Genomic DNA, 288,358 nt, shown 5'->3' with positions numbered 1-288,358 from the left:
AAAAACAACAAAAAACAAAAAAACAAAACAAAAAAGAAAACCCACCCAAACCACACAAATAAGAGCTGGGCGACTCGCCGGTGACCTTGATTTCAGAATTAAACAAATCAAATCCGAGTCTATTGTTCCTTTTGAATTCCACTGTAGAGTTTCCTTGAGAAGTTCCTTTTCGTTGTTGGGGCTGGTGGGGAGGAAAAAGCTCAGGCTTTGCTGCTCAACGGAGGCTATGTTACGGGCGCCTGTATTTATAAAAGTTCTCTGTATGATTCTGATTTCCAAAGAGGCTTGAGAATCAACCCTTAGAGCAAGGAGGCTTCTGAGAATAAGAAAGCTTCTGACCCTTGTTGAAGGTCCCACGGCAAGCGTGTGGCACAGCTGGACTGAGACCCAGCGCTGGGAGCCCCAGCTAGCGCCCAGCCCTCTGAGGCAGACCCGCAGATGAAAGCTGGAGAGTGGACAGGGGATGGGGCTTCTCAGCAGGGAGAGGTGAGGGTTGGCCTCCAAAGGCACAAGTCACAGTCCTGCAAATTCCTGCTGCCGGCCACACCACCTTCTTCCCTGCGGATTCCCATCCCAGTTGGAACAACACTTCCTGGTACCGTGCGTCCTGGGTTTCTCTCACCCTCCCTCTTCCCTATCCCCTCTGGGCTTGGACATACTAAAGGGAGGAAATAATTGCTAATCCCCGAGACACTTCATGGAAGTAAAAACTACGAAAGAGGGGGAAGCTGTTCATTTAGATGTGGTCCAGTGCAAGACATCTCACTTGTGTGTGACGTTCTATGCCACCTCCTTGAAACCAGTCAAATATATTTGACCATCTGTTTCTCTTTAATGATCCAGCAGCTCAAATCAGCTACTTCATTACTTAGTTTTGTCCGGGGCAGCATGGAGAACACCAGGCATGGTGCCTCTTCCTACCAAGGTAGTTATGTCAACTTGGCTGGGGGTGGTTACCAAGTAGCTTGGGGTTTTGACCCAAGGATCCTAAGTGGCCTGCTTACAACTGGAGAAAGAGGATGGCCCCTGGAAACTTCCCAGACCTTCAAAATAGAAAGGGGGGGGAGGCAGTTAAACCTGAAAGTGAAGGAGAACACATTGGGAGCGTCAGAAGATCTGTTCTGGAAATACTGGGACTGTGACCACTTTACAAAACAAGAGAATCAACCCCAAACAAAATCGTGAGATCTCTAGCCCTGCAAATCAGAGCTGTTTTGGTGAGATAAAACAATGTAACGATGAGAATGGTTTTATCTCCATGCCCACTCTAAATAAGTGTTAGCAGGGATCTGAAGGGGTGAATTAAGAAAAACGCTGGGCTCAGTAGTAAAGCCATCGTGAATGATTAGCAGTATCTGCCAAGGATGGAGACACATATATATGTATGTAATTTCAAGACCTGATAGAATAGTTAAAACAAGTTTTGAACTCATCCAGGAGTTTATAACCTAGTTCTGCACTTACTAGCTTTGTGAGCTTAGATGAACTACTCAGACTTAGTTTCCTTATCTGTAAAATGGGTGTAATACCTCATTCTGTGTTTCGAGAGTTGAATGACAATAAATGTGAAGCCATCATCACACAGCATGCCATATAGTAAATGCTTAATAAAATTGAAGGGATGATGATGATGATGATGATGGAGAGAGTAAACCTACTAGCCTGAGGATGAGTCTCTATGGATAAATGCAAGTAATTGGGATCATTCTATAAGGGAGGAAAGGAACGAACTTTTAACCAAGAAAACGCTTTGCTCCACTTATTCCAAAAATTAAATGATAAAGGAAGGAAGAAACGAGGGAAGGAAGGAGGGAGGGAAGAAAGGAAAAAGTAGGAGAAGGAGGAAAGGAGACTAGGAGTGAAGAAGGGAGGGAGGAAAGAAAGATTCAACAATGGACCAGAAGATTGGCAGAAAGAACAGAGAGTTGGTGGGGAGACTAGGACTGGGACAAAATATCAGAAATTCTGAAGCATAAAAGGTCACCCCTTTGGGGGCACTTGAGTGGCTCAGTTGGTTGAGCGTCCTACCTTGGCTCAGGTCATGATCTCGTGGTTTGTGAGTTCTAGCCCCGCGTCGGGCTCTGTGCTGACAGCTCAGAGCCTGGAGCCTGCTTCGGATTCTGTCTCCCTCTCTCTCTGCCCCTCCCCTGCTCATGCTCTGTCTTTCTCTCTCTCTCTCTCAAAAATAAATAAACATTAAAAAATATTTCTTAAGTCTCCCCCTTTTTTAAACCATAGTATCAGCGTTCGAGTTTCTAATAAAATTGTTGTATTTTGGATAAAAAAAAGATGACCCCACCCACAACAAACTATACTTCATAGCTCTTCCCCTTTGTCAATATATACTGTCAGAGGGACAACATGGAAATGAAAATATATTACAGGGTAGTGAGTAGAGACCTTCTGAGAAGACTCAGAAGATACAGACATCATCCCCTGCTCTGTCATCCTGGCCGAGTGTCCTTCGACAGAATCATCTAGCTGTCTGAGACTCTGTTTCTTCTTTTGTAAAGTGGGAATAAGGAAGCTCACTTGCTCATGTAAAGGGTTATTTTGAGGATGGCAAGAAGGTAATATGCAAGAAACACCTTTGTCAACTGTGTATTTGAGTGCACGTGAAGGATGATAATACTAGTCTATTGTTTGCCTAGATGGATCCAACTTCTTTTTGTGTTCTGAGGAAAGGACATTCTTCATTGTCTCAAAGCTCCCCTCACCAACACACAGCCTTCTCAATGTCTCCCCATTCCTGTTTCTTAGTGATTGGAATTCTAACTGGAAGTAGAGATTCATTCCTTTGCATAATCAAATTACCATCCTGAGGCAAAGTTTTAAAGATGTCTACTTTTCTATGAGAAGGAAGATACTTACTTAGAGAGAAGTAAGCTACACATCGGATTTCTTAGGAAACCAGAACGAAGAGGTCAGGATGCAGGGGTGTTGTGAGGGCGAGGAAAAGAGAATGCAACACAGTTTAGCACAGCGATTAAGAGACAGACTGACAACGGCTCCAATCCTGGCTCCGCCATTTACCAGCTGTGTAACCTTGGGCAAGTTTACCCAATCTCTGTTGGCTTGTGTTTCCTTGTCTGTCTGTTTATTTATTCATAAGTATTACTGAGTGTCTACTCCTTGTCTTACTACTTATAACTACCTTGAGAGTCTAGTTCTTTATCCTAATGAAGCTGACACTTTATCAGGGAAGACAGAATAGAAACCGAGAAACGCAGGAGAGTAAGCACTCAGAAGAAGTAGAAAAGCTACCATAAAAAGAACCGAATCAAGAGGAAGAGAAGGTGAGAAGGAAACACAGGGTAGGCAAGAGAAGCTGTTTGAGGAGGTAGTATCTTACTTAAATCTTAATGAAGAAAGAGTGTGAGTCAGAGGGAAAGTCTGAGGGAGGAATATTCAAGGGAGAGGAAATGTCAATGCAAAGTCTTGTTTAAATCTGGGAAATAACAATAAAGCTCCTAAGAAATGGTCAGATTTGAGATCGATATTAAAAGTTGAGTGGACAATATTTGTTGCTGAATTAGGTATGGGGATGAGGAAAGGAGAGGAGTCAAAAAATGACTCTGGGGGGTTAGTTTGACAACAAGGCAAATGAGGAAGATAGGATTTGGTGGGGGGGGGGGGGCAAGAGTTCTGCTTTAGACGTAACATGTTGATAAAATTGTTGCAGTATTTAGAAAATCTGACGAGTGGCCGTCATAACAATACTTACCTATTGGTGTTTGAGATCATCATTCCAAGGGGCTAGTAAAGAATCTGGTGTGGAGCAAGTGCTCAATAAATTGGACTTACATGGAACAATGAACAGGAATGTCAAATCAACTTGTGAGATGGGGGTGGTCCTTATAAAGTCAAGCCACTAGACGATGATGACGGAGTGGAGGCCAGGACACAGGTAGAAGGGAATCAAGTTTAGGAGGGAGAAGCAAGAAGGGAATGAAGTCATGGTTTGAATGCTTCACAGTTCCGCATTGAATCCACCCCATGTGGCATGGTGGAAAACAGAGGGGCCATTTATAGAGGACTACCAGATCAAACGGTCCATTCTGTAAAAACATTGTCTTTTTTTTCTCTCTTGAATTGAATGACTTAGCACTTTACCAATCGCGAAGACATTGCTTTGACTCAGGATATAGAAACACTGTGTAGCGACCACCCAACTTTCCTTCGCGATGATGCAGATACAGACCAGGGAACGTGCCTATTCTTAACCAGGGCAAAGTGCATCTTACCAAAAGACAACTTCTGTTCTTCTGTGGTGCGGTAAACCTATGCCAAAGATTTTATTTAGCAACTAGGTATGCCAAACTAACAATGTTAGAAGCGACTGTTTATCATCTACTTAGATGAATATCAAAGTCTTCTATGTCTGCTAAACTTGACCTATTTCTTATTGTGCATTTCTTCTGAGTTTGAAAATAGCAAAGCAAACCAACACTCAAGCCACACAAATTCCATTCTTCCCTTGACTCCCTTCCCACACCCCTGCACGCATACTTATCAGAGTCGTGCGGCAGCTGTGATGGAAATGAGGACTACAGGACACTTAGAGTTAATCATGCAGAATGGCACCAAATTCTCAAAAGAGGGCAATTCTGGTTACTCATCTGACACCACACAGATGGCCCAAGCTACGAATTCTTTCTCACATTCCTGGGGCTGACCTCCTAAGCGATCTGCTGACAAAGTTTCTGAGTTTGGGGATGTAGGTAACTTGGTCTCAGCTGGCAACTGAGATGCATGAATTTGGAAAATAGAGTCATATGGATAATCTCTAAGATTTCCTTTCTCCACGCACAGACATATAGACACACATACAGAAAGTTTCTTTCTAGGGGGTGGATGTTAAAACCTCTGTCTCAAATAGCTTTCTGGAGGTAGAGAGGAAGAAAGTAGCAGGGGCCAACAGCACATTTCTATAGAAGTCTGAAAGCCTGAGACTTGACCAGACTCCTCTGGGACAGTCCCTTGGCTCTTATCCAGTGAAAAGAAGCCATGCAGTGGGGAGGTAAACGATTGGCAGAGAAAAAAAGTAGTTATTTCTGTTGAACCAGTTTACTTGAGAAAAGAAGATGTGAGTTTAGTCAATAGCAATTGTATGTTTTTTCCTTTTGTTGTGCATTGTTAATTATGTCTTTCCTCCCTTCTAGACTATACACACACACACACACACACACACACACACAGCCAAAAAGAACAAGGATCATGTCTATATTGTTCAGGTAGTTAGCCGTCTCCAGCACCTAAGGTAGTGCCTGGCACGTTGTAATCTGATATAAAATCTTTGTTGAATTAATGAAAACATTTGTGCTTATAGGCACTGCTTCTGAAAGAGTTTAGTATTCAGAGAATTCTGCAGAAGTAAGCCTGAGCTATTTCTTAAACCGCCAAGATAGCTCAATTTGAGCCAAAAGCCCTATGCCTTGTTTAACAACTGTAACTCAGGTAATTTGTCTTGACTGGTCTATGTCACCAGGTGCACACATGGCCTGCTGTGCCTGTTTAGCCCTTCCTAATCCTAGACAAATTTGTTCACAAGTCACAGAGGCTCTAGGAAGCCATCCTGACCCAGATGATGGGATAAAAATACTTTCCTTGAGACAATAAGGTGTTCTGTCAAGTGTATTTGAGAGTGCTGTGTGACCAATTGCATTAAGTCTTATATCTACCAGAACAGTGACAAGAAAATGGTGACAAGAAAAATGAGAAATGAATTCATAATATTTTCACAAATTTGCCTAATGCCATCCCCATCAGCTTCCCACACCATTCCCTACTAGAAGTTTTTGAACAAGTCGAGCTTAGATAGGCTTTGGTTATTTGTGGCTATTAAATGGAAATGTCTTTGTTCCTGGTCAGGAAAAAATTATTTTCTCTCGAATTAACAACTTTCAATTAGCTTGATGCTATGAATAAATCCAAAGCAGAATAGCCTAAAATCTTCCTTCTTCAATCACTTTTTCCTCTGGATACAAAGCAGAGGAGAGGAGGCGGGTTCCTAGGAAGATTGATCTGGACCAGCATTCCGAAATCACCACAGATAATCTACATAGTAGTGACCCCATAAATGGATGATGGGAGAAGTGAGGTGGGGTTGGGTGTTGTTCCAAACTACATTCCACGTTGGCTTATCCTAGGTTCCTATTCAGCTCAAATGCCTAATTCTAAATGTTTACTTCAGCTTTTAATCCACTCCTTGGTCACTTGATCAGTTGAGTGATCTTTACCTGGACAGAGCTTGTGATCTATGGTATTTATGACTTTCTCTCCATCATGTGAGTGAGCAAGACATAGGAGATGGAGAAGAGGACCGATAGACAAGACAAAGTCCTTTTCTTAGGGAACACACTGTCGGAAAAGAGCATGCTATTTTGAACTGCAAATATTTTGTGTGCCATAGGAAATGCTAAGCTTAGAAGAATGGCCAGTGTAACCTCAGCTAAAAAGTGGAGGAAGCACTCTATAACTATTGAGAGAGAGAGAGAGAGAGAGAGAGAGTATGGATATGCGTTTTGCCATAACATTCACTATCCAGGGTTCATCCATGAAACACAAATGCCCTGCCATCCAGAGGAAAGAGCAGCAGCTGTGAGATTGCCTTCTGAGTCACAGTCACTGAAGTGGAACTATTTGTACAAGTTCAAAGGCACCAAAGACCTTGGCAATCATCTGCCCTAGTGAATGTCAAGACACAAGATGACATCACTGCAAACTGGTAAACCCGAGGAAGCTTTCCTATTTGGAATAGAAAAGTTCTGGGGATAAACCAAGTTGTATTCCTTTTTTTAAATAGTGTTTTCATCCAGGAGTGCCTCTGACCCATGGCTCTTGATGATTTATCATTCATCTAATTTAGCAAACTGTGAGCTCTCCAGAGAGAGACTGTGGTTTCTGCAATAATTGTAAGGTAGTAAAACATCTCATAAAATTGGCAATTGGAACTTCAGGCAAAGGAAAGAGAGAAGCTTCTGCAGGAAAACAAACTAAAAAGATTAGGAGCCTTCACATGTGAAAGTCATGGCCTTGCAGAACCATGGTAGTAAGTATATAAGATGGAAAGATTTGGATAGGATAATGTCACCCCTTTTCAACAATCTCAAAAAGACATGTTCATTGTCACTCATGGAAACATGAAACAACTTCTCCAGGACAGATAAAAAAAGAAAATGGCCAACTAAAATCTAGGACTTGAAATTCTGAGAAATGATATGGGATGAAAATCTAAAAAGATAGAAAAAGAGTTTTAATAACTCTTACAGAACCTTGTCTAGAGGAAAGTTAGGGTAGTCAGTCTTACGTTCTTCACCTGTCTGGGTAAATCTTGGGCGGAAAAGTGATATATTCTTTGCTACCAAACTTGTTTGCAGACACAATAAAACACTAGCTCCAATGATTCGCATTAAATCTAAGAGATATGTGCACTTAGGCCACCATTAGAGGTACTATTCCTGAAGAGTCCTTAGTCTATTCCAGTGGAAGAAATCTCTGATCCTTCTTACGGGAATTTCAACAGGGGGCTGATCCTCTCAGCGATGAAAAGTCGAGAATGCTACCGCAGCAAGATGGCGGGTGCCCTGCTGGCTCAGTCGGTAGAGCACGGGACCCTTGATCTTGCGGTCGTCGGTTTGAGCCCCACATTGGGCACAGAGCTTACTTTAAAAAAGAAGCAACAAGATGGGAGATAGAGAGGGAAGGAAGGGATAGGGTTAGGGGTTCCTATTGTCCTAACTTACCTGGAAATAATAGCATACCTTATGTTTGCATAGTATTCCATTTTTACAAATTGCTCTGTGATTACAACCTTACTCTAGCTTCGTAACTTCTTTATCAGGTTCAAAGGCAGACATACCTAACTTCATTTTACAGATGAATCAGACCAAGAATGTTAGTTAAGCTCAAGGTTACCTCGTGAATGAGTGGTCAAGTGAAGTCTAAGTCTCCAGTGGCCTGCAATTGCTACCTACCTACTTCTATTGGCCAACTCTGACTTTAATACTCCCCTGTGCACAGGAACCAAGATGGCTCTGCTTTCTAATAACTGTGCACTTAGGATGCCATGTTCTAGTGAAGTGCAGTGTCATTTTGATGAACCTATGAGGTGCATTGAAGCTGTTAGGAACAGCTGAGAGATCACAGACAGGATCACCTGTTTTGGCCACTAACTCTTCAATTCCCCAACACCGTGGCCCTGGCCCTCCCACCCTTTCCTCCTGCTCTAACTCCCATGGTGCATCTCAAAGAACATTCACACGTACAAAAGAGAATCACAGAGCCGTATGAAGAAGGCTCCGGCAAGTCCAAAGCTCCAGGCTATGTAACTGTTTTGAACACGTACTTCTGATAGTCTCTCCAGTTTAATTGGAAGAGTGGGATTTAGAACCAAGCGAAGTCATGTGAACATAGGACTGGAACTCAAAACGAGTATGGTCCTTCTCTCTATTTCTTCTCTTCCTGTCGGTCACTGTCACCTGGTCTACAGGCAGGCCAGCTCTCATCTCAGCTGGCCAGCTCTACCTGAAGTATGTGTAAGTCTGACAAAAACCCAGCTTAAAGCTTCAAATGCAAGTTTACCTTCCCCCCAAACTCTCCCTCCTCCTTTTAAATCGAGGCATTTGTTGAAACCCCACCCTTCCCTCACGTGGATAGAAACAATGTGGGCTCTTATTTGGATTCCAGGAAAGAGACAATATTGTGTGGATTCGTAGATTCTGGATTTTTCTCTCCCACAATTACATGAGTGGCCTAAATGTAATTAAAAATGACTGTGGCTGCTACAACACAGCATGCACCAAGGAAAAAAGAGACCAAGTCCAGATTTAATACCTTAAAGCTCTCCTTTTGACTTATGGAAGAGTCCGAGAAAGCAACATTTTTACAGCATGTCAGAAGTTCATCTGAGACTCAACTACTCAGGGAAATCCCCCCCGCCGTCCCCACCACCTTCTGCACAAAGGTCATCTCCTCCCTACCACCGCGGGCACTCCTGACATTTGTGTCTCTTGGACAGACAGCCACCCCTCCGTCTGACCAGGCAGCAGTCTTACCGCGATACCCTTAATGGACTGGGTTGTCATTTCCTAAATGGGGGAAAAAAGCAAAAACAACAGCATGTAAAGAAGCAAAGTTCACAGTTTTCCCTAGAGAACAGATGGGCTTCCACTAAGGACCCCTCTCCTCCCTATGAATTCTCTCTCCTTCAAGAGAAACCAATTCCCAGTCTCTTTGTACGGAATTGCAGGTTCGGTCGTGGGATTGGTGAGCCTTTTTGAATGGCTCGCCCAAGGTAGTAATTTTGTAATCTGCCGTAGCTGAAGTAAGTATAGACCTGAGCTCGCTCTAGCCTCCTTCCCTCTCCTCCATCCAGCACCACGTCCCCACCTAGGTGAAAACACTTTGCATATAAACAAACTCCTCTCAAAGACACCTCAACCTTGACATTTCTTTCTCCCGTTTCCAAACTCGCTTCCTTGTAAAACACCTCGCTCCCTGCCATGCTCCCACATGAGGCCCAATTATCAGAATAATAATTAACAGGCTCTCATTATTTAGGATCAAACAATGCCCCCCTAATGAAGCCAAGAATAGCCAATGTGATCCCTTAAAACGGGGCGGGAGTTTTCCTTACACCTTGGGGCGTCTAATCCACTGGAACCATTAGGCACCGAGCTGCCCATAACGGCCTGTGTAACATTGAGTCAAGGACAGTTAATGGGTGCCAGAGCACAGACCAAAGTGCTCCAAGCATGTCAGTCAAGACTAACCGGAGGCAAAAACATCAAAATGCAGGTTGGAGTTTTGACATTCCTGCAGGCTCTGAACGCCTCGCCAGTAAATTTTTAAAGTCAATATCCCCCTTATGCTCATGAACACTTTTCTGTCTGATGAGTAGGACTAATGTGGATCTGATTGAACTGTGACCAAAGTGGGGACTTTAAAGGCAGCTTTGAATGTGTGGGGGGCAGAAAGGGGTTTTTTTGTGTGTGTTTTTGTGTGTGTGTGTGTTTTCTTTTTTTTTTTTTTTCCAGAAATGTCTGTGATAATAATGAAGACAGCGTACACAGATTATCACAGGCTGTGTCTTTCGACTTCAAGGTTATGTGATTAGAAAATTAGAAAAGCGACGAGATTAGAAAAACCGCAGAACATTTTGAAAGAAAGCTTTTTTACAAATTATCTATGTGCTGGATTGACACAGAATCTGATAGATGGATCTTCTAATGTTTGGAAATGGATAAATGCAACAATGCAAATAGGAAGAACTGGCTTTGGAGTCTGCTCCTGGCAGAAGTTCAAAACCCCTATTAAGTATTCCAATTCGCTTAACGCCTGTTACTTAACATTTTTTTTTTTAAATTGCCATGTATACATAAAACAAAATGTAAGCATTCCATAAATATAAAGGTAAAAATAACAACGAGAGGGTTGTTTCTCACAATGCCTCGCTTTCTCCCATATTTGGAATGAAACCTTCACCTCTCTGCCCCTTCTCTTCTTGAAGCTGAGAACAATAATTAGGGGAACGCGAATCAGGAAGCCCAACCACAATGGGTTTGGGGGTGGCATTCAGCAAGTACTACTTCAAGGTGTGATAGCAATTTTGTAACTCAAGTCACAGCTTTACTCCTCCTTTAAAGAGAAGGAAAATAAAATGTAACAGTCTCAAAACCCAGGCTGGTTTAAATAAAGATCCCATTTTAAAATCCTCCCTTTTTTGCTGGTCCGGTGACAATGGTGGGTTTCTGAAATGTACAAGCAAGCGGTTTCGACAGCAAAAAGTCAGGGTAAAGTCTGATCTGTGTCTGATGGCACCCTTTTAGGGTCCTTCCAGCACCTAAAAGGTAGCAGCTAATTTTTTGCCCTGGGGAGAATAGATCTGGAAGCCTCTAAAGTGTTCATGTCCATATAGAAAGGCATAAATGATAGTCAAGTTGTGGTGACCTTTAACATATTTGACTGAAACCTTTGAGTAGGTGCCATCCTGAAATACTTAGGACTCAACTCACTGTTACCTGATTTTGACCTCCCAAATAGTAAAATATAAATAGGCCGTAAATGCACTTCTAGAAAAGACTTGAATCTTCCAGACTCTGGTAGTGATGTCAGCAAGGTTTGGGTATAAAGGGCATCACATGTAAAGTTTAGGGATGTTATTAGAGCACAGAGTGGTCCTTAGTATCTATTTTTACAACTTTTTGATCTATTTCTTGGAACATTATCTAAGTTTTTAAAATTATATATCTATCTATCTATCTATCTATATATATATATATATATATATATATCTATCTATCCATGGATACAGAGGGAGGTCACCAGGGTTGGGAGAAGAGAATGTATATGTGTACTATATAGACATATATGCATATAGATATAAATGTATGTAAAATAAATTCTCATATAATGAATTACACAAGTTTTCAGTCTTCTTGGGTGTTTGTAAAATTACTTCCATGGGGGTAAGAACTTTCTGTTTCAGTCATTCATTTACACGAGTATTTATTGAGAACCTGTGATGTCACAAGAGCTATTTTAGGTGCTCGGGATATATTGGTGAACAAAACAGACTTGTCCTTATAAAGCTTACATTCTAGTGTAGGAGACAGACAACAATAAAAATAATCAAGTTAATTATATTTATGCCAGAAGATGGCAAGTGCCATGTAAACAATATTAAACAGAGTATGAAGGGTCAGACATGCCCAGGGGAGGGGGCAAGGCAGAGCAGACTGTGCCGAGGAAATGGCATTTGGCAAATTTGCAGGGCGGATCTAAGTCAGCCACACAGCTACGTGGGAAAGAAGCCTTCTGGGAAGCAGAACAGCCAGTGCAAAAAATGTGAGAATAGAAAGGAGGCCCAGCTGGCTGGAGTGAAGCGAGGGTGGCTTGGGGGACAGAGGGGGGTCACCAGGGTTGGGAGAAGATATAGAAGATGGGATCCTATTCACCTTTGTATCTCCCACGCCTCGCTTAGAGGCTGGTACCCAGTAAGTCCCCCATGATTCCTGGTCTGTGAATGAACGAGTGCATAAATGAAAGAAATGCCAGAAGCTGGAAGGTCCTCTGACCCAACTCTCAGGCGGTGTTTTGGCATAGTCCGCAGCAGCATTTTCTGATTGCATTCTTTGGAACATTAGTCCCTGAAGATATTCCAAGAGAAATGAGTTCCAGGGTGAAATAAGTTCTACATTTTGTAGATCTCAGTTAGTAGATTTCAAAAATCACAATTAGCACGTGAAAGCCTCAGAGACATTCTCCAGGAAATGACATGTTTTAAGTCCGCATTTATTCAAGCACACAACCCCTTTCTTCTTTCCACTCCCATTTTTCATTTTTTCTCTATACCTTTGCCCCTCTTCAGACAGAGTGTTCTGGAGAACACACATTGGGGAATGATGACCCACACCGAGTCGACGTCCAGCACAGCTTCCAGAGAGATAACCCTCACTACCTCCCCTGACCCTACCATTTCTGGACCACTCTGAAATTGAGAATTGCCTCTTTATATTGAATGGGCTAAAATCCACTGCCTTACTATTTTTGTCTACTGACTCTCATTTTAGCCATAAGACCATACAGAATAATCATGGGTCATGGAAGGACTTCAGGGTTTTTAGTCAAATAGAATTAAGTCTGGCTTTGCCTCTTAGCTACAGGCTGGGCAATGAGACTCTGATTTTTAGTTCCCTTATCTAAACGATCTGCCTCTGAAGGTGGTTACGTTGTTGTTGACGGTGCCATAAGATGTGGCAAAATGCCTCTTAGAGCACCTCTCATTGCAGATAATCAGAAAAAGTGAACTTCCTTGACTACCTTCTTCCCTATCCCTCTCATGGGTGGAGATGGTCACCATGTCTCTCTAGAATCCTCTCCTCTCCACACGACATAGTCCCGCTTCTTTCTGATGTTTATATTGGTTGTCAATGGCGGACCAGAGGTTGGATAGCTCCCCACACCCCAAGCATTAAAGGAAACAGAGGCCAAGGAGGTGGGGCATGGGGAACATGCTCTCTCAACGTTCTGTGTTTCCGAGGCTAAATCCTGTTTTTATTTTATTTTATTTTTATTTTATTTTTTAATTTATTTTATTTATTTTTATTTATTTATTCATTTTATTTTTATTTTATTTTATTTTTATAAAATAATTATTTTTATAAAAAATGTTTTATTTGTTCTTGAGAGAGAGAGAAAGAGAGCAAGAGAAGCACAGAGAGAGGGGGAGAGAGAGAGAGAGAGAGAGAGAGAGAGAGAGAATCCCAAGCAGGCTCCATGCTGTCAGCTCAGAGCCTGACACGGGGCTCAATCTTATGAACCATGAGATCATGACCTGAGCTGAAATTAAGAGTTGGACCCTTAACCGACTGAGCCACCCAGGTGTCCCTAAATCCTGTTTTTAAAAGGGAAGTTCCATAATAGTCAACAAAATGTCTTCAAGATCTTCTGAGGGAAAACATCACATTGTTAGAAATACTGTGGAAATGCCTTCTTTTCCTGGATCATCATGATAAAGAGTCGCACCTAACAAATGTCAAATATACAAAAACGTGTGTCATAAAAATGAGATACGGATCTGCCCACAGAAAGGTGAACGCTCACATGTCCCCTGATAGGGAAAAGCGTATCTGTACTGAGGAGGTCAAGTCCATTTTCTGTGACCAATAACATCGGAGGGCTTCCTGACATGGGTCACCTCCAGCAGGAAGTAGTTTAAAACCCATGCTGTTTAGCTTCCCAAAGCAGCAGCGGCAGATTGGATTTCTTAGCACTTCTTTCCTATGTGCCTGGGATTTGTTTTTCCCAGTAGGATTATTTAAAACTATGGAAAGAGGGGTAGCAGTTAAACTGAGTTAAATTCATTCGGGAGTTCCTTGCCCTATGGCCTGGTGTGTTCTGTTCCGTTGGGGCCATTCCCCTGCGGTGGGTTCACAACTCATCTCCCACTCATTTGCTTATTGGTGTTTCTTAGAATATGTTGGAGAGCTGTAACAGGTCCTGCTTTATAGGTTAAGAATCGCCAGAGGCGGAAACGGTGCCTTTATTTATTCTGTATTCAAATTCCCAGTTTGAGACTTGGTACCGACTGATGAAATAGCTGTGGCTACTGATACCGTGAAAGACATTGAACACAGGTAGCGTCGTTGTTCGTGTCACATATCCCGTTTGAAAACTGAATTGGGATAAGTAATCCATTGGGCAGTTGTCTTAGTACACGCTTTCTTACACATGGCATATTAGCCATCTGGCCTTTAACCAGCCATTTCCCATCTCCAATTGGTTCCATTTGCTTCCTAAAGGCCCAGCTCAGGGAAGGCGGTCCCATACAATGATGGGCTGCCCAAATCGCAAGCACACAGCATTAACCAACATGCCTGTGCCATTTGCTTCTCCTTAATAAAGCAAGTTATTTTGAGTGAGTTTCATCCTTGCTTTTTCCTTTCTTCCTATGTATTTACATATGTTTAATTTGTAATGCATATGTATTATAAAATGTATATATATAGTCATAAATATAATCGAGACTTTATTTAAAACATTACATGGAAGTGGAAACAGAATCATAGTCATGTCTTAGAAAAGAAGTAAAAGGAAATAAACTGAAATTTTAAAAACTTCCTTCTTGTGCTGAGTATGTGTACATTTCTTTAAGACTAAAGAAACAAAAGACATGTCTTTGTCGCTTAGATATGATGTGACCTCTTGGAAGAATATCATAAGCACATCATTGTCACCAGTCCATGCAGATGGGGCTGCATTAAGATGTCACTAAGATGACAAAATGACAGCAATTTCAAGAGAGAAGCCAGGTGATGAAGAGAGATCCAGCTCAGCAGACATCTCTGCACTCCACATTCGCTCCTCAGATCAAGGGAATAGAGACTGAGATTGCCAGAAAACCGGACCCGGATGGGAAAAGAGCCTTGAACAACAATGGCCAGGTTGAGGTTCAATGTGAGTTTCATGAAACCACATGTCCCATCAGCTGAGGTTCACTATCATTGGTCTGGAAGAACATTAGCTCAATTCTAATCAAACCGAGATGCTACAGTTTTATTTTAATAAAGTTTTATTAAAGTAAAACTTTAATAAAAGCTGAAGTCACCTCCTGCCATCACAGGTGCTGAATCCTTGAAGTAGATTTGCCTCTCCCGGATTAAAAGAGAAAAGAAGACTATGTGATGGTTTAGTGTCTGATAAGAAAGACTGATGACATTATGACCAGACTAATGTTACTTCCGGGCTTGTGGCTCCTGTCTTCTTCAGCCACTCTGGTCCACCAGGAGAACTGTCCCTTGCCTACAGTACCCACATGACCCACATGTGGACAGCACAGGACAATTGTGATCTCCTTTCCCATCAATAGATTTGTCCAAACTGACTGGTGAACGTCATCCGTGAGAGTGACCCCTCCCTCCACCAATAACTCAACCTGAATCCTTGGCTCCAATTTGATATTGAATCACAGAAGAATTAAGGCCAGGAAGGAACTTGGAGGTAAACCACTCCCACTTCCTATTCAATATGCGAATTTCTTCTACAAGAGCTGTGCTCTTCCTGACTCTTCTTGAACACTACTGATGATGTGGAATTCCTTGTGGTAGGACTGACCCCTCCTTCTGTCCTTTGGTAGTTTTGTCTATTAGAAAAACGTGTCCTTACATGGAGCTGAAGTTCCTCTCACCATGTCTATCGGAGGTTATTCCTGGTTCCGCTCCCTGGAACCACGATAGAGTGATTTTTATCCTGTTCTCCCTTCTCAAACTGCTCTCACACCACCATTTACTTCTTGAGCACATCTGAAGGAGAGCTTAGGTCATCTGCGGATTCCGGCTTCCAGAAGTTTCCTCTCCTTCCCTTAGCTTCTAGAGCTCACCATAAAGTCTGACAGGGAAACTTCCCTTAGTTTTCTTTTTTAAAAAGTAAAAAATGTTCAATTATGATCACATCCATCAAGTACAGTTGTAGTAATCAGACTTGTTAGGTGGTGACTAACCCATTACCAACGGGCTAATGGGGAGCTCAGGCCAGGATGGTCTTTAAGCCCAGCAGATCCAGTCAGCATTAGCTGCTGCTTAGAAAAAGGCCGCAAAACACCATCCCTAATGATTTAACAGCTTGTTCCCGAAACACATTAACCAAGGGAGCTTTTAAATATTAAGAAATAATTACACCAACTCGGTGTTGTCCTTCCTCAAAATTACATCACATCAGGGCTCCAGTAGATAAATAAATTTAGTGAAGGAACTCAGGTCTTCTAAAAATGACAAACTGTACCCAATGAAATGTTATTTCCAGCTGATGGCAGGAGGGCGGACAGAGGGGAAGGAAGAATTAATGAAAATATTCTAACTATTTTCCCAAATGCACACTTAGAGTAGTCTTACCCCAGCCAAATTCATTCTCTATTATTGGCATTTCAAACTTTTTTTTTTTTACCATCTCCAAACCAGTTGGGGCCAGATAAGAATTGGGAGGGACTGGAGGATGTCCTGGGACCAAAGTGCTCTAGCCTAACCATGAGAGTCCATTTTAGGTCTAGAACATAGAAACCCAGGGAATCAGGCACCTGCCTAGAGCTATGGGTCTGCATTACATTAGGGCAGATAAAGTGGCTTTACCTTCATTTGAATGAGAAATACGATTTGGGGGAGAAGGAAAAATAGACTTTCCAAGAGCCTAAAACATTGTCTCCACATAAGGGCCGCGCAGCCTTAAACTCCAGCATTCAATATCGTCTTCTTTCTGGAGAACTGTTGAAATGTTGAATAAACCTAGATAGGATATTTGGGTCATCTACATTTGAGCGTGTAGCATTTGAGGGTTTGATTCTCCTTTCCTGCCCAAACAAGACACTGGGTAGTTTGCAGTCACTGGGTATGTAAGTGGGAAGGGCCCCGAAGGAAGGAAATGAAAGACACACACTTCACAGCTTTGCTTAGGCCAAGGCCAAAGGGCAAGCTCTGAGACTCTCAGGCCTGCTGGCCTCCTGGGGGAACCCTGTTCACCCCCAGGCCCTGCTCTGGTTACGGGGCAGAGCAGGCCTCAGTGACAGCCTAAGCCAGGGTGGATTCTAAGAGCGCAGACCTAGCTAATAGGGAAGCCACTTGGCCTGCTTGGGCTGCTGCAGATTTTTGTGGAATAAATTCCTACCCGGGTAGCTCTTGGGTGTCATGAGATTTCACTTTTTCCATTGCTTTTTCCTTTGCTGCAAAGAATCTCTGCCTTTTGGTCACCTTTTGAAGTTAACGGCAGGGCGTAGCTGCACATCCGTATTTTTATAGGTTTCCTAATGACCTGCTTAATTATTTGCTTTCTCTGGGGCCAGATTGGCTGCTGATAGGCACTGGGAGTCGGGGCACCGATGCAGCCTTGTCCCCCTTGATGGGTCCAGGACAGATTTCCAGGCATCTGGATCACTGCATTCCAAGAGAATGTCTCCCTGGGGCACACGGGCTTGAACGTAGGTGAAGCTTTATTTGTATTTTTGTTTATTCACTAGATTAACAGAAACCTCCTCTCTAGGGACCTCTAGGTGCCTAATCTGAAGTCAGCATCAACATTTCCCAACAGAGTCAACTGCTTCATAATCCTTTGCAGCTTGTCTTGTGTTCTGAGGTTTAAACAGATTCAGAAACTAAGAACACCTGGGTCTAAGCTCAGACTGGCAAAAGCCTACCAACGTTTCCGCCTGCCTCTTGGGAGAAGTTGCTCTTTCAGCATAGCTTTGTTTTGCTTCTTTCCCTCTGAGTCTGGACACGGCCTCAGAATCCTGCTTAACACAGCACTGAAGGCAGAAACTAGGGTCTGTCCCAGACGTCATTGAAGTCGGATTCTCTTTGCCATTCTTCACCGAAATCCTTCTCATCTCCAAAGGCCCCGGGAAGTTGTAACCAACTATCTCTTAAAGACTTCTCTTGTGCAGAAAGACTTGGCCAGAGGCCGCTCTTGATACTCATACCCCAGAGCGTGGTAGTTGATGCAGTGCTTACTGAAGTTCAATCTGTGAACGCGTGTTTTGGACTTTGTTTTAACCCTCTTGTGTTTGCACGTAAAATGCCTACTGCAGTACCTGACTCACAGCGGGCACTAAGTAAAGTAAGTATGTGTGTAAGTAAGTAAGTAAGTAAGCTGTGATGAGTGGGGAATATACGACTTGTTTTTTGCCTTGTTGTAACCAATCTACATTCTTTACCGTGGAAATAGATCCTCCTCACCATTGAAATCTAGATCGACATAAAGACAAAGCTTCCCTGAAACTTGACTATTTAGCTCTTACTTTATCAGGGACCCTGAGAGAGAAACTCTTATTGGAAGTGGTATTTTCAGTCCTCCCACCCCATCTGTCCCCATCTCCCCCTCCCCCGTTCCTCCTCTATCCCCTCCGTCTCTGGGCATTGCTATAGATTCTTCAACTATTTTCTGGTTGAATTTGACACCTTGTAGTCGTCAAGTGATCGTATCCAATTAACAGCCATTATATTCTCCAGTTACTCTCTGCGTGGACATGAGTTTATTGATTTGGTAAGATTTTATTCTTTAGAAACGTAGGCAACCTGCCATTTAATTCAGCCTTAGTACTGTCTCTAAGTACCATAAGGGAGGCAGTTAAAGAGGCAGTGCATGGGAGGTGGGGCGGGGGGGAGTGGGGGGAAAGCGATCTATTACCTCTTTGGAAGATGAGGGGGAAGAATAGGGTTAAACTTTGATCATTGTCATTTCACCTTTGGACTTTTATTAAAACCGTTTGACACAGGCGTGTTGGCAGATCGAGTAGGAAGATAAATGGGCCTGTGTGAATAGGTTTAATATCAAACGTGGATATGAGACATGGCAGGCGCTTTCATCCAGGAAATGTTCACGTCCACAAGATTTGCAGGTTACAGTTGGTGATCCTTCAGGGCTCAGGGGGCCAAAAGGTGAACATGATTGAGGTACCTTTTGCTATGAATATTTCACAACCCGAGTATCCCTTTTTCACTTGGGGCTGTGTGCTGACTGAGGGCTTCTTCAGGATGAGTCCTCAGTTGACTGATGAATATAAAACGCCTCTCTGAACAAAAGGCATTCAAGATTCGCTGAAGACAAGACAACCTACTTTGGTTTCTGTGTCTGGTACCGGGGTATCAACGGAGATAAAACACTGAGTGACAGGGAAGCGAAATACAGAATAACACAATCTATTGTTCTCCCATTGACTGTAAGTATAATGGGAAAGTTAGTGAGTCACCATAATGTCATGGACCGCTGTGAACTTGGAAGAATCAAGGATCAGAAAGTAACATGACACAAGGAGGGAAATGAAGATAATATTGGGTTACTGAACATTCTCAAATTGTCCTGAAACGCATCCCAGCCCTTTGGAGGGGCATGTTTTTGACAAGGAAGACAATGGGAAGAAACTGGTGGCTGTAACAATATCACCATTTTCCTTTACTATGGGCCGTAATGTGAACTTCTTAGAAGACACCTTCTTTCACCACAGCTTTGTTGTTCAGTCTATTGAGGAGCCCCGAGACCAAAGTCGTTGCCTTGTTCCGGAGCCGGCTAAAACCAAGGAGCCTGGTGCTCCCAGCCAACGACAGCTGCTCTCTTGTGAATTACAGAGCAGGTTTGCAGCCAAGGGCAGGGGTGGGGGTGGGGGGAACTGAGACGGAATGAGAGAAGCAAAGGGAGGAAATAGACGGGGAGAATTTGGAGCACACGAATGAAAGAGCAGGAAGGAAAAAATCGAAGTGGCGGAGGAAAGAAATGAGAAAAGGAATTTTCACCATGGGGTGGCGGGGGGGGGGGGGAGGAGAGTGTGGATCCTCTACCGTTCTAGGGTCTGAGCAAAATAAAATGACAACAAAAAGAACAGAATCACTTTTGGAGTGATTTTGTTGGAGCCAGAAACCCTCCCTTGGGTTAATGACGTTCTGGGAGAAATATAGCTAATGCTTGGTAACATTATTTAAATCTGTGACATGCTCGTATTAAAGCACATATAATGGTGAAAACACCTATCCATCTAAGGTCCTGACATAAGGTCTACTTATAACTCACAACAGTGCTGATGAAGGCTGCGGATTCTCTCGTAGAAAAATGAACATAAACGAACACATACCAAATTTTGCACACAAGCTCAGTGGGTTCATACACTTCCTAAGCCCTTTCATAAACCTCTCAGAAGTCCACAGACACAGAGGTTAAGAATTGCCACTCCAGACTGTCTAATAAAAAGCTGGCATAGAATAGAATAGCTCGATGAACTCTTAAAGCTTCGAATTATGCAAGTAATCTGGACAACTGAATATTCTAGTTGGACAAAGTTACCATATATGTCTTCACAAATGACTGATTTTCAAGGAACTAGAGATAAATACAATATTTTCGATATCGAAAGTATACTCATTGCAATATAATCTCTTGTACCTTTTGATGATTTGGAAGGCACCTGGGCAGTCTTTTGATAATAAGGTAGTAATCTGTCCACCAGAGACCATGGTGCAGTAGGGCTGGATACTGAGAGGGTAAACACGATGGGTCTGAATCTGCTTTCGCGCTAACACAATCTCTAGAATAATTTTTTGTAACTAATTCTGATTACCAGTATATTCCCTTGTCTTTTCTATCTCTTTTGATGAAAGTCGAGTTGAAAATACTTTTGAAATTTCAGCTGCTGGCTTGTCTAGAATGTAGTTGCATTATGAGTACTGACGTGAGAGTATTGAGCAAATGGTGGCACCTCATAGAAGATGATGTTTATTTCCACGGGCAAAAGGGACTGCTTGTGACCACGAGATTTCTTCTAGATTTTTGGGAAAACAACACCAGTCCCCATGCCTGATCTTCCCATCTGGACTCACATTGGTTTTATTGTGCATACTTATAGTAGGTCTGCTTGTAATTCTGGAGTCATTGGTGCCCTTGGACATGTTCTTTAGCCTGCTCAGGCCTTAATTTCCTCTTTAGCTAAATGAAGAAATTACATTTAACACGCAGATCTTTTTTACCTTTAACCCCCTTTGATTAAATTAGCATCTGTATCTGGTATGTGTGACATATTTTTATTTGTTTTGTATATTTTTAAAATTTGAATCCGAGTTAGTTAACATAGAGTGTAATAATAATTTCAGGAATACAATTTAGTGACTCATCGCTTACATAAAACACCCAGTGCTCATCCCAGTAAGTGTCCTCCTTAATGCACCTCACCCCTTTTTAGCCTTTCTCCCCACCCAACACCCCACCAGCAACCCTCAGTTTGTTCTCCGTATTTGAATCTCTTATGTTTGTGTCTCTGTTTGCTTTCATATTATTTTTGCTTCCCTTCCCTTATGTTCATCTGTTTTGTATCTTAAATTCCACATATGAGTGAAATCATATGATATTTGTCTTTCTCTGACTGACTTATTTCACTTAGCATAACACACTCTAGTTCCATCCACATTGTTGCAAATGGCAAGATTCATTCTTTTTGTTCGCTAATACTCCATTATGTATATATACCACATCTTCTTTATCCATTCATCAGCCGATGGACATTTGGGCTCGTTCCATACTTTGGCTGTTCTCAATAGTGTTGCTATAAACATTGGGGTGCATGTGCCCCTTCAGATCTGCATTCTTGTGTTACGTGGGGCATTTTAGACACTGCCAGAGATACAGCACAGAACTGAGCACGGTGAAATTTCCAACCTCATGGATCCCACCAGGCCATAAGCTCTTCCCGAGCAAACACCATGTCATTTATCTCTGTGCCACTGCCCCTCTGCTCCTCATGCCTAACTTGCTGCCCACGAGTTATAGATGCTCAAGAAATGTTTATCGAAATTATATGAAAGAAGGGAACTAGTCAAAAGTAGATAATACAAAAGGAATGTGACAACCCACTTAGAAGCAACACAGTGTCATGAAATAGGACATAGGAAAGGATATTAGTGCCACCTGGGGTGGTCAGGAGGGCTCCATGGAAGAACCGGCTTCCGACCTCCAAGGATGGGCAGGATGTTGATAGGCCAAGATGGGTCTGCTTGAGAAAATTTGAGAAACAGGAAAGTTCCCTGTCATCGGTTTTGTCTGAGATGTGTAAGAGATGGTGGCAGAAAATAAGACTGGGATTGGATTATTAGGAGCCTTCGGGTTTTGAGCTTTAGATTTTAGAGTGTTCTGTGGGAAATGAGGAGCCATGAGAGTTTTTAAGTAAGCAAGTGGCTTCAGTGGTTATGTCACATCTATAATCCAATCAATGTATCAATGTTGAGCACAAAGGTGCTTTCATGTGTACTTTTAAGTTATGACTCAAAACAACTCTGTAAATTAGAGAGCTTTATTGTATATTAATTATATCTCAAGAAAAATATGTAATAAAAACACCTCCAGGTTTGAGATGAAGTTGTACGAGCTCAAAAAAACAAAACAGAACAAAACAAAATAGAAAAACAACAACAACAACACACACACACACACACTCACACACACACACACACACAATCAAGCAAAACCAAAAAGCAGTTTTCTCCTGAAGCTTCATTTGAACTTTGGTGAAATGCCTTTTTTTACCCTCAAGAGATGGAAAGAGAGAGAGAGAGACACACACACACACACATACACACACATGCATGTGCACACATACAGAGTGGGAGGAACGGAGGGAGGGTAGGGAAGAAGAGAAGGGAAGGAGAGAGGGAAGGGAAGAAAACCCATGTTTCATGCCCTCTTTGTTTCATGCCCATATGGGAAGGAATTATGGCGGACAAACAGTCCAACTGCTGTCCAAATTAACCTCAGGTCAGATGGACCATTAGTAAACTTTAGGATTGTATAACAAAAATCTGTGTCTTGCCATCTCCTTAACTAGGCCTATAAACAATTTTTTAGGTGTCTGGATTCAATTTGTGTATACACACACACACACACACACACGTGTCTGTGTGTGTGTGTGTGTGTGTGTGTGTGTGTATGTATTTTTTTCCTCTTGAAGTTGAAAATTCCAGGCTGCTGCCATACCCCTTCCTGAGCCAGTTCATTTAGGAAGATTGTTCCTCATGGGACACACCTCTTGGAGTTAGCTGAGTGTGTTAAAGAGATTTATTTCCAGACAAATTGGCTTATAAATATGAACCAGCCCATGAAAGGCAGTCCATAGGGCAAGTCTTGAGGGAACTATTCTTTCTACTTTAGGGACTGGTTTTATGAAAGACCTAATAGGTAGCTCCTTTTCCTACTACTCGCCTTGGGGATTTTAGCTCATGCTAAATGTGACCATTCCTCTTCCATTTACTTACTACAGCAGTCCCCAAGGGTTTGTAAACCTATAATTGGACAGTTGAGATCAGGAGGTTAAGAAAACTGACACAGAGAGAGGCTTTATAAGTCTGTAAGCAACTTTTTATTGGCTGAGGATTTCTTAAAGCACCATTTTAATCATCTCTTAGAGGACGGTCAGCCACAAGGAAAAACCAACAAAACGAAGCTGGCAGGCCTGTCCACGCAGAGTAAGGAAGGGCTTCATCCTTCAACTCTTCATTAAAGAAGGACTTCTTAGAAGTGGATGGAGAAGATAAAGTTGTTGTCAGGTTAACATGAAATAAAAAATATGTATGTACCAAAAGCCACTCAAGGACTTTAATTTAAATCCTAATGCAAGACTTTTATGTCAAGTGCATCGTCGAAGTGTCTTAGAACATTAAAAATTTCCCTTCGTTTCTGAAAATCGCACTTACTGTTACTTTCGGATAGCTACTTACACGGAACACCCTTAGGAACCCCCCTAAAGGCTATGTTCTTCAGGGGGAGGGAGGCAGGGTCTCTGTTCTTTGGTGTTTATGGGGATACAGCTGGAAGCAGGGAGTGGGACGGCCATTCGCCAAGGCTGGGCCAGAGTTGGGCTTTGACCGGCAAGTTTGTTTCTGGGAGTCTACAGCAAAGGATGCCCTCAGCTCGCCAGAGTTTCCTACTCTCCCCACGCTCAACACGTCTCCCCTCCTTGAAGCACTGAATCTGAAACGCTTCATGGATTCAATGGACCTCAAACGCACCCAGCAGCTGCCATCAGGGCAGGAGGTCAGAGTGCAGCAACCTGAGATGCCCATTAAGTCACTAAAACCTCCCCAAAGGATTCAAGTCTTTACAGCAAAGATATCCTGCCCCTGAACTTTATACAGAATTAGAACATGTGGGCGTCATCCTCAAGAACTGTCAAGGAACACCGGAAGGAAGAGGCACTGATGTGAGTTCCAGACCAGTCCCTTCCCCCCAGACATCTTCCCCAGGGTGCCAGTGGGAGCACACCCTTCGCTGAGTCCTTTGCAGCACCTTCCTTTCTGCAACGCTCCTACTTGTCTGCCATTCCAGAAGGCTCTAGAATCCCTCCTTGGAGCAAAAACACAGGAGGGATTTGGGAGCGTTCTGGAGAAGCATAGAGAGATCGAGCAGCACACCCGTTGGGGTTGATGGCAGTGAGGGACAACTTGCAGGGCTCCTTCCTGCCGAGAGGACAGCACCAAAAGGCATTATCGTCTTTTCTCTGCCCTGGCTGGGGGCAAAGAGAGGGCAGGTGCAGCTAGGAGGTTCAGAGTCAGAGATTCTCAGAAGCAGAAGCAGATATATCTTCTCAGCTCCATCTGATTGTTGGTAAAGACTTAAATTGTTTCCATTGTGGGTCCCAAAACACGGGCTTTGGAATCAGCCATGAGGAGGCCAGAATGGCAGCTCCCGAACTCACCTCCCTGAACCTCCATTTCCTTATCTTTCCTTACCCCCCACCCCCGCTCACAAATTCTTACTGAATGTTTGTTTACAGTCAAGCACTGTTAGAAGCTCTTTCTACGCATTCACTCATGGGATCCTCACAGTTACCCTATGACGTAGACCAGACTCTGTGAGCTGCATTCTATAGATGAAGACGCTGAGGCACAGAAAGGCTGAGTAACTCCCCCCAAGTCACACAGCAGATGACTGAGCAGAGATTTGAATCTGTGTAGTCTGGCTCCAGCATCCATACTCTGGACACATTACTTGGTTTTGTGTAGGATTAAATAAGAGGTACTCCGTGAGTGCTAATTATCACCGCTTCTAGTCACCAACATAGCCAATAAGCCATTACCCCTTGAGCATGGGTTTTCTTAAAGCTAGAAATCCATGTAACCATGTGAGCATCTAGCCCGGTAGACTTCAAACCTTTTGATCACATACCTCAGGTTGTAAAATATTCTTTTTGTCTTTTAAACGTTTTCATGTTTATTTATTTTTGACAGAGAGGCCAAGTGTGAGTGGGGGAGGGGCACAGAGAGAGGGAGACACAGAATCCGAAGCAGGCTCCAGGCTCTGAGTTGTCAGCACAGAGCCCAACGCGGGGCTCGAACCCACGAACCGCGAGATCATAACCTGAGCCGAAGTCGGGTGCTAAGCCAATGGAGCCACCCTAGCTGTAAACTCTTCTTGAGCCAGGAAACATGCATCCAGAGATACACATATATTTAGTTGTGCATCATTTAGAGAAATGCCCTATTGTACATATGCCCATGATAAAATGTGGGGAAATCAGAAATGTAAAAGAAGGAATGACAAAAAATAGAAGTTCAAATAATTACACCTGCCCTTCAGGGGATTTTCTTGTGTATTCTATTTGAAGCCCACTTAAGAACTCACATTGTTGTCTCTGGCCCACAAAAACTGAAGAGCAAGCTGGGCCCATCAGATGACCGTGCCTCACCACGTTGACATCTTATCTTTTCAGGCCAGGCCCTAAACCCAATCATCCCCTTGAGGGACACCAGGACCAGTCATCGGCAAACCCATGAGTCCAGCAAAGCAGGATCTTCAGCGTCTCTTGCTCCTGTGCCCTCCTCCCCTCACTATCCCCCTGCTCCTCGGCCCTCTCAGTGCCCTGTGGTGACCCGCCCCTCCCTCTGCCTCTCCCTGCATCAGCAAAAGTACCTCATTTCCATCAACCTACCTGGACTTAAGTATTTCACGGGGTTATTTGCATTTCAAGCCTTATCTCTGATTAAATTTTCAAAGGCTCCTTTTCCTCAACAGCCAAATGGAGAAGTTAATCCCCCCGTGAAGTTTAAGTGGGGAATCACATTTGACCATGCCTAGTACGGTACCTACAGAGCGCCGGGCGCTCGGTATGGCTCTGTGCATGGCCAAGGGGTTGGAAGCGAGAAGGAAAGACTCTGCTATCCCTTACAGGAGAGGAAACAAAAAGAAATATTACCTTGAAGCGACACCACAGCTTGCTAACCCCCATCCAAGCCCAATGGCACTAGGCTTTCTGCTAACTTCTGGGGCCTCACGTCCCCAAAGGACTCTCGGTGAGTGGTGTAGTGACGGGGATGCTGTTCTCTGGCTTCCCCGTTTGAAGATGGGGCCCTGACAGGGACTCCCCGTAGCTTAGCCTTTCAAACCCCGTTGCGCACACACAAGGGTTAGCTCCCCTCCTCCCGAAAGCCCCTTCCCACTCCTGGACCTCCCTGACCACTCATGAGAAAGGCACCATTCCGAGGCCAGAGAAGGGAGGCGGGGGAAAGGCTCCCCCGGAGGGCTGAAGGGCAGCTGTTTATATTATAATTAAGGTTTTACAGCATAAACTGAAATGTAGCTTGACTATTCCAACAAGGCGCTGGAGGTAATTACCACTGCTAGAGGCGTTCTCCACTGCCAATTATTTCACTCCCTAATTGAATGACTTAGGCCGCAGTGGAGAGGGGCAGGGAAAGGAGTTTGCTTTCAAACATGGATGTTCCTTCAGACGCCTCAGAGCAGCTCAAAACTTAGCGCACTCTCAGTCCCAGCCCTTCCCCAAGCCCTCTCCCAGGGGTGTGGTGTGGAGGGGAAGAACTCGAGGCTCGAAGTTCCATCACTTACTGGCTTGGGCAGATCACTTAAACTCCCCGTGTCTGTCCCCTCGTCTATAAAATGGGTCTGACTGGGGCGCCTGGGTGGCGCGGTCGGTTAAGCGTCCGACTTCAGCCAGGTCATGATCTCGCGGTCTGTGAGTTCAAGCCCCGCGTCAGGCTCTGGGCTGATGGCTTGGAGCCTGTTTCAGATTCTGTGTCTCCCTCTCTCTCTGCCCCTCCCCCGTTCATGCTCTGTCTCTCTCTGTCCCAAAAATAAATAAAAAACGTTGAAAAAAAAAAAAATGGGTCTGACTGAACTACAGACGTCGTAACCCTGTTGTGTGAGTTAAACGAACGATCATGACCCTGGCACACAGAGAACGTTGAATAATTCTGGCCTAAGGAAACGGCAACCGACAGCGAGCGCGGCCATGGGGGAGCGGGTGCTTTTTTCTTCCCTGAACAGATGGGGAAATTGAGGCAGAAAGCACACTTCGGTCCCATGTGAAATAGCTTGGTAAGTGAGGGCCGGGGCCAGAGAGAAAGTGGGCCCCCCCTTGAAAGAAAAGGAGTGATTTCCTTTGAGTTGGGGCGGACGTGGCTCCTCCTAAGAAGGCTGGACAGACCCCCAAGGTATCCTGCTCCCGGAGGTTCTCTGCTCTCCCTTCCCCATCTCCACACAAAGCGCCCAGCACTGTGCACAGTACCTTGGTTGCCCCCCCGCCCCCCAGTCCCCAGGCAAGCCCTCGATTAATACCCCACACATTTGCGCGGAGCTTTCTACATCAAACATTTTATTCCACTTTCTGCACATCACCTTCGAGCCTCACAACCACCAGGAGACCCTGGTTTACAAATGAGGAAATGGAAGCCAAGAGAGATTAAATAAAGAGCGTGAACTCGGTCAAGGACTAAAACACAGGTCAGCCTCCACACGGAGGGGCCGGTTCTGTTCCTAGGGTTAACCACACACTCCCTCCCCAAGGTCCAAAATGTGGTTTACAATGCAGATTCCAGGACCACTTCCCAGGGATTTCCATTCCCTGAGTCTAAGAGAGAGTCCAGGGATCTGAAGGTTAGAAAGTCCCACGATTTTCTGATTTCGGTGGTTCAAAGACCACATCGTGAGAGGCACTGGACTAAGAGAAAGTAGGATGGGCAGCAGACGCCTCTGAAATACCACCTGTGCGACCTCAGCAGCCAGGGTTTGACTTCAAGTTTCTCGACTGTTAGTTTCCTTAAATGCAAATGAAGATAATAATATTTACCTCCAAGGGATTTTTGTGACAATTCAATGACATAACGCAGGTGAGGTGCTGCATGTAGTGCCTGGCAAGGAGAAAATGCTCAGTAAGGTTAGTAATTATTAGCATTATTGCTGTTGTTGTCTCCACACCGAAATACAGCCAAGCCCTGTGTTACTCAAGGGATAAGTTCCTATTGCTAATACCTTATCATTCAGAGTCATTAAATCTATAAAAAAAAAAAAATTGGGATATGAAAGAGACACAAATAGGATTTGATAAACAAGTCATTTTTTAATAAGAGTGACTCATTTAGCTGCCTTGGGGTGGGGGTGTTGGTAGATAAGCAACGGTCTGTTCTCTAATTAGCAGCCACTGACTAACAGGAGGAAAGGGACACAGTTGCTGGGTATGCCAAGGGGGGCTTCTTGAGAACTGGCTTTAAGTTGATGTGATCGGTACAAAACAAACAAACAAAAAAAAATCATTAGCAGACAGCAGTGATGTAGACAAGGATGTTAGAGCCCATGCCCAGCTTCTTTCTGACTCCTCTGCCCTCCCAGCGCTTGGGCAATGGTGTCCAAACCCAAGCCAGCCTCCAACAGGTCTCCTGGCTGGGTGGAGGAAGACTCTGGCCTCTTCCTGGAAAAAGCCTGCCCTGAGGCGGCCTTAGGACTGTTTCCCTGGTCTCCCTGGGGGAAAGGAAGGGCAAATATCAGAAGAAAGTAAAACAAAAATTATGCTCTGGAGACAGCCTACAGACGATCTGTGATGGGACCTCTCTCATTCTCTCTCTCTGTCTCTCTGTCTCTCTCTCTCTCCTCCCTTTAGAATTCAGCAGAGGCTCCCAGTGAAGTACGAAGTAACTGCTAATGTCTAGGGTTGGTGGCCTGGACTTAGAGAGCCTCCTAGAAGTTTGTCATTTCACCCAGGCCACCTCTCTCTCTTACTCGATTGTTGCCAAATAGACACAGGAAACCAAAGTTCTGATTAGGGAAGGCCCACAGACATTCTTGGGTGCATTCTGGCATCGTGGGGAATGTGTTCCGAGAGGGGAACTTTAACATTTCCACACCCAGTTGCGCGGGAGCAGGTGTCCCTCAAGGGCAAAGTGAGGGGAGTCATGCTTTGGCCCTTCGTGGAGAAACTGGAATCCCACAGTGCATTTCGGGGTGAGAGCAAACTCCTCCAGAGAGCTGCCTCATGTTTAAGCCATGCGGTCAGCTAACTGCACAGTGGGAATTGGCAGACCCTGACCCCGCCCCCATCCTCTCCCCTTGAGCAAGTATTTCTTTCTTTTTTTTTTTTTTTTAATCTATTGTCAAATTGGCTGACATACAGTGTGTAAAGTGTGCTTTTGTTTTTTGGGTGGGTAGATTCCCGTGGTTCATCGCTTACATACAACACCCAGTATGGAGCAAGTATTTCTGTCTCCGGTGGTCCCCTTCGGGCCCAACAGATTCATCCCTAGGCTTCCTCTCTGACCCAAGCCCCTGACATCCCCCACGGGCACAGCCCTCAGTGGGGAACCAGCCTGCAGAAACAGGGAACATAGGCCAGTCCTATTCTTTATCTCTAGAAAGCTCCCCGTTTAATCTTCCCTCCTTAGTCCTTGATCAGCTGTCCTTCATGACTTTCATTTGTCACTGTCACATGCTCCCTGTGCCTTTTTTTTACCTCTGACTCGCATGCAGTCCAACTCAGTGCTGGGCAAGCAGTGGGCTCCATCCATGCCTGAGGAGTGACCGACACAAAGTGGCCCGGGGGAGATCCCCCTGCGGGTGAGGGAAGCAGGCACGTCAGTTCCAGCCCTCCTTTCCCCTAAGGAAGTCCAGAAGGAAACAGACACTGCAGAGAAAACACTGACTGTTAATCTTTTACCCAAAGCCCAGCACCACCGTAACGTTCCTTGTTTGTGCTAACTGTTGCCAGTAACTGTGGTAAAATCACATATTTGCCTGGAAATCTGCTGCCTGTTACATAAAAACATTCAAGACTACCTCCATGTTTCAGTCTTGATTTTCCCTCCCTCTTCCTGTATCTATACTCTCCTTCCCTCACACACCCAAACAACTTATCCAACCACAGGCGCCTCGATACCCTGGGTAGACACCTTGCCCTTCCCCACCCTTCCCAGCCACTCCTTCCCCAGCTCATCCCCCCAGGGCTGCAGGCAGGCGAGGCCACAGTTCCTGGGGCCATTCAGATCTCATTCCTCTCCTAGCAGGTGAAATTACCAAGAACAGAAAATGTATACATGGATACTGCTGGGGACATGTGGCTTTGGACAAGACAAGGGCATGCGGGAGAGGAGGTTAGCCAGTTCACTCAAAGCCAAGAGCCGGGGAGAGGTTGCTGCCAATGGAGAATTCCATTTGTTTTAATTTGGGAAAGCAATTGGGAAAAATAAGACATTAGTACTCAGCGTCCCTCAAGGAGGAGCGGCTTCCCGATAGGTTTGTAGTGCTCCTAATGAATGGTCACCCTCCAAAGTTGAAGCATCGAAGTGGCATGCAGGCACCAAGAAACTGCTGGTCGCATGAAGTTGGCCTGACAGTTCCTAAACGTCAGGCACTTTCCCTGGGTGACCCAGGGGCCAATGTCTCGTGATCCCCTCTATGCCCTCCCCTGATCCCTGGGCAGCCTCTGACACAATATACACTCAGACTAACCTTGAAGCACATTCTTTATTTGGTTTCCAGGGACCGCAAGCTCCTGGCTTTCTTCCTACATCCCAGGATACTCCTTTGCTGGGTCTTCCTCTTCTTCCTAATGCCTAATAGATGGAGTAAGCCTGAGCTCAGTCCTTGGACCTCTTCTCTATCACACTAACTCTCTTTGTCATCGCTGTCACTTAGACTTAAATATCGGTTGAATCATAAGAAACATCTGATATTCAATCTTTTCATCTACGAAGTGGCTATTTCAACGGTTTCACCTAATTCTATGTCTGCGCTACTCCCAAATCCATGTCCCCACCCCCCGACCTCCCTGAGATGCAGACTCATGTATCCAACTGTCTCCACTGCGGTGTCTGGTCGGCATCTCCAAATGAACCAGAGCAATTCAGGGCAGGAATCGAGGCTTCCCTGTCACGTGTGTTCTCTCCCCGTCTCCCCCGTCTCTGCTCAGGACAATTTCATTCTTCCAGTTGCACAGAGCAAAACCCCGCAGTCCTCCTTGCTTCCTCTCTCTCTCTCTCTGTCTCTCTCTCCTGCACTGCAGAAGGCAGTCCAGTTAACGCTAGCACCCTTCTCACCTCTCCCCCCCCACTCCGATCCTCCTGGAGCTGTCACCCAGATTACTGTAACAGAGTCCCTACTGGCTCCTGCTTTGCCTCTTGGACCCTCTATAATCTATTCTCTATATAGCAGTCACCGTGGTCTTTCCAAATCGTTAGTCACCTCATGCCAGTCTCCCCTCCCCAAGCCAGTGTCTTCTGATAACACCCAGAACACAATCTAAACCCCTTGCCCCATTGACTCTCTGCCCCCCACCTGTGTCTGCCATCATTGTCTTCTTCACCAGGTACATGTCTTCGTGCACCAGGGCCTTCATATGTCCTATTTCCTCTGCTTGAAGGCTCTCCCTCTGCTCGTTCCCATCTCTATTCAGATATCTCCCCTTATGGAAAGGCTTTCCCAGACCATCCCATCCTCAAGTAATATTTCTCCCTTCACCCTGCTTCATTTCATATCCTTACCGTACGATCGCCCAGTATATAACCGTGTGTGCGCTTACTGTCTTTCTTCCAACTAGAATCTAAATTCTTTGAGGGCAAGGATTTTTGCTGGTTTGGCCAGTGCCCTTTCTTAGTGTCTGGAACATAGTAGACACTCAATAAATATTTGTTCAGTTAATGAATGAACTGATGAATGAATGGACAAGGTCTTTAGCTCTACATCCTATGAGAGCCCATCAGGACTTGGTGATCAACAAGCCGGACCCACAGTTTAATAATGAGAGGGAGCTAGGATTGTGCTTCTGTGTGAGCTTGTTGTTTTGGGGACATTTTCCTTAAGTGTAATAACTTCAACTTCCTTTTCCCACCAGGTTGGAGGATCCCAGAGCAAGGGGCCAATTTCCCTCTTTCCATGCTGTCTATCCAAAACATTAAGACTTTGCTCTTCGTGCACTGACTATGGCAACTTTGATGCTTGCTATTATGACCACACACACACATACACACACACACACATGCCAATAGTAATAAAAAGCAACCACAAACTTTTATTAAGATCTTACAAAGCACCAAGCACGATTCTAAACTCTTACGTAGAGTATCTCATCTAGATGACTTAACAACTCTGTGAAGCAGGTACGAATCTCATCTCCACATTCAGATGGGGAAACTGAGGTATAAAAGGGATTAAGTAGCTTCAAAGTTTACATGGCTGGTAAGAGAAAAGGCCAAATATCTCTGAGATTTTTAAATGTTTCAGTAAAGGTCTCCGAGGAGTTCCTACCCATCGAACGTCTGGCCCCCTCACACTCACTCTTGTCAAGATTTAGCCCAGCTTGCTTAAAGCTCTGAAGAATACCACGAGGACAAGGGCAACAAACATTAGGGACATCCTAAGTAGCAGTGAGGAAGGTCCTGGACCCCCATGCCCACTATGGGAATGTGATTGCACCCAAAGTGTCATCAAGTCAGAGACCCCTCATTCGCCCTGTGAGGACCCTCTGGCTCCCTCATGGTGGACGCTCTCTCCTAGCCTGGTTGCAGGGCTGTGTCTGCCTCACATCCTCAAGTGAACAACCAAGTCTATGCAGCAACTGATTTAGTCCCTGGCCCCACTTGTTAGCTCAGCTCCATCTGGTAAACGGAGTCCTGATGCCCTAGGTCCTCAACCCTTTCACCTGCCAGGTAGCACCTAAAGACATGTGCCTTCTGAAAAAAATCACAGCATCTACTCTGCCAAGAAATGGAGATACCCCCCGCCCCCCAAGGCCTACGTGTTGATGGCCACCTCCTGCTATGCTGGCAGTGGTCCAAACAGGCTGCCTGGAGGCCTGCTGCTTTTCTCGAGGGAAGAACTGACAGGAGACATTGGGGCCCTGCTCCCAGCAGGCCTCTGCCCCCTCCAGGCAGTGCCAGACCAGAGAAGAAGGAGTAGGGGAAGGGGAGGGATGTCTCTCCAAGTAAGTGAGCAAGTAAAAAGATAAATGGAACCAATTTCAAAAGGAGTTACAGGGCATCTGGGGAAGCAAGACTCCTGGGTTATAGTTAAGGCTCTGAAGCATCAATAATATGCTTTACATCCATCTCACCCTTCTTTTGGACTCATCAAATGCTTTCAGGGGTAACCCCCAGGTCCCCTCCTCACAGCTAGACAGGACTCACCTTTCACAGCACCAGAAACAAAGGCTGCAGATACTCAAATATAATGTGCAAAGACTGCTAGTCTAAATGTTAATACAGAAAGATTTGAAGGCAGACCTGTAGTGCGGGTCTCTCAGAGAACATGTGGATAAAATGAAGACAAGGGCTGGGAGACAGAAAACACTAGCTTAAGAAATCTCAGGCCTTGGGGCACCTGGGTGGCTCAGTCAGTTGAGCAATTCACCTCTTGATTTTGGCTCAGGTTGAGGGCTCACAGGTTCATGGGACGGAGCCCCACATCAAGCTCAGACCCTGCTTGGGATCCTCTGTCTCACTCTGTCTCTGCCCCTCCTTCTCTCTCTCTTTCTCAAAATAAACAAACATGAAACAAATTAAAACAAAAAAGAAATCTCAAGCCTCTCCCCAGTGCTAGATGGAAGCTGAGTTGGGACTGAGACGTCCTTGTCGCTGTTCTATGAAACAGTTAATGGCAGCCCTTTGTACTGCACCCCGCCCTTCATTACTGGATTGTCCAGGCTAGAATAATCTGTCTGTGCCCTGGGACTCTGCCCCACCGCATGGATCATCCTCAGTCCAATGACCTAGGGCACCATGAACCCTTTGCTAAGCACCAACGAACTGCGTGACTTTCAGACAGCTCTACCTGTGTGGGTATCAGGCTCCTTGACTGCAAAATGAGGCAATGAGAACATAATTTCTGAAGTCCCACATTCCAGCTCTAATGTACTGGACTTTAATAAGGGCTGCTAGTGGAATATTATCAGGAAGAGCCTTTGCTCTCCGTGGAGTGGTTGCTGGCAATTTCCACAAAAATAAGCAGCAGCATTTCCCCCCTACAACCTGGCTTTTACATTTTAATCAAAGCTCATGAACTGAGCACAGTCAAAATATGTGACGGGAGGAGGGGCTGATCGTAGATTCACTTCATTGTTACTCAGATATGTTCACCATCCCTCGCGAGGAATGGACAACTTTGAAATGATTTCCTAACTAATCAGTAGTTGCCAGGACTCTGATGGGCACTCTAGAGAATGCAGAGAACTTAAATTGTCCCCATCTTTAGGGGAAAAAAGATGAGTTTATAAATAATGAGAAATTAATACAAGAAATTTAGAATCGTACTTTAATTTTTTAAAGTTTAAGATATCACTACTGTTCATTTTAATGTAGACCAACCATAGAAGCCCAGTTGACCTCCGAAGCACAACTAGAAAAAACAATATTACCATTACCTTATATGACCACAGACAAGTAATCACTGGCTCCGTGCAAATATGCACAAAATATTTACCTTAGCTCAACTACCAAATTCTTCTTTTTTAATGTTTATTTATTTATTTCGAGAGAGATAGTGTGTGAGCAGAGGGAGGGGCAGAGAGAGTGAGGCAGATAGAGGGAGACTCTCAAGCAGGTTCCCTGCTGTCAGCACGGAACCCGGTAAGGGGTTTGATCCCACAAACCGGGAGATCATGACCTGAACTGAAATCTAGCGTCGGACACTTAACCGACGGAGCCACCCAGGCGCCCCACCAGACAAATTCTTTTAAGGGAAAATGTGACCTTTCTCAACAAGGTAATGCCAAGGCTGGCCATCTTGCTATCGACATCATATAGACTTTAGATGTTAGCACCACAGCCTTGTCGACGGGACGAGCTACAGATTTGCGGAATCCAGTGCAAAGTGAAAAAGGAAGGTTCCTTTTGCATAAATTACTAAGACTCTCAAGATAACAACAACAGAGTATTACACATGCATGGGGCCTTTTGCTGCTTCACAGACCACACATCCACTGATAGCCTGCTCATAGATGATCCAGACTTGACCATAGCAAACATTTAACCGGTGCTGGCTAAGAACTTTCCGCCTACTGATTCATTGAATCCTCAGAACACCCATAGCGGGAAAGCCCTACTATTCTCCCGATGATAGGGAAACTGAGGCATGGGAAAGTTAAAGGTCCTACCCATGGATCCACGAGGTAGAGCAAGACTTGAACTAAGGCAGACCGGGACCAGGTTCTACACAGCTTCTAGTAACCAATCTCCAGAAGTGACTCTGGAAATTATATGAATAGACTTCCACTCTGCAGTCTTAATTTTCTGCTCCGTTGAGATTAACACTAGGCTTGCGTGACTCCGAGGGGGTCACGCTTCCGGGGACCTGCCATGACTGGGGTCTTTTGTATGTGTGTCACTGGGTGTAGGTGGGCAAAGTAAGTGTGAGTGCAGGGAGCCGGGAACCGTTTTTCTTGGACCCCCCACATATTACTGACATCTTATGATGGAAGCCTGCTGATGCTTGAGAGCTAAGGCCCGGGTACAAGTGATTCACATCAGAAAGCCCGCCAGGCTCTGATTATGGAAAAAAGTCTTATGCTCTGAACAGAACTGGGCTTACCTGCAACAACCTTGACCTCTAGCTTATGGTTGTGGCCTTACAGGTTGGACACTCTACCTTCCCCACAGGAGGCTGTGAGTCCATCACATTGAGGGGGAAATGAAGGGCACTGTTCCCGGATGGAAGAAGACTAGGCAGCCTGACCTTCTGCCTTCTAGAACTGGCATCCTCCAACTTCAGTTGTACATAAGAATCACCTGAGAAGCTTTTTTAAAAACAAGGGAGGTTCCCATGCTCGGTCCCCTAGAGTCCTGAGTACATAGGTCTGGGGTAGAGCCCAGGAATCTGACTTTTTAACAAACCCTCCAGCAATTCTGATGTAGACAGTTCATTCCTTGGGAAACTTTATCTACAAAACGGTGGGGATGTTCCCAGAGGAAGGTCAGCAATCCCCTCCTGACCACACTCCCTTCATCTTAAGAGCACAGAATGCTACGTCGCCACTTCTGGGAGTTTAAGCAGGTCAGCTCATGCACGTGAAGGGGCCACATGGCCCTAAGACACACAGGTGGATGGTAGCTTCCAAGGCTGAGTTTTGCTTTCTTTGGCTAATAATCTTAATCACTATTTTTCTTTTCACTGAAGAATAAGTCATGTCCTATCCCATGACTTGCCGTCCACAAAATGACAGGATTTCTCAGGCAAACTCTGCTCCCGTAAATGGCTTTCGCGGCCTCTCTTTCTCTCTCTACCTGCTGGTTTTGCACATACCCATTTGCCTTCTAAGGCTCTAATTTCAAGGAAAGTCCTTTTTCTCAGAATGAATGAGAGTCATCAAAAGTTGCTGCTGAAACAGACATTGGGGAACAGTCAGCCCAGTGTGTCTGCTCTATAGGCTGGGAAACCAGTGACGCAAACTGGGGTCCACTCTCAGATGCATAGGCGAGGCCACCCAAGCAGACCCCACCTATCTGTCCACAGAGCCCCCCAGGGTGTCCCTTCTCCCTACAGCGCCACATCACACCAAGGAAGCAAACACTGCAGGGCGCGTCTAGACTTTCCTCATTGGGTTTCCCATTAAAGAGATGCCGAGGCAGTTTTTAAATCTCTGGAAATGAATGGCTATGTCATACAGCAAAAATACAGCAAAGGGGCCGGAAAAATCCGCTGTGCACATAGAAAAAAAAGTTATAAATAAACAGGATGTCAGAAACCAGATTGAACTTCCAAGTTGAAAATGGGAAGTAGACGATAAAAGAGCTGACCCATTCGGAACTAGTCCTCTGGCCCCATGGGATAAGCCTCCCCTGGCTACACAGTACTCGAACTCAGAGAAGTGAGGACTTTCAGAACCGAGAAAGATCTGAGAGGTCGGAGATTGTCTGGGCTGACTTCTCTTCTTGGGGGATGATGAAACTGAGCTCAGCTCGGAGAAATGAGGACACTTGCCCGAGGCCACACAACTCAAGTCTGTGAATCAATCGGGACTATTCTTCCAGCCACTGAAGGAACCACAATGGATGGGTTATTTGGTCTCCGGCAAAGAAAACTTATTACCTAACAGTTGGATATCTTTTCTGTGTGGTATGAAAATCTCAAACACATCACCTAGGAGGGAAATGTAATCACAGTTTTTAATTAACGTAAAGTCTCTGCGACATTTTTTGTTGTTGTTATATTACTTCTAAAGGGCGTAAATCAATTAACTGAAACTGGCTAGTGGGTCCAGAGAGTGGCGGTCAGTCACTGGACAGATAATTGCTCTGTTGCTGAGATTAACACCTTATCATGCTATTAGGACCGCTTATGAATCTTGTAGTCCTGACAAAGCCTACAATTTAGGGACTATCCATTCCAGCTGTCTCCATTTCTGTGGCCTCCTACATGCAAACAATTGTTGCGCTAAGTGCTGCATTTAATTAAAGGCCCTTCCCATGTCATGGGTATAGTCACAGGAAAGACAAGAGACCTCATTTGTTTAAACACACACACACACACACACACACACACACACACACACACTTCTTGCTGGAGATTAGTTAGCTTTAAAGCAATCAGGATTAAAGTCACGGAGGCCCACCGAAGAAGGGTAAGATATGGGTGGCTTTTGAATTGGACACTGCAAAGCATACATCATCTCTCCTTTTACGACTTAGGATAAAGTCACAAACAAGAGCTACGACCCTGGGTTTCTTCTCACGTTAAAGGGTCACTTCATCCCAACTTGGGATTCTCTGCCACTTCCCAAAAGTCTGATGAAGCCTCTCACTTGAGTTGTGTTTTGGCTACTAGATCCTGAGATGGGAGGCCAGAAGTCCAGACAGGTCGAGTACAGAGAGTGTCAACGAAGGCATTCAGACTGATTAGAATATCAGAGTAAGAAGAGACACCCATCTACAATATAGCTTTGCTTCTATTTTAACAAAGGGAAGCTTTTCCTGGGACAATTCTTATTGGAATAGGAGACGACCAAAAAAAAAAAAAAAAAAAAAATCAAACGGGCAACAAATAATTTTACCATTACCAGGTAATATGTGTTAATTGCTCAGTTTATATACTCAGAATAACATACCATTAGAGACTGTGTATGCATTGTAACTAGAGCATTAATAAATTTAAAATGTGCCTATTAGGATGACAGCTTTGGAGGTGCAAAGGAATAACAGTTATCACTTGGCAGAAGCCGCTCTCACCCCATCTGCTGAGACTTTGCATACATTTTCAGCTTCCTGAGCAATGATTAGGCCTGTCAGAACCTCTTTAACCTTCTAACTGCTGGTCCCCACTGGCCGTAATTAGAGACTAATGAATTCAGAAGATGCAGGCCGTGAGGAAAACTGCCTTGACAGTTTGTGTACAAATTAAGCCCCAATTACTTCATGCATCTTTTGCATCGCTGATACAAGTCTCTGTTATTATTTTTGAATATGGTCATTTTAGCAGAAACGAAGAACTTGGCTAATGTATTTTGTCATTTTTATGGCTCGTCATAAAGAAAAAAAAGCATACTGGGCGGGTCGTGAATAATGTGAAATAAACTACGGAGGATTATAAAGAGAAATTAATTTTCCTCTTGGGAATACCCTACCACCTTTGTATACCCCCTGCTGGACACACTTATTAATATGGCTATTGTTATTCAGGTAATATCTGCCATCGAAGGAGCCTGACTCACTAGCAGGTTGTTTGGTTTAGGTTTAGACCCCAAGTAAGGAGCGTTTGCAAGGGAGATGCCCTTCGTCTTTAGTCCCGGCAGTAAGGTTGCTTGGAGCACACTGGCTGAAAATTCTTTGTTCTCGGCCCTCAGCGGCCCCTCCACCTTTGCTAGCCATGGCAAAAGTTTGCAACTCCAAGGGGTGTGACTTTAAAACCACAAGACTAAGGTCCAAGACCACATTCCTTTCCCTTAAAAAACTCCTGAAAAACGATGATATCACATCTTGTTTCAGTCTCCACTGGTCAGCTCAACCAGATATTCGATCTCAGTCTTTTGGAGACCCGGGCCCCGACTCTATGAGGTCACACAAAGAATCCTGGCTTATGTTTCCAGAAAGCCAAGGGGAGTCAGTGCGCATTTCTACACGATGGTCATCACCTTTACGGCTTTTTCTTTAGCTACAAGATGCTGCTGCTGAGAAATGGTCCTGCCACCTGTCCCTAGACCCTGCTGCTCTGGGCAGCCCAGAGACCCCTCTACCAATGAACCTTCCCTACTGAGAACTGCTCTCCTGCACGCATTCTCCGCTGAAGTTCCTACATGCCCAGGTACTCCCGCCTCCATGCCCTCTCCCTGCCCCACACCAGCCTCAGAGAAAGTTAACGGTTTCTCTTCCATTTGGCCAACTTTGCCTCCCCAGCTCAAAGCCCTTCCTTCCATTCCTTCCTGTGAATAATGCAGAACGATGCCCCCCCCCCCACCTCAAAGTCTACCTCCTGGTCGCCAGAACCTGTGGATATATATCTTACACAATAAAAGGGTATTTGCAGATGTGATAAGTTAAGGATCTCGAGACGGGGAGCCTATCCATGTGGGCCCTATCTAATATAAAAGTCCATATGAGAGGGAAGCCGGAGGTTAGAACGAATAGCAGGAGCTGTGAAGACAGAAGCAAGAGGCTGGAATGATCCAAGGAAAGGCCACAAGCCAATGGATGCGAGTGGCCTCTGGGAGCTAAGAAAAGCCAGGCAACACATTCTGTCCTTAAGTCTCCAAAAGGAACCAACTTACCAACACCTCGATTTCAGACTTCTGACCTCCAGGACCATAAGAGAATAAATGCGTGCCATTTCAAGCCACTAAATTTGTGATAATTTGTTACAGCAGCAAGAGGAAACAAGTACACCGTCTCCTATGGAAACATAAAGATTTGGGTTTGTGTTCCAGTAATTACTATTCCCACAAAAATAATTCTGACAAGAATTTCTCTTGGATAAATTATTATACTCTCTGAATCAACTAGCTCAGGAACTTGTTATAAGGATTAGGAAATTAAAGAATATATTTCAGTATACGGAACATACCAGATACTCAGTAAAAAAGTTGACGGAGTACTGCTCAAAACTGATTCATAGCGTGGCTGTGGACCAAGAGTGTCAGCACCTACTTGATTCCTTTCTATGTTTCATCCCCGTCTCCTCACAACCAGATCTATTCATGGTATCCGCATGCGGGTTTCAGCCTGTTTGTTCCCAAATGGCAGGAAGCAAAAGTCTGTGCCCGGTGGATTTGAACTTGACCTACTCTTAAGCTGTGAGTCCTGTGACCCAGACCCAGATGTGTAGTCTCACTGCAGGAATCTTTATCTGCCAAAAGTTATGTAGGTCCCAAATCTACTGAGGAAGAGTCTGGTGCTCCATTAGCTCCAAAGTTCTAGCTGAACCTGCCTACAATGTTGGCTTCATTTTGGGATTAGGTATCTGCCTAAGCACTTTAACCTTATAAGGAAGAAGACTTAATTCTGTTTGTGTGCCCTGATGAGGACTCCTGTCTAGAACCAGAAGCCACACCCTCAACCCAACCCACTGACATAAGAATTTAAGACCCCACCTGGCTCTTTTCTGGACTCCTATCCTTCCCTTCTACCCCCAGATTTAACCACATACATCAGTCACCTTTGGAAAGATTCCTGGATGAAAACAAAAATCTAGCTTAACTCACAGTATTTGACCCACACCTTAATATCTTGTTGCTATCCTCCAAGCAACTGATCAGATACCTTGGGGCCAGTATTAATCAGATTTAGGACTGAGGATCTTGTATTCAGTCAATGTTCCTGGACCACTAAACTGTCCTCTTCCTACCTACCTGGGCAGCAGATTTCCCCCAGATCATCAAGTTCCCACCCTGCATACTCCTCTTGTCACGTTGTAGGTCGCCATCAGCACTTTCGTAACGGCGACTCGACTTCTAATTACAGGCATACCCTCGAGATGGTGTGGATTTGGTTCTAGAGCACTGCAATGAAGTGAATGTCACAATGAGACAAGTCAAATGAATCTTTGCATTAAAAAGCACATATGAAAGTTATGTTTACACTATACCATAGTCTATTAAGTGTGTAATAGCATTACATCAAAAAAACAATACACAGGGGCGCCTGGGTGGCTCAGTCAGTTAAGCGTCCGACTTCAGCTCAGGTCATGATCTCGCGGTTCGTGAGTTCGAGCCCCGCGTCGGGCTCCGGGCTGATGGCTCAGAGCCTGGAGCCTGCTCCCGATTCTGTGTCTCCCTCTCTCTCTGCCCCTCCCCCGTTTACGCTGTCTCTCTCTGTCCCAAAAATAAATAAACATTAAAAAAAAAATTTGTAAAAAAAAAACAAAACAACAATACACAGCCTTAATTTAGGGGCACGTGGTCACTCAGTCAGTTAAGCGTCTGACTTGGGCTCAGGTCATGATCTCACGGTTTGTGGGTTTCAGCCCCACATCGGGCTCTGTGTTGACAGCTCACAGCCTGGACCCTGCCTCGGATTCTGTGTCTCCCTCTCTCTCTCTGCCTCTCCCTCGCTCACACTCTTTCTCTGTCTCTTTCCCAAAAATAAACATTTTAAAAAATGTAAAAAAAAAAAAAAGAAAACGCACACCTTCATTTAAAAATATTTTATTGCTAAAAAATGCTAACCATCCTCTGAACTTTCAATGAGTCATAGTCTTTTTGCTGGTGGAGGGTCTTGCCTCAATGCTGACGGCTGCTGACTAGTCAGGGTGCAGGTTGCTGAAGGCTGGGATGGCTGTGGCCATTTCTTAAAATAAGACAACAGTGAAGTTTGCTGCACCCACTGACTCTTCCTTTCACGCACGATGTGTCTGTAGTATGGGATGCTGTTTGATAGGATTTTACCCACAGGAGAATTTCTTTCAAATTGAAACCCATCCTCTCAAACTCTGCTACTGTTTCACAACTAAGTTGGTGTAATATTCCAAACCCTGGGTTGTCATGTCAACAATCTTCACAGCATCTTCACTGGGAGGAGATTCCATCTCAAGAAACCACTTTCTTTGTTCCTCCATAAGAAGCAGCCCCTCATCCATTCAAGTTTTACACAAGATTGTAGCAATTCAGTCACATCTTCAGGCTCCACTTTTTGTTCTAATTCTCTTGCTGTTTCCATCACATCTGCAGTGACTTCGTCCACGGAAGCCCCGAACCCCTCAGAGTCATCCATGAGGGTTGGAATCAACTTCTTCCAAACTCCCGTTCGTGGTGATATTTGGACTTCTTCCAATGAATCATGAATGTTCTCAATGACATCTAGAATGGTAAACCCTTTCTGGAAGGTTTTCAATTTACTTCGCCCAGATCCAACAAAGGAATCACGATCTATGGCAGCAGCAGCCTTCAAAATAAGTTTCTTACATAATAAGACTTGAAAGTCAAAATGATTCCTTGATCCATGGGCTGTAGAAAGGATGCTATATTAGTAGGCAAGAAAACAACATTAATCTCATTGTACATCTCCATCAGAGCTCTTAAGGGAGCAGGTACATTGTCAGTGAGCAGTAATCTTTTGAAAGGAATCTTTTTTTTTTTTTTTTGAGCAGTAGTTCTCAACAGTGGACTTAAAATATTCAGTGAACCATATTGCAAACAGATGTGCTGTCATACAGACTTTGTGGTTCCCTTTCTAGAGTATAGGCAGAGTAGTTTCAGCACCATTCTTAAGGTTCTTAGGGTTCCCACATGGTAAATTAGCATTGACTTTAAGAGAAAGTCACCAGCTACCTGAGCCCCTAACAAGAGAGCCTATATGTTGAAGCTCTGAAGCCCGACATTGACTTCTCCTCTCTAGCTATGAAAGTCCCAAGATGGCATCTTCTTCCAAGAGGAGGCTGTTTGATCTACACTGCAAATCTGTTGCTTAGCGTCTCCACCTTCATGACTTATCTCGGCTACATCTTTTGGAGAACTTTCTATAGCTTCCACATCAGCACTTGCTGCTCTGTGTTGCACTTTTAATAAGTTATGGAGACGGCTTTTGTCTTTCCACCTCATGAACCAACCTCCGCTAGCTTCCAACTTTTCTTGTGCAGTTTCCTCACCTCTCTGAGCCTGCACAGAATCGAAGCAAGTGAGGATGTTGCTCTGGATTACGCTTTGGCTTAAGAGAGGGTTGTGGCTGGTTTGATCTCCTATCCAAACCACTCAGACTTTCTCCATATCAGCAACACGGCTGCTTCCCTTTCTTTTCATTCATGTGTTCACTGGAGCAGCGCTTTTCATTTCCTCCAAGAACTTGTCCTTTGCATTCACGACTTGGGTAACTATTTGGTGCAAGAGCCCTGCCTCTCAGCCTATAAGCTGTTGACATGCCTTCTTCACTGAGCTGACTCATTTCTAGGTTTTGATTTCAAGTGAGAGACACGTGACCCTTCCTTTCACTTGAACACTTAGAGACGACTGTAAGGTTACTAACTGGCCCAATCTTGATATTGTCCTGTCTCAGAGAATAGAGAGCTCAGAGGAGAGGGAGAGATACGGGGGGATTGGCCAGTTGATGGAACACTCAGGACACACACATTTATTAAGTTATGGAAGCATGGTTTGCAGCCTCCCCAAAACAGTTACAGTAGGAACATCTAAGATCACCGAGCACAGGTCACCATAGCAAAGATAGTAACAAGGAAAAAGTTTGAAATGTTGCAAGAATTACCAAAGTGTAACACGGAGACACGAAGTGAGTGAATGTGGTCGGAAACCAGTGCTGACAGCCTTGCTTAACGCAAGTTTGCCACAAACCTTCAGTTTGTAAAAAAATGCAGTATCTGGGAAGCACAATATAGAGGAGAATCATAAAATATGCCTGTATTAAGGAGAAAAGCTAAATACAAACTTCAGCCATGGCTTAAATTGACTTAGAAACTCATTTCATTAGAGAGATTTGTTAAAAAGCAATATTTAGGAGAAGATTCATTTCTTTAACCTTATTCTGTTTTGTATAGGAAATGTGGCACCAATTGCTACTGAATAGCTTCTCCTGGCTCAAGAGGGTGCATGCTTGGTGGGATGCTTTACATTACTCTCAGGGAATGCAACAACAGATTAGGTTAACCATATGAAATTGCTGATATGCAACTGTTTTTGACCTACAAAAACAGCAGTTTCATACAGTTCAACTTAATAGAATGCTGTTTGTTAAAGAGCGGAAAAGTTGCCCATGAAACTAACCCTTGTGGACTTTCCTCATTTCCTTAGACACTATAGAAGGTCAAATTCAAGATTCCTATAGAGAAAGCACAAACTGAAATTAACAAAAATTACCTAATGAGTGTAAATATTGCAGACCTAGAGATACTCTCTACCCAGCTTTGTTGCTGGTAAATATAAAGCCCCTGTTGTAGAGTTGACTGCCTCTATTTGTGGAAAGCCAGTAAGAATCCCGGGGCACCTGGGTGGCTTAGTTGGTTAAGTGTCCGACTCTTGATCTCGGCTCAGGTCATGCGGGATCAAGCCCCGCATCAGGCTTTGCCTGCTTGGGATTCTTTCTCCCTTCTTCTCTCTCTGCCCCTTCCTTGCTCAACCTCTCCCTCTCTCAAAATACATAAGTAAAACATTTTTAAAAAGAATAAAAAAAAAAAAGAAGACTAGGTGAGTGTGGCTCCTGTGTGTGAGGTGATAAATACAGCCACACACAGATATACCCAGAGCTGTCTCCTTAGCAAATTTGAAGTCTAGTCTCACTGACTTTGCACAAAAATTTCTGGAATCACCACTTAGCAGCTTTGCCAAAGATAGTTCTTGAAAACCCTATGCAGTTCAATTTTAAAATTTTTAAAGGATTTGAATAGCTTACAAGCAAAAGTGATCATGAGTCTTTGTATACACACTGCAGGTAAGCCACGACCAAAACAGTGAGATCTGGAAAACACCTATAGTGGCCCTTTCTCAGTAGCTGAAATTCCCGTCATTCAGCACTCCTTAATTAACACTTGAAGGGCTTAATAAAATTTCAGGTATGCCATATGGGAGAGACAGCACATAAATTCATTCATTCATTTGTTTGTTTATTCATTATTGATTTCCTTACTTGTTTACTTATTTATTTTGACTTTATTTTCTTATTCTTTTGTAAAGTTCTTTTTAAATTTTTTTTTAACGTTTATTTATTTTTGAGACAGAGAGAGAGCATGAACGGGGGAGGGGCAGAGAGAGAGGGAGACACAGAATCGGAAGCAGGCTCCAGGCTCTGAGCCATCAGCCCGGAGCCCGACACGGGGCTCGAACTCACGGACCGCGAGATCGTGACCTGAGCTGAAGTCGGACGCTTAACCGACTGAGCCACCCAGGCGCCCGTGTAAAGTTCTTATTTTAATTCTAGTTAGCTAACATTTGGTGTTATATTAGTTTCAGGTGTACAATATAGCCATTCAACACTTTCATACACCACCCTGAATGGCACATAAATCTGTAGCCAGACATATATTTATACCTTAGTATGAGCTGTTTACTATATCAGCTATTTTGATAATCTGGTACGATAGCACACAATACAGTGAGGGGTAAGGAGGCAGCAAGTGTAAAGGTCTTTATCACAGGACAAGTTTAATTCGTGTGTGACCACAGAGTGCCTATGTCAATGGGGTGAAGGCAGAAGGCCAAAGGCGTGATATTCCAAAATAGTGGAGGCTCAACAAAAATTTTCCCACGTCGTAATTTTCAGGAAGTTCTACTCTTTCTGAAAAATTTTTTAATGTTTATTTATTTTTGAGAGAGAGAGAGAGCAGGGGAAGGGCAGAGAGAAAGGGAGACACAGAATCCAAAGCAGGCTCCAGGCTCTGAGCTGTCAGCACAGGGCCTGACTCGGGGCTCAAACTCATGAGCCGCGAGATCATGACCTGAGATGAAGTCGGACACGTAACCAACTGAGCCACCCAGGCGCCCCTCTACTCTCTCCTACAGAGCGGGACGCCTGCCTTATAAAAGCAGTGTATTTCTGAGAGATGCCCTAGGAGGAAATTGTCACATTCCTAGGAGGGATGATGAAGGTTAGAACACCCGGCTTACTGGAGACTGAGTGACCAGTACCCTGGATTATCAGGATTGTCATTTTCCTCGCCCCTCTCCTCGCTGCCCCTCCCCTGCTCATGCTCTCTCTCTCTCTCAAAAATAAATAAACATTAAAAACAGTGTATCTTTAAAAAAGAGAGAGAACAGTAATGGAGAGTATTACAATCGAGGAGACGGGCGCCGGGCTGGGACAAGCTTTCTCCAGCCTTCTTCAGCCAAGCCTTAGGAAGGGCTGAGGAGAAGAGGGAAGGGCAAACGACACAGTCCGGAGCTGTATGTTAGATTCACAGAGCCCCAGAGTGGGAAACTGTGGCCCAGAAAACGTCACGGCCACGTTTGTTTGTTTCTCCCTCTGTGACGGAGACATGGCAAGCCTTCACCGCCACCCCCCCCCCACCCCCCACCCCCCCCACTAAATACTCAATGCCTAACTGGAAACTCAAGACACTCCTTCTATAATCACATCTTCATGGCAACAACCTTGAAATGAACCTCAAGAAGTGATACTGGGGCCAGGGCCAGCAAACTGCACCCCACTGATAATCCAGGGTACTGGTCACTCAGTCTCCAGTAAGCCGGGTGTTCTAACCTTCATCATCCCTCCTAGGAATGTGACAATTTCCTCCTAGGAAAATGACAATAATTTCAGATGATTCTTACTCAAAACCAGGATCATTCATTTGTTAGACTAACACTCACTAGGCTCCCGGTCGCCCTCAGTCACCGATGAAGTCCTGAGGTAACGGCCCCTCCATGCTGTCCGGAAGCTTCTCCATGCATATTCTATGCTCCGTCCTCCTCCTCTTGGCTCTCAGATTTTTTTACACTCATTCAACACAGGCTGCCTCTATTTCAGATTCTGTGGCCTCTATCGACATACAGTTAATTTACATGGAGCGTGGCAAACAACTTAGGATCCAAGGGGAAGATCAGCCTGGCCCTTCCACACCCTGGTACTACTCGCCATGGAAACAGAACCCACTTCCAAAGCTAAAGGACTCCTCAGACAGGTGGACTCAAGTGCTAGGAGGCATTACACATGCAACACGAGGAGACACAGGTTCTAATCCTACCTCAGGTGTGAGATAGAATCTTACACTGAAGGTGTGAGAGTCAGGGTCACCCACTACCACGTGGGTGGGAAGCTTTTGAATCTCATTCACATGATTTTCATTTTTATAGAACATACCATAGGACTTTTGCCTTAGAAAGGCTCATTCATCCTCTGGTTTGCCTCCAAATTATAGATCTAATCACCATTCCCTCTTTTGAGGGGGAGAATGGTAACTCCACCCAAGGCAAGCTTAAATCAACTGAAGTGAGATCAGTTGGTAATGGTTTAGTATGAAAAAGCAAAGGACATTCACCACAATCCTGGGACAGTTCGAGACATAGCCCTGATGTCCCAGAACTTCACTCCACTGCAATTAAGGCCCGTGCCTTACTGTGTTTTTACAAATCTTTTTACCCCACTTAAAAGCATTCTCCTTTAAGGACAGAAAGTAGTTTATTCATCTGGGCATCTCTTCCAGAGTTCCCGGCTTACCTACAGAAAAGTCGCCAAAACTTTGTAAAATCAAATTAAAAATATCCTCAACAACGAACATAGTCTTACCAGTTAAAATATATTCTAATAGTTAATTTCTAAAGGACTCCCTTCCACATAGCCCTGCTTCTACACACACACATATACGCAACAAGATGATTTCAGAAAAGTCAGAGGCAATCACAGCATCCCTGCCGTCCGAGTGTAGACTTTCTAAAGATAAGGAACAAACATTTTCTATGCTCCGTATTTGGTATAGTACCTGCTTTATAGAACTATCCATTAAGTCAACAAATATTTATTTAGTGCCTTTGTGGGGCTGGGAGATAGTCATCTCCACTCAAATGGAATCTGCAGTCTCATGTGCAGGGGTGGGGTGGGGAGTGGGAAAGAGATAATAAAGAAGGAAATTGCACATACTATATAGAGTCTTAATAAAAGATGAGGGGTGCCTCGGCGGCTCAGTGGATTAAGCATCTGACTTTGGCTCGGGTCATGATTTTACCATTCGTGAGTTCAAGCCCCACATTGGGCTGTGTGCCGTAAGCACAGAGCCTGCTTTAGATACTCTGTCCCCCTTCTCTCTCTCTGCCCCTTCCCCACTCGCCCATGCGCTTGCCTTCTCCCTCTCTCGCTCTCTGAAAAATAAACGTTTTAAAAAAAAAGATGATACATTGAGAACAGATGTGTGGAGAGTGCCATTTTATATTGGGGCTCAGAAAGGGCCTCCCCAAATCAGAATTTAAAAACGTGTGTGGTGTCCACGTGTCCAGAAAGATCTAGCCACATGGGCCTCATAAGCAGGAGCATCTGGAGTCACAGAAATAAATAGGTAACAGCCAACGCACCAAAGGAGGCACAGGCTTGGACTGTTGAGGCCCTAAAGGAAAGCCAGTGTGGCCAAAGTGTCACAAATGATGAGGAAAAGTCCAAGAGACGACGTCAAAGAAGTGAGCAGGAACCACATCATGGGAAGCCCCATGGGTCTTGAATCGTGTTTGGATGTTTGCAAAGCCAATAGAAGCCATTAGATGTTTTAGGGAGGAAAGTGACAGGATCTCGATTTAGGTGTTTTTTTAATTTTTGTTTTGTTTTGTTTTTTATTTATTTTTGAGAGGGTGCAAGCTGGGGAGGGGCAGAGAGAGAGGGCAGAGGATCCGAAGCGGGCTCTGTGCCGACAGCAGCGAGCTCGGCGTGGGGCTTGAACTCACGAACCGCAAGATCATGACTGGAGCCAAAGTCAGATGCTCAACTGAATGAGCCATCCAGGTGCCCCACCTGGATGTTATGATCACCCCAACAGCTATGTGGGGAATGGCAGGCGGGTAAGAGAAGAAACTGAGAGACCCGTTAGTAGGCAATTGCAGTAATCCTCCGGAGAGACAGCTCTGCCTAGGGGAGCAGCCAAGCCGTGGTAACAACTGTGCAGACATTCCACGGGAAGTGCAGGGAAAGGCTTTCTGCACAGCGGAACAGCATGAGCAGGAGCAGGAATGCATGGACGACGTCTCCAAGTTCAGTGACCAGAGAGGTCAGTACACCTGAAAGAAGAAAAGAAAATGGTGCCAAAACAGAAAAATACCTACATATACTCACAAGGAACTAAAATATATGCCAAACACAGAGGAGCCAACAGGAAAGTAAAAAATGAAAAGCATTTGTAAAAAATAACATAAACAGAGCTGAGCGATCTAGAAAAATACTAGAGTAAGTTCAGAACCCCCCCCCCACACACACACACACCCTTGGACTGGCAGATTCAACTAAGCAAAGATGTCAGTTCTCCCCCAAGTTATGTTATAAATGTAACGTAATCCCAATCAAATTCCAAATGGTGTTTTTGGATGGGTAACTTGGCAAAAATGTTCTCAACTTCGTGTGAAAGAGTATGTGTGTGAGAATATTGAAGATGCACACACCCACGGCTCAATGTGTTACAAGCCCTGGCAGGTGTTCACAGGGACATGAGGGGCCCAGAGACTACACCACCCCCTTCCCTTCCGGCTCAAGTTGTCAGCTCAAGGCCAACTTCCCTCTCGCACTTAACCCTGCTGAAGTATTTTTCAAACTTTTTTGACCATGACCCACGTAAAGAAAAATGATTTCTATGAGGACGCAGATTTATTATTGGAACAAAAATTTCATAAATAATGCAACCCTTACATGTGACTCACATTTAGATGTTTTATTCGATTTTTTCTGGGCAACTCTCTTGGATTAAGAAATAATATGCAATCAGAGCCCTCTTGATTGATTTCACGGTTCCCTAATGTGTCAGAACCCACAGTTTTAAAAAACTCTGCCCTTGAGGCGTCAGCTCTGCTGCCTGGTCCCATAAGGTGACCCCATTACCAAGCCCGTCTCATTGGCCAGACAGCCACCCCTTTAGCCAAAGGTCTCACTTGCTTTGCTTAAATAAGGGGATCCAGAAAGGGTTTCCTGTAGACCGAGAACTGAGAGAACAAGTAAATCTTCATGGACTGCAAAGCCAGGAAAGGGAAGTGGAATTTTCAGTTTGTTTGTTTGTTTGTTTGTTTGTTTGATATAATGATGATTATAATTAAATAAAGCTCTCAGCCACTCCCAGCAGGAGACCTCCGTTCCCATCTCTGCATGTTAGCTTTTCTTGTCCATTTGGTAGCCCATTCAGGTCTTCTATTCCATCAGGCCAGTTTTGTTTTGTTTTGTTTTTTAAATAAAAGGATTTAAGAACATATTCAACGCCATTGCATGGAAGACAGTAACCCTCTAATGCAAGATGTTTGTCTTTAAATGCACAGAGCTAAAGTACCTTCTAAAAAAAAAAATCCAAGCTACAGCTCTGTTCTCTCTCTATAAAAATTTAAAATCACATTGATTACCCATCTGGCATATCTCCTAATTATGCATCTCTTAGTGGACTAATACTCCCTTCAGAAGCAAAACAGTAAATATACAAAGGGAAACATGATTAATAATTTCTTTTTGTTCTGTTTTTCAGGACAAGACCCTGCTCATTCATGCTCTCCACTGAAAATGTTTCATAACTACACCCCCAAACAGATACGATCACCTGTCCCCTGATGATCTGTTTAGCAGGAAGGGAGAGACGTGGGAGCAAAATTCACTGTTTAGCAGAAAGGCACTGACAAAGCAGGTACCCTATATGGGTTTTTATCTTTAGTGTGTGTGTGTGTGTATGTGTGTGTGTGTGTGTGTGTGTGTGTGTGTGTTCTGAAACATGTTTTACTGACATTTCCTTCTATTTTATCATATTCCAGTAAGTTCAGTTGTGCCGCAACAAAGCAGTTTCCTGGATAATCAAGCGAATGTATTTGGTTGAGCAGCCACGCTGCTTACACTTGAAACAAATTCTACAGTTTTTAAGAAGCTGCAGCATCGTATTAGGCTCATTGTTCCAGAATATCTGCCATCCCACCAGACAAATCAGGTACATTCAGTCAAAATTGCATGGAGTGCCCTATGAATTGCCAGTAGTTTATCTTCAATGCTTTTCTGTCATTTTCTTTACCCCTTTTCCCCCTTCTAGCACCCTTTCTCCATCAGCAACCTACCAGGACCTAAACTCCCTTGCTCCCATCAAAAGGGAAGTCACTAGTTTTATAGTATAAGTTCATCTTATATGCAATGTCTATAACAAAAACTTTAAAATGTCGTGTTTTCCTTCATGAACTACATAAAGAGAAGAACCAGGCTGTGGCTTACACTGTTATCTATTCCATAGCCACACCTGGATTCTTCCTTGACAATAGAATCCCAGTATTCTTTGGGGTGGCAATAGGGCTAACTAAATATTTCTTTTCCCAGAATCCTTTGCACCTTACAGTGGCCATGTGGCATATTTCAGGCCAGAAATGCTTAAGCAGATGTCTGCTGAAGTTTTCAGGAAAGTCGTTAATGCTCTTTATTTATTTAAAAAAAATATTTCATTTCTTTATTTTTTTAATTTAAATTCATGTTAGTTAACATATAGTATTGGTTTCAGGAATAGAATTTAGTGATTCATCACTTACATATGACACACAGTGCTCATCCCAGCAAGTGCCCCCCCCTTAATGCCCATCACCCATTTAGCCCATTGCCGCCCCCCACAACTCTTCCAGCCACCCTCAGTTTGTTCTCTGTATTTACGAGTCTCTTATGGTTTGCCACCCTCTCTGTTTCTATCTCATTTTATTTTTCCTTCCCTTCCCCTATGTTCATCTATCTGTTTTGTTTCTTAAATTCCACATGAGTGAAATCACATGTTTGTCTTTCTCTGATTAACTTACTTCTCTTAACATAATACAGTCTAGTTTCATTCAAATTGCTGCAAATGGCAAGATTTCATGCTTTTTGATAGCCAACTAATATTCCATTGTGTATATAACCACATCTTCTTTATCCATTGATCCGTCGATGGACATTTGGGTGCTTTCCATAATTTGGCTATTGTTGATAGTGCTGCTATAAACATGGGGTGCATGTGCTTCTTTGAACCAGCATTTTGGTAATCTTTGGATAAATACCTAGTAGTGCAATTGCTGGGTCATAGGGAAGTTCTAGTTTTGACTTTTGGAGGAAACTTCATACTGCTTTCCAAAACAGCTGCACCAGTTTGCATTCCTATGTGTTCTTGATTTTAAGGAACACTGGCTGGCAGTGACCTTCTGTCTTCCTTCCCTGAGCAAAAACGTGATGACTGGAGCTGAAGCAACCTCCTTTTCTTTAGATCACAAGGGAAAGAAAGAATGAAAGAAAGAAGGGAGGGAGGGAAGGAGGGAAGGAAGGAAGGAAAGATGGATGGAAGGAAAGGAGGGAAGGAGGGAAGGGAGGGAGGGAAAAAAAGAAGGAAAGAAAGAAAGAAAGAGAAAAAAGAAGAAAGAAAGAGAAAAAAAGAAAAAAAAGAAAGAAGAGAAAGAAAGAAAGAAAGAAAGAAAGAAAGAAAGAAAGAAGGGAGGGAGGAAAGGAGAAGAGAGGAGAGGAGGGGGGGAGGGGAGGGAAGGGAAGGAAAGGAAAGAAAAAAAAGAAAAGAAAAGAAAAGAAAAGAAAGAAACTCTCAGAGACATTTGCCCCGAAATCTCTGATCCCCTGAACCAACGCTGGCAGCTCACTCCTTTCAGACTTTTATTTTTATCAGAAAAATGAAACCTTATGTGTTTAAGACGTTGGTTAGTCAGGCATTCTGTGGCTTGTGTCCTAAATGAGATGCATGAAGGATTTCCTGGGAAGTTCCACAGCCCCAAGACTCTGAGTTGCCTCCGGGGCTAATGTGGAGGATAAGGCAAAGGCTAAGCCAGCAAGAGGAGCCGCCAGCCCTTCCTGGCCCCTGATTCCTCCAGACTATCTCACCTTTTATCTTGTACATTGACTTTATAATTCAGAATTCATTTAAGAAAAATAAATTGGTCTAAGATGCTGTTTCAAACCACTGGGTTAGGTATTTTTTCCACCAGAAGATTTTGTTGGCTTTATTATGGAAAAAGGCCCAGAAACTGAAAGACAACCAACGGAATGGGAAAAGATATTTGCAAATGACATATCGGACAAAGGGCTAGTATCCAATATCTATAAAGAGCTCACCAAACTCCACACCCGGAAAACAAATAACCCAGTGAAAAAATGGTCAGAAAACATGAATAGACACTTCTCTAAAGAAGACATCCGGATGGCCAACAGGCACATGAAAAGATGCTCAACATTGCTCCTTATCAGGGAAATACAAATCAAAACCACACTCAGATATTACCTCACGCCAGTCAGAGTGGCCAAAATGAACAAATCAGGAGACTATAGACGCTGGAGAGGATGTGGAGAAACGGGAACCCTCTTGCACTGTTGGTGGGAATGCAAATTGGTGCAGCCACTCTGGAAAACAGTGTGGAGGTTCCTCAGAAAATTAAAAATAGACCTACCCTAGGACCCAGCAATAGCACTGCTAGGAATTTACCCAAGGGATACAGGAGTACTGATGCATAGGGGCACTTGTACCCCAATGTTTATAGCAGCACTCTCAACAATAGCCAAATTATGGAAAGAGCCTAAATGCCCATCAACTGATGAATGGATAAAGAAATTGTGGTTTATATACACAATGGAGTACTACATGGCCATGAGAAAGAACGAAATATGGCCCTTTGTAGCAACGTGGATGGAAATGGAGAGTGTGATGCTAAGTGAAATAAGCCATACAGAGAAAGACAGATACCATATGGTTTCACTCTTATGTGGATCCTGAGAAACTTAACAGAAACCCATGGGGGAGGGGAAGGAAAAAAAAAAAAAAAGAGGTTAGAGTGGGAGAGAGCCAAAGCATAAGAGACTGTTAAAAACTGAGAACAAACTGAGGGTTGATGGGGGGTGGGAGGGAGGGGAGGGTGGGTGATGGGTATTGAGGAGGGCACCTTTTGGGATGAGCACTGGGTGTTGTATGGAAACCAATTTGACAATAAATTTCATATATTGAACAAAAAAAAAAAAAAAAAGAAAAATAAGAAAAAGCCCCAGAGAAATGAATCATTACTAAGGGAATTTTAGCAATAGGGTGTCGATAAGAGGAAAAATTAGCCGGATCCCCTCTGACTACATCACTGCCTCTCTCCCCCAACTTAGCCGGTTCTGAGTACCAACCTAATATCTATTTTTTTTCCAGTTAGGTTGTTGGTTGTCCCACCAACAGATGTAAAGAGGGCCCACACGATCCTATATCTTCACTAAATTCCAGGGATCAAGGCCTGTGTAGAAGGTAAATATAGAGACACAAGGAATGTTTTGAAATTAATAACTGGTACTTCATAAGAGAGGAACCTGTGTAGAGGTGGGGAGGCCCATGTTTGCTTTTGTGTCCCTCTTGTCTGGAGGCTCGGGCCTTGGGGGAAGACTGAATCGGTGGGGAATCTTGAGACCAATATTCTGATGAGTTTCCTTCTGTACAGGAAGGACTTGGTGCCTCCTGTATGTAGTGTTGGTGTCCTGAAATGTTTTGCAAAGCCTGAATGTTGGCGATCAGACTCACATTTTAAATTCACACAGAGAATTGTTTGAGAATGACATAATACCCATCCACTTCTCCTTACTTCTCATATGCACCCCCTCCCCCACCTCAGCACCCCATCCCTCCCGCCAGTTCAAAATTCTTTTGCTCGCCCAGCTTCTGCTCTCCTCATTCATTTAGCATCGCAGACTGTGGGCTTTAGAACTGGAGAAGCTTGGGTCTCATCCCAGGTCAGCCACTCACTGCCTGGGTGACCTTGGGTTAGTCTCTTAATTTCTATGTGCTTCAGTTTCCTCGTGCCTAATGGGGGTATAAGGATAGTATTTGCCTGGTACTCTCTGGTCAGCAAGCTGACCTAGAGAGAGCTGGAAGCCTGTGGGAGAGGTCACCATGACCACACCTCCAGGAATCTACCTACAAAGACATGACCGCCAACACCAGCCCCTTGTAGCCACCCTAGCCACAACGCTGAGGTTGGACAACTTCCGGCTTGTTACAAGCCACAAATAATTTAAAACACACAAAGCACCTAGAACAGTTCCGGGAACATAGTGAGTGCTAAATGAGTGTTAGCTATGGTTGTTATTGTTGTTATTTATCTGTTACCAAGTTTCACCTCCCCTTTGGTAAACGGGGATAACAATGTTCCATGTAATTAGCCCTTAGTCAGCGAACAATCAATTGACATGATAACTTTTGTTGACAGCTTCTGCAATTTCCTTCACTGGAAAGGCCCCTCTCCCAGGCTCCACCTGCTCAGAGCTTCTCAGCACCTTAGATCCTGCATGATTCAAGCTTCTATTTGAATTCTTCAGCTTCGGGGGTTCACCCTACCTTCTCCTATTACAGATAGCCACAGCTACTAATATTGGTGATTTACAATGTAGTACCGAAACATAGGTTGTATTTTCTTGTCCTTTATACCTTCAACTTCCTCTTAAACCTTTAGATTTCCTGGGGCACCTGGGCGGCTCAGTCGGCTGGGCATCCGACTTCGGCTCAGGTCATGATCTCTCGGTTCGTGAGTTCGAGCCCCGCATCTGGCTCTGTGCTGACAGCACAGCTGGCTTCAGATTCTGTGTGTGTGTCCATACAGAGCCCTACACGGGGCTCGAACCCACAAACCGTGAGATCATGACCTGAGCCGAAGTCGGACGCTTAACCGACTGAGCCACCCAGGTGCCCCCTGCACACATCTTTACGCACATATGCAAGCATATACATTTCTAGGAAGACAATGTTGGGTGTCAAAAGGATATGTGCATTGGTGAGGTGCCTGGGTAGCTCAGGTGGTTAAGCGACTTTGGCTCAGGTCATGATCTCAGCTTCATGAGTTCCAGCTCCGCATTGGGCTCTGTGCTGACAGCTCAGAGCCTGGAGCCTGCTTCCGATTCTGCGTCTCCCTCTTTCTCTGCCCCTCCCCTGCTCATGCTCTGTCTCTCTGTCTCAAAAATAAATAAAACATTAAAAAAACAAATTTAAAACTTTAGATTTCCTACATGCAAGGGTTCATTTCTCCATGCTTTTAATACACTTTAGAGTATTGACCAGCTCTGGGCACAGGGAAGTGCCTCGTAAATATTTGTTGATTGCTCTATTCACATTTACTCTAAATTCACATTTTTATATGCATGCATGAGATTTCTTTCAAAGCAAGTTACATCTGTAGTACAGCAAAGTACCAGAAAAAGCATCCACATGATCTCATCTAAACTCGAATTGGACATAAACCCAGTATCAGGGGAAACTTGCAAAGGATTTCATCCCTGTGTAATGCTGAAGGGAAACAGGGTTTATATGCCCTGAAACAGGAAGAAAAAAAAAAGGAGGCAGCATCTTCTTGATCTTATTTCGTCAATCGAAATTCCGCCTTCCCCTAGGCCTTACCCTGGCCAAATTCAAGAAACAGATGTTTGCATAAAAAAATCTCCCCGGAGTCAGCGTGGCTGTTTATCCAATTTTCACCCTGCCATGCAGACGTAGGTTATGTCCAACAGAGTCCAAACAACAAGTTGGAATGTACGAAGTTCAGGCTGTGGAAGGGTTCAAGGAGAGGTGAGATGGTCCCACATCAGGGATGCTGAGAGAAGAGCTCACCGTGAAGAGAAGTGGGGCAAGAGAACTTCATTTCCCACTAAGAGAAAAAACTTCCTTTCTCAGCTCAGGATCCATAGTCCTCTGAGCCCTACCATTTTCTAAGGGAAGATACCCTCTGGGCTGTCCGTCTCTGCATCTATCACCCTTCTGTGAGCAGCCCCCCAACACAAAAACTAATGTTTACGTTTTTCTGAACTTTCTAGGTCTGCAAAGCTGTTCCATATTGATGAACTGAGTGTGTGCCTCTTTCTTTTTGACTCCCCTGTTGAGTTCATATATTTTGGTTGTCACATGAGCTGTGAGTAATTGCATCAGTGCAGATGACGGCTCTGTCGTAGCGATCTACAAATCTGTTAACTTTTGTCTATTTCAACGTCTTTCCCCAACATTACCTTAATAAGTTGTATGTAAAACATGAAGACCAGGGGAGATGCTTCTTAATGCAATTTACAACATCTCAGAGGTGAGAATTGAAAGCCCAGCTCTGACTGCAACATCTGCTCTGAACAAGGGCATCGAGGGAACTGCCATCAGATTTTTTTGTCTTAAGGATGATCACCGTGTATGTTCACAAATAAAAATGTGAAGCGTTCTGACAGCCAAGCAAACCGTGAAGAATTAAACTTCCCAAACAGGAAAACACACTGGAACATCCTTTCTGCAATTCATTTGAGAAAACTCCTTCATTCAGAGCCTCGTCATTTCCTGCCCCTGACTGTCTGCCCAACCCCTGTCAGTTACCCCCACAGACATGTTTCCGTGAGAGGGCAAGGTTCCATTTGGAGGGGGAATGGCCCAACTTTGAAGGCATCAGTTTCTTAATGGTAAAATCAGACTTTTCCAGTAAAGAGGTCTGAGGCAGTGTGTTCAGTGGCAGCAAAAGGAAGTTTATAAAATCACCAGCACCTCCTGAGGCAAAAGTTTCTGGTGACTCACCAATACCTTCCCAAAAAGTCCCTTGGAATGTCAGTCCCTCACTTCTCTGACCTCAGTCTACCCTTCTTACCACAATCCCTGCCGCACTTTAGTGCACTCCAGACAACCTGGACCAGCCCGTCTTCCCTAAACATCTCCATCCCTTGCCCTTCGACTACTTATCTTATGTATCCTATCACTGGTGAAAGTCCTACTTCCCTTCAGTGCCTAATGCAAGGGATCCTGCTTCGGGAGTTTCTCTTGATCACCTTGCTGTATGTGACCACTCCATCCCTCACAGTCCTGTAGACCCTTGCTTTTAGCATTTATCACATTCTGCCTCAAGACATCTGTACATTTGTCCAATACACCCTGCAACGTTGCAGTCTCCAGGAGAGTGCCCAATTAAGAAATATCTTGAGTACAAAACAGAGTGCCTCGTTGTGATGGACTGAATTGTGTCCCCTCTCCCACAAATTCATGTATTAAAGCCCTACCCCCCAACGTGACTGTATTTGAAGAGAGCGCCTTCAGGAGGTAATTAAGGTTAAATGGGGCCTTCAGGAGGTAATTAAGGTTAAATGAGATTGTAAGGCTGGAGTCTTTCTCTCCACATTCATGCACTGAAGAAAGGCCATGTGAGGGCACAGCAAAAAAAGGTGCTTATCTGTAAGTCAGGAAGAGAGCCCTCAAAAGACATTGAACTCTACTGGACCTTGACCTTGGATTTCCCGATCTCCAGAAAATAAATTTCTGTTGTTTAAGCCACATTGTTTATGGCGTTTTGTTTTGTTTTGTTACGGCAGCTGAGCTGAGTAAGACACTTGTACGTGATGAACCGTCAATGAACACTGATTGTGTACATCGACTTCAAGAATAGAGGGAACCAGGAAGATGGAAAAGGTGATATCTGAGGGGATTCATCCCTCCCCATATGTGTGCTCCTCTCACTGGCTAACGAGTAGTGTGAGATACCTGTGGCAAGCGGGTACAAGCTGAAGGTTGTCTTCGGTACTTTGGATTTAATTTTGTCTTTTAAAGCATTGACATGGTTCAAAACTTAATATCAAAAGTATTTGTTACAAAGTCAGTGTGAGAACTGCTGTTTGATATTTCCAAAGCCAAGCCTTGCTGGAGTGATTCAGGCGATTCCAATAACAGCCACTCAACACTTCCACAGTTAATCATACACCCAAAAACCCCACATATAATTAACAAAGTCTCAGGGAATTAATCCAACCGGATTGACCAGTAGCACAAATAATGTATATATTTATCAAATAGGTCATCTGGTATCTTAGAGGCAAAACTCACAAAGTGATTGGCTCGTTAGTCCCTTTGTTGCCTCAAGAAAACCTGGCCACAAAACCCAGTTCTCTTTTGAGAGGCCAAGAGCATGTTCTGTGCTATAAACTTACTACTAGTTTTACTTACATGATGTATTGGATGAGTCAGGGTTCTCCAGAGAAACAGAACCAGTAGGATAGAGATGATGATAGATAGATAGATAGATAGATAGATGATTGATACATAGGTCGATAGGTAGATATTATTTTAAGGAATTAGCTCGCAGGACTGTGGGCTTGGCAAGTCTCTAGACAGGCTGTCAAGTGGGAAATTCGGGAAGAAGTTGGTAGTGTAGTCTCGAGTCCAAAATCCGCAGGCGAGAAAGTCAGGCAAGATTTCCACATTGCATTACTGAGGCAGAGTTTCTTTTTCTTTGGGAAACTTCAGTCTTCGCCTTAAAGCTTTCAACCAATTGGCAGAGGCCCACCCACATTACTGAGGGTAATCTGCTTTACTCAAAGTCCACTGATCTAAATGTCAGTCACATCTAAAAAACATCTTCAGAGCAACATTTAGACTAGCCCAGTCTGTTTGTTTCGTTCAACTAGACAACTAGATACCATAACCTAGCCAATTTGACACATAAAATGAACTATGACAAATGGAGACAAAGCTCTGAGTGAAGGTTTTTAGCTAAGAGAGATTTTTAGCATGGGGTAATATTGTTTCCCAACAGTCCTTAGAAATCCCTTCATCTTGGCTAAGTTTCTTAAAACATCTAAGCCAAAAAAACCTACGGCATCCCAAAATTGAACCAGTGGAAGGTTCTGGAAGTTCCTTCAGTGCAAAATAGTAGAACCTAGCCCCAAAGTGTTTTTACTTCTGTGGAAAACATTTCAGGGCCTGTCCCAGTGAATCCTAGGAAAGTGCTGGCCAACCCAGTTTTCAAAGAAAAACTCCTGATCAATCCCATTTGAAATAAAGTCTAACAATTTGGCCAAACAATTCTTAGATACTATAGCGAAAAGTTCATGAGAGAATACAGTTGATCACCGAATAAAACTTAATGAACGGATGTATCGCTCAGTAAGAGAAAGGTCTCTCTTCTCCTCTCCTCTTCTCTCTCCCTCTTACTTTTAAATATTATTTTTATGGCTTCTTCACAGGAGAAAAAGACTCTTTAAAACTATAACCGAATGCCAGGCAGAAAACAGACTAGTCTCTTAAACTAATGGCTGTTGTTGAGGGCTCCTTTAGCAATATCCAACTAGAGAAAAAGCAAAAAAAAAAAAAAGAACTTCGCAATAAACGACCTTCACAGACGAAGACTATTCATGTTAATTAGTAGCTCTTTTCAAATATGATTCATATATGCATTAGGCCATGTCATGCTGAACAATGCATGCATTGTAGTAAACACCAAGATAAGTCTCAAGTATGGTTATCAAAATTTTAGAAAACTCTACTAGGGATTTTTTCATACGATTGTGACTTACTGCTCCTAGTGCATTGCACAATGGTATATTTCCTAATGGCTTTTAGCTTTTCCCACTGCCAACTTTTATATTTAAAATCCATACAATTATGGACAATTTGTGAACATTATGAGGCTTTTCTTTTTTTGCACTGATTCTTACGGATTCGAGCCAGCTTTTATCCTCAGAAAATCAAATGCATTTGCTTACAACACTAGATTCATTCTCACATATTCCACTTTATTCTTATTATTAGTATTCCTTATTATGCATATTTAATTTAAGAATGCATTTTCTCCATTAAAAAATTAGAATATGCTGAAAGAAGTATTAGAAGGTGATTATTTGCTTTAGTTTGCTTTTGTTAACTGTGTAAGCCCTGATACAGTCCTCTCAAAGTTACAAGCAAGAGACAAAAACACGAAAGAGCAAAAGGAAATTTAAATGAAAATCTGCTTAAATATCACCGACCTTATTTATGTAATGATGGGATATAAGGTGTCAAAACCACATTAAGAGAATGGCTACAAAACCTTTCAACATCACATGAGTGGAAGCTCTAAATTTGCTAGTCTTTAAGCAAACACAGCACTAAGTACGGCTCTTTAGAGACTAGTTCAGGGAGACGTAGCTCGAAAAAAGCAAGAAGTTTGAAGTCGGTGTGCACCTTACCCACCTCCGTACATGGCGCCTCACTCCCTCACCCCACTCTCCCTAGTGAAACAGGAAAATTAAGGGGCCAAGCCTCAGCGTTGGCCCTTAGAGTACACTCCTTTCACAAAACAGCTGGGAGTTTAGGGTCGGAAAGAAAAAGGGAGCCAGGTCAAGTGGCCTTCTTAATTTTGTGAGCATCGATCGGAGGCCATCAGCCGAGTGCTTTGGCCGCTTTTTCTGTGTGTTGCCAAACAGGTATGAATCTGCCTCGACTCCAAAGTGATTGATTTCACTGGCTGTTTTAAAATTGTGAGGACAAACCAAAAAGAAGGTCCCGTCTCTCTGTGATTGATGGGAGTGGCCTATCCTTCTCACTACCTCCCCACCCCCCCCCCCAAACACACCCGTGTAACTTGGGTTACAGAATAGGGGTCCTCTATCAACCACACTGAGTACAGCAGGGAAGGGCAAAGACCGCGTTTCTCAAGTCTCCTGCTTTTACCGTTTTTAAGGGTTATCATTGGTATTGGCTTGAGACCTTGAAATTTATAAACACCAGTTGACTTTGTCTTACTACGAAATCCAAATAAATTAATACTACCTAACATATTTTGGCACCTTTTAAGCATCTAGTGACAGAAGGACATCATGTTAAGTACTTTTGCTACAGTATCTAATTAAAATATACCTCTAAGAGGGGCGCCTGGGTGGCGCAGTCGGTTAAGCGTCCGACTTCAGCCAGGTCACGATCTCGCGGTCCGTGAGTTCGAGCCCCGCGTCAGGCTCTGGGCTGATGGCTCGGAGCCTGGAGCCTGTTTCCGATTCTGTGTCTACCTCTCTCTGCGCCCCTCCCCCGTTCATGCTCTGTCTCTCTCTGTCCCAAAAATAAATTAAAAAACGTTGAAAAAAAAAAATTAAAAAAAAAAAAATATATACCTCTAAGAATTTCAGGCCACATCACAGGGATAAAAGTCCTTATTCGCCCACTTACTAGCTCTGTGAATAGGCACATATTACTTAATCTCTCTAGGCCTCACTTTTCTCATCTGACAAATAGGAACAATGATAAACCCTACTTCAGGAAGTCGTTGTGAGTTTTCAATGGAATGCGTGTAAAACCCTCAGAATAGGGCTTTCCAGGCTCAATTCCTCATTGTGTATCCTGGATCCGATGCCTCTAGAGGCCCCTGGGTTATTTCTCTCTGCTTCATAACCCTTAGTATTTTAGAATTTCCAATCTCATTCTTAACTCTAAAAAAAGAAAGAAAAAAGGATAGAACACAGCCATGCCCTCCCAGTTAACTAACTATGCCTCTACTTAATAGCCTCACTGCCCCTTTAGGGAATGAAAATAGAATATTCTAGGGGCGCTGGGGTGGCTCAGCTGGTTAAGCGTCTGACTCTGTTTTGGCTCAAGTCTCCATCTCACAGTTTTGTGAGTTCAAGCCTCTTCCAGCACAGAGCCTGCTTGGGATTATCTCTCTCCCTCTCTCTCCCTGCCTCTCCCCCACTCGCACTGTCTCTGCCTCTGTGAAAATAAATAAATAAGCTTTAAAAAAAAAAAGAGAATATTTTAGTCAAGGCCAATAAATGCCTTGAAAATAAAGATATACACAGACCTCAATTAATTAATTTGCTAATTATTCTGTCCTCAGACCAATATTTTTTATTTTTTATTTTTTTTGGTTCTTCCACAACTATGATCAAACACAAAATAGTAAGGGTGCTCTTTTTCTTTTTCTTTTCTTTTTTTTTTTTTTTTTTTTTTTGCTATCTTGGCAATTAAGGTTAATCAAGTGCACAACGATGCAGTGATGAGTATCAGAGACATAAGTTGAAATTCTGAAGACCCAAATTAAAACATCAGAAGCCTACCCCATTTATAATCTGTTAATTGCCTTCTTTATAGAGCCCCGAAGATCCAAATGTTTGTTTTGGTTGGGTGTTAGTTTTAACAACATGTTTTGGGATGGATGGCTCACCTCCAAACACTGTGTTAGTGTATCATGCTCTAGTAGTGAGAGGAGCCTGTGAATTTGTACCTCTTCACCCTCAGCGAGGGCTAGGTCAGACTGATCGCGGCATTATTATGTCATGCATTCTAACAGTCGGCCTCTGGAAGAAAGTCATGTCTGCTGCAGCACAATTATCTAAGACTGATGATACAGACCAAAGTCATTAGAATAAAATTTATTTGGCATATAGATCTTCTCGGCCACTGTTCCAACTTCACGGTCTACTTAGTAGGCACAAACGATTCTCCTTAGCAAGACTACATTCTCACCTTGCCAGTAAAAAGCAAAGGCTCTTTAATAGACATATTACACACAATACAGTATAATCCTTTAGTAAGGGGAGGTGGGGGATGTTGTTTGCTGGAGACAGATCTCCATCATGAGTATCATGCCTCGTCGGTGATGCTTAAGAAGATCTGCCAATTATCATGGCGTAAGCACCTCCATTTTCTAATTTCTTCACAGTGAAAGTCTAGACATTTGCCAAATGTTTATGAGATTTGGATGAGCAATTGAGGAGGGGATGATAATCAATGGTCAGCAGCACATTGTCCTTTAAGCACATCCTAGAAGATAAGGTCTGAAAACCCACTGAGAGCACAGAGAGGGCTCCTCTTGGTCTAGAATTTTCTGCTCATTCCTTGACCTCCCTTGTTTCAACTGATTCCTTTATATATCCCTTGTTGACTTCTGTAGTACACCCCATTCTTCTCAACCACCTGCCTATCCAGGACCCTCTCTCAGAACATGTGACTTCATGTTGTGGGAAATTTGAGGTCATGAGACATGGCTGCTTCAGACCCACATGTGTCCACCTCAGATTCCCAGTGCTCTATCTTACTGCAAGTCACATGCCTCCATCTGGATTCTGAATATCATGTCTCTGGAATTTTCTCACCACCAAAAATCTGCTAGCATTTTGGAATGTTCAGTCTCTTCTTCCTCAGTTCCACCCCATCTCTGTCATGTTTGCTCTTCCCCCCACCCCACCACCTTTCTCTCTCTGTCTCTATCTTTCTGTCTCTGTCTCTGTCTCTCTCTCTCTCTCTCTCTCACACACACACACTCCCTACAGAGAAGCAATTATAGTTGTGTCCCTATGTCTATTATAACAACATAATACTAAGTAGGAGAAAAGACAATAAGCAAAGGAGTAATCAATATCGGGTAGATTTCATCCAGTGAGGGACACAGCAAGAAAATTTTTTGTAATTAATTTTCTTTATATGTAAAATATATTAACTACATCCATTTAACGTGTACAATTTAATGAGTTTTGACAAATGTATGTATCCATGAAACTGCCACCACTATCAAGATATAGAACATTTTTATAATCCCCTCAAGTTACCTTGTGTCCCTTAACTCTCCATCCCTTCCTCTACTCCTGGCCACAGGCAGCCACTGACGTTTCTTGCCACTTTAGATTAGGATGCATTCTTCGGCACGTTATAGAGATATAGTCACACGGTATGTGGTCCTTTGTAACTGGCTTCTTTCACTTCATAAAATCACTTTGAGATTCATCCATATCAGTGTGCATACGAGCAATTCACTTTTTTAATTGCTGAGTGGTATTCAATTGTATAAATGTGCCACGATTTGCTCATTTATTCACCTGTTGGTGGACGTGGATTATTTCCAGTTTGAGGCTATTTCAAATAAATGGCCATGAGGATTGTGCACAATATTTTATGTGGGTGTATATTTTTATTTCTTTGGGGGTAAATACCTAGGAATAGGACAGCTGGTGGTAGGGTAGGAATATGTTTAACTTTTTAAGAAACTAACCACTTCCAAAGTAGTGGCACCATGTTGCATCCCCCACGGCAATACATGAGAATTCTGGTTGTTGCACATCCTCGACAACATTTACTATTATTAGTCACTTACATTTAAGCTATGCGGTGATGTGTCCATGTGGTTTTATTTTATTTTTCTGAGTTTATTTATTTATTTTGAGAGAGGCAGAGACAGCACGAGCAGGGGAGGGGCAGAGAGAGAGAGAGAGAGAGAGAGGGAGAGAGGGAATCCCAAGCAGGCTCCGCACTGCCAGCACAGAGCCCGATGCGGGGCACAAACCCTCAAACCATGAGATCGTGACCTGAGCCGCAACCAAGAGTAGGAAACTCAACCAACTGAGCCCCCCACCCCGAGACCCCCCATTGTGGTTTTAATTTGTACTCCCTTGGTAACTAATGGTTTGGACCATCTTCTTATGTGCTCATTGGCCATTTGCAGATCTTCTTTCGTAAAGCGTGTGTTCAAATCTTTTGTCTATTTTCAGAATCAGGTTTTCTTCTTATTGAGCTCTAAGCATTCTTCATATAACCTAGGTACACTTTCTGTGTTAAATACATGTATTGATAACATCTTTCTTTCATCTGGCTTGCTTTTTCCTTTCTTAATAGTGTCTTCTCAAAGCAAAATGGTAAATTTTGATGAAGTCCAATTGTCACTTTTTTTTTTCTTTATGGTTTGAGATTTTTTTTTAAATTTTTTTTAACGTTTATTTATCTTTGAGACAGAGAGAGACAGAGCATGAACAGGGGAGGAGCAGAGAGAGAGGGAAACACAGAATCTGAAACAGGCTCCAGGCTCTGAGCTGTCAGCACAGAGCCCGACGCGGGGCTCGAACTCACGGACTGTGAGATCATGACCTGAGCCGAAGTCGGACGCTTAACCGACCAAGCCACCCAGGCGCCCCTATGGTTTGAGATTTTTATGTCCTAAGGAATCTTTGCCTGCCTCCAGGTCCCAAAGATTTGATTTTATGTCTTATTCTAGAATTTTCATGGTTTCGTGTTTTACATTTAGGCCCATGGTCCAAAGTCATTTAAAAATAATCTCTTAGGCTTATGAGAGCACAAATTACTCTAGGAAAAAACCCAGAGTGACTCACCATTAATTTTTTAATGTTTGTGCCTCCAGTTCTTCTTGAGTTTAGCTTCGTTTTGCCGGGGAGAAGATGTCAAGAGAGAGAAAAAGAGCTACACATGTTGTGTAAGCCCTTTGTTTTCTTCTTAAAATTTTATTTTTCACTACTTTTACAAGCATTTTTATATTTTGTGTTGAGAACACTTTCCCACAACTTTCCATAGTTTCAAAAGCATAGTTTGAAGTAGGTGCAGAGAATCCCATCTTATCAATATACAAAAATGTATCTAGAGAGTCCCTTTCTTTAGCATTTGCCTTGTCTCTGATTATTTATTATAAGTAATGTGGCTCTAAATGTACTTCCACCTAGGTCTTAGATCTCTGGTTATTTCCTTAGCATAAAATTTTTATACGTGGATTTACTGGTTTAAAGGATAAGAACATTTTTAAAGCTTTTGATACACATTGCCAGAAAGAATGTAGCAATTTCCAGGCCTCCTAGTAGGTCTGCAGAAGTATAAATGCAACCTTCTCTGATTTGTGGAACTGCTTTTGGTTTTAATCTTAGCAAATCTGCTCATTTATAGTGCTCATTGTATTTCCTTGGTTTTAGGAAGCCTGAACATTTTTTTCCATATGCTTTTGGAGCATTTGTGTTTCTTTTTTGTGGATTACTTGTTCAAGCCTTAGTCTATTTTTCTAATGAGATATACTTTTATTGACTTATGAGAACTCTTTGTATATAAGCCTACACCACTCTATTGATATGTTAATCTGTTTCTGCCAAAAGCATTTCAAATATTTTAATTTGTTGTTTAATTTTGTTTATGATATTTCTAATCTGCATAGGTTTAAAACTTGGTAAGTTAAATCCATCAAATTCTTGCATTAAAAAGATTTCCACACCTCAATAACATACACATTTGTAGACAGACAAACTACCATTTTTCACCTTTTATGCATTGTTTTTAGATTGTAATGTGTTATCGATCTATGGTGTATTTTAGGACGCAGTGCAAAGACTGTGTCTTAGCCCTACTTCCTTGCAAAGCAGAGCCCGAGGAAAAGCTTACACGTTAAAAGTTTAGGGGCGAAAGATCCCAGGGCATCAAGAGTTGAGAAGAAAGGGAAAATAAAGAGTGGCAGAAGGAAAGAAGATCAAAAGTGGTGCGTGACTACCAGGCTTGGCCAGAGTTTCAAAGGAAAACACAACCATTGCTCAGTCGTGCAGGATGTCAACAGAGAGGCTCACAGAGCCAATGCCCGAATCCAATGGAGCAGAGAGAGGATGAGGGGAGAGGAAGTGAGCTTTCAACTCTCCATCTCTTTTCTTTCAATGGTCAAGGTTCGTGCTTCTGAGCTGTTCTACCCAAGCCCTGCTAGGGACAGGTGGATTCCATGGACTCAGCCGCATCCAAGGTGGGTGCTGGAACTGTCGTATATCCTGTGATAGAAGGGAGCATTGGAGGCTGTGCTCCGGGGGCTGGTGGAACCTGGCAAATCCAGACAGGCACTTACACTGGTCTAGGAGAGGATGTGACTTTAAGAGTTGGCCACTTATTCTCGCTCCGCATAATGGATAATCAATCCTTTTCCCACCAATTTAAATTTCAACATTGCCAGAGTCTAAGTTCTTCATTATGCTAGGTTTTATTTCAGGTTCCGTATTGGTCTATATGATGTACAAATGTGCATTTCTAATAATTTTTAGCTGCCTGGTGGTACAAATTTCCTCTTTTTTTTTTTCAGTTTTTTTCTTGGCTTTGATGAGAACAAGCTCACGTGTGTAGGTAAAGTCATAATAATTTTAACCAGTTTCATAAAACAGTTGGGGATTTGTACATAAATCACATTAAATTAATACATCTGTTTGAGGACTAACAATATTTTTTTTTACTGCTATATTCTACCATTCATGAATACAGCAGCCATGTCAACTTATTTCAGTTTTTTTTCTAATCTCCCTCAGTAAAAGTTTCCAATTGTTGTTCATGTAGCTTCTGCAGAACTTCTGTTTAATTTATTCCTAGATATTATAAATTAGTACTCCAGTGAACAGGAATTTTTTATTAGGCTTTTTTAATTGATAAAATTCTGGCAGGTAGTAACCTCTTTATATATTAATTTTGCAACTGACTATGTTTCTAAACTCTCTAACTAGTTCAAACAATCAATTTAGTCTCATGGGTTTTCTAGGTAGACCAGCATATGGTCTATAAATGATCACTTTTCTTTCTTCTTCAAGAATTTTATCTCTTGCTTCTCAGTTTCTGCTCGTTTTCGTTGGCTGTAACTTCAGAATAGTGTAAAGTGAATGATTATGATGTCATCTTTGTTTCGCTTTTAGTTTTAATAAGAATGTTCTGGGGAAAAAATGATTTAAAAAAAAGAGAACGTTCCTGCTATTTTACTTTTAAATATCATATTGCGTGTTGGTCTCAGAGAGAAATTTTAAATCCTATCAAGATAGTACATTTCTATTACTAGATTACAAATAGCTTTTCAAATTGATGATGAATGTTTAATTTGTGTCTTTTTGTCCCGATTAGACTGACCAGAACATTGTCTGTTTTACTGGGACAAAGAAGATGAAGCTTTTGATCCAATGCTCTTTTTAATTGGACAGTGGCCTTCCACTTAGAACTCAGCTGCTTCTCCAGGGAAGGACCCTCTGCTCCGTCCTTCTGCTACATAGGATACAAAACCCCTCGGTGTCGGGTCAGACTGGCCATCCACCATCTGACACTGTTCTTATGGTCGAGTTGCTAAGCAGTCCAGACTGCTTAAATTTGTGTCACCCCAAAGTCATAGCTTGCAAGTCTATCTTGTTACCAGCATAGCCGTGTAACGGAGCTCCTCTTAGGCTTGGCGTAGCTTTTATTTGTCTGTTAGTTAGGGGGGAAGGTGCCTTAACAATGATTTTTATCCATGGTCCATGCTCGTTTTTTCTCTCGTCTTGGATCTTTGGACTCCAGTGATGCCAGTCCAGCATAACCCAAGTTTGCTTGGCTTTTATTTTTCATTTTCATATAAAAGCTCTGTGGATTTTCATACTTCACTAAGACAGAATATGGTTTCTGTTTCACAAGTTATTTAGGTGATTGCATGTACTTTGGAAATATCTATCCTTTTTCTGACAATCAGAAACGTGCTTTCCGTCAGGGAAGCGAGAAGGTGCATGGGACTCCATTGAACCCCCCAATTCACTATTATACCTGATCAGATCCTCTCCCAGTTCCAAGAGTTTCCACTCTGCCTCTTCTCCAGTGTTCTTATTTGTTCCCGACCATCAACCCTCCTTTCAGCTCTTTGCCTTTTACGTCATTGAGAAAATATGGGTAAGAATCTTGATTCTTTAATCTATAATTCTGGAGTCCTCCCGACCCTCTCCCCAATTTATTCTCTTTCCTCCAGTTTCATGGGACACACCGTCCTCCCTTCAGTATGAGATGGACCCCGTTACCCATTCCTTATCCAATTCCATCATCTCTCTTCAGATAGAGTATTTAACCCTGCAGTATTTTCCACCTCTCCCCTTTACTGATTTGTAAGCTTTAAACTCCTTTGGGTTTCCATTTTTCTTTTGAATCTCTCTGATTTCTTATTACTTGACCTCTCTCTTTCCCAGTCAGAAATGTAGAAAATCAGCAGTTCCTTCTCTGGCTCCTGCCTGTTTCTTAAAGTGTCGACACCCTCCGTCTACCCCAGGATTTTATTTTCAGTCTTGTTCTTAGTTCACAATACATTGAATGAGATTTCCCCTAGGTCATCTCTGTCACTCCCTGAACTTCTCCTAGCCTGTATGCTGCTGACACCAATCTTGTCATTTCTGTTTCAAATCCTGCTCCCAAACTGCATACTGCTTACTAGACCTTCTCCGCCTCGTAGTCCACAAGCACCTCCAAACAATATGTACAAAACTCTACCGATGGAATCCCCAGAACTGCTCTTTCATTGTCATAAGTGGCATAACTGTCCACCCAAGTCACCCAAGCCAAACTGGGAGTCTGTAGGGCCCTGTCCATTGTCCGCATCTCCAGCCAGTGCCACATGCTGCCTTTTCAAGTTGTCCTGTGTCACTCTCCTCTCTTCTGTAGCCTCCTGCTGAAACTTTACGCTAATCATTTCTTTTTCAAACTCTTAGTATGGTGTCTCGGCTCTGAATGATTTTTTTTTTCTGTGAACCAAGCCTTTTTTTTTTTTTTTTTTTTTGAGCAGCAGGCAAAGTTTATTAGAGTATAAGATTAGAAAGTAAGAATAATATGAAAGTTGTCTTTACGGAGAGGGGACATTTGAAAGTGGATGCCCCTAGCCTTTTCTGACCTGTAGCTATCCCACAGTCTTCCCACTATTCCCTCTTCTTACCACACTAGTTAGTCTCCTCTGATTCTTAACCTTGTCAAACACTCCTGAACACAATCATCAACTGAGGTCCTCCTTAACAACAAAAACAAAAAGTAGTTTCACTTAAATCCCTTGTGCTGAAAAAACTTCTAACGGACCTTCAAAACCCTTGAGATAAAGTTCAAACTCCCTAGCATGCCATATAGATGTTCTTCTCTAGACTTGTCTCTCACCAAACCTCTGTCCATTCTCTTTGTTCTCATGATGGCAAATTTCTCACATCTCACGTTTCTGCCATTCGCAATGCTGTTCCATGCCGCCATGATCCAGATCTCTGCTCAACTTTTTTTTTTCAACTTGTAGTGCTAATACCTCCTCCCCTATCTCTGTCGAGCAAACCAACATCCACCTGCCTTTTTATTTTTTATTATTATTTTTTTAATGTTTATTTATTTTTGAGACAGAGAGAGACAGAGCATGAACGGGGGAGGGTCAGAGAGAGAGGGAGACACAGAATCTGAAACAGAATCCAGGCTCTGAGCTGTCAGCACAGAGCCCGACGCGGGGCTCGAACTCACAGACCGTGAGATCATGACCTGAGCCAAAGTTGGACGCTTAACCGACTGAGCCACCCAGGCACCCCCCACCTACCTTTTTAAAATAATCTCAAAAATCACCTATTCTCTGAATCTCTTTCATGCCACCACTCATCACTTAGAACCGATTACCTTTCTTTTTTGCACTCCTGTGTAGACTTCTTTCTTATAGGGCCTTTAATGAGCATATTTGTTTTCAAGTCTACTTTTTTCCCTGTAATAATAAACTTGTTCTAATCCTTCCCTTATTTCTTTATCCAAAAACCAATATGGCTACCCAGAAACCGTTTTTAAGCATAGTGCAACCATTGGCCACATAAAGATTAATAACATATAGACTCCTTGCTCCAAGGAGCACACATAGAGAAGTGCAGACAGAAATATACACATACAACATAGCAAGTACCCTGCTAGTGACATTCACCATCTGTTTCTTTCATGGGCACAGGGAAAGAATATTTAATTCAGTTAGATTAAACAATACACTCTTGAACAACCAATGAGTCAAAGAAAAAATCAAAAAGGAAGTCAAAATATACCTTGAGACAAACAAAAATGGAAATCAACATACTAAAATTTATGGGGTACAGAAAAATAGTTCTAAGAGAAGAGTTTATATCTATAAATGCATATATTAAGAAAAAAGTTAGGGGCGCCTGGGTAGCTCAGTCGGTTGAGTGTCAGACTTCGACTCAGGTCATGATCTCATGGTTCATGAGTTCAAGCCCCGCATTGGGCTCTGTGCTGACAGCTCAGAGCCTGGAGCCTGCTTCCGATTCTGTGTTTCCCTCTCTCTCTGCCCCTCCCCCCGCTCATGCTCTGTATCTCTCTCTCTTTCAAAAGTACATAAACGATAACAATTAAAAAAAAAAAAAGAAAAAGAAAAAAGTTAGATCTCAAGAAAACAACTCAACATTACCAGGAACTAGAAAAAGAAGAAAAAAACTAAGCCCAAAGTAAGCAGAAGAAAGAAAATTATAAAGACTGGAACAGAATCAAATGACATAGAGAATAGAAAAACAATAGAAAAGATTTTAAAAACAACAACTAATAGTCCTTTGAAAAGGTAAAGTTGACAAGACTTTAGTCTGATTAATTAAGAAAAAGAGTGAATTCAAATAAAATTATACCTAACAAAGGATACATTACAACTGATACCATAAAATACAAAGGAGCATAAGAGACTACTATGAACAATTTATGCCACAAATTGGATGACCTAGAAGAAATAGATAAACACTAGAAATATACAACCTACTAGGACCAAATCATAAAGAAACAGAAAATCTTCACACATAATGAGTGAGGAGATTGAATAGGTAATTGAAAATCTCCAAGAAAAGCCTCGGACCTGATTATTTCACTAGTGAATCCTACTAAACATTTAAAGAAGATTTAGTACCAATCTTTCTCAAACTCTGCCCCCCTCCTAAAAAAAAATTAAGAGGAGGAAACTCTCTCAAATTTATCTATGATGCTGCTAGCATTACCTTGATACCAAAGCCAAATAAGGACAGTGCAAGAAAAAAGACTATAGTTTTATAGTGCAATATTCCGGATGAATACGGATGCAGAAATTCTCAGCAAATAGAATTCAACAGCATATATAAAAGATCACACACCATGATCAAGTGGGATGAATCCCTGAGATGCAAGGATGATTCACCACATGCAAATCAACAAAGGTGGTATATCACATTAATAGAATAAAAGATAAAATGAATATAAACATCTAAATGGATGGGGAGAAGCATTTTAAAAAGTTCAACATCCGTTCATGATAAAAACTCTTGTCATATATGAGAGGCCATATATGACAAGCCCACAGCTAACAACACACTTAATGGTGAAAGGTTGAAAGCTTTTCCTCTAAGATCAGGAACAGGACAAGGTTGCCCACTCCTATAGTACTGGAAGTCCTAGCCAGAGCAATAAGGCAAGAAAAAAAAATTAAAAGCATCCAAATCAAAAAGGAAGACATAAAATAGTCTCTCCTTGAGGATGGCATGATCTTAGGTATAGAAAACTCTAAAACTTTTTTCTGCGTGAAAGCAGAAATTTCTTAAAAATCTATTTATGTAGTGTTTTACAAACCAAAAAAAAGTACAGAATCCTCATTATTCAGGCCATCAACTCTATTCTCAGAAGTGCTTTGAGAGAAGACAGATTTCTCCAGCCTTCCCTGCAAAAATAAAATCCTTCTGTTTACAATCTCAAAGCTGACACTTTTCCTTACACCACCTCTCATAAGAACAATCCTGCAAAGATCCTAAAAGCTCTGCAGAGAATGAAGAGATATTAGCGAAGGACCTCCTCCAGAATGCAATGCCTCGTCACAGAGGTGTCATGCAAGAGACACATAAAAAGATGGCTGTTTCAGAGGAGTGTATGTGAACCGTGAAGAGAGCGATGGCCCCGCAAGGCAGCCCCACACTGTGAAGCGTCACCAGCCTGGGCTGCAATGGCTCTAAGGCTTCTTCCTACTCCTTGTCTTCTGAGGTGGCTGTTCGTCCTGGAGGTTTGGTCTCAGGAAGTATATCAGTCACATTTCTAGGTGCTTTGCCAAAGGCTCTGCTTCAAACAAAACTTTATCAACTCCACTTCTGTTGCTTCTTCCGTTGTTTCCAGATCATCCGGGCTCTCAAAAGTGTCCTCTAACACCTCTTCCATGATCCTGGCCTTCATAATCTCTTTGGACAATTCCTGTATGGCACCCCGGACTGGTGAAATCGTCACAAGATTCTAAATGGTCTTTATCAATTCTGTGTTCTTTTTTAGGGAACCAGCCACTTTCAAACCACCAGCTCATTCTTCATTTCCATGAGCACAGAGTTCATGAGAGCTTTGAATGTGTAAAGCTTGTTCATAGCCTTCCTTGACCTGTCATCTCATTAGTCAGAACCACACAGATATTCTGGCCCTTCTTGGCAGTATCTTTCACAGATGGTTTCACTCTTCCTTTTTCTCTTTGGATATCTCCTATCTGCCTTTCAGTAGCTCTCAATTCCTTTTCTAATCAACAAAAATCAATCGGCATGCAAAAATCAGTTGCATTTCTATATACGTACAAGGAACTATTTGAAAATGAAATGGGTCTCTCTTCACCCCAGCATTTAGAATGGCATCAAAAAGAATAAAATTCTCAGGGATAAATTTAACCAAGGAAGTGGAAAATCTGTGTACTTTCAAACTATAAAACATTGATGAAAGAAACTAAAGAAAACACAGCTAAGTGGAAAGATATTGTGTTCATGGATTAGAAGAAGGAACAGTTAAAATGCTCATACTAGTCACAGTGATTGACAGATTCCATGCAACCCCTGTCAAGATTTGAATGGCATCCTTTACAGAAATAGAAAAACAAGTCATAGAATTCACATGGAAACATGAAAAACCCTAAATAACCAAAGCAATCTTGAGAAAGAACTAAGCTGACTATATCACACTTCCTGATTCCAAATGATATTACAAAGCTAGAGTAATCAAGACAGTAGGCATAAAAACAGATACAGAGGCCCCTGGAACAGAATTGAGAACTCAGAAATAAACCCATGCATAAATGATCAACTAGTATTGGACAACGGAGCCAAAGCCACTCAATGGAGAAAAGACAGTCTCTTCAATAAATGGTGTCAGTAAAACTAGATATTCACATGGAAAAGAATGAACTAGACCCCTATCTTGCACTATTTACAAAAAGTAACTCGAAATGGATTAAGATTGAAATGCAAGGCCTGAAACTTGTAAAATTTCCAGAAGAAAATATAGGAGAGTAAGCTCTTTGACATTGGCCCTAGCAATTATTTTGGGGGGTTGACTTCAAAAACACAGGCAACAAAAGCAAACATGAGTGGTACTACATCCAACCAAAAAGCTTTGACACCGCAAAAGAAATAATCAAGAAAATGAAAAGGCAATCTATGGAATGGGAGAAAATATATGCAAACCATATATCTGGTAAGGGATTAATGTCCAAAATATCTAAGGAAGTCAAACTCAATAGTAAAATCAAACAAATAAACAAAACCCAAATAAGCCAATTAAATATGCGCAAAAGGCCTGGATAGATATTTTCCCAAGGAAGATATACAAATGGCCAACAGGTCCATGGAAAGGTCTATCGCATCCATCACATCACGAATCACCAGGAAAATGCGAACCGAAACCACAAGGAACCACCACCTCACATGTGTTAGGATGGCTGTTATCAAAAAGACAACAAATAACAAGTTCTGGCCAGGATATAAAGGAAAGGAAACATGCACACTGTTGTGGAAATATAAATTGGTACAGCCATTATGGAAAACAGTACAGAGTTTCCTCAAAAGAAAAACTGAAATAAACTACCATACGATTCATCAATTCTGCTTTTGGGTATCTATGAGAAGGAAATGAAATCATTATCTTGAAGAGATATCTGTGCCCTGTGTTCATTTTAGCATTACTTACGATAGCCAAGGTCAATGGGGTGCCTGAGTAGTTCAGTCGGTTAAGGGTCTGACTCTTGATCTCAGCTCAGGTCTTCATCTCAAGGTCTTGAGGTCAAGCCCCATGTTGGGCTCCACACTAGGAGTGGAGCCTACTTAAAAAATAAATAAATAAATGAATGAATAAATAAAGCATAGCCAAGGTCAAGCCATCAAAACAACTGATGTATCTATCAACATGTGAATGGGTAAAGAAAATGTGAGATATCTATATTTATTCCATTCATGTAATGGACGATTATTCAGCCATGAAAAAGAAGGAAATCTTGTCATTTGCAACAACATGGATGAACCTTGAGGGCATTATGCTAAGTGAAATAAGTCAGAGAAAGACAAGTACTGTATGACCTCACTTATATGCAGAATCCAAAAAAAAAAAACAAAAACAAAAACTGAACTCACAGAAACAGTAGATTGGCAGTTGCTAAGGACAGGGTGGGGCTGGGGGGAATGGGTGAATGTGGTCCAAGGGCACAAACCTTTAGCTTTGAGATGAATAATATCTGGGATCTAATGTACAGCATGGTGACAACAGTTAACAATATTGTACTATATAACTGAAAGTTGCTAAGAGAGTAGATCCTAAAAGTTCTCAACACACCCACTTGTGCACACACACACACACACAGAAGTAACCATGTGAGGTCATGGATGCGTTAACTAACCTTACTGTTGTAATCATACTGCAATATATAAATGCATCAAATCATTGTGCTGTACACCTTAAAAGAACACAATATTATGTGTTAATTATATCTCAATAAAGACGGAAAAATTTCAAGCAAATATTAAGGGGAAAAAAAAGAGAAATTCAATAGGACGAGAAAGCTGGAGATATATTCCCTATACGTCTGCACCTTTTCCAGGACAAGGGGACGGGACCCTGGGGCCACTTGTTCCTCTCATCCACCTGACACACAAGTAAAATACTAGAATTCATCTCCTCTAGCAGAACAGAGAATTGCTGCCTCCAGCACTAACCATATTCCCCACTAATCTCTGAAACTGTACATTTTTGTAACTATTCGTAACAAATCATTGAATTAATTTCCTTTTTATTTCCTTATGAGAAAACTAAATTGCTAATGTTATCAAAATGTTCTCCCTCACTGGAAAATTCCCCTGGCTCTAGTGTTTGGGTTTATATGGTCCCATTTGGAGTTGGTTTTAGGAGACATGAATTTTTTTTAAAGGAAATACTCAGTAGTAAAGTTGGCCTAAGCATTTCTCTCTGTAGCATTTTTTTTGGCAGCGGGGGAGGGGGGAGGGGGGGGAGATTGCTTCCCTCCTCTTTTATTTACTCTCTGCTTTAATAGTGCTGCTTTCCATACAGCCCTTTTCATTTCCAAAATGCATCCAGACTTTTCCAAATAAATGTTGGCCTCCCAGATATGCAAACCTTGGGGCTCAATTGGACCGTTTGGGGATAACTCCTCAGCCCTGTAAAGAAAGCCAAAGTTTCACGAACAGCCTTTCACTTTACAATCTTCTCTGAGCACACCTTACAAGAGATTGGGCTTGCAGATAATTTAAAGCATTTCATTTTTCTCCTTTCTTAGTCTGCTCAGGCTCAAAATACCACAGACCATGCTTACACACAGGAATCTACTTTCTTAGAGTTCTGGGCAGCCGAAGATCAAGGTGCCAGCTGATGCTGTTTCTGCTAAGACCTCTCTCTGGCCTACAGAGAGCAGCCTTTCTGCTGTGTTTTCACATGATGGAGAAGGAGAAAGAGCTTTCTGGTACCTCTTCTCATTAGGACACTAACCCTATGAGAGCGGGATACCACCCTTGTGACCCTTTTTAACCTTAATTACTTCCTTACTCTAAATACAGTCACATTGGGGACGAGGACTTAACATGACTTTCCGTCCAGTCCCTCTGCAAAGTGCTATCCAAGAGCAGGCTAACCCCCACCCCCACCCCGCTGCCCCCCAAATCACCTCTCCTTGGCCTCTCGGCTCTGTGTGATACACCCACCACCAGCTTCCTCTGGCACAGTGGCCGCCTCGCCTCCCTCTGTGGTCTGCCCTGCAGGTGCTGCTGGAATCGGCTCGGGTTGAGGAGTTCTCTACCTCGGTGTGGTCTTCCACATCCATTGCTACCGCAGAGTGGTGGTGGCTGGTGTGGATACAGGCGGTGCCCCTGGAGGACTGCAAACTCCCCATCTTCTCCAGGCGCCCTGACTGCCAGGGCAGAGGGCAGCAGAGAGCTGAGAAAATCCGAACACCCCCCCTCCACACACACCCCCAAGATGTAACTGGCTGATGAGAGAGCCTGGCTGTCATTCGCTCCTTCTCCCAGGCTTAAGGGAACTGCCGATTTGAGCTTTCCCTTCAGTCCCGCGGGTAGAGTTGCACACAGGGTGAACGGGGGCGTCATTCCCTCTTTGCTGTAATTCTGTGCCACCCCACCCTGACATTGGAGGACATAAAACTATGCTCGGTGCTGGGTCCCTCTTAGCCACTTCTCTGAGGAGAGTGCATTATAAAGAAGCAGAAAGTGGAAAGAAAGAAAATATGAGAACTTACAATGACACACACAATTTCTATTTTTACCATCAAATTAGTCTATCTTTCCTTCTTCCTTCCCTTCTCTCTCCCTCCTTCCTTCCTTCCTTCCCTCCTTCCTTCACGCCCTCCTTCCCCTCCCTCCTTCCCTCCCTTCCCTCCTTCCCTCTTTCCCCCTTTCCCTCATTCCTTCCTTCCTTCACTCCCTCCTTCCCCTCCCTCCTTCCCTCCCTTCCCTCCTTCCCTCTTTCCTCCTTTCTCTCATTCCTTCCTTCCTTCACTCCCTCCTTCCCCTCCCTCTTTCCCTCCCTTCCCTCCTTCCCTCTCTCCTTCCCTCCTTCCTCCCCTCCATCCTTCCTTCCTTCCATGCCATCACACCAATCACTGAGCACTTGCTCTATGTGCTGTAATACTTGTTTTGCATAATTTTTACTAAGTTATTACCAAACTTGGATCCCTAAAAAATCTGTTGAGTCAAAAATTAAAATGCAGTCAAAGAAACGCCTTAAGCAGACACCCCCCCTAATTTCAACATTTTGTTTCTTTTGAAAGCTGCACATCACTTCTAAATCAAGTCTATGGGGCCTGCGTATGGTTTACTGGGCTCAGAGTCGGTCGGCCTGGGTGGAATCCCAGCTCTACGACTTAACTGTATGCCCTTGACCAGGTTAAGTTCTCAGAGGCGACATGTGTTCACCCCTAAAGATTGTGATGATGCTAACTATCGCATCAGGCCCTTGTGAGGATCATATTAAGCAACGCATGTTAAAGTAGTTATGAAAGTGGCTGGAATCTAGTAAGCTTTGACCAAGAGTATATATTATTCCTAATAATAAGTTGTTACTACTAATAACAACTAATAAAACATAGCTGATAACTAATAAAAATAACTAATAATGTTACTACTAATCATAAGTTGTTAATCTTTTTTTTTAACGTTTATTTTTGAGACAGAGAGAGACAGAGCATGAACGGGGGGAGGGTCAGAGAGAGAGGGAGACACAGAATCCGAAGCAGGCTCCAGGTTCTGAGCAGTCAGCACAGAGCCCGACGCGGGGCTTGAACTCACAGACCGTGAGATCACGACCTGAGCCAAAGTCGGACGCTTAACCGACTGAGCCACCCAGGCACCCCAATAAGTTGTTAATCTTAAGTTGTTACTGAATACCTATTATCTGCCTGGAACTTCACTCGGCAGGTAAGATGTGTGGGAACAAGCTGGTTGTTGTTGACTGACCTGACTTCCTGAATTGCTTGACCCAGGTGTTTCCGAGCGGTGCGAACAAGGCCTTGTGGGGCACCTGGGGGCATCCCAACCATGAGGCGTGTGGCGCCAGAGCTTCTGAGACACCACGGTCACGACCAGCGGCTGTCATTCTGAGCATCTGGGATTTCTTCCAGTTGCACTGAAGACTTCTCATGAAAAACCGGTAGACCACACTGGGCAATGATCTTTTCCTCACGAAGCACCATTGCGATGCGCTTATACGAAATAACGGACCCTAACCCGCATCTTCCCATCATCTTCAAGGGCAGCCTTGATTTCTTCTGTCTTTTCGTGTTTCAACCAAGAGAGAGATCACTCTACTCAGCTTCCTCAAAGCACGGCCCCTTTTGCATGGGTCTAGGCACAGGAGGGAAGCACCAAGAGGCCTGCTGAGTGGGACCCCTGGGTTCATGGGCAAAGTGAAGTAACACATTTTTAAAACACCAGGGAATTGCTTCTCTGTCCCGATGCTCTTCCAGGTGGATGGCCCACGTGCTTGCCTTCTCTGCCACAGCACCTCTCGTGTCTCTCTGTGACTGCCTCACACACAGCAGCAAGTGCAACCCTTGCAGCCATGGGCCCCACTCTGGTTCTGCTCGGGAACATTCCCACCAGCACATCAGCTGCCTCCTCGCTGATACACAGGACCCCACAACAACCGCTTACCCATGGATGGCCCACTGGTCTCTCAAGAGTTTAGAAAAATAAACAGTAGTTTCTTATTTCAAAACTATTGGGCCACTTGCAAAGACATGGATGGAACTCAAGAGAATATTGTGCGAAGCGAAATAAGTCAGCCAGAGAAAGACACATAGCATGTGATTTCACTCATATGTGGAATTTAAGGAACAAAACAAAGGAGCAAAGCGAAAAAGAGAGACAGACAGACAGCCAAACCAAGAAACAGACTCTTAACCATAGAAACCAAACTGAGGGTGACCAGAAGGGAGGTAGGTGGGGAGATGGGTGAAATAGGGGAAGGGGATTAAGGAGGACTCTTGTCGTGATGAGCACTGGGTGATGTACGGGAGTGTCAAATCACTAAATTGTACTCCTGAAACTAACAGAACCCTGTATGTTAATTAACTGGAAGTGAAATAAAAACTTAAAAAAAATATTCGGGACTCTTGGCCCAGAAGCCACGGCGAAATGTGCTTTGACAGGTAGGCTTTAGAAGCACTCCGCCTTCCTTCCCTCTGACATCTCTGTTTCTCACATCTGCCAAGTCCTGCATGTTCACAGAGCACATCAACAGCAGCTACTCCATTCTCACGACCACAATGAGCATTGAGCAAGCCACCTATATCAATAATAATGGCCACGATAATAGTAATACAAAAAACCAAACCTTTCATCGAGCGTTTACTTGGCTCCAGTTGCCGTGCCCACTGTTTTCTGCAGATTAGCTGGGCTGTCACGAACAGCTTTGACCATCCCTGTTGAAGGATGAGGAAAACAAAGCTCAGAGACAGTAACTTGTCCCCATTTTGCAGATGAGAGCTCCAGTGACTAGGCCCAGCACGTGGCATTCCCAGGTCTAGAACCAAACCAAGTTTCCCAGGCCCTTTCTAAGGCCCCATGCCATTTGGGAGCATTCTCCAAGTCACCCCGGGGGTCTGAGGCCATTTTGGCACTACTTTGGGGGCTCACCGTCCCAGCCCGGAAGAGGTCAGTCACAGTGGTCAATCAGCTGCGCATGCAGGCCATGGTTTGTGCACAGACACAAAGCTATCTCATAACCAAAGGCAAAGGGCATGATCCCAGTTGGAAATGACTAACAGGGATCCTTTGCCTCTGAGGCCAGAGCTTGAATCTACAACTAGTTAGAGCCAGTTCTACTGGCGTGCTGTGTACATAATGTGAACCATGGCCTTTGGCAATGGCTCTTAAATTTGGCACCCTCCACACTCCTCCTGGACCCACGAGATAACATAACCAAATGTTTTCTGATGCTGTAAGAAATGAGTGTTTTGCAGGTAGGAGGAAATGCAAACATCATCTGTATAAGGGGTTTGCTCCGTCCAATCCCAAGGGCAGAGTGGCTCACTCCTTCCTGACCCTCCAAAAGGTTAAATGTGAGCAAGGGCCCAGATAAATGGTCGCAATGCAAACAAAGTCATGTAAATAAATGCATCTCTGATCTATGCAGGCTGCTGATGCCAAATATACCATCTGCCCCATTTCTCATGATGAGTTGATTTTTTTCCCCCCTGAATGTCCCAAGCAATGAGAAGATGACCATGTTTATGCAGCCCAAAGCACGCATCATTTGACCCTCTTGGAAATTTTTTTTAGGTATCAGATCCTCAGAGAATCAGTAGCATTTGTGTCTTTCTAGGTTAGTTTGGAGTTGGAAGAAAGAAAGAGATCTCACTAGAAAGGAACTGGGCACATGTCCAGGGCCTGAGAGGGTACCTGCAATTGATTGTGATTTTCAGGGAGTTCCAGTTGCATCTGTGATCTAAGACTGCTCACCTTACCCTTCACCCATTCACTTAGCGAGAGCATTAATCGCATCAGATTATGGTGGGAATTGTGTTGGGTATTACAGATGCAAAGATAAGTAAAATCTGGGGCTTGCCTTACAGAGAGATTCCTCGTGCTGTGAGAATTTGCTTAGCATGATTTATGGATAACTTCTTGAAAAATAAAAATGAAGGGTCTGTAATCAGACTCACATGTGGATGGAGCTTCTTAAAGATACTAATGGCCAGGATATATCCCTTCACTTACCAATCCATCTAAGTCAGGGCTCAGACATCTATATTATTTAAAAAACAAAACCAACATGAAACTTATGGACCAAGGGTCAGCAAATGGTTTGTTTGTTTGTTTGTTTGTTTGTTTGTAAAGAGCCACATAGTAGGGGCGCTTGGGTGGCTCAGTCGGTTAAGCTTCCGACTTTGGCTCAGGTCATGATCTCACGGTTTGTGGGTTCAAGCCCCACCTGACAGCTGGGAGCCTGGAGCCTGCTTCAGATTCTGTGTCTCCCTCTCTCTCTGCCCCTCCCATGCTCACGGTCTCTCTCTGTCTCTCAGTAATAAAATAAAACGTTAAAAAAAAAATTTTTTTTAAGCCACATGGTAAATATTTTCAGTTTTGTGGGTTGTACAATTTTTGTTGCAACTATTCACCCCACCATTGTAGCATGAAAACAGCCATAGGCAACAAGAGAATAAGAGGGTGTGGCTGTGTTCCAAAAGAACTTTATTGTTACAAAAACAGGCAGCGCGCTGGATTTAGCTTGTGGGCTGTAGTTTTCCACGTCCTCTTCTAGATGATTCCCCATAGGCAACTAGGCTTGAGATTGGCTTGCCTAGAAAATACTGTGACTTTGGAGGTTGTGTGACCGACTGACTCCACCGCAGATGTGACCTGAAGGAACACCGCTTTTCCCAGCCGCATCACCGGGCAGAAAACTTCCTTGAGTCCCATCTCCCACTGCGTTGCAAGCGACAAATGCTTACATTGAATCTGATCAAATGCTTTTCAGAGATCCATATTCAAGTGCCAATCTTATTGGAGGTAGGGAGTTCTACTAGATATAGAGTCTAAACCAAGAAATTAATCGACCTGCATTCTAAGTTTTTCTGAAATCAGGAAAAAAAAAAAGATATTTCTGTGATTATTAGATGTATCACTGCATCTTAGGGTCTGGCGTAGAAAAGAAATAGATATCCCTCGGAAGACAGCTTTTAAATTCTAAGGTAGGTCTAAGCTCTTAATTTATATACTATTATACTTGATGGACTTAAGGGAAACAACCTTTTAACTATAAACTATGTTCTTTTAGTTCTAACATTTTGAAATACACTCAGTGCTTATTGAAGGGCAAATTCACTTCAACAAATATTTATGAAATAACAACTTTGGAGCTAGCATTCCAACTCTTGCATAATACACAGTTTTGTGGGAAAAACAACAAAAAGTCCCTATAGCACAAATGATAAATGCTGTAGTCGAGGGAACACAGATCTAGGAGGACTAATTCCCCTTGAGTGGGGATAGGGTGAAGGAGGCAGAAGCAGGAGAGAGCACCAGGGAAATCCAGGAAGAGCCACAGAGAGGAGGCAGCATTTGATCTGGGCACCTAAGGATGAGTAGGAGCTCTCCAGGCAGACCAAACGCAAAAAGGAGGGTGTTATTTGAGCAAGGGCACTGAGTCAGGAAAAGCATTTCTGTTTAAGGAGAGATGTCTAGGCTACTCAGACCCGAGTGCCAGGTGTCTGGGGATAGTGGAGGAAAAAGAAAAGACACAGCCTGATGGGAGTCCTGGGGTCAAATAGGGAAGGCTTTGCTGGTAATGCTAAAGCTTTGAGATTTCCTTTAATAGGCTAAGGGAAGCCGTTAACATTTGAAATCAAGGAACTGACCTAATCTCATCTGAATTTTAGAAAGATTATCCTGGGCCAAGAGCAGAGGGAGCCTTGAGCCTGTCAAAATGTTCCTAATCTGACCACAAAACAGGGTGGTAAAATCTCCACCCCCACCAGCACCTCCTCCGCCCCCCCCCCCCCCACCACCACCCAGAAGCTAAACAAATCCCCCAAATGCCAGGATCCTGGGGAAAAAAGCGTATTCAGGAAGCAGGCGTTCATTGCCCCATTCCCTCTAGAAGAGGGCAGGGTACCCACTTGGGCCCAGGGCCCAGATTTGTCACCCACCTCCCTGACAGCCACACGTGGCAGAAAAAATGTTGCAGAGCAATAAAAACAAACAGAGCAGCAAACAAAAATCCTTTCAATAGTCTGAGAAAGAGACTTTCCTATTAGAAAGACAGGGGGCGCCTGGGTGGCTCAGTCGGTTGAGTGTCCGACTTCGACTCAGGTCACGACCTCATGGTTCGTGGGCTCGAGCCCCGTGTCAGGCTCTGTGCTGATGGCTTGGGGCCTGAAGCCTGCTTCAGATTCTGAGTCTCCCTCTCTCTTTGCTCCTCCCCTGCTCACACTGTCTCTCTCTCAAAAATAAATAAAGATTAAAAAAATTTTTTTAAATAAAAAAAAAAAAGAAAAAGAAAGAAGCAGTCAGTGGTCCTCCCTCTCCATTCAAACCAGCTCTCAGTCACCTCCACAAATGTCCTTGGTTCTGTGGATAAAAGTGCATGGGCCACCAATGCTTCCATCAAGCGTCACTGGTTTTTGACCCTCGTGTCTTTAACATCTTCGTTAATGTAACGTGCCCTTAGGCATATATATGGTGAAAACACTTCACTGTCCAGTCGTATCTTAAATAAATGCTTTCATTCTCTTACTATCTGTCCCAACATCCCATGCACTTCCCCACCGTTCCTCCTGCTCCTTCAGGGGGCAGTGACCCTGGCCTTTCCGAAGGCCTCAGTTGCCTTCTTTGCATGACCCCCCATCTCAGAGCAGTCCTGGCACTACAAGGAGAAACAGCGCCCCCTCTGTTGGAAAGGTGGCCAGGTGAGCCCAAGTCTCCTGAGCAGGAAGCTAGTTCGGCCACCGCAGGTGGGCAGGCACTTAATGAGGGTTTTTAAAGAGACTCTTTCAATAAGCATTTATTGACCATTTGCCGTGCCTGCTATAAAATCCTAATAAGGCCCAGCAGTGATAAGAATTTGCTCCGCGGTATCTACTGCTTCATCATAGAAGCTAAGAGATTTTTTTCTAAAACCATGCAAGGGGAAGAATAAAATCCTTCCAGGCCACCTTTGGCACCGTGAAGGAGACCTTTCTCTGTCCCGATGGTCAGCAGCGTCAGACAGGGTCTCGGCGGAGGAAAGGCAGCTGGCCCCGGGCCAGAGAGCAAGCCGCTGGTCTAAGAGCAAGAACGAGCAGAAGCGCGTGCTCTCTTGACTTTATTTCTGGTCATAAAGCAACCAATTACCCGACTAGGATAAAACAGCATTTTTTTTTTCTATTCTGCTTTCACAATCATCTTTCTTCCCTGTTTCTAAAATTGATTTCATCCCCATTTAGCTAGAAGCCAAACAGAGCCTCTAGTCCACTGTGTCTCCGTCCATTCTCCATCGTGTCATTTTATTTTGAATTTAGAATCCGAATTCTTGTTTCCATGTCAGTAACTCAGTGTTACTTATGCTTATTTAAAAACAAATAAAACGAGACCACAAATTATCAATATTGTTTGACATCATGCCATTTCCAGCAAACGGTCTTACTGCTAATGCTCATTTTTCATTATTTAAAGGTAGTTTTTTGCTCTTTTCCTCTCGAGGACTGGGTTTAGATAATTGAGCTTTGAAGAAAGATTGAAAACTCTCTGGATATAAAGAGAGGGGGAAGAAAGGAAATGTTAAGTACCAAGTTGTAGTCCACTATTGCCCTTATGTTCAATAATGGAAATATAGCTTAGGGTACCATGCAAAAGAACATCCTTATATTTTTAAATTGCAAGTGTCCAATTATGTACAAGGGTCAAGGCAGAATTGATCTGAAGGAGCTCAATTTTAAAATCCCTTTAAAAATCATGACAAAGGCTGCCATATTATTAAACTAAATGTTTAAAAAAGGAAAGTATTATGCGTGCCGCATGGGGGAAGATCAGATTTTTATTAATGCAAGTTTTAAATGCTGATTAATCCTCTCGAGAGTCAGTTTCCCAAAGCATTGGACTGTATTCAAGTCTTTTTCAAAACGGCACATCACTTCCATTATTCTGAATATTAATTGAACAACATTATAACTAAGGATACAAAGCAAGATTTAAAACATGATTACAGCTGTCAGTGCCTACATCTAAATAAGTCATTGGAAATTCAAGCTTAGAAGAAAAAAATGTTGGAAATTGGTCTTCGAACACCAAAGATGTCTCTTAGCCTTTTTTAAAAAATGAATGTGATGCTTTAGGACCGAAGAAAGCTTCAGCTGTGACTTGGCCTTAATGTATTTATCTGGGCAATTCCCAATCAGAAATCAGAGTTACCTTTTGATTTGTGATTTAGGACAATGTCAAGTACATTTTCTTGAGGGGAGAAGAAGAAGGAGAGCCAAAGAATATTATTCGTTGGTAGAATGTTTCCATTACCTTATTTCGTATTTCTATTTCAGTCTCCCGTCTAAACTCAAAAAAAAAAAAAAAATCAAAGAATTAGCTGAATTTAATCAAATAAAATATTACTATGGTTTCAAAACAACTCATTAAGCTCAGAGTCAAGCAACTGCAAGTAAGTAATGACTTATGTTCACAATAACCAATCGTCTAAATTCAACTTCTTCTAGCTCCCAAATCCAGTCTGGGGGTAGAAAGAATCCCCAGTTCCCCCACCAGAAGCAGAGTAAAATACTGGCTTCTATTACGACCTTGGGGAAGTTTAGTTTCGTCTTGTTTCCTTAAATGGTTGCTATGCATTTGAGTGATAGCTCTTTGTTCGAAAGGATGCAAAAGCCACTCTTACATCTAATTCTAGTAAGATAAATGGCATTATGAAAGGAATATTAAAAATTTACAGCCCTCTTCACTAAGTTTATTTGTCAGCCAAACATGCTGAATATTGCATAGCACACACACACACACAAAAGCATGCCATCCTGACGATGAAAGAGATATGAGGAAATAATGGTGCAGTGATAACAAGTCTGATGGAGTTTGCATAGCTCGGCTGCTGCCTGGCACGTCACTTAATTGTATTGCGCCAAACCAGCAGAATCATGCAATATGTTAGCATAAAGGGTCCACAGTTTAAGGGGAAAATCTAGAAGTGTTAACTATACACTGTCTAATTATACAACCTTACTGTCCCAGAATGTGATTTCAGAAACCATTTCTGACATATGGGAAAAGGGTAGAACAGCTGGTCATTAAGGTTTTCTCAAGACTATTTAGCAACACGCTTGAATGTAATTAAAGTGAAACACTAAATACTGCACTTGTGGTACAATGTATTTTTAATTTTTATGGCATGTGGTAAAAGTAAATAGATGCAGAGCATTCAAGTTTCTCCATTCGGCATCCAACTAGTCAAAGACTCGGTATCTGGCTGAGTGCAAGCAGCATCCTGGTGGAAGTCATAGACATCCGCATGGGGGGTTTAGGGCTGTCTTAAAGGGACTGAACTTGGCAATGCTCAGAGGGGTGGCTAATGGGAACTCCCAGACAAAGCATGAGATAAATTTGTTCACTTATTTATTCAGTCATTCATCGAACACGACCTAGAATTCTTTTCAACGATAAAGGCATTAGCCTGGCCCCTCGAGTGGATCACATCTCACTGTGCTTAAAACACAGTGAGGGAAGGTGGTTCAAGGGTGATGGGAGCACCAGGAAGGGGTGCCTGGCCCAAACTGGGCACGTCAAGCCAAGCCCCCTTAATAGGAGTCATCTTAGCTAGGAAAAGAGCTTATGCGAAGGCTAGGAGATGAAAAAGAATACTGTGCTACGAATAGAAACTTCTCAACTATTGGACATTCATAGTATCCTGGCCCGGGGCTAAGCCCTTGGCATATATTATTTCATTCAGTCCTCAGAGCAACCCTACTACATGGTAAAGTACTATTGTTATCTACCGTTGACAGATGAGGAGACTAACAAGACAGTTCACGGCGAAGCAGTTACTGGGTGACTGAGCCCGGATTCAAACCCAGGTGTGTCTGAATGCCAAGTCAAAACTTCTCCATATTACATGCCCAAATTGACATGTAGGTAGCATGTTTATTTCATCTTCAAAGAACTTCATGTATAAACTCATTAGTCCTTATAACAATCCTATGACTGAGATAATGAAAAGACAAGGTGCAGACTGGGAGAAAATATCACATATGTGATAAAGAACTTGTATCCAGAATACATAAAGAACTCTCAAAACGCAACAGTAAGAAAGTAAATCACCCAAAAAGTAAGCAGAAGATTTAAACAGCTGCTTCACCAAAGAACAAATATTATGGCAAAATAAGTACACACAAAAAATAATGCTCAACATCAATAGCCATTAGGGAAATGCAAATTAAAAACACAAAGAAATGCCACTGTATCTCCATTGGAATGGCTAAAATCATAAAAATAAGGACTATACCAAGGGCTTGCAGAATTATAGAGCAACTGTTTGCTGGTGGGAATGCAAGATTGTACACCCACTCTGGAAAAACTCTGCAGTTTCTTACAAAATGAAACATACATTTACCATGAGACTTAGCAAATCCACTCCTGGGTATTCACCCTAGAGACATAAAAGCCCACGTGAATATTTAGAGCAGCATTATTCATAATCTTAGAAAACTGGGAACAATCCAAATGTCCTTCAACAATGAGCTGATAAGCTGTCTTGCATCCATAAAAGGGAATACTACTCGGCTACGAAAAGGAATGACCTAATGAGACTCATGCACCACAGATGAATCCCAAAGGCCTTATGCCGAGGAAAGAAGCCAGTTGTAAAAGGGGACACACGGCATGACATTCTGAGAAAAGAAAACTCTAAGGGATTGTTGCCATGGGTTGGGGTGAGGGATGGTTTCACTTCACAAAGGCAGTGGGAGGGAATTTTTAGGGTAAGGAAAGTGTTCTGGATCCTAATTGTGGTGGTATTTACATGGACATACACATTGTTAAAACTCCTAGAACTGCACCCACCCCCCAAATAAAGCACACCGCATATAAATTAAAACACTAACAGTAAAAACCCTATGAGGTACGTGTTCTAGTGTGGGTTCTCCAAAAAGAGACAACCCTGAGATAAGAAACTGGGGGCTAGGAATTTATTTGCAAAGGGAATCCAGGAATCACAAGTGAAGAAATGGGGAAGGTGAGGCAGAGAAAGGAGAAAAGAAGAAGAAGAAGAAGAAGGAAGAAGAAGAAGAAGGAAGAAGAAGAAGAAGAAGAAGAAGAAGAAGAAGAAGAAGAAGAAGAAGAAGGAAGAAGAAGAAGAAGAAGAAGAAGAAGAAGAAGAAGAAGAAGAAGAAGAAGAAGGCAGCGACTGCACTAATGAGTGGGTTTCCACTGTGGACAACTCCAGGTCAGTCCTGCTGAGAATCTTCTGGGAAACCATATGGAATGTGTCTCAGAAACACTCCAACTATAGGCATCTTTCATTCGGTTCAGATTAAGGTTGCCTCTGGGAGCACAAACTGTTAGACTTCTAGATTTTGCAAGAGGCTTTGAAGGCCCTCAGGCAAAGAAGAAGAAAGACCCAGGTCCCTAAGGAGGGAAGAGGTTGACTGTCTATCTTAGCTGCTGGTGAATCCAGGTGGGCTGAGGGATACAGGAAGGCAATCAGCAGCATTTGCTAATGAGGATTAGCAATGGATGCTCTACACATTTGGGTTTGCAATAAACTGGGGGAAATTTGCCAAACGACTAAAATAAATACATGCATGTTGATAATAAGACCTCAAGTCATCAAGGAAAATACTTACAATATGCCAAATACCACATTGGACTATTATACAATTCTTCCAACAGCCCTATGAGGTAAGCATTAATATGCCCATTTTACAAGCAAGCAAACTGAGGCTCAAAGCAATCAGTTAGCTTTCCCAAAGATGCATGTGCACACGTGCGCGCGCGCGCACACACACACACACACACACACACACAGCTAAGGAGTCATAAGATAACATAGAAGCCCATAGTTTTTCCACCATGCTTGGTTACTGCCTACTCTGATTTATGTTGCTACAAAGCATTACAGAAGATAGAGGAATTCTGAGAAAGCTGTGCACAGCATTGGGAACCATGCATTGCGATTGCAAAGCCAGATCTAAGGCTGAGGTCAGGGCTTCTCTTTCCAGCTATCTATGAGCATGTCATCGTTCATTTGAGTCTCCAGTGGCCAGTGACAGAAAACAAAAAGACATGATACTCAAAGCAATCCACTTTAATTCCGTACACAAATGTTGAGAAGGTTTTGATACTTTGGCTAATAAGAAATTAAAAATTGGCTGTAAATAATAATGATCTCTCCTTCTGCTGTTATCTCATTGACATAAATGACCGAGCTGATGCTCTAGCTGGAAGCATGGATCCTGTAGCTACAGGCTCCTTAACACCCCCATGGAACTCTTACCTTTTATTCTCCTTACTGCTTCTTAATGGGCAGTCCTCCAACTCTGAAGGTGACTTTGCTGCAAAAGGACATGAACTTGGAGTTGTTCTTCACTGCAGGGAGTCTAAGATTAGAGAGTGATCCACATTCCCCTCCTCTCTCCCAATCTCTATTGTCATCATAGTAGCTGGACACAGAGACTACAGGCAAACCTGGGAGATATTGTGGGTTTGGTTCCAGACCACCTCAGTAAAGGGAGTATCACAGTAAAGCGAGTCAAATGACTTTTCTGGTTTCCCAGTGCATATAAAAGTTATGTTTACACTATACTGTAGTCGAGTAGGTACGCAATAGCATTGTGTCTTTAAAAATGTATACACCTTAATTAAAAAATACTTTATTGCTGAGGTGCCTGGGTGGCTCAGTCGGTTGAGCATCTGACTTTGGCTCAGGTCAAAATCTCATGGTTTGTGAGTTCAAGCCCCACACTGGGCTCTCTGCTGTCAGCTTCAGATCCTCTGTCTCCCTCTCTCTCTGCCCCTCCGTTGATGGCATGCGTTCTCTCTCTCTCTCTCTCTCTCTCAAAAATAAACTAAAAATTTAAAGAATACTCATTGCTAATAAAAGGTAACCATAATCTGAGCCTTCTGCAAATCCTAATCTTTTTGCTGGGGGAGGGTCTTGCTTCGATGTTGACGGCTGCCGACTGATCAGAGCGGTGGTTGCTGAAGGTCAGCACGGCTATGGCCATTTCTTAAAATAAGACAACAACGACATTGGCTGCATCCATTGACTTTCTTTCACGACCGATTTCTCCACAGCATGTGATGCTGTTCAATAGCGTTTTACCCCCAGAATTCCTTTCAAAACTAGAGTCAGTCCTCTCAAGCCCTGCCGCTGCTTTATCAACTGAGTTCTTATGAGAGTCTAAATCCTTTGCTGTCATTTCAACAACCTTCACTGCGTCTCCACCAGGAGAGGATTCCAACTCGAGAAACCACTTTCTTTGCTCATCCGTGAGAAAACAGCTCCTCGCCGGTTCCAGTTTTATCCTGAGACGGCAGCAGTTCGCTCACAGGCTCTGCTTCCAATCCCACTTCCCTTGTTCTCTCCACCACATCTGCAGTGACTTCCTCCCCTGAAGTCTTGAACCTTCAACTCGTGAAAGCAAAAACAAAAGCAAAAACCCATGCTACCTGTGAGGTGTGATGAAGTGAAGCTCAAGAAAACGAGGTATTGCCTGTACAGACTTTTGGCCAAAGAACAAAGGAAAGCTAACTGACCCACGTGGGCACTGAACCCCTGACCTCATTAGCATTGTTTTCTCACCACCTCCGCTAACGGACAGCCCAATTAGGAGCACTGAATCAAAGACGGAAGTCACCCCTTCACCTGGAGCTAAGAAAAGCCCACAACTGCTGGTTAAGAAGAGAATGCTTCTCAAATCAAATAAACACAGCATGAACATCCACAAGCAATTTCTAAGAATCTTCCCTCCTTGCATGGCTGTGTCCAGCAAGAATTCCTAGCAGTGTGGCTTCCAGCCTGGAAGGTGATGACGGCTTTGGGAGCATCGCCCTGGGATGGATCCTGCCGGAATGTGCTGGAGAGTGCTTCTCAGAGAGACTCTCAGGTCTGAGCCAACTCGAATCTTCTGCAGTTGTGACCCGCCCCCCCACCCCTAGCCTCTTCTTTGAAACCCTTCCACACTGTCAGTCCTGACACTTGAAGCTCTGCCTATGAACAAAACACTTCTTTTGAGTGTCCGCTGAGGGATCTATGGCAGAGATATTTCCACAATGGGTTTTACAATTGAAATGACTCTTGCTACTCTATGACAGCATAGAGGTTCTTCAGAGTGGTTCTTAAACTGTGAAGTACAACTCCCTTGTTCTGAAAGGTAGCAAGTTTGGATATATGTCTCTGTCTGCACAAGTCTGTGTATAGATACGCTTTTAAAGATCTCTTTAAAAAAATAAGTTGAATTACATCTCATTAGTTGTACTCCTTTTTTTTTCCCGAAAGCTGAAGTTATTTCAATAAGTCCCCAGGATATAATGAGTGAGTCAGTCAGTCAAGGAATGTTGTTAATAAAATCAAAGAAGATAGCTCAGTTCCCAGATGAGTTATGGGACTTTTCTATAGCCATGGGTCATAATCCTAGGCAAGGCCAACTAGCTCAATGTGACGTGATTTACATAATGACAATAAGTGGAGACAGAGCATGGAAGTTCATTGTAGAAACGTCTCCAATGGAAAATAATAGCCAATTTTGATGGCTGGGTTTGGCTTTATATTAAGAGTGGTGAATGAGAAGACACATGCCCAGAAGTAGAGGCCCAACCAAAGGTGAATTGGTTCCAGACTACAAACTATGGCTATAGTTCAGAATACATTTTTCTCTATGGAGGATTCTTAACAGCTAACCTGTCCTTTTCCTCTATTCTACTCTTCCCAGGATGAGACAACAATGAAGTGTCCCCTAAGCTCCCACCAAGCACATAGACACAAGCAAAGTCCAGCTTATGAGTTGATTCTGACTCCATTTGGTAGGCATCACTAGTGTTCCAACATCCCATTCTCCTCTCCTTCCAGGTATAGGAAGATTACAGAGCCTTACCCTTTGAAGTTGCCTTTGTGAGTCATTCAGGCCAATGAAATGTGATCAGAAGAGTCCAAAACATTTAATAGTTTATATACAACTCTCTAGACTTGGCAGCAACAAACCCAGAGGCAAATCTGAGCCTCCAGATGAGACGTCAGTACCAGGAATGATGGCATCTCATCAGCCTGGGATCTTGAGTGATGTCTATGTGAAACAGAGTTGCTTCTGACCCTACACCACCACCTCTTAATGGTAGGGTAAGCAGGAAATCAACCTTTGTTATTTTAACCATGGAGAGTTTAGGGTTGTTTCTTTCCAAAGTCTGTCCGAACTGCCTTACCGCAGAAGAAACTATTCCAGCATCTCAGCCTCTCAGAGAGTGGGAATCAGGTATCTGAAGTCTTGACAAGAGTCCCGGGAATCTAAGTGCTCACTAAGGCACTCTCTACAATACTAGCCTTGACTGTGTAACTGAGTTCATGCTTCCGTTTTTCCTCTGAGCTGGGAGTTGACCCTATACTAGCACTCTCCACACCTCCATAACATCATCAATGTCGTTTTAGGTTATCTTCTGCCTCCACCTGTACTATGACACCTGTCATGCCACCTGGCTTGAGTTTAGACCCTGTCTGAACCACTCCTGGTTTGTCACACCACCTGTCACACTGCCTGTTCATTATGCTGCTCTCCCAGGGTTCAGCCACAGGTTTCTCTTCTCCCTGCTTGTCCTCTCTCTTCAGTAGGCAAAGGCCAGAAATATTCTACAATAGGCGTGAAAGAAGTTGAATCCAACAGGTAGACTGCGGACTTAGCTGAAACTTAGGCAAAAGATTAATGTCAAGAGACTTCATATGACTTAAAAAGGGAAGCTTTACTGGTAAATTCTGTTGTGGTCAACACCAGGAGGCCCAGAGGAGCAGACAGAATCAGGGAAGTGTGCAAGGTGATGTAAACCCTCGATAAAACAGATTCTGGAGTATTGGTTGCATTTCTGAGGCAGGGGATACAAGACGATCCGGCTCTTGGCTCCAGGGCAAATGTGGAGCCTGTCTCAGAAATAAGGACAAGGTCAACTATTCAGCTTTCTAGCCCAAGGTCTAGGGGATTTGAAACACAATGGACAGCTGTAGTTTCTTAAATCTTTCAAACTTCAGGTTTGTTCTGGAGTTTGGGAGAGGGATGTGCCTAGTAAGTGGTGTCTACGACACTTGACATGAGGCAAAAGAGGCTAAGAACCAGGCAGGATCTGACGATCTTCCTTAGTGAAGCACACTGGCAGCAGGATCAGACCATTGTGCCAAGCAAGAAGGCAAAATTTCCAAACTGAAGCAATTTGAGGGGACAACTAACAATTCATGAGCTTGCATGATTGTTGACAAGTTTATCAATGCATAGAATCTTTCTGGATTGGGTATAGAGAAGACAAGTGTGGACTCTAGGATATCCTCAGCCCTCAGGGCATACATTGGGTCATACTACGAGCCCCGATGGTTTAGGCTGAGGGATAAGGAGGGAATAGCTCCAACAGGCAGTATTTACCAAGAACTAGCTGCATGCCTACAAAAACTGTAGGAAGATTTGGATGCATTCCTTAAGGAGATTTTAGTTTTAGGGTAAAAACAGGTAATGGACATGAAGCACAGGGCAAGAGTTATTCAACAACAGGTATGTTAGTGGCAACGGGCACTGGCATGCCTCTAGGTACCACAGGATTGCAGAGAGGAGTGGAACGACTTGCCGGAAAAAGTCAAAGAAGTCTTCAGAGGGAAGGTAGGGTTTTATGTAGAAAGGTGAGAGATTAGACAAAGCTAAAGAAAGGGTAAATATGACAAGTGAAACACAACGAGCAAAGGCCTTGAAGTAAGGGGAGAGATTCATGTTAGATGGCAGGAGGCCAGCCGATGAGAGAATAGGGGTGCTTATCAGTAATAATTTAGGGGAGGTGGGTTATCTAAAATGTAGCAAAACTTGGCAAGCAGAGTGGCTGAAACTTGCTGATGTAGAAATTAGAAATCCATAGCATAATTCACACAGCTTTGAGTGGGGCGCAGAAAGAAAGGACTGTGCAGCAGGTTCAGACTGTGGTACAGGCAGCCTGCCACGTATTCGATACAGCCTGTTGGACCTGATGATCCAAAAAGATGGCATGCAGAGTATACGGCAAACGCTAGTAGAAGAATCAGAATATAGAACCCTAAGTTTCTGAAGTGAGGGTATGCCATCTATAGCGAAGAACGAAACATTTAAAAAAGAGTTCCTCACATGCTGCCGGACCCTCGTAGAGATGGAACATTGACCATAGGACACAGAGTGGCCATGGTCTACTAGCCAGAACTACCCGTCATGATGATCTTTATCAGACCCACCAAGTCATGAAAGGCTGGTCAGAAACAAAAGCTTTCAATCGTTAAGATGGAATAGGACATCCAGGATCAGACATAAGCACAGTCAGAAGGTACAAATGGCAAAATCAGGGGCCCAGAAACCTGTGTCAGCCACTGCTGATGCTTTTGCCCTTGGTTCGCGTCTATGACCATGTGGCAGGCACCTTATGAGCACCTGAGGGAGGTGAGGAAAGGCCAAACTTGATATACGGATGGCTCAAAATGTGAGTGCAAGCTGAAAATGCACTCCTGATGAACTACACCTCCATTAACCGGTGGCCTTCAGCAAGAAGGAGGAAATCCTTCCAATATGCAAAGCTTTAGGTGGTATATGTGATCATAAACTGTATATGGAAAAAAAAAGTCAGCTGAAGTTAGACTATACCAAGACTCATGAGTAGTGGTGAATGGCTTGGCAAGACAGGGATCTAGAATGAAGAGGCTTAGAAGATTGGAGACCAAATCTGAGAAAGACACATGTTATGAATCTATAGAGGTGGGCATGAAATATGAAAATCTTTTTATAGTATGTTAATGTCCATCAGAGAGTAACCATGATGGAATAAACAGCCAACTAAATAATCAACTAAATGTAACAACTAGGCCAATTGATGTCAGCCAACCTCTATCACTAGTCACTCTAATTCTGGTGTGATGAATGGGACAGCCATTGTGACAGGAATTGGAGGCATGAAGAGACCCTAAACTATGGGCTCCCGCTCACCAGAGGCAACTTATTTGTCAATGCCAAATGTCCAACTCAACATTCATAAAGACCAGTTTTGAGCCCCTTACATGGCATCATCCTTCAAGAAGACCAAGCAGCCACCTGGTGGCAAATTGATCAAAATAGATTCCTTTCACCCTGGATGGGGTAGCAATTCTGGACTGAAACCAACATACAGATTGCTTGCAAGCAAGGCTTTGGCCAACTTAACTACAAATGTTTAGTCTACTAACATCCACTTCATATGTCACTTATTATGTCACTTACTACCTGCTTAATGTTTCACTTCATGTCACTTCTAAGGGACCCATTTTATGGAAAAGGAGGTGTGGCAGTGGGCATAAAACCAAAGGATCCAGTGGTCCTATGAAATATCACAACACACAGAATCTGTGGACCTGATAAAGCAATGAAATGGTTTTTTGAGGGCATAGTGGAAGTTGTTTGCTTGAAGATGATACCTGCAAGAATGGAACACCATCCTCCAGGATGGGATCTACATCTTAAATCAACAACTGTTATATGGTGCTGTGCCCTGATAGGGAGAGTTCATTGGACTGGGGACCAGGAAATGGAAGTAGGAATGGCCCCGCTTACCATCACTCCTGGTGGCCCACTTGAGAAATCCAAGTTTTCCATCCCGACAACTTTAGGCTCTATGGGTCTAGAGGTCCTGGTTCCCAGAGGGGCGATGTTTTATTAAGGACACAGCAAAAATATCCTTAAGGCTTAAGGCTATAGGTACCACCTGGTCACTTCAGGATCCTTGTACCTAGAGACAAGCAGGCAAGAAAAGGAGTCACTATACTGGTAGGGATAATTGACTTTGATCATGAGGAGGAGGTAGGACTCTTATAATGGGGGGAGAAAGAAATATGCCTGGCATACAGTTGATCCACTGGAGCACGTTTTTGTACTCTCTTGCCTAACTGTGATGGCAAATGGACAAGGCCAGCAAGTCATGGTCTGAGGAGGACATGGTGACAGGGACCTCGCACCTCTCAGGCATGAGAATCTGGTCATTCCATCAGGCAAGCAACCCAGACTTAGTGCCAACTGAGGGCAGAGGTGTCCACGTTAAGAGAGAGTATGAAATCGGGAGCAGAGGACGAAGATGATGAGTGTCAGTTGTGGCCTGAAGAGCAGCCATAATAGTGGAAACTAGTTGGTCCCATTAATCTTAATCTTGTAAATTTTCTCAAAGAGGCCATCCATAATCCTGGAGGAGCTATTCCCAGATGGGGCAAATTTACTAGACAAATGAAATGTATCTGAGTCACTCAGGGGTGGTTACTGTGTTTGCCAGGGTGTGCCACTCAGCCACATAGACACACACACACACACACACACACACACACACACGCACATGCACACGTGTGCGCGCACTCTCTCTCCACCTGTCTGTCTCAAAGAACCGACACACTTATTCCCCCAGCAATCGTGAGTTGACTCCTGAGAATTCACAGCTGACTTCCTGAGAATTTCCCTCACCTGAAGGGAGCCACCTCCCTGAAAACACATCCCTTCCCCAGCAGCCCCCGTCTATTGCCAAGAGCTGCCATGGCAACTGGCTTCTGCTGAACCCCTCTAGCTCAGAAGTACAAAATGCCTGGCGCACTTGCTTCAATTCAGAACAACTCTACAAGGCCGTACCTGTCCTAGAGCTCACTGTGAAGTTGGCCAAGCCTCTGTTATAACTGTATCACATTTCCACTCCCCCCCCCCGTCCCCGCCCAATCTTGCTTCCTTTGGTCCTTTACAGGGTGTTGTTTCTGAGACTACTTTCCAGTAAACCACATACACAAAAATCTCTGGCTGAGAGTCTATGCCCTAGAGACTTCCATCTGAAAGAGTCGGGGAGCAAACATCAGAGATCCGAGCAAACATAAAACAGGTGGACCCCAAGAGGACAGAACCGAAGGCTGGTTCTGGGAAGCTCTATTTTGTGCCATCCATCTTCAGAAGCGGATCAGCCCTCCCTCTGTTCAGGGCCAGAGATGGCCTTAAAGTGTGGGTGGGCCTGACCTATTCACATGACAATCACAAAGATTATCCAATGATACCTGGTAATGTCCCCTGATTCCCAGTAATGCCCAATAATGACCACATGGAATTACTCAGGCAAGTCCCAAAGAAATCCGTATGTAACTGAATTTCCCTGAAGTTAGAAGACTCCAGTGATGAGTTTCTTGGGAGCTTTGGAGGCAGCCCCGAAGCTGGAGATGTGGGGACGAGCTTGCAGTCAGACGTCCAGAGGTATAAGCAGGGTCACTCTCCTTTCACAGAGCCTCCCACCACGTGCACCTGCGTAGAGGAGTGCAGCACTGCCTCATGGGTGTGGCTCGACACATCCAGGCTCCATGAATGGGTTTCCAGTGTGCTGGGAGGTACCACTCTTAGCCTGTAGGGTGGCTGGGTGGGGCCTGGGGCAGCCAGAGAGTCCTCCCCCACCCCACCCTCCTGCAGAACCTACCTCTTCCAGACTGCCTCAGAAAGGTTCCCTAAAGAAGCAAAAACTGATAACACTTCCCTCATGAAAAATGCAGGAAGCATCTGAGTAAAAGAATGGTGTAAGAAGCCAGGTGAGTCTATCAGGGTCTTATTTTAAGGATTGCCAATTTACTCTTACCTTCTGGTGGCCATCTTAGAAGGGATTGAGGTGTGAGTTTTTCTGAATTTTATTTAGATCTCCTGCAATGATTCTTCACAGGGCTGTACTGTTTCTCTATCCTCTGGCCCCAGGGCCAATTAAATTCGCCATCAAATCTTATGATAAAGAAACATTCACTTGAAAATTGTCACCTGGGTAAGCAACTACCCTTGAACTAAGAAGTGCCCAGTCAATTTAGAGCTGGTCCTCACTCAGACAGGCATTCTCCTTTCCTGGACTGAGGGCTGTTTAGATACTGCCCAAGGAGTGAGAAAACATTTTCTTCTCTCTTATGCCACTTGCCCTTATAGGTATAACCAACATACTTTTGAATCTTCCCCAGCCTCCTTCTCCCCGCCTCCCCACCTTGATAGCACCATATGCTTTCAACTCAGAAAGAAATGCTGGTTTCCTCTTTCCCTTTATTCACTGCGGGGCAGTGTCAGATGGTGTATCTATCCACGTAGTGGGATTCAAGGAGACTGTAGGGGAGAGGTATGGTCTGGCAGGAAGCCATACTTGCCGGGCCTGCAGTCTACAGGGGCCCTCCGTCATGGCCTTGGGCAGGCCGCTTGACCTGGGCCTCGGAGGAATTCAGCTCATTAATGGAAAGCTGCTGGTGGTTTAGGGTGAGCTATCTGACACCCAGAGAGAAAAGAAGAGTTGCAGTTGCCAAGAGCTGCTGCTGTGACGGGCTCACCTTAAGACAGTGAGCTTCTCAATTCTGTGCGAGAGACGTTTTCTCTGATGTTTGAGTCGGAAGTCAATCCAGGCTCCCAAGCAAAGTCACAACGGCTCCTCCAGGCTCACCAGTGTTGGTTGCGATAGCAAAGCAGCGACTGTTCAAGATTTTCACCTCAAAACCCATGCCAACACTTCGTCTTCCCACTGCTGGGAGCAAGGTGCTGAGAGTCTTGCTATTTATTACATCTTGTCTTTATGATAACTTTTCATAGTCTTTTCCAGCTACTGAACTCATGCAGATCAGGGGAAGGTCTCTTTACTTCGACCCTTCCCCTTTATAACAGCAAACAGATGCTCCTGATCCTGGAAACGTTGGTTTTCTCAGCCCACTAACTCCAACTACACTACATTTCCTCCTTATCATCACTATTTAGTCTGTAATTATTCCAGTCTACTAACTCCTACAGAGGTTGGGGACCCCGTGGCTAAACTGCAGAAATCACTGATTTGGGGTCCTTCATTATCATTAATAAACCCAGGACACGGGAGTCCCTAGAGGTCCAGCTCCTCCAATGTGATGAACGTTAATGTTTACAATCCAGGGACAGAAAGGGAAGCTATTGGCAAGGGCCTTGCCGTGAAGATCGGCAGCTTTGTGCAAATCCATTGTGATCACTGGTTCTGTTTATTCTCTAGTTGTAAATGGCTAATAATAAGCTAATTTGGCTACGTTATGAGAATGGCATCTAAAACAATGAAGAAATGAAATGCCGATTAGGCACAAACCACTTATTCCCAAAGCTTCAGATCACCATATCCCGAGCTACCCTGATGTTTGACTCCATAGGGAAATGCACGGGAATCAACCAGCAAGACAGTTGCTAGAAAACATCCCATACCAAAACGTTTTCACTTGACCTCACCTACCAAAGCCAGTGAACGTCGGCAACTGGTGGTGGCTACGCAGGATCAGGGGGAGACCTTTAGGGCGAACCTTCAGTTTCAACGAGAGACCAGTGGCCCACAGGCCTACATTAACTTACAGAACTGCCTGAGCTATGTCGGAAATGAGCAGCTCTGATGTTCAGTAGTCGTCTTCCTCATCGGCTAGCGGAGACTCAGGTTGCTTCCAAGCCCTATACACGCGGAGAGCTAAGAGATCACAAGCACGCAACAGCACCGGTGCCATAGAATTATTTATCCTATAGAAAAGCTATGCATTTGTCTTCTGCTTCTTAAGTGAACTCATCGATTAGAATTCCCGTTGTGGATATTTGGAAATTGTGGCATAGAGACAGAGAGGTCTGGGCTGTTTCTTGGCTTTGAGTTGGTAATCCGTAGTAGGAAGAAGATGGCCTACCGTGTCCCGGCAGGGCTCTGTGGAAGTCATTTACATATGCTCTTTAGAAGTGCCCTTCTCTCACTGGCCCTTGGGGATGTCACAGATGGCAAACAGGGAGGGCTTGCTGAACCCCAACATCTGGTCAAATGGTTCCACATAAGGAAGGAAAGTTAAACCTCTTTTATTAGAGTAGGTTACACACCGCTCCAGGACCTCCATCCCCTCTGCTTCAGAAACAATTATCTTAAAGCTTTAGATGGATTTTGAAAACATTCAAAACCTAAGAATAGCTGTCTCGGTAAGAAGAACTTATTAACACAGAGATTTACATATTTGAAGCTAGTCGGTAAGAGTCTTTGGGGGAGGACAAAAGGAAATTCAATGAAGAGAAAAGGGGGTGAAGAACTCAACAGTTCAAGTCTGAGGTCTATTTTATTTCCCGTCCTGTGGATTTTTACACGTTGGCTCTCTAAGATAAGAACTGGTTAAAAATTAAGAGGAAAGAGAGCCTTAAATAAATGGTAAAGCTAATAGAGACCTGGGGACAGAGCCTTCTCTCAAATGCACAGCTTGCCGCTCCACATATAGTATCTTGAAAAATCTTTACTGCCTTCAAAGATACAGCCCTTGGCAGTGAGCACCATGCCTCCAAGTTTAGAATGCGGACCTCCATATTTATGTTCCCCAGATGGTGGAATTTATAAATGCACCATGGGGTGCTATTGAAATTAATAATTTAATTCATTTCCGTGATTGTGCCGTGATTGCTAGTCATTACGGCAATAGCATTTAGCAGAGTGTCTCAGTTCTGGGATGGCGCTGAAGGGTAATCTCAGCGAGAGTAATTCCTCCGTCATCCTATTTCGAATGCAGGCAATCCCTTCTGAATGGGGAAGAGCCAAAAGTTTCTGGAATGAAAATGAAGGCAGCATCAACCTAGTTAGATGAAGATGGCTTCGATTCATGCGATTTCCAGAGTTTGAAATGAGCCCTCCAAGGAACACTAATGTGATCTGTGATTGTTTAGCTCGGAGAAGGGACAGGTAAGAAGATCCCCGATCACTGTCTCCGAACATACAAATCGTGCACACCATGCCTGCGGACAATCTGTATCCAAATAAGTGAGAATTAACTGCCCTTTTACTTTGCATTCCCACTCGTCTACTCACCAAGGGAATGTACACTGGCAGCCGGACTAAATGATTGTTGAAGTCCCTTCCAGAGATTCTCAGAGATTCCCTGAGTCAACGGCGAGGTTGGGAGAATAGCGGAGTAGTGACTCTGTATCTCCTCAGGGGAAGCACTTACTTCTCCCGGCCTAACGATCTGGAAGCCTAAATGCGCAAGAGGGGAAATCACTGGGCACTGGCACACCTAAGTGCGGCCAATGTGAATGAGCCCATTGGAATTTGTCACCCAAGACAGTGTAACTGCCTTGGATTTATAAAGTGCCTTTTCTTCTTTGAGGAGCCTTTTCCATATTCCCCTAGTTATCTTCAAAGTTTTTGTGAATCACCGAAGTCAGTCCTGGCCTACAGATCCTCATTCAACAGCCGAAGACACGAATACATGAATAATAAAATAATCCCAACAGATGGAAAGAGATTCTGCTACCTTGACTCCTCCTGGCCTTTGCTCCATCCATTAGATTTCCCCTTTGGGCCACTCTATTTCTGCCCAGCCCTCAGAGCCTCAGTGAACAAGAAAGGAAGCAGAAGGATTTCTGCCATGATTCCCACCAGCAGCGACCCTGTGCAAGGCCCAGGTGCAGACTCTGCCCCCCACTGCATTAAAGAGGGGAAGGGACACTTGGGAAACAGAGGGAGGAAGAGGAACGCAATCACTCTCAGCTCCCGAGCGGAGGGTTGGAAGTCAACAACACAGTACGGACCGGGCCACTTCTCTTTTGCTTCAGGATTCACTCTCCTGTGGCGTGAGTGTCATGGAGCCCTCAGGGTGGAATTAGGATATAGAAACATAACTACCTTTCTGTTCCAACCTGGTCTCAAGGAAAGCTTTCGAAGGGCTGTGGGTTTGGGAAAGTGGCAACAAAAATTTGCCCCACCGTGGTTGTGTGCTAGGGGCTACACAGCAAATACCACTCCCCCCCACACTGCCCCATGAGCTAAGTACACGGTAAATGCAAGCAGGACACCCCCAGTAATTGTTCTGAGTGATTACGGTGAACATTATGTGCGCTAAATGCCCAAGACTCCCTCTTAATCCCCTTAAGTGCCTCGAGTCTTGCTCTCCCGACAGTTTGTACCTCTTCAGTAGTGCTTTTCACACCCAGCCTCTCCATTCAGACTGAGAAAACGTGCCCTACTCACCTCCATTGCTGTCCCCATGACACCAGCACAGGGATTCGCCCATAGGAGGAACCTGCTAAATGCTTCTGAATCGCATGCATCTGATTAGTGGAAACAGTAGGTATCCCTAGAGGGGCTGGTGGGGAGGGAGGGGATTTGCTCTATTTTCTTTTTGGCCATGACAAGACGAGGTGAGGAGAGCCAAAACTCCTCATCCATATCACAGCCGTCCCCAGCCCCTCACCTATGTCACAAAAGAGAACACAGTTTGGGTGGCATTTTTCTCAGAAATGCAGGCTCACTTCTGCTTTGCACCATGGAGGATGTTGAGGGACGGGCGGGGAGGTTTCGAGGCCCTGCATTTTCCCTCTCCCCCGCTGCTCTCCTTTGGTTGTTATTGTTGCTGCTGTCAGTGACATTTCACAGGTCATTACTTATTCTCGAAAATGCCCTCCAGTGACCTGGCAAAAATATGTAGAAGAGAGGCCCTTGGACTAAAAGTCAAGTGAATTAGCACTTTCCCAAACTCCCTGTGTGAACTTGGGCAATCTTTCCCTGCCCTTGGTCTCAGCTTCCTCTTTAAGGATGCCACAGTGGAAAGAGAGTGGATTTGGGGGCTAAACGATCATGTGCTTAAACTACCAGACCTCCTTTTACAAGTTACGTGACCTTGGAGAAGTTCTTCACTCTCTTAGCCTCAAGGGTCTTCATTTCTAACATGAGGATAACATGTCCTAATACGTAGAGCGGAGAGGAGCTCTAAGCCAGCTCAGGTATGTAAAATGCTTAGTTCCACAAACTAGGCACCCAAATATGTCATTTGCTTCGCTTGTCTATACACTGGGCGCTATAGGCTGAATGTTTGTGTCCTTCCAGATTTCATTATGTTGAAACCTAATGCCCAGGGTGACAGGTGTTAGGAGCTGGGGGCCTCGGGGGGTGATTTGGTCACGAAGGTGGAGTTCTCATGAATGGGGATTAGTGCTCTTATGAAAGAGACCCCTAGCCTAGTCCACTCTGTATGGACGAAGCAGGAAGGCAGCTGTCTCCAATCCAGGAGGGGGCTCTCACCCGTACTCTCACCATGCTGGCACCCTGCTCTTGGACTTCTGGCCTCCAGAATTGGGAGCAAAAAGTTTCTGCTGCTTCTAGGCCATCCAGGCTGCGGTGCTTTGTTATAGCAGCTCAAACAGACTAAGACAACATGATTTCACCATCTCCTCCTTAGGAAGTTGTTTTAAGGATCAAATGAAATTCCAGATGATAAAAATCCCCCCAAACCACAAAATGCTATGCATCTGGAGTCACAGAGGATTAAGAAACACAGAACGTAAGTAATAAGATACTATTGTATTATGCTCCGATACCCAAAGAAAATGAGCTAGTGTTTTCGAAGTATTTTTAAAACAGTTTTTAAGAAGGTAACCAGCATGGATTATTTTATTATAAGAAGACATTTGAGGGGAGGGGGAAGGAGATGATGCGTGTGGTAAGGTATGGAACGGTGACAGAAGTGCCTCTGAATTAGAACTGCATCCTGGCTCATCAGCAAAGTGAGTCCAAACCCAAATTAAAAGTGTCAGAACGACAACAACAAAATTCGTCCGATTGCCATCTCAGTCTATCTCTAGCAATTCATGCCCATTGGAGGCTTTGTGAAGATGGCTAATGGCTCAATGTCATCATCGTGGCCTCCTGCTGAGTGTGCTGGGCATACAGGAACACCTTGGACATCTGCTACTTCAGTAGGACAACACTTTCTGAACAAATTCTGTTGCATGGAACACTTTGCCACATAATTTTCATAGTGCTCTGGAGTCAAATAAGTTTAGGAAAATCTTTACCTCTCTCTCAGACCTTCACAGGATATATTTGTAAAGTAAAGCTTCTGAGAAGTCCTGCAGACTTCAGTACATTTGTTAAACCCAGAATTTTCCAAACTGACTAGACCATAAGACTCTTTCCCTTCCCTCAGTCCACAGAGTCACAATAAATATCTGTTAGAATAGGGGTGGCCCGGTCGGTTAAATGTCCGACTTCAGCTCAGGTCATGATCTCACAGCTCGTGTGGGTTCAAGCCCTGCGTCAGGCTCTGTGCTGACAGCTCAGAGCCTAGAGCCTGCTTCAGATTCTCTGTTTCCCTCTCTCTCTCTGTCCCTCCCCCACTCAGGCTCTCTTTCTCTCTCTCTCTCTCTTTCTTTCTCTCTCTCTCTCTCAAATATAAATAAAAATTTAAAAACTTAAAAAAAAAAAGAATAACATTCTGCGTGAACACAAATCAAAGGAGAGGTTTACTCAAATCAAAGAAGAGATTTTTCACTCGCCACAGGCTCTACTCGACTGGGGACACAGTCAATATGCCACAGAGCAAGGCTGGTGGGAAACCAGGGCTTCGGGGCCTTTGCTAAATAATTGTGTCTATTTTCCCATCAGTGTGGAACAGGATGCCACTCTGAGGAGCAGAAATCCTACGTACCCTTTCAATATAGTAAACATTCAGCACCATGTGGTCACTGGTCTTGGGCACGGGGGCCCTAAATAATCCCACACGGTGCCAGAAAAGACTCCTGGGTTTGGACATTGGGCTTGCCCACAGCACAGGGGAATGCGTAGAGGAAGAAAGCAGAGGCATTGCCCTCCTTCCAGAATGATACAGCAAATGCACCAAAATATCGCCCCAAACGACTTGTTCTCCCTCCCCTGCTCAAAACCATTTCAGATCAAAACGGTAGCTAAACTCGCCATTGAGAGAAATCTGACATCTTCAAGGTGGTTGTATGGTTTTCTCAATTTTCTCCCTGAACATGGTTTTGGTTTAAAGCACAAAAGCTTAAATTGGGCAGTAAAAATCATACAGGGTGGCAGGGCACACATTTCACATCCTTTTCCTAGCACCCTGCACACGCACACACACGCGCACACACACACACACACACACACACACACACACACACATTCTTCTATTTATTTTCCTCCACTGTGCAGATTCATTGGCATCATCCTTCCCTCCCAGTGATGATCTACTCCATTGTCTTCTTGCCACACAATTCAATTCAAGACAATTGTTTCTTATCCACTGTGTGCCAGGCACTGAGCTTAGAGTCACCCGTTCTCAGAGTCATCTTGGAGCAGAGTCATCTTGGATTCTGTCGCTCAGGCACAGTATCTAATTGATCACAAAACCCCATCAATTCTACCTCTGCAATGCCACCCAAATATTACCAGATCCACTTTCTTAGCGGCCTTCATCATTTCTCACCTAGATATTACAAGCAGCCTGGTGCATCTTCCTGGTGTGTGAGCATCAACCCATTTCCACATTAGGGCAGCCAAAGATCCAATTATGAACCGATAAGGCAAAAGACCTTTAATGACTCTACAGGAAACAGCCTCAGCTTTGGACGGCAGCCCTTCACAATTCCAGGTTTCAGGACTCCTGCCTTCTCCCTTGCCCCTACATCACACCTTCCCCAACAATAATTGGATCTTTTTCATTACTGTATTCTTAGCATACAATACTGGGTCTGGCACAAGACAGTCACTCGGTAAATCTATGTGAAATATGTGGTATAGATGGATGGATGGATAGATGAAAGGGTGAATATATTGGTTTTCTATTGCTGCTGTGACAAATTACCACCAATTTAGTGATTTAAAAGAATATAAAGTTATTCTATTAGAGTTCTGCAAGTCAGAAGTCCCAAATGGGTCAGCAGGGCTGTGTTCCTTCTGGAGGTTCTAGGGAAGAATCTGTTCCCTTGACTCTTAGAGCCTCCGGAGGCTACTTTCATTCCTTGGCTCACGGCCCCTTCCTGCATCTTCAAAGCAAATCACTCCAAACTCTGCATCCATCTTGACATCCCTGCGTCCCTCTTACAAGAACCTTTCTGATTCTATCATTGGACCTATCTGGATAATCCATGACAACCTCCCCCATCTCAACTTAACTTTAACTCAGTCACAAATGCAAAGGCACTTTTACCATGTAAGGTAACATAGTCACAAGTTTGGGAGATTAGGACATGGTTGTGTTGGGGGAAGGGAGTATGATGCAGGCTTTCATGCTGAATCAATAGATTTTTCTTTTCAACAATGAGTGTCATAGCACTATAAGCTGCCAGTGGAAATTATAAAAAGGTGAGCCTAAACTCTGCCTGGAAAGGCAAGGGAAAGCTTCACAGAAGGAATGATGCTGGAATTGAGTTTGAAGAACAAACAAGAGTTCTAAAGGGACAGAGAAAGGCAGCCCTTCCGAGCGGCAGAAACAGCATAACCAAAAGCACAGAGGCGTGGGGATGGGAGCAGTGGGTTGACACGACTAAGGCACAGGTTCAAGTGGAGGGGGCGGTGACAGGGAGAGTGCACCAAAAGCAGGGACTTACTTGCCAAGCTAATGAGTCTGGAGTTTCATCTGAAGTATGTGGAGAATCATTATGGAAGCAAGCAGAGAGAAGACATGATCACATCACATTCTAGAATAGTCGTATCCAGTCGAACTTTCTGCAATGATGGAAATGCTCTCTATCTGTACTGTTCAGTAGATAGCCATTAGCTACTTGGGCTAATTATGAAGTACTTAAACTGTGGCTAGCATGACTGAGGCGTTTTAAATTTTACTTAATTTTAATTAAGTAGCTGTGTGTGCCTAAAGGCTAGTGTACTGGACAACACCAATATAGACCTTTGAGAAAGATCATCTGGAGAGTAGATGTAGGGTGACGTGGAAGTGTGAGAGACTGAAGGCAGGGAGCCCAGAAGGCATTGGCCCAGGTGAAAAGTGGACACAGTCTGAACTAAATCCGAGGCAGTAGTGATCGTAGCTGGTGGAGACAGTAGAAAGAAAAAAAAAAACACGTCAAATGTAATATTAGGAGGATCTGATTGATGGAACTTAAGTGTAACCAGGTCTGGGATGAGTCTCTGTTTCTCACTCGGTGTTGTTCCTCAAGCAAAAGGAGCGGAGCTTAAAAGTTAAGATAATATTTTTAATTTCTTAACAGACCTAAGTCTGAGGAACCTATTAAATGGAGACATTCGAAGATAAGTGTGTGTGGAGCCCAAGAAAGGCAGGCCTGGGCCGCAGGTATAGGTCTGGAAACCATCAGCACGTAGGTGAGGGCTGAGCCCCCGGATGTGGATGGTTTGGCCCAGGATGAGTAAATAGCACAGAAAAGCAGGAAGCAGAAGACAGAACTTCAGGGAACACCAACATTTAAAGGATCAGCAAAGGCTGAGGAGAATGAATTACTGAGCTATGAAGAAAACCAGCAGAGAGTAGGGCCGTGGACTCTGAAGGAGGGAAGAGACTCAAGAAGGAAATAATCAGCTTTTTTTTTTTTTTAAGGGAGACCAAATGTGATAATGACTGCAGTGTTGCTGTCGGATTTGAGATGGGTGACCCAGCAAGGGGGTTGGAAGTAATGGAAGCCTGGGGATTCATGGGTGGTTGTGAGAAAGACAGCAGGGGCACCGCTGTGGACCCCAAGTATTAAGCCTTATCTCAAAGAGCTTGACTGTGAGGAAAAGAGAAGTAGACTAGGGGCTAAGGGGAAGCACAAGGGCAAAAGATAGGTGAGATAAGATTTGTACTCATTTACATGTAGAGGGGAAAATGGAGACTGAACCTTGGGGGTGGGGAGCCGAAAACACAGGAGAGAGAGGAAAAGGATGGATAAGGCTGCCAGCTGTCCAGACCAAGCAGTCAAGTACTTTCGTTTTCCATATGATAAAAGCAAACAAGAGCACAGTCATATAGATTCCACTTTTTAAATCCCATTTAAAAAAGAATTTTATGTGCCTAAGTAGTACCGTCTAATGTAAAATGTAAGCTATAACATAGATTCTTATCAACATGCTTTCCCTGTCAGGCCATTTTTGGTCCACAAATTCAATTAAAGTGCGTCTGGTATTTCTGTCAGAACCTCTGACACACCAGGGGATGACGGATGGAGCGAGGTCTCCGCATCTCAGAGAAGGAGCCCCTCGCCGTTTGCCGAGCAGAGGCCAGAATGACCTTCTTTCCAGGAAAGTCATAGGAGACTTTATGGGAGTAAAGTTTCGAGAACACGACACTGTGCCCACCTCACCCCACAGGTCCCCATTGCTCCATTACCACCATCCCCTTCCTCACACACGCAGACCCTGCTTTACAGAAGAGCAGGTGCCTTATTCTGTTCTGGCTACACGATATTTCTCACGGTTCTGGAGGTTGGAGTCGAAGACCAAGGCGCTGGCAGATTTGGTGTCTGGTGAGGGGCCCGCTTCTGGGTTCATACATGGCTGTCTTCTCACTGTATCTTCACACAGTGGAAGGGATGAGAGATCTCTCTGGGATCTGTTAGAAGGGCACCATTACCATTCATAAGGGCTCGTCCTCCTGACTAAGCACTTCCCAAAGGTCCCACCCCCACAAACACCATCACACTGGGCATTAGGTTTCAACATACGAATTTTGGAGGGATACAAATATCTCAGTCTATAGCAATGGGATAGCACAGTTCTGACCAGTAAACTTAGAGCTGTCTCTAGGTGGCCTCAGACAGAGTCAGGGGAACTGAATGGAGGAAGAGAAGGATCAGGGAGAGAGAAGAGGGAAATCCAGAGATCTCTGCAAGAGGGAGTGTGAAAGTAACGCTCACGATACTTAGGGGCACCTACACATTTGGTTTCCCATCATAGATTTTGACCTTGGGAGTCACAAAGACATAGAGTCAGGTGATGTAATATGGGGAGAGTGACTGTAGGCCAGTGCTCTGCAAGCTCTCTGAGGAAGAGGAGGAGAGGGAGGAGGGGAAGGAAGAAGAACAGGGGGGAGGGCAGAAAGAGAACACAGAGGGGAGGCTGCAGAAAAGGCCAGTGCAACTATGTTGTGCTACTCTCTAAATTCTTCACATATGCCCTTATCACCAGCCCACATTCCCAGTCAAATGCTGGGGTTGAAAATCTGTTCAATGTTAATGTGACTCTGGTGGAAGATTTTCTTCTCTTTATTGGCACTCCTAATGACAGCAGCCTGGCCCTGTTTATTCATTAATGCCTGGAAGTCAATACTGAAGTAGAAGACAGAAGACAAGCAAATGGCAAGGCCAACATTTATTCCTGCGTCTCCAAGGAAGGGAGACCTTTCAAGACAGCCGGGATCTCTTGCTATCAGAAGCTAAGCAATAAAAAATGAAAAAAATAAATAAACTTCCAACTGGATAAGGAATTACAGATTACTCGTCATGTTCAGACAAGGAACACGGGGCTCAGAGATGCCAAATGAATGGCCCAAGGAAAGAAACTAGAGCCCAGGTCTCCCAACTGTTCATCTATTCCACTGCTTCTGCAATTCTCAAGTTCTATTCCCTGGAGATGGCATGGGGAAAAGGGTTGGGTGGGAGGGCGCCTAGTGGCGTATGGGAACTCTGTTTCCCCCACCCCCTCAACTATATCCAATCACAGTAATTCCTTTTTATCCAACACACATGCATGCACGCGCACACGGCTTCTGTTTAGGATTTCATTTGAAGAATATTACTGTTGTTAAAACTAAGTTTAAAAAAACTACTGCCTTGCACCACATTTATATTTATGTTTTAGGTACAGGAAGCCATGCCCTGTTCTAAAGAGTCATTATCAAACATAGAAGGCGTTTTCCAACCCAAACATGATGTGGGACTAATAAGGGACCTAACTGACAGGAGAAGTGGGTGGAAAGAGTTCAAGAGGATTCTTTCACTGGCAAGTGTATGAAAGTGATTCTCAAAATTGTTTGTACATTGAAATCACCTGGAGAGCTTGTTAAAGCACCGATTGTTGGGCCCCTGGCCTGAGATTCTTACTCAGAAAGTGTGGGGTGGAGCCCAAGAATTTTCATGTCAAACAAGTTCCTAGATGCTGCTGATACTGCTGGTCCGGGGACCACACTTTGAGAATCACTGGTGGAAAGCAGAGACGGTTGAATAGAAGTAGGTGCTACATGAGGTCCTTATGATGTTTCAAACTCATCTTTTGGAGTAAGCGTGAAGCACTTCTTTTCTTTTCTTTTTTTTAATTTTTTCAATGTTCATTTACTTTTGAGAGAGAGACAGAGTGTGAGTAGGGGAGGAGCAGAGAGACAGGGAGACACAGAATCCGAAGCAGCCTCCAGGCCCCAAGCCATCAGCCCAGAGTCAGCATAGAGCCCTATGCGGGGCCCGAACCCACGAACCACGGGACCTGAGCTGACGTTGGACACTTACCGACGGAGCCACCCAGGCGCCCCTGAAGAACTTCTTTTCAAGGCACAATTTTTCCATCGGTAAAAATAATGTCTGGGACTTTCTCAGACATAGAAAAATGCTTCTGTTATAATCCTGAATTCAAACACAATAGGATTTCAATGTGAGAAAAAATAGGAAAGAAACCTGAAATGTGCGAATTATATTCCTTGCTGCATAAAACAGACATTATTCGATCTCCAGACCTCATGTAGATATAGTAGTTGGTGGTTGATGTGAGAATAAATACTTATATCTATATGTCTATCAGAGCTACTCATCCATTTAAAAACCATTCATAAACATTGGGGTTTAGGGTGGAAATAAATCCCTATTTATATGCATATGAGTGTCATGTGCACTCATTCCTTCCACAAATATTTATAAATGCCTACCAGATGCCAGGCACCGTGCCAGGCACTAGGGAAAAGACGCACGTTCATCGCCTTCAGTCCAGTGAAAGAAACAGGAAGTGAGATAAGAGCTAGTGGAAGCATATGGAAAATTCTATGGGGGAGGAACCATTTGATTTGATGGATAATGAGCTCCATTTGAGACAATTTAAGTTTGGGCTTGTGGACTATCCGGGGAGAGATATCAAGTAGAAAGCTGGAAGTATGTGTCCGTAACACATGAGGGAACCTGGGTTGGAGATGTAGACTGAGAGTCTCTATCTAATTTTGAATATAAATGATTTCTCCATGAAAATGAAAGAAGTACGAGGAAAGGAATATTGAGGAGAAGAGGAGTGGCCAGTAAAGAAGACCGATAGTCTGACCTTGGGCTAACAGAAATGTAGGTAAGATAATGGATAAAATTAAGGACGTGTTCATACTTCTGTTTTAAACAATAATGATGTATTTGCTTGAAAATAAGATTTCTTTAGTAATTTAGTCAGCATGCCCTGCAGGAAAGGGAAGATATGCTGAATTACTCATAACATGTCTTATGCTTCCTCGTTAGACTCCAATCTTACTCAGTAGTTTCGTAGAAATCCTGCTGTCTTCTTTAAGTAAACAAAGATTATCCTCACAAATATAACTCAAAACCCTAGTTAATGTTTCTAATAGTTTTCTCTTTAAGGCCATTAACTTTTAATCACTGAGTCACAGACACATATAATAATGGTCATGTGCAAAAACAATTCCGTTTTTATCATTTGTAAACTAGCAAATTGGTGATATAATCACCACATGTGCACAAACACACACAATCTTTCCCCCTCTTTCTTATACCTCACTTCTCCTTCTTTGGCCGTCTTTAAGGTACAATTGCAACACTGTGAATGTCACATTTTTAGTTATGGTTGTCATGAATTTAAAACCATTACTCAATCCATGGCTTAATAATCAATTCAGTATACATTTAATAAACACTTTTGTTCATGCTAATACAATAGTGGGTTAGGTTACTGTCCCTGTATTCGCTGAATTTACTGAGCAATATTTAAGCCTTTTTTGATGGGAGAGCACTGGCTTTCTAGTTATTTATGTATTTATAAATAAATATAAATATAAATTAAATATAAATATGTCCTTATTTAAAATGTGCAGATGCTATTGTTTTGGTTTATTTTTATTTTGTTACATGTAAATATATAAAAATATGATTTCAGGTAATCACTCTGGTCATTGTACAAGATATACCTATGTAAAATCCTACATAAGGATTTAAGATTTGTAGGGTTGGGGGTAAAGGGTTGACTGTAAAGAAACAGCACAAGGGATTGTTGGGGGTGATGGAACTGTGCCATATCTTGACTGGGGTGATGTTTCCACAACTCTGCATTTGTCAAAACTATAGCACTCTACACCCCAAAGAATTTTACTATATGTAAATGTAAACGTAAACAAAAATTCTAACTTGCTGACATAATAGTTACTACTTCAAAGAGTATTATTTAAAATAAAATTTGGGAGACACCCGGGTATCTAGGCGTCGGTTAAGTGTCCGACTTCGGCTCAGGTCATACTCTCACGGTTCCTGGGTTTAGGCCTCGTGTTGGGCTCTGTGCTAACAGCTCAGAGCCTGGAGCCTGCTTCGGATTCCGTGTCTCCCTCTCTCTCTGCCCCACTCACGCTCTGTCTCTGTCTCTCTCTCTCTTAGAAAACATTAAAAAAATTTAACATTTAAAATAAATTTGACTTGTCACTTTATGTTTAAACCATTTACACACACACACACACACACACACACACACATGCACGCAAGTTCCCTGTATAGAACTTCCAGACAAAGTTATTTATTTGTTTGTAATCTTACTCCAGGGGAGTTCAGTTGACTTTCCCAAGGTACAATGGGAGGTGGCTGTGCAACCCTTTTTGCCTGCAGTGCCTCAAATTTCTACTCGTTCATTAAGAGAATTCTCCAGAGACAGATGTATTACAGCACTTTGAGAACAACATTCACACCCACTGCTGAAGAGTAAAAAGAGATCGCTGAAGGTTCAGCTCCGTGAAACAATTTAGTGGCTCAATGTGTTACTTAGGAACTAAATCCACGCAGGTACTTGGAAAGAAGCAATGAAGAATGGTGACAAATACCTCCCAGGGTATATGGGTATGAAGACTTATGCTCAAGTCTCCTCCGGCTTGGCTTCCGTACACAACTAGACTTCAAGTCCGCGTCTCTCACGCACTCTGTTACCTCATGGCCATCGCTTGTGGGTGATGAATGCTAGCGTTCACAGAACAGCGTGCTGATGCTTTTTTTTCCTGCCATTGTATGTAACATGTTTTCTAATTCTTTTGCTCTATTCAGCATTTGACCCCAACGATAGGGGATTATGGTATTAACTCTCTACCCAGCACACATTCTTTACAGACTCTCACTAAATACTGTAAGCCTGCTGCAGAGAGGAATAAAAGTGAAAGCATACCGTCTGGTCTTAAGCTGAGCACACAGAGGGTCGTGATCCAATTGGAAGGGAAGCAGAATTTTTAAAAAGAAAGAGGTTTGACCAAATTTTAATCCTTGTCATTTTCATTTCTCTTACCCTGTGGATTTGGGTGATTTTATTTACACTGTCAGCTTGAGCCCAGGGATTGGAAATCAGGCTTTTATGGAGATTATTAAAAGTACATAGAGTACACTAAAGGTTGGGCTAACTGATATATGCTGCTAAAAATATGAATGTGAATGCCCTGGTATTAGATGCCACTGGCGTACATTTCATCCTCCTTAGAAGGTTATTCTTGGGAGTCCGACCTGCTACAATGGTAATGAGATGCAGGCTGTCAGGATATTTCTAATAGGTAGCAAATGACCAGGGATGGAGGTGAATTAGCATTACTCAGATGAGAAGGTAGCTCTTTATACCATTAATTCCAATGCAAAGTAATTCTGCCATCCTTCTCCTAAAAGAGAGGGCATTGTAAAGTAGGGGGGGGGAGGAGGAGGGCAGGGTTAAAGCTTGAAGGATTTATCGATGGGTTGGATGGGCCACAATGTCACCCAAGTCTCTAGGCTGGGTTTTGCTCGGCACGAACTCCTCAGATGCATCACTAGCGACTTTTAGTTAGGTAATACCAGAGAGGCCTAGATCATGAAGAGAAAGTTCTAGAACTCAGTCACAGTCTTTAAGCTCTCAAGAGGTAAAAACAAAGTGGCTTACCCCATCTCAAAATACTGGAAGCATTCAGTGCTTCAGTCTTAGGTCAAAATGGCGAGCAGGCCTGCTGCCCCAGCACCAAGTCGGTGGCTGGAGGGTATTTGAAAATGGTATTACAATGCTCCAGGGTTCAAGAAAGTCCAGTTCATGTGAGATGATACAGTATACAAGAATGATGATGAGAGGCCATAAGAAGTCTTCCTGAGAAAATTCATAACGGCAAGATGTTTCGCGTAAAGAGAGCATTGGATCTGACCAGGAGGCAGCAGATTTTGCCTATAGAGCAGTGGACAAAATATAAGGAGGGTAAAATCTATCTCGAACCGCATCTGAAGGAAGTAACTTGGGAAAGAGAGAGAAGAATGGGCAAAGAAAGAATCCTGGAATGGAAATCTGTGGTTGCGGCTGCCTTGAAATATTTTGGAGAAGTTGGCTAAACCGGAAATGTACAATTTAGAACTACTTGAGCTGCAAACGTATTACTTTAGATAAATGTCTATTGTAATGACAAAAGAAAATACTAGAAGCATTCATGCTTCAACGAGGCAGGTTTAGGATCTCAAAGACATGGAAATACTCCTTTACAAAGTAGCTGCCTATGGGGGACTTGTGTCCTTGCAAGGTTATAGATTATGATAATCTAAATAGGCTTAAGAAGGTTTTAGAGAACTGCATGGATCGCAGCTCTATGATGGATCACCAGGGGAAAATGGGGTATTTGAGACACTTATTTCCAATCAAGGGGACCGATGGTAACCTGCTGCCTGCTGCATAGCCTTCTTAGGTGCCACTGATGGAATGAGAGTCACTGCCATGCTGAATCTCTCAAGTGTGCTCCACACATAAAAACGAGGAGAAGGGCAGATGGCAGGAAGCAACTAACCAAGTGTTTATTTCACTTGGAGCTCTCAGTGTAAGGACTGAGGTTCGTAAGTCTCTGTTGTGTCCTCGATGCCTACGTATACATGAAAATGTGCTATCCTGCCATAGAAAAGGGTGCTATCCAAAAAATGTGCTATCGAGGGGTGCCTGGGTGACTCAACCAGTTAGGCCTCCAACTCTGGATTTCGGCTCAGGTCACGATCTCACGTTTTGTGAGTTCGAGCCCCACACTGGGCTCTGCACTGACAGCTCAGGGCCCGCTCGGGATTCTCTCTCTCTCTCTCCCTCTCTCTATCTCTCTCAAAATAAATAAATAAACTTAAAAAAAGTACTAGCTGACCAGGGAAAGAAAAGTTTCTGATTTGTAGTCATTGCCAGTTTCCACAGAGCATACACTCTCTGATTGCATGCTACCAGCGCTTTAACGACTGGCTTGCAAACTATCTAAAGATTTAACAATCAGCACCAGCAGGAGCTGGATCCGGCAGCCCACGGAGAAGACGCTTGTCCACAGGGAGCCTACAGACCAGCTTGGCAAGTGGGCCGGTCCTCCAGTGCCTTCCCCGTTTAAAACCTTAGTTCTGAACCACTTGCCCCTATTCACTTATATTCTACATCCTGACGAGGCCTCAGATCTATTTGTTTTCCTTTTCAGAGCCTTACCCACTCTCCCCGAAACCAGCCACCCTCTGACTAAAATGTTGACTTCCTTCCTAAACTTTGATCCCAGTTCCTGGTCTGGTTGTACTGTGTTCGTGCACACTGAGGAAACGTCACCTGGTCTGGACTGCCACCTCGACCTCTCTATGTCAGCGTGTCCTCATCCGTCGAGAGCAGCTCTCCCTCCAGGTGTGCCACAGCCCACAGGTACGCTACCCCATAGGGTCTGTTTGAGGATACCAGTCAACTGCCACCAGAAAGAAGCAAAATACGTCCTTGAATGTGATGTCAGTAGAAACTGCCATGACCCCGGCCAGAGCCACCCCAACCCTCCTTCACTGACTGCCTTTTTAAAACATGGACGTCTATGTTAGGGTACGTATATGTCTTTTTCAAACCAGATTTCACGTATTTTATTCACTGGATTTGCACAACAATTCTCCAAGTCAGAAAGGATAAACATGAGTTCTCTCTTTGGTACAACAGTACTAGTAAGATAAAGACAAGTCAAGGAATTTGGCCCATATTACACAGCAAGTAAATTCTGAAGCTTTCTACAGGGCATCTCTCCTGGTCAGTGTGTTATCTGTTACCTATGGTCTCTTGGGCTAGGATCCTCTGGAGAATGGGATCCAATCCACGTGGTCATTCTGTATGGAAATTAATGAATAATTCTGATGGTAGGATGATACATTTGACGATGATGATAAGAGTGATTTATGTTTTTCATCTCCAAGTATAGAAATCAATTTCATTTTCCTGATTTTCATACCTGCATGCCTTCACACTAATTGTTTCCTCTACGTAGAATGCCTTCCACCTGTCCTATTTGCCTAGAAAATCCCCCTTCATCCCTTAGCACCTGATACGTAAGTCACCTCTGTCGGATCTGTACCTCTCACTGCCCCACCCCACCTCCAAACAGAATTAACTGTGTCATATGTTAACGGCGTTAGAGTTAGGATATAATTCTTGATGTCATTCTTTGTTTATTTAGATGTTTCTCCCACCAGATTATGGACAAGACCAGGAACAATGTTTCCTTCCTTTTTGCCTTCCAGTCTCTGTCGCGGTGCCTGGCAAGTTACAGATACTCAAAAAGCATTTTTGTGAACAATGACGAAGATGGTGATGATGACGACGGGGAAGGAGGAGGATTTCACTCCTTTCCAGAGAAATAAAGAGCCTTTCCACCTTTTACAACCGGTTTTCAGTTTAGAACAGGGTCTCAGTTAAGGTAATCAGTGCAGGCTGCTATAAAATACAATTTCCAAATATGAATACTACAACCCAATACAAGGCTATTACTTACTCGTGAACATCTGGTGCATGCTGGGATCCCTCCATTGTGTGGCTTTTCCCATCTTGGAGTCCTTTGCTTCCAGCTATTCAGATGAAAAAAAAAAAAAAAAAAGTAAAGAAGACATATCAGGTTTTAATACAAGTGGCCTCGAAGTAACAGTCATCTGCTCATATTCCATTGGCCAGAGCTCAGGAGCACATGGCCCGTCTAACTTCAAGGAAGCCTGGGAGATGTAACCTTCCTTGTGTTCAAGAAGAAACTCAAAATGGTGAGCAGTGAAAGATTTTTTTTCCACAGTCTGCACTTCTGGACATCAAATGTCTACTCTACTCTTCCTTTCACTCACAGAGCACACTCACCTCACCCTAATAAGGTCAATTCAAGGTCCCATCCAATCACCACCTCCATATTAAAAAGATAAGCTATCTGCTTGTCAGCTTCCCCACCGTCACAACCCATTTATAATGGTAGGAAAAGAACAACAAATTATCCATTTCAAGAGGGAAGTAATGGACAACATGTGACATTATGGTTCACAGCCATGCTAAAACCCTTCCGGGTCAGCACTGTGAAGTCCATACCCTCCAGACATGGGGGGTGTGGGGTTTGCCCTAGAAAGGACTCCCTTCTTTGTGCTTCTCCTTGGCCCCACGTGAGGTGAAATTGGGGGAACACCCTTCATTCTGAGCAGCGCCACTTTAAAAGCTTGACTTCTGCTCAGTGTGGCCTGGGCTGGGAACTCAAGAATTATTTTAAGCTTCGAACAAGGAAGGACTTTTCAGGTCCAGGGCCGTGGTGTCTTTGGTAATGCGATCCTCAAAAACTTAGAAGGTATATGATATATTTGCTTCCAGTCAGGTCCATGTGCCAGGAATCACACCCAGAGTTATTTTCTAGACACTGTTATCAAATCCACCTTTTTTCTTTGACTCTTCTCCTCCATGTCTTCCTCTCTCTCAACATAATTACCTAAATACATTGAGGATCTCAGAAATAAGAGATGGGAACACCATACCCCTGATTTGATTTTTGCCTCAAATGACTCCGTTCAGTTGAGAACTTTTACTAGATATTTGTCACTTCAAGCCCTTTTTGGTACCGTGTCTTACTGTCTGAATCTAAAATAAATTTATTGTTTCCAACCCTAGAGCCCAAATTTCTGGATTCTGGATTCTATTTCCACTCGCAAACTCATGATGCTTTCCTGAACCATCTCTTCCTTGTAATACATATCTAGATTTCTTGTAATACTAAAAACAGTGCTGAAATTCTGTTTTTTAACCGTGTCCCCTAAAGGTATAAACTGTGCATGTGACTGCCTTCTAATTAATATCTGGCAATAGGTATACCAAATGATTTGTCACTGCATAACCTGAATTTCTGTCTTCCATTTTCTGGTATTAATTGCCTTTCTGCCTGTTGCTGAACTAGTAAACCAGTGATACATACAGTATAGGGGCACCCAAGAATATAGGGGCACCTGGGTCGGTCAGTCAGTTGAGCGTCAGACTCTGGATTTCAGTTCAGGTCATTTCACAGTTCGTGAGATCTAGCCCCACATCGGGCTCCGCACCAGGCATGGAGCCTGCTCTGCCCCTTTCTTCCACTCTCTCTCTCTCTCTTTCTCTCTCTCTCTGTAAAATAAAAAAAATTAAATACGTAAAGTTAAAATAGTATAACGGTCAGGGAATATGATTTGGTTATGTCACTACCCCATTTCTGGTAGCAGTTTCCATATTAGAGCCATAAATACCTGTTATCATAACAACCATCTCAATGATCTCACACAGAGGTTCATTTCTCCCTCAGGCCACTGTCAGTCCAACTCTGGCAGCTCTCCTTGGAGGCTCTCTTCCAGGTAGTGACTCAGGAACCCAAAGTCCTTCCATTCTGTGGTGCTAGAATCTGAAACCAGTGGTGACTGAAAATAATGCGGAAGGGAAGTGAAGCTGGGCTATTGTTTAAGATATTTTGAAGGGGCAGGACTAGAAGTAGCTTGTATTCTTCTGTCCTAATTTTTTTTGGGGGGGCCAGAACCCTGTCACATGACCCCAACCTAACAAGGAGGGAATAAAACGTTCCTGAGTGTGCAGGACCAGGAAATGGGATTGATGAGCTTATCTTTCTCCTTCCTGCATGATAATGTGTCATTATTTGAAACGTGTCATTGACTCCCTACTGACGATTGACCAAACTGAGAAGAGATTACTTGTCTTTTCTCCATCACCAACAAGAATCTTGGACAATAGAACATCTTATTTTTATATTAAAAATAAAAACAATTTATTATTTTTTTGAGAGAGAGAGAGAAGATGCAAGTGAGTGAGGGGCAGAGAGAGAGAGAGAGAATCCCAGGAGGGGCAGAGAGAGAGAGAAAAGGAGAGAAAGAGAGAGAGAGAGAGAGAAGCAGGGCTCACTCGAAGTGGGGCTCGAGCTCACCAGGTGTGGGACTCGAACTCACAAACCATGAAATCATGACCTGAGCTGAAGTCAGATGCTTAACGACTGAGCCATCCTGGTGCCCCACAATTTATATTTTTAAAAAATTATATACATTATATTAAAATTTTTTATATAAAAATAAAAAAGTTCAAAGCACTTTAAAATTATTTATGAAGAATTTAAGGCAAATATAATTTTCTTCCCACTTAATAAACAATAGAAAATTAGAATAGTGAGAGGTTTCACAAGACCCACCGTGGATCATCCAACAAGCTACCAGAACTTTGGCTTTGAAAGATAACCTTCTCTGACCAAATCTGTATAACACAAGCAATTAGTGTGTAAACTGGCCGTAAATGACAATTAGTCATGACCATGCATGACGGAGATGGCTTAGTCTAAGTGAACTGGTTATCGGCACTCTCTAATCACTCACCTGTCACCCAACTCTCCTCAAGTGTACCTCAGCCCAAGGGGACAGAGGACCTGATCCACCAACAAGTAGTAATCAGTGTGGCAGTGTAGTGGAAAGAGCAGTTTTGAGTGAAATAGATCTAGGGTCCTGTGCAAGTAATTTGAACTTCTCTGAAACTCAGTTCCCTCATCTCTCATTTGTGAAATGGGGGATATGCTGTATACTATTGTGAGCATCTGAGATACACACACATACGCACACACACACACACAGCATGGCTGACATTCAGACAATATGAACTGGTAGTGGTATTCTCAATGGTCAGTGTTCATGCTGTACTAGGTTTTGGCTATTTTAATATCATCCCTGAGTGTACTGAATAAGTCTACACCTACCTACTTATTTATTTATTTTTCTTTCTTTCTTTTTTTTTTTTAATTTTTTTTAACGTTTATTTATTTTTGAGACAGAGAGAGACAGAGCATGAACGGGGGAGGGTCAGAGAGAGAGGGAGACACAGAATCTGAAACAGGCTCCAGGCTCTGAGCCATCAGCCCAGAGCCCGACACGGGGCTCGAACTCACGGACCACAAGATCATGACCTGAGCCGAAGTCGGCCACTTAACCAACTGAGCCACCCAGACGCCCCTACCTACTTATTTATTTAGGCCTACAACAGGCCTATCATTTTTCTTGGCATTATGCAAGATACAAAGAAATTTAATTTAAGGCGTAGACCCGGTCTTCAACCCAGTCCCGAGGCCCACCATGTGAAGGTAACTAGAAATGTGGCAGGAACTCAGAGAGGGAATTCATGTGAGCATTGGCTGCACAAGTCAAAGAAGGTTCCACGGAGAAGGTGATTCCATGAGTTTGGAGGATGCTGGAGGTTGGGGGGACGCTTCTGCATAAAGATTGGTAGAGAACACCGAGGAGACCAATCAGACAGGAGAGGAGAGCAACTAAAGAGAAATGAACTTTATCACCAGTGCTGCACATTCATGCGGAGTAAAATGGGTACTTCATTTTTATATCAAAAAGGGCAAAATCCCCATCCCAAAGAGATCATTGCATTTCCAGAGGGTACTGATAGGAACACAGCCATAATGGATTCCAGTAATTGCAAACATTTGTACAAAGAGGAAAATGTTAAAATGGATACCTTTTGTACGATTTTGAAAAGGTATGGTATATTGGGTGTTTTTCCAATGCAACAATCCTTGTTTTCCTATTTCTCTTCTCAAACGTTCTCTTTTCAACTCCATACATGCTACTACAACAGAGACATGCCAAGTACCTGGGACAGGGGTCTAGCACATAGTAGGCACCCAAAGAATGTTTGTTAAATGTTAAGTTGTTTGGTAAAGTTCTGAAAAAGTTTTGCTTGGCAGAATTGCAGCTTTTCTGTAGTCTTCAAATCAGGCAAGGTGAGTGAGTAGAAGTTTACCTCCTTAAAAACGAGACAGTGAAGACTGCTGATCAACTCTTACATGGAGTTTATATGAATGCACAAGGAAGGAAATTAGTAGATGCTTTGAATGATGATATCTAGTGACCAGAAAGGCAGACAGCCCAGGAAAAGCTCATCTTTGAAGGTTTTAACATAGTCATTGTCTAAGTGCCACTTTCCCAGGCTCAGCACACACTGGTGATGCACTTGAAGCTTTGATAGGTCCTTCAGCAAAGCATCTTCCTTCCCTAACGCTTTTCCTAAGTTCCACTTCATGACTGAATGACTTAAGATAACCAAGGTGGGTGATCTCCAACCCATATCTAACAGGTGTCATTTTTTTCAGTTAAAGTGATACAATTTTCCCCCTTCCTTTAAACTATTATTCTTTATGGTTGCCACCATCAAATCAATGCTTCCCAGTTTTTAGGTGATGGGTAAATGCCAATAAGAAAAAGGAAGTCATTGCCCAGCATTTATCATCAAATCAGTATTTCTTTTTGTGTATGTATGTGCTTAATAAAATGATAACCTTGAAAGCTAAGCTTTGAGAAAAAGGGACTTCTAAATTTCAAAAGTTCCCTTTACATGAGCAAAGCCATGCTTTGAGTAACAATATGGAATTTTACAGGAATAGAGAGTTTAGAATATGACATAAGAGGCATTCTTACCTGCTTGGGAGAAAATTGGAAGTTATTCTGGAGCAGGGAGGAGGAAGAAATGGAAAACCCAACAACAACAACAGCAAAAAGGAAACTAGCCAGTTATGTATATCCCTGACCTCCCATGCTACCCACACTAGAAATTCCCCAGAGCAATAGGGCTTATTCTTGCCTTCCCATGAACATACCAGAATTTCAATCCTGCTCTCCCCTCCCCCCATGTCTGCCTTTGTATTGAAACCTCAGCAATATGGTACCACTGGCAGGTGGGTTAACCTGGCTGAGGGGGTTGTTTAGGTGCCCTGAAGTAGAGCTTCTGGCTTCCCAAGGCTTGTACTTGGTGTCCATGGAATCCAGAAGTTCCATATGGTCCTGTGAGAGGCTACAGTGATACTGAGATGCCAGAAGACATGCAGGGATCTGTAGTTGGGACAAGACAGCCACAGAGTATGAGGACTCCACCACCAGAAGCAAGTAGCCAGGACCAGGGGCAGGACTAAATACAAACCCCAAGAGACCAAATGGAAGAGCCCCTTCTTTGTGGCCACCAGCCCAGGGTACCCAGGGAACAGACCGGACCTGTCCTGCAGCAAAGACTAGCAAGGACTTAGAGGTAAGCCAACCCAAGCTTCTCTCCCCCACCCACCATGGCAGTGCTACATAAGACTCCTCCCAAGCCCAAATGCTACCTATAGCTTGCAGGTGGGAGGGGAGTAGAGAAACCTTGAAAGACTGACATTTACGCCAAAAAAGACTATTGTTAACACAAGAAAGGGTTGCCTTTAGTTGTCAGGTTTAAGTCCCGTCTGGTTCACCTCCACTTCCACGCAAGAAAGGGACGAGGGATCCGAGCAACATGGTAAATTACATCCCAAAGCAACACGCTCTGTGCTTTTAACACAGCTGAGTGTAGGACACGTGATTTTTAACCCCGACTCTACTAACGATGCAAAGTTGCTGGTCAAAACGCCCAGAAGCCCTCCCCATGCTTTAAGTGACGTCATGCAGGTGAATAGAAATACGTGTCACGTCATCTACGTCCTATAGTTTTGTAAGGCTTTCCCTGTAATGTTAAACCTAAAAAACTATTCTGATTACATCACAGATCCAACTGGAGGGAGAAGATGTAGTCACCGCATTTCCGCTTAAGAATTGTTATTTCCTTACCCTCAGGGGAGAGGACAGAGGCACGCTCGATCTTATTGCATTCCGCTGATATTTCATCATTGACACATTGGAGGTTTGTGGCAACTCCTCATAGAGCAAGTCTTTCGGTGCCATTTGTCCAACAATTTGCTCACTTCGCGTCTCGGTGTCACATTTTGGTAACCCTCACAATATTTCAAACCTTTTCATCATTACCTTTGTTATGATGATCTGTGCTCAGCGATCTTTGACATCACTATTGCAATTGTCCTGGGCTCCCGTGATCCATACCCAGATAAGACAGCAAACTTAACAGACAAATGTTATTATGTCCTGACTACTCCACCCAGCAGCCGTTCCCCATCTCTCTCCTTCTCGTCAGGCCTCCCTAGTCCCAGAGCCACAACGGTATTGAAAGTAGGCCAACTAATAACCCTACGATGCCCTCCAACGTGTTCAAGTGAGAGGGAGAGGTGCACATCTCTCTCTTTAAATCAAAAGCTAGAAATGAGTAAGCTCAGTGGGGAAGGCATGTTGAAAGCTGAGATAGGCTGAGAGCTGGACCTCTTGCACCAGTTAGCTGAGTTGTGAATACAAAGGACAAGTTCTTGGAGGAAATGAAAAGTGCTGCTCCAGTGAACACATAAATGATAAGAAAGGGAAACAGCCTTATTGCTGATACGGAGAAAGTGTCAGCGGTCTGGATAGGAGATCAAACCAACCACAACATTCCGTTAAGCCAAACCCTAATCCAGAGCAAGGCCCATAACTCTGTTCAATTCTGTGCAGGCTGAGAGAGGTGAGGAAGCTGCACAAGGAAAGTCTGAAGCTAGCAGAGGTTGGCTCATGAGGTTTAAGGAAAGAGGCCTTAAACATCCGCAACATCAAAGTGCAATGTGAAGCAGCAGGTGCTGGTGTAGGAGCTGCGGCCAGTGATCCCGAAGATCCAGCTCAGAGAATTCCTGAAGGTGGGCACACGAAATAGCAGATTTTCAATATAAATGAAACATCCTCCTCTTGGAAGTAGATGCCATCTAGGACTTTTGTAGATATGGAGGACAAGTCAATGCCTGGCTTCAAAGGGCAAGGTGACTCTTTTGTTAAGGGCTAACATGGTTGGTGACTTTAAGTTGAAGCCAGTGTTCATTTAGCATTCCAAAACTCCTAGGGCCTTTAGGAATTATGCTAAATATACTCTGCTTGTGCTCTAGAAATGGAACAACAAAGCCTAGATGACAGGATGTTTACACCATGGTTTACTGAATATTTGAAGCCCCCTGTTGAGACCTACTGTCCAGAAAAAAGATTCCTATCAAGAGATTACTGCTCATTGACAATGCACCTTCTCACCCAAGAGCTCTGATGGAGATGTCCAGTGAGATTCATGTTGTTTCCATGCCTGCTAACACAACTTCCATTCTGCAGCCCATGGACCAAGGAGCAATTTCAATGTTTAAGTCTTATCATTTAAGAAATACATTTCATAAGGCTATAGCTACCACAGATCATGAGCTCCTGATGAATTTGGACAAAGTAAATTGAAAATCTTCTGGAAAGGATTCACCAGTCTCGATGCCACTAAGAACATTCATGATTCATGGCAAGAGATCCAAATATCAAGATCAGCAGAAGTTTGGGAGAAGGGATTCCAACCCTAATGGATGATGTGAAGGGGTTCAAGACTTCAGGGGAGAAAGTCACTGCAGACATGGTGGAAACAGCAAGGGAGCTAGAATGAGAAGTGGAGCCTGAAGATGGACTGAATTGCTATAATCTCGTGATAAAACTTTAAGGGATGAAGGGTGCTTCTTAAGAATGAGCATGAAAGGGTTTTTTGAGATGGAGTCCACTCCTAGTGAAAATGCTGTATAGATAGATTGTTGAAATGACAACCAAGAGTTTGGAATATTACATAAACTTAGTTGATAAAGAAGCAGAAGGGGGTGCCTGGGTGGCTCAGTTAGTTAAGCATCTGACTATTGATCTCAGCTTAGGTCTTGATCTCAGGGCTGTGAGTTCAAGCCCCGTGTTGGGTTCCCTGCTGGGCATGAAGTCTACTTAAAAAAAAAAAAAAATTGGAAGGGTTGCAGAGGATTGATTCCAAATTTGAAAGAAGTTCTCCTGAGGGTAAAATGCTATCAAACAACATTATGTGCTACAGGGAAGTCATTCATGAGAGGAAGAGTCAATCAAAGTGGCAAATTGCAGTGTTGTCTTATTTTTAGAAATTGCCACAGCCATCCCAGCCTTCAGCAAGCCATCATCATCGAGGCAAGACCCGCTATCAGCAAAGATTATGACTCACTGAAAACCCAGATGATGGTTTGTGTTTTTTCAGCAAGGAAGTCATTTTAAATTAAGGTATTTACATTGGGGGTGTTTTTAGACCTAACGCTATCGCACACTTAATAGACTACAGCATAGCATAAATATAACTTTTATGGGTACTGGGAAACAAAAAAAAATTGACTCACTTTATTGAATTGTTTGCTTTATGGCGATGGTCTGGAACTGAGTCCACAGTATCTCCTAGACACATCTGTGACAAAAAACATAAAGTCATACACGTGGTTGTGCTAGGAATCTCGATCTGTCATTTAGAAAAATAACACGTCAGAAAGTCACGGGAAAGACATTGTTTGCTACATGTTGTCGGAGACTTTGCATGCACTCTCTTATGTATCCCTCAAACCACCAGGTAAATCAGGTGTTATTCTCATATTATAGTTGAGGACACTGAAACTCTGATTAATAAATCAAGATTTACTTTTCCAAGGCCACCAAAGCTAGAAGGTCCCAGAACTAGTATTGGAACGCACCAACAGGACCTCGGTAGAACCCTCTCTGTTCCACTGCCTCGCCCAGGGTCTCACACTTCTGCCCAGCGTTTCATACAGAGACCTGCCTGATGACGACACCCCTGCTGAACACAGCAGGCTGATGGCCTCCTGTCCCTTGGAAATGGACACCGCAATGTTTTATCAAAACTGCCAGCCTCGGAATTTATCTGGCATAGCAAGAACCAGAAGCCCACGCTATTGCCCTCCTAAGTTAGGAGACTTTTTCTTTTTCCTTCAGGTTCCCTATTTTGATGGTAGATGAAAAGAATTATTTCCTTTTTCTCTCTGATGGCCACTCTTGCGTCCGTTCCAATTAGTGCGTTCCATTCTTTGAAGACAAGCCCAAGTTGCTTTTCTGATCCCTCAGCTTCTCAGGCTCCTGTCTTAAAGACCATTGTCTTGACAAATCAGAAGCAGGAGCGGGGAGCTGATTAGCTGGGCTGCTCAGCCTCCCCCAGGTGCCTTCAGATACCTACCTGTTCCCTTCGATGCTGGACATTTCACAAGAAGCATGCACAAACCAGAAAGTGAGGTGCCAGGACGACCTGCAACACCGACCTACAGGAGCATTTGAGGGGAGCAGGCAGGTCTTCAGAAGCTACTTAGAAAAATGCTTTCTAGTATGCAGGCATCGCATCCTGTGGAGCCTGAAGCATGCGGCAAGACAATTATGGTGGGCTTTCTGAAGTTGTGGAAAAGACTAAAAATGGCCAATCCCTCAGGACATAAGGAAATATAGGCATCGAGCCAGTGGAAACCACGAAGTAAGCCAGAAAGAAATGAAAGCTTTTCTGCTTTTCCTTACTATTCCTTTCTACATTAAAAGCCAATTTTACTAGCATTTTGTCAGCCAGAGTCCTTTGCAGACAAATACCTCCAAATTCCCAGACCAGCGACGATGGAGATCCATAAAGATGTTTTAAAGACTGTCACCTGAAATGCCTTTGTGCATCATTGATACAAATTAAATAGCGTCTGGCATTTTTTGAATGATTGAGTAATGCTACTTACTTTATGAAAACGGGTAATTCATATTTAGAATGTTTAGAACGTTTAGTTAACCAGAATACTTGACTTACGGGACACTTTGGCGACTCAATGAGCTAAGAATCGACCAGCTGGTACCATGAAAACCCACGTGCTTCAGAATTAGAAGGATGAGGTTGCCTCCCAAATGTGATCATTTATTAACTGCGTGACCTTCAAGTCCTTTGAACTCTCTGCACCTTACTTTTCTCATTTACAAATGAGGGTAATGTTATCTTCCTTTCCAGTTGTTAACACTTCTATGAGACAGACATGTGCACGCGCCCAACACATACCTGCCCACAAGAGAAACTTAACAAAGACATCTGCAATTTTTTTAAAAAGTTCTAAGTTTATTTATGTATTTTGAGAGACAGAGAGACAGCATGAGTGGGGTGGGGAGAGAGAGAGAGAGAGAGAGAGAGAGAGAGAGAGAGAGAGAATCCCAGGCAGGCTTTGCACGGCTAGCACAGAGCCTGATGTGGAGCTCGACCCACAAAGGGGTGAGATCATGACCTGAGCTGAAACCAAGATGCTTAACCAGCTGAGTTCACCCACAGTGCCCCAATACACCTGCAATTCTTATGATGATGATATGTTTAATACTGCTGGTATTAGCAATTTCATATCTAATTCTTCCCTTGTTCTACCAGCCTCTGTCCACCCTTCCATTTTGTTATTACATACCTCCCCTGGACCTGAGAGTCTTCCCAAATTCTATGGTTGGCCCCTCCCTTTCTCATGCAAACAATGAAGAGTTGTTTGGGCATATCTGAGACTCTCCCTGGGCCGAGTTCTCCCCTCCGCAGAGACACCGCCCTCTGCCCTCGTCTTAGTTTCCTCCATCATTTCCTCTTTCTCTGGGCCAGACCTGGATAAACTTGTGGTTTCCTTCCTTCGAGCTCTCTGGAGAGCTGAGTACTGCACACTTGAAAGCCTAAAAACTTGTCATTTCCACCTTGAACCAGTGGCTGACCTAGCCAGACAGCCTGGGAAATGAATTAGTGTCCTTAAGCAGAGGCAGAATGTGAGCAGTGACCCAGCTCCCCTAAGCAACTATGGAAACTGTCAAGCGGTAGTTAAAGTTCCCTTTTTCCCAACCCCTTTAATTATGTTGAAAACTATGTCATATTGTTTTTGAAAAAGTTAATGAAATAGTAGGTAAAGGTGAACCAAGGAACATAATTTACTTGGATTTCCTTGCAAGCTTTTGATAAGGTCCCTCATAAAAGGCTATTAAGGAAAATAGATGACCAGAGGGCTATGGGCAAAAAGTCTTTTTGGTGTATTAAAAACTGGTTAAGCTATTTTAGAAGGAAGAATCACTGATGCTGGCTACTTCTTGGAGTGGAGAGAGGTTAATCACAAGCTGTCCCCAGTGTATTTGGACTTAAAGTGTTAGAGCAAATTACAAAGGAAAAGAAAGCAAAGTTAATCAAAGACACAAAATGATTAGCATGGTATGAGCTTTCCAGAGTGCTTGGCATGAACGAAGTCTCCTTGTCCATCACCCGGGAAATACAGGCCCCGAGAGGGAACTGGGCACGGCCCGGAAAAGGAAACTTCCAAGGATGGGGACTAAGTTCTGAAAACCCTTGAGAGAAAGACACACCAAAAAAAAAAAAAAAAAAAAATGCTTTTCATTTGGTGGCCCAAGCGCAGCGGGGTCTGAGACTGGAGGGAAGGGCGTAACAACCTTGCGAGCGTCCTTCCCACCCTCCCAGCAGATGGTGGTTTAAGGCCATGAAAAATCAGAAATGAGAGGCATGGGTGGAAAGCATTTAAGCAGTATGAAGACACCATTTTGCATGCTTTTCATTCCAAAGTTGTAAAAGAATCATTCTATTGGTGAAGGAGAGCCAAAGAATGTAACCGGGAATAAGGTTCCCCTGGGTAACTGTTGTATGTGACAAGACACAGAGAAGACGTGTTTACCACCGACTCTCGGGGGTGACGGGAAGAGCTTCATTTCTGCAAAAGAAGACAGACCTTCCTTTAAAGTGCTTGTAATTAACCATACGCTTCTCCTCACAGTTAGCCCCACTGCTGTTCCCCACCCCCCAAATATTTTCACTGTAAAACAGGACAGAAGGAGTTACACAAATATGTGGATGCTGAGGAGGCAAAGCCCAGCTCTTCTCCCAGCCACGGCCCTCATTAATCTTTGTGACACTCTTTATTGAGTCTCACCTGTGTTTCTTCAGGATCACAAAGCCCCCCATGCCAAAGTCACACAGCAATCTGTGGCAAAGTTAACTCTAATCTTGGTTGGCCAAGCTTCTTTTCTTTTGCCTAGTCAAGTCATAACTCTAGTTGATATATAGGGTGCTGTTTGCATGGCAGGAATGCCTTTATTTTGAGAGGGACAGAGAGAGTGCATGAAACAATATATTGGACATAAAAATACTCCTCTCGAAGAATCCAGCAATAGACCCATACAAATATAGTCAACTTACTTTTGACCAAGGTGCAAAGACAATTCAATAGAGAAAGGATGGCTTTTCAAACAAATGGTTCTGGAACAATTGATACTGGAAACAATATTTTTTTATACTAAAAAAAAAAGAAGAAAAACCCCCAATACATGCCATATACAAAGATGAGCAAAAATAGATCATAAATGCAAATGTAATTGTAAAATTATAAATTTCTAGAAGAAAATCAAGGAGAAAATCTTTGCAATATTTGGGTTAGACAAAAAGTTCTTAGATCCAACAGCAAAAAAGGAAAAAAAAATGGATAAAATTGGACTTGATAAAAATTCAAAGCCTCGAGACCTGAGTCATAAGCAGGAACTGAAACAAAAAGCAAACCTTTCATTTTTCCAACGAGACTTAGCGACATAAAACCTTTCCTCAGGAGCATAAGACTCGGAGTGAGCAACTAAATTGAAAAATGGCAGAACCTCAGCTAACTTTTCCCCAAAATGGGTCAGGTAGAAATTAATGGCTCTTTCCTCTGCTTTCCTAGCAATTTGTGTGCTTTTATAGTACTTAACACGCTCTATTGTCGTTAATTGTCATGGACTCATCCCATCTCAGGCACAGATGTCCTCACTGAATTGTGAGCTCCTCGGGGGCAGGGCCAAGTATTATTATATCTGTGCACTCTCAGAACCTAGCAGAGGAGTGATACAGAATGTGCAGTCAATAGATGTTTGAAGAATAAAAGAAAGGAGGAGGGGGCGGGGGAAAGCAAGAAAGTGCGAGAAAGGCATTGTGAGAAGAGAGAAAGGGAAGGAAGGAAGGAAGGAAGGAAGGAAGGAAGGAAGGAAGGAAGGGGGATGGAGGGAGGGAGGGAGGGAGGGAGGAAGGGAGGGAGGGAGGAAAAAAGAAAACTATGCCTGGGGTGGAAGAAACCAGGACCCACAGGGTCTGCTAGAAGACAGGGCAGTGTTTGGTGTGGGAAGGGGCAGCCGTGGGCCAGCAGGATCTTCTGGAGCCCTGTAACCCACATCGGCCCACGGTTGCGTGGCCAGGCCACTCTCTCTGAAATCACCACCAACCACCCTTTGTCCCTGACGCTGCAGCCCCGAAGTCGTCAGGAGCCATTGTGTGGTTCAGCACAGGGCCAACCACCGCCAAGGCAGGAGGAGGGAGGCTGAGGCTGCTGGCTAGTGCTGCTGGGCCTGCTCCCTCCACTCCCCGGCCACGGGCCTGGGTGTCAGAGCCAGAACCGGCAGGTCAGGGTGGCGAGGAGCTGCTGGCATGGCCGGCCTCTCACATTCTCTCCTCTCCAATGGCCCCGGCCCGGCATTGCTGGGGAAACGGGAGGGGCCCGGCAGCCAGCAGCCCAGAGTGAGAACTTCCCTTTGCCAGAGCCAGCTGCTGGCTGCCATCTGGGCAGGGGCAGTGCCAGTTTCCCAAATCTGCCTTCCCTCTGGAAAAGGGGGAGAAAACTCTGTGCTGAGAAGATAGCTTCTCCCTCCATCCTGAGGCTCTCAGTTAAAAACCCAACAAAACCAGCCTTTGAAAAAGGAAGGAATGGGAAATGCCTCTCGTTGGGCCATTTCCAAAGGAATTTGCTTCTCCTGGGGCCTTTACGTCCAATAAAAATCTCTATTCGCCCTCCGTGTCCCTTGGTTCTTTTATTTTACTTAGCGATAACCCTTACCTTTTAAAAATCGCATCTCCTCGTTCGCACAAATAAAACGCCGGTATCCGTGGGTCCTTTTTATTTGTCACGTAGGGGTGGGATCACCTGCCATAAGCTGAACATTCTCTGAGAGGTGTGATTTAGTCTTTTTCCTTCGCTCCCTACCATAAATAACCCAGCACCTCCCCTCAGCTGGCACTCAGTGGACGCTTTCTGATGGGTTCATCCATTCACCGAACGCATATTGAGCACCTTCTGAACGTCAGCACGGGACTGTTGTTGGTGAAAACTCAAAGAGGATCCGGCCCCTGTTCTCAGAGGTCAGCCAGTCAGACGGAAACATTCCCTCAGGTCCTCCCGGATGTCAGCTGCGGTGTGCCAGCCCTTCGACCACATGTTATTTACTGTGCCACCACTATGCTCCCAGGAGGCAGATGGGAACTGAGTAGGTCCTCCGCGAAACCAAACGCGGGCAAACTCTATCCAGGGGTGAGAGTCTCACCGTGGACACTGCCCAATCAGAACAGATCCCGGGTTTATGTTTGTTTATTATTGCTTTAGCTCTTAAGTCCTTCGTCTCCATCTTGACACCCCCTTCTTAGCGAAAGCACAGAACCGACCCAGCATCCCACCACGGCGAGCTGACGGACGGACGGTCGGATGGTCGCAGGGAAGGAGGCGCCTACGGCCACAGGAGGCCCTCACCCTCACGGAGGTCCTCAGGGCGGGTCTCCAGCTAGGCTTCCCACCTTCGCTGGCATCCTGGTTCTGAAGCAGTTCTAAACACGCTTATTGTTTCATGAAAGCAGGGAAGGTCTGGAGAGTGTGGCTGGCTCTCTGAAATAGACAGCTTGGCCCCCCGGCTCTGGAGCCTTGATGTTTCGCCTGTTTGGGGGACAATCGGGCACCTTAAAAAAAAAGTGGTTCACGAAGTCCTAATTCACAGGAACAATGCTATCTTGCCTTTTAAGTGTTTCCTAAGCTGTAAATGCAGTTTGCTTAGGACGGAGCCCGTAGTAAGCAGTCGTTGTTTAATGAATTTGAATGTGAATCATCTCCTTGGTGCCTCATCTTAGTTCCTGGGATAGGCAGGGCAGGCACGATCAGTTCCCATGCTGTGGCCCAGCACAGGTAACTAGCTTGTCCTGGCTGATATAGTAGGTGACAGAGCTAGACCAGAAGTTGGGTCTCCTGACTTCTAATCCAGCGTTCTTCCCCTAAGCCAAATTATTAATGGATAATATGAACTTCAGCATCCCCAGTGAGGATGATCCCCACTTGAGAAACGAAATTAAGATCAGAAGCTGGGCTGACGGATAGGCAGGCGGAGACAGAGGGTCTACTGGCTAAGAGCACAGGCTTTGGACTCCTGGTGCTACCCCTGCTGACCATGTGCTGTTGGGCAAGTTAACCAGTCTCTCCAAGTCTCCGCTGTGTGATCTGGACAATGAAACAACCCCTTTCTCACAAGGTTGCTGGAAGACTGAACGAGGTAACGTAGGACCCTGACCACAGGGTCCAGCCTAGAGGAGGTGCTCAGTACACGATAGTATTCATTGTTATTTTTATTATTTACTTCTGAGGAGGTCACTTCTGCTCTCAGGCCGGAAAGCCCTCCCTGGGGCTGTTTTTGACTGGTCTGAGCTCCCAGGAGCTCCATTCTCCTGCATGAGGTGGGAGAGAGCCATTCATTCACATTGGTATTTTTCAGTGTGACATCTATCCGTGTTTTTCCCAGGAACTACGTTTGTCTGTTTATTGGGTACTGACTCTCTCTAGGCATCTTCTCATACTTTAAAAATATTAATTCAGGGGCGCCTGGGTGGCTCAGTCGGTTAAGCATCTGACTATTGTTTCAGCTCAAGTCATGAACTCAGAGTTCATGAGATTGAGCCCTACATCGGGCTCTGCACTGACAGTGCGGAGCCTGCTTGGGATTCTCTCTCCCGCTTTCTGCCCCTCCCTCGCTTGCAAGTGCTCTCTCTCTCTCTCTCTCTCAAAATAAATAAACTTAAAAAAAAAAAAGTATCAGTTCAGCTCATCTTCACAACCCTGTTAGGTAGTTGCTATTATTATCCCCATTTTACAGAGGAAAACTGAGGCACGAAGAGGTCAAGTCACACATCTAGGAAATGGCACAGCCAAGATTCAAGCCAGGTGGCCCAGCCACCGAGCCGGTGTGATGACCCACGATACCAGGTGGGCCTTCCCTCCGACAAGAGATACGCCTTAAATCAAAGAGCTGTGAGCAGAGTACCTTTCTGAGTCTCTTAAATCTCACTCTGAAATCTCTGTCCTACTCTCACACCAAAGCTTGGGCAGCACTGGAGTCTCTTCTTAGAGGTTTCTAGAGCCCTGAGGTCCAATGAGCCAGAGCCACTGAAACTGACAGACTTGCCTTAGAGTCCTAGTTGTAAATTTTTCACCAAAATCAATTTTTGAAGTGCTTAAAAGGCGTAGTTAGCTCCATGGCCGACACTGGGCTGAGATATTACGAGGAAAGGGCTCTCTGCCCTTTGGGGGCCTACAGTTAAGGAAGACAGGACAATTGTGGATGTGCATATGGAAATGCCAATGGACAGAAGGCATTCAGATAGACTCTGAAAGGATCACAGGGATGGAGGGGACTTTGTCCAACTCTGAAGGCAAAAGCAAGCCCTTGGTGGAATATGGGGGAACGTGTTCCATGGAGAAAAGTACAGGCAGAGTAAACACAGGTTTGTTGACAAATCCCAAAGCTCTAAACCCAGGGGACACCTCCTGGCTTGAAGGGGGAAGTTTCAAGGCAAATAAAAGATAATCCTACTTCAAGACAAGAGTGGTCTTAAGAGGTGTTTCAAGAAGGGACCAGACCATGCACCGCCACTGAGAGGACAAAATGTCCTACTCACAAGCCCTCAGGTCTCCCCATTAGGCCCAGACTCACATGCATAACAGGCTCACATGAAGCTCTCACAGGGGACTAGGCTGTTGATTTAAAAAAAAAAAAAAAAAAAAAAAAACAACGTATGAGTTTTATCTCTTTATCTCTTCGGTTCAGAGGGGAAAAAAAGGACACAATCTGTTCTCCCAGTGGGACATCTACCTGATTAGATGTCATAAAACAGAGTAGTCCTTTAGTTAATAATGGCTGGAATACCTCCGACCCACAGTTACTGGAAAGAAAAAAAAAAAAAAAACACCTAACTACAGATAAACTCCCTAGGGCTTCAGATCCGTTTTGCAATAAGCCGTGTTATGAAGGAAACCTGGCCCCAAAAGATAGTTTGAATGCAAAATAAAGATAGTTCACATGCTTTGAAGCAGATACAGGGCTCCTGTGGAAGCACCAGAATCATATTTTTGGAGGATCATTATATTTCCTGCTTCAGACTTTATTTGGGTCCTACCGTTCTTTTATACATCCCCTATTTTTAGTCCTCAGAGGCACCATGTCCTGCCAGGCAGGGGCCTCAGCGGGGCAGGTCTGGGCAGGAGGGGTGAGGGTTGGGTGCCTGGAGAGGCAGGAGAGCTGGGCAGGGAAGAGGCAGTCGGACTCCAAGGAGTAGGTGCGGTTCACAGGGCCAGACAGGCAGGGCCTGGGGAGCCTCAGGGAAAAGCTTAGGGGAGCACCGTGGGTTTAGGGAACAGGACTCCAGGGTCCAGGAGGCCAGTGAATTATCAGGAAGAGTGTAGAATAGGAACAAAAAAGAGGCGGGCAAGGACTCTGAGTTCTGTATACACCCTGTCACAAAAGAACAGGCAGGGGCTCAAATGCATGGGTTTGAGAACCTTGAAGATATTTGCTAAGTGAAATAAACTAGTCGCAGAAGGACAAATGATGATTTGTCTTATATGATGATTTCTCTTATATGAGGTATCTAAAATAGTCAAATTGACAGAATCAAAGACTCAGACGGTGGTCACTAGAGGAGGGGGAAATAGAGAGTTACTAACAAACCTGCATAGTGTCAGGTAAGAAGATAAATAAATTCTAGAGTTCTGATGTACAACATCGTATCTGTAGCGAACAATACTGTATTGTATACTTTAAAACCTGTTAAGAGAGTGGGTCTCATGTCAAGTGTTCTTGCCACAATCACATAAGTTTTTCAGAAAGCACGGGTTTAGGCAGAAGAGGTACGGGATGGGTTTGATTCAGGCAAAGGGCAGATGCACCTGGCTTGCGACTCCTACAGCAGAGGCCCTTGGAGAAGCAAACAAAAACACCCGTGGTCATTAAAAAACCCTGTAAAAGAAAACCTTCATCTTTATTTACCATTCATTCATGGTCCCTCTAATTCTCCACCATGTAACTATTGATGAAGATGCAAAAAAAAAAAAAAAAAAAAAAAAAGAAAAAGAAAAAAAGAAAGAAAAGCACAGTGTCTTCCAAGTGAGAGTTAGCCAGGAGACATTCTTTATCTGTAGGGATTTTTGACTGATTCTTTATCTGGGTGATGGGCCCCATCTTCTAGACTGGTCTCCAGACTCCCTTTGGTGTCGGGTAAAAAGATACCCTGAAATTCTTTTCTGACTCCCAGTCACTTCCCACCATTTGATCCTTGTTTGGCATTTATCATTTTGTGTGTCTCCCAAAAAATAACACAATGAAGCCAGGAGGAAATGCCATGGCACAGGAAGGAGCCATACAAAGCAAAATCCAACAGATTTGACTCAATCATCCAGTTGTCTTTATTTCCAGGTAGAACAGGCCTACCTTTCTTCTCTGTGGAATCCTCTTTTCCTTCCTACATCCTTGTCCTGACCCTTCTACCCTTTATGCAATCAACATATCTCTACTTGTGTCTCCTGAAACCTTCCTCTTCCTGACCTACATGTGGTCGAAGGAGGTCAATGGAGAAATGGGGAGGAGTCGGACCTCAGAAACAGGCCCCAGATAATTCAGGTCCTATGTAGGAGAGAGGCTGGGAGGAACCACATTACTGAGGGCGGAGGTAGGAGGTAGGGTGCCATGATGGTCATATTCTAGGAAATGGATCTCATAAATCCCCTCCTGGATTGACCCAACTTTGTATGAAGGAAGACACAAAAGGAATTAGAGAAGAAGAGAAGTCAATTACAGTAAAAAGAGAAGTAGAAGGAAGTAAATGGCTGAGGCTTGCAGGTCTGACGTCCAACCCCCAGACAGCAGAGGGTACCACAGCAGGGCAGGGGCCAGCTAATCACAGCACCTCACTTCCTGCATTATGATGTACACAGACCAAGCCTTCATCATTTATCTGCCTGTGTATTCATATCCCTTCTAACTTGCATGTGTTGTGCTAACTAATGAAAACATACAGGAGATTCCCCAATGGTTGGCAAGCATTAATTGAGAACCTATGTTGCCCACAGCCCTGGAGGACGCACTGAGAGAAATGGAGGCTGAGGCAGGACAGATGTGGTCCTGGTCTTCCAACTGGCCGAAGGAGGGATGAAACAAATCCTTGTGATATATAGCTTGGTGGAATGGCTCGAAGAAAACCTTACTCTTTTCAGCAATGCACTCTCCCATTGAAAGAGTTTCACTTTTGTTGAAAAGATCCTGGCCTTCCCGGGCATTAGGATCAATTCTGAAGAAATTCGGAAGAAAGCGAAATTTCTCTGAAAAGGAAAGGAGGAGATACACAGCGGCCGCTTCAGGGAAAGTTTCAGAGAGAGGAAGAGGGAGACCCAGAGGCCCATGACTGAAGAGGAACGCTTTCACCAAGAGAAGGTGAAAATGGCGGCCTTTATTTATTGCTGGGTGTTGTATCATGTAGCGTTCTCCTTCATCTCCCCATAAGTCCCAGCCAGTTTTACATTATTACTCACTGAGGCTCTGCGGGTTGGGTCTGTTTTGAGGGGATGTGGTAAAGCCTGGAGTCTGACCTCAAAACGGTCACAGGCAAAGGCAGAGGGTTCTCGTGGGAGAACAACTACCTATGAATTACATTGAGGGCTCATTTTCAGCAATGCGTTAGCAAGTTTAGATGTGAAACGCATGTGCTCAGGAAGTTTAGAGTTAGAGAAGTAACCCGAGGATGGGTGGATAACCAAGGCAGTCTTCCTGAAAGTAAATTTTGAACCTAATGTCCCCTAGGAGACAGATTCAGGTCACGAGCATACAAAGGCACTTGTGTAACTTCGCAGAAACCCAAAAACACACACGTTGTTTCCTGACCTCAGCTCAAGACCCAGACATGTACACAGACAGACATGCACGTGTTCTCAGCTATGCCAGTGCCTACGATGGAGGAAAATCCAGGAATGCAGCAGCTCATATATCCATACACACCACGAGGTATCATGTGGCATTTTTTAAGTCTGCAAAAGTGGCCGTTGCTCTCACTGAGATGTGGTGCCCAAAGTGTTCATTAGCATTAAAACCACGTCACTGGCAACAGGCGGAAGAGTCACATTTATAACACGTTAGACAGTTTTAGTAGCAAATGCAAATACATAGCAGAGAAGGTTGGGCACAGGCCCCTCGAGACCATTACTTCACAAAGCTAACATGGGTTTAGGTCTTCCACAGAGAAAAGCCATCTGACCTAAGCCCCATCCAGAATCATCAAAGGCGGAACGGAAGGTCTGGAGGACACAAAAAGTCAATTCAGAAAATAAGAAACACGAAGAGCCAATAAAGTGTATAGATTAAGTCAGCCTCACTGGAAGCTGAGGAAATGCAAATAAAAACGACATGATGTAATTTTTGCCCTAACATGCAACTTTTAGAAAGACTTTAAAAGCTCAGTATTGGTTCGGATGGGAGTGTGCAGGAAGGGATTCTCTCCCACAACATTACGGGCTGCAGTTTGGTACGTGACCCTCACAGGAGGCCACCTCTACCAAAAGCCCTACACAGGAGCACACCCCTGATCCGTAAGGCCACTTCCAGCTCTGCATCTTGATGGAATACCCAGGCAAGGGCGTAGAGACATCGTACTGGTGATATATGAAATCTATGATATATGAAACATAGAGTGAAAAATTAGAAATTACCTAAATACCTAGCACAAGGAGATTGGTAAATGAAGCATGGTATCCGTTCAATGAAATATCCTCATCTCATATGAGTGAAAACACACTATTAAAGTGTGTTCCTCTATCCCTATTAAAGGAAGAATGTAAAGGGGCGCCTGGGTGGCTCAGTCGGTTAAGCATCCGGCTTCGGCTCAGGTCATGATCTCACGGTCCGTGGGTTCGAGCCCCGCGTCGGGCTCTGTGCTGACAGCTCAGAGCCTGGAGCCTGTTTCAGATTCTGTGTCTCCCTCTCTCTCTGACCCTCCCCCGTTCATGCTCTGTCTCTCTCTGTCTCAAAAATAATAAACGTTAAAAAAATTTTTTTTTTAAAATAAATAAAAATAAAGGAAGAATGTAAGGTTTCATGACATAGAAAAATGTCATATAATGCATAGCAAGATGTTGTAAATGAGAAAAGCAGATTCCATACACCGTATAATATGATAGTCTTTGTAACGACAAAACTAGTTAACATATTTGGTGGTTAAACCAGAATGGAAGCTGTTAAACATTATCTAAAACAATGCCTGTCTTCAGAATCAGGCAGCCTGAATCCGGAGTCTTTACTCAAACACTTCTCTGTACATACACGTAGAGAAAAGTCTGGAAAAATGTGCACCAACACGTCAACAGCAATGTATCGGACAGCTCTGGGTGGTGGAATTACTGCGGGTTTTGTTTTTCCTCCTTGTCAATTTCCCCAAATTAATTTATTTTAAATGTATATAAATATTACTCTTCGAGGAGATGCACTTTTCTTTAATAAAGGGTTTCTCTGACCAAAAGCAGAAGAAAATTAGAGCAGAGGAGAGGGGCTCTCAGGGAGAGGGGAAAGATGAGGACTAAGCAGAGTGACTGTAGATCTCCATCGCCAGGCCCAAGGACCTGGTAGAAAGATAAGGCTTTCATTTTCCAAAACAAGGGAGAAAATTTCCAGAACCTGCAATCGCCCTCTTAACGCCCCCCCCCCTCCCCCAGGCATGTTCTTTCCTGTGTCCTTCAGCCCAAAAGGATTCCAGGACACTTCCCTGGGGCTGCCACTCACCCCGATACACATGTAGGACACGGCCGTCACCGTGAGGACACAATCATGCAGGTGCCACTGCCCAACAGACATTTCTTGAGTTTTGTGCTGGGCACTGAGTGACCGTGACAGGTGCAATTTAAATAAGAAACAGTCTCTGCCTTCAAGAAACTCAGAGATTGTTGGGGAGATGGGTGGAAAACACACTATTAAAGTACACTTGACTCTGGGGCAAGATTGGTATGCACTTCACAGGTACACTTGCCACGTGGGTTTTTTTCAATAAATACAGGACGGTGCTATAAATGTACTTCTTCTTCCTTCTGATCTTCTTAGTGACAAGATCTTCTTTTTCCTAGCCTGCTTTGTTGCAAGAATGCAGTATGTAAAACATACGCAAAATATGTGTTAATCAACTGTTTATGTTATCAGTAAGGCTTCCCGTCAATAGCAGGCTATTAGTTGTTACGTTTGGGGGGGGAGCCAAAGGTTCTATGCAGATTTGGGACTATGTGGTAGGATGGCACTCTTAACCCCCATGTTGTTCAAGGGTCAACCGTATTACAGGGCTAATAGGAGGAGGTTCGGGAATGGTACAGGAGCACAAAGGGAGGGCAACTAATTCCTGTAACATCCTGTAACTCACCTCTATTATCAGGCTCATTTCATTCTATATTGTAATCGTGTGCTTTCTCATTCATCCGTCCAACAGTCGATGAACTCCTTGAGGACTGTGCTGTCTCTCCCGTGCATGCCTGGGTCCCAGTATCTGGCACCGAATAGGCTACTTAATCAGCAGCTTTGCCTGAGTGACTGTCTCCAAATGGAGGTGGCTCGGTTGACGACTTCTCCAGTCTGGCCCACCGAGGATCAGGGCAAGGGAGAGGCTATACCCAGAAGAGAGTACTCGAGAAATCTCTCCGGCTCACACAGAGTGAACCCGGGGAACAGATAAGAAGAGGAAGGAAGGAATTCCTAGGCCTAGCGAACGCAACGTCAAAAAAAACAGCTGATTTGTTCTGGTCAAAATAGATGCGGCGGCAGCAAAAGATGAGTCACGAAGGGCCTTTTAGTCGCACTAAGTTCATATTTTATCTTGCCAGCTATGAGGATTAAAGGAGAGAGGCAGAGAGATGTGGTCAGATTTGGTCGTAGGAAAATCACCCCGGTAGAACCATGGAAGGAAACGCCAGGAAGAAAGAAAAGGGGCAAAGAGGCCAGTTAAACCAGGAGATTGCTGCAGAAAAGCATCCAGGAAATAATGAAGACCTGGATGAAGCAGGTGCTCCAAGGGTGGGGAGAAAAAGACACCCCAACGTTCTTTTCCTCTAGGCCAGCTGGAAACCATTCTCAGGCATGCAGAACAGTTACACACTGACACTTGCATGTAAAAAAAGGCAAAGACGATCTTGAGGACCCAGCCATCCTGCCTGTTCAGCAGCACCAATCCCCCAAGGCTTCACACCGCACTGGCACCTCGAAGCACACCCCTCCCACAGGCAGGAACGAAGACATCCAGGCAGCCAGAGAAACACTCAGAAGCAGCAGCAGAGGAGGGAAAAGTACATTACAGAGCCCAGCATCTGTGTCTAGCAGCTGCCAAGCAACCTCCATGTGTTCCTGCAGCTGTCGGCGTGATAGCAATGGAAGACGGAACAGAAGGACGAAAAGAACTTTCGGCAACAGGCTCTGAGTGCCAGGCAGGTGGGTGGGCTCCGGGGCAATCGAGGCCGATCCATTGAGTGATCCGAGGAGCTGCTTCCTTCGCCGGAGAATTGCCTCATCGGTTGCTTTCGTTTGATTTCAAGGCCCCGGTCTCCATCTCTCTGAAGGGGCAGTATGGTCCCTATCACTTTGTGTTCCGGTCAGTGAATCAAAGTTAAGTACGGTGGGAGAACTGTTTGAAAAGCCCGTGACCTCCTCACTACCAAGCAATCAAAGAGATGATCTGGGGTGTCATCATTCAACCAAAATAGGGAATTACTGGTTTTTGATACTCACCCGTGGGAGGTGGGGGAGATTGAACCAGGGTGATTTCCCAGTCATTCATCCATTAATTCAGAGCTTATCAAGTACCCACCAAATACATAAGAACACCCTAGGCTTTGTGGCAACTAAAAGAGACACGCCAGGCAAAACAGTAATGCTTGGGATGTTTGTCATGCTGTACAACTGACAAAGAAGTTCATCCATTTTTTGTTCTACAACCAGAGCTAATGTTCAATTGTCTGCAGGGTACGTGTTCTCCAGATATTTGCAGCCACTGACTATTCTGATTGGCCAGTACCCTTATGAGCCAGTTGTTAAATGCAGCATTTTGGAGACCACCCCTCCCCACAGCAATGCTGCAAGGTCATATTTACATTCTTAAAGTATCTGGCTGGTGACCACCTCCTAGGGAGCGGCAAAGTCAGGCTTATGGTATAGATAGAAGAGGAAGACAGCTACGAAGTGAATCTAGGATGATGTGAAAACAAGTGCCTGATGATGTGGGGCAGACAGCAGACACAGTGATGGAAGGATCATCAGGTACTCAAGGCAAGGTTGATGAAGGATGTCATTCTGTGGGTGGGGTTTGATGGCCGCTACAGGCCTTGAAGGGAATTTCAGATTTGGATTCGGATTGGGCTTTGGTCATGATTTTGAGGGAAACAGGCCCTAGAGACAGAACCCCTGGGTTCAAAACTCAGCTTGCTATGTATAAAATAAGGACAGCAATAATGGTATCTACTCAAGGGCTGGCTGGGGAATTGGGAGATAATCTAGGTAAAGTGCTTAATAAATGTTTGGGTTATGATGTGCTTTCACTTTGTACATGGCGGGTGGTAAATACCCTTTCTGCAAAGGCTCATCATTTCCCACATGCGAACACCCTCTGAGAGACATCACCTCTGGCTGATGATGATCTGCGAAGAGCTAAACAGGGAAGGAATTTATTGACAAGTATTTCACAGACTCGCCGGAAGCCTTGAAGAACCGGGCAAGAAAATGTGCAAGAATCCAGGGAGCCCAGACAGCCAGAACGATGGGCAAAGTCAAGCCTGAAAACCCACCTGGGGAGAACGTCCCTGCCACAAGTCACGGTGGACACTGCTCTCAACACCTCCACCACCACTGTCTTTTAATCTTCATTCCAGAATCACAGCCTGGAAGGGGGCATCTGACTGGCGGGTCTAAGGTACATGCCTACTCCCTACCTGCCACGGGGCAGCAGGAAGCTAGCTTCTGGAAGTTCAACTTTTCTAAGGCAGGAAGAGTTTGGCCTCCCACCAAGGCTCCTGCATCAATACAGTATCCTCATGGATACTAGATGCTAGAAAGGGGTTCAGATGCTGAGCATCTTAAAAACAATTGTCCAACATACCATGCTATAACCCCCCCCATGAACAAATTCCTGCCTGCCCCTCCAGTCCCAAAGCCCAGGGCTTCCTGACTTAGGACTTCACAACCCAGCAGTACTGAACTATTCTTACTTATCGAATGCACCATACTTCTGCAGGCCACCAAGTAGATTTCTTGAATGTTCTTTATCCTTCCTCCTCCACTCCTTCAACTGCTTACAATCTACAGAAAGCTTCCAGATGCAAATAACACTTCTGCCTACTCTGATAAGTTTCCTCTGACCTCTATGGTTGGATTAGCTGCCCTTCTCTGGGTTCCCATGGCATTCAGCATATACCGTCATTATCCCTCTTACTACACTGAATTGAAATCCAGGCTGATGAATGATCTGGTTTACCCATTCTCAAGCCTTAGAATCAGAATTATCAGAGTCACCTGGAGAGTTTGTTAAATAAAGCACAGATTCCTAAGCCGCATTCCGAGAGTTTCTGACTCAGTCCTTCTGGAGGAGGGTCTGAAAATGTGTGTTGCTAACAAGTTTCAGGTGATTCTGACATTTCACTGATACTCCTGGCCTAGGATGCACACGCTGAGATCCAGTGATCCAATGCACTCTTTAAACCAAGGGGTTTCAACTAGTGGTGATTTCTACCCCCAGAAGACATTTGGCCATGTGGTGGGACATTTTTTGTTGCCACAGCCAGAAGGGGGAAGGCTATTGATATCTAATGAGACACCACCCCCTCTAAAGAGAATTAACCAGTCCCAAACATCGATAGTTTCGTGGTTGAGAAAGCCTACTATAGACTGTAAGATGCTTAATTAAGGGCAGACATACAACTTCTTCAGCATTATATTCCCACACCTCACATGTCATATAATCCACAGTGTTTGCTCAGTTGGTGGTCACTCAACTGAACCAACTGAATGGACCATAACTATATTGTTTTAACCCAATGTTAAAAACAAGTCTGAGAAGTACAAGGGCACGTGGGGGTGAGTATACTGGAAGCAGTCATAAAAACACATAAAACCAAACTGTTGAAAGTGAAGTCACGGGAGAACGATCATCCAGACTTCTTATCGCCTGGTTCATCTTTCAACCCCACACAAACACCCCTCTTTTCATTCCCTGGGGAGCAACTTCTGCTTTCCAAGAGCTTCAACTCATCTCTTGGAACAGAGGCAAAACCCTGGCATGTGGTCACACGGTTAAAGATGGTATTTTCCAACCTCCCTTGTGCAGTTAGATGTGGCCATATGAGAAGGGCCCGGTTGAGGGGACGTGAGTGAAAGTCTCGAGTGCAATGCTGAGTCATGTTTTTAAAGGGAGGCGTGCGCCCCCTTTCCCTGTCCTTCTCCCCTTCTTCTTCTTTTTTTTTTTTTTTTCCATTGTGAACGTGGTGGTGAGCCACCTTGGATCAAGGAGAGATGTGCCATACCCTGGGGAGGCAAAGCAGGAAATCAGCATGAGGCCTCTGGAAAATCTCAAAGAGCAAAGCTGTCATATGAGCCCTGGAGCACCTTCTTCCAGACTGTTCTATGGGAAAGATTTGCATCTTGTCTAAGCCACTGTTATTTTAAGTTTCAGTTACATGCAACCAAATTCATACCCTAGCAAATATTACTTATCAAACTTCAAATCCAGTGACTTGTTCATCATCAACATAAATGTCTGGCCTCTGGAAAGCTAGGAAACTATGGAAACTATCCTGTGTAGTGAGCCTTCAGCAGGTTCTAAGTACTCCTGTCTTCCCTGCCTCAAACGTTTCTCTACCCACAGTCCTGAAGATTCCTGAATGCTTACTCTCAGAAAAAGCTAAAGTTTCAATCCCTGTTAAAGTATAAATACCCTTAGAATGAAAACCCATAAGCCTGAGGATAGATCCAGACCAAATCCTGCCAAAGCAACCCTACCATGAATACCTGCTAAACTTCAACACTCTCGTTACATTTGGGGCTGGCCTTGAGGCCAGTAGGGACTTCCGGGCAGAACCCCTACCAGAACCCAGGCAGAACTAGGCAAGAATCACTTGTATTATCAGGTGAGTTCCACAAAGTTCCTGTGTCCTGTCCACAGGGTAGTGGCAGGATAGGGTGAGCTTCCTTTGGGAGAAAGAAGGCAGAGTTGCTCTGGCTGATGGATGGTATTGTGCCCTCCCCCTTTGTCCTTGACCAAGTAGACACTAATTATCTTGCAGTCGCTTTCCTTTACATTTTAGGAACTGGTGAATTTTACCCAGACGCTGCAGTAGATGTAGCATGCCCTGAAGTGAAGGAATCTATATATTCTATCAAACTCTATAGCTTTGTTTTAAATGGCATTCGGTGATTGAAAGCAAGACATCATTGCCCTATGATGATGAAGCTACTGGTCAAGTCCCCTCTAATAGTTTCTATGTTAAGTCACAACAGTTTCTCTGTTAAGTCACAACACTCCCTGTACTTTTTATTCATGCAAATGAAGTGCAAATCAAATAAAAGCAAACCGTCTGTCAACAGGTTGGTGTAAATAGCAGATTTCTTCTTTCCTCCCTTTTCAATAAAGAGCAAACAAGGACAGAAAAGAAACAAGATGGTGCCTTTTGTATTTGTTTTAATAGTTGGGCTTTGGTTTTGTTTTTTTTGTTTTGGTTTTTTTTGTTTTGTTTTTTTTTTTGGTCTGCTTTTCCTGTCCTTCCCCTGCAATAGGGCCTGAAAGGTCACAAGATAAGTGTTTTTCATTCATATCCCTGAGCTGTAGGTATTTGGAGACGATAAAAAATGCACTTTTTTGTTCTCCCTTTTCATTGGGAGGCCTCCTGTCAAGATGCCCAGAATAATGCTTCTGGAGCAGATGGAGAAGGTGCATGAAGCCATGCTGGGAAACCACGTTCCCAGAAATGGTGTTTGTGTCAGCCCTGTTCTTCAACAATAAGAGCTGCCCAGGGGAGCCGTCTACCGCGTCCTCCGTACCCAATACATGCGTCCAACAGGACCTTGAACCTTTAGCCATTCCTAGTATTTATTAATTTGGCACCTGCTTCTAGAGACCTCATATTTTTCAGCCTAAAGCCAACAAGGCTTTTTCACCTGATAAGGCTTTGGCCTGATGTTGGTGTTGAAAAGAATCTTGAGACAGGACACACATCTGCAGCCAAGACAGATGGGTCACCCTGAGGACAAGACACTGTAGGTAGCCCCAGAAAGCTATTCAAGAAGAGCACTTGTCAAGTGTTGGCAAGCCCCTCGAACGAGGACGTAAGGATTTGATGGGAAAATGCCCAAGACGCCACTGATTCTCTTGTGGTGTCTTGCGATGGGTACTGTCATTGGCACTATTCAATATACCTCCAGACTAAAGGGAAAACAGCCAACAGAGCACTAACCAGCAGTGTCTCTCCACGCCAACCACTGAACACCATACCACCACTGTGCCATTATCCTGTTCACACCTCACACTCAATATGAGATGGGTATGATTAAGAACTAGTCCACCCTGCTGGGGTCTCTACCTAAAATCCGAACAAACTGATAAATAAAACAAGAGTGGCAAATGGAAGCCAAAATCAATTCTTTATGACCAGTAAAGGCCAACTGGAAGGGCACTGCTTGGTGTGAGCGCCACAGAATTAGGCAGAATTGCCCTCCCAGGCACAGGGCATGTTGAACTGGGCAAGATGGCGTGTGCGGTGCGGAGAGGGGAAGACAACTCCTGCCTCCAGGCAGGCAGATAGCTCCCAAGAAGGAAGAGGGGAGGCGTGAGTCAAACACAGCCAGTTGATTTTTCCTAAATGTATCCATCAGATAAGTCACTCCCCTGGAACAGATGATGTAAAGGAATAGACAGGGTCCAAAATGCCACACCTTCTATATGGAAAGAAACATCAGGAGCGGGAACAATGTCCTCCTGCCCGATATCATCACAGAGATGAGGGGGAAAAGCCCAGAGAGAAATTAAGAGATTTCGCCTATAACACCCAATTAGTAAAAGGTGATGTCAAGTCTTTGGACCGCCACGCCCAAAGATGCCATGTCATCTACGCAGATTGACTCTTGGGGACTGCAGAACTTCATCTTCACTAAGGTCATCGGCCACTTCCTACCCCTCCCCGTGTGCCACATCCCCACCTGGCTTGGCTTCTCAATTTTCACTGAAGTCTGCCGATACGCTTTCTCTAAGGCGATGGCTGTTTAAAGCTGACTGATCACTGCCCGACATCTTCACATTAGACCCATGTCAGGGAAGAAAACTCCACATTCTTTACAACTCAGCCTACCTGAGGAGCACGTTCCGGATGACTTGGCAGTTAGTTTCCAAACCATCCTCCTCGGTCTTGGTCCTCCTCATACATAGCATTACCTGCTTTGAGTTCACACTGAAGAAATTTCAGAACAAAACTCTCTATTACATTTACTAAAGGCATATTGTTGAGAATATTGTCCATTTTGTTGTTCAATCTCCCGAAATCAACAATCAACAATCAACACACACACACACACACACACACACACACACACAGCCCTCACTCTTTTAGCCCTAAGAGTTGTGGCTTTCTTCCTTAAGATACTCTTTGCTTAAGGTCAATATAGTTAATATAAATTTTCTTATACATGGTGTCAATTTAAGTTGTGTTTCTCTTTTTGATTTGGTCATAAGGAAACTCAAAACCAGACTTGTGGTTCAATGTCAGTTGAACAGGATAAGATGTGAAAGTCTACGTATCTACAAATTCTCCCTCTTTTGGTACTCTGCCTCTTATCACACCCCCACTCTCTATCCTATTTATATTCTCAAGACAACAGTATTTGTTTTCCACTTTACAATAGACTATGAACTCTTGCAAGAAATCATAAATCCTATGGGAAAACAGAGACAAATGAAATGCATCCTTTTCTTCATTAAATTTGCAACAAACAGGGGTGCCTGAGTGGCTCAGTCGGTTGAGCGTCCGACTTGGGCTCAGGTCATGATCTCGCGGTTTGTGAGTTCGAGCCCCGCGTCGGGCTCTGTGCTGACAGATCAGAGCCTGCAGCCTGCTTCAGATTCTGTTTCTCTCCATCTCTCGGCCCTTCCCCTGCTCATGCTCTGTGTCTCTCTGTCTCTCAATAATAAATAAATGTTAAAAAAAAATTTTTTTAATTTGCAACAAATAAATTTTCAAATTTATAAAAATATTCAGTAAACACACACTACCTGGGCTTTTAAATCTTAGAATCAGAGCATAAATTGTAATTTCATATAAAAATTTCCAAATATTTAATAAGCTTCCATCTGCCATCTAAAACGAAATGTATATAATTAGAATAGATTTTCTTTTTAAAGTTAAGGTTGTTGGCTTACAAATTATCCATTACATTCTATTTTTCAACATAGTGATTTATTTAAACTTATTTTCTTTTATCACTAAGCTAATTCACAGTGTTGAGGGAAGCATTCAAAGGATGAAGCATTTGACCCAGGTTAATTCTGTTTTATTTCTATAAATACATTCTAGATTTAAAATCATTAAATGCTTTATTTGGCCACTTTATATGCCAAGTAAAAAATATTGGCAGCTAGTGAACTTTGATAAAATATCCTCACGACACACATCTCCCAAAGGCTCTCTCTGTTGGCATCAGCAAGTCAATTTAACCTTCTTTATATCCCATTGCCTCTTGAGATTGGGAGGGGTTGTTTTGGTTCTTGTTTTGGTTAGTGTTTTCCCCAAGAAATATCAACTGTTGCTGTCATTCTTACCAAAGTAGGTTATCTCATTGTTGGGTCATATAAGCCAAGCTTATTTCTTGCAAAATAGTTTTTAATAATCCAAAGTCCAACCACTAGACCAGTTGTCATCAGATTGGCCTTTAATACCAGAAGTGAAAGGGACAGAAAATGAGACCATTTTATATTCTGTATCTTTTTCACTTGTTCGAGTCTGATTCACAGAGAGTAAAAAGAAACTGGTGAGGGTTTTGTATTTGTTTGTTTGTTTTTTAACGTCGGATATATGGTAACATTTATCTTAGAGAAATTAAACACTGACTTCTCACATGCATATAGAGCATCACACACTTGCATATTCATTATTCATTGCTTCATCCACTCAGTCACGAAATATTTACTCGGCACCCACTCTGTGCAGACATCATTCTGTGAGCAGTCAAGGGAAGAGCAAAGCCCTCCCATGGAAGAAACCAGAGAAATAGAAGCCAAGCCACCCGTCTCCTGGGGAGCCAACAGGCAACTTTAGGAAACACAGCATACCCAGTGCCTAGCATTCAGTAGGTGCCACATAAATGTAGGCCGTACTGAACTTTACCCACAAAAACAATTTCAGATCTCTAATTCAGCAACATAATATTCATCTAATATCAACATATGCACATAAAGACAGATCCACCTGAGAAGGTGTGGGCTGAGACTGTGCACTACTCACAAGCCAAGACCATTGGATCCTGCTTATTTAAATTCACTCATTTCATTTCAATCGATTTCCTCCCTCCAGTTGTTTCCTGTTCTTGCCACTAAAATTGGGAAATATTTTCAGAATGCAGGCTCTGCAGCTAGACTATCCAGATTTTTTTTTAACTGAGGTATGAGTTATATGCAATAAAATGCAAGATCTTAAGATTTCGAACATTCAGTTTGATGAGTTTTGCAGCTGTATACTTTTGTGTAACTACCACTTAAATAAGATATAGACCGTTTCCACCACCCCGGTAAGTTTCCTCATGCCCCTTCGCAGGCAATCACTTTCTGGTTTCCGTTACTATAGATTCATTTTGTCTGTTCTAGAACTTAATAGAAATGGAACCCTAAACCACGTACTTTTTTATGTCTCGCTTCTTTTCACTCAGTGCTTTTGAGATGTTGTTGCCTTAATCAGTGGTTTGTACCTTTGCTTTGCTGAATGATACTCCATCGTGTGGATAAGTTATTTGCCTATCCATTCTGTCATCAACAGAAATTTGGGTTGTTTCCAGCCTTTGGCCATTATGACTAAGATTGCTACCATGCTTGTATAATAATTTTGTGCACAAGTTTTCATCTTTCCTGAGGAAATACCTAGAACATGGTATTTCTGAGTCATGCAAGTAGATCTACATTCCATTCTTTAAAGAAGCTACCAAATACTTCTCCAAAGTGGTTGTATCATTTTACATTCCTACCAACAGACATATCAAAGGAAGTCCTGGTTACTGCACATGTTTGTATTTGGTATTGACAGTCTTTCTGGTTTTAGCCATGGCAAGTATTAGCTCACTCTGATTTTAACGTATATTTCCCTGATGACTAACAACTTTCCATCTCCTTCTTGCTATTTGTACATGATCTTTGCAAAATGTCTGTGCAAGACCTCTGCCCATTCCTTTTGCTTGTCTTCTTATTGTTGATTTGTAGGTGTTCTTTATATATTACGAATAGGAGATCCTGGTCACATTTACATTGCAATGTGTTTTCTCAGTCTATGCCTTGACTATTCATTTTCTTAGTGAGAGAGCAGGGCTCACCTGGTCCCTTCTCCCAGGTAACTTCTCCGGAGAAGGACTGAGTATAGTTCTTTTGATATCACTAATCATCACCCTTTCCTTTTCATCATGTAAAGAAAGGCATTTCTCTAATTCTCTTTCTAGCCACTCTCTGCTCCTTTGCTTATGGCCTTTTAGAACTTGACTTGTCCCTAGAGTCTATATTCCCTCACCTGAATGAACTGCTTCATTCTCTAAACACACATAGTACTTTGTCTGTTTCTTTCTAAATTAATAGTTAGATATCTTCAACCTAAACCTCTTCTTGAGCTCCAGACCAACATTTTTAACCACACATACTTAGCATGTCTCCTTGGACCTTCTCCTCAAACTACATGGCCCCCAAATGGAAGTCTTTATTCTGCCTCTTGCAAAGATATTCCCCCTTTGTGCTTCCTGTCATGGGAAGTGGCACCACCACATACCAAACTCTTAAACCAGAAACCTGGGTGTTTTTTGAATCCCATATCTCCTCCTTCAGCCAAAGCCATTGACCTTATTACCCCCCACTCTTCATCCCAAAGGTCGTGAACTTCTCCACCTGTCTCCAACCTACTGCTGCGTCCCAGTGTGACCACTGTCATTTCTCATGTAGATTCCTGTTTTAGTTTTGCCATCTTTCTCCCCACTACCCTCCACCTATGTAGTATTTCAGGTAGTTTCTGGAATGTGCCAAGATGTCTCTTCCCCTATCTTTGCAGCTGAAATCCTTCAGCCTGTAATACCCCTCTCTAGGGTCTTCCTTGATCTGAAATAGCAGCATGTGCCCAACCCAGATGCTCTCCATCAGCATACCCTCCTTACGCCCTCCCTAAGATTCATGACAAGCCATGGTCACATTTTCCTCATTGCTTTCCCCTGCTAAGACGTAAGTTCTGAGAGATAGGCTCCCCGTCATTCTTGCTCACCAGTATATCTCCAAGATCCAGCAAAGAGCCTGACATTTACTAAGGACTGTTGAAGGAAGAAATGTTTCCCTCACCAATTCAAATCTAGAATCAGGCCTTTTTCATTTCCTATTCACCCCAGAACTTTTCTTTTCTTTTTTTTTTTTTTTTTGCCAAGAGTAGGTACTATAAATGCCTTCTTTGGTGGATTGTGCTGACCTCCGTCGATCTCTTTTGCACACTGTATCACCTTTCCCAGATCAGCTTTGCTCACCTCACTCCATATAGCCTCCGGTCTTTTCCTTCCCTACCCATCCATGCCCCACAACCCCACCCCAAATTTGTTGTTTCTCCTAACATCCATGCACTGCCTATATAGAACTGCATCTACAAGAGGCTACAAAACAAGCAAAAGTAATTTTAGGCAGATTCAGTCATTTTGGTGAAGAGACACCAGCTGCAGACCAGCTGACTAATCAGCTCGGTCAGACAACAGACCAGGTAGAAATTGTGTTCAGACACAAACCCTTGCCTTGCTGTTTCCTGTCCCCTCCTTTGCTAGTATCACTCTCTTCTCTCGTGAGGGTGTTTGAGTCCGATCCTCTCAGCCAAGTGGCAGATGGAAGAAATTGTTTGCAATTGAGATGAGAATATTTTATCAGACTTCCTACAAATGGGGTCCACTGAATTTTAATCTGCCAGCAAAGCACTGACAAAAAAAAAAAAAAAAAAAAAAAAGAGGAAAAGTCTCAACAGGACATCCTGTAAGGTCTCTTCAGGAATTAGCATGTTTTTGGTCAACATTCAGTTGATAGATGATAAACCTCCAAGGGCAGCTGAGAGAGCCCTGAAACAGATACTTCCCTGGTCCCCCCAGCCTCCCGGTGAAGGCTGCATGGCAGAAGGGAACCTGGGTCAGGAGCCAGGAAGTCTGTATTCCAGACCTGGTTCTGGCCCTGACTCCTTAGGTCACCGCCTGTTGGTGATGTCACTTTGCAATCTCTCGGTTACTCCATCTGTACAATGGAAAGAACACATCCTATTCCTCCCAAACGGGTGTGAGGGTTCTTGGGGGACTTGCATGCCATCCAGACAGATGAGCTAAAAGTTGCTTGTGAAATCCACTATATTTGGTTCTTTCCCCCCTCATAGGACTCCGCAGTAGGCTCTGTGTCATAGTAGCAGCCACTGATGTTTATTGAGCAGTTACTACATGTCCCATATGCGCAAAGCAAATATATATAAACACAAAATGTACTTTGTTGCACTTTGCACGTATCATCTCCTTTAACTCTTATTAAACCCTGGAGGAGAATGCTAAGAAGGGTGCAGAAAACATAAGAAATGCTGTATGCTATTTTTTTTTTTTAGTTTATTTTTACTTATGTTGAGAGAGAGGCAGAGAGCAAGCAGGGGAGGGGCAGAGAGAGAGAGAGGGAGACAGAATCCCAACCAGGCTCCACACTGTCAACGCAGAGCCCGATGGGGGGATCGAACTCACAAACCCCGAAATCATGACCTGAGTCAAAATCAAAAGTTGGACGCCTAACCCACTGAGCCACCCGGTCGCCCCCAGCGTATCTTACTGAGATATAGACTTCAGCGTTGCTTAGAGCCCGACCAGTAAATGCTCTCGGAAATCATGGGTTATGGCAATTCACCACGTGTCAGAAAATATCTTCACAGGCAAACTGAAACCGAGAACCAGGCAGCCATCCCCCCCAAAAGGCATCTGCTCCCCCCTCTGAAGAAGCCTGTGCCACCTCCCTCATACACAGGTACAACAGAGGTACACAACCACATACACAGATAACAACGAGAGTCCAAATTCATTGTGCACTGACTATGTCCCAGAGACCGTGCCAAACATGTTACAGAGGGTCAGACATACTCATCACGGCGACCCTTGGAAGTAGATGCTATTTTTAGCCCCCAAATGATACGCCTGAGGCGTGGAGAGTAACCTGCCTGAGATCAGAGGTGGGTGACAAAGTTAGAAGGAGAGTTAGAAGGAGTTAGAAGGAGAGGAGACAAAGTTAGAAGCGGCAGAGGGAGGGAGAGCCAGAGGATCCAAAGCAGGCTTTGCGCTGACAGCACAGAGCCCAACGTGGGGCTCGAGTTCACGAACCGTGAGATCATGCCCTGAGCTGAAATCAAGAGTCAGACACTCAACCAGCTGAGCCACCCAGGTGCCCGCCCCCCCACAACTTGCTTTTCTATCCATCACTCCATACTACCTCTCAATGCATTGCTCCCCCTTTTAATATTTCTAAATTGAGATTTTCAACGAATGTGTACATTTAACGTAGCACCAGAGGGTTGTTTTTTTTTTTTTAATCTTCCAAAAAACAAGCAGTTGTTATTTAAACAATGGTACCCAAGAACAGAGGACGTGGATGGGGGTATGGTAGGGTCATTCTCCAGTCGCCTGGCTTGAGCCTCACTGGCTCAGGGACGCTAAAGGAGACACACGCAAGGCCTCGGCCCCGAGCACACCGCACATCCCTTGCCATCCCAGACCCTTTCTGCAGCTCTCCAAAAACACAGGCTGGATCCAAGGCGCCTGTTCCAACATCACTTCTGTTTACTCCACCATCAGGATGGTGTCATTTAGCCGGAGCCATCATTCATAGTCACACCAAATGGCCCATGGAAGAAAAGTTGGTTACACTCGAAGAACAGATGACAAGTGACAGGCTCCGCTCCTGATTTTCCATAATAACAGAAGAGACCAGCAACTGCCATGGTGGTCCGACATCCGAACCAACCACTCCCTTCCAAGCGGATGCGATCAGCCCATCTCCACTCCTCTCTGGGATTAAAGACTATCCCTTGTCCCTGGGGACACTGGATAGCCTGTCTTTCCAAGGACAGTATTGGGAAAGCTACGCACACGAGCAGCCCTCCTCGTCTGAATTCCACTGCTGACTGAGGGGGAGAAGAAGCTGAAGACCAAAAACAGAAGAGAGGAGAAAAAAACTCCAGAAGTTCTCAATCAAAAGCAGCAACGGGGGACAAACTGAACTAACCTTGCCGATACCCAGGCCGATCTACTCCTACACCCCTTTACTTCAGCTCAGGAAAGGCAGCTTTTGACATTCGCCTCCTGCCTGTGGGATAATCAGAAGTTTCAGTCCTTGGGGTGCCTGGGTGGCTCAGTCAGTTAAGCTTCTGACTTCAGCTCAGGTCATGATCTCACAATTTGTGCGTTTAAGCCCCGCATTGGGCTCTGTGCTGTCAGCGAAGAGCTCACTGTGGATCCTTTGTCCCTCCACCCCCCACCTCTCCACCCCTCCCCTGCTCATGCTTTCTCTCTCTCAAAAATAAACATTAAAAGAGAGAGAGAGAGAGAGAGAGAGAAATTTCAGTCATTGAAACTGAGAATTAAGGGAATGCTCCCAGCCTGCTCTGTGGAGACTGTTCAGTTCTAATAAAAAGTTCTCCTAGAAAGGCCAGGTCCAGTTTGAGGATTCTTATAGAATTTTTTTAATGTTTATTTATTTTTGAGAAACAGAGCGCAAGTGGGGGAGGGCCAGAGAGAGAGGGAGACACAGAATCCAAAGCAGGCTCCAGGCTCTGAACCGGCAGCACAGAGCCCGACGCGGGGCTCGAACCCACAAACCATGAGATCATGACCTGAGCCCGAGTCAGATACTCAACTGACTGAGCCACCCAGGCAACCCTTGAGGATTTTCAAAGTTGAAACACACCAAAATTGTTACTTGCCTGCTTTTTACCTCCCAAAGAGGAAATACCTTATGGTCCAACTTAATGCTTTGTGCAAGCCGTTGCCCTAGGTGTTACAGATGCATACGGAGATGAGACACAGTCTATCCTCAAGAGGCCGCCAGAGAGAATCCCATAAAGAATTAGCTGTAGGGGTGCCTGGGTGGCTCAGTCAGTTGGGTGTCCGACTTCAGCTCAGGTCATGATCTCACGGTCCGTGAGTTCGAGCCCCGCATCGGGCTCTGCGCTGACAGCTCAGAGCCTGGAGCCTGCTTCGGATTCTGTGTCTCCCTCTCTCTCTGCCCCTCCCCCACTCAAGCTCTGTCTCTGTTTCTCTCAAAAATAAATAAACATTAAAAAAAAAAAAGAATTAGCTGTAGATTGGGTGTGCGATGCTAAGAGGTACAGACGAAAGGGGGTGGGGGTAGAAATGCAGGGTCCTGAAGTCGGAGTTCACTCCTTTCATTAGCAGGAGCCCGGATCCAATGGAATAAGCACGAAGTCCCCTTTCGTGCCATCTCAGCATCTGAGAATCAGCCAGCCAACCCAGAATCTCCAAGCAAGTATAAGAACAGGGTGAGCCCTGAACCTGCCAACCTTGACTGAGTCTCTTTAGCATTTGTTATTTTTATGGGTCCCTGAATGCTTCCCTTGAATATTAATTTTCTTCAATTCTTTAAGTATATATTAGTTATTACATATTTTTGATTAATATTTGATGGCCGCTTAGGCTGCCAAGAGCCCCCATAAATTTCCCAAGTGGATATCTGGCACTAGGTAAGAGTGGGAGACCCCTTATGTGGAGCAAAGACATCAATCATTTTAAGTCTCTGACTCCACACCTTAATACCCAAAGATATATTGCTAAGAAGCCCATAACAAGGCATTAAAAATGAATGTCTTGTGGCAGTTTTCATGCCCGCAGAATTCAGCGGGGGAGGGAGAGGAATCTGGGATGCGGCAGAGCCCAGATAGCTCACTAACACCTCGTTGGGCATTTTTAAAAGCTTTCCTATCCCTCGCTCCAGGACCAGCTACACCATTTGCAAGGTCCAGTGCAAAATGAAAATGCAGGGTCTTTTCAAAATTATGAAGCGTTTTTTTGAGACAGCAATGACAGCGCATTAAACCAAGCACGGGGCCTTTCGGAAGCTTGGGGCCGCGTGTGACTACACAGGTCACACAGCCGGGAAGCCCCGCCTCCCTCGGCCCTCCCCAGCACCCGCATCGCCTTCTCTCTGGAACTTAATCCACTTCTGTAGGTGCCTCCAACAATAACAACAATAACAGCAGCATTTGTTGAAATACTGTAAGGGCGCTCACAACTTTTATTTTTATTAACTCACATGATCAAGAGAAGGTGCACATTAACCCTATAAATGCTATTGTTACCCCCATTCTGCAAATGAGGAAGGAGAGGGAGGTTTGTGATGGTTAATTTTATGTGTCAACTGGACCAGGCCACAGGCTGCCCAAATATTTGGTTAAACATTACTCTGGGTGTGTCTGTGAGGGTGTTTCTGGAGGAGATTAACATATGAATAGGCCTCCGTCCCCACAGGGTGGGCCTTGTCCAATCAGTTGAAGTACTGAACAGAACAAAATGCTAACTCTCCCTTGAGTAAGGGGGACTTCCTCCAGCCTGACTGCCTTTAAGCTGGAATATCAGGGTTTGTTTTTTTGTTTTTTGTTTTTTCCTGCCTTCAGACTCAAACTAAAAAACATCAGTTCTTTCTGGGTCTCCAGCTTGCCAACTGCAGGCCTTGTGACCTGTGAGCCAATTCCTATTCATATATATATGTATATATATGATACATATATATACATATATATATATATGAATATATCTGTGTATGTATATGTCTCTATTTCACAGACGGATAGATGACAATATAGGGTAGATAGATGGATAAATCATCTCCTATTGGTTCTGTTTTTTTGGAAAAGCTTCACTAATGCAAGGCTCATATAGTTAAGTAAACTGCCTGGTGCCTCCGAGCTGGCAAGGTGGTAAGGTTGTGATATGGATACAGTAGATGAATACCCGCAAATGACTGTAGTGCTGTTGAGTAAATGTGTGCCCTTGGCCTGGTTAGGAGGAAAGACTAAATCCATAAACCAGGGCAGAAGTGATAAACAACTTTCATTTGGTCAAGGACAGCACAACTCAAGCACCTCAATGCAGACAGGATCACACTGTGAGCTCGGGCTGAGCTCTCAGATCCAAAGAGGCCCAGGCTCTGGTCCCAAGACCCCTTCTAATCAGAGGCCCATGCCAGTCGGATGAGTCCCTGCTCTAGAGAACCGCCTGGGGAGAGAATGAGCTAGACTTCCTGTCCTCAGTGAAGTCCCTTCCTGTCTCAATACTCAGGCTTTCTGGGAAGAAATGGTCTAAGATGATAGATACATTCTCTCTCCTTGGTTCCTTAGATGACTTCTGGTTTGTATTCACTCTGAAGAAACTTACTGGGCTAGAGAAACGGGTCCACATCATGCCTGCCCATTGCACAGATATATGAACAAGGTGAAGAAGGATGCTCCAAGATACTGGACAGGTTTACAGACACGCACCCAAAGCTTAAGTCCAACCTGAGGCTAACACATGGTTCATTAGCCGTCAGTGTTCTGAAAGTGGGTGGAATGTGGTCGAAGGCAGCTTCAAGGAAACCTTTATCAGAAACCAGATGTCTTTGTCCCCTCCCACTGTCTTAACCTAGGAGAAGAATGACGACAAGTCTCAGAGGGACAAGGGAGAGAAGGCAGGCAACTAACACTTTTTTTTAACCCTCTACCAATTCCTGAGACAGCCTCTGATTTATATCATCTCATGGCGACCTTGTTGGGCGGGAAATACTGTCCCCGTTTTACAGATACCAATCTGAGGGTCAGGGAGACGAGGGAACTTGCTCCTTGTCTCACAGCTCCTGAACAAGAAGCAGAGCTCAAAGCCAAACCCAGACCTTTCCACTGCATCACCTTCCTGAACTGACCTGTGTTGAAATAATCAGTTTCATAAATTGAAACAGAGTCCGGAATTGAGCTGGGCACTTTGAATGTGTCCTGAAGCCATTGGTTTAGTTTATAAAATACAGTGGTATTTGTTCCCTGTTTACCAATACTCAGATCAAGTCAGGAAATGTAAGGTGAATAATGCCCCCTTAAAGGGGGTTTATAATGGCTATGATCCCAGTTTCCCTCATTGCCCAGGTCCTGTGGCTTCTCAAAGATCCTCACGGCTGCACAGGGAACTTCCTGTCCTCCCACATCTGGGCCAGTCCACCTTCTAAGGAGCCCTAAGGAGCATCATCATCTTTGTTGAAATCTCCAGCACAGAAAACTCGACCTACAGCAATACTATGATCCAGAGGTCCACCAATCTAATGATCGACAAACTATAGTATACTTCCATCCTTCCTGCTATGATTTCAGGCTCTAATCCCCAGGGTCCTGGTCTGCTCTTACATCTGACCCTAGAATTGTGGACATGCTGCACGACGCCCAGCCTGTCAGGCAAGAGGAGTGACTGAGATTCTCTTCTCTGCTATCACACGTCCCACATTTCCCACACAGCCTCACCTACGCCTCCTTCCAGCCCCTTTAACTTTCTCATTTGCTTCCCTATGTTTAGTCTGGTGGTAATTATTTAGACCTATGGTTTTAAAACTGGGGGCACTCTTACCCCCAGGGGACATTTGGCAATATCCAGAGATAGCTTTAGTCGTTACAACTGTGGGGGTGCTACCGGTATCTAGTGAACAGAAGCCTAAACATCTTGTCAAAGATCCTGCAGCATGCAGGACAGCCCCCACCACAAGGAATTATCTAGTCCAAATGTCAATGGTGCCACGGTTGATAAACCCTGATTTAGACCCGGGATGGCAAGTTTCTGCCATGAGTGCTCCGCCTCTCCACTCCCCTTGTGTCCTTTGCTGTCACATCTAGTTGATCAGGACAGTCATGCCCTCTGAGCCCAGTTCTGAACTCAGAATCCTCTCGACACAGGGCTCCAGGCAGCTGCTACTAAGTGATAGGTGCTGAAATGCAAAATGAACTCAACTGGCCATCCTCACGTCAGACACTCTTTGTGCTGGCCAAATTTACTGATTTTAATTGTTACCCTTTCAGAGCAAGGGTAAACTCTTATTGTCCCCAGTAGCTCTGAGATAAGAAAGGAAAAGGTGGGCAGAGGAAGAGAAAGAAAGAGAAGGAGGAAAGGAACGAGGGAAGTAAAGAAAATGAAAGAGAAAAAAAGGGAAGAAAAGAACTGTGTAAAAAAAAACAAAAACAGGAATAGAAAATAGAAGAAATGAAGTTCCAAACTAGGCTCCACTGAGATCAACACTGTGAATAACCGATGGAACCCCTCTACGTGAGGAGCTCATCTTGTGTATTGTTAAGGTGGCTCTTCAAAGCCAAAGGAGCCAACACCGAGAACTTCCTACCGTCAAGAGGGTGGCTCTCTGTCAGGAGAACCTCATGGCTGCACTCTTCTGGCCATCGCAATTGGCCATTTCCCCAGTCCCTCCACCCCCCCACCCGCCGCCCAGTACAGGGCCTTCTTGCCACATGGTGAGACAGAACTGTCGTTCGGTGTCACTTTTCCTGAAGGCCACACAGAGTGCCCCCAAAGAATTGGATTCAAGTTTTTCCCAAATGTTGGTCAGCCCCTCCTCTTGGGGCGGACCGCAGATTCAGGCAAGGGCACCCATCCTCGTTAATGCCTTCATCAGCGGTCAACAATGGTGGCCGTGAGCTGAAACGAAATCTTAAACAGCGCTTGACTGTTGACAGAGTCTTGACGGATACACTTGGAGTGTTTTTAATAGCTTAGATCTTCAGAAGAGATTTGGCAGGCCCTTAGCATTTAAGGATGTATGCCATGAGAATGGCACAACCACGTGTCCCTTTTGAACTTTTCCCCAGTAAACATGGAATGTAAGCAAAATTCTCATGTATACAAAGGGCGCTCCTTAGAAAATCACAAACCTTCCTATTGAGTAAACAAGTGATCAATTTGTTGGAAACAATTACTCTTTGAAGGCACGTATAATTTTTGGCACTGTGCATCTTGGGGTTTTTTTTTTCCCCACAGCATTGCCAACCAGAAGCCCAAGCACAGGCTGTGCCTCAGATGCTTCCATGCATCGCTACCAGCAGCACTTGCCCTGTCTAAGGTACAAAACATTTGCTCAGTGCGGCTTCCCGTGCACAGCTCCCACAGTGGCCAGACTCGCAACCCCCCTCCACTGATTTTTAAAACTTTTTTTTTTTCCTTGAACGTATTCCTATTCTCAGAGTCCATCTGTTAAGTCTTTTTATCGGTGGCGTATTTGGGACCCCATGCCATGCAAAATTCCACAAAGGAACCTTCTTTGTCCATTGTAAAATGAAGTGATCTCTCCCTCGTCTCTGCAAGAGAGAGCCGTTTGGATGAGATCCCAATCCCTGGAGAGAAAAGATGGAGGAGGCAGGGGAGACCGTCGGCCACCTCGGATCCTAGCTTCGCGCCTCCTGCCCTTTCTGCGGGGCTGACCCGGATAACACAGATCATTTAGCCTCCACGAGCAGCTGAGCAACAGCACGCCCATACCTCATGCAAGTTGAAAAGAGCTTAGCCGAAGTGGGGACCACGTGCAAATTCAACGTTGGGAGAGCCATAGGATTTTCTGGGAAAATTCTAGGAAAGAAGTCAGAGGACCGCCGCGCTTGTTATCCCTTTCCGAGTGACTTCCGAGCTGCTCGCTTTGTGCTCCAATTTCCAGGCAACCAGGCCTATCGGGGCCCGTGTGGGCAAATGGCTCTGCTTCTGCTGCTACCGCGAAAGGCAAAGGCATCTTTCGTCACCTTTGCCTCCTGTAGAGAAGGGACTGGTTCTCATGTTTTCCCCCAGCTCAATAGCTCAGGGCTTTGCTAATCTTGCTGAACACTTCAGTTTTTAGATGGTATATCAATGAGGCATTCAAACAGAGCAGTTTATACACAAAAATTCTGTCTGCTTTGTAAAAGATTATCCTTTTATAAACACTCTGCAGAAAACATAAAAGCAAATAGGGGACAGCACATGGAACAGGAAAGATGTTAGCAGGGAGATTAATACTGAATGGGTCGAAATGAATGGCGCTTACTAAAACGCGGTCCAGATACTTTGGCTGCAGTGAGACATAAGTAATGGGAATGACACATCGTTTATTCGGGATAATGAGCTGATCCAAAGTAGAGGCCTAGGACAAGAGATTAAAGATTAAATATCCATCTCCTGATGAATATCAGTAGCCAACTTTAACCTTTTCCTCCCAAAAGTACAATTTTACTTGAACAATTATATGTGTTTATGCTACAGTACAGAAATGGGATTCTTACACACACACACACACACACACACACACACACACACACAGCAAATACCGCTTGAACCATTCTCTTATCCTGGTGATAAAAAAAAACAAAAACAAACACAAAAAATACGGCTTCACATTTCAAGACAGGAAGTGTCGTGAATTTTATTTCTAGCCTGTGAGCCTCTGGACACTGATGCAAAGATTTTCCCCTCGATATTCTGCGTTTGAGAAATCTAGCTTAGGGTCTCTGCTCACCTCTCTTCACTCACTCATTTCACGACAAAGTTTTGCAAAAGAGAAAGTGGGATTGGCACAGCCCCATACGGATCCCACATAGACAGTGAGCTCCACAGAATGACAGACTGGGACAAGCCTCAGAAATCAGTGCATCCCGATATGGGAGAGGACGCTGAGGCCGGCGGCCGGGGTCCCACAGCTAGTTCGAAGCAGGGCTGGGACTAGTACTGGGCCTTCTGGCTTCCAGCCCCCACTCGCTCCACTGCACCCCGCTGCCTCTTTATTCCCTCAAGTTGGAAATAATGACCAAAGCAGCCTGCTTGAAGAGCCAGCACCCCACATGCTAAATTAAAGCCCTGAATTCATGAAAAACTTAGAATATTGGAAGCTCTGAATAAATAAGGGTTGGAAACAAAACAAGGGGATGGGAAGAGTTGGAGAGAAATGGGAGAAAACGTAGAGGAGGAGGAGGGGGAGGCAAAAGGAACAGGCAGCCATCACGGCCACCGGCGACGCCAGCCCGCAGGCCCTGCCCCCCCCCCCCCCCCCAGGGCACGATTCCGGAACAGTCCGCTAGTGGCCCTTGTCTCTCGGAAGGCGAGAAGACACCGGGCAAGAAGAAATCGTGTGGTCTGCCCATTTCTTGGAGCCAAGAAGCTGCCCACTGTTCACAAGCCAAGACCAGGAAAGTGATTTGGGGGTGAGGAGATACCAGGGGAGTAAGGAAAGCAATAGGATTCAAACGTTCCACCAAAAACAACAAAAAAACGAAAACAAAAACCCGGGCCACCAACCTGGTGGGAGCCGGAGACCATCACAGGTGAATTCCACAGCCGCTCACCTACAGGGAGCAAGGTCAGGATTTGGCTGGCGTCCCACGTGGTATCAGTTTGGTGGTTTCCGTCTATGCTCCAGGGAACATTTGTCGCGGTGCCAACCCAACATGCATGCGCAGTTGGCAAGCTGTCCTCGGAGGCCAGCGATGAGGAGCCGTGGAAGTGTATCCATTTTCACTTTGCAAGTATTTGCATGCCAATGCCTCGGACACTGCTGCTCTTCCGAGAAAGAGGGGAATTTATACTTGAGAGCAAGGCTGTTTGCAGACACCGCACCCCACGTGGGGGTGGGGGCACTGGCAACCCCAATCCCTCTGTCCTCTTCGCGAGTAAGGCCAGCACCTTGTCGAAGGTGGAAATAATTGAACTACTTCCTAGACGAGAAAGGTGTTACTGGGACCACCTGCCAGATCTCAGCAGGAAAGAATTTTTTCTGCTTAACGCGCAACTCATAGGTTTCCATGTGGATGGGATCAAAAAGACTAAAGGCAAGAGATTCACAAGACATTCAACTGCCATTCTGTTTTATTCATTCATTCATTTATCTATTTATGTATTTATTATTTTTATTTATTTTTAAGTTTATCTATTTTGAGAGAGAGAGCACAAGCAGGGTAGGGGCAGAGAGAGAGGAGAGAGAGAGAATCTCAAGCAGACTCTGCACTTTCAGCACAGAGCCCGATGCAGGGCTCAAACTCACCAACAGTGAGATCATGACCTGAGCCAAAGGCAGACGCTTAACCGACTGAGCCACCCAGGTGCCCCCGATTTTTTTTAATGTTTATTTATTTATTTTGAGAGAGACAGACAGACAGACAGACAATGAGCTGGGGAGGGGCAGAGAGAGAGGAGAGAGAGAGAGAGAGAGAGAGAGAGAGAGAGAGAGAGAATCCCAAGCAGGCTCCACGCTGTCAACACAGAGCCCGACATGGGCCTTGATCTCACCAACCGTGGGAACGTGACCTAAGCCGAAGTCAAGAGTCTGAGGCTTAACCGCCCGAGCCACCCAGGTGCCCCTAATAAGTAGCATTTTGGAAAAGGAAGGATATGTTAAATAGAAAGTTTAGAAAAAAAAAAAAGAGTTCTGAAAAGGAGGCCATCACAAACTCAAACACCTTTTTGAGCACTGTGGAGGCTCAGCACTAAGAACCCAGGAGAAAACGGCACCACTCGGCCTCCCTAAATTGAAAGAGCACCCACATTTTAACGTTTTTACCCAGGGTTATGAAGTCATCCAGTGCACACAGGTATGGAAACAAGGAGAGGGTGGCTAGGGGGAGGAAGGTCCCAAAAGAAGCACCATGCTTCCGTTGAATCTTGTCATGATGCCCAGCCCTGGTCAAGGTGATTGTCGGCAATAAATAGTAACAAACTGAATGTGGCCCTGCTCTAGAGATGGTGTGACACAGGGTCAGGGGGATGATGCTACACAGACCTGGGACCCGTCCGTGAAGAATTTCCAGTCAAACATTCCCAGGGCTTAAAAATGCTACTCACACTTTCCAGGCATGACCGCCATTCTCTTGTGGGTGAAGCCTATTAGTAGATCTGACCATGAAAAGACTACGGCCTCCAAAGTGAGATCACTGCATCTTTATCTCCCCAGAGACAATTGAGTGGCTGTGGAGGCAAAGATGGCTGCCCTCAAATTAATCCCCAAGGGCCCGGTAATGAGTGGGCTTGGGAATGTCTCTCAAACTGCCATTTGAAAATGTTGACCCACCAGCAAATAAAGAGCTTTATAGGAACTCCCGAAATTGGCTTTTTTTTCCCCCAGATTATCAAATTCTCAGCAAATTACATGGTCTTTCTCATAGCTCCCGAGTGACGTGCCTATGTGGCTGTGGGACTAGGTCCGTCCTTAGGGCCAAAGCTAGTGATAACCAGGGGGATCCTCATAGGCCAAATTCTTATTTTCCCTCAAATATATTCACTGAAAAAAGAGTCAAATGTTCATAGATTGAGTGGGTACAGTGAGAAAGAAAAAAAAATTCTCTTTACTGGCTAAAACAAGCAGCAGTTCCGGAGGGCCCAGGGTCCCAGCCTGAAATTCCCGATTCTGAGCCTGCCTCTAACTCTCGTGTGTAGTTCAGACTGACGTCAGTTGTTTTTACACATTACAAATGTATGCCAGCACATGCCTTTCAGACTTGGACTTATAACTCCGGGGCACTGAACCCTATACTTATGGGAGCCCAGCGAAGTTAGATCTCCTTTGACTTGTTAGTTCCACATATCCTTCGTAATTTGGACTTGGACTCAGGTGTCACACAGTCTAGAAACTTAGTGTCAGGTGGATGGAAAGAAGTAGTAAGAACTGAAAGAGGCAGGACCAAGAACTGCAAGGAGGTGACCTTTCCTTTCAAACAGGCACAGTGAGTGAGGGCTTCATTCAGATAGCACTGAGAGCTGAGGGTTAATAGGGCAGCAGAGGTCTCTAAACGGCGGTGACTTCCTGCCTGCCACTGTAAGCACTCTTCCCTCATTCTGCTCTGCCCAGTAGCTCTCAGCCCTGGCTATACACTAGAGTCACTTGGGGAACCATTAAAAAAACACCCATGCCCAGGCCTCACCCAGAGATTCTGATATAACTGGTCTAAAGTGGAGCCCAGGCAGTGCATATTTAAAAGTTCCCCTGAGAGATTCGAATGCATTTCAGGGTAGGGGGCTGAATAGGGACTCCCAAAGCTATCAGGTCCTAATCCCTGGAACCCACAGATGGTACCCTATATGGCAAAAGAGGATTGTGCAGATGTGATTAAGTTAAGGATCTTGAGATGCCATATTGCTATAATAATGCTGTATTATTCAGGTGGGCTCTAAATGTGCTCACAAGTGTCCTAATAAAAGAGAGGCGGGGGGAAAGTGAACACACACCTCAGAAAAGGTAATATGAAGATGGGACGGAGAGAGATCTCGAGATCCAGAGTCTTGCACTATTGAAGACTGGGGTGATGCAGTCACGAGCCAAAGAATGCCGGCCGCCACCAGAAGCTGAAAAACGCAAGGAACGGATTCTCTCTTGGAGCCTCTGGAAGGCGCGTTGCCCTGCTAACACCTGGATTTCAGCTCAGTGATAGTGACTTTGCACTTCTGGCCTCCGGATCGCTGAGAAAATAAGTTCTATTGTTTTAAGGCACTAAGTTTGCGACAATTAGTTATGGCAGCCACGGGAAACTCATAAAGCCAGGCTTGGCAACCACGGTGCTAATCTCACTGGCCACCACGAAAGCCACCAAAAAGGCCAAGCTCAGTGCTACCTCTGAGCCATGAGACCTGCCTTCTCTCGGCATGGAGCACTCTTCTCCATGATCTCCACTTGGCTGGCTCCAGAAGGTTTTCCCTGGTCCCTGACCCAATCTACGTTAGATCCTGCTTGGCATTTCCTTTCGGAATCTTGTCCTCATCCTTCAAAGCGCTTATCACAATTTATAATTAGATATTTATCTGTCTGGTTATTTGTGTAGTGTCTTTCTTCCCCACTAGAACGTAAACTCTCTGAGAGCAAGGTTTACACCATTCTGTCCACCTCTGCATTTGCAGCCCCTAGCATGGTAGCAACACGTAGTGAGTGATCAATAAAAACATTAAAGGAAATAACGAACGCGTGAACGATTGTCACAGTATGTGGCAGTGAACCCCAGATAACATCCAGGAGCATCAGATCAGCATCTATCTCTTGGGAGAGAGAATGGCAAGAGCTAAAAAGGAAATCTGGGACGCAAATAAAAGGACCACAGCCCTGATGGTGCCCCAGAATCCGTGGGAGGACTGGCAGGAACAAGGGAGGTTACGCACCAGGGCTACATCTGTGCACACCTGATTCTTGATTTAAGCAGCCAGCCACAGTTCTAGGCTGCACTTGCCATGTCATGGGGATCCTGATCCAGTACCTGGTTTGACTAGTACTGGCTCAAGAACTGGACAGGGAAGAGAAAGCAGGTGGAACAACCCTAAGACCTGCAGCAAGGCAGAGCTAGAAAACGTAGACACTGACAAATATTCCAGTGAGATAAGACACATCTCTCTCTTCATCTATGGGAAAAGATAGGCGACTGGTTGAAATCCATCGATCTGCAGGTGTTTTAAGTACGCTCCCACTATCCGTCTGTCTCTAAGGGACTACCTGTTCTGTAGCATGCGTGTAGTATCTATTTTTAAAAAATCACTTCAGCAAACCCAGAATAGTAAGTACAATCCATTGCACTGTTCCTTCCTGATTGCTTGCTCCAAACATAGAAAACAGACCCCAAAGGCAAAAGTGATTGACTACTGGACACTGCTTTTCAGGGTCAGGGACCAAGATGGTTCTCTCATCAGGACGCTCCAGGCTGTTCACTCGCTTGGTGAAATGGCAATGTCAACAGAAATGTAACTTTGAAAATCTAGGAATTCCAGGATTCAGGACAGCGATTAAGCAAAAAAGCAGACCTAAAAACCCTACCTTCAGCCAAGAAGCTAAAATGATCGGGTAAGGGAAGAAGAGGCTTGGTAAAGTAGAAATACCCAGAGGAGGATTTCAGTTAGGCTCTTTGATTGCAAGGAACAAACTCACCCACTCATGCCAGGGAAAAGATGGTGCTTTAACCCTGCCTTTTTTTGTTTGTTTATTTTATTTATTTTGAGAGAGAGGAGGAGAGAACACAAGCGCCGGGGAGAGGGAGAGAGAGAATCCCAAGCAGGCTCCATGCTAACAGCACGGAGCCCAATGCAGGGCTCGATCTCATGACCTTGGGATCATGACCTGCGCCAAAATCAAGAGTCCGACGCTCAACCACCTGAACCACCCAGGCACCCTTAACCCTGCCTTTTGTTTTCATTTGGCTTTACTCCTCCGACTTGACCTCAGGAACATGTTGACTTAGTATTTGTAAATGTAAACATTTTAATCAAAGGAATACCAACATCAACGAATTTTCATTGAGAAGCTATTTTCTAGAGCAAACCCTATTGGCCCTGTGTATCTCAGCTTTTAACAGCTTCACCATTACATGCCTCAGTGTAGTTTTTTGTGTGTTCTTTTTGTATTTATCCTGCTTGGAGTTTGCTGAGCCTCTTGAATCTATAGGTTTATGTGTTTCTCCAGTTTTTGAAAATACTCGACAATTATCTCCTCAAATATTTCTCCTTCCTCATTGTCTCTCTCTTATTCTCCTGGGTCTCCAATTTACATGTGTGTTAAAACATTTCACTATGTCCTATGTATCTCTTCTGCTCAGTATTTTGTTGTTGTTGTTTTTTCCTGTGATTCAGTTTAGCTTTTCCGTTTGGGCCTGACTTTGAGTATATTAATCCTGCCTTCTACTGCATCCAGTAAGCTACTGGACAGTGAATTCTTAAGAGCAGATATACTGGGGCACCTGGGTGGCTCCGTCGGTTAAGCGTCCGACTTCAGCTCAGGTCATGATCTCACAGTGCGTGGGTTCGAGCCCCGCGTCTGGCTCTGTGCTGATAGCTCGGAGCCTGGATCCTGCTTCAGAGTCTGTGTCGCCCCCTTTCTCTGCCCCTCCCCCACGCGTACTCTGTCTCTGTCTCCTTCAAAAATAAATAAAACGTTAAAAAAATTTTTAAAAGAGCAGATATAATATTTTTAGGTTATAGAACATCTGATCGATTCCTCCACATAGATTCAAACTCTCAGTTGGTCCTTTCCCATCTGTCCATCTCTTTTGTACATCTTTTCCTTTAGCGTATTTATATTTTCTTTAGCATATTTATACTAGCTATTTTAGTCTTTGAACTAACTCCAATATTTGGGTCATCTCTGGGCTTACTTCTATCCCTTGCTTCTCATTTAATTGTTCATTGTCAGTCTTACTTTTCTGCTTCTTCACATGCTTCATAATATTTTTCAATAGAGGTAACCTCAGACATAAAGTGTCTTAGAGACTGAAGTCTTTGTTATTTCTCCCGGCAGGTTTGTACATTCTTCTGAAGGGCAGATAGGGAGGAGGACTGATCACCTCCGTCCCATGAGGAATTGAGCTAACTTGGAGCCAGACTGAAGCTTCAGTTAGAAAAAGCCCACCTCTGTTTTCAAATACCTCAAGGACAATTGTGTGCTCACTGTAGGACCTTCCGTGGGGGAGGGAGGGTGGGTTTCAAGACCCTTTAAGGCAGTAAGACACTGCACTCTGCTTTCCTAGACCAGCCTCTTGAGCCCTGACTCTTGAGAGTCAAACATCAAATGTCCCTTGAGAAAACTGGCTAGGACATTTAGAGCTCTTCTAGATCCTAGTTTGTCAGTTTCCTTGGCAGGTCTGTCTTTCCTGTGCAGAACCCGTCTGTCTAGGCCAAATCCAACTGCCCCTCAGCCTGTGACTGTATGTGAAATCATCCGCAGGAAAGAAAAGGGCCAATAATCTCAGCTAACCCAGGAAGGGAACTTCCCGCTGGAATTTGAATTTATCTGATACTTTTTGCTTCTCAGTTCTCCAACGTCTTTAAAAATAGTTTTATAATTTATCCCACTTTTTTTCAGCTGTGACAGCAGGAGCCAATAGCCTACCAGGACGTACTACTCAGGAGCAGAAGTTGCCATTAGCCCAGGCTAATTCCATAAGTCATTTTCTATATAGAATAGGCCAGCTTTACTGGTATTTTCCATTTCATTCTTATTTGCTGACATGATTTTTTTCTAGTTCAATTTTTTCCATGTAAATTTACAACCAAGATTTGATTTATTGATCAGTATTTTTGACCACATGAAATTATATCACTCACAGCAGCAGCCGTTGTGAGTTTTCCCCTGCAACCATAGCTTCTACCAAGTTTAATTTTACTCATTCCAAATTTGCAGATCTAACCTTTGTCAAAAACATTTCACTTTTTCAGTCATGCTTTAGACTCGAATATATTTTACCAAGTGTGGGTGTAGGTGATATAATTTTGACTTTGTATTGATTATCTTTATCAGGACTATCCATTAAAAACTCAAGACTGATGATATGACTGAAGTCTTATTGAATCTCTGAGAAAACTGTGTGTAATTCCTCTCAGATAGTCCAGATTTTGTTTGGCATCCTGAATTGGTCTATTGCACTTCTGACAAATTTCTTCTAGAATTCGTTTGGCATCCTGAATTGGTCTATTGCATTTCTAACACATTCCTTCCACAAGTGTCTATTCTGTATGGTCGTAGAACCCTGTATTGGCAAAGTGATGAAATTTAAGTGGTAGCCCCGTAATGGCGAGACCAACATGCTTTGCTCGGAAGACCAAGGCCCTGGAACCGAAGCAGCTCTAAAGGCTGGGAGATGACTCTATCTCAATCTGCTTTGTCCTTACTTGTCTCTCTCCCTCTGCTCTCACCTCCTCTCTACAAAAAGCTCCCTGTGTAGGCACCTGGTTAGCTCAGTTGGTAGAGCATGCAACTCTTAATTTCGGGGTCGTGAGTTCCAGCCCCATGATAGACACGGAGTTTGGGAGGGAAATAAAAAAAGAGCTTCCCGTGATTCATCATGATTGTGCTACTCCCTCCTAACCTCAGATCTCCCAGAGTCCATTATGGCCATGCGGGCCCCTTTCTCTGTATCATCACCTTTCAGCTTTAATCCCCTCACCTTTTCTGATATGATGTCTAAGTCCAAATTCTTGAGGGAAGGGAGGTGACCAGCCCAGCGTAGTCTAAAGACCATAAGGACCCAAGTCCCGGGAATCCTGCTCAGGAATTGCTCTCAGTACTTTTCCGTGTGATCTGTAGATCACCTTCAGGCCTGACAATCACCCTTCCCCATTCCACGTCCCTACATCTTTCCCCTGAGTTGCATTTCCCTCAGCCATAAGGGAAACCAGGCAAGAGGCTGCCAGGGCCCCCTGCAGCCCCTCCCCACCCTATATGGCAGTTCAGCATCCTGGGAGTGAAAGAGCTCCAGTGTCAGATTAGTCAGGGTTCAAATCCCAGTTTCACTGCCTATAAACTGATCCCAAGTGAGTTCCTAAATTCTGAATCTTACCTTTCTTATCTGTAAAAGGAGAGAGTTATATCAGCTTTACAGAAAGAAAGGAAAGAACATATATAAAGAACCTGGCATAGAAAAAGTACTCATAAAAATTAGTTCCTTTTCTCCTGAGAGCAAGTCTGTGGGGCTACCTTCATACACAGAGAGGATAGCAGAGCCACAGCGCATGGCCAGAACCAAGCAAAACACATGAGATGAACCCAGGAAATAAATGAATGGATTTGCCAGCAAGAGACATTGTTATGCTTCCTCCTTGCCAAGCCTGAATTTCCCAGAGATACTGCATTTCTTTGGATAACTCAGCAACCGCTCAGTCCAGATATAGTCTCTCAGGCAGGCAACATGTTTACAGTCAAAAAGCTCACTTCCACTTCAAGTTTCCAATCCCCTGCTGCTACTTTCTGCAAACTTAATTAATTAGTTGCAGCTAACATTTGTTCAACCTCATGCGGCAATGGGAGACTGAAGGAAACGGGCTCTCATAAATTCAAAACATTTCAAAATATTGTCTTCTCCCAAGAAAACAGCTTTTTTTTTTAAATTAACACTCAATTTGGATAACTTTAAGGTTTCAAAAGAAAACAAACATGGGAGCTCCAATTAATATCGATTGCCTTTAACTATTTCACCACCATCGATCCATGCTACCACCCTTGTTATCCCAAGCATCGTCATGCCCGTAATAGATCTATAACTGCTCCTATACCTATCTCCTTTGTAATGCTTAGGTAATTATATCACATATGGTCCTGGTGTGAAAATGCCTGCCACACACTCCATCAGTCAGCAGATTAAGAGATGCCTAAACCCTAAGTGATAATGTTGTCTTAGAAAATTAAAATCTCAAGTGCCATATTGAAGGCAATGATGTATAACAAGTGGTTACAGTAAATTTTTATTTTTCTTACTGATTTGGTTGTTTCACTACCAAGACATAATTACACTGGCTAAGACTAAATGACAGGGGAAGTGGCTAAGAAATGTCACGACGAGCAAATGTCACCTTATCCCAAGCGATTAACCCAAGGGATCCAGATTGGGGCATTGTGATCTCTTCGCCTGGTTAACAGCTCACAGTTGAGTATCTGTAATTGGTGGGGGAAAGTTCCTCCATTGACCACTGAGTAGGAGAGAGCATCCCAATTACTGATCACCCACTACCTGTTGTGATTTTTGTATAGTGCTTCCTCATCTAAAAAGGATCAATAATATTTGCTCTGTCTGCCGTGCATGCCTGGTGAGGCCCTCTGTACAGTTCTACAAAAACATTAATTGTTGCCGTTGTTTTATTGTTACTATGAATAACAGCGACAGTATGAACAGTATGAACAGCGACAACTGAAAGACCCAGTATTGGGGATGCTTCTAGAGACTCTGTGACACCGTCCGAACGCCCATGATCGTGTGGAATTATCACGATTTCTTCTTAGTTTACTCTGGTGTAATCTTTATCTTTCCTATCTGCTGATGATAAGATTCAAAAATATGTCACACGCACAGTTTGAAAGTTACTGATTAAATCATGGAAGTGGAAGAGAACAAAAGGTGAAACTTAAGAAGGCCTAAACTCGGGGCACCTGAGTGGCTCAGATGGGTAAGCACCTGACTCAGCTCAGGTTTTGATCTCAGGGTGGTGAGTTTGAGCCCGACCTTGGGCTCCATGCTGGGCCTGGAGCCTACTTTTAAAAAAGTCCAGAGGGGCACCTGGGTGGCTCAGTCGGTTAAGCGTCCGACTTCGGCTCAGGTCATGATCTCACGGTCCGTGAGTTCGAGCCCCGTGTCGGGCTCTGTGCTGACAGCTCAGAGCCTGGAACCTGTTTCAGTCTGTGTCTCCCTCTCTCTCTGACCCTCCCCCGTTCATGCTCTGTCTCTCCCTGTCTCAAAAATAAATAAAATGTTAAAAAAAAAAAATTTAAAAAAAAAATAAGAAAGTCCAGAAACTAAACTAAACCCTGGATCACTAAATCATTTAGCTTCTAAGAAATGTGAGGGTATGATCATTCAGACATTCCTATCAAAAGTGATGTTGACTACAGGCGTGAGAAAACTAATCGAAGCTGCCATACAATGGAAAAAACTTGATATGATTTTGCACAAATAATCCCAGTAGTTACCTAAGCAAAAATATCTGCACTTATGTGTAACTACAACAAGCATGGTAATTGGCATCATATTTAACATATCAGGGCTTTTTTAAAATTTTTTTAAAGGTTTATTTATTTATTTATTTATTTTTGAGGCAGACAAGAGGCAGGGAACAAGCAGGGGAAGGAGCCGAGAGGGAGACATAGAATCCTTAGCAGTCTCCAGGCTCTGAGCCATCAGCACAGAGCCCGACGCGGGGCTCAAACCCACAAACCATGAGATCATGACCTGAGCTGAAGTCGGATGCCTTACTGACTGAGCCACCCAGGCTCCCCCATATCAGATTATTTTTACAGTGATATTTATTCGATTTTGTTCAGTTTTAACAATGTGTATGTGTGAATTCTCAAATAGAGATAGATATAGTAAATCTCTCTCTTTATCTATCTATCTATCTATCTATCTATCTATCTATCCATCCATGTAACAGGCATACTCTGGAGATATTGCAGACTCAGCTCTAGACCAGTACAATAAAGCAGGTATGACAATAAAGTCAAATTAATTTTTGTTTTCCCAGCGCATATAATAGTTATGCATGCACCATGTTCTAGTCTTTTAAGTGTGTAATAGTGTTATGTCTTAAAAAATCAAATGTACATACCGTAATTAAAATACTCCATTGCCAAAAACTCCTATTATCTGAACTGTAGCAAGTTGTAATCTTTTTGCTGGTGGAGGGTCCTGCCTCAGTATTGGTGGATGCTGAATGGCGGTTGCTGAAGGTCAAGGTGGTTGTGGCAATTTCTTAAAATAAGACAATAATGGAGCTTGCTGCATTGACTCTTCTCCCCATGAATAATTTCTCTGTAGCATGTGATGCTGTTTGATAGCACTTTACCCCCAGTAGAACTTGTTTCGAAAATGGAGCCAATCCTCTCAAACCCTGCTGCTACTTTATCAACGAAGTGTAATATTCTAAATCCTTGGTTGTCACTTCAACAATCTTCACAGCATCTTCACCAGGAGTAGATTCCATCAAGAAACCATTTTTCTTTGCTCATCCATAAAAAGCAACTCTTCATCCACTATAGGTTTATCACGAGATGTCAGCAACTCAGTCCCATCTTCAGGCTCCACTTCTCAGTCTAGCTCTCATGCAATTTCTACCACACCTGCAGTGACTTCTTCCACTGAAGACTTGAACTCCTCAAAGTCATCCATGAGGGTTGGGATCAACTTCTTCCAAACTCCTGCTAGAGTTGATGGTTTTATCTCTTCCCGTGAATCATGAATGTTCTTATTGGCATCTAGAATGGTGAATCCTTTCCAGGGGTTTTCATTTATGTGTGTGTGTGTATATACATATATGTACATATGTATGTGTATACATATATGTATATACACACATGTATATATACACACATGTATACACACATATAATATATATGATGTTTACTATTTAACAAATTTTTTATTTGAGTATAGTTGACATACAGTGTTACATTAATCTTAGATGTACAACATAGTGATTCAGCATCTCGGTATGTTATGCTATATTCACTACAGGTATAACTGCCATCTGTCATTATGCAACACTGTTACGGTATCATTGGCTAGATTCTCTCTCCTGGGCCTTTTATGTCCGTGATTTATTCACTCCATTACTGGAAGCCTGCAGCTCCCATTCCCCTTCAACCATCACCTCACACTCATCAGAGTGGCTAAAATCAAAAGACAAAAAATAACAAGTGTTGGTGAGGATGGGGAGAAAAAGGAACCCTCGTGCACTGTTGGTGGGAATGTAAATTGGTGCAGCCACTGACTGTGGAAAACAGTATGGAAGATTCCTCTAAAACTTAAAAATAGAAGTACCATATGATCCAAGAGTTCCAGAAGGTTTTCAATTTACCTTGCCCAGATCCACCAGGGGAATCACTATCTGTGGAAGCTCTAGCCTCACAAAATGTATTTCTTAAATAATAGGAATTGAAAGTTCAAATGACTCCTTGATCCATGGGCTGCAGAGTGGATGCTGTGTTAGCAGGAATGAAAACAGCATTAATCTAATTGTATATCTCCATCAGAGCTGTTGGGTGACCAGGTGCATGATCAGTGAGCAGTAATATTTTATTTTATTTTTTTTTAATTTTTTTAAATGTTTTTATTTATTTTTGAGGCAGAGAGAGACAGAGCATGAGCAGGGGAGGGGCAGAGAGAGAGGGAGACACAGAATCCGAAGCAGGCTCCAGGCTCTAAGCTGTCAGCACAGAGCCCGATGCAGGGCTCGAACTCACGGACCGTGAGATCATGACCTGAGCCGAAGTCAGACGCTCAACCGACTGAGCCACCCAGGCGCCCTGAGCAGTAATATTTTAAAAGGAATCTTTTTTCTGAGCCGTGGGTCTCAACAGTAGGGTTAAAACATTCAGTAAACCATGCTGTAAACAGATACACTGTCATCCCGGATTTGTCGTTTTCTCTCCAGAGCATATGGGCAGAGTAGATTTAGCATCATTCTTACCATCCTAAACAGTAAAAACTCCTGGGATGTTTAGAATGGTCAGTGAGCATCGGCTTCAGCTTCAAGGAACCAGCTGCATTAGCCCCTAACAAGACATTTGAAGCTTTGAAGCCAAGTATGAACTTCTCCTCTCTAGCTATGAAAAGTCCTAGATGGCATCTTCTTCCAATAGAAGGCTGTTCTGTCTACGCTGAAAATCCATTGTTTAGCGTAGCCGCCTTCATGAATTCTCTGAGCTGGATCTCCGGGATCATTTACTGCAGCTCCTACATCAGCACCTGCTGCTTCACCTTGCACTTTGATGTTGCGAGACGGCTTCTTTCTTCAACCTCGTGAACCAACCTCGCCTAGCTTCAGACTTTTCTTATGCAGCTTCCTCACCCTTCTCAGCCTGCATAGAACTGAACAGAGTTAGGGCCTGAATCGGGCTTTGGCTTAAGGGAATGTGGTGGCTCGTTCGATCTTCATTGCGGACTGCTCGAACTCTGTCCATATCAGCAAAAAAGCTGTTTCCGTTTCTTCTCATTCATGTGTTCACTGGAGGAGCGCTTTTGATTTCCTTCGAGAACTTTTCCTTCACGTTCACAACTTGGCTGACTGGTACAAGAGGCCTAGCTCTCAGCCCATCTCGGCTGCTGACATGCCTTCCTCTGAGCTTCGTTATTTCTAGCCTTTCACTGAAAGTGAGAGATCTGCAACTCTTCCTTTCACTTGAACACTTAGAGGCTATTGTCCGCTTAGTAACTGGCTTGATTTCAATACCGTTGCGTCCCAGGGAATAGGGAGGCCTGAGGAGAGGGAGAGACACGAGGCGATGGCTGGTGGGTGGAGCAGTCAGAACACACACATTTATCGATGAAGTTCACTGTCTTTCATGGGCATGTTTCCTGGTGTCCCAAAGCACTTACAATAGGAACATCCAAATCACTGATCACAAATCATTATATTAAATAGAATAATAGTGAAACATTTTGAAACATTGCAAGAATTACCAAAATGTGACACAGAGACATGAAGTGAACAAAGATTGTTGGAAAAGTGGTACCGACAGACTTGCTCAACACAGGGTTGCCACAAACCTTCAATTTGTAAAAAAAAAAAAAAAAAAAAGAGAGAGAGAGAGAGAGAGAAAGAATGAATCTCTGCAAAGTGCAAAAACATTTTATTATGTGTGTGTGCATACATATGTGCATATGCACATTTATAATATATATTCATATATATTTATATGATTCAAATAGAGGTAAAGATACAGAGACATAGCATAATCTCTGTCTTTCACCATTTACGTGTGTGTGTGTGTGTGTGTGTGTGCGTGTATCCAAACAAGAATTTATATTTAGGGACAGAGACAGAATGAAAGAGACAGACAGACAGACAAAGAGCACAGATAATTAGTTGCCTCCAAGTTGTCAATAGCCCTTATGTTCATTAAAATAACCCAGATTTTTCTGGAGAAGGCAATATGTCCACCTAAAAAAAAATATTTGCAGCATTGCTTGCGAACAGGAATGGCTATATATCCAACTGCTGACAACCAGCAAAATATAAGCAGTACTTGTGTCATGGAGTGTCCAGGGAAGCATACTGAAAGTAGGACAGGTGTGACTGCGTGGGTCAGTCGGTTGAGCGCCCAACTTCAGCTCAGGTCATAATCTCATGGTTCATGAGTTTGAGCCCTGCATTGGGCTTGCTGCTGTCACACAGAGCCTGCTTTGGATCCTCTGTCGTCCCCCTCTCCCTCTGCCCCTCCCCTGGTCGCACACTCTCTCTCTCTCTAAAAAATAAATAAACATTAAACATAAAATAGAAGTGGGGCTGATTAGGTTGGAAAGCCCATTTATTCCCTGCCTTTCCCCTTCTGCCGATCTGCAGCTCAGATGCTTTACTTGAAAAAGATCAGTCAGCCTGTGATTCTGAAGTGACAAATCCATGGTAAGGACGGCTCAGTGGAAAGGTAGGAGCAGGCTGGGTCTCTGCTCTTATCAAGATTTGCCAAATCAGGTTAGGATTACCTGCCTTCATGCTTCTCATAAACGAGAAAAACATCAAACTCCTAATTTCTTAAGGCCACTGTGTGGGAGCTTCTGTTCTTAACAGTAAAATAGAATTCCTAACTGATGCAAGAGGAACATTGATCCTTACACTCGAGGCATTTATAGTTTTACTAACGAAACAAGATAGGTATTTGTGTTTGACCTGATTAAACAAGAACACAGACATGTAAGTGATCAAGTGCTTCACAAACAGTGCATGCTGTAAACGCTACGGGAGTTTGACAAAGAGAAAGAAGAGTATGCACTGGAGTTTTTGAAAAACATCTTCACATGGAAAGGACCTGAGCAGCCTTGATGCGCAGAGAGATGTTAATAATTAGACATTTAGGGAATGAGCAAGCATTTAAACACAAAGACCAAAAAGCAAATGCAGTTTGCTAACTGACTGGACCAGGAGGGGAGGTACACAGAATGCGGGATAGCTGAAGATGAATTTGAATAAGTAGGATGGGGCTAGGTGACAGCAGCCTTGAAAATCAGGCTGTGAGGTTGGGATCTACAGGTAGTATGGAGCTCTTCATCATCAATTCTTCGTGTCTTCTCCTGGCCCCTTGGCTACTCACTACTCCCATGTTTATAATTATCTATAGGATGGTTCCACCGGGTATCCCAATTGATCCCAGGTATAACCTGTCTAAAAATAGAAGTCAGTATTTTCTTTCATCAAGAGATCAGTGGTGTTATCAATTATCCAGCCTTCTACAGTAGAAATCGTGGGGTTATCTTTGACTTAATTTTCCTCTCCCAAACCCTCTATGCAATGCCACCCTGGCCCATCCTTCCCTCCTTTCAAATGTCCTTTGAGTTGATTTCTCTTTAGCCCTCCCACCATCACCATCTGGAGTTGTTTTTTAACCCTCTCTCACAGGAGTCCCCTAACAAATCTCCCTCTTGACGGCCTCTCCCCTGTTATAGTCATCCTATAAATAACTGCCAGAAAAACCTTCCTAGATCACTATTCAAATCACATTACCCCGCCCCCGCCTCATACTTCAAATCCTAAATTCCCCTACTGAGCTTACAAGAACTTTCATATTATTGCTACCAAAGTGAACCACCCTATTTCTCACCACACAGGAACCTGCAGGCAATCCTGCAGTCTTCTGTGCTTACCAAAGGAACTACTCATTCATGCCTAGCTCCCACTTGCTTAAAAGTCCACTGTTTTCCTCTCTGGCTATCTAAATACTACTCACCCTTAAGATTCAGTAAACTAACATCTTCCTCAAAGGCTGTTCAATCAACATCGATCTCCTCTTTTCCGAACTCCCACCCCATTTACAGTTTATAGAACAAAATATGCTATTTCTAACTATTCGTGTGTCTCAGGATTGCCAGCCATGTAGACCGTAAAAGAGGGAAAGATCTGTGGAAAGTTGCCACCAGCTCCTCGGTTGAGGGACCTTAACGTACCCTCGGTGTTCCCCCTACAGAAGTCTTCTGTCTCTGCCAGGGTAAATCCAACTCTACACTCTTCGACAGAATAGACATTCAACAAATACCTCTTCAATCGATGGCTTATAAAACTTTGTGATACTGTGTTGGGCCAATACAAACTTAATAAAAACTTGTTAATCATTTGATGACAATTAACCGATTAAGGTTTACAAGCGATAGACACGAACATACGCTTTAGGGAGATTAATCATTCTTGTTCTCCATATCCCTGAATGCTGACTCTGCCATGAGAGTTTAGATCTACTAAGCCAATGTAGTTTACATTAATTTTAAAAAACTAAAATAAGTTCCATTGTTATGTAGAATTCATTATGGTTTAATGGCCACTGATTATAGTCTGGTTAATCCTCATTCATAGACAAATTTACCTTGAATTGCTGGACAATTAACTATACCATTGTTCAAAAGGCAGTAATTATTTCTAGCTGAAAATTGAGAGGTATGGAACTGAACCAGCTGTGCCCATCCAAAATTCCTAATGAATTCTGAAAACCCATATCATCCTTTTTCATTTATCAGATCCACTTGATATTATTGTAGTGTTCCCTTTTGATTCAAAGGAAACGATTCCATTAGTAGACACAAAGAGAGTACCTATTTAAAGGTGAATTTGAGCAAAGAGAATTATAGCCAGAAAGAAGCAATTCATTATCTTCTTATAAATAATTGAGACCTCTGCTAATTTCTCGAAAACAGGAAAACTAAACACCCGGTCAATAAATATATATCCTTGAAAATATATTGTTATTAAACCAACCACATTACTCTGTTTAAACAGGTCCTATGATACATCAGAAAAAAAAATTCTAGATAATGTGTTTTTAAAATTTTCCTTTTATCTTGACATCACTAAATGGGAGTATTCACCATTAAGTTCTTTAATGACAATATCCTTTCTCTTACAAATGGCTTTGAAGTCTTCTACCGCCTATTGCAAGTATGTGGATACTTCCCCAGCAAGGGTGGGCAGGAAGCCAATACAAGCCACCAGGTGCCAATATTACACCTGACAAATTAAGCCACACGACTGGAAAAGGGTGGGTCCATCCTTCTGTTAGAGGTTCATTTCCTCTCATTTTCCCATGAACAGGAAGTCATTGGAATGGGGAAAAAAGCTTTCCTTAAAGACCCAGACGACCAAAGGTCTGAACTTGTTAACTCCTTGCTAACAAACAACTTGGAAGCAAGTTCAAACTAATCACAAGACTTTATTTACATTGACATGCTCCAACCCCGCTGATGGCCTGGGTTCCGTGGTGTTGTGATGTAGTTAACTGAGTGTTCCTGGGGCAGGTGGGGAGCGTCCTTGGATGTCATTTAGAATGATATCACAGCTGATGGAGGAGGCAGTTCTATCTCAGCCCTTGCACAAAACCTGAGAACCTAAAGACTGAAGGAGTCCTGACAAGATCCTACCACAGCCATGAGTTAGGGCCAGAACCCTCTTTAAATAACCCAATTCAACAGGATTGATTTGAAGAATTTAATCGGAGCTGACTGAAATTCCATAAAATACTGCACTATATTAATGTAATACTCAATTCAATTATACCCCTGAACTAATGACTTGTAACACTGTCTCCTAAAGATCAGTTACTCAGCTTGATGGGTGTTAAATAAAGCATAATAAAAGAACGTTTTCCAGCAGGAAAGTAATCCAAAGATTAGAGCTGTATACTTATACTTGCTGTAGCCACTCCAAGAGATAACGACTATACAAGACAATGTTGTGTCTTTGTAATGCATAAATAATTAACAAAGTTCATTCATGTTTGCTTTTTAAAAAGCGTTATGAAAGTGACGTGATATAATGTACGATGTCCTACAACTTGCTTCTTTCATTTAGCAATATATTACTGACATCTATTCTTGACGGTCTATACAGTAGGTTCATTCATTTTAACTGATATATCAAATCAGCTCCCTTAGTTTTTTGCCAATCTGATAGGTAAAAAAATGGCAGCTCATGTTCTTCACTGTATATTTCTTTAAAACTAATGGGATCGATATTTTTCGATTTGTTAGCCATTGGCAATTTCTCCTGAGAATTGCTTATTTTATATCTTTTGCCATTTTCAAGTACATTATTTATATTTTTCTCATTAACTTGGGAGCACTCTTTAAATAATGGACTGAACATCCTTTATTCTGTAATGTGTAATTCAAATATTTTGTCCCAATCTGTCATTTTTCTTTTAACTTTCTTTATAATGTTTTTTTTTTTTTTTTACAAACTCGGGTTTTCCTTAATGATCTCTGGATTTCCCTCCCATCTTGTTTTTACAAAGAATTTCTAATCCAAGATTATTTAAAAAAAAGATTTCGTTCATATTTTCTTCCAATGCTTGTATAGATTTGATTTTTATGTTTAGAGCTTTATTCCATCTGGAATTTACTTTTGTGTATGGTATGAGTCCAGATGGAGAGCCGGCTGTCCCAATGCCATTTACTGAGCAGTCCGCTTTTCAGCCACTGATTCGAAAGGTCTCCATGTTATCTGTTAAATTCCCCTGTAGTCTTAGCTCTGTTTCTGGACTGCAATCTTTTTTCATTATTTGATTTCTCTATCGCTGTGCTTGTGCGGTAATGGTATCACAACTGTTTACTGCTTAAGATGAGTGGTTCTTTTGACCACTGCCACTACCACTAGGGTAAGTCTTCACTCATTTTAACTGTTTGTTTGTTTCCCATGGCTATCGTCACGTGGTTGCTCTTCCGGATGAACTTTAGAATAGACTGCTCAAGGTCTATTACCGGGATTGCCCGGTAATTGATTTAAAAAACTGAATGGAATTTTACATCATAAGTGCATCTGATTTAGAGCACAAAGTTTCATGAAACAAAATATTTTACAATACTTTGAAAAGCTAGACTATCATAAGACATAGGTGGGATATTTTGCCATTATTCTTTTTATATCAAAGACTTGCAGGGGGGTAAATGGAAATATGTCCTTTTGATTGGCTGCTCAGCCAACCAAACAGTAGCCATTCTGTACTAGGATACCATGGTGTATGTTATGAGCCTACAGAGGTAACTTGTGGCATGGTCTCTGTCCTTGGAAATTTATAATCTAGTTAACCAGATGAGACATATGGCCATATACATGTAAGGCACATCGATATGCACAACATACATATTGATATGGTAGGTCATATTAAGAATCAAATAGAAAATAAGATTACGAGAGTTCAAGGGCAGGAGATTCGCAGTAAGAAAAGCTTAGAGGCTCCCCCCCTCATTTTATGGAAGAGAACATGAAGGCCTATTCAGGTTAAATCATCGAGCTAAGTAGCAACAGAAAACATCAGGTTTGCTGATTCCCATTCCGGGGACCTACCCACTGCACGTTTCCTTGTCAACCATTTTAGAATGATCTAGAAATCCGTGTCAGTGAAGCAGCAGAGTCTTTTAGAAAACTCACACTGATAACTGTGTCAATACCCACAAACTAGCTTCCCCAAATCAGTTAAAAATGAAAAGGTTGCATTCATACCACCTATTATAGGAATACCTTTTGATGTGTATGACATCAAATAACAGATATTAGCGATGCTTCACTTTTCAACCAGTGGTTTTGACATTAGAACACATAGCCCGTGACCAGGTAATGAGATGCAAGGAATTTTTTTGGCCCCTTTAGGCACAAATCATCCTCTTGTCATATTTTAAAGCCCTTGGGTGACAAACCCTAAGACCCACAGGTATCTTTACACCTGTGGAGAAGAGATTTCTAAAACTCAACATCAAATCCACTTTTGATTTTCACTTGAGTTTGTTTCTGTCAGTGTTAGGCAGGTAACACATTTCAGCTTTTAAGCCATGAAGTGATTTCTTTTTTAGAAAAAAAAATTCCATTCACAGCTTTAATCTTATATTTCCATGCGTATTGAGTTAAATGTTGTAAAACTATCAATTCTGTCAAAACCTAGCAAAGAGAAAACAGGACACCATGCAATCTTAATGTCCAAACTGACTAGTGATTATCAGAAATTAAATGTGCAGGAATTCCAAATCTTTTTTGATCTGAGATGTCTAGATAACTTTTGTTTTTCCATAATTGTATGAGGTTTCTACATAGTATTTAAGAATCAATTATATTGCAATTGATGTAATTAACTCTAATAATCCATTAAAAGTCAGTAGGAGGGCTATTCAAGTCAATAGAAAAGAAGGAGTATATTATGAAGGTGTTATTAACCTATACAGAATTTTACTAGACATTTTCTTTTCTTACATAATAAATACACAGTGGTTAGGAAGGCTGTCATTATAATTTAATGTGAACAATAGTCCATCACTTCTTTTCCTATGCAACCCTTAACTAATTCCATGTACCATGCACAAGTAAAATGAAACCTTTTCTAATCAGGGTACAGTCATATCAATCATCTGTTACTCCATGATTAAAGAAGAGGTCCTTCCCCAGCTAAGTGGGAGAGAACTGGGCTCTAGCAGAAGTTTCAGACCCACCTTTTCTTTCAGTTGACAAGTCTCAGTTTCTGATGGCTGTCTGTATGTTGCAACTAATCAAAGAGTAAAGAGCCCCCCCGCCCAGAAAATTTTGTTCAGCATACTCTAGCAACCATTACATTGCCATTGAAATCATGGCTACACACTATCTTGAACTTTGGAGTGTTCGGAACCCTTCGAATGAAATGAGATGAGACCCGCTCGCCTTCGTGGCATTCTACACACCCACACCACTTCCTCGTCGTCTTGTGTGGCCCTAGCCGTGAACCTCACAGATATCTAAAACGGCCAACCCCAGTAGAGCTGGCCTGACCATCCCGGGGACGCTAGGTCACCTGCTCTGTGATCTAGAGTCCCCGCTCAGCCTGCTTCCCACCCTTTCTCCGTTCCTGGCTAAATGAAGTCAGGAGAATATAATTTAATCACAGGTCAACAACCAGCCTGTCCTTCTCTGGAAGGACCCTCATCTCTCACTAGGTCCCAGTTCTGCTTTTCCAATTGGACACTGAATGACAATGTTGCACCCTAATATTTGCATGAAAGGATACTTCCTTATCAGTCTTAGCCACTTATCCCACCATAGGCTTCATTAGGAATACACATGGTGTTGGCTTCCCCTGGCTTCATATGTATCATGGTAAGTGTCCCCAGCTACGTGGACGGCAAGTTTTATTGAGAACAACACTTTCCACACAAAGAAGAGCAATGTCCACAAAGGTACAGAGCCACAGGGGTTGTGGGGGAAAGAACAGGGCACGTGGAATCACAAGACTTGGGACGAACACAGGCTCTGCCAAGGAACTAGCTACGTGATCCAAACCCCCTCACTCCTCTGGCTCCTCATCTGTAAAGCGAGCGGACAAAAGGATCCACGTCATAGGGCTGTTATTAAGTTCACCCCCACGACATTAGGATTAAATTAGACAAACCCCGCGAAATAAGCCTTGTGAATCAGGAACCATCACACAAATCTGAGATTGTCTTTGTGCCGGTAGCACCACGCAGTCACCAAGGGCTCTGGAAGCTAAGGAGAAAGGGGACAAAGCGATAATTCTCAAAGTTTGGTGCACACGAGATGCGTCTCGAGACTCATTTCCAAGTACGCACGCCTGTTGCCCTGGTGATTTGGATTTGAACCACAGGCGGAGGAGGGGCACTGGAATAAGTGCTCGGCTGAAAATGGCTTCCGGTTCATTCATCAGAAATTTTAAACTAGTCTTAGAGGATGCAAATAATGAGAAGATACGGCTGAAGGTTGGGCGACCGCATATCTACATGTAGAAAGAAGGCAAACATCCGGAAGTAGATAAAATACAAGGCTCTGTGTTGGCCAAGTAGAAAAGGCAGCACTTAAGTAAGACCTCATTGAGTTTCCCTGTGGAGCACCTGTACTGCTCCAGGCTCCCTTCTGCGTGAACCTCACGTCCAGGTCCCAGAGTCACCGTGAGTCATTGAGGATCGGCCAGGAATCAAGGGGAGCGTGTGGGTCCCGTCCCCGCTCCTGGAAAGCCAGACCTCACCGGGAAGTGGCATCTCTTACTCAAAGGGTTCATCTCAGAGATGGAACAAAGAACCCCTTTCATTCTGGAGAGCTCCTGTTTTATGTGGTACAGGCAAAGATTGAACAAATCCACCAGAGGCATGGGCAGCCACAGTGACTAGAATATGAGACTTCCCCCTCTGAAGGTTTCACTTTGAATCTCCTCCCTAAGGCCAGTCCCGGAGAGAGAATTTGGACACAGCAAAGCAGTGGCTTCAAAGTCACAGTAACTTTCTACATGCCTGGGAGGAGATGGAGAATGTCACCTTCCTTTTTTTCTGAAACTCCCATCATCACTTTGTATAGGTCGCAAGAACACAGAGAAAAGAGAGACCTGGTCCAGGAGTCAAGAGACCTGGGTGGTCGTCCCTGCCCCTGCTGGTGATGAGCTAGGTAACGATATGTCTTTCTTTGGCCACAGCCTCTTCCAAAGAGCAAACTTCAGGATACTGACATCTACCCTGGCTATTTCACAGGGTTAATGTGAGGGCTAGATGAAAAACTTCTTTGAAAAGTAAAAAGTGCCACTGAACTGTAAGAAATTAATATTTAAGGCCCCAAAGTAAAAATTTCAACCTCTGAATCCCCCGATTTGGTTATGAAATGTTGTCGCCCGATTCACTAAAGTTCTCTCGGCTGCTTCGCTGTGAAAGCGGAGGCCAGTCCCCTGATAAGTCACCGCCGTGGAGTCCTCTGTGGATGCAGACTTGCCAGGCCAGGCCGCAGGCCCCACTGAATTCCCTCCGACTCTCGCAGGTGTGCCCTCGCTCTCTCCAGGCCTACAGAAGCTTGACATGCTCCTGCTCTCCCACCCCACTCCACAGACCTGGAGGTGCCCGAGTACAGCTGACCCCCGTCGCATTCATGTGACACCTTTGTTCACTGCTAAATTCACTGGAGAGGGGAAAAAAATACCTCAACCGGGAAATAAATCTTTCGCTGCTATTCATCCTCCCCTCACGTGGAGCTGGAATATCACTTTAAAGAACATTCTTGTGGCCTTTCCAGGTCTTTTCCTTTAGGTCTGCAAACAGGAGTAACCCGTCCAAGGGGAAACTACTCCCCAGCAGAGCAGTTCTTCAAAGGGGACTTCTTCGGGCAGGAAAAGGGAACGTCTGATACCATAGCTGAATAAACAGACTCATCAAGCCCAGCGCCAGATTGGAAAACCAGGCCCTCTGCACCTACAGCCCGCCAGCCGTGTGCCTCCTGTGCGCTCGGGCTCTGGCTCTCTCATCTCTGTCCTTCTGGCTCTGTCTCTCTCTTTTTTTTTCTCTTCCATTCTGTCATCTTCTTCACCAAATGCCTTAACGTTCTTGGGTTCATAATTATTGTTTTTATTATTATTGATTGACTGATTTAATGGGCTCTGCAGTTTTCGAAGCCCATTTTTCAATCACAAACTGCTGACACTTCTAGTCATGAGGCTCCCATTATCCCTCAACGTTCACAAGTCTCCACAGTCACCAACACTCCTCAGAAAGTAGCTCCTTTGGGGGCACCTGGGTGGCTCAGTCGGTTAAGCATCCGACTCTTGGTTTCCGCTCAGGTCACGATCTCATGGTTCCTGAGTTTGAGCAATGACAGTGCAGACCTTACTTGGGATTCTCTCTCTCTCCCTCTCTCTCTGCCCCTCCCCTGCTCACATCTGTGCGTGCGCTCTCTATCTCCTTATCTCTATCTCTATCTCTCTCAAAAATAAATAAATAAACATAGGAAAGGAGCGCCTGGGTGGCTCAGTCGGTTCAGTGTCGGACTCTGGTTTTGGCTCATAGCATGATCTCATGGTTCATGAGTTCGAGCCCCACATTGGGCTCTGCACTAACAGTGAAGAACCTGCTAGGGATTCTCTCTCTCTCTCCCTCTCTCTTTGCAACCCTCCTCAAAATAAACAACTAAACTTTAATAAAAATATTTAATAATAAAAAAAAAAAGTAGCTCCTTTTAAAGGCAGAACAGACAATTCACACGCTCGATGTTCTAAGCCCTGGCTGGATGGCCTAAAAAACCCTAGAGTTTGATGGACCCTCCAAACATCAAATTTTCAGACTCAGAAAGATAATTGTCTACTCGACTTTGAAAGAGTCTTGAAGCTTTACAACTCAGCTCAGTGTCTCTGTCTGTAGAAGTATTTCCAAATGTCTAAGCTAAACTTATACTATAATTAGTTTTTCCACTTGAATAGCTGGTCATGAGTGAAATTCCAAGCCATAGGTCATAGCAGGGCTTAGGCTTAGAAATTGGAATTTGTCTTTTCCATACGGGAAAATTGTGGGGTTTTTCCTCTAAAACAATTATGCTCATAAACTCAGATAATCTAGTTGCCAACTAGTTTTGATTACCTGTGTATCCATACATACTCACATGGACAGAGACAATTCTGTGTGGATTTCATACAATACATCAAATCAATTAGGATTTCTTTAGCCATCTAAAAATTAGGCAGAGGATCTCACTCTGATTGCTTTGTTCTTCATGTTTAAACTCTTTCTTAAATATTTCTTTGAGGGGTGCCTAGGTGACTCAGTCGATTAAGTGTCTGACTCTTCATTTTGGCTCAGGTCACGATCTCACAGTTCGTGAGATCAAGCCCCACATCCGGCTCTGCTGACAGCATATAGATGCTTGGGATTCTCTCTCCCACTCTCTCTGCCCCTCCCCTGCTTATGTTCTCTCTCAGTCTCAAAAAAAAATAAACTTAAAAAAATATTTCTCTGAGAAAATAATTCTTGGATAATAAACATACTTGGAGAAAGTTTATAAACTTCTCCAGTACCTAATTTTAGAGCTAGAGGTCGGGGCACCTGGGTGGCTCAGTCAGTTAAACACCTGACTTTGGCTCAGGTCACAATCTCGTGATTTGTGGGTTTGAGGCGGTCTCAGACTCTGCAATGACACCTCAGAGCCTGGAGCCTGCTTCGGATTCTGTGTCTCCCCCTCTCTCTGCCCCTCCCCTACTCATATGCACTCTCTCTCTCTCTCTCAAAAATAAACATTGAAAAAAATTTTTTTAATAACTTTAAAAAAATTAGAGGTCAACTCTTTAAGTTACTCGGCTTCCATAACTGGCTTCTGGCTCATTCATTATCAACAATGCATGACTGTCCTATATAAAATGCCTCTTTAATTGGCTTTACAGACATCAAGTTTCAACAAAAGCAACAACAAAAAAGGAGTCAAAATAAAGAGAAATGATTCAGTAAATATGTGGTCAGTATGAATCTCTGAGACCCAAAGCATCGTTCTTTTTTTCCCCTCCAATAGTAAGCTCTTAACCTCAACCGCTCAGTCACCTCCCACTTTCCCATCAACATTTATGGATTGGATACTATCTTCTAAAAGACTCGTTGATCCCCACACTGTATGTTCGTCCAGTCTGAATACTTGTAATTACTATGGAGTACTCATAAGAACAATCCAATCGTCCTTGACATCATTAATCACCACCAACAGAAAAGTCCAGATTAGCCAGGAATTGGTAAACTTATTTTAGTATTTGTCAAGAGTTGTGTTGTGTCTATGTTGGGAGAAGGAGAAAAAAATTCTAATTCAGCTACTCTGACACTGACAAGCAACACCTGAATATTTAGAAAAACTCTCATCAACAAATAGACTTTTCATATGATTTTTGCATAGACACCACGTTCAATTGCCTGTCAAACTAAGAAGAATAAAAGTCAGTGACTATGTTTAACCAGTAGGAGTTTAAAATGTGCCTCCTCTCCATTTGACATGCATAGATTTGGTTCTCGGTTATGCAATCGTTGGCGCAAATATCCCCTTAGACGGGCTAAAGGGACAAGGTGGGAGACATTCGTTACAGTTACCTTTGCCCAGGCTTTATTTGTTCTGCAGATAATAACCTTTGGACTTCTTTACTCAACGAGTCATCTTGCACAAACAGTAAACTCTCTCAAAACTTTCTGTTCCCTTGAGACCCTTGAGAAAACAAATGGGGGTGGGGGGGAAGCATGATCAAAATCTACTTTCTTTGGTCAACATCCTAAAATTGAGCAATTTCTTGACATCTTAAAAGGGACTGTCTGGCGTCAGGTTGAGAGTTAGTAAACTCCCTATTGATCAAATAACTGAAACCAGTAATAACTGCAGTCAGGATTCTAAGGTTGCAAACACTTGTTCTGTAGCTATTTCCTGTTCCTCCATGCAGCATCGTGAAAACTTTATCCACATTTACCCTGTGTAAGCACTAGTTGCTAAACTTTTAGGTCACATAGTTCTATCGATAAAACTATTTGAGACATATCCAATTTGTGTACTTTTACTTATAAGTTCCATGCATATTACTGGATCGTGTGCATCAAAAATACACACACCCTGGGGCACCTGGCTGGCTCAGTTGGTAGGGCATCAGTTGATCTCAGGGTCATGAATTCAACCCCACCTTGAGCCTAGAGCTTACTTAAATATATATTATGTATGTATCCCCCAAATATATATTATATATCTCAAAAAATCTTTACCTAAGATGGAATTTTAAAAATAAAGCAAATAGAAGATTTAATATCTTCCTTCTGCACATGACGGGATCATTTGGGATTCTCCATGGGGCCTGGATATTCTACTTCTGAACACACTGCTTTAAGAAGAATGCAGTGACCCACCACTGTCCCAAACTCAATCACCACCTCGCCCTAATCAAAACCCATTTTCGAAAAAAGATCTGCCATCAGTCATTATCATCTTATACGAATGAGGACCCATCATTAGATTAATGCTTCCAGCAGGATTTGCATTTTAAGTATATGCATAATTATGAGAAGAAAGCTTTATTTCACGTTAATGTAATATCAGGAATGTCAAAATAATTTATGATATTTGAAAGATAGAAAACGGTTCCTGGTGGCCCTAAAATCAGACAAGTTGGGATGCCCCTTATGTAGTGAATATGCCATAGCAGCACCAAACTTGGTATATAGAAAGGTCTTAGGGAGAGCCAACTGGTTAGAAAGAGGAAGAGGGGGGACCACACATGGTAGGAGATTTTTCCTGAGGCCAAGACCAAGTTTCTACTTGCACTGTATATTCATCTGGGAAGTCAGAGCAGGACGATAGCTAGACATTATAGAGGAAGGGCTTACATCCTCCAAGTCATGTTCACGACCCCCTCAAGACCAATTAAGAAAAAAAACTTGATAAACTCCCACGAGGTTGACATGGAACTTCAAAGGCTTGGTAGCCTCAAGTTGAGGAGTAAGACTTCTATAATTCAAGAAAAAAATCACTTTTGCCACAAACAATCACAGGTACTGACACAGCTCAGGTACTTATGTTTATCATGAATTCATGAAAAACAATGTTCCCAGAGGAAAAGATGAGCAATAATTTAGATTATTTTCATCCTTGGGAATAAGCAGTAAAAGTGATTACAAAATCAGAATAATCCACTAGACGTATGTATTGATCCGGCTCATCAGGTAATTACAAAATAGTCCGCTTCTTTTTGTTGTTTTTGTTGTCTTTAATCTAATGTTTATTTTTGAGAGAGAGAGAGAGACAGAGACAGAGAGCAAGGGAGGGGCAGAGAGAGAGGGGGACAGAGGATCCAAAGTGGGCTGAGAGCAGATCGGATAGCAGAGAACCCGATGCTGGGCTCAAACTCACAAACCACGAGATGCATGACCTGAGCCAAAATCAGTTGCTTAACCAACCAAGACCTCCCTCCCAACCCTCCGGTGCTCCGTAGCCTGTTTGGTTTTGACAAAAGTAAAGTGGAGAATGAAGCACATAAATTAGCTGTCAGGAGATGTCTCTTGTGTATGTATGTATGCATACAGATACCATCCATATGTATATCTATGTTTGTATGTATAGGGAAACTCCTGCCATTCAGTTTACCACCTGATAAGAAGTTGGGCTAATCAGGTGCCCATGAAAATTTGTAAAGTGATATATGTATCAGCAGACACAAAATAACGACGTAACCCAAAAACACCTCAAATAAGTATGCACTGACCGAATAAAGAGAAGGATATAATTAAAATTTATTAGGAATTTCCAGAGAAGTAGGGACAGACATTTCAGATAGATGAATAAATTGGCACGAGAAATGGAAAGAAGTTTAACTTAGCAAATTATACCCAGGGGACACAAGATTCACTAGTGTGAGAAAAGTATCCACACTGATAAAGTATGAATTACAAAGTTAAAGTTAATGGGTTGATAGAGGAACCTTGTTATGTGACAGTTAAGCCAAAATTTAGCTTTGCTTGAAGCATCTAGGTAAGGAAGGCAAAGCATGTATTACATTGTTGTTGTTTTACTTAAAATATTCCCTGTATAGTCCTTCCGTACTATGTGAGATAACATAGATACACAGACATAACATAAGAAGGCACAACATGATACCAGCTTTATGGGAGAGAACTTCACAAGTGTGGACAGGAATTCTACCTGCTCTGGGACCTTTTCAGGCTCTGACCTTTGTTTCCAAAATGTCAAGGGATCTCTTGTGTCATCACGAGCCGCCTCCCCCAGCCCCTCAGAGCTGTTACCGCGAAATGGCCATAAACTATGCCAAAAACGATAAGACCTGAGAATTGCTGAACACCACCAATTCTTCTGTCAACATTCCTGTCCTGAAATCTCCTTTTACTTAACAAACCTAGATCACCTTCCTTTAATGACACCAAACAGAAGAAAGCTGAGGCAAATAATCAATTCTCTGTCTCTCCAAAAGACGATCGTCAGGAGGGAAATGGAAAGATACCTCCTGTCTAGTTTCTCCTGCGTTTTCTCGGTCCCACATCTTGCTTTGTAATTGTCATGAGTTGCTCCACCTGCTCCCGATCGAACTTCCAAAAGGAATGGAAGCTCTACCGGGAGCAAAATCTGGCTTTTCAGTATCTTATGTATTCCCTATCACAAGTTTTAAAAGTTAGTTTCAGCCTCTGTGCACAGCAGGAACTCAATGTGTTAAGCACCAGATGGTATCCCAACCTTGCTCAGATGATGCGTTAAAGAATGTATGGATCAGGGCGCCTGGGTGGCTCAGTCAGTTGAGCATCCGACGTCAGCTGGGGTCATGATCTCACAGCTTGTGAGTTTGAGCCCTGCGTCGGGCTCTGTGCTGATGGCTCAGAGCCTGGGGCCTCTTCAGATTCTGTGTCTTTCGATCTCTCTCTGCCCCTCCCCCACTCACACTCTGTCTCTCTCTGTCTCTCAAAAATAAATAAACATTAAAAAAATTTTTTTTACTAAAAAAAAAGAATGCATGGATCAATCAGCTCATCAAATTGATCACCAAGCTATGGATAAGAGAATCACAAATTCCATTCAGTTTGGTTATTGAGAAAGTCAGCTAATGACCAGGCCACAAATTATCCTGTTAGTGTTTACCAGTTTAATAGCCAAATACACTTGGCACTGCTCAGCAGTGGATTGTGGAAACTGTCAAGTCAACCTAAAGTTAAGATGGATTTGAATCTCCACAAGGGCAGAGGCTGTGCCTGTTTAGCTCAACACATTTCTCCAGTATCCATCATAGTATTTGTTGCATAGTAGATAATTATAGTAGCTTGTCATTAAGATGACCGCCATCAGTTCTTTCCTTCTTTGAATGCACCAGCCATTCCCCTACTGTGAGTGGACTCCATTTCTCCATCTCTTAGAATCTGGGATGGCTGGTGACTGCTTCAACAAGCAGAAAGTAGAAGTCACCCGCATGACTTCCAAAGCTAGGTCTTAAGAGGCTTTGCAACTTGCACCTGGATTTGAGAACACTTGCACGTGAGGAAGCCGGTCATGTAAGAAGGCTGATTACCAAGAGACCAACAGGCTCTGAGGAAACCCAAGCTAGCTATGGGGAGCAAAAAAGATTCCCGAGGAGCCCGAAGCCAGACATGAATAAGGAAACATTTAGCTGACTCCAGCCCCAGCTACCATCAGACTTCATCCATATGAGGGACTCAAGCAAGAGTTGCTTGGCTGAGCCCATCAACCGTAAGAATCAAGAATGACAATAATGAAGTGTCTCCTTAAGTCACCAGGTTTGGGGGTAGTTTATGACACAGCAACAGATAACTGGAATAGTGTTCAATGCTTATTGAACGATTTATAAAAGCAGCCACTTAGAATAAAGGCTTCCCAAATGAACCCAAATAAATCCATTAAATAAATTATTAAGGTGATGTCAACAATGGTAAAGACTATCAGAAAATTGGACAACTCTGTGGATAATTAAGGCCAAGAGGAAATCTGCTACAGAGTAGAGAAAGTAATTTTTTTTTTGAGAGTGGAATTTTCCAGATTCACTAACCATCTTGACTGCATTCATTAGATGATTGCTCAATGCTCTACTTCCCTTTACACAAAATAAACTCATGATTGTGTTCCATCCATGATTCTGGGTGCAAAGTAGAAGAAAATATATTCACCAAGAAGGAACATGAGTAACCAAGGGAAACAGATTTTGTGGAGCCTGGTTTTTCTGTGAAGACTCTATCTCTTCTCTCCATTCTTTGAATTTTGTAAAATAGACTTTGCTCCAGGTACACTGTGTAAAACAACTAAATATAGCCAGAGATCATGGTGGGTGGGAATGGAAAGAGAGGCTAAATACTGGGCACTAGCCGCTATTACATCATCACATCCCCCATAATTGTGCTATTATGCACACAACGCTTCAGCTAGATACAGTCACCACTTTATAATGATAAAAAGATTAATTAGTGACATGATCCATATCTTCCATTTCTTTGATGGTTGTAAATAAGTCTGAGTCATTCTACTATTATTTTTACCATAGGCACAATAGTCTTACCCTTTTTTGATGAGGAAAATGAAAATATCAAGAGGATGTCTTTAATCTTCCACAGAGTTTTAACTTGGTGCCTTTCTAGGTAAAACCACATCAAGGTCTGGCCTTCCCTTTCCTGAGTATCTTTTTCTCGGGCTAACACCCGAGTCTACCCCACCCTCTCCTCACTTACAGAATACTCCCCACCCTGCCCCAATGTGAACTCATAAACCTCACCTTCCCAAAGATGTCCTAGCTCTGCCAGAGCACAAAAGTCATGTTCAGACCAAGTGAATAAAATACGGAAATACTTGGACTAACTCTGCAAAACCAACATGATACTTCAGTTTAAAACATGTGTGTGTGTGTGTGTGTGTGTGTGTGTGTGTGTGTGTGAGAGAGAGAGAGAGAGAGAGAGAGAGAGAGAATATAGACAGCCTCTACCAGACCCATTATCAAAGCCTCCTCTTTTTGCCTATGTGGATAGGACCCAGAGCTCAAGGTTAAGGTGACTTGTTGAACAAGAAGCTCTTCACTCTGAGCAGACTAGGAGGGGAAAGAGCTTAAGCCAGGGAAGAAACTAGGGCAGTCATTAGGGAGAATCATCAGATTCCATGGGCACAAGACCTTGAAACCTAATTTAAATACACGGAGACAACTTTCTGATTTGCTACTCATTCTATTGTCATTCCATCCAAATCACTTCAGAACAATTTTTTGTTTGGTCTTGTCTGGCATCGGGGGATAAAGAATGGAGTAAGATCTGCCCTCAAGAGTCAAGAGAAAATGGGTTATGGAGGGATGACCATTTGGATTTCTCATGGGAAGGACGAGGAGCATTTGTGCCTGACACTTTTTGTCGAGACTCAGGAGGCACCACCTCTGTCCTCTGTACCATAATGGCTAAAAGCCTGGCGATGACATCCCCAGGCTCCTTTGGCAGTAGGGTTTTCAGTACCACCTCCCACTGAGAGATGCTCTTGCAATCATTGGAGGCGGGAGGCAAAAGCCATTTTTCTCTATCTGTAGCTACAAGCAGGTGTGTGGGCACTAACAGACTGCAGACATGGGGTGGGGGGGGTTCCGTGTCAGCTTCAGGGCTTCTTCCTAGGCCTCTCCCCCATCAGTGCTGCAGGGAGCTGAGATCATCGGTGGCAAGCTGACGTCCTGGTGGTGCCTTCACTTCAGATTTCCCTTCATTCCCTGGCTCTCCCAGTGATTCTGGTTTTGGAGTCCTCGAATTCCTTGCACTGAATTCCTCCCTGATGAAACACTTTGAGTACAGGCAGAATGCGATAGGTATGTTTCGGTAACAAACAACTCCCCAACCCTGGAGAATATGACAAAATACAGGTTATTTCTTGTTCACGTTGTAGGCTGAGTGGCTTCTATCTTGTAGCCACACCATCCGGAACACATGTCCTGCAAGATCCCTATGGACGAAGAGGAGACAGAAACAGGGAAAACGTACACACACTCTTAACTCCGTGGACCAAAGGAGGCACAGTACTTCTGCATACACTCCCTTACAAAGAACTGGTCCTCTGGCCCCAATTAACTTGCAAAGGAGAGGGGATTGTGGTCTTCCCCTGTGCCCGGGGAAAAGAAACCATTTGGTGAACACATTACATTGCATCTGCCGCAAGAGACTTCTATTTTCCTGAATAAACTTGACTATTCTCTTCAGTACCCGATCTGGTGTCCTGTAACAAGACCCTGATATATGTGGCGTTGACTTTGCGGTCATGGTGCCAGAGCAGATATATTAGTCTGGATGGCTGCAGATCCATATCATGCAGTGGAAAAATACCTGGCAAAACTGCTGCTTTTCGTAACTTGGAAGTCAGACCATGTGACTCTGGAGCTCGTAGGTGAAAAATAGCATGCGTTGGTTGTTATTGGCTGCTGTTGACAACATAATAGAAGAAAAAGAGGATATCAGGAAATAATTAACTGGTTTTTAAGCAAAGGCGAGAAGAAAAAGCAACTGCTTCTAGAGCTCCCTTCTCGTAGCAATTTCTGTATTAGTCAAGGTAAGTAATGATTGCTGGTATAACAAACAATCCCTAAAAGCTCAGCGGCTTCACGTATGGACATTTATGTCTCACTCACAAAAAAGTCCAATGTGGATATTCCCGGTTGGGCAGCTGTTCTGGGCTGCTCTTCTCTAAGCAGTGATTCAGGAATCCATATTCTTTCCCTGTAATGGCTCCAGGCATGGGGGACATCAAGACCGCCCTGGCATTATCTAGCCAGAAGATGGAGAGACAGGGAGGGACAGAGACAGAGAGACAGAGACAGAACGGAGAAACTATCACAGTCTTCACCGAACCCCCATGTGACACATATCTCTTGAATTTCAGCTCAGACTCCCCTGATGAGAACTGGTCACATGGTCCCACATCACCACAAGAGAGGCTGGGAAATACAGTCTCCTGCTGACATCCCAGAAACACCTCTACCTGGCAGAAGGGGAGGATGAATCTTCATTGGCCAGTTAGCCACCTCTGGCACAGGACTGGGACGTTTCTTTCGTTTGTTTGCTGCTTTGTACTTTCTTCCCCCCTTGTTAACAATATAGCTTTGTGCTCTTTCCAACTTCTCTTTTTCTTTTGACATGCACTTTCTTTTGTCTTTTGTTTGCTCTTACCTTCCCCTCTTATTTTCCCGTTAATGATAACGAATCGTGGCATTCCACTCTGAGAAATTTCTAAGCGTAAGGTCAGGAACAAAAAGTGGAGCTGCTATCTTGTCTGAATTGAGAAAGGAAGTCATTCCTGTGCCTTTTCTCCCAACTCAAGTCCCCTCTTATCCTCACTGTGGGAAGTGACGCAGCGGCAGGAAGGGGCGGTCCAAAAACCGTCACAGAGCCAACAAAGTATCTGCGAGTTTGGTGATGCTTTTCAGACTTCCTTGTTCCATGTTCTTCGGGTTGTTTCAGGTTTTGTACTAGCTTCAGGGTAAAAGCTTTGTTTTTCTCTTTATTCAGTTATTAATGGAGACTACCTGTCACTGCTGGAGGAAAGTGGCATGTGTGATCTAGACGGTTTTCAATAACTGTTTTCAATAACATGACTCTAGAGGGGTTTCTTTCAGTCACTGATGCAACTTTTATCCATTTTCAGCTTTAAGGAAGAAATAAACAAACATTTTCGAAAATGGGAAACGTAAATATTTATAATGTGGCAAAAGCCAGACGCCTCCGTGAAAGGTAACCAGCACGGGTCACTAATGCTTCCTTACAATCTACCTGGCTCTGTGCTTTATGTGGGCCGGGGGTGGGGGTGGGGGTGGGGGGTTTAGGACAGAAAAATAAGGCTGCGGTTCCTATCCCAATAGTTCCCGTCCTTTGGAATACCCCCCAATGTAATGAGTTGGGATTGGTCTGCTCAGAAATTGGAGTTTTCTAACTTCAGTTGGAATCCATGTTGAGCAAGACTCGATTCTCAAATCTGTGTCATTATGTGGCAAAGAGTCCCTGTAAAGTCGTGGCCTCACAGCATCTTTCTATTTCTGTGTTTGCTCTCTTTTCTGGTGAGGTAGCTGCCATGAAACTAGAGCCCTGGGGTCCTAACAAGCTCCTAGAGGCACTTTTGACTATAAGTGAGCTATTCGGTATATTTGGGGCAGCAAAAATAATAACAATACCAACATGCTTTTACATCTTTGCCAGATAATGTTCAACCACTGTCACGTTATGAAGCAGGTATGATTATTGTCATCCTTATTTTATAGATGAAGAAACTGAGGCCTGGAGAAATTAAGTCACTTCTTGAGGAGATACAGTTATTGATTGTTACTTCAAGAACTTCAACTTGATTCTGTTCGACGGCAAAGCCAATAGCTTAACCACTGTTACCAGTCTATTTCCATAAAACCAACCCAAAGAATTAGCATAATGGCCATGGGAACTGGACAGGACAATCATCAGAAAATAAAGGCAAAAATGCAAACTTCCATAGAAATGAATCGTATCAACAATAATTATCAACATTTCTTGAACACTTGCTATATGCCAGACGCGGTTCAGAAACCTTTATGCGGATTAACTCATGGAATCTTCACAACAATCCTAAGAGATGAGTTATTTATTATTATCATCCTAATTTTTCTTTTTTTGCAGAAACTGAAGCACAGAGTTACTAAATTACAGGATCACACAACTAGCAATTGCAAGACGTAGAGGAGTTGGAATAAAAGCGTAACGAACCTATTTGTCCTCCATGGAGGTAAGAATGGACAAACTGGAAAAATAACTTTTGAAAGTTCTTGAGCATAGCTTACCTTCTGTGACTCACTCACACCGTCCGAACCATCCTTTGGGCAACTCGGATCCCAAGTTCTGGTCCAACCTCTTCCTTCCACCTGAACTGGGAAGTTTTGGATGATGGCCGTGTATCCTCATACACGAGCGACCCGCATCCCTCCCTCACCGGACCAGGAGGGTTCCGATGCCAAGGAGCTCTTCTGTCCTATTGAAAGCAAAGAATGGTTGCCTCTGAAATATGTACAAAGAGCAAGCAAATTTAGTCAGTTTATGCAAAACACAAAATGGCATCTGCCGTCTGGAAAAATACACCAAAGCCATGAGCCGTCAAGCCCCTTTGGCATGTAAAAATCAACACTTTTTTTTAAGTCTGAAAGGTCCATGTGAACTCCCAGTTTCATTAAATATAATTCTCTCTTCCCCATTCCTGCCACCAGCCGACCGCTCTCCCAGCACATGCACTACTCCCCCTCCCCCCAGTTAAAATATACATACATACATACATACATACACACATATTTTCCCCCTTCTCAGAAGTACAAAGATCATTGAGAAGGTGGCCTTGACAACAGAGGGCTTTTAAAGGGAAGATGAAAAAAATCATTCATAATTACCTTCTTTTTTACATTTAAAATGATTGTTTTTTACATTTACATTTAAAATGATTTTTTACATTTAAAATGATTACAAATACACTTGCTTTGGCATTGTGTATGTCTACACGTCTTGACGCTAGTTTTTCAATGACATTCCAGAGGCCCCCAGATTGTGGGTTGATGTTGCTGCTGTCTTTATGATCACAAACTCGTGATATTGCCTCCATCTGCACTCACTTCAAGGATTTCCAACCAGATGGGAACAAGGAAGGCTGAGCTCAGGCTTTGCCTCGGTTTTGGGTAGAGCAGGCAGGGCACCCAGGCAGAAATGCATCCATCACATAGTGGGGAAAAGAGGCTGGTGATGCCTACTTAAGAGTTGGGGTTAAACGGACAGGAACTGAGACTGGGAAAATCGCTGGTGAAGTGTAAGGGGGAAGCTGATCACACCAAACGGACTGAAAAGGGACAGAATCGTGGCTGAGGACGAAGTTAGCTACAGGCTTGGAATCAAGGAGGCTGGAGCATGGTCAGAAACAGAGCAAGAACATTGACGAACGTGTATGTAACCGCAACTAGATGCAGGAAGTGATTCCCCATGGTCCAGCTACTTCACACACATCAGATCATTGTCACAACAGCTTTTTGAGGGAGGTACTTGACATACGAGAAAACTAGGGTCCAGAGAGGTTAGGTCACACGGCTGGTGACAGTGTCTACATTTAAAGATGGGTGGTCCGATTTCAGTCTGCCCTGTTTTACTGCCTACTATATACATATAAATAAATAAATGAATGAATGAATGAATGAATAAATAAATAAATAAATATCTTAAACAAAACAGACATACACCATAGGACTATCAATTTTCTCCTGCTAGTAGAAAAACAGGTAACTCTTATTTAATGTATTGATCTGTATTTCCCTATTCTCTATTTTATAATGAAAATATTTCAAAGATTGGTGGGAAAAGAAGATAAAACATGCTTAATGAAGGAAAGAGGCTAAAATTTGGTGAATGAAGGAAACATGTTTTCTCAGGAACAGAGGAGCGTAGAAGGCTGGACGCCGGTATGAGGCATGAGCGGCAGCCGGGACTGGTCCCAGTGCTGTTCGGATCAGAGTTCATTGTGACTTGTTATCTGCAACCATTCAGCTCTTCCTGGGCCGGTGCCCTTCCAAGGCTGAGGATGATTCCCAGGGTCAGGCTTTTGAGGGTAAGAGAGGGGCTTGTTGGGGGCAGGGAAGATGTGCTGGGAACAGTTTGCATCTCCAGGGCTGACCTGATCAGAGCCTCAGACTTTCCCTTTTCTTCTTAGTCAGCACCATTTGCGCATGTGTGTTTCGTCCCTGGCTGCTTCATTCAGTCCTCTCCACCCTCATTCGAAAGTGCCTGGTGACAGGTTATTTTTCAGTTGTGTTAAAATGAATGCTCTGTTGATCATCTCTTTACTCTTTTAGACTTAGGGAGACATGGTGATGTTTCCTAAAAGTTGGTGTGTTATGTGTAACCTGCTCTAGCAGTAAGAGGCATAGCCTGGAGTCTATCAGACCTCACAATTAAAATCCCAGCTCTGCTACTTATCAGCTGTGGGACCATGGACAATTTATTTAGCTACTTTGATCCTCAGTTTCCTCATCTGTAAAATGCAAAATGCAAGATGAAGAGTTAGACTGGCTAAGTAAATAGTAATAATAATGATTTTTATTATTTATATACTTATAAATAATTCTTCATAATAATAATTTATTATTATTATTATTATTTCTATCATCAGCAACAGTGGTAACATTAGATTCTATCACGGTAGAAGAACCATTCCTGCCACTTCTGGGGAGTTGCCAAGTCGCTACAGAAAGGACGTGACAATGGACTCCAATATATTATTGAAATGACATTCTCCAACTCCAGGGGCTGAAGAGCTTGTTGCTATCACAGAACCCCCTTTAGGCCAGTCTTTTGAGTGTCACTTACACCAGTTTGGAAGTAATCTGCTTGCTCGCCCTTCCAGCAAAGGATGTCATGATCAGCTAATGGAAAGTGACAAGAAGGGATATAATGAATGAGAGGGAGTTAAAGATTGGGATAAAAAAAAAAAAAAAGAGCCTTGTTCTTTTGGGGAATGCACAATGCTAAGCATACCATGTTAAATCGTGCGTGTCAAATAATGGACTAATTAAGAATCTTCACCCATTTTTTTTCACATCTCATTTTTGTTGTCCTTTCGTAGATGTATTTTCAAATTAGCTCTTAGCTCTTTAAATAAGTACCAAGGGGAAAGAAAAAGAAAGAGAGAGAGAGAGAAAAAAAAGCTTGTCTATCAGAGAAGCAAAAGATAAATGTAAAAGGAAATGCGCCAGGGATGGAGATGAGAGCTTTGCAGGATATGCTGGGAAGTTTTATAATCAGAGCGGCAACTTCTTGAATAATGGAATTTAATAACATATAATAAACTATGATCTGGGAGAACTCTGATTCAATCCCACTAATTGTTTGAGCCAGTGAAATGAAGGCAAAGTTTATCATGCCAACGTGCTGCTAATGCCACTGAACACCGCGGGGGACAGACAATTGTTCCCAGCTGCCTACCCCCTCACACCCAGAGGGCACATGGTCCCTGCCCTCCAAACACCAGGCTGAATCCCCAACTTGCAGTGGCAGACCTAGTTCTAGGACTTTAAAGTCACAGAAATGTAATTTTTGCAATCAACAAACTATTGTATGAAGCTGAGAACAGAGGGGTAACTAGATTCAAAGCCTCCAATTAGGTTATAAAAACTAATAACCAATATGCTTTCATGCTAATGCCAAAAAGTACAAAAACCTATAATAAATCTAATTGAGCACACGATCATAAGCACTGTTTTTCTACCTACATAGTTCTGCTATATTAAGGTATACTCCAAATAAACACGTTTTTTTTTCATTGTTATTGAAAAGGGTGCCTTTTTTTTTTCTTTTTAATTTGGATCATTTTACCAACGTCAAAAAATGCAGATGTATAATTGAGAAAAAATTATTTTCTCTGTCATTACTCATTGATTATATTTCAGCATAAAAATGAAGGAATTGAAGCAATTATCTGGATAATTCGTATCTCCCCCAAAAGATTAGAGATTTCTAATAAAAAAAAAACATATTGTGTTTGCCTAAATTACTCGGGTAATAGCCTTAGTTTTCACTTTATGAGAGTGGACCTGTCTATTGATGAAAAGTCTTTTGTAATCATTTAGAAGGGTTTTTTTTTTTTAGTTTTTTTCTGACAATTAAGTGTATGATTTCTTTGTACCTAAACTTTGTACCTCAAAAGTACAATCTAAAATTCTACAGCACATTTTGCAAAGCAGGTACAGTCTAAAATTCTACAGCATATTTTGCAAAGCAGCTACGGTAAATTACAAAACCTAAAAAGAAATGTGAAGAATGGGTATTAACTTCCCTTTCCCAACGAGGTCCATGAAATCTTGGTTACTTTTGGGAATCAAAGAGGGAGTGAAATACCTCTGTAAACTGGTAGTCTAAAAACAGGAAAATTAGTCTTGTGCCACAGCTATGAGCAGCTAATAAAGAAAACACGGGTAGAAGAGATTAAGGTTCAAATCAAGGTCAGAAGAGAGACTGGTTGAGGAAAACTGCCATGTTCCATTGCATGGCAGTTTGAGTGAGACAGTTTCCCCCTGAATCAGTCTGAGGTTGAAAAATTACACTGTTGGGGTTAATAAAGAAGCTGGGCATTTGTTTGGACTGAGATTCCAATTAAAATGTTATTTGGGGGCAGTCAGAGCTAATGTCTTGCTTAGAGGTAAACTGAACTGCCTTTTCAGAGGTTGAAAAAGAAGAAGAAGGAGGAGGAGGAGGAGAAGGAGGAGGAGGAGGGGAAGAGGAAGAAGAAAGAATAAGAAAGACCACCTAATCTGTCAAAGACCCTGAATAACTGGCAGAAAGAATTGTGTTTGCTGGGCCTGTGCCCAACTCAGCAGTGAGCATTCTTGAGGGTTTTGTGACATCATCCAAGGCAGCTGAGGTTTTAGGAGTTTTTGATTGTTGCACTGGGTAAGGAATCTAGTGTTCAGCTTAGCCTTCTTTGAGACAAAGAAAAAAAATCTGGGTGGTGTAATATGCCAAGGTTTGGGTTGGGTTTTTTGTTTTGTTTTTTTGTTGTTTTTTTTTTTAATGCCACAAAAGGGAATCAAGAATTCCGGGTCTCAGTCTGACGATTCTAGCCCAGAAACAAAAATTGATGAATACAGTTAATTGAATTTCTCAGTCCATACCAATTTGCCCACAGTTAAACAAAACCACCAAAGTTTGCTTTCATTTCACTTCTTAAGGGTAAGTGAAAATCCACCCTGAATAAGCTCCTTCTTCTCTATAGTCACTCCTATATTCCACAGAGATTCATTAAATATGTTTACTCTGGCCAGCATCAGGCATACCTTGGTCAACAAAGCAGACACATTTTCCAGCCTTTATGAGGCTTATTGCTGGAGGGAAGGTAGAGCCGTCAATACGTAAAAAGATAAGTAAATATATAATTACAAACTGATAAGATTGAAGGAAACCGCGTGAAGCTGGAAATATATTCCATTTCTTTCCGATCTTATTCTTACCCAAACCCCTGAGCAGCAACTATCGGAAGGCCTCTGATTAGGGCATGGGGTGGTTGGGGAAGCTGGTTAATGGCAGATACAAACTATGTGATTTTCTGCTGGGGATTCTGAGATCTGGTTGTGGAGATAAACAGTGTGATACACAGAAAGGGGTGGGACAGACAAAACAGCAGGGATTGGAGCCAAAGTGAACTTAAGAGTATGGACTTTGATCGGCTTTTTTGGTCCAAAGAGTGATACAAACAAAGCAATGAATTCCTATAACAGTGCAAAACCAGAAGAGGCCCCCAGGGCAGGGAAAGATGCTGTTTCACGGGAGTTGTGGGGCCAGCACAAAAGAAAAGGTACGCTAGGGTCCACAGAAGAGAATCCGAACCATTCTTTTGCTCATTTCCTTCGTGCTGTGCAAATTTTCTTTAACCAAGACTATAGAGAACGAACCCAATTTGTCTGAATCTCAATTCAAACTCAGCCCCGCGGTCCAGCTCTGTCATTCAAATTAAGAAAAAAATTGCGAAAGTATGAATTCCCCTCTCCTCTTCCCACCCCCTCGGCTCCTCCAAAATTAAAACAAACTAAAGCTAACAGAATGTTTGGTCTTCAGAATATTCTTTAAGAAGACAAGATTGGTTGAAAGACAAGTGGTAGACAGTGCCTTAAGCCTGAGCCACACAGAGGGACCATGCGAAATGGGAAGATAACACTTTGAAAGGAAAATGCCAAACATGAGATCACAGCAGTGGGAACAAGGCAACCAGCAAGCTGAGAAGTGACACGACATCATGGGTGCTACGTCTGTCCAAGTTGTGGCAAAATCTGCCAAGTCCAGATTGACTTCATTAGTCACTTAGATGCACAGAGATCACAGAAAAAACTCTCCTCCTCCTCATAGGCATAGTTGATCATTATATAAATAGAAACTGATTAGAACATCAAGATTTCTCCAAAGCATAAATATTTCATTCACCAACCAGTTGCTATTTGGCCTGTGGTGGTTAAGAAGAAAGTGTGCAAGGCTACCACACAAAAGTTATGACTATCGTAGACTTTAACAGGGACATAGGTTTGACGTGGATTCCCATTGGATGTAGGGTAAACACGCAGACTACACTGTCCCAGATACAGTCAGGGAACTTGGGGAGAAGCAAGCACCACTGCATTAGCCTAATTCAACCCTTCATTCCTTCAGGCTTACTTGAACCAAGATGATTCTCAATGAGCAAATATTTGCAAGGTCCTTTTTGGATGCCAGACATTGTGTTGGGCATTGGGAATTCTACACTGAACCAGACAACCACAAGCCTTCCCTCTTTTAATTCCCAACTTATCTTCAAGCCCTCTCCATCCCCTTACCCAGCTTCACTATTTTCCAGAGTGTTTATATCACTGACATTATATCCCATCCTCATGTGCTTCTTGCTTGTTGCCTCACTTACAAGCTCCAAGGGCTGAGACTTTGTCTTCCTGTGTGGTATTCCCAACATCTAGGCCATTCTCTGAAGGCCTCAGAGAGTATTTGTTGGGTGAATAAGGTCTGTGCTCAAATAACTTATTTCACTTAGGGTAAGCAGAAGAAAAGAAAACCATAGGTGATGTGAGCTGGTATCATTAGATCATCTAACCTAGGAAATGAGGGAGGCCTTTCCTGAGCGAATGACTTTTAAGTGGGACCCTAACTAAAGAGAGGAGTTTGTCTGGAGAAGGGATTGGGGAGGCCTTTCAAACAAAGGCAGCAACACGATAAAGGTACCAGCAGTGCTGAGGTAACAGGAGAAAAGCCAGTGACGTGGAGACGTGGGGAGAATGGGGAGTTCCAGGAGGTGAGGCAGGAGCCCAGGACAGAAGCCAGATGATGAAAAGTCTCGTGGCACACATTCAGGACCTTGGACTTTATCCTAAGAGCAATATGAAGAGTTTTAGGCAGTGACACGATCACAACTCTCAATTCACGAATCTCTTCAATAAGCACACAAGCAAGCACTTAAATCTGAGCACTCTGAAACTGACTGGGCTTCAGAAAGGACTGGAAAATTTCAGCATGTGGAGAAGAGGGAAGTATAAAGACCTAGCCACGTTCACTGAGGGTATATCAGAGGCGCCACATTAGAACAGGCAACAGCAAACAGATGGGCTTCTTGGTTTCTGAAGAGGCCGCGATCCAGCTACAGAAAGGCAAGGAACACCCGTGGGAAAACTTAGAGGAAACTGAGAAATCACAGATGAACAAATCTGTCTGTCTCTTTCCTGTTTTGAGGCCATCACTGCCCCACAAGCCCCTTCCTGGTCGGGCAAGACCGACTTTTGCTGGCTCTTCCTCCTTCAGGCCGCCCCTGGTGCTCTGGACTCCAGCAGTAAGAGACCAGCTCAGGCCCGCCACGCACAGAAGTGTGCCTCCTCCACGCCTCGCAGGAGCCACCTGTCATTCTATCTCTCGCTCCATCCTCATGGTGTCTCCTGACGAACTGCTGGTCTTTTGCCCAGAACCCAGCACTAGGGCATGATACCTGGTCAGTGCCCAACAAATATTTGCTGGATTAATATTAGAGAGTGTGCTAAGGTGTCACTTTATCATACCTTTCTAGCAGACATTTATGCAGTGTCGAGTTTGTGCACGGTGTCGAGGCCTCTTCATGCAATCTCACTTAACCTTCAATCTCAGAAGGCAGGTATCACTATTCCCAGTTTGCAGACAAGGAAACTAAGGCTCAGGGGGATACAGTGACTTGCTTAGGATTCCGCTCCCTTTGCAACGGGGACACACGCTTCTGTTCCTCTCCTGAGCCCATGGTCCGATGAATTAACGCTTTTGCTTAACTTTTCCCTGAAGGCTTCCTTGCTACTCCCAGCTTCTGTGAAATAAGCCTCAGGGCTCCTAAAGTATTTTGTGTCAACATGTATCCAGAACTATCCGACCCGATGCCTTCCCAAGCACACTGTGAAAGCCTCAGATGGGTCTTCTTTATCATCAGTGCTGAGTATGGTGTGTGGCACATGATATGGGCACAGGTTAATATTCGTTCAAGAACGAACGGATGGACGAATCGACCCTAAGGCGATCTAATGTAAATTCTAAATTCGTCCTTCAAGGAGCTCATCAAGAAAATGCAGTGCACACAAATCCTGACAGATGAATTGAAAAAACGCTCATTCGTGTCAACAAGCATCCAACGCCACTTATCCTTTCCTCTGCTTCCACCCATCACGATGTTCCTTGACGTACTGGTTCCTCTGGCAAATGGACAATCTGGTTTATTTTCAGAATTAGAGATACCAACATTGTACCGTTATGTAAAGGGAGAAAAGGGAGCCATGAAGACATTTGTATGACTACACATGAGTCATGGGTCCATGCACAAGCTGAGAGGACACAAAGCTGAGGAGCAAGCAGAAAAGGGAATTATTCACTGCCACCTGATTTTCCCTCAGAAGTACTGAAAGGCTACTCTTCGTTTAAAAAATAAGGGAGATGAGCAATATTGCTTTTTAAACTTGGAATATATCCCATAGAAATACTTAACGCAGACATCCAAAAGCTGAAATATCCCAAACCAACCACAGCTCAGAAGTTGGAATCTCCCTGACAAGATTACTATACTAGAAACAACATGTTTATTGGCTCATAAAAGACATGTCACCTAACAATTCATAACAGGGGGCCTGAAGGAAATAACTCACCCATTGCGAAGTCAATGTTCAAATCAATATCCCTTGGGGAGAAAAATATTGCTCATTGATGGAGATTGATTTTTCTTTTTCTTAAGAAACTCTCGAGGGGTAAACATCTTTTTCATAGTGAGTGTAACGAAACGTGCCAATGTCAAGGTCTACATTTCCCTATCCTCATTAGTATGATACTCACAAATTATTAGTGTAATTATAAATGCCTTTCAACCTGTTGAAAAATAGATTCCAGTTTCATTTTTTTTAAATCTCATTTTAATATCCAAGCAACATGACCACACAGACAGCATGATGTATGTCCTCTGCTTTACTTACCAGCCCTCTTATAGGTGAGATACTTTTTCCTATTTTAAAATAATCAAAAGTTAACATAAAGCCCAAGAAAACTGGATCTCAGGTTTACCTAGATCCCAGGTTTACCTACAAATTTAATGACTAGTTTAAAAAAAAATTCTCACTGTTTTTCTTCTTATCTTTCCCATTCCCACTTGTATCCCCAAATGATTGTCATAACATTGAATGTAACCACTTACCACCTTGATGAAAGCAAGAAGTTTTAATAGGCAAAGAGAAAAAGACGGCTGGCCCTAGCCGGTTTTATATTTAACATGTTGTTTCAGGCCGATGAATCTTCTAGACTTATGTATAAGGCTGTGGTAGATTATGTTGTTTAATTCTTAGATTGTCTTCTTAGGCCAAATGTGTGACCAAAAGAAAGCTTGCCTTCTGCCCTTTTGAAACTCACAAGTTGCATAAGAAAGGACAGATGGATGATGTGGGGAAAAAAGAAATGTCATTCAATTAATGTTTGTTGAAAAGGGTGTCACAGATCATTGGCGGAACTTCCACTCATTGGCAATTCCCCCAAGCAGCCAAAGATTAATTGAGCACCCAGACTACTGAGTCCTATTAGGAGAGAAGAACAATGTGTTGGTGATCACGGAGGCTGAGCTGTGGAACCAACGGAAGTGTAAATGGATGCATCATCTTTGACATGAAGGAATAACACCCTTGTGACACCTTCGTAGACAAACGTTCAATCTTTGTTGTTTTTCTCCCAGCATGGAGATGGAACCACATCGAGCCACACTCTTGCACCCCACTCCCCCTGTGTCTAAAAGAACCTGTTTTTCAAATGGCTTGAGCAGACAAAATTAGGGGAAAAGTTCATAGACTGGCATCCTGTCGTGACCCACAGCTTGATCTTAGGAGAAATTCAAACCACACTTAATATACTGATTTTTCTCATCTAATAGTATAACTACAAGCACATATCATAATACACTAAATGCTGTACAGAATAACAAAGCAAAGCAAAACCAAAAAATGGAAATTAGAACCATTTAAGAATTAAGCCCCTTACTAAAAATTTGCTTCCGTAGGAAGTGAAAAGAACCTGGCCTGCCAGAAGCACCAAAATCAGTATTTATTTGTCGTTTAATTTTCTACTTACTTAAAATTTGAAAATTATTCTCCTGCTTTGGTAGGGCTATGCGGCTGCTTATCACTTAAAGTGCATCTCTGCTTTTACCACAAATTGAAGACACACTGACCTTGAGAGACAAGGAACAGAAATATCTATAGGCACTGGGAAGAAACTACAATGATGGGAAAAGCAGGAAAAAAAAAAAGATACAGTCCTCTAGGAAGACTAAGGGAGTAACGATCAGAACACATCTGGGATTTGGTTCAAACTGACCTGGAACCAGAATGGATCTCCAAGCTGTTCTGTCTGACACACGTGCGTGCGCGCGCGCGCACACACACACACACACACACACACACACACATTTCCCAAAGTGAAATCTGCAGATGTTATCCAAAGGAGTGAGCCTAAGAAAAGATTTCACTGGCAGGTACCGGCATCATTTTGCCCCTCATGGGGATCCACGAGTGGGGTCTATCGGAAGGTTCTACCTAAGCATCCCACTAAAGCAGGGATCTGAAGGTGTCAGCAGGATTTGGCCGACTGGCCCATTCATGGAACTTCGGTTAATTATTGACTGATTAGGGATTTACCTTATCTTTCCATCGGCAGCTGGCTCAAGACTTAACGGTAAGCAATTTAGAGCCAGGGTGAACCTACCCACGTGTTTTGTTTTTTCTTTTAAATTCTCCTTTGGGTCACTTTAGCATGTCTTTCCCTACAATTCACGTTCAGGTCAGAACAGCCAGTTGGTACGGCACTGGGGAGTCTGCAAAAGGACTGGAAATGAGAGGAGTCTGGTTTATGGTGAGGAGTGTCCAGAGGCAAAGGCCCAGAGGACCTGTAGCCTTTTGCAAGACTTTACTTATTGGTCCAGGTTCCCCCTGCCTCCCCCCGCCACACACACACCCATTAAGTCCCTGGGAGAGAAGCCATGACTTTTTGTCTCTAAAAGTGATTGGGATGCTCTGGTCCTGGATGAGAAGGAGCAGTCCCCCACCCCCACCCCACCCCCCTCCCACTCTGCAAGGCAGCCTCTCTGCCGAAGGCCTCTTGGCAAAGCCAGGGAATCAGCCCAGGCAGCTGAGACCCAGCTGCCCCAGATAAGAGGTGGCCCGTGTTAATGTACAGGCTTCCTCTGCACCTCAGCAGGGCCTTCCTTTTCTAAACAGTCTCCCTTTAATGTTGGCGAATGTTGTTTTTCCATTGACTCAACATCTCGCCTCTGGTGGTAAGCCAGTGGGGAAAGTTGGAGCGGGGGAGGGAGGAGGAACGGGGGAGAGGGTGATGCCAAAGCAAGAGGGAGAGGGACTGTCAGCGACATTTCCAAACAAGCCAGACACCTGCTTTGGAAAGACAGTGACCGAGCCTAAAATTCTTGCCTTCCTCTTGATTTAGATCGGCCTTTTGTTCCCTGCCTGTCTGTGATGGGCCCTGGGGCTTCCCGGTCCCCAGGACACTGCCCACTTCAGCTGCAGTCACTGCTATAACATGGACACCACTGGGAGGGATTCACAACTTTTCTCGAGGAATGTAACAGTCTTAGCCGAAGGAAAGAAACACTAAGAGAGCTACCGGGGTACACTGAGGAGGGAAAAGAAATTCTAAGGAAGAAATGAAAGAGAAGATGCAAAGAAAGCAGGTGACAGGAAGGAAATTAGGAAAGATAAGAGGAGAAAGGGAAAGTGAGGGAAAAAAAAACCCAGAAGCATGGAAATGAAAGTCAAACAGGAGGAAAAAAAAAAAAAAACCAGAAGCACGGAAATGAAAGTCAAACAGGAGAGAACAGAAGGTGCAAACAAAAAAGGAAAAGGAGAAAGGGGAGAGGAGAAGGTCGAAACATCTGAAATGAGAGTGTTCCCCCAGAAACTCGGGTTTTCAAGTCACAGGACAGAAGCTGGGTTGGGGATGGAGAGCAGTCCCCTCCGGGGCTTCTCTGGGCAACTCGAGGTCAAAGGGCATCTTCAAAACCAAATCTTGATTAGAGCCAGCTAAATGTTTTGACTTGAAGGAGACACGAAGGATTAAAAAGCAAAATAGAGCAGCATGGGTAAGAAAGAAACAGGAAAAGAAAGAAAATTAAAAAAAAAAAAAAAACCTCACGGGAGACACAAAGGGAAGGATAGAAAACACTTCTGAATCAGCTAGTCATCTACTAACAGGCTGCAAAGATTTCCAATGACAAGTTGTCACATTAGTTTAGTGAAACTGAAGCAGTACTTATCCCCTTTCCTGTGCTTAATCTCTCCCTGCGTGCCACAAAAACATGCTACCACGTTTAATAGGATTAGTTTCGTTCACTTTCTCCCCCCACCCCTTTTATTTTTTACAATTCTATTTTCAGCAATACAGGGATCCTTGAATTCATCGACTTCCTGCAGTGCACAGCAAAACCTGGCATGCATGGATTTTTACCCTTTTAAAGACTCTATTTGAATCTGAAGAATGTAATTTGACTATTTTGTACCTTTTCTCCCCAATGAATTACTTTCTCCTCCTGGAAATCTCCAGAGCTTAGAGGGTGGGGGAGGGGTCGCCGGTGGCAAAAGGGTCCAGACAGAACCCGGGCTAGGAAAAAAGCTGAAGGAGCCCAATCTTGCAGAGGTTACGTGCCCTGGGAGAGACTGTTCTGGTTCTGACCGCAGGCAGACCGGGCGTCACTGCTGACTGCTACTTACAGGTTCTGTGGCCTTGAGCAAGTGGTGAAAGCTTCCACAGTCTCAGTTTACTCATCCATACAGTGGGGATAATTCCTATCAGGGCTGCTGAGACAACTACGCTTAATAGACTTTGTTTCTTCACTTCTGAGATTCCTGTTTTCTCATATTTTATTACGTTCCTGAAATCAGTATGTTTTACCACCTATTGTGCATTTAAGGTCACTGTGTTTTCCTTCTCTCTCATCTTTACATTGTCAGTGCATCTTCTAATCCATGGCATTTTAGAATTAAGAAAATGGCAGTGCTGGGTATAAAGCATCTGGCACAGTTATGGCACTGGAAGTGCTCAATAAATGCCGACCTGCCTATCATCGTTTCTCACTTCGTCTGTTTGCCTCCTTCTGAAGTCTCACAGAAAGACCACTGGGATACCGAGAGGATTACGTGTGGACGCGTTTGCCCCTCATCCAGATTCTTCTAGGCTTGTGTTCCTAATTGAAGTTTCAGAGGCTCAACTAAATCCCACACATGATAATGATCTCCCCATGTTGGCTAAGACCCCAATGGCTAAGACTCGGCTCCCTCAACAGGGTCACCAACTGCCATTCTTAGCCATGTCTTGCAAACGTTAGCTCTCTGTTGAATTGTGTCATTCCCTTCTCTTTGAGTCCACTTTGGGCTATGGGCCCTCTCTTGCCCTCTGCCTGCTACCCGCCCTCCCCGCCTCAGGCACCACTAGCAGAAGATTAGCATGGAGGAGATGAAGGGGTGAAGGCGTCTTATCTGGGAGGGAAAGAAGAGTGCCCAGGGAGACCTGGGGCTCAGAAGCAACCCTGGGCCTAGAGTGGGGATGGAGGCACTTCAGGGGACGTCCTGCTGGGAGAGGGGGGGAGGGCAGGGCTGGAGGTAGGAGAGGGGAGCAGGGTGCAGGCCTGCCTGTGGGGGGGGGGCATCCCCAGCGGGAGACCCCCCGGATGCCCCACCCAGTGAGGCCGGGCCTCACAGGGGGTCCTAGGCCTTCGGGTCAAGCTGGGACTAGTAAGCCAGCCAGTGGCTTCCTGTCTCAGCGAGACTGGTGAGGGCCTGAGGAAACCTAGTTGCTGCGCCCTTCATCCAGGCTTCAGCAAAGGCCACATGTCGCCTCTGGACCTTTTCTCCTGACTCCCTTTCAGTCCTCCAACCACACTCCCACGTGCCACTTAGCCCCCAGCAAGCCACCTGGTGGGGGAACTGGTGCTCCTCCCCTACCTTTCCGGTCACCCCTAGTACTCCCAGTGGCACTCTCCCCCTAACTCTGCCACCTTGTCGACCTCCACCTATACTCTTTCCTCACCCCCACCCACTCCCCTCCCACCCCCACAGACACTGTCCCCCTACCCATCCCTGGCCCCTCCAAACTCTGTCCCCCCACACATACTCTTTCCCCCCTCAGCCTCTGCCCCCATCTCCCCACCACCTTCTCAAGTGTAGGCCAAAGTGCTGTTTGTACCATGAGGGCCTTTGGGAGTGAAAGGTCAGTCGGTGTCACCTGTCTCCCTACAGCTTGGTCCCAGATGCGGGTTTCTCTGGAGTTGTCTTGGGGTTCTCTGTTTTGTCCCCTAGAGGCCTCTCCCCCAGGTACAGAGAGTAACCAGAAAGCAGGAGCCTTCCATACTTGCCCACAGATATCCACAAACCTTAGGGGGGACAGGCCTCTAGGGGTGATGCATGAGCTCTCCCTCATTCAGGGAATATCTCCTCCCAACCCATGGGTTCATTCACCAGGGATCGGGCCCACAGACACCCCAAGCTGGCAACCTCTCCCTTATCTTGCTCCACGAAACACCCTGATTACGTATCTCGAGCTTTCGGAGGGTCCCAGAGAATACCTTTTTTGGGATGAGTAAATAGCTAGTCAGCTGTCTCCGGTTCTAAAATTGTCAGCCTTCTCGATGTTTCTCTGCTAGTTCAGCCCATTCCATTTCTCTGGCTTTCTTCCCCTCACACGACTGCAGAGTCACAGCCAGGGATAGCACCTTCCTGCCTATCTTTCTTTGCCTTCTCACAGCTGCCTTTGGCTGGGTTCGCTTTTAATTATGTCGGGGCGTGCTTGTGTTCATTGGTTCACTGGAACAGAATTTTATGAAGCGTTGTAGTTTACATAGATTTGGGGAAGTTGTTCATTCAGACATGTAAAAGCAAACGATAGATGATACACATTTGTTTTAGTTTTACCTGGGAATGTTGACCTTTTTTTCCTCCTTGTTGTTCCCTTCTTGAATAGAACTTTTCGTCCTGCGGGTTTCACTGGTCTGATGGGCAGCTTCTGTAGGAAAGGTTTGCCATCTATAAAGCAGGGAAGGTGAAAGGAAAGAAAGAAAGAAAGAAAGAAAGAAAGAAAGAAAGAAAGAGAAAAGCAGACCTCAGATCAGCAAATGATTCCTGTCCGCCTGGATGGACAGTTCTATAGGTGCAAGAGCCCAGAGCCTAGCTTCCAAATGTGCACCAAGTCTATGGTTTATGGCCTTAAAGGTGTGCACACAAGGGCCCAGTGGAGCAGCTATGCATAGGCTGAAATGTGCATACATGAACATATCAAAGGGCAAGTTTAGGTGAAGTTAGTTTCACCGAAATCTTTGGGAGAAAGGGTTCTGCATAAAAGGAGTAGGGATCCCGTGCAACTGTACAGAGCACACATTTGTAGACAAAATAGGCTCATTGAGCACCAATCACATGCTGAACAATTTTACTTACATAACACTCTCTACAACTCCGTAAGTTGGATATTACCCCCACTTAACAGATAAAAAGAACTGAGGCTCACATAGATTAAGCAACACACCTAAGGTCACTGATCAGTAACTGAACAGTAATTGGAAACACAGCATGACCCCCAGAGGCCCAGGTCCTCCCACTGATTTCCCTTGGTGGGGTGGGCCCAGAAATCTTTGTTTTTTAAAAGCTCCCTTGGTGACTCCTGATTATGGGCCACTCTTGGGAACCACTGCTCCACATCAAACCATCCCGCTATCCCTGTTACCAGCCTTGCCTCCGAGCGAGCGGCCTTCTCCACGTTGGATAAAACATTTAAAACATATTTAAATAGCAATTTCGAAAAACTATGCAGCATATGGATTTTCCTTTTGATCTCAAAATGATGACAAACAGACACTTAGATACTTCATAAAAGAAATATCACCAGAAAAAATTATAGAAATCTGGCTTTCAACTCTCTCTTGCTCTAATTTAAACAAAATGCAACTTTCCAGAGTCACGCTCTCTCCCCCCAAATAAATCCAAACTGGGAGCCTCCTTCGCTTTTCCCCCTGTGCCAGGCCTACACCTATTTATCTCGAATCCGCTCCTGAATAAAAGCCTAGCAAGGTGGACAGGAGGGGTAATTTAAGTCCTATCACCCCAAATCACCAAAAATCGAGCACCTCCTCGGAATTCACACCTTGGACTTGAACACCAAGAAAGGAGAAGCTGGGGGTAACGGCCAAATGTCCTTAATTGACAACAGAAAGGGGGTGGACAGGAGGGGAGGCTTCTTCCATCCTTTCAAAGGCCCCCGCCCCTCCTTGGGTCCCTGGGGAGGCCCCCGTCGCCCAGGTGGAGCGCGTCCCCGGGTGCGGGCGCGCCGCCGCCGGAACGGCCCCCGCAGCAACAGGCTGGCGGTGGCGGAGCGGGGACGCGGGGGAAGGGGGGGGAGGGCCGGGGGGATGCGCCGCGGGGCCGCGGGGCCCGGGCGGCGTCGGATGTTCGCTGCCCCGCGCAGCCCGGGGAGCAGGTGGCTGCCCTCTGCTCCCGGCGTGCGCCCCGCGCGGGCCAGCCGAGAGGGGCTCCGGCCCCGGCGGCGGCTCGGGAGGAGGCGGGGGCCGCAGAGCCCGGGCGGGGCGAGCGGGACCCCCGGGGGCCGCGCGGGCGGCAGGGGCGTGCCCTCCGCTCGGGGCTCCCGGCCGCCGCCGCCGCCGCCGCCGCCGCCGCCGCCGCCGCCGCCGCACCTCGCGCTCCGGGTCTCTGGGCCGAGAGGCCGCGACACCTAGCGCGGGGCCGCGGCGAAAAAGGAAGGGCCGGGAGGGAGGAGGGGACCGGGAGGTAGCCGCCGGCCAGGCAGCCCCGCTCGCGCCGGGTTCCAGGAGAGGCGACTCCCACCCTTCCCTCCCAACCCGAAACTTTTCCAGCCCACTGAGGCGTGTTCCTCACGGGTTTCGGCGGCCGGAGTCGCCGTCAGGGAGAGGCTCGGCAAACAAACGCGCCCCCCGACCCACGGGCGGAGGTACACAGGCACACGGGGAGGGACCGGGCCTCGGGGGAGGTGGCTGGGACCGTGAAGGCAGCAGGCGGCCACACAGCCGAAAGGGACTCCCCGCGTGCGAGAAGCAGTGCTTGAAAACCTGCAGAAGCTCGGGAGCCTAGCGGTGCCCGGAGGCTTTGCGTAACTTTGCCCACTGCGCCCCCGCGTGCAGAGGCGTCCCCTCGCACTCACACCCTCACCCCACCCCGCTCCCCCTCAGCCGCGGCCCGAGCCTGCCTTTGTATTTCAGTGACTGGGAAAGATCTGCTAATACTGAGCCAAAGAAGGAGGGATGTAAATTGCGAACATTCCACTCCCGTGTACCCCCCCCCCCCACCCATACCGAGGGACGGCGTCCGGCTCTCCCCGAAAGCGTTCCCTCCGCTTCCCTCTGCCCTTGGGTCTCCAGCTTCTTTACTGTGGACTGAAGAAAGTAAAGCACACCCCGATCGATGCGAATGTTTTTCTGAAAGCACGACCTCTCCAAACCCTGGCCCCCAAAGAACCGGGTGGGGGTTGGAGGGGAAAGCACGTTATTTCGGGGGACAGCAGCACCCCTCGCAAGGCGCGCGCGCGGCCTGGCGGGCGCCTCGCCGGCTTCAGCGCGGCTGGGCGGAGTGGCTGGATTATGTAAGTAACAGCCCTCCATGTGCTCACCACCATCTGTTAATATCTTGATATTGGAAAGTTCGGTGCCTGAGGCAAAGCCAGGGCTGGCGCAGAGCGCCCTGCCTACTCCTTTCTACTGCAGGGCTGGGAAAGCACCTCCCTTCGATTGTTTTCGCCCACTTCCCTAAAATCGAGTAGTAGTGTGCCCCTTCAAGTCACTGACAACCAACCCCGCTCCCCGCAGGTGTGTGTTTGTGGACGAAGGATGATTTTGAGGTCACTTTACTGCAATGAATCCTTTCGATAAATTTATGTTTTTGTGACCCTTCTAGTTTCCTTTAGGCACTGTGGTGGGCTCTTATTTGGGATGGAAGCTTTATTATTTAAAAAAAAAAAAATTTTTTTTTTTTTTACTTTTTCCGCCAGCACTCCGGCCCCAAATTCTTGTAAGGGTTATATTTCAACTTCTTTGGAGCGCTTCGCCTCTGTTTACTTTGAAAGCCGTTGGTTAAACAAACATCACTCGGGAGGCTTCTAAGCAGTGGGGTTCCCAGGAGAGAAACGCTGCAGCTGCTACTTGCTACTGATCTTGTGGCATTTCACTTTCCCCCCCATTCAGAACAAATCCAGGTTGAGCTTGGCGTCGCACTGGGCACCGGGGCTAGGGGGGTGGGGAAGGAGAGAATGGCGGTCAGTCTGCTTTTAGACTGCCGGAAGCAGGCCGGCCTGCACCCTGGAGTTGGTTTTTCTTTCTTTCTCTTCCCTTCTTCAGGGTGGTGCTGGTGGTGCTGGATAGTGGATGGTTTTGTGTGCGTGTCCGTCCAGGCAGGGATCTTCAGCATCTTTCTTCCGAAATCCACGCCCACGTTTGCCTCTCTACTGGATCTGGCTGAAGTTCCCAGAATTGGTTTGCTTAGGATCTGACGATGGTTCATCGTAAGGTTTTAAATTACTTATATGCAACCTTCCCTCCTAGCTTCATCTGAAGGCTTTAAGAACGGGGAAGGGGGGCGGAAACACACCGAGGAAAGGTCAAGGCAAAGTGGGTTTAACCCAGGACCAGATGCACAAGTGACGACTGCAGGAGTTTGACTAAGAACTCGCAGCAGATCCCCCTTCCCATAAATAAGTAAAGGCAGTCTGCATGGATGAGGTTTGTTGGAAAAGCGGTCAGAACTTGTGTTAACTTTTAAGTTACTGGGGTTGTGTTTCCAATGGACAGAGGAAGGAGTTGACCCTAGGCTTGGCCGCTGGTTTCAGAGATGGAGCCAGTATCTAGGCGACTTCTCGTCTCCGACCTGACTGATCACTTCTCCCCTATCAGAAAACAAACCGGGAGTCGCCCGAGATAGGGGGCTCGGGCCTCACGCCTTGCTCTAGAGCGTCCCAAGACCTGGGAGAGCGCCGCAGCTTGGGCAAGAGAGGTTACCAGGAGCCCGGCCTGTAGGGCGCCCCGACAGCAGGGGACAGGACAGGGCTCCGCGTACGTAGCTCACGGAGCTGGGCTTCGGACCGAGCTCGCTTGCCCAGCGTCGCGCGCGCTCCTATTTCAACCAGCAGTTCTTGCGCCCTAATGCGGGCTGCGAACTGCCGCGGCGGAGCGTGGCGAGCTGCGAGCCTCCGCGGCGTTGGCTGGGAGTGGGGGAGCTTCCTTGTCTGCCAGACGGCTTTACCCCGACTTGCACTCAGGCCTGCCTTCCCCCCGAGAGTGACAGAAGGCTTACTGGGGTTCGCGAGGAACTTTTCCTGCCGCCAGTTCCCGGGCGTAGAGTGTGCAAAATGTGCAAACCGAGCGCTAGGTGTAACTAACATAACTTGTGGGCTGAAGTTCAAGCCATTTCCTTGCAGATTCTGAATCTTTTCTCTCCCTCTCGGCTTCCTTTCTTCCCCCTTCTCCCCCTCCTCCTTCCCTGCTCTCTCCTTCCTTTTTTGTAAATGTCAAACTGAGCAGATGGTTTTAAGGTGTGGAGGGCATATATCCTCTACTCCTGCCAGTTTATTTGTGGGCTGGCGCTAACATATGTACAAACTGGGATACTTAAAGAAAATAATAGGACGGAAAGGCAGAAAGGAAGTAGCCTCGATCCATTCACAGAACCCAAATTTCCCGGCTCAATACACCCGCTTACCTCGAAAGGACCCAACCAATAGAAGCATTATTCCACCCTGCATCTAATGGGCATGTTGATAGATTATTTCTGTCCCCAGCCTAAATTGTCACATCTCGATTAAAACACTTGATACAATAGCCGATCACTGGGAGTGCGGGTGATGTGTTTGCCCGCATCTGTGTCGTTTCCGAAATGGTGTGGAGGGAGGGTCTGGGGGCGGCAGAAAGAGAGAAGTGAAGGCTGGGGGATGCTCAAGCAAGCCTCTTTTCTTACCCTCGACACCTACCCTGGCGGGTTTGATTTCTTCTTCTTCTTCTTCTTCTTCTTCTTCTTCTTCTTCTTCTTCTTCTTCTTCTCAATGTTTGAATCCTGTGCCAAAAGTTTCCTACAGAGTATAGTCTCAGGCGTGTTACCATCTCTATTCTTATTCAAAGAGAAGACTTCTTCACAGTGATGAATTTGAGACTGAAATTGTAAACGTCCTAGGAAAGGGGTATATGTGCGTGGCAGAAGATGGTGGTGGTTGTCTGTCTGTGTACTGGTAACACGCCCCGTCCCAACCAACGTCTGCTTGACAGTTGTCCCAAACCTTTGATCTGCTTGAACTCGAGGAACATACAAAAAATACTTGTTCCCATCCTACCTAAAAACTGAGTGTCTAATCGACTAGGTACGAGTATTTCTGCTTCTCAGCCCTTGTAAGTCCTGGCTTTTATAGGATCTTTAGGTCATAAACGCGGTTGCTTTATTAAAAGCCGTTTACTGTGCCCGGTGAAAGACACGTTCTGGCTGCGGCTAGAAATGCCCTTCGCATTTGTAACTTGCAAACCTCCAAGGAGCTCTTTAAGAGCCACGTTATCTAAAGAAATCTCCCTGGTTATTTTTCCTCCAAGAGATGTCTAACCAAAGTGCATTTTCTATAGCTTTACGTTGAAGCCCGAAATTTAAGCGTTTGAAATTTCTTACTTAATAAACTTTAAAGTTGGCTACCCAGGAGCCAAAATTGTGTACTCCAGTATGAAACCTCTCTCTTTGGTCATCGTGGGGTGAGTGAGTTAGTGAGGGATAATTGCGAGGTAATGTTTGCAACATTCCCCCCCCCCCCCCAAAAAAAGGCTGCTGTACCTACAATCAGAAGAACCAAGGGCAGATACTCTTCTTCCTAGTAATTTTGACGGGAGATTAACTGGAACTCAGCCAATACTGGTCTGCTACCAGATGCAGCGGAGCCCAAGTGAAGCCTCTGGCACGTATTATTTAAATCCCAAACCTACCTGTATTTTATTGTCCACTTTGCCTCTAAAAGCAAGCAAGGGTGACATGTATTCTTGATACTGTCTGTGATCATTTAAAATGTGGAACGACCTGCGAGCTTCCCCACTCCCTCCTCCTATACCACTCCACCCCTAAAACCCCACTTTTTCTCCAGTATACTTTTCCGTGCCTTTCTCCACCCAAGTCTGCTCCAAGCTCGGCCACTCGGTGAACTCGATCAGCTGTATCTGGGAAAGGAAGAGAGGGGGTGGGGGGGGGGGGAAAGGACCTGCGTCCAGGACGAGCGAGTGTGAGCCGAGCGCCGCTCGCGCCGTCGCCCGCTTTGCACAGTGCCCGCAGATGGCTCGCTCCGGCCCCGGCGCGGCGATCCAGTCGCCCCGAAGCGGTGGCAGGGCGGGGGCGGGGGTGGGGGCCGGGGATGGAGGCGGGGGAGGGGGAGCGCGGGGCCCCTCTCCCCTCCTCTCCTCCCAGCCCCTCACCCCCCACCCCTTTTATATTTTTTTTTTCCTCCCAAGTTCTCTTGCCTCGCTATCCCCCCTTGAATCCGAAGGCGCCTCGCGATTGGGTGCTGGGGCCGGGTACGTCAGTCAGACTGTGACGTGCAGTCTTCCTGTTTCCTTCAGCTGTGTCTTAAAGTAAATCTTGTTGTGGAGCGGAGCCCTCAGCTGAGGGAGCGCTCTGAAATAATACACCATTGCAGCCGGGGAAGCGCAGCGGCGCAAAAGAGCTCTCGCCGGGCCGCCCGCTCCCTCTCCGCTCGGCTCCTCTCCGCGGCTCCTCTCTTCTTCCCTCCTTCCTCTCCTCTCTTCTCTCCGCTCCTCCCTGCCCTCCTCTGCCTCGTCTTCTTCCCTCTCCTCTCCTCTCCTCTCCCCTCCCACCCTTCCCACCGTCCCCTCTCCCTCGCCCGCTCGCCCCGCTCGCCCCGCTCGCCCCGCTCGCTCGCGCGCACTCACCGGCCCCGGTCCAATTATCACATTCATCACCCGCAAGACACCGCCGCGTGTGTGCGCGCGCGTGTTCTCCTCTCCCTGCCGGCAAAACCACGCTCGGTCCCACTGCCCTCTGCACCGCGTAAGTATCCTCTCCCCCTCGCCAGTCCCCTCCCCTTTTCCAGAATCACTTGTCCTGGCTTGTTCTTGAATGGGAAGAAAAGAAAAGAGACTCCCATTACTCATGCCCGTGTAAACATTTTTTTTTTCCAGGAGAAAATGGTGTTATTTAAATGAATCATAATAAAATAGGCTCTAAACAGTTTGTAAGCAGGAGCCTCCGTGGAACTCAGCGCTCCGCTCCTCCCAGTTCCTAAGAGTAAGTGATCCGCTTGGCTTTTATTTCTTTCTCTTTCCTGCTGGTGGCTGGGGTGGTGGTGGCGATGGGGGGGGGGGGGGGGCGGGCGGCGGGGGAGGCTGATACTGCTGGACTTGTCGCTGATCTTGTCACCTTTTGTGTACTGTTCCTGGGCTGTGAGGAGGCGTTTGCGTCCCTTCCTTCTTTTTCTTGCCCTCTCTTCTCGGGAGAGAGGACCGCGAGGGGCACCGGGTCGCTTTTTGTTCGCCTGGATCCCCGCTTTCCGCCAAGCCCCATCCTTCCCGTCTCTCCCGGCTAAAACTCCTGGGCCAGCCCCCACGTCCTTTCTCTTTGTCTTGTTTATTATAGCTGCCTTTCTTCCAGGCTCTTCCAATTTGCTTGTCATTTGCATACCTTTCACTTCTCCTTTTGAACCCCAGCAGAGGGCCGGGGAGCAGGGAGGAGGGGGGAGGGAGGAGGGGGGCGCTCTGTTACTTTACTCGCAAAACGCTGTCGAAGCCGCAATGTTGAAATCGGGGTTGGAGCGGTGGAGAGATGGTCCCGGGAAAGCAGCGCGGCGTCCCTCTCCAGAGCTCCGAGGAACCAGGGCTAGGTCAAGTTGAGTTGGGTAAGGCGGCCGCGGGAGCCTCAGGAGGTCGTGTGGCGGTGGTGGAGGGATGGGGCCGGAGCGTCGCGGGGGACCGAGTGCTGGCGGTGCGGGTGGGGGTAGGGGATGTTCTTGGGCTGCGGATCTGCGACGCGAGGACTCTCACAGCCCTGGCTGGCAGTGTGTGTGCCGCGGGGCTGCTGGGATCTGGTCTTGTCTGGGTGGTACCTGCCGTTGTGCCCCAGTTCAGCGGACTGGGGAGGGAGGAGAACAGAGGTGAGGGTGATTGTTACCGGGGAGAATGGTGAGGAGGGCGGGAAGAGCTGCTATCTTGGCTGAACACACCAGGAGGGGGACAGGCAGGGGGGCGCTGGGTGGGGGGGAGACTTCACCCAAAGTCCAGTTTAGCAAGTTGTTGGTTCTTCTGGCGTGCTAGCCACTTACTCCTGCTAAAACTGAACGCCGGTGGAAAGCGTGGTTCGGAGTGGGGGGGGGGGTTGGGTAGGGAATGGCGGGAGGGAGGTGAAGGGGGAGTAGCTTTCGAGAGAGACTCACACGTCTCCCGCCACTTCTCAGCTTTTTTCGGAAGTTGAGAGTCCTCCAGGCTGGCAGAGAGGAGGAGGAGGAGCGGTTGGGCGATCGTCTTAAATAGCCCAAGGAGGCAGGTTGGAGTGTGAGACTGCTGTTCTTGGCAGTCCAGAACCCTGCTCCGCCTGGGGGAAGGCTGGGAGCTCACCTGCTTGTTTTTATTTTTCCAAGAAGGTCTGTGTTGTCTCCCAGAGCTTATAAAAACAGTGCAAGCACAGGGTGGCCTTCTCTCAAAGTCAAGGCTATAAGTGTCTTCTCTTGTTCTCTCTCTCTCTCTCTCCCTCCCTCTCTCTCCCCCTCCCTTCCCCCCTCCTTCCCTCCCACCTATAACCTCCCTTACCAAAAAAAATAATAATAATAATTTCCTCTCCTAAACTAGGTAGGCAAAAGTCTATTCGTAGAGCGCTGTGCATGGGCAGGGCCTGACAGGTGTGTTGGGTCAAGAAAGACAGGTGCAGATTTCCTCTGTGTCTGTGTGTGTCTGTACAGCTCCAGACCACAATGCGCACTCCAGGGTTGCAGAAGTTTATGAATTTATGGGTGCCCTGCTTAATAGGATTCTCCGGGCTAATGGGAACTGGGCTGTTGTTATGCTTTGAGCCCGGCCATGTGAGTTCTTTGCTTGGGGGTGGGGGATAAGTTGGTATGTGTTTGTTTATTTTCCTTAAGGATGTTGGCAGGCTGCTGCTGAGGCTGTGTCTCAGGCTTCTGCCTGCCAGGCGGCTGAAAGTCCCCCCACTTCAGGCAGCAGGTGGAGAGAGATTGACTTTCCCTCTGCTTCCCTCTATAGTTTCTGCCTATCTCCCAGGTCCGTGGTGCGGAAGGGGGGTGGGTGAGAGCCGTCTTTTGTGTGCCTGTGTGTTTTGGGCGGCCATGGGCGGTGTGTGTAACTGCCAAGAATACCAAAGTCATTTGAAAGTGTTACTGTTGTTAAAGCTTATCTTTTTAGCGTGCCTTCTCTCTGCCGAGAAAGAATAGGTATGTGCATAAACTCTTTCAAGTCCTATGTTAAATACTCTCATAAAGCAGAATGAGCCTGTCATTGTACCAGACATGTGCCAGATGTCCTAGTTATTACTTTGATGGAGAAGGAAAATCTCAAGTACGTGAGAGGTAACTGCGCTTTCTCTGTTTGATGCAAGATGCAGGCAATCAGCTGTGTGAGGAGTTTCTTGCAAGAACTTCTGAGTATTTTCAGAATGAAATGGGCTGTGTGTGGTGAGAAAGGAAAAGCGGAGCATTGGTGTTACCCTGTCCATATGCTACAACGTGGCCACATTTATATAATGGTAAAATCGGCGAGGGTAAGGACCGTGGCTTGATGTGTGAGGGAAGCTGTGGAGAATTCAGTGGAAGCACTATATCTGGATTATTCAAACTTGACCTTTTAAGTTTCTCTTTAAACAGGCTACTTCTTGTGTTACATAGAAATAGGTTAGATGGTGAATGGTTTTATCGGTTGTCTTTGTTGTTTGGGTGACGATCGTGGGTTCATGAAAATGAGATACTGTGTGTCATTTGTCCTTTAGACTTAAAACCTCAGAGTCCCTCCCTCAATACTTGCCTTGGATATTTGCGAAGTTTTTTCACGTCATCTATGGATATGTCCATTTCCTTTATGTTTGATAGAGGTTGTCTGTGCTTGGTACTTACTAGTATGTTTATGTGTCCATTATGCAGAATTCTGCTTAGTTTAATCATCACCTTGTGAGAAGAAAAGTCATGCCTACGTCACATGCATCTCTGTTCTCACTTTATTCATTTCCTAGCATGGTTCCTCTAGAAGTAGCACTTGCAATCTTAAAACGTAAGCCAGCTGCCGGGGTTCTCTTTATCTGTTCAAAGTGCAAATAGGCCTTTTTTTTTTTTCATGAATTTCTTATATCATTTCAGGGATTGTCTTGCATTTTCAACTGTTGATAGAAGGAATGTGTAGGTTTAGGATTAACAAAATAAATTATAAAATGTGACTGTTTTCCTAGTATAAAGATGGATTGTGCGTGACATATTATTATTGGATTCCAATTAAGTACCTGTATCAACTGGAAAGGACAGATACCTCAGGAATTTCTCCAACCTTATTGCCTAGTGTAGTCTAAAGCTTTCAAAGGACATTTAGAGTATTTGAATTTTCTACAAAAAAGAAAAAAAGTGTGTTTTTTCTTGAGATCGTTTCTTACTCTTTTACTTACTAATGTGGTGAATTATTGGTGCAAATGAATGTTTTAGGCATGTCTCAGAAAATATTCTGTGTTCATTTTGCAGGTGAAAAACGTACAGAATTTTTGATAGGTTGGAGGAATTTTAAGTGAAACGGTTATGATATGAGAACTCTGTTATGATAGGAAATTTTAAAACCTGATATGAGATTTGAGGATACAATCTCAGTTAACTGAAGTACGAACTTCTGTCAAGTGGGTTCTTCAAACTAAACATAAAACGCTTTCTTAACCTTACAGCAAGCAGAAACATCCCTGAAGGAAAAGTTGCTAATTAGCAGAAAGGAACTCTTGAATACAGTGAAGAGGGGTTAGGGGGAAGATTTGATGATTTGGTGGCCTTAGGGGAGACTACCTAAATCAAATCATCTGATCTCCCCCACCCCCCTGCCTTGAATTACCGATTTTCAGGTGGATTTAAGATGTTCTTTGTTAGTGATAGTGCATTCGAAATTTCATAACCAGGTTGACCCAAGTAGATTAGAGGCCCATTCAAAGATTGTTTTCCATAAGAAGTAAAGTGTAGGCTTGAGCAATTTCTTCAAATAATTTTACCAACAAAGACAGATAATCTAAGTTATCCAAACAGGAAACCATGCCAACCTTACACTCACCCTGTCTTATAAAAGATTTGTCTAAACTATTTGGATAATTACCATGATGAACACTTCTTTGTCCAGAATCTGGACTCCGGATAGATACGTAAAAGTTGTAATCCCCTCCCCCAAATAACTTCTTTATTCAAGTAGAGCACTTAGCCACTTTCTACTCCAATCCCTTTGAAATTCCTCGCTGAAAGTTCTTTTCTAACATTAAGTCATCAAGTTCCTTAGCATTCTCCATGTTAAGCTACCTGACGTTCTTGAGATAATTCAGATCTTAATGAATCTTTTGGAGTAGTTAAAATCTGACTTGATTATACCTGGATGTTTGTTCTTATCTTTCTCTGGGAGGAAGCTGCTATGTCAAGATAATCACTGTATAGGAATTATAAAGCAGTTGAGTACTTAGATACCAAATGCTAGCTGTGACAAATTATTTAAGAATAAAAATATTCTGTATGGGTTTTCATGGTAATTGAAGAGGAGTTTACTGGAACAGAATATATGTATCCAAACAGTAATACATTTGGGCTCAAATTCTACATCAGGATTTTTTTCTGCATACTTGCTGATATTACTGTTTCCAAGGGCTAATCAAAAGGTTTCATCTCGCCTGTTTAAACTCAAAACAAATGTAAAAATCAAAATACAATAAGAGTCAATAATAATTGTAGTTGAAACACTATGACTTAGGACATCTGTTGAGAAATAAAGGAATTTTTAAAAATCTTAATGGACAGGATGAGATCAGTGATAAAGTCAGTCCATAGCAGTCTCTAAATTCTGAATTAGGAAGCCCATGGCAGCACCTTTAAATGTGTTTTCAAGTGATTTAATTTATATGATAGTCGTTGAACAATGCGTTTTCTTATGTGGTAAATACATTCACATCTATCTCTTGTTTATGAATCAATTTGCTAATCAAGTATTATGTCACCCAGTTATAATTACTTAATCTTGTCTATTGCCTCCATGGGTTATGGTCCCAGCGTGCACTACCCCTCTACCTTTATTTTTAAGTTTAGATCTTAGCTATATGGAGAGCTGTATTTATTCATGCCTATTAATATAATGTCTGGTCTTGGCAGAATATATACTTTTTCCCATTTGTTTTGTCCTATTTGTTATGTCTTAGCTGGACATTTTACAACAAGACCTAAAAGGATTCCCATATTCTCTTAGCCCCAAACAGAAGCAAATCATTATCTAATCTAAAAATGCTGACTGGTTGACAGGGGATGGAAAAAAATCTGTTTAGATTCGTGAATTTGAAGGAAGTCACAGGGTATTTGGTTCTTGGGAGACCCACCAAACATGTTTAATTAACACTTACTGTCCACTGCAAATGAGAGTATCATTTCTTTCTGCCTTCGGAAGAGCACAGCCCTCTTCTTGGCTTGGGCACGAGGCAGGGATGCAGCTGTTGATACCTAGGCTATGAGAGGAAGTGCAGTTGACGCAGAGGTAAATGACAGTTGGGAAAGGAAGGATGCCTGCGGATGACCTTGTGCGCATCTCTTACACCAGCCTGTCATTCTGAGCCCCTGTTGCAGAGATGCTTGTCCCCTGGCAAGGATGGGCAGGAGAAAAATCCAGATTGGGGGTTAAGCTGAACAGAGGAAGAAAAAAGACTGCGGAAAGTTTGTTCAGTGTTTTGACTAGAGATCCCTGTGCTTTTCAGGTGATATTAAGGAGAAGAGAATTTGCACACAAAAAAAGAAAAGAGGTAAAATTTTAAAACAATGGCAATGAACTCTATTTGGGGGGAAGCTGATACACACACAAAGAGGTCCTCCTTGCAGAGACCTACCCCCAGTGTGCAAATCTTTCTGGGCTCCAAAATAACCCATTTCTTTTCTTGTTTGCCTCGGTGTTTTTCTTTTTCTCACCTGATGGCTACACCTGATTTATGGGATCCAATGTGTTAGCGAAATATTTGTCATTGCATTTTTGTATTCCTGAACTCAGTTTTATTATTGATGTGTGAGGGTGCACCATCATTCCGACTTCAATTTTGAACCCAATATTGAAGTTATTAAGATCTGTTTCCATTCCAACTTTGGGAAATTTTATCCTGAGGCATACAAAAAGTATTTTAATTTTAAGCATACAAAAACATATAAAGAAGCATCATATTGCCTGCATGAACAGGCTTTTTAAAAAATGTTGTGTCTTCACATAGAAACCAGGAACAAGGAATGCATGACGGAATCTTTGTTGAGTAAAAAATAAAAATAAAAATAAAAAACCCACACGTTGTCATCTAAGCATTGAGCATTTTCTTGATTTTTACAGGTTATTTCCTGCTGAAATTATGCCTATTTGCATGGATAGTCATTCTTTAAAACTAGCCACAGATGCAGTCCTAGGGAGCACGTAGATGTTTTTACAGGTGAACCGAAAGAGATGGGAACCGTTCCAAACACTCTGCACGCTGCCTTTGGCAATAGACCCTGTTATTGTGAAGATGTGCTCTGTTAAGCAAACGTGAAGTTTAATATTAGATAAACCCTGTGTGAAAAAAATATTTTCATTTTCTTCATAAAATGTTAATTGTAAGCAAAAAAGATATGACATCTTATATGCACACAAAATTGGGGGTTAGCATCACTGGGTAATAAGTCACAAAATATGTCAGGTGCCTTGCATAAAATGCAAGGAAGGATATTCTCTTTTACTATTGTGTCCTGAAGAAACAATGGAAGTTCATGTGCAGAGAAGATATTTCTCTTTCTCATATATCTGACTGATGCTTTTGCATCTTTATTTACTTTCTTTTAGTCTCCCCCCACCTTGAATTTGGCATAAGAAAAAAGATTCACAAAGGATGTGTATTTTAAAGTTTCTTTAGGCATTTGAAGTATTATTTTGGCAGATTTTAACAGAAGAGAACTAATACTGAAGATACATTTATCCTTGCCTCACTCAGTTTATTGTTCCCCATACTGATTTCTGAAATGTGGCAATTCCTTCTTTTACAGTGAGTCCAACTTTGTGGTCATTTAAGTCATCAAAAGGACATCATGAAAATTCATAAATATTCTCACCCTTACGTTAAGATATAGCAATAGATCGTGTTTTCCAATGTGATTTTACTAATAAAAATGCACATCCATGCTAAATAAGCAGACTTGTGAAATGAATATGTGTGCGTTTATTTCAATGTTAAATTGACCATTTGTATTGGAAAGGTGCTGATGGGGGTGTTCTCCCTCCCATTTCAGATATGACAGAAATATTTTTAAATTCAGTAATAAAGGGGGCGTGTTGAGCATTTGCATGTACTTTCGAGTCTTTCTCCTCTAAGGGCATTAGAACCAGAATAATTTTAATTCAGAAATGGAATTTTTCTTCCAAATTTCACACAGCCTCAAAATTGAACCTTATATCTTAAGTAGAGACCACTTTCATCTTCTTTTGTAATATGAATCTCAATGCCCAAAATTTAATCAATTGGTTGTCAGAGGCTGTGTTCTTATAATCTACTGTTTCTTCTGAAGATAAACAGTATCATTTTAGGCATTTGTGAAAGAGAATCATATTACTGGTGCTTAAGCAGTTTTTGCTTTTTTTTTTTTTTTAATCTTAATCCATCTTAAACCAGTGGAGCAGAAATATTTAAAAATGTTTCATTTCAAGCAGAGTGCATAATAAATTGCAATAATTGTAATGTGCCATAAATCCCAGAGCCTATGCATTTTGCATTTGATTCAGGATTGAGGTCAGGAAATTTGGAGAAATTTAAAGAAAATGATTCATCAGTCCTTTTGTTCTGTTGGCCAGGGTCCCGGGATTCTTGAGCTGTGCCCAGCTGACGAGCTTTTGAAGATGGCACAATAACTGTCCAGTGATGCCTGACCATGACAGCACAGCCCTCTTAAGCCGGCAAACCAAGAGGAGAAGAGTTGACATTGGAGTGAAAAGGACGGTAGGGACAGCATCTGCATTTTTTGCTAAGGCAAGAGCAACGTTTTTTAGTGCCATGAATCCCCAAGGTTCTGAGCAGGATGTTGAGTATTCAGTGGTGCAGCATGCAGATGGGGAAAAGTCAAATGTACTCCGCAAGCTGCTGAAGAGGGCGAACTCGTATGAAGATGCCATGATGCCTTTTCCAGGAGCAACCATAATTTCCCAGCTGTTGAAAAATAACATGAACAAAAATGGTGGCACGGAGCCCAGTTTCCAAGCCAGCGGCCTCTCTAGCACAGGATCCGAAGTACATCAGGAGGATATATGCAGCAACTCTTCAAGAGACAGCCCCCCAGAGTGTCTTTCCCCTTTTGGCAGGCCTACTATGAGCCAGTTTGATATGGATCGCTTATGTGATGAGCACCTGAGAGCGAAGCGCGCCCGGGTTGAGAATATAATTCGGGGTATGAGCCATTCCCCCAGTGTGGCACTAAGGGGCAATGAAAATGAAAGAGAGATGGCCCCGCAGTCTGTGAGTCCCCGAGAAAGTTACAGAGAAAACAAACGCAAGCAGAAACTGCCCCAGCAGCAGCAACAGAGTTTCCAGCAGCTGGTTTCAGCCCGAAAAGAACAGAAGCGAGAGGAGCGCCGACAGCTGAAGCAGCAGCTGGAGGACATGCAGAAGCAGCTGCGCCAGCTGCAGGAGAAGTTCTACCAAATCTATGACAGCACCGATTCCGAAAATGATGAAGATGGCAACCTGTCTGAAGACAGCATGCGCTCGGAGATGCTGGACGCCCGGGCCCAGGACTCCGTGGGGCGGTCAGACAACGAGATGTGCGAGCTAGACCCAGGACAGTTCATTGACCGGGCCCGGGCCCTGATCCGGGAGCAGGAGCTGGCTGAAAACAAGCCGAAACGAGAAGGCAACAACAAAGAAAGAGATCACGGGCCGAACCCCTTGCAACCCGAAGGCAAGCACTTGGCCGAGACCTTGAAGCAGGAACTGAACACCGCCATGTCGCAAGTGGTGGACACGGTGGTCAAAGTGTTTTCAGCCAAACCCTCCCGCCAGGTTCCTCAGGTCTTCCCGCCTCTCCAGATCCCCCAGGCCAGATTCGCGGTCAACGGGGAGAACCACAATTTCCACACCGCCAACCAGCGCCTGCAGTGCTTTGGCGACGTCATCATTCCGAACCCCCTGGACACCTTCGGCAACGTGCAGATGCCCAGTTCCACAGACCAGACGGAAGCACTGCCCCTGGTTGTCCGCAAAAACTCATCCGACCAGTCCGCCTCCGGCCCCCCGGCCGGCGGCCACCACCAGCCCCTGCACCAGTCGCCTCTCTCTGCCACCGCAGGCTTCACCACGTCTACCTTCCGCCACCCCTTCCCCCTTCCCTTGATGGCCTACCCATTTCAGAGTCCGTTAGGTGCTCCCTCCGGCTCCTTCTCGGGAAAAGACAGAGCCTCTCCTGAATCCTTAGACTTAACTAGGGAGACGACGAGTCTGAGGACGAAGATGTCATCCCACCATCTAAGCCACCATCCGTGTTCACCAGCACACCCACCCAGCACCGCAGAAGGGCTCTCCCTGTCGCTCATCAAGTCCGAGTGTGGCGATCTTCAAGACATGTCCGAAATCTCACCTTATTCGGGAAGTGCAATATCCTTTTATTCTCCCCTGGAGGAAAACAAAACAGAACAAAACAAGGCTTCCCCCAAGGTCAGGTTTCCACAATATATAGAATAATGTAGATTAGTATCTTCTTAAGAACGCAATCTTCTCTATTATCCAGAGTAATAGGCTTTTATCAACACACTTCTGATTGCACAAAAGCGTCCCAGGAAACCCACATCTTTGCAACTTTCGCAAGTTGTTAATTGCCTCAAAGAGCTGGTATTTAATATGTCCCTTTTCAACTGTGCTCTTTCTGCTGTTCCAGTATTATCCCCCCCACACACACTTTTTTTTCTTTAGGAGTAGATTCAGAGGTGGACAAAAAAAAAAAAAATCTCATTGTAACGTTGAATTCTATCAGGTTTTTAAAAAAGGTTTTACGTTCTATAATGGCGTCGAGGGAAAAGTCAATCTTGAGATCCCTAAGATTCCGTAGGAAGAATTGTCCCTCTTTAAACCGTCTGCAAGGCCCCTGGTCCCTGCAAAGAAGACCCGATTAAATTTTATGAAGAGCACTTTCCTGGTGGGAGGCTTCAGTGGGAGAAAAATGGACATGGGTGGGGAGTTAGATTCTTTCTTTAATCTGTAAGTGAGACATGGGGGGTGGGGGGGGTCGTTGTTCTTTTTGTTTGTTTGTTTGTTTGTTTGTTCTTTAAGGAAATGTACAGGTACTGATTTATTCAGACAGCTTTGGTCTCTCTCGTTCACCCAAGGTCTGTTCTTTGGATCTTGGTGCAGCTGCCTCTATGCATGATTAACCTCTGTTCAGCCATACACAGAAATCTTTTGTCCTAACATACACAAAGCAAATTATTTTGGAAAGCGAGAGAGCACAATTAAATATAAAACTCAGCTGTATTCAGCTTTAAAAATGGCTCTTTTTATGACTCTTCTATATTTTGAACCTGACTTTTAGGTAGAGATGCCAGTTATAGTTTTTATTAGACCCCTCCTGAACTCCAGCTATTTTTAACTGACTTTTTTTCTTTCTCTCTGTAAATCGGTCCTTTCAGTAAATTTTTAAAAATCTTGTGGTTGTTGGTGTTTTGGGGTATGGGTAGTAGAATGGTAGCATTTGGGGGCACGTAGAGGCGTGTTTCTTTTATAATAAACTGCCAGATGGATATAAAATTTAGCAATTAAGTTGGCTGTTGCTAAACTGAGGATTTTGAGCAATTGTCCTGATGACTAGAGATTGACATTTTAGTATCTAAGCCCACTCCAGAGGCTGCCACATAAGTGCAAAGCCCCAGCTATGGTGGAAATACATTTTCCTATGTAGTGAAGGCTGTCCTTCAAACCAGCTCTCAGAAGAGTTGTGGAGATTTTTGATAAGGTGAATGAGAGCCACAAATAATGAGACCCACTTAGGGCAGTGAAACACAGTCTCTTTCCATAGTGAGGAAGAAGAGAATAATGTCATGAGAGGAAGGAACATAAAGATGTTGAGGACTTAGACATATAAATAGAAACTGAGTCTTGATTTGGTTGCTGATTTAACTTCTACCTTTCAAAGACCTAAACTTTAATCTACCAGCCATGAACCAAAGCTGCACCAGGCACCATGCTTTGCTCGTGATTAACAGGCAATAAACATTGGTCAAAATGATTGTAATGTAGTGTTGGTGATGAGAAAGGCGAAGGAAGAAGATGCAGTGTCTTGAATGGTTTTTCACCCTTGGCAGGAAGAGCATCTTCTGAGGCTCATACAAGGTTGATGATGTCCAGGGCTAGACCCTGTTGCTCTCAGACGTCTCCAGTTTGAAGGCAGTAGTCGTGATGGTGGGTTGTTTCTCTCTCTCTCTCTCTGTCTCTCTCTGTCTCCTACACACACACGCAGAGGAAGGGACATACCTGTTTCGAGGATCATTTGAAACCAGATTTCAAAGTGCCCTAAGTGCGGACTAAAAACTCTTTAACCAGTTTATGGGTTTTGTGTGTGTGTGTGTGTGTGTTTATTAGACTTTTCATTGTCACCGGATAATTATGCCTGTGCTTTTTTTTTATAAGTAAGTTGGGTCTTCTAGGAAAGAAATCTTTTAGATTGCTTTAAGTGTTGGCTACCTTCATTGTCTCACGCTCTCTCTAAATCCCCTGAGGAATTTAGAGGATTTGAATTGAAAGAAGTTCCTTTTATTTCCATACATATCAAAGGATTTAAGGAGAATATAGTTGCTTCTTCAGCTGAATAACTTCCCTCTCCTCCCAATGTAAGAGTCTGTGGAAGAGTGATGGTTTGGAAACACCTGTGTTCGTGTGAAATGTTGCTTACACCTGGAACTGTTTCTTTCATGAAGCGAAATAATTTTGGCCTCTTGTTGGAGTTAATGATTACATTTTCCACCTTCTGGCCATTGACCCTCTTCCTGTATCTTTCCCCTTGATTATGCCATACTTTTAACCATTTATCTCATTGATATATTATTATTTCTCAGGAAGAAGATGGGCTGGCTTCTCTTTCTATAATCCGCATGATTCTGAAGCCAGTGAGGATCTGAGTGTTTGTTGGGAGACTGGATCCACTTTTCTCCTCTCTCCATCCTGGAATGGCAATGGGTCCTTCCCTTGATTTATCTGATGGCGTCGTAGGCAAAATTCTCAAGCTTTTAGTTTAAAGAAGTCTCTGGGAATCATAGCGAGTGGTGTCTACTTCAGTTTCAGGTGGTACAGTTACTCCTAGGAAAAAATTCAATAACATGAGTAGAAATGGGATGAAATGATACCTCTACGATTGCCATTATTATATTTTTATCTGTAGCCATAGCTTTCCAAGTAGAAATGAATGATTTAGTGCCTAAGGAATGATTCTTTCACACCCCAAAGGGCATCATCTGTGTCTTTGAACAAAGTAGCCAAGATAAGAACTATGAAGAATACCAGCTTATCAGATAAATCCATTCTAGGTTCAGCACATTAAGCATATATAATCTATATAAAAGCACTATCTCGTTATCCTTTGTAATAGGAAGGCAATAGTGAATGTGTGCACAGTAAACTCAATGTCCGTGCACCTGCTCCAGGAGCTCACTCACGTCTTGGATATAAAAAAATGTGTTCAGTATCTTTGCAAATGAATCTATTTAATCAAATATTAAGTTTTATTCAAATTCCAAAAGAAACAGCCAGCCAGTTGTTTTTCTTCATGATGTTCCTCGTCATTCACCCTCTTTGCATCTCAAGAAAAATAGCCTTGTTCAGGCCTCGGACATTTGCATACACCCAATTAAAGGACAAGAGGAGTATTAGAAGCCCTTAAGATGTGCAGGTGAAGAAACTGAGTCTGTTCTCTGTGACAGCCAGTGTTTCCTACTTGACTTTTAGGGAGAATGTTTAAAATACGTAAAGTTTAGAAAGGGAAATTGGTAATTTGAAACTAAAATCCAACTGGGAAACATGGATTAAAAATGAATTTCTAAAATGTGAAATAATCCATAGACCTTTTTAGAAGTCTTGTGGGGCCATAGTAATTCTATTAGCTGTATTAGCTATGGGGAAAACATTTATTTTCAGACTGAGAGACTCTAGGTTCCTACCCCCACCCAAATTATTAAGTCAAAAACATTTTTTTTAATTTCCGCAAATGACACACCTTCATGTGCTGATCCCCTTAATGGAGAAACAATTTGTTCTATCACTTTCATTAAATGAGACAGGTTAGATCTTTTCTCGCCATTCAAGGGAAAAATCTCTTAGAAACAACAAATCAGAGCATACAGAGAAAGCTAAAATTCTTTGGGTTTCAAAGCATTTTGGAAAATGTAAGTAAGGAGCCCCAATCCAATTTGGTTGGAACACTGCAGCCTGTAAAATCTCTAACCACAATTCGGGGTTCCATGGAGGGAGGGGGGGGCGGGGGGGGGCGGGGGGAAGAATTCGCTTCCTCCAGCCTTCACAACATATTCTTGCACTTGCCTTTTTTTCGCTGCCTCTGTTCCTCCCCTGCCACTGCTGTTTAGGTAAGGTTATCCTGTGCTTGGTAAACAGACAACACTCAGATTCTCAGGTTGTTTGAACACCGCTTCAGGTTCAGCCACAGTACTCTCCTTCTCTGATCTTTTATATTCCTGAGCAGATGTCTTTCATTAATTTATGGATTTATCATCTTTTCTTCCCCCCCTTTTCCTTTTTCTCTTTCTTTCTTCTTTTTTTTTTTTTTTTTTTTTTTTTTACACCTGGCAGCTGTCTCAAGTTTCAGCAGTTATTGTCTATTTTGCATTACACATAGAATTGAATGTCATCTGTCTTCACAAAGCTATGGCTAAGAGAATTGAGGCAAAGCCACATGAGCTGCCGGGACAGATCTGGTTTGCGTTCCATCCCCCTCCCCCCACCCCCCTTACCTCCTTAATATTTATTTGTGCTCATTTTCTTTCCTGGCCTTGAATGGAGCTTAGCTCGTGTTCAGTACAGCTGTATGTTTACTGAATCTATTCCATCATGAGTCATTGTGCGTGTGTAAGTATCCTGGAAACAGCTAGTGCTTTCTTGGAAGAACAGTTGCTTTTCAGCACAAGCACTTAAAAGGGAAATTAACCAATTGGTCAGTTCAGATTTATTTTGAGGAGGAAAAAAAGGATTATCTAACTGTTGGCTTTTAAATGTTTCATTAGCTATTTTTAATAGTTTATTAGAAACATATATTTTATGGGAATTTTATCTTAATTACACGATGAGCAAGAGATACAGATTTATTCTGTGTTCCATTTCAACTGATCAATTCTAAGTATCACCGACAGGAAGCATTTCAAAGCAAAACGGGCTTGAGAAACCCAAATTAGAATAATTTTTTCATGAAATAAAAAGCCCCTAAGTCCTGATCAAAATAAGATGGAGAGTTTGTGTTGTTTTGTTTTTTTAAATAAAAAGAACGAATACCTCTGAGGATCATTTAAGTGTATTGGAAGTGTCAGCGAGTTTTTGGTACCTCTATCACTGAGGACCACGGCAAAACAGTCTGTTTTGTAGGACACCAAATTTTTAAAACTCTGTTACTTTTCCCGGCGAATAATTGCAGTGTGCAAGGTGGTTTTTTAATCTCACCGCCTTTAGAAAAGATTAGAACCCAGATCTGAGGCTGTTTGCTGAAGTTTGGGCTTGCCTAAAACTCTTATCATGAGGCAATAGGAGACAGCTTGCAACTATTATTTCACTTATCCATTTGGACAGATGGTCCTGAAGTGCGCTGGGTTCCTTTAGCCGTGTCTATCTGTCTAATGGAGGTGACTGGAGGGCCTTTCAGCTCTTTCCTTGGCACAAGAAGTATGTCAGTCATAAATTATCGTCTTTGTGATCATTAAGGATCTGAAACAAAAACACAAGTTCGGTTAAGCTGCTTTGGCGTACAGATATAAAATCAAAATTTCTTCCTTCAGTGTTTATTCCTGGCGAGGGGAGGGGGAAGCACAATATCTCACTTTTCTCTTTGCAAACCAAGGTGATCTTTTAAAAATTGCGTGATGTTAAAGGGGATGCTAATTGATCAAACCCTCTGCAGAATAGTTGGTTAAACGCCCTGTTATAAGTAGTCAAGAGCTTATCGGTATTAATTTGATTATGTTTCTCTACTCACCTCCTGGTTTCTCTGTCTTCCTAAGATTGGTCACGCTGTTCTTGATGGAGGTCATTTAGAAACCTTGACTTTTCCTAAATATGTGTCTTTATTTGACCTTTTTTTCACAAGGTGTGGCATTTTTGTTGGGTAGTAAAACGTGTGTGTGCGCGCGCGCGCGCGCGCGCACACACACACACACACACACACACACACACACACAAGTGCATGTTTTCTTTTCTTTTCTTATTTTTCCCAGACTCTCTTTTAAGAGAAAATCCTTAGAGAAGCTTCTAGGAAGGACCCTTAATTGACCTTGTGGGGGACCACATTGATTTTCTCCACGTGCATCTTCATTTCTGATAAATTATAAAGCCATTAATTTGCCGAGGAAATGGCAGGGCCAGGCTGCGGCACAGATGTGACCAGAGCCATCCCAGCTCCGAGTCTGCTGAGGAGTGCCAAGAATCTGGGGGAGAATCAGGAAGCCTGGATTGTTATGGTTAGCCTCACATTCTCTTGGGAACTGTTTTAGTTGCTGCTGTTTACAGATCTAAAAGGTAATGATGTTTCCAGATAAATAGGCCTTCTTATTTTGGGTAAGTGGCCATTTATTGATCTGCTAACCCGCATTTATTGATTTGTTAGCCCCAACCACTGTGCCACTCTCAAAGGAGTTAACTATAAATCCAGGAGAGGCAAATCGTATTTGGTTTTGGATCGTTGCTTGAACAAAAGCGACACCCCCTCCCTGCTCTCTCTGTGCCAAAACTACCCCTCCCAAGTTTTAGCTATTATTTAAAAGGAAACAATTAAAAGGGTATAATAGTAAGATAGGAAGAAAGTGAGTCAAAATGCCCCATTAGATTAGCACTAAAAGGTAAAACGTGAAGCTTGCCTAATAGTGTTCAAAATAATGCATTTTATATTTTCACGCACATTAGGGTAATAATTTGCCGTCAACTGCAGAGTGTGGGGAGAAGAGCAAACAGAACTGCGATTGCGAAGAAGGAAAAAACTTGTCACGATAAGAGTTGTGGGATGCACGTTGGGTACATTTGTCTCCTTAGCAACAAGTGAACATATACGTAGTGTAAGGACCTCCAACAGGGCAATGTTTTGCCATCCTCACCACGGAGTAGCCAAGATTCTGCAACTACATTGTGCATCCTCACCATTACCTTTGGCATTTGCTAACACACAATGGTCATTTTGAGCAAGTGCAGCAAAGTAGTGAGGGATTTCGTGGCCAGTGCCTTGTACCTTTCAGAATTCCCACAGCTTTGTGATGGGCCTCCAGATTCTTTTTTTTTTTTTTGGGGGGGGGGGGGATGGGGGTGGTAGGTGCTTGTGTTTAAAGAAATGTTTTCCTTAACCAAATGCATCCTACATGCAGGAAGGATTGTCACCCAATCACTTGAAAAAAGCAAAGCTCATGTTCTTTTATACCCGTTATCCCAGCTCAAATATGCTGAAGACGTACTTCTCCGATGTAAAGGTAAGGACGTTTTTCATTAGTAATTTTTCCATTTCTGTGCATGTGGTAATGACTTGAACTCTTGGAAGTTAATGGAGATGAGTGTGAAAACAATTCACGAATACACCTGTGTTATAATTGATTTAATGCTCTTGCAATTTCGTCTAAAGCTGAACTGGGGCAAAGATGCCCTTACGACCAAACGACTGGTATGAAGTCACATGGGTCTCCAGTGTGATCCGTGAAACTTAGCCTCTTGTCTTTATATGTCTTAGTAACTCCTCGGAAGAAATCGCAGCTAGTCCTGGATGGGTGTGCTTTAGAGAATGTTGTTTTTTTTTTTTCTCCTCCCCTGAGCAACAGTAAACTGTTTCTGTTTTCGTTTCTGTTGGTTTCCCCATATTTGTGCTTATGAAAGCAAACTCTAGCACGTCTTTTCCCCCCTGTCGGAAGGAGCGTACATTGAAATTCTCTATGCAGTAGCTGCTTAAAAACAAAAGTGATGATTGTCTCTTATTTACAACTTAATTTGTTGTTGATGTGGAGTACACTGAGCATAAGGAGAATGAATAAAGTGACAGATTCAGGACACATTATTCAAATGAGGATATGAAAGCTGTCGGCCTACAGCTGCAGCCTCCCTCATTCTACAGAATATGGGGACCTCCTGGTTCTGTGTGCGTGTGTGCGCGCGCGCGTCTGTGTCTGTGTGTGGGTTTTAAGTAATTGTTTGCAACAACTTGATGTTGTGTTAATCATCTGCAACTTTTTAAAACATAGATTGGGTTTTGATGATGATAATGACACGCATCGTATCATTATCTGAGGGACTTGATAAACATTACATTAGCTGAGATTAGTTTATTGGGGTTGGGCGCTTTCCCCGCCCTCTGCTGCCCACCCCCCATATGTACAAGTTCTTCTTTCTGCCGCTGAGAACTCAGGAGCTGCCAGAACACGCTTGTTGTTCCTCCGCTCCCTCCGCGTAGTGTGTTCTGTGCCCGATGCCCAGTTTGCTGCGTCGGCCCCCTTTGCAGGCCAACTCATTTTAGTTTCCTTCGCTGATGTTTTATTTGGCCTCCTAAGAAAAGTTCTGTTTTCCCTCCTGTTAGCTTTTGAATTGTGTATCAACTTCAGCCTTTTATCTTTCTCCTCCCCTGGCTGAGCTCCTTAAGTGGAAGGCATGTTTTCTCCCCACTCGGGGCCAGCAGACTGGGCTGGATGGGAAGGCACAGAAAGGCAGTCACTTGAATGGCTGGTTGAGGATCATTAAAGCGCAGAAAAGGCTGAGCGACACAGCAGGCCAGGGAAAGGGTCTGGACTTTGTGAGGGACCATCTGAAACAGAGACCATGGAGGGAATTTGTCAACTGGTTGAAGACCAGACAGCTTCCGGAGCCTAGTGGAACCCGGCAGACTTCTGTCACCGGGTCCTCTCAACACTAGTTCGAGGACAGGGGGACATGGAGGAGAGGGAGAAAGTGTGACTGCACACGTGTGTGTGTGTGTATGTGTGTGTGTGCGTGTAGGTGCCCATGTTACCTCCTCCACTCCTCTTGGTGCAATGATCTGCAGTGTTGTGATATAATAATGGCAATACCTTACGCTATTTAGATAGCGCTTTGTATCACAAGGAGGCCAGAGAGCTTTACAAACTGTACACATAGGGATCCCTTGCCTACCATTGAATTGCAGCCACCTGGAGGGTGGAGCGCAGCCATTCTGAGCCAGCAACACTATCCAATAGTAGATGTAAATATTAGAAACTTCCTCACGCGCAAGCATGTGTGTATGGGGGGGGGGGGGAGAAGGGCAAGGATGGGGGAGATTATTAATCTGTAGTAGTTAATCTGTAATCTTTATAAATACTCTGCAGTGTAAACTGACATGAAATTGTTCCCATTCCTTTAGAATACAACTAGTAATTCAGCTTTGCAAATAATCACTATGTAAACAACAATTAAATACTGGGGTGAATATTTTATTTAAAAAAGCACTAATATTCACATTATAGATTCTATCCATACTCCATCCATACTGGGAGAGAAGGCTGTTAAAGTATACTTGAGTCTAGTTAATTCCCAATTATCCACTCTAATGGAGGGGAAACAGTAGGGCATATAATGCATAGCAGAAAATCACCAAAGGTCACTTCTCTTTTATTTTTGGAATGAATTATACATTTTTAACTTTGCTAATTGTGTTTTTTCTTTGGCTAGTAATAAATGAATTTGTATTCCCCGGGCTTATGCTGATGATATTGGAAAGGCATGCATAGAAAGTGAAGGATACTCTAGGCATGGTGTTCCAGAAACTTTGTAGAAAACAATGGCAGAGCATTCTTGGATTTTTTAATATTAAGGAAAATCCAGAATTTGATTTGATGTCATATTATATTATTATGTTATGTTAGGTGTATGTGTATCTATATATACACACATACCTATTTCTAGATATAGACACATAAAGGTGGATTCTTATTTGCAAGACTGAAATAACCAGATGTTTCCTCTATATATGACAAAGTTTAGATGCAAGAAAACCACTACAGAATTAAGACACCCCCTAGAAATTAGAGGAAGCACCTTAGGAGTTATCGGAAGTGACACTCGGCATCACCCATCTTGAGAAAGACACGCTCATGTGTCTGTGGACCAAGCAGTACTTGTCACAATCACACAAGCCTACACTTGATTGTGGCTGCATTCATCTACTTAGATGAAAAGTCCTAATCCTAGCAAAATGTACCTTTCCAAACCATAAAAGTCATTGCATTTCAAATGGGGATCAGGAGTTACTTCCGCAAGTGAAAAAACAAAAACACAAAAACACAGAAGAAACAACACCAGTAGAAAATATTTTGTGTCATGAGTGAAGCTCAGCCTAGGTGCCATCAAAGACAGTTGGAAGATCGTGCTAGACCAAGTGAATCCTCTGATCAGCTCCAGAAGGTGAGCCCAGCCAGAGTGATCCACCCTCCCTTGCATTTTGCCTTAGGAAGGGATACAGTGCTTCACTCTCCACTAGCGACTTCGTTTGGGCAGGCTAGGTGAATGCTCTTAAATTGCTTTGCAAAGAGAGAGGTGGAGGAAAACCTCCTACAGTTCAGACGCTGGCTTGGTGAGAGTCCTACAGGGCTGATACAGAGGAAGGATGAAGCCAAGGCTGACTTGGTCTCATTCCTCGAGTCAGAATCGAAACAGAGTTCCACGTTCTCACGGACTCCAACTTCGTTCCCTCATCATGACATTTAGCCGGACGAAAAGCCCAGCCTTTGGGAAGAGCAAAGGGGCAAATGGGAGAGACGTGCCAGAGAGCAATGGGCCCCACCATCTTCCTGTGCGCTCCCGAGTGCTGATTTTAATGTATCAACTAATAACTCTTAGACCACTAAGGACAACAGATTCGGTGCCATTTTAGCTTTGAAGAACAGACGCTCACAGCTTTTCACGCCGGCAGTGTTAAATGATGTATCTCATTCCCTCCACCCCTTGAGTCAACTGCTGCCTAGCCAGATTAAGGTGTCAGATTGATTTGTTTTATACATCTTTTGACCATGCTCATTGAATATTTAGGAAGTTTCTTCAGCCCATATTGAGGCTGAGATGTCCCGTGGGAAGCATTAATCAAAGTCACAGAGACTCACACACTGTGGAAACACAGCCTCTTTATTGTAGCGATTAGTTTTTGCAGTAACACATTAACACACGACAGAGGTCTCCTTTATAGAACAATTGATCCTTTTCTTGTAAGCCACTACGGAACGGGGGGGAAATTAACTCTTTAAAGTTTAACACTTTTTCTCCCCCAACGTGAGTATCTGGAAAAGAGGGGGCCTGCCTTCGCTTTTCGCCAGCGACTAAAACAGGGAATTTCAGTTCACTTCTAGTGGAGGGAAGCCCTGTTCTTCAAGCTGTTGTGATGGTCATTTCACTTGTCTTATGTCGGGGGAGTCTGTTGTTTTTGCCCATTCTTTCTCTCTGGTATTTCCATTCTCTAACAATAAGCTTTAAATCTCCCTTTATGTCCCATTCCTAAATAATGGCAAGTGCACTTACTTTTTTGTCCTCCCCCATTAGGTCATTCATGACCATTCTAGAAAAAAAACACCCTTCTATTTTTTTCCTCTACAGTACTCTTGTCCATAGGAGACAATGTCTTGTAACAATGCAGAAGCCTAATCTCCATGTCAAAGCAATTTTCATTCCCCAGTGCACAGCCTGCTATCATTTTGTAATGTTTTGTTTCTTATTCTAAAAGAATTAAAAAGGAACAGTAAGCCGTCACGGGGGCCTGTAGTCCTTATCTCAGTGTCTGGAAATTTGGACAGTGTATTTTACTGCTGAGATAAAATGGAAAGAACTCCAAGTTCAGCAAATCGTAATGGGTTTAAGTTCTATTGAAATCGGCAACCAGAAGATCAGATAAGGGGGGTCCTTCAGTTGTCTTTTTAATCGGGTTCCCCGCAAGGCTGAATAGAGACAGAGCAGACACACAGAGTGAAAATATAATTCTTGGATAGGTTAAGTACATGTTTGAACTCTTGCAAGCAGAAGCGATTTGCTGATGACTTAATCATTTTCTGGTCAATTATCTGTAAGGGCCCTTGCAACTCCATGGCAATTATGATGCAAGTTGGCCTTTTGGGAGAAACACCAGTCTCCCTGCTTCTGTTTCCTTGTTACGTCCATTCTCTGCCATAAATTTTCATTCATTTATTATCTTTGCTAGTATAGGAACAACTTTCTGTGTAGTAATTACAGCCCCAATACACACTTTCGCTGTCATCCTGTTGGAGTCTGGATGTTCTCATGGCCAGTGTTTGATAAGTGGTCTTTGTTGATTTTTGATGAATGTACATCTTTTTCTGGGGGCCCCGGGAAGGGAATGCCTGTAATGACAAAAGGCAGGGGGTTGTCTGTCAGCCCGCCTGATATAAAGCTATGGATTTATTGGTTTTGACTTGGCAAGTTGAGACGCATCTGTCCTTTACGTGAACAGAGGTTCGTCAATAAGAATGGTATCATTTGCAGTGAATCCAGGAAGACATCTTCATTTAAAAGGTCATCAGGGAACCTTGGTAAACAAAGTTTTAAAGCCTAATCATGTTATGGTAACTTGGCATTTTAAAAAAAATGCAATATAGTTTCTGCCTATGCCATCTGCGTACTGCGTCTTAACCACACCTTCCAAATGGCATAGACGCCAATGGAAAGGGGCGTGGGTCTTATCCGATGCTGGCCATGGGAAGTGTGCAAGCAGGCATGGCAGTCTGACCAGACAGGACCGGACGTGAGTGCCGTGTGCAAACATAAAGTGGAATCAGAGCTGGATGGCCATGGGGATCACCCATTTGCCAAAAAATAAGCAAATGCCAGCTTCCTCCCCTTTTGCACGAAAGCTGTTTTCCAGCATTGTACGGGGCTGTCATGTGATGACACAAATTCTCATTAAAAAAAGAAATCATGCTGGTGGTGAAGTCACGTGGCTCACCATCTCTGGTACAGGTTTCCCCCGCTATCCAAAAGTAGAGCGTTCCTATAGAAACTTTTCATAAGCCGAAATGGCATAAAGCAAAGAAGCAATTACCATTAATTTATATGGGGGAAATGTTGAGCATTCCCAGACCCAAAAAATAACCTCTCTTAGACTTTTCTGATACCCTAGGACACATCTCGATAACAGATGCACAAAATAAATCAAATAAAGCACAGATGCTCACAGACACAGTTCAAAGCTATGGCGGCTTGATGCTGAGATGCTGAGCCTCGTTCCTGGGGAAGGAGCTTGGTGGAGCCACTCTTGCTGCTGGGGGTGCGTGCTGCCTCCCTAATGGCTCGCTGCAAAACCAATGCTGAATGCTATTTTCCCTTCTCGCTTTCTTTCTGAGAAGCAAAAATCCTCTTTGGATTTCTTTCTGTTAATGAAACCAGGCACTAATGTAGGCCTTTTCGTAAAAGCAAAATGGCGGAACGTGAACTTTTGAAAAGCAGGGGAGGCTGTACTAGAAAGTAACAACTCTTCCCAGCGTTTTGTGGTTTGAATGAATTTCCATAAGAAGTACACACATACAGTTTGTTCCACTGAAAGCTGAAGAACAATGTTTAAAATAAGATCTTCAGCTTACAGAAAATCAGGTTTAGAATGCGAGTTTTCCATTTGAAATGTGGAGGATTGGGGAGTGGTTTCCATTGTTGACGGGTTTTATGATATCTTATGAACGTATTACTGCTTTCACCCCTCTTGCCACCATTTTGGTGAAATCAAAAACACACCCATCCAAGCAGGAAGGAGAGGAGATCTTTAAAAATACTTCAGACTGCTTAAAGAATAAATGAAGAAAATGGTGATGTTCTTACCCTTTTCAACATTTAAATTTGACAGTTCAACAGATGCATTACCTCTCAGCTCATCAAGTGGTTTAGCAATTTCCGTGAGTTTTACTACATTCAGATGGAGAAGTACGCGCGTCAAGCCATCAACGATGGAGTCACCAGTACTGAAGAGCTGTCTATAACCAGAGACTGTGAGCTGTACAGGGCTCTGAACATGCACTACAATAAAGCAAATGACTTTGAGGTAGGAACTCATCTTTATCGTTTGGTCATTTCCCTTTTCTTTCTTTAAGAAATGTATTTTCTTTAGCAGTGTCCCCAAATCGGCGTCAGCCTCGTTATCTCCTAAGAGCATGCCCCACTGGGGTAAGAGGTAAAGCAGCAGTGAGGAGCCCCCTGTGTGGTTCCCATCCGGGTCCTGGGGAGCTGACCCACCTCTGCTTCCTTTCCCATTCCCCAGCTCGGCTGCTTGCATGAAGACCCATTGGCCACAGAAAGAGGGAACTGGAGAATTCAAAGAAAACTGCAGCAAGGAACCCACCCACACAGTGATTCCCTTTCCAGAGAAGAGGTCCCCACTCTGATAGGCGTTTTTTGCTATTTAGGTTTTGGCATGTCGCTTGGGCTGACATACGCTGTGTGCTAGGATAGCTGCAAAAGTTGTTTTCTAAAAAAAATCGGGAAAGGTTGATGGGGGAGTGATTCTGTGGTTTCTACTTTAATCAGCATGTATTGCCTTTATGGAAGAAATGGAACAAGAATTTACTAAGTCCGTATTATGAGAGCCATCAACATCTTTCGTTTTTGTTTTTGTTTCGTTTTTGATCTTTTCGGGAGAGAACCTAGTGTGTTTATTTCGCGTGTGCGTGGCTTCGCAACCAAGCTGCCCGTCGCTCATGCCCTCTTGACACACACACGCACGCACGCACACACATCTACGACATGCATATTCTAGATACACGCAAAGCAGTATAGACGAGTCCCAGAAAGCAATAGCTATGCAACAGTGAAAGATGTGTGGCTATGAGTAAGGCGTTTCTTTACTGGCTAATGTGGTGCCTCAGCAAACATTTTTCATTGCAACATGATGACTCTCTATGAGACAACACTAGCGAATCTCCCAGTCCTCACAAAGGCATTTTGCTGAGCCCTGCTGGCTCAGGCAACAATAGTTAGAGGTGGGAATGTGGCAAGGGTTCTGCAGGCTGAACCCCCGATGGTGAGTGTAGACAGGCCGTGGCCTGATAAAGTCGGTCCCTTTCTTGTTGTTATCTTGAGGACAAGAATCTTTTTTTTCTCCCACATCTGCTCCTGCCGGAACCTTATGTTAATAGTCTTGCTTTCCTCACATAGATAGGCACCCAGAAACACCCAGAAGTTTGCAGCTTCAGGGGAAGAGAAGGGCATCTTGGTCTAGACTTGCCAACGAAAGGATCCGCCCCTTCCTGCCCCCCCGTCTGCCTATTCCCTTGGGGGGCCCTTCCCACACAGGTTTTAGCAACGCAGATCATTGATGGTGGCTTACCAGGCACCGAAGGTGGAAGCTTATCCGTGGGGAGGTCACAGTTTTCCCTTGGAAGTTTGAACCATTATACTGGAAGCCACCAATTTACCTTTGTCGTCCTAGACTACAATGTTCTTCTTGCCAAATGTGTTATGAGCAAGGTTTTTCTCGGGCTGAACACATGAAAAGTGGGGATCCTCCTTGTTTTGCTTCACCATTTTAAAGTCTCTGTATTTAAAGTGTGTTGAAAGAGAGCTCTGGTTGACTAACCTGATGGGACACCCTAGCAGAATTTCTTTTAAAGCTGAAGAGGAGGACTGTGGCTAAATAGTTTAAAGAAACCTTATTCAGAGTTCCGTTTCTTTTTCTGCCCCTTTCTGGTAAGTCTGTTGCTCTAAACTTGACCCAAGGAGAATTCGGCTATGCACTAGTGAACTCTTTACGGCTGATTACGGCAAATATTTGTTTGGCAGTGTGCGTCAGGCTTCATAAAAGAATTGCCCAAGGTTCGTGCGCTGAGTGCTGCATTTTTGCTGTGTAATATCCTCGAGAGGACAAATCCTTACAGGGCACATTAGGATTTTTAGGGTTTTTTGAACCTTACCTGGTTGGAATTTAATCCCCTGCTCACAGCACAAGGGCCAGAATGACACAAACAGGGGCGGCTGGCATCAGGAGGTACCCAACGAGCTGCCCCATTTAGCATCATCTAAATCCTCCTTTAATATGATTAACATCTGATATTTCTCTCTTTGTGAATCAGATCCACTTCCAGCCCGGCCACCTCTCCTTTATCTGCAGTGTCTATTTTAAGACTGCTTCAGTGCAAGGAGTATGGGGCCCGGGGAGCAGTTCTGTCACTTCTCATGTGACTCCAGACAAGTTCTTGGTCTATTCTGGGTCTTTTCCTTCTTCAGTAAAAACTAGGATCTTTCCGGAAATGTGGTAAGAAGAAACGCAGGAGCATGGATTCTGCCCTGCCCCCTCCCCTCACACGTATGCCCATAGGCCTACCCACCACCACATACGATCACTAAATAGCTTTTAATTTAGCTTCCCAGCTTGGCGCGCTTACTAACTAGAGCTTCAGATAAGACAACCCCTTCTTTTCTGTGCACGGAGGTCAGGGCTTAAGCGAGATGCTTAAAAAGCCACTGGTCTTATCAGTGCAGCTTTACCACTGTGGGCCGTGGCCACGAGCCACAAGCAGACCCAGCACCCCATGCTGAATATCTCAACCCATACTGTGTGCACTGCTTGACTTTTGTATTTAAGTTTCTCCTCTTAAGATCAACCAGAGTGAATTTGTACTCTAAGAGGAGCAAATGAAGAAGATGGCCAAGTAGAGAACTGGATGCCTTGTTTCTTTTCTAATTTTCTTTCTTTCTTTCTTTCTTTCTTTCTTTCTTTCTTTCTTTTTTTTTTTTTTTAGAGAGACAGAGAGAGAGAGAGAGAGAGGGAGGGAGCATGAGCGGGGAGGGGCAGAGAGAGGGAGAAAGAGAGAGAATCCCAAGCAGGCTCCATCCTGATGTGGGGCTCGAACTCAGGAACCGCAAGACCATGACCTGAGCTGAAATCAAGAGTCAGATGCTCAATCACCGAGCTACCCAGGCACCCCCATTTTCTAATTTTTAAACGGAGATGAAGCATGATAGAGGGACTTTGAAGTTTTGTCTACATTTAAAGGAATATTTTAACCCAACCGAGTATTAGCCGGTCAAGTACTAAAACAGCTTATTGATTGCATTTTTAGATCTCTCAATCAGAGGTTTGTTAACAATAACAAAATAGCTAATGTTTATTGATGACGCCCTGAGCATCCTTCCAAATGTCTTACCAATATTAACTGATTTAACGTGAGCAGGAATGATAGAGATATTAATAGGAGAAAAAGTTTAGTGTGCCTAACGCTCTATACTGTTTATAAAGTAATTCTAAACTAGTGGGAACCGGTAGAGGCAGGGAGAGAGCGGGGTGAGGGAGAAGGAGGCTGATGCCTTCCCTCCTTCGCTGGGACTTTCTCCTTCCTTCTTTCTCTTCTGCTGCTTGTCTTTTTTCAGCTCTCTGCTCCGGCTGTGTCATAAGCTGGCTGGTGCCACCCCTGTGACTGCTAGGCACCCTCCCCCTCCCGCCCCTGCTGCTCCTGGCTCTCAAGGCCAGAGTGGTTGCTGACCCCTGGCCTACAGGAAAATGAAGCAGATGGGGAAGGTTTATCACTCGCAAGGAGGGAGGAGTGGCTTGAATCTCTCTCCTCCTCTAGACCCTGCGTTTCCTGGCCTTTATGAGTCAGGGCCTTCTAAGTGACAGGAGAGCTTGCTCTGCCTTTTGTATCAGTTTACACAATGGCCAAGATTCTTGGCACAGCGCTCAGGCTCAGTGTGGTGAGAGCTTGAGAAGACCCAGGGGAAGCGGGAGAAGGCACTGCAGGGGGAGGGGCACCAACGCCGAGGTCGGTCGGCTTGCACCGAAGGAAGGAAAGAAAGTTGGCCACCTCACACGGGGCGGGGCACCTCGCTGCTGAAGGTGAGTTTGCGAAGGTGTGCAGGAGAGGGGGGTTTAATTACAGGCTGCTTGTTTCACTCCTACTTCTCACGTTTAATGAGATTGGCAACAATAAATTTGTCTTTCCAGGTGTTATGGGATGTATTTCCATGCTCCATTCACACTTTGCTTTGAAGAGGTTCCAACATTTTTTTTTTTTTTTTTATGGGGAGGGATAGGAGGGTTGGGATTCCTTCCCAGTTTTTAAATCGTGCTGATACTTCTGACTTGAGGGGCATACGAGTTGGATTTTATCACTCTTTTGTTGCCCTCCCCACCGTGGCAGAAAGGAAGGTAGTGATGGCTGTCAGTCTCCAAGGCTGCACTGAGCGCTGTCTGTCCTTCTCCAGTACCAGAGGGGTAGCTCTTCCCCCTCAGCGGGCAGCCAGCATCCTTCACGGGCCTCCTGGTGGTAGCCACTGGTCTGTGGGCAGGGTGCACGTGCCTGCGACACTGACTGGCCTCCATTGCCTTCACTGAAGACCCAGGTTTGGGGATGGAAGGCCTAGAAATAAACAGAACGGGGAGCCTGATTCGCTGATTAGCGGGCTTGTACGTACCGTATCCCAAGACGCTGATGTCCCATCCCAAGACACTGATGTCTATGTCGATGCGCCATCATAGACCCTGTGCTTCGACTTCTTTCTGGGTGTCCCATGACAGGCAAGAAGGGTGCTTCCGCAGACCCAACTTGTGGGTTGCCTCGCCTTCCGCTTTGAAAGAGAAAATTAAGAAGCCGCACCCCTCGCCTCCACCCCTACCCCCAGGCACACACACTCGGAAATACACGTGCTGAATACACCGTCCCCACCCTGCCTGCCCGGTGCCCAACCCTCCCGCTGCCCGCACCGCGCACATTGAGGAAGATTTAATGTGTTTGGAAATCTCTCGTTCACGTCGTCATCTCTTTAAAGAAAAATGAGGACAGGTGGATTTAGGAAGCGCTTCCCTCCGCTCCAAATAGATACTTAAATATGAGTGATCGCTTGGAAAACTGGCACATGAGTGAAAACCTTTTACTGCCGTTGCAGTCTTTTGGCCCCAGAGCCGCCGAGCCGTTTGAATGATCACATGACACACGCCCTTGGTGGGTGGCGAGGAGGGAAAGACACTCTTAGCACTTCTTCCCCTGCCAGTCCCGCCACTGACAAGCCAAATTGATCTGTTAAGAGACTAAATGAATGTTCTCTAAATATACGTACACACACGGCTGTCTGGGAGCATATTCCTGTGCGAAGTGATGGCCTGAAGGGTGAAGGAGAGAGTGGTAAAGACGCCCGGCTTCAAGGTGGGCTTGAAGGGTTGCGGGGTAGGGCAGAGGCGGAATTGTGTGCGGACCAGAGCTTCAGTTTTGCACCGTGTGTCCTTTCGGGATTCAAGGTGTTGATCAGTATAATGAAGCGGGCCCATTGATTTATCATCTGTTTGGTAATGTCATTGCATTTTTAGCTCCCTGTGTCTTTTTTGTCATTGGGTTACATTCAAGCCCAGTAAGATCAGCTTTAAAACCTCCTTACTCAACAGCTTTATTAGTTATAGCATTCCATGACCTTTCTCAACATTCTTAAAGAAAAAGATACAGTGTAACGTCGCTTTACTTTGCTTATTGTCCTTTGTTGGGGTGAACAAAGCATTTTCTACAGTGGCGATAGCACATAATTATACAGCTTTCAATGGCAGTGTCTTGGCACATATCAAAGTTCAGAGGAGCCTTTAGAAAAAAAAAATGTTTTGTGGCAGCCTAGGGAGGGTCTCATCTTTCCTTCAGAAAATAGTTCAAGGCTCTTCTGTCAAGCTTCCCTACTTAGAACTTTTTCTCCTCCTGCTTCATAAAGTTTAAAGCGGATTCAGTGGAGTTCTATGATCTATTTCCTTTGAAAGATTGTTCCTCAGCACAGAGAGGCCTTTTGACTTCAAGAGTTCACAGATTCATGTCTTTAGGTATCATATGTCTGACCTTACCAGTTACTCCATTTAATGTCGGAGAAAAAGCCTCAACCCTTTGTGTTTGTCTGTTTTGCCTCTGTGAAATGATTTGGTGAAAAGACCATCCTTTTTAACACACCACTGAGAGGCCGTTTCTGCTGCAACATACCCTGTGGCTTTTCTCTCTTTAAAAAAAAAAAAAATTGTCCTTGTGTTTTGTGTATGGATGAGTTCACAGTGAGAATAGAATTATACAAGGGCAGACGCACACACAAAAAAAAATCTTTTGCTTTCCTCCCTCCCCGCCACCCCCCCCCCATGATCTATTGGCTCTCTTGGTGGCTGTACCCCAACAGGAGAAGCCATTTAGCAAACACAGAGGTGGCAGGCGCGTTACGGAGATGGCAGTGCGTTTTCCCTTGCTTCGACCTACCCCTAAGGCCTTCATAATTAATTGTCCTTCAGAGATGAGGGAAGTTCAGAGACAGTGTGTGGAGGGATGGCTATTGTCTGACATTCACTCCTCCTTGCCTCTGCTCTTTTTCTTCGTCCCACAAAGGGTTATCAATAGGAGAAAAGAAGCAAGTTCTCTGCAGAGAGCAAGCGGCCGGTCGTGGTCGGATCTTTCGGTGGGATGTTAGCATTGTGTTGGGCCCATCCTGAATGAAACGTCTGAAGAAGTTCTAACAGCCTTTTGGAAATGAGCCTGTTTATTTCGTCGAGATTAAACAGACTCATTGAGCAGCCCAAAGCGCGTTCGAAAGTTGGTGATCCCTTTTCACACGGCAGAGAGTGTTTTAAATCAAATTTCCTCATCTTCCTCCCACTGCCCGGATTTTATTTCACTGTAATTGTTTGGTTCTCTTTGCAGCCGTAGGGCAGAAAATGTAGTGCTCGTTCGCTCATCCCTCTTAAGTCTCTCCGTGTAAATTTGCCAGCATCAGGTATTTTCGCAAACATTCTTTTCGGGGAAGCGTAGGACTTTGGTTCTTGAAAGTAGATAATTCTGGTTCAAAACTATTGTATCACCTTCAGTGACTGCCTTAAGCCAGTCTTGGGTGCTCTTTGGTAACGTGCCATAAAACAAGCACAGTCTGTGTGCCCCCGCGCCCCCACCCCCGCCAATGCCTGCTTTTGGCTGAGACACAAAATAAAGATGCAACATGGAAACAGCCATCTGAGAAGTAAAGGCAAAGGAGGGCCATTAATGATTATTATACCTCTGTTCCTGCTAAATAGGGTGAAGCCAAGAAAAACAAATATAATTGTTCTTCCAAAGAGAGGTTGAATTGGCACATTAGAAAGCTTTCAGATCACCTCACGGTAGTGTTCACAGTGATGTCGAGGCTGAAGGGAACCATCTCGAAAGGAAATCTCTGTGTCTCACAGAGCGGTTTGTCCGGGAGGAAGGGACCCGTAAGGATATCTGCCCCCGTGGCTCCTTGAACAACTTTCAGCACGGACCTTTGGGTATTTAAAGAGAACCTGTGTATGGAAGTTGACACAACTAATATAGTCATACCAAAAAGGGGGTCATAAAAAATTAAAGTTATTCTTATGAATCTTTCATCAGAGGCAGTGAAAAGGGACACGAGTGTCGTCTAAGTCCTTTGTGCTGCGAGCTCTTCTTCCGGGCTCTGGGCTATTGTTCAAGCAGCTCCTCAAACAGACTTTCACTTTCAAACTGACAAAAGTCACTTAAAAGCTAGACAGCTGTACTAACACACCCACCTTAGCGAGCGGGAGCCACAGGCAGGTGCCGGGCCCTCTGAAGAGACCTCATTTCAAATGGGCGGGGGCCGCTTCCTCCTGCCTGCGAGGTGCTCTCGCGCTCACGCCGAGGGGGACCCTCCGCTGCGGGTTTGTGTCCCCCACCTCAGGCTCCCCCGCGTTTCTCTTGCCTTTTCTTGACAGCATAAAAACATGGCCGTCCGTGATAATACCGTACCTCAGGTGGTATGGCCAGGGTCAGGTTCTCGAAAGTGAGAGCACAGAACTTGGCACAAGACAGAGGGAGTTGGCCTCAGAACTCTCTCCTTCCGTTCCCCCCCCCGCCCCTTCTGCTTCCCTTTATTCAGCCCTTTTCCACCAGTCTAACACTCTCTTCAGCTTTTCAGCTGTCTGCTGCCCCGTCAGGAGTAACTTGGGTTGCACGGGAAACACCCACCAATGGTGGGGCCGAGCCCGACCTCAGGATTTGAGAGACAGCTAGAGACGGAGAGGTGGGTAACTGCTTGCGTCCCCGGCCTCAGGGCAGCAGCCGCCGTGGGCCATGGCGCGTCCTCCCTGTGTGTGTATTACAGGCCCCCCCCCTCCCCTGTCACCTTGTGTACAGTCTGGTCTGTGACACTGATGGTGATTATGTCCTTATTTTGCTCTGGGGGCCCCGGCACATGTGCAGAGCCCCAGCACATCTTCTTTGTCGTGCTGGCAAGCGTCCCACACCACAAATGCTTCATTAGCCCTGCTGCTGGCCTCCTTGCCAGACGCGAGTGCCCAAATCCAGGCTTCTTTCTGCTCCGTTCTTTTGTGTAGCTGATGATCATGTATTCATCTTCCCGGTTCTTCCCCATTTTCCTCGACTTCTGAACTCCAGATGTCCCAGCTTTCTTGCCCAAATCACTCTGCAGGCTACAACGAGAAACGGGGTGACTCTACCCCTTAACCCGTCCCCGCCCCTTGCCACCTTCCTACTTTTCCGTTCCCCAAGTGAACAGTGACTTGGAATGGCTCCCCAACGTGAGGACTCACATTTTCAAACTTGGAATTTGAATAGATGCCCAGGGACAGCCCCCACTTTGTGACGGTAGGTAGATAGGGTTGGGGTTAGGAGTTATTAGATATTGCTTATTGGACGAATGCCTTTCTCCTCCATCCCCACCCCTTTCCTCCCCTTGGTTCCTTCATTTGCCACATTTTATCAATTTTCAGAAAGCGGTCTAAAACGTGAGTACAGAAAAGGTTCTTCATGCTTCGCTGTGCATGTTACAGTTGTCTGAAGGTTCCCTTTCTCTGAATGGAATCTTCATCCCCTTTCTACCCCCTACCGAAGTCCCCTGCCTCCTTCCGTGGCCCTAACCTCCCCAGCCCCCAACAATGACCTATTATTAGATATTTAAAGTGATTAACACTTGGCTCTTTGGGAAAGGAGCTAAAGCTTTTCTCTTAAGTTTTATTCTGTATGTTTCACAGAACCATGGCATTTGTTCAGGTGTGCGGGTTTTTCTATTAACTGCGGGAAATTTCAGAGTTCAATACCTTGGGCTGTGATAGGTGCTACATAATCGGGACGTTTAATTTCCCCTTAAGTTTGAATTCATTGGTCTGTGTTAGCATGCAATGAGTAGCTTCCCCAGGGGAGAGTTTCACCAGTTTTTATCCCCCCAACCACTGCAACAGAAGATGTTTTAATGTCTCTATCTTTGAGCAAAACATAGATTTTTTTGTTTGTTTTCAGGATTAAGTTCATATTTTTATGGGTATCACAGACACTAGGACAAAGACATTGGTGAGGAATAAAGAAAACTCCCTCCAAGGAATGAGTTGTCATATTGTACCAGGTCCGAAATCTTTCCAGTCACGGAGCCCCGTTCGGAATTTTAGGAATAACCTGTCTGGCAAAGGGAAGGGAAGAGAGGTGGTCGCATCAGGAGGCCACCCAGCCCCAGGCGGGAAGCCTGTGAGGAGGGGCTGGTACCTGTCATTGATGGAATCGTTTTCAAAAGACTCAGGATGTCCCTAGAACATTCCCAACCTTCCATTATTACCTCATTATGGTTTTATCACCCATAGGTTTATTTAAGCCTTTTTCAAACCTAACTGCATTCTCAGAGTATACCACTCCTCAAGATGATAATTCTCTAAATTTATTACCTGCTGTGAAAATTGTATCTTCTTTTTATGGCTCTGAAAGTCATTTTCCTGGAACTCCAAAGGGATAGCCCTTGTTACAATATCCTGGGATTTGTGAACAGAACTGTAGCCATATTCTCCATTTCCTTTCTGATTTTATAGACTTTGATCATTCCTCCCTCTTAATCTTCATCTGTCCAGATTAAGGGGCTCTAATCCTTTTTAAAAGTCTAATCTCATACAGTCCGTGGGCCACCCCTGATCATTTTAGCTGCCTTTCTGTAATGCGCTTCTGGCATGACTGTGTCTTCGTGAGGGACAGTGCAGTTACTGGCCAAGGGGACAGAATTCCAGCTGTGGGCCACCACGCCACGCTTTGGTGATGATAACTCTCTCACACACACCCAATGCGATTTGCTTTGATTGTCCCAAAAGTTTATCCTCGGAAGTTGGATTTCTTGAGTAGCTTCTCAGTTAGCACTTTTTGGTTAAAATGATCCCATGAGACCAATTTATGAGACGCTTGGCAAGAATTCTGGCAGATCTTAATGTGTCCACGGGACATATCCAGCCAGATGAAAAATGGGCAGATCCGCCCTACTGTCTGGATGTTTTCAGTGTTTTTGTTGATAAAGTATCAGAGTGTTTGATATCGGGAAGATATGGCCTTAGTCTTGGGTTTGAGCCTATAACAATGATAACTACAGCAAGAAAGCTCTGGTCTCTAAATTATTCTCAGGCAGGAAACAAAATGTTCACTTACAAGTAGGTGTTTTTTTTATATAAATAAAAGCATCACCTTGAAATCTGAAAAAGGAAATCCTTTGGGGAGTCTTTGCCATGTCCGTGGTCCTGAACTGATTATAATAGAGCAGAGACTCACGAACAGCCTGCATCCTGGAACCGGTTCCTGGGATCAAAACCCAGCTCTGCCACTTTCTAGCATTGAAACCTTGGCAAATGTCTTACCCGCTCTCTGTGCCTCAGTCTCCTCATCTATAAAATGGGGGAAATGATAGCAAGTATCTCACCGAGTGGTCTTGAGAATTAAATGAATACGCACGAATATATTAGCCCAAAGTAAGTGCGTATAAGCATTTGCTTTTATTAATTCCCAGAGCCAAGTAAAAGTTACCTTGTTGCCGTTATCAGTAGCTCAACGGTTGCGCCATTTCCCGCTGACCCTAAATAGGCAAACAAACAAATGAGCGGAAGAGGGAGTTCTCATCAGAATTGGGACAAAGAGTCAATGCAAAACTGGTTTTAAAAAGAGAAAGTGATTCTTCCTGCCCCAAGTGTGGCTGTAAAGGTGACACCAGCCTGGCACAGCTCCAGGATTCTGGAGTCATGGGTTCTAGATGAGAAGAGCAGCGATGGGGTGATGGGGTCTGGGGGAGGGAACCCTGGATCGGAGGGTCTAGTTCTGGCAACACCTGTCTATTTTGGGCTCTACTCTGCTCACCTGTAAAGTGATTCGATTAAACACGGAGCTTTGTTCTCTCTCTGAAGTTCTGTGATTCTAGAATAAAGACATTCTGCATTCTCTAAATAAATCCTGGGCATGATGCAAAGCTTTAAGCAGTGATTGCGGAGCCCCTAGGAATCCAGATGGTGTCCATGCGGGGCCACTTCCCCCCGTGTGGCTCTGCTGTGGCTTAATTATCTCAGCGAACATCTCTAGGGTGCCCATTTCAGTGTTCTCCCAAGGCCCTCTTCGCAGATCTAAATCTCAGCGGTGCCCTTGGAGACGTGGCAGCTCCCTCGCTGAGATTATAGGGACTAATTTTTTAAATTCATAAACATTTGTTGACTGAGTTGGCACTAGTCGTGAGACTTGCTGCTCACTTTATTCGTTGTGTCAGCTAGGGCAGCCAAGCAATGAGGACATTTGTCCTTGAGGCCCTCGTGCAAGTGGGTTTTCTGGGAGATGGTATAGAACAGGACAACTAAGGGATTGTCTGTGTACCTGTTCCCGTACGTCTTCCTGTATGCCCGACATCGACCCAGACCGCTGGCACTTGTGATACGCATCAACCTCTGTTTAATCTACAACACCTCCCCTCAGACAACTACCTTCCTTCCTAGGCTCGGCTGGTAATTTTTGCAAAGGCACTACCACCTTTTCTTTTAGGGACGCCCAACATGGTGACAGTCTCCATCAGGAAAGTCTTTTCCACTGGGGTTTTGTGTGTGCTCATGTGTGTGGTTGACAGGTGGCAAATCTTCACACAAGTCATTTGGATAAGTGTTTTTTTTATCTTCCTCTGGTCGTAGTCCCCAACTTCTCTTTTTTTTGGGGGGGGAGGGCTACCATAACATTTTAAAGTGAAATCTGGTTGTACAAGTGACTTTTCATAAAAGGTGACAATAACATTGACTGAGAACAAGTGTGGGGGTTTGAGTGGTTCTAACGGTCGAGAAATAACCAGAAGTAGGTAGAAGAAGATGAGAGGCTTTGGTTTCAAGGCCACTGCATTTCCTTTAACATACAGACGATTTTCCAAGATGTATCATTGAATGTGAACTGAAGGTACACAAGATCATTTTTATGTAGACTCCTGGAAGTGCCTTTCAGCAGGGCCAAGGCAAGGGCCAATCCCCGACACCACCCTAAAACTCCCCACCGTGAATGTCACCTCAAGCCCAGTGAGCCGTTGACATGGGTGGAGGGGGCTCCCAGGGGCCCCAGGGGCCATTCCGGAATCTGTTTCTCCCCTTCTCCAAACTATTTACCTTTCTTGAAAAGGGAATTTCAAAGCCATTCACAAGCCCTCAGGTTGCTTTGAAATACAGCTCATCCTTAGTTTTGCAAAGGGTAATTGTGGAGGAGAGACCAACAGGATACTCTAGAAGCACAAAATAGAATTTGTCTGACAGAACAAGGATGTTTTGGGCAAAACCAAAAGATGGGACTGGGGTGTTTAATCCCAGTCCTTTCTCAGAACAGCCCGGATATGATTTGGGACGCATCCTCTATTGTTAGCAGACTGAGAGGCTCTCCCAGGATCCGGTGTTCTTGGAAGCACTCTTGATGATCACCCACATCTCACAGTGCCTTTCCTGGTGCTCGCGGTGAGTGGTGCTGTTCTCATCGTCCTGCCTGAACTCTGCTTCCTAACAGTTTCTCCTTGGGCTCCTCCCTCACATGCTCCATCAGCAGGAATACAGGGCAACGCAGACCAGTTTCCATGTCAGCCTCGGCAAAGCTTAATTACGAAGATAAACCTGCCGTAGAAAACAATCACGTAATGCATTCTCGAACGAAACAGGAGTAACTGTGGATTATCTGTGCCCCAGCTTCCTTTTGTGCAATATTGGAGAGTTTATGTCTTGTTGTTTTTGGATAATCTCCCGTCCAAGAATGGCACCAAGCTTGGCCCTATTTATCTTACCACCTCACCCAGTAATTGTAGCAAAAGTTAAACTTTAAGCACTATCAGCCCGTCTTGAACTCAGACGCCAGTGGCACATAATTTGTGGGGCTGCCTTGAAGGGAAGTTAGTTAACACTGCACGGTGACTGGTACGCTGCTTATTTTTGTGTTTTTTGTTTTGTTTTGTTTTGTTTTTTTTAATCTAAGTATCGAGCTGATTCATTTGATGTGTTGTGAAGGAGGTACAGATCCCTCCGTCTCGGACGATTGAATATTTACTGGCAGGAAAGTTCCTCACGAGAAGCTCCCCATCAAGGCAGAGCAAGACTCAAGTCTTCCCGGTCCTTGACCATCTCTGGGCGTGGTTTAGCTCTGATCCCATAGACACGGGCAGCCTTCAGCGCATCTGCGGAATGGCGTGACTTTGCAGGTTGAATTTGGGTGAATCAATCCCAGCTACCCAGCGAGAACAAGGAGTGTGCTGATCCAGTGAGGCACACAGGATTAGTGAAGAATGAAGGCGCATTCAGGAGAAGGGTTAGCCCTCAAGTTTGGCTAAGAGCAGAGGTTGGCAGACTAGTGGCGGATGGGCCAGATCTGGCCCGCGGCCTGTCTTTTATGACTCCAAGCTCAGAATGGTTTTTATATTTTTAAAAAGTTGTAAACAAGAAGAAGAACGTGCAACGGAGACAGAATGTGGCCCACAAAGTTTATGTGTTTACTCTCTAGCCCTTTTCAGAGAAAGATTGCCAACGGCTGGCTCAGGTTGTTTCACTCTTTTGGAGAATATGGACTCTCTCCTAGTCCTGGGGTCCCCAAACCCTCTGATTCTTTGACGAAATAGTCTTGCTCGAGCTCTTACCTGAAGAGCCTGCCAGACGCATTATTCCAGCAGAAGGCTTCCAATTGTTTTTAAGGTCTAAGAGTCTTTTCATAGTGTCTGGGGGGTGCGGAGACTGGGGAAAGTATTAGACTTTAGTTTTTAATACTTTGCCCCTGATTTTCTTTTTGGCGAGTTTTATTCATTTGTTTGTTTTGTTTGTTAAAACGTGGAATCACTCTTTGAAACATGTGCAGAGTTTGGGAAGGAAGGAGAATTGACTCCGTCGCCAGAAATGACGTGACAATCATTGTGTTACCTGACATGTACATCACCAAGACTTCCAGGCCATTTTAATCATATTCGGTGAACCACATTTCGGCCCCTCAGAACAATTGTTGCCAGTGTCAAAGAGTTTCTTCTAAACTCTACCATAAGAGCTTATTATATAGTACCTCCTTTCCTTGGGATAGGGGAGAGATGGTTGTATTTATCTTGACATCTCTATGCATTACCGATGGAATGCTTACACCGTTTAAGAAGTACACACAAATCGTTAACAGGTAGAATAGATGTTAAGACATTCTTTTTTTTTTATCACCGGAAGTCACAACTGCTCAAAAGGCTCCATCCTAGCACATGCGTTGATAATCGTACGCTGTTTGTATCCGTACAGATGTCATCAACATCTTAAGGGTGTAGACATTTTATGGTGCATTCTGTATATTGTAAAGAGCACTTTGAAAAGAGAAAGACTCAAGTCAGGTGAGGAAACCAAGAAAAGACTCAGGGCATGCCTCTGTGCTTCCTTCAGGCTGCTGTCAGAGAGGTCCGCGTGAGGGTGATAGCCTGGAGTCGCCCCTCACTGCCCACGCTACAGACCAAAGCCCACGCATGATGCTTTTTCGTGGACTTCCCTTGTCCACTCAAGGCGGGCCCTTAACCTCCCTCCTCGCAGTTTCCACGTGACTGTTCCTTCTTTTTATTGCATTCCCTCCAGTGGGCCATTTCTACCACGTGCCATCTTTTTTGCCCCTCCGCTGGCAGGTGTACAGACTGGTATGGCACTGGAGGATGGCAGGCGGTTTAACTTGGAAGTGTCCTGCCACAGGCTCAGTGTCCGTCCCTGCCACAGTGACAGACGGAGAGACATGCTTTCCTTTTGCCACTTTTTCCGACGATCCCTGCCGCTCTTTCAGGCTGGCCTGGAGAAACCTGGGGGCCCTGGTGTCCATCCCCACCCCCACCCCTCGCGCATTAACATGACATTGCATGGCGAGCACAGAACTGGAGCGGCTCCCACCAGCTGAAACCTCTGATCCCAAACCCACCAGAGAGTTTGGCTTTTGGATTTTGGCAAGAAGGCCTGTTGCCCATCAGGTCAGCATGAATAAAGATTTCTTTCTTCCTTTCTTTTTTAAAGTCAAGCACCAACTGACACTGCCCCCAAAGCTCCCTTTCTCAAGACAGTTTAACCCTTTCTCCCAAGTACAATTTTTTGTGTTCAGAACGCATGGGATTTTGTTTTACTTTTTGCCTGGGAGACAACCAAGAAATCTACTGTCCATAAAATCGGAAAGCCACATCAATTCTAAGCCATCTTATCATTTTTAAAGTATGTTTGTCCAGCTTTGCAGTAGGAACAAGCAGACTGTTTGAAGGCCACATACTTTTCAAACCTTGGTTGCAACACGTTTGCCCCGTTTTGAAACTGTCTTTATCTAGCCGAGAAAACGAAAATCTATTTGACAAAGTGGCACTCTGGCCAGTTTATCTTGCAATATGGCTTTAGCTCACTGAGTCTATTGATTTCCTTAAATTAATGTTTACAGAATGCTACTGAATTTTGCTCAACAGAACATTGTTCTTTTGAAGGTTTGTAAAAAAAAAAATATGATACAGACTGTTATTGCTATGTGTTCCTTTGCTTAGAGGAAACATGGGGGGGTGTTTTTGTTTTATTGTTTTTTGGGGTTTTTTTTAAGGACAGCCTTGAACTATAGCCACTTCCTATAAGCATTTACTCTTCACATATTTAAGTAGCAAAACATGTTACTAGGAAGTGATCCCACTCATAGGCCTAAAACTGCATGATCACGCTGATCCAATCCTGTAAGTTCCCTGAAAGATGAACGCCACTTGGAACATCAGAGTGAAAGAGACTTTAGTCTGAAGCCTGGTTGCTGCCATAGAACCTTCCTTTGCCTCATCAGGTATAACCCAGCAGACGTAGGCAAGTGGCTTCTCGACCAGTGCTCCCCAGATAACGCCGGGCCTTCCAAACATAGGTGTGAGCAACCTCGTAAAATTTAAACACCGCGTAGCCATTTGGTGGGAACTCTAAATACGACACCTTGTTCTTTGACCGTGGTGCTCAGTGATTAATTAAGGTACAAAACCTAATCTCTAGAGACGATTTAAAACCTGGCCTTCCCAGGGAAGCACCCAGGGCCCCGCAGCTCCTGATAGGGACTCAAGTCACAATCGTGACATGACTGGAATAAAACTTAGGAAATGCAGAGCAACTTTGTCAACTTGTTGACTCGGCCAGTAAAATTACTCAAGCAAACATCCTCAAGGCATCTTTCAAAACACTGCTTTGCGCACATTTATTAATCACAGTGGAACTCTTCCCAGTTATTGGATTCTTCCTTAAAGGTTCGAAGCACCACCTTACATCTGGGTGGTACTTTATGCTCTCCAAAGCACATTCGTGTTTGCTTTCCTACCTAATGCTTCCCCACCATGACAGGGCTTTGGGACACAATCCCACAATGCACCCTGGGCAGCATCCTGCACCCTGTCTTCCTTCGGGCCCAGTTAGTCCCCGGTCATACACACAGGATAAACGCGTGCACGACTGCAGGGGAGACCCTTAGTAACAGTGTCCTGTAACCACATTTTAAAGCTCCGGGTTTCCTCCTCTGCCTCTGACAGAAAAATTCAGTACGAACAAGACAGCGGAGAGGAGCAGCCATAACGTATCTGTTCTTGCCTTTTCATCTGGTAATCTCTGTGAGGAGTAACTAAAGCATCTGAGTTTATCCATTTAAGTCCACTCTGTCTGCAGTTTAAGTCCCCAGCTTGTGCCACTGCCGTCAGGAGCTATGTCTCTCCTTGATCAATATTTACTTAACAAACAGCGGGGATGGGAGAGTTTGTTTAGAGGAATCATGTGCACACCAGGGTGAATGAATGCTCGGGAAAGTACTTCAACTTTGTCTTCTTTCCTAGGGTCTGTGTGTGTGTGCACATGTGCGTGTGTGTGCAGAGACCCTTTCTCTTTGTAGCTTCTCCAAAGACACTTAGAAGTCATCTAGAAAATGCCTCGCTGTGTATGATTAGTGTATTGTTTATACTATAAGAGAACTCATGATGTAAATCCCAGCCCGAAGTTCGATTTTCCTTTTGTGCTCCTACCCAGGTTAAACATTTTGGAAAGGCTCTTGGGATGAACTAGATACACAAGCATCTTCCTTTGACCCCTTTGATAAGTGGGAGGGAAGAAAATGCAGTTGGAAACAATGAAAGGGGTTTGACAAGGCAACTCTAACTATGTATTTCTGATGGCATTACTTTTTTTTTTTTTTTTTTAAGTTTTATACAAAGCCCAAGGAGAGAAGTGGCTCTCCAGATTTCCAAAGCTGCTTACCCAGCTTTTGGAATTAGATGTGTTTAACGCTAATAACAAGTATGAATACCGCGGTGTTCAAGTGTAGAGAGCACTATTCTTTCAACTTCACTGAAACAATTGCTTGAAGGCTCAAGTCAGTGTCTTCAATGCGGTTGACTTGGAGGCATCTGGGTCTAGTTTGAGGGGTTTTGTTTCTGTGCGGGTAGAGGCTGGGGGAGTTATTTATTTATTTGATTTTGTGAATTGGAGTTGTAAAGCCATCTGAAATATTCATGCAGAATTGTCTGAGAAGCCCGTTTCTGTTTTATTTACTGCACAGTAGAACAGCCACAGTGGATTAGTTCTACAATACCCGTAACAAAAGCCCAACAGCTGATGCATGTGATGTTAGGAGGTGACAAAACAGTTAAAGTATGCTGCTGGCTACAGGCAAGCAGTCAGCAGATGCAGACAAAAGGGTTTGTGACAAGAATAACTCTCTCTCCAAGGCGAGCAGTGAAGAGTATCCAAAATACCAGTACCCTTTTCTCCTTGACATTGTCTTCTTACAGTCAGCATTTTATTGCCCTTTTATAGTATTAAAAAAAAAAAATGGAGGAGGAAGAAGAAAGAAAACCCACACACAAACTAATTCACCAAAATACTAGCCAGGATTTTACTTTTCCATCCCTTAAATACTCCTGCCCATGCATAGGTTTCCTTTTACATTTCCCAGTCAGAGTAAGTTTGGGAAAAAAAAAAAAAACTAGTTGAAAAGATGATCTCCCTTGATAAGATTGTGATCTATTGATAACCTTGATAAGCCATTTGAGCCTTTGGTCATGGGGGAAGGGCTGGTGAGAGAGCACCATGCCTGGTTTGTTTTCTGTCCGTTTCAGCGCAGATCATCTCACTGCTGAAATTAGGCCAGTGGACCGATTTTTAAAGGGGATCAAGGATGGAGAGGCATCCGTGGGGAGCTGTGCGAGGGACCAGGCTCAGGTCCCCTGCAAAAGGCCAAGGGATGAGCTTGGGGATATTTCAGAGGTGTGAAAAATCAGCTTCTCTTGTCTCCAGAAAATAGGAGAGGCTGTCTTCTTTTTAACCTTTGTAAGTCCCTTTCTATTCTCTGTGACATTCATTCAGCTGCCAAGAGCGTTTGGCAAGGTTTGGGCCAGCGAGCACACTTGCAGTGACCACTAACCTTGGTATGTCCTGACACTTATGATGAGTGTCTGCAGGACACAGAAGGCAGGCAGCCTGCTCTGTCAGGCTTTTATTATGTACTGCAGAGGCTAGGGACAGTCAGTTTAATAAAACAAATCATCCTTGAAGGTAAAGCAACTGGGAAGAGGAGGAGGAAGACAGGGGGAAAATGTGTCTTTGCCACTCACTCCGAGAAAGGAAAAAAAAAAAAAACAACCACCACCACCACCCAGCAAAACAGCCGTTCACCCAACATACCGTGCGTACGCGTGAGTGCGTGCGCCTGTGTGCGCGTGTGCGCGCACGCGCAACCCGGGCACAGCTGGAGCAGGTTGGAAAACATCCTCCCGATTTCCCCATTTCATCAAAGCCCATAAGGCCCTTGTTTGCTCTGAGGAGACTCAAGTACAAACAATTGTGATGAAATTGGTAGATGCTGGTAGCCAGCCCCCTTCAAATTTATAAGTGCCTTCAAGTACCTCCTCGCAATTATATTCTCCTCCAAATATCAAGGCAAGGAGAGGCAAGACCATTTGGGGTGAGGTTCCTATATTGGGATGCCTTTGTATCAGGCAAACTTTCCATTCTCCTCTCCTGAAGAACACTCGGCACCAGCAGCTCTCACAATAGCCTCGGAGTTGCAGCCAGAGTCTTTGGAAGCCTTTTGTTTTTCCCCTGTGGCATGTCCAAAGGCATGGCCTTCCCTCCCCCCTCCCAGCAGCCTGCATTGTCTTGCATTCCAGGGGCTTGATTGACTGTTACCACCTGATGCTGAGGAGAGACTCTGGGGTTCATTCTGCAGATTGTTGGGTTCTATTAAAAGAAACCTAGATAAGGGATTACTTGTCACTAAGGGATTTTCTGCAGATGTTTGTTAGTGATTGGAAATCCATTAGGTGTGAAGAGGTACAGAAAAATATGGCAACATCATTCTCCTAAGCCTGAATTCTAAGATAGTCCCCCCCAAGTCAGAAAGGACCCCCCTCTTACTCTGTTAAATGGAGCTGGGGAAAGTTTTGAAGCAGAAAGGTAAAGGTCTCTTCTCTCATGGGTGGTATTTCTACCTGTGGATGGAACTCCTTGACCACTCTCTCAAAAGATCAGTTGTTACTCATCAGTTTACCTCTCTGGAGCCACCAAAAAAGATTCATTGCTCTAGTATTAGAGGATTTCTCATTATCAACTGTTTTAAACCAGCCCAATCCGTCGTAGGAGTTATTGCTTCAAAGTAAGCACTAAATTAGCAAACCATTCCATTTGTTCCAAAAGTATTCATCCCTTCTCAAACATAAACTAATAACCCAAGTCTCCCCCTGGAAATCCTTTGTACCATTCACATTTATTTTGAAGTTACCAGCTCTTCGTGATTTTTCTCAGTCACAGATCCACAGCTTGTCGAGGTTTTGATGCCTCATCTAAATAGAAGTTACTGAAAAGGCATTAAGAAGGAGCCAGCATGGTTTAATGATAAGACACCTGGACATGTTATTTCACATGAGTCTCCTCTCATAATTTAGTCATCTTGTAGAGTCTCGTTTCTTTGTCTAGAAAATGAGTTTTGAGATCTAGTCCAACTCTTTAAATGCTATCTTTCTTCATCGTTATTTTAAAAATTCTTTTTTTTTTTTAAATATTGAGGGAGAAGGTAAGTGTGACTCTAGAGTAATGTGGATTAAAGTAGAAGGCAAGTTCTCAATATGAAAGACTAAGCATTATGGGGGAGACAAAGAATAGAAACCATGGCTCTTTACCTAAAGATATCTTGTGATAAATTCATTACTTAAACACCACAAGGCGTAAATACAAAAGATGGGAGAGGACAGCCCAAGATGGCTACCAAAAGAAATGAATGTTTCAAACAAGATAAAACCCACTAAAAACCATTAACACGCATGGCGGATGATAACGATAGAGTGGAATCCACATGCCCCCCCAGAGAAGTTCCTTTGATTTGTTCTCAGGCAAACTCTAGAACTACGCTTCCCTCCCTCCTGTAGTGCTGATGCTGTTCTAGATGGATCTCTGTCCTCTGACGATCTCCAGCAATACCTCTGCTCCCTTGGCCCCCGGTGCCCCAGCCCTCCTGTGGGGCTCTTGGTGTGGAGGGGCTTCTGGCCTTCTCTGACTTCATCTGTAAAGGACATACCCACTGTCCTTTACAGCTCTCATGCTATGCTGAGTCTCCCAAGTGTTGGAGGAACATAGATCTTTGTCATGCCTCTGTTGCCAATGGCCGGGAAAACCACACTTCTTGAAATGTTTATTTTAATAAATGCCTATGATTATGTTTCTGTAGCATTTGGCTAACAGCTCCCAAACCAAGTAGTTAAGAGTGTGTAGTTGTACTGCCTCGCTGTTCTCCAGCCAGATTCCCTCCCTCAGAAATGCCCATCTGATAAAATGTGAAGGATTATCTTTGAGGGAAGAGAGGAGAGTACTCCAAAAGGCTGCTTAATGACTTTTTATTTAGTGCAAGGTGAGTTGGAGAGCTAATCTCTCCTCCAGGCTCTTCCTGTTCCACAAATACAAATGTATCTTTGGGGGCTTTGGGGAGAAATCGCCAACGTTCTGTAGAAAATCCAGATGAATTCTCATCGGGGAATGGCCATTGGGTGTATGAGTTTGTACATCCATGGAGGATAGGGCGGTATTTGGATGATCTGGGGGAGCTATGTCCTGAGAAACTGGCCAGTGTATATGTCTTTGGAAGGGGATACTCAAAATTTTCACTTTTTCTAGACTCTGATAGACCCCAGATGGGGTCCCTTCTTTTTCTGGGGAATTACTCGTTTCCTTTACAGAAGACGAGTGACTGACCACTGGAACTTCTTTGTCCAATTTTAAATGTATCAAACGGGGATGCCTGGTGATCATTTTAGTTATCTTTAATAGTCACTCTCATTTTAAAATGGTCTATTGTACAAATTGAGAAAAGGTGGGGAGGAAGAGATCATATATGTTCAACATGACACTACCTCCCTTGGACTTTGGTTAAGAGGCATACGTGAACTGAGATGAAAATCTTTCACTTCTTATGTATGTGTGGACAGACTTGTCCACACATACAACTACAGTGCATTTACTTCCTCATATATCTGCTCTTGCTATTAGATAAAACATTGCTAACGTATAAGTACCCCCACTAAAAGAAATCTACTGAGTGTCAGTGTGTACTTGGAAAATTATGAGTTCACCGAATGGTTCTGCAAATCCTTTATCTTGGTGTGGATGCTTTACCTTGAGTAACTGACAAAGAATACTAAGTACATCAATAGCTACCGTTTTCTTGGACAAGAGGTCAGACTATTAAATAAACAATTAAGAACACGGGCACACACACCCATGCACATTTCTATTAAGTTACTCTGGAAGAAAAGGATAAACAAATAGGGGTTCTGAAAAGAACATTTGGAGAATGTTTATCTTAGAGTATAAGGGCTTTGAAAAATTACCTTGATCTCTCTGAGCCTCAGTTTTCTCCACTGTAAAAAGAGGATAATGACACCTTATAGAGATGTTGGGAGAATTGAATGGCATCATTCACAGTCAGTACACAACACAGCGCCTGACACGTAACGAGCACCCCAAAAATGTTAGCTTTCGTTACTATTATCAGCTGCATAAATCACTGTTGTGGGACAATTCTAATCTCAAAGGAAAGTACTTTCTGATGTAGAATTTTAGGAGTCACTAAAACTTTGTATTTGGAGATTCAGTGTTAGTGTCATTATCTCATTCCTTTCTGTATGCAGAGTACTTTGTGATGCATATTACTCTCGTATCCAATTTAGCAGGTGAGTCAATAACCCTCCACTTATGCAGGAAACAAATTCTAGGTTTTCTTCCTTTCCAGGGGGGTTCGTTTCTATCAAAGGCCAATTATTTCTTACCCTGCTTTTGGGAACACGTTTTGTTTTCATAATGGGAATCAAAGAGAAATAGGATTGAAGTTCTGAAAGATTAGCTGGAAACTTGCACCTGGAATACACCTGTTTACGAAGTGCGTAAACAGGAACCCAACAGTGCGTGTCCCCTTTTCTCACCCAGATATTCAGAAGGGGACCCTAGTTTGTCAGTATGTCTGCGTGGATCCTTTGCACGAGTCCCTTTCTAAAACTTCGCAAAGCTGTCAACCCCACATTACAATGCTACTATATATAACAAATTTACATAAGAGAATAGAGGCCGGCCATTTTTAGCAAATGCAGGTGCCGTGTAAGCCCCTTCCTGAAAGAAAGAACTTAGCTCAGTTTCCTTTGAAGAACTGGAGACTTGAAACTGAAAACTTTATTAATGCCATTGTCTCCTTGTATCAGCAGGTTCCAGAGAGATTCCTGGAAGTTGCGCAGATCACATTACGAGAGTTTTTCAATGCCATTATCGCAGGCAAAGATGTTGATCCTTCCTGGAAGAAGGCCATATACAAGGTCATCTGCAAGCTGGATAGTGAAGTCCCCGAGATTTTCAAATCCCCGAACTGCCTACAAGAGCTGCTTCATGAGTAGAAATTTCAACAACTCTTTTCGAATGTATGAATAGTAGCAGTCCCCTTTGGATGTCCACGTTGTACGTCTCTAGATTTTGATTTCATATATATGTGTATGGGAGGCATGGATGTGTTATGAAATCAGCTGGTAATTCCCCCTTATCATCTTTCGCTCATTTCCTTTCGTTTTCCATCGCAAGGGGATGGTTATTTTTCCTTCTGTCTTTAGTTTACTTTTGCCCAAAGCCCTTAACATTTGGAGACTTAAAAATAGGGTTAATTTTCAGGGAAAAAGAATGTTGATGTGTGTAAAATCTATATTAGCAAGGAAAGGCATTTCAAAGGTGCCTCTGCTTGATTGATGGTTTATCGCAAATGGCAGTTGGTGGAGGGAGACCCGTGACACAGGACCGCTCTCCAAACGGTGGGGTGTCTCTTGTTTTTACTGCTAAGAAGGCCAGAAAACTCAACGAGACCACTACATAAACTTAAATATTTTGTTTGGTTGGAACTCCGTACGTAGCTTTTTATCACACGTTGAAAAACAATGCCAGCGGCAGGTAAACAGCTCACTTTTCAAAAGTTACCCCGAAAGGCCAAATTTCAAAAAGAAAAATAATCACTATCAAGCTTTTCCAAGGAAAAGTGGCAAAGAGCCCAAGCTAGGGCCAGTTTCTTACGGAGGCAAAGCAATTTTACACAAAACTGACTCTTTCATGATGAGACTAGGAATTTGTACATGGTGTTCAAATTACCTCTCTAAATTTTACAACAGGCTCTTCATCATCAGCGAGTATATATCATTCTTCATAGAGAAAAAAAACCCTAGAGCATCATTTTCTATTGTCTTACTTCAGATATTAAGAGGCGCATACGTTTCAAATGTACTCTTTGCTCAACTTTGTTGATGTGCTTCGAAGGATTATAATTTCTGCTGAATATTTAACATGCTTTTCAAGAAAACACTATTTTCCGAATACCTTTCTGTAGTAAGGAATAAAGGACATCCCAAGTTGACCCGTACAATTCCTGCCTGCATTAGAACCTTGTTGGCTGACTTGATCTTCACCTCTGGAGAGGAGCACGTGTGAGAATGACCCATTTTCATATACAATTCCACAGTACCCTGATGGATATTCAGAGCGGTGACAGTCTAATTAAGTGTTTCTTCATTTTAGGTACAACATTTTAAAGCAACTGATAAAGTCTCTTCTAATTCAGAAGCTAGTACTGACCAAAATGTGCGAACAGTGTATGGATGGCATAGGAAGGTTTGGGGTTAACCCAAAAGACACAATTTCAGCATACATAAGAAAGCTAGCTGCTATTTCATGCTTTCTTCAATGGTTCTCCTCTTTTTCCTTTTTCTATTTTTTTCCAGTTTTTCAAAGGTGTACAGTGTCCCATGCTTGCTTTTAAAAAGTCGTATGGCATTCACGCTTGTTTTTTCAGATGGGTTTTGTGTACAGATGCAGTAAGAATTCCTTGTTCATCCTAACAGGCTTTTCTAAGCCCCCCTCCCCGCCCCCCCTCCGTAAGTCATTTGATACGCACTTAAAATGACACAGGAACAAACCTGGTATTTAGATTATAGAGAACACAAATACCATTTTTCCTTAATTTTTATAAAAACCACCTTTGACTTTGGAGAAACGCAGGTTGGCCCATGTGACTAACTAGCTGACCCAATCGCCGCAATTTAACATCATTTATAAATTCTGCTGATGGACAGGAATGTATGGAGGCAATTATTGTCAGCACAAAGCCTTAAAACCTGCTGACTTTAAATTAAACGGCACAGTCGTATGATGCCCCTGCATCATTCAGGAGGCTAACAGGCTCACACAGTGTGGACGGAGTGCAGCAACACAGGCAGGAGCGCCCCTGGCTTCACTCTGCACCCCACAGCCAAATGCATCATCCGACTCGTGTCCCCCTACATGACGCACACAGAGCCATCAGATCCAATTTGTTCTTGTTCCGGCTTTGCCTGGGGGTGGAAAAAAAAAACGTGTTCGGATAATCATTACATTGGAATAAAATGCAAACCAAAAAAAAAAAAAAAGAAAGAAAGAAAAGAAAAGAAAATCGAATCGGCACAAAGTAGGGAAGCAATCTCAACTTGTGGTCACACTCTTTTGCCTTCCTTCATGTGAAAGAGTATGAATTCATTGTTCACGTCATTACACACCCGGGTCTTTGCTGTTCCATATAATCCGTATCAACATTGTGTGTTGCCATTTGCAAGGTAGAAGGCAAAACCGTAGTGTATTCACCTATGTAGACAGACTGCAAGTATCTTCTGATCTGGGGCAAATTCAGTATTGATTCCAGACTCATTTGGATCTTTAGTATTATTTTCCCCTGCCTTTCTAATTTAAATAGACAAATTAAGCAAAAGTGTGTGTTCACAACCAATGTTGATTGTGCTTATCTATGATAACATCCGCTCAATGTTCACTGAGGCGTAGAAATTATTTCAGAGTAGAAATTGCTTGAGGATAAACTCATCTCTTTGTTCTGAAAACAGAACTCGATCACTTTTGTTTTTAGGTGGTTTTTCCTCTTTTACGATCATAAAATCTTGTGCCTCCCAGTGCATTGGAAAGTGACAAAAGCCTGTCTCTCACAACTCCTATTTAACAATTTTGGGGTTTTTCTTTTCTGTTTTTGTTTTTGTTTGTTTGTTTGTTTTAAATCACCATCTTTCAAATCTCAGCTCAACTCTCACCAAGTGAAAAAAATTGGCTACTTGGGAGAAAGTTAACTTTCTACGAAGGTGGGAGGGTGAAGGATGAGGGACAGTTTACATAGGAAAAAAAGTCTAAAGTGCATGTTGAAATACCACATTTCCAGTTATTTTCTGCTAACCCGAAATTATTTTTGCATATACACTTGAGGTTATAGTCTGTGCCTAGACCTAAAATGCACCAGCGGGGGGATTTTTAAAAATCCTTCAAAAATACCAGTTTTTTCCCACAAGTACAATTGTTCTTGTGCCTTCTGTGGCTTTCGATTTCATCTTTTTTGACTTTATTTCCAATTACTACAGCTGCAATAAACACTAGATTTTTTTTCTGGCTGTTTGACATAACGTTGATAGCTATGCATATTTTGTGTCTTTTTAAAACAAAGCGGGAGAATACGTTTTTGAAGAAGAGAATTTTTAGAACAGTTTGATACCGCAAATTATTTTTTCTTCAATTGTTTGAGCAGCATCCGAGTTTTGAAAATTCTTGTAGAAGCCAATTTTTTGTAACTGTGGTGCAAATCTTGTGTTTTCTTAGCCTAATGAAAAGTAGTATAGAAGCAATATTTCATACCATGTGCTATATATGTGTGTGCGGGTGGGTAAACATAAACACATGCACACATATACACACATGTAAAAATATACATATATATATGCGTGTGAGGTGGAAAGCTTACCTTTTCCTATCTAGATTTAAGGACCTATTTTAGACATTTGTTACGTTTTGTGAAAAGAATGTTCTATTTGCAACAACAAAACATTTAATTCTTACTGTATCTCTGGCTGTTTAAGGAGGACGTTTCACATTAAATGGTAAAACCACTTGGAAGATGGTAGGATGTAGTAATTATTTAAGGAAACGTTCACCCACATATTCCTGAAGTTTGCTTTGTGCCTCCGAGTATTATTTAATTAAAGTGTTTTATGTTTGCAGAATCTTTGTTGCTGTGCTAGGGATGTGGGTGAATATCATTTTTAAAAATTGTAAAAAACAACAAAAAAAGCAAAACAAAAACACTAAAGCAAGAGGGGAACTTTTATAAAGCAATGTAAATATTTAACCTCATGGCTGTGGTTACGTAAGACATGAGATTTTAATAAATAACTACATTCTCACAACATCTGTTGAATTTATTAGGAACACTACAGTGACTGTATAGACAGTTGAAAGCATTCTTGAAAATCCTGCTCTCTACTTTTAAAAGATAACAGTCTCTTTCATCAGATGTCAAGGGCAAGGGTAATGCAGTTTCTGTAAATTTATGAAATTTCTTTTTATGTACATGAAAACAGTAAGTAACCCCCAACACACACACACACACACACACACACACACACACACACACACACACAGGTTAATACTAAGTCAGAAAGCTAAAGATGTGGGGGCTTTGAAAATAGGCTGTCCCTCAGAAGCAATCATAAATTCATCAAAGAAAAAGTGGTTTACAGACTCCCTGAAAGCTGTACATGTGAGGACAGAGCAAAATCTCTTTGCCATGTATATTATAGAATATTCATTGGTGTGAATAGTACAAATGTTTCCTTCTGGTACAGAACTCTGTGTTTGCAAATTATAAGAAGCATTGTTTTCAAAAAGCTCCCCTTAAAAGAATGTAACTGATTTATATGAGTAAGCAGTTACTGTATTGCACTTAAATGTTATGTTGAAGGAAATGCAGTTTTGTTTTCTGTCGATCTGTTGGTTGTAAACCATCTTAAAAAACTAAAGCTAAAATGTTCATATTCAGAGCTGGGATCAAAACTGGCATTTAACCTTTGCATCTTCTTATAATTATCCTTCTAAGAATATAACAGGATCTGGAAGCCTCTGGACTTTGAGTCATTCAACTGAGCCCTCTCTCAAATCGGATACCCCCTAAAATGCACAAACGTGAGCGGAAAAGGCAAACAGACTGGCCCTCTTTTGTGAAAATGCATTCATTCTGTATTTTAAAAATATTTGAATCCTCTACGTGGGAGGAAAAGGCATTTTGAAATTGCATATTACCACTTCAAAATTAGAATTAGAACAACAACGTATTTGGGGTTGGTCTCAGAGCTACCTAGAAAAATCCAAGGTCGTAGTTTCTCCCAATGTCGTCCCAGCCATTTTTCATATGTATATAGTATAAACCGTGACAAAACACTGCCTTTCTATTATTTAGCAATATGTTGTAAATAGCATTATTAAGCTCTTTTTTTTTGTAATAAAGACCCTTTGATTTGAATATAGTACAATAACTGAACTGATAAAGTCAATTTTTGATTTTTTTTTTTTTAGCTAGAGGCAATTTCAATTGTGGATTTTTGTTGTTGTCTATTGTTCTGAAGACTTTGCATAATTTATTGGTTTAATTTATCCTAATTTATTTGATGAAGGTGTACAATTTTGTATTACCAAGGATGTACTGTAATATTAATTGATATGATAAAAAAAATGAGACTCCCTGTCCATATTAAAAAGAAAATAAAAAGGTGCAGTAGACAATTGATTTTAAAGTAAAAGTACAAAAATTTAGTTTGGCAGCTACTAAATTTTAAAACAGAAAAAAGTTGTTGGGGGGTGGGTGGGTAGGGGGTTTTACTTTGTGTGTTTTAAGCTTTTGTATACTCTCCAAACTTTTACCTTTTGCTTTGTACCACTTAAAGGATACAGTAGTCCAATTGCCTTGTGTGCCTTTCATCTTCTCTTAAACTGAATGTATGTGCAGTATATATGCAAGCTTGTGCAAAATAAAATATACATTACAAGCTCAGTGCCGTTTGATTTTTTTTTTAATTTTTTAATGTTGGTTTTTTTTTTTTTTTTTTTTTTTGAGAGAGAGAGAGATTGACAGAGTGTGAGCAGGGGAGGGGCAGAGAGAGAGGGAGACGCAGAATCCGAACCAGGCTCCAGGCTCTGAGCTGTCAGCACAGAACCTGATGCGGGGCTCGAACCCACAAACCATGAGATCAAGACCTGAGCCGAAGTCGGATGCTCAACCAACTGAGCCACCCAGGCACCCCTGATTTGGTTTTTAAACATGTGACATTTAACTTTTGGACCTGCGTCTCATTGGAGGACAACAGGCAAGTTGTGACTAATATCAATTATGGAGCTTTGCTTTTATTAAAATGCTTAATTACACAAGCCTCACATGAATGCACACGACTCCTAGCAATGATTTTTTGACTTGAGACTATTGTAGTAATTGATTAGATCTCTTTTTAAATCTATCTATTCTCACAGATTTAACTTTACTTAGCCCTCAAAATTTTTAAATGATAAAAGCTTTGGCTCAAAACAATGTTGGGAGCTCAATTTAATTCACCAACTGCAAATGTCTGACGATTCTCAGAACAAGGGGACATGTTCCCTAAAGTCAAAGAATGGCAAATATGTCACTGAAATAAGTGGAACGAGAGCTCGTATTGTTTCTACTCTGGTTGGACTCAGAACTAAGTACTAATGTAAATTTTCCAAAACCTTTCTAGAATGTTCCTTTAGACATGATGACTGGCAGCATATTTCATACTAAGAACACTGGTCTGTGGCTTTTAAAAATGTCCTTCATCTCTTTCGCTTTGGTTTAAAATCCTGTCTCTTTTATCCTTGAATCAGGAGCATGAAGAATTAGCAAAAATCCTTTACCTCCTCGAAACTGACTCTATTATACATCATTCACAGCTGCACCTCCCTTTCTGGCTTCCATATTACCGTAGACTGAGTCTTCTTAATCTCCGATTTCATTTACTTTCACCTGAATGATGAAATTCTATTTTGACCCTATTCACACGAAGATGCTTAGAATCAATGCGATATCAAAACTAGTAAATAACGACAGTATTTTTTTCACTTAAAGTTATGTTTCTTTCTGTGGCACAGATTTAAATTCCAGTCTTCCTAACTAAATTGGGCCAAAGAGCATGCTTATGTCCCTCTATGCCAAAATATTTATTCCCTGATTGGAGGGGAAAAAAAAAAAAAAAAAAAGATTTGCCCCCTCGTCCACCTGCACTCAGAAGGAAGGAAGAAGGCATTTGAAGTAATATAATGACCCTTTCATCTCCTTGTATTTATTTGAAATCGATCCACTTTAAACTAGATTGGGTAACCCAGGTAGCAACTAAATTACTGAAAAGTTACAGTAAGTGGTAATGTTTTCTGACAGGTTTGTTAAAAATATAACGCCAAATCATTACTTTTGTGACTCTCGATTATCTGATGGCGTTGGTCTAGAATAATATGTACTGCCATCCTCAACAGCGACCCAACCCTTGATGACCAAAACTTGCTCCACAGATGTCTCCACGTCTGCCATGACTCATGTTCTACTTGAAACTATAAACTCTACAAACTAATAATAAAGAAAATGCTGGGCTTATTCATTGCTATCTCCATTTACCATCATAAGTAATTTACAAGTTTTTCTTAAAGACTAACAGCTAAAAAGCACCACAATTCGACAATTAATTTACGAGCACGCGCAAAGATAAGGAATAAATGCCCCTGAATGAAAGTCATAGGAAAACTTCAGATATTTGCCACATGTTGCCAAATTCTAGAATCCATGAATGCTCCAGTATTTTAAAAGGCATAAAATACAAGGGGAGTATATATAAAGGAAAAGAGCTAATACTGTTTAAAGGAAGGAAAAAAAAAAACTACTGATACGATGTCTAAAAATTGTGAAAGATTACTAAATCTACATTTATATAAATGTTACATTCCTCTCAACCAATAATATAACGCTTTGGAGGGAGGGTCGAGACACTGGGGTAAAAACCTAAAAGGTAACTTCTTTGGGGCGCCTGGGTGGCTCAGTCGGTTAAGCGTATGACTTCGGCTCAGGTCACGATCTCGCGGTCTGTGGGTTCGAGCCCCGCCTCGGGCTCTGGGCTAATGGCTCAGAGCCTGGAGCCTGTTTCCGATTCTGTGTCTCCCTCTCTCTCTGCCCCTCCCCCGTTCATGCTCTGTCTCTCTCTGTCTCAAAAATAAATAAACGCTAAAAAAAAATTTTTAAAAAAAAGGTAACTTCTTTAAGAGAAAAGTAATCAAGAGAGCACTGCTTTGGATGTCAGAAGACTTGCCTTTAACCAGTTCATTTCTTTTTATTTTTTCTTTTTAGTTTTTAGTTTTATTTATTTTGAAAGAGAGAGAGAGAGAGTAAGCAGTGGAGGGGCAGAGAGAAGGAGACAGAATTCTGAGTAGGCTCCACACCTACAGCACAGAGTCCAATGCAGGGCTCGAACTCACGAATGTGAGATCATGACCTGACCTGAAGTCAGATGCTCAACCAGCTCAACCAACTGAGCCACCCACGTGCCCCTTAATTGGTTCATTTCTAAAAACCTTTACTATCCAGGGAAACCTAAGCAAGACCCTTAACCCCTGAGCGCCCAGAAGACTCCAAAGAATTACAAAAGGCTATAATGGAGTCTTATGATCAGTGTAGCCACCCTGTTGACTTTCTCTGGCAGAGTCCTATGTGGGGAAAAAAAAGTTTAGTAAAATATTTTTGCTTCTCATAAGAAAGGCAATTTAAGATGCAGGACAAGGCAAGGACAAAGTTCTGAAGTTGACCAGGTGTGAGTTTGGATCTTTTTCTCCGTGTTCATGATCCATTCTTCCTTCAGTGTTTCAACCCCTTGTCAAGCACATAGTGCTCTCGTGTTGCCCCAGCCTTCTTCTGTTCATAGGGATGAGCCATCTGGTAAAGTTAACAAGCCATCGCTGACTTGGTTATGTTTCTCTTCCAGTGGTATATGCATAAAAAGATAGATGGCGCACAGGAATACCTTTCACATTTTCATATTAGGTCCAAGGTCACCTAAATGCAAGTGATTAAGGGCTGGAGGGCTCCCCCAGAAAACATAAAGCCGGGTCTTTTGGGTGGTATCACTCGTGGCTACACCTTGCCCGAATGCAGGAGTCTGTCAAGGCATTTCCTCCTCTCAGCCCTCTTTCCCTCCCTCTCCAGTACTTGTTTCCTGCCCACTGTCCTAGAGTCCTTCCAAACGTGCCCAAAATCGATCATAAGAAGGCACAGAAGGAGAGACCCTTCACCCTTGGTTCTTGGAGATCTTCGTGGTAGAGGAAAATGATTAGCACTCAAGACGTTTTAGAGAGAATCAACGTCAGTGGCTTTTATGCCCCAGATCTCAACGGCAATTTGATATTATCTCAGGGGCCACCAGATTGAGACCTCTTTTAACCAAAGGAGCTTCATCTTTATACTAAGGTACAATAAAATGTTCGTTGAGAGGCGCCTGGGTGGTTCAGTCGGTTAAGCGGCCGACTTCAGCTCAGGTCACGATCTCGCGGTCCGTGAGTTCGAGCCCCACGTCGGGCTCTGGGCTGATGGCTCGGAGCCTGCTTCTGATTCTGTGTCTCCCTCTCTCTCTGCCCCTCCCCCGTTCATGCTCTGTCTCTCTCTGTCTCAAAAATAAAAAATAAAACGTTAAAAAAAAATGTTCGTTGAAAAAAACAAGGAGTTCTCTGCGTAAAATAACAGTGATCTTGTCAGGTGTGATGGAGCAGATCTCTAAGTATCAATATGGGTATGAAATAACAGGTTCTGTCAAACCTTCATTTAAAGAAAGCAGTTTTCTGCTCAGCAACACGGCACTCATTGGGTAGAGGGAGGGATCTTCGTGGATGAGTGTAAAAAATTAAGAAGCAGTGATTTCTATCAAACCTTCAAAAAAGAAAGCACACAGAGCCTGGCACATAGGTTTGTGCTGAATCACTGTTAGTTTCCTTTCTTCTCCCACAGTTGACAGCTTCTCTCCTCTTGCCATGTTGTTTTAAGTTGTGATGGCAGAATTATGCCCAGACTCATTGCAACTTCCCAGAACATTCAAATTTTGAAGAACACAGAAGTTCTCCAGGAACTGAGAGCTTCTCTCCCACACCTACCATTTCCTCAGGCCCTTGCCCTCAGCCTCAGGCATAGAGCTGTTGTGGCACACCTCCAGCCAGCCGTGCTTGGGTAGGCCCCAGAATAGGGGTGAAGCAGCTTAGAAAGATTAAGGTGCCACAGCAGCCTGAAACAGAATCACTCAGGCTGCCTCTACCCTGGCCAAGGGGAGGGTATTATTTGCAAAGCCCCCTGCTGAGTTGTCCAGGTGCTAGCTAGACAGGCTCAAGGGATAGTTTGGCAGCCGCCCTGGAAAAAATGCCTGTGTCTCTGCAAATAAATCTGCCAGTAGAGAAAGCACTGGGTTTTCCCCATTGCTTGTGCAAATAGTACCCTGTGCTTTGCTGGTATTGGAAATTCCTTGGTGTGGGTAGTTCTAGACCATCAAAATTGGAGCTATGGATTTCTTGTTATAGTTGTTACCCTTGGCCTATTGGGAAATAATTCCAAAAGTCCATGGTCCTATTTCCAATTACTCACAAGTGGAAAATCTTTGGTAACCGGAAGAAATGTTCTCACTAAATCCCAGCCCAGTGACTGATAGTAAGGTTGAGCAAACGAGTCTTGAGGTAGGTGCGTGTGCATCTGAGTGTAGGTATGTGCATTCTAGAAAAACTCATGAATAATTACACATTACCAAATTGAATATTATTAATGCCTTTTCTCTATTTGATATTCAAGAATTTGTCGAATCAACACTTTGGTTAGATATGTGAGAAATCTCAATGAGATGCGCACATTTCTAAGCAAAAAGTAGGTATCACATATTACTCTATAGGTAAAAACAAAATTTTTTTTTAAAGAATCAAGGCCACAGAAGAAATTGTAAAAGTTGTCCAAAAAACAAAACTAAAACAAACAAAAATCTCTTCTCCAAAGGCATCTGGCCTTTATAGTTTTATGGGTGAAATATACCAACTATTCAAAAAGAGATCATATTGGATACATGGTTCATCCCAATTTGTTTTATAAAGCCTACATCTAGTAATACAAGGGCAAAAAGTCCAAATAAAAATGTAAGTAAGTTTAGTTGAGCAGTGTAGTAAAAAATAATAATAAATGCTATACTACCAACAAGCAAGGCTCATTTTTTAGAACAAACTGGGATATATGTAAGAAGATCTGGATTTACTTCTTAGTGAAAAGCAGGAAAGTTTCTTGGTGTGTTGATTTGTTTTATTTTTCCTACCTTCTAATGATAACGGAAACAAATATTTCTTGTTGGCACTGTTAGCTAACCCAACCACTATGTGGGACCGTCTCCTAATTTTTTCTCCAACAAGGGCCAAGTAGCCTTTGCTCTTTCAGCCATTTTAGTTTGCCTGGCTGCCTAACTCAGAGGTCATGTCTCAGTTTAATATACCTTTTGGAAATTCCAAGTCTTTGAATAAAGACAGGTTCACATAGAGGAGCTCTAACGATTTCCCTCAACACTTTAAAAAAAGACGAAGAAGATAAGAAATCCAGAAAAATAAGGCTAATTAAAAACAGGCTGTTCGTTCTACATAAAAGGAATCCTGAGATTTTCATTTTCTGGAATATCAACTGAAAATAAAAACCCATTTGTTCATATTCTGAGAGGAAAGAATCAGATACCAGGCTCTAAAGAAGTGAGTTGGGCAGCACGGACCGCAGACCATTTGGTGATGCTTACGAGAACTTGCGTTGTGAGCAACAGGACACTGGAGAGGAACTTGGCATCGTTTTTTTATTGAAAATGTGCATGCCTTTGCCTCACCAACCCACTGAACTCAACAAAAGCAGCAGTCAGCTTTTAAGAATATTTGTACCCATGGACAAACAGGAATTATAAAGGCACGTATCTGGTCACATTAAAATCTGTGACTTTTTTTTTCTTTTTTTTTTTTTACAACTCAACTTAAATTCTTTCATCAAACTCCCCTTTTGTCTGCTGGGAGAAACAATCCGGTCACTTCAGGCATCACCACTGTCCCAGACTAGGTTTTATCCCTTTCTGCGCCTTTCCCTGAGGATGAGAAAAGATGGGCTAGCCAGGACGCTTCTGGTTCCCGGCGGATGTCCTCTCTAGTCTTAGAGCAGGAAGACATGAGGCATTGGATTCCCAGTTGTCATCAAGGCACCACGCTTTGCTAAAATGGTCATTTCTGCATCGGGCGTCTGACACGCAGGGTTCATACCATTTTCCTCTGGGGCAGTGGCTCATTTCTTCACCATCCCGTGTCCAGTGGTCTGGTCACAGGAACATTTGACTCCTCTCAAGCCACTTTGGACTTGGTGCTCATAACGTCTGTACCCTACCACAGCCACACCGTGTGGCCCAGGGCACGTCTGCATGCCTTTTACATTCTAGGTGCCAGGTAAAGCAGAGATACACCTTCCTTCTTCTGAACCCCAGACATCCTTGGCTGCTCTGTCACCTCTACCCAAGCCTCAGGCTCAGCCCAGGACAAGAGGGGGAAAGTGCCTTTGCAAGCAAGTCTCTCGGCCATTTTGTCTCTCTGTCCAGGAAAGCTTCCAGCCAGTGAGGGTCACCTAAAAGTCCTTTTCATTTGTTATTGCTCTAGGTTCTTTGCCTTGATTCCTTTGGTGCTTTGCTTTTGAAACTAAAAACAGTCTTTTCTTTTAGCATTTTAAAATACACTTTTTCTCTTACCCTGTCAAAATCAGTTTTCAGGCAAATTTCAAGATTTATTCTACTCTACCCCCTTCCCACATCCAATATGTAGTAAAATAGCAATAACTGGTTGTGGGTTTTTTCCCCCATGACTTAATTTATTTTATAACTGGATGTTTGTCTCTTTGACCCCCTTCGCCCGTTTCTTCTATCCTCCACCTCCCACCTCTGACAACCAGCAATCTCGTTTCTGTATCTCTAAGCTTGGTTTGTTTGTTTATTTGTTTGTTTTTCAGATTCCACACATAAGTTAGGTCATCCAGTGTTTGTCTTTCATTATCTGACTTATTTCACTTAGCATACTACCCTTAAGGTCCATCCATGTTGTCATAAATGGCAAGATTTCATTCTTTTTTATGGCTGAATAATATTCCATTGTTTGTATATACCACCTTTTCTTTAGCCATTCATCCATACATACATGGACATTTAGGTTGTTCCCATATCTTGGCTACTGTAAATAATGCCGCAAAGAACGTGAAACAGTCTTTCTTATCACCAAAAAAAAAAAAAGCCTGACTGGCAAATTAAAAGCCTTGACTTTCAAGACTATTAGCTCAATACTAAATTTTAGGACCCTATTTAGAAATTCTAAAGTCAAAACCTCGATTCTTAATTCTCTGCATTTGCGCCATGAATCCCTTCTAGAAGCAGTGCTTGCCCCTGGCTGAACAAGGAAGAGTCACAGATACTGGTTTAAAGATGGAAAGATCTCAGTTACTACATGTAAATTTCATGGGGAATGTTCGAGGATAGTCACTGCAAGATTATGGAGTAATAAGGGGAAATTGGAGACAAATTAAATATCCATCACTTGGTAAATTGTTAAAATACGTTCCTTTACTCCTCTTTGAGGTATCTTTAACGTGGGTACAAATGAGCTCAAGAATAAGTTTCCCTGTTATGCTACCACAGCCACGCAAAAAAAATTTATCCGTGCTTTTTTTAAGTTTTATTCGTGCCTTTAGTAGTAAGATTTGTATTTTAAGTCCATGGCCTATGGAATATTATGTATCCAATTAAAGTTTGAGGTTGAGCTATAGCTATGTAGTGAAATGGAAGGTTATCCATGATATGTTGTTGATTTTTTAAAGTAATAGAGCAATATATTTCTGTAACATGACTCCATTCGGGCTTTTTGTTTCTGTTTTTGTTTTTTTTAAGGCGGGGGGGCGCAAAGGAGTGAGGGTGGAGAGAGAGAGGGAGAGGGAAGCAGGGCTCACCTGATGCAGGAGTCAGGAACCTTGAGATCCTGACCTGAGCTGAAATCAGATGCTTAACCGCCTGAGCCACCCAGGCACCCTTGGGTTTTTTTTTAAGTTGCTATACCTTTATCTATATCCACAGGCATGTGCACAGACACTATTTGTGAGAACACGCACCTTCATAGTAAATGCTACTCCCGAGGAGTGAAAATAGGCAAGGAAGCATTTCGGCGAGGGGGGAGTTTAAACATTGACTTTATACATTTCTGCCTAAATGTATGCATTTAATTTTTTTTTTTTTTTTTCTCAGCAAACAAGCACAACTTTTGTTTGTAAGAGGCATAGGTATTAAAATACGAAAGCACTGAGGGAAGAGTGCAGCCTTCACCACAGAGAGGAAGTGAGGTCCTGACCTGGATCAATGGATCCCCTGGTCTGGTCTGTGTCCTCGGGGGCCGGGGCAGGGGCGGGGGAGTCTGGACTGCAGGGCTCACCTCAGCGGTCAGTGACTCCTGAAGAAGGTGGGGGCACGGGGCCAAACACACCTACATCTGAAGCCTAGTCCGTGACATGTCAGGTTTTTCATCTTTTTGAATCATCGCTTTATAAAATCAAGATCTTTTATAAAAAGAACACCCACCTCTCACACTAAGGAGTAAATGAGCTCTGCTGGGCACAGTGCATGGTATACAACGTGCTCAATAAATGGTAGGCGGAAGAGGCGGTCAGGTAGGAAGAATTCTCGTTAACCTTGAGGTCTGGGAAACACGGCTGCCCCCACAGGGTGGTCACTGACATTTTAAATGCCACCACGGCTGCTTGCTTCCTTTGTCTTTTCCCTTGCCAATTCGATAGCCCATATCGACTCTTGCCAAGCATCTGGTAGGGGAAGCAAGCAGGGGGCACTTGTTTTCCTCAAACAAGTACGCGCCAAGTGGGATGTAGATGTGTCTGTGACACATGGGAGGGGGGGCGTCAAATGTGCAGAAGGGATATGCTGTGTTTCGCGTGGGTCCATGTGATAATGGGTTCGTAGTTCCCTACCGCAGGTAAGGAAGAAGTGGGGAAAGAGGCAGGAGAACCTTATTTAGGAAGACCAGAGTTCAGGGTGAGTGAGCAGGAAAAAAAAAAAAAAAATTAACTTCTGAAACAGATGGCACAAAAACCACACTGGAAGTCTGGGTAGAGGGCAGAATGGGCTACAGAAGGAGACGGTGAGGAAGGCACGGTCAGGTACAGAAACTTGCCCTGGGCGGAGTGGGATTTGACGCTCACACTTCTGGGAGCTGGAGACTCGGGCAGACCACGTATGGTGGCAAAGGTGGGAGGCAGAGGAAATCCAGGCCGCCCGCACCCCCACCTGCCCTGACCTCTCACCCTGAAGCCTCAGAAAAGGGAAAATCAATGGACTCCTGAAGTACCGGGGCCTCAGGTCTGGGATTGGAATTTGACCCATGCAGAGTGTTTACTGATCTAGAGGCGGATAGGTGCAAATGAGCTCATCTTTATCTTGAGAGGAAATTCGGGAGACCAGACCTAGACAAAGCCACATTTTATTCAATGAAAACTTAGCACCGCCCCCTCCGCCCCCCACCCCGCGACGATGCACGCACGACCACGTAAAACACCTGCCCGAATCACCTGGTCTCCGAAGGTCCGTTCTGAAAGATTAACGGATAGGGAATTAGGAGCTTCCAGAAAACCAAAAACGTTATTCCCAAATGTCTTACATTTGCCCCACTTGCTGATTTGTATACTTTTTTTTTCCCCCTGCACTTTGCAAATATTGACTAAGTTCAAGGGCAGGGGTATAAGGTCTAACTTCAGAGTTAGCATGAGGTGAAATACTTAAGATTGGTGCAATCATGTCCTAATGAAGAACATATTAGATCCCAAGGTTGGCTATGGGCAGTTCTTGTCCCCTGACCCAGTTGATATTTGTTTTATCAAGTCAGGGACTATTTTTGTCATCATTGTTAATCTCCCTCTTGCCAGATCTGTTTTGGCCGAGGGCATGCACTTGAGGTATGTTAGAAGAATGGAGCGCAGTATTGTGGGAAAGAATTACCGCTAATTCTGTCTGCCTACAGCTTCCTCAGCCCTGTTCATCTGATCTTAACAGACTAAGCAGAACCGTGGATGGAAACTCCTACAAGTCTGTGACCTGGTTTCCAAGAAGTAGAGTTTGGAGCTGAAAGAACAACATAGCAACATTCCCATGATGACTACAGGTCTACATTCGGTTGGAAAGAATTTTGACCCGCGCATCAGGGGAGAGCTTGACGGAACGCTTTCCCAGTAAAGAAACCCAGGGCTAAGTGGACACGTCCAACCCACTTAGCCTCATCTTCGGACCCAGTATTGCTAAGTCTTGTCTCAAGGAATCCTGGAGACCTGGCCTAAGATCACTGGCAGTTCTAGCTGGAGCTCAGAATTGTGACCCATGGGGTTTGGAGTCCAATAGACCCTGGTTCAGATCTTAATTTCTCTAAGCCTCAGTTTCTTCCTGTGTGAAAGTAATCGTAACAATGCTCTCCTTGCAAGACTGCCGTGAGGATTAAATGCGGTATTGTGTCTGAAAGCATTTAACACAGTGCCTGTTACTTGAAATGGGATTAATATGTTTTAGCCTCCTTCCTTCCGCTCAGCTCCCCCAGCTGCTGGTGTAGCTCCTCTCCCTGCTGCATACGTCTGACGTAGTGGAATCGGGCCAGTACACTTGAGGGGATCCCATCGTAGCAAGAATGAATAGAGAGAGTTAAGACCAAGTTAAACAATGTCCAGAACAGCAATATGCACTTTTAAATGATGGGAATATAAACTGAGTGGGCTCCACCGACCTTTGAAAGCCTCCAAATAGATAAACGTGTGGTTGTGTGACTGCTTCCTAGACCTGAACACAGCCAGCAAAATCTGCATGTGAAGACCGTTGCCTGGGGAGTTTTTTCCTAAAAATCTAACACCGTAGAGGCCATCGTAGACTTCCTTTGATCTTAATGATGTGACTGAGTTGCCCAGTGTATCCATAAATCGCCTGGATAGTTTGTTCAAGGGAGAGATGATGTCCTTTTAGACTCATAGCAGCCTCAGCCACTATATTCTACCTCGCATAGCATAGTGAGATGCTATGCATGATGTCTCATTTTGGAAGTATCGTATCTAAACACTCTGGCGGGTTGGGTGACCCTTAACCACTTCCTCTCTTGGCATCATAGGAATGGCCGGAATCCACCAAGCCATATCCTCATGTTGGGCACCCTGAGTTAGCTCTGAGGTCTCAAAACAAACTGACTTCCCAACCTTTGGATCAAATGGCTATCTGCAACATAGATGGTCAAATCTGTATTTTGTAGAAGTCAGTATTTAGAGATTCTGAGGGCAATAATTACTTCCATGTGCAATGTAGTCAATTCTCCAATGCATCCAACTCGGTCAGGGGGAAGATTAATATGAACAATTGAGCACTGAAAATGTATTTATGGGGGCGCCTGGGTGGTCCAGTTGGCTAAGCGGCCACCTTCAGCTCAGGTCATGATCTCGCGGTTCATGAGTTCAAGGCCCACGTCAGGTTTTGTGCTGACAACTCCGAGCCTGGAGCCCGCTTCAGATTCTGCGTCTCCCTCTCTCTCTGCCCCTCCCCTTCTCATGCTCTATCTCTGTCTCTCAAAAATAAATACATGTTAAAAAAATTTTAAAAGCATATTTATGTTTGACATTGGAGTGATAACACATCCACCTTGAGGGAAGCTCACATAGTAACTCCTGAATCTGGCCTCTGTTTCTCCACACCTGGTACTTCCCAGTGGCACCAGAGCTATACTGGAGGAAGGAATGGAAAGAGCCAATAGAGGACACCCAATAAATATTTGGAGAATTCATGTATATTTCAATTTACATTTTTTATATGTTAGCAATAAACAACTAGAGCATACAATGGAAATAAAATAACAACCCAACCTATAAACTATCAGGAATAAAGCTATAAAACTATACTGTAAAGACATAAAGAAGACCTGAAAAATGTGAGAGCCAGACAACAATGATAAAAATAATAATGATAATAAGAACTAATATTTATTATGTTCTTATGATGTGCCAGGAATTATCTAGATGATTTCATTATTCTCAGAAATCCTATGAGTTACTAATATGATTATCCTCATGTTTTTTTTTTAAAAAAGGGAAGTAGGGCACATAAAAGAAAGTATACCTTTTTTGCATAGGAAGACCCCAAATGATAAATAGTTTAATTTGCCTAATTTGCTCAATAACTCTATTCTGTAAATTAATGCAATCAATTAGCTCTATAAATTAATGTGACCCCAATCAAATTTAGAGAACTGCTTACAGAACATAACGATTTTTATTCTTTTTAACAATTTTTAAGTTCACCTAGGAGAGAAAATTCTAAAAATAAAGCCAAGAAAGTATTGAAAAGTAAAAAGAGAATTAATTTTTAAATCTGGTAACAACTACAGGGGCACCTGGGTGGCTCAGTCGGTTAGGTGGCCGACCCTCAATTTTGGCTCAGGTCATGATCACCCTGTTCCTGAGTTGGAGCCCCGTCCCGCATTGGGTTCTGCGCAGATCTTGGGATTCTGTCTCTTTCTCTCTCTCTCTCTCTCTAAATAAACAATAAATGACAAACAAATAAATAAATAAACTTTAAAAAACAATTACATTAAAGTCCAGTAAGATTATTAGATACACCACTCAGGGGCTTACAATGAAGCCTAGCACATGGGGGACACTCAATCAATGTTAGGAGAATTAATATTATATTTCTCTCTATTTCTTCTCTGATTTACCCCAACAGATATAAAAACAAAATATGAAATCACAGTAATAAGGACTGAGGAAAAATAGTTCAAGAAAGCAGATTAGAAAACCCAGAAACAGATACAGGTAAACGTAGGAATTTAGTCTATAATAAAGTTAACTTTCAAATCAGGATGAAAAGATATGCAACCACAAAAGGTATTCAACACTATTCAACAAAGAGCATGGGGATGATTTGCTAATGATATGGAAAAAAGTCAGATCCCCGTCATACAACATACACAAAAATAGATTATTGATGGACAAAAGGTTGAAAGTATGTATTCACACACAAATGCATGTGTGCACACACATGCACACGTACTCCTACATGAAACACACACATGAACATTCTGGAAAACTGATTCTACCATCTTGCACTTTGTAAAATATTTTAAACCACACAAAGCCCAGAAACTATAAAAAAGTAAAATTAAAGATATGGCTACATAAAAAGTTATATCTCAGCAACAATGACAAAAACAGAAAAATTGGGGGAAAATAAACAAAAAGAAAATACATATTAGTTACATTTAGACTAATTAGCCTTAGTGCACAAAACACATCCATAAATCAGTTAAAATATGTACCATTCAATAGTAAAATGGTCAAAGGACATGAATAGTCAAGATAAGAAGGAAAAAATAAATATGGTTAGTGAATCTGTGAAAATATGCATAACTTTACTGGCAACCAGAGAAGTGCAAATTAAAACATAATACCGTGTTTTTGCCAGTTACGTTGGAAAAATAGAAAATATTGATGTTACCCAGTTTTGACAAGGGTCTGGGGGAATACGCACTCAGACATTATTGCAAGATTATAAATAGACATTTTTTAGAGGACAAATTGGTGGTAACGGTCAAAATTTAATATGGTCTAGTAATTCTACCTCTAGGAACTGGGTATATTCACAAAAATATACAAGAAAGTTTATTTATTTATTTATTTATTTATTTATTTATTGTTTATTTTTGAGAGAGAGACACAGAGTGTGAAAGGGGGAGAGGAAGAGAGAGAGGGAGACACAGAATCCGAACCAGGCTCCAAGCTCTGAGCTGTCAGCACACAGCCTGATGCGGGGCTCGAACTCAGGAACCGTGAGATCATGACCTGAGCCAAAGTCGGATGCTTAACTGACTGAGCCACCCAGGTGCCCCAGTATAAGAAATTTTATTTAAAACACTGTTTTCAAATGCAAAAATTATAATTTTTGGTGAGTGAATGATTAAGCAAATTATTTCATATATATATTTGGAAAACTACAGAACAATTTTTTTATGTGATATATTTTTTAAGTGTATTTATTTTGAGAAAGAGAGAGAGTGTGCAAACAGGGGAGGAGCAAAGAGGGAGGAGAGAGAGAATCCCAAGCAGGCTCCACGGCCAGCACACAGCCCAATGTGGGACTCGATCTCATGACTGGGAGATCATGACCTGAGCCGAAATTAAGAGTTGGACACTTAACTGAGCCACCCAGGTGCCCTAGACTAATTGTTAAAATGAGATCGATCTTTATGTAACAACACAGAGAGATCTCCAGGGTAAATTACTAACTAGAAAAGTCTAGGAGCAGAATAATGTAGTACTATATTTTGTTGCTTCTAAAAATCATTTTTCCCACATATCAATACTTCTGAAATTGTGATGCATCATACAGTCCACAGCATCTAATAATTATAATAGATAGCATTTTTTTCTTCTTACTTAAACATAAGATAATAGCATGGCTTACAGTTGATGCCTCTTAGATTTTATGAAATATAGTAAACCACATCACCTCATTTATACTTAAAATTATCTTTATTTATACGTCTAACAAAATGAGTAATTGAGAACTTAATTAGTACCTCTCTTGTGTACCGGTCTTAAAGGGGAATAAAGAAGAGGGAGGGGCAGGAGAAGACACAGAAGGAGAATCTTCTTTCTTTCCCTTTAAGGGAAGCCTGGTCTTTATATTATTGAATTTGGCTCATTCACTCCAGGGGCCTTTACAAGTTCTGACCATCAGATCTGTCGGTGATAGTGGTCTCTGAAAGAGAGAGGATGGAGGCATCTTTGTCTCAAGGGCAAGAGAGGGGCATAGTCCAACTCCATGCCCTGGTGACTACAAGGAGGTGGGAATTTAGGGTTTAGGCTAGGAGGCCAGAAAGCTGCTTCCCTGAAATGGAGGGATGGGTGGGATTGCTACACAGGTGCCTGGGGAGGACTGAGTGCCAGGCTCACCGTGTTGAAGGCTCTAGCAAAGATGTCTGAGACCAAGCTTATCACAGTGGCATAGGTGCCCCACAAGAGCTCTCTGCTTTGAGTAAACTTTAGTGTTATAAACAGGGACCCCTGAGTACAGAAGCATAATTGACTAGAGAGCAAAGGCCCATCCATAGTCTTCCTAAGTCCCACAAACCCTGGAGTTCTCAGTCAACGTCAAGGGAAAGAGAGAGTCTTCCCATGACTCAGACGAGATGTCCAGCCAGCTCTGATGGGTGAAGGCTGGGGCACTTTATAAAAAGGAAATGTCCAACTGCTTGATTCTAAATAGTCTGGACCAATTTGTACCAGAGATGATAGATAGATGATAGATAGATAGATGATAGATAGATAGATAGATAGATAGATGATAGATAGATAGATAGATAGAGATAGGCAGACATAGCTAAATAGGTAGACAGATAGATAATAAATACCTGGGGTTGGAGAGGAGATATGAATGGCACCTTTTACTTTTTACCGTGTGAACTTTTTATTATTTGAATTTTTGCAAGCTCTATTGCTCTTGCAATTTTAAAACAATTTTTAAAAGAAATTTTACTATAAAAAAATGAGATGGGGGCGCCTGGGTGGCTCAATCGGTTAAGCTTCTGACCTCAGCTCAGGTCATGATCTCAGGGTTCGTGAGTCCGAGCCCCACGTCGGGCTCTGTGCTGACAGCTCAGAGCCTGGAGCCTGCTCCAGATTCTGTGTCTCCCTCTCTCTGCCCCTCCCCCGCTCCCTTTCTGTCTGTCTGTCTCTCTCAAAAATAAATAAATATTAAAGAATTTAAAAAAATTATATGATGGCAGATTGGTAGCTCCGTCTTACTACATCCATTTGCTTATTTAACACATTTGCTCATTTAACGCCCAGCACTCATCTGGGTCCAGGGAGAAATGCACATGGACATTTACCTTGAGGAGTTCATGGTCTCCAGAGAGCAAAGGTGCCAGAAGGGGGTGGAGGTGGGGGTGCGCTTCGGCCGCACATACCCCCATGTCTGTAAGTAAAATTGCAACCACCCTGTTGGTCGTTGCCCAGAGTGGCTTGACAGCAAGTGCGGTGTCTCCAGTTCAGAACTTGAAGCGGTGTGCCTCGGAGGCCTAAAGTTATAGTTTTGCCGGAACTGTGTGCAGTGGCCTCAACGTGGCCTGTGATAAACTGCTGTCTGGGAATTAGCCACGCAGCTTCTCAAACAGCTGCTGAGAGTTGTCTGAGAAGAGTCATTTC

General features: G+C 43.8%; 2 protein-coding genes and 2 pseudogenes across 12 annotated transcripts; 2 read left to right on the top strand and 2 right to left on the bottom strand.

Annotated features, from left to right (window-relative positions):
- Positions 1 to 48,089: 48,089 nt before the first annotated feature.
- Positions 48,090 to 220,033, bottom strand: LOC144614886 (uncharacterized). 11 transcript variants are annotated; one of them, XR_013553155.2, is made up of 9 exons: positions 219,926 to 220,029; positions 219,241 to 219,601; positions 212,916 to 213,026; positions 212,570 to 212,807; positions 197,745 to 197,932; positions 126,247 to 126,311; positions 119,138 to 119,291; positions 117,667 to 117,739; positions 48,090 to 49,348 (listed from the first exon to the last, which is right to left on the bottom strand). XR_013553155.2 is itself a non-coding variant. In XM_078440916.2 (8 exons), exons 5-8 carry the CDS (start codon positions 126,309 to 126,311, stop codon positions 49,200 to 49,202), a joined length of 375 nt encoding a protein of 124 aa, XP_078297042.1. In that variant the 5' UTR covers positions 197,745 to 197,932; positions 212,570 to 212,807; positions 212,916 to 213,026; positions 219,926 to 220,033; the 3' UTR covers positions 48,090 to 49,199. The 11 variants fall into 11 exon arrangements, 2 of the variants coding, with proteins under 2 accessions (XP_078297042.1, XP_078297043.1); XR_013553159.2 differs by having other exon boundaries at positions 219,241 to 219,595; positions 219,926 to 220,028; XR_013553153.2 differs by lacking the exon at positions 219,241 to 219,601 and having other exon boundaries at positions 219,926 to 220,033.
- Positions 73,374 to 77,695, bottom strand: LOC132685798 (charged multivesicular body protein 3 pseudogene; annotated as a pseudogene).
- Positions 114,822 to 115,226, top strand: LOC132685797 (cytochrome b-c1 complex subunit 7 pseudogene; annotated as a pseudogene).
- PROX1 (prospero homeobox 1) lies at positions 219,931 to 272,056 on the top strand. Its single transcript, XM_081791888.1, has 6 exons — positions 219,931 to 220,043; positions 220,175 to 220,280; positions 228,059 to 229,852; positions 236,806 to 236,911; positions 243,274 to 243,468; positions 266,379 to 272,056. The coding sequence occupies exons 3-6, from the start codon at positions 228,126 to 228,128 to the stop codon at positions 266,562 to 266,564; spliced, it is 2,214 nt and encodes a 737-aa protein (XP_081648014.1). The 5' UTR covers positions 219,931 to 220,043; positions 220,175 to 220,280; positions 228,059 to 228,125; the 3' UTR covers positions 266,565 to 272,056.
- The last annotated feature ends 16,302 nt before the right edge of the window (positions 272,057 to 288,358 follow it).

Source organism: Panthera onca, chromosome F1 (assembly GCF_046562875.1).
Source record: "Panthera onca isolate mPanOnc1 chromosome F1, mPanOnc1 haplotype 2, whole genome shotgun sequence".
NCBI classification, from domain to species: Eukaryota; Metazoa; Chordata; class Mammalia; order Carnivora; family Felidae; genus Panthera; species Panthera onca.
Note: the sequence above shows the minus strand (reverse complement) of the source record. Positions and strands in the feature narration are given on the sequence as shown.

What these genes read in the sequence shown, in the direction of transcription:
- LOC144614886 (XM_078440916.2), bottom strand. Translation starts at nt 126,311, where the DNA reads ATGTGTCTAGGAGATACTGTGGACTCAGTTCCAGACCATCGCCATAAA. An exon ending in AAAGCAAACAATTCAATAAA is followed by an intron (nt 117,740 to 126,246) that starts GTGAGTCAATTT and finishes TCATCTGAATAG; the next exon opens with CTGGAAGCAAAGGACTCCAA. An exon ending in AAGTAAACGCTCGATGAAAG is followed by an intron (nt 49,349 to 80,652) that starts GTTTGGTTTTTT and finishes TTCTTCTTTCAG; the next exon opens with GTGTACTGACCTCTCTGGTC.
- PROX1 (XM_081791888.1), top strand. Translation starts at nt 228,126, where the DNA reads ATGCCTGACCATGACAGCACAGCCCTCTTAAGCCGGCAAACCAAGAGG. An exon ending in CGTACTTCTCCGATGTAAAG is followed by an intron (nt 236,912 to 243,273) that starts GTAAGGACGTTT and finishes TAAATTTGACAG; the next exon opens with TTCAACAGATGCATTACCTC. An exon ending in ATAAAGCAAATGACTTTGAG is followed by an intron (nt 243,469 to 266,378) that starts GTAGGAACTCAT and finishes TTGTATCAGCAG; the next exon opens with GTTCCAGAGAGATTCCTGGA.